At 38.4% G+C, this 241,349-nt stretch overlaps 4 protein-coding genes, 1 non-coding gene and 1 pseudogene across 24 annotated transcripts; 2 read left to right on the forward strand and 4 right to left on the reverse strand.

Annotated features, from left to right (window-relative positions):
* The first annotated feature begins 2,387 nt into the window (after positions 1-2,387).
* On the forward strand, positions 2,388-2,500 carry LOC131757851 (U6 spliceosomal RNA; annotated as a pseudogene).
* Positions 2,501-3,430: 930 nt separating this feature from the next.
* Positions 3,431-42,157, reverse strand: LNP1 (leukemia NUP98 fusion partner 1). Of its 9 annotated transcripts, none has more exons than XM_067034812.1 (8): positions 42,137-42,155; positions 36,595-36,692; positions 36,196-36,240; positions 35,597-35,801; positions 27,912-27,982; positions 20,081-20,275; positions 8,005-8,235; positions 3,431-3,932 (listed from the first exon to the last, which is right to left on the reverse strand). In XM_067034812.1, the coding sequence occupies exons 6-8, from the start codon at positions 20,234-20,236 to the stop codon at positions 3,783-3,785; spliced, it is 537 nt and encodes a 178-aa protein (XP_066890913.1). In that variant the 5' UTR covers positions 20,237-20,275; positions 27,912-27,982; positions 35,597-35,801; positions 36,196-36,240; positions 36,595-36,692; positions 42,137-42,155; the 3' UTR covers positions 3,431-3,782. The 9 variants fall into 9 exon arrangements, with proteins under 9 accessions (XP_066890913.1, XP_066890916.1, XP_066890917.1 ...); XM_067034815.1 differs by lacking the exon at positions 42,137-42,155 and adding an exon at positions 41,366-42,129; XM_067034816.1 differs by lacking the exon at positions 36,196-36,240.
* Positions 32,857-32,987, reverse strand: LOC131757870 (small nucleolar RNA SNORA31). Its single transcript, XR_009336021.1, has one exon. It is a non-coding gene; the product is annotated as a small nucleolar RNA SNORA31 (small nucleolar RNA).
* A 51-nt stretch (positions 42,158-42,208) lies between the features above and the next one.
* On the forward strand, positions 42,209-86,464 carry TOMM70 (translocase of outer mitochondrial membrane 70). Its single transcript, XM_059064675.2, has 12 exons — positions 42,209-42,728; positions 56,106-56,279; positions 58,521-58,647; positions 60,494-60,603; positions 63,414-63,562; positions 66,028-66,235; positions 68,784-68,918; positions 70,300-70,407; positions 71,274-71,390; positions 82,847-82,944; positions 83,523-83,645; positions 86,019-86,464. The coding sequence occupies exons 1-12, from the start codon at positions 42,402-42,404 to the stop codon at positions 86,170-86,172; spliced, it is 1,830 nt and encodes a 609-aa protein (XP_058920658.1). The 5' UTR covers positions 42,209-42,401; the 3' UTR covers positions 86,173-86,464.
* Positions 86,465-91,765: 5,301 nt separating this feature from the next.
* Positions 91,766-132,213, reverse strand: NIT2 (nitrilase family member 2). Of its 7 annotated transcripts, none has more exons than XM_067034810.1 (10): positions 132,097-132,183; positions 129,848-129,966; positions 128,183-128,303; positions 118,527-118,615; positions 114,196-114,289; positions 113,605-113,679; positions 112,446-112,524; positions 110,383-110,481; positions 107,668-107,723; positions 91,767-97,493 (listed from the first exon to the last, which is right to left on the reverse strand). In XM_067034810.1, exons 1-10 carry the CDS (start codon positions 132,101-132,103, stop codon positions 97,420-97,422), a joined length of 813 nt encoding a protein of 270 aa, XP_066890911.1. In that variant the 5' UTR covers positions 132,104-132,183; the 3' UTR covers positions 91,767-97,419. The 7 variants fall into 7 exon arrangements, with proteins under 7 accessions (XP_066890908.1, XP_066890912.1, XP_066890907.1 ...); XM_067034808.1 differs by lacking the exon at positions 132,097-132,183 and adding an exon at positions 130,526-130,649; XM_059064689.2 differs by lacking the exon at positions 91,767-97,493 and adding an exon at positions 107,003-107,321 and having other exon boundaries at positions 132,097-132,213.
* A 6,822-nt stretch (positions 132,214-139,035) lies between these two features.
* Positions 139,036-203,189, reverse strand: TBC1D23 (TBC1 domain family member 23). Of its 6 annotated transcripts, XM_067034801.1 has the most exons (22): positions 202,957-203,025; positions 192,756-192,906; positions 187,121-187,160; positions 186,242-186,426; positions 177,214-177,325; positions 175,516-175,621; positions 174,274-174,478; positions 169,435-169,558; positions 165,823-165,947; positions 165,685-165,731; positions 164,754-164,857; positions 163,285-163,407; positions 162,035-162,127; positions 159,172-159,342; positions 156,277-156,319; positions 154,053-154,162; positions 151,105-151,244; positions 149,739-149,783; positions 146,016-146,104; positions 143,395-143,530; positions 141,733-141,927; positions 139,036-140,695 (listed from the first exon to the last, which is right to left on the reverse strand). In XM_067034801.1, exons 2-22 carry the CDS (start codon positions 192,797-192,799, stop codon positions 140,614-140,616), a joined length of 2,319 nt encoding a protein of 772 aa, XP_066890902.1. In that variant the 5' UTR covers positions 192,800-192,906; positions 202,957-203,025; the 3' UTR covers positions 139,036-140,613. The 6 variants fall into 6 exon arrangements, with proteins under 6 accessions (XP_066890902.1, XP_066890903.1, XP_066890905.1 ...); XM_067034802.1 differs by lacking the exons at positions 186,242-186,426; positions 187,121-187,160 and adding an exon at positions 200,394-200,426 and having other exon boundaries at positions 202,957-203,099; XM_067034804.1 differs by lacking the exons at positions 186,242-186,426; positions 192,756-192,906 and having other exon boundaries at positions 202,957-203,099.
* Between the last annotated feature and the right edge of the window lie 38,160 nt (positions 203,190-241,349).

Consider the following 241,349-nt stretch of genomic DNA (forward strand, 5'->3'; position numbering starts at 1 on the left):
GAGAGTATCATATGACAGTGTCTTGCTTAAAATAGGCAGGATTAATTCAAGTTCTAGAACCCTGGTTGTTCAGAGTCACATTCTCAGACTATATCTATTATGTCACTACTATGTGATAGGCAAGGGTTCTGGGAATGCAAAGATGATTAAGATATGGTTCCTACTACTAAGAGTTCACAGTCTAGATGGGAAGACAGATGTAAGTAAATCATTACGTGATAAAACCGACATGAGTCATACTATAGTACAGAAGAGAATATGAATGAACAGAGATATTTTTATTTGGAGAGAATAGGAAGGAAGGAAGGAGGGAAAGAAGGAAGGGAGGAAAGAAAGAATCAGGTTAATAAACTTTAAAATGCTGTAACTAGTATTAGGCCAGTTAACCCAAAATAATACCATGGATTAATTAAATTCCAATTCTTTTTAAGCTTCCTAGAATTTAAAAAATAAAATTCAAGTAATATAAAAAGAGGCTTGAGAGTTATAGATCATTGCTGCCCAATAGAAATATGAGACATAGAGGTAATTTTAAATTTTCTAATAGTAGCGACATTAAAATAGGGAACAAACAGGAGAAATTAATTTTAATAAAATATTTTATTTAACCAAACATATCCAAAATATTATCACTTTTGTTGGAATCAAGGCAAGATATAAAGGGCCTGATGTGGGATGGTGGCAATGAGAATGGAATTTGGTAAGTCCAAGTGATATTTAGAGGCAAAATAAGCAGAAGTTGATAATTATTTGAATGGAGAACAAGAAGAGTACGTGATGGTTTCAAACCCAACCAGGTTCTTGGTTGACAACTGGTAAATGATGCTACCATTCACTGAGACAGGGAAAACAGATTGGGGGCAGGGCAAGAAATAATTATTTACTTTAAAAAATGAGTTTGTGGGAATTCCCTGGAAGTCCAGTGGTTAGGACTTGGTGCTTACACTGCCGAGGGCCCAAGTTCAATCCCTGGTAGGGAAACTAAGAGCTCACAAGCCACACGGTGTGGCCAAAAAAAACAAAAAAAAATGTGGTACCTATAGGTATATTATGAGGGAAGTTTTTAAGGTGGAAGAGACTTGAGAATGTTTTAAGCAAGGAACCATTAAAATTATGCACTTGACTATTTTAAAAGATGTAAATGATATACTGTCAACTGAAATGAACTCATGTTTGGAAAAAAGTTTGTGTGTGCGTGTGTGTGTGTGTGTGTGTGTGTGTGTATACAAATAGATAATATTTTGGAAGGACAGACAACAAAGTATTAACCATGTTTATCTCCGAGTAGCTACAATAAGAGTTTTAAATTTTCATTCTTTTTCTTGATCTGTATTTTTATTATGACGATGATCATTTTGTGATATTTTAAAAAGGCAATAAGCTGTCAACTTCATATTCAGAGAGTCCCCCCTCTTCCATTTACTATGGTCCTGAAAGTGTGCTGAAAACAGACTTTCCTCCAGTTTGACAAAATATAGTATAAAAGTCCTAATCCTGATTTTCCCAGGTACTGCTGTCCTTGAAGGGGAAGAAACTTCACAGATACCCTGGCTGGAGTGGAAGATGGCTACTGTCTCAGCCAGCCAGCCAATGGGCCCTGGGAACTCCAGGCATCTCTCCTTTCCATGGGTGGGCCACCTCTACCCAGACCTTTCTTTTGGGGCCACAGCAGATGAGTAGACCATCCCCAAATCTGAAACTTGGTTAGCAAGACTGAAAAGTACCCAAAGCAAGGGTGGGGAAACAACACATAGTATAACCCAGACCTGAAAGGCAGGTCAGGTCCCATCCTCCCCCTTGGTGTCAGGTCCCATCCTCCCCCTTGGTGGTGGCAAATAACAGGCAAACACACCATGTAATAGCTGAAGTCATCTTTTACCTGTGTGAAAAATCATTAAAAAGCTGCATGAAAGTGTCAATTCAAAATGGTGAAGGTACAAGTTGTATGAATTGAAAAAATGCAGATTGATGATCATCACTATTTTACTTTTCTTTCACTGTCTTCCTCTTCTCTTTTTCTCTCTCCTTTTCCTTCTTTTTATTGTCTATGCCAAAGTTAGTTTGTTCTTACAGAAGCAGTAAGTTCCGGCATTAGTAATGAGTAGTAGTTTTGGGAGATCTTCTTCTTTACAAAACAGAGATTCTAGCTGCCCTTGGGCAGTTGATGATCCAAGACAGAGACAAAGAATAAATAGGAAGAATTCTACTATCTTTTCTTCTAGGGAAAAAAACAGAATATGGCCTCAATATGTTAATTAACCTGATCATGGTGATGATTTTACAAAGTATGTCAAATACTCATACACATATCAATCATGCTGTGCAATGTAAATATATACAATTTTATTTGTCAGTTATACTTCAATAGAGCTGGGGGGAAAAAAGAAGTGCCTGCTTCAGCAGCACGTACACTGAAACTGGAACTCTCTGGATACAGAGAGGATTAGCACAGCTCCTATGCAAAGATGACACGCAAATTTGTGAGGTGGTCCATATGTTTTAAATAAATCATGCGATGTAATGTACAGCATGGTGACGATAGTTGACAATATTGTATTGTATATTTGAAAGTTGCTAAGAGAGTAGATCTTAAAAGTTCTCATCACAAGAAAAAAAATGTGTAACTATGTATGGTGATGGATGTTAACTAGATTTACTGTGGCAATCACTTCACAATACATACAAATACTGAATCATTACGTTGGACACCTGAAACTAATATAATGTTACATGTCAATTATACTTCAATAAAAAATAAATAGTCTCAGGGGTTTCCCTGGTGGCACAGTGGTTGAGAGTCCGCCTGCCGATGCAGGGGATATGGGTTCGTGCCCCGGTCCGGGAAGATCCCACGTGCCACGGAGCGGCTAGGCCCGTGAGCCATGGCCGCTGAGCCTGCGCGTCCGGAGCCTGTGCTCCGCAACGGGAGAGGCCACAACAGTGAGAGGCCCACGTACCGCAAAAAAAATAATAAATAATAATAAATAGTCTCATAAAGTTAAAACCCAGAGCATAAAGCTGATCTCAGAGATTCAGTCTCCACCCACGTAATCAAAATTGTAACCCACTCCCAAGTCCTGCTTTTTTCATTCACATCTGCCCGTTCACAAGCAAATCACACACCTACTAAGTCAGGACCCACTGCGAAAGAGAAATGAAGGTCCTGCCTCAAGTTAAGAACATGAGTCAGCATGAACTGGGCTCCGGCTCTAACGCTGCCACCTCCCCAGTGAGTGACTGAACTTTCCTAAACTCCAGTTTCCTCAGCCAACAAGTGAAAAGAAGACTAGGTCCCACCTCAGAGTGGTGAGGACTATTAGGTAATGCATTCAAACTCTCAGCACAGTACTTGGCACCTTAATTACCAACTCTCATTAAATGATGGTCTTTAGACATACTTATATAATAACTTCTAATAAGGAAGTAAGCATCGAGTCACACCAATGACTTTTATTTAAGATTATTTGCGAGGGTGATGTGGAAGAAGGGTTGGGGAAGATGTGTGGGTAGCTTTTAAAATATCTCCTTCACATTTTCAAGAATTACTTTATGCTATTAAAATACCTTTTATCCTTTTTATTCCCATAAAAGGGCAACAGAGCAGATCACTCTCTGTAAAGCAGCTGGAGTTATGATGCAAGCTGTCTTGGGAGCAGCTGAATCAACCACCCACTTGAGTCACTCAGCATCTGCAGACTCTTTACAGCTACCACTCCTGGGCCTGGTGAATTGGGGCTCAAAAAACACAGCAGCATCAGTAGTCATGGTGTGGAAACAAAGTACTATTTGGGCCCCTTTTCAGACAGGGCGGGCAGGTATGCTTCTCCACGCTCTTCCTTCCTAGAGCTCCTTCTTTCCTCCGCTTTCTTGCAAGACCTCATTTCCAGTGCCCCGCATTCTCTCTCATTTCTCTCCTTTCTGCTCTCAGGTCCCTGAAAAAGAAGGGTCAGAAAAGGGTAGAAATGCCAACAGCTGACAACATTCCACATTTTTCCTAATTATCAGAAATGAAGAAAACCCTAATCCTTTAGCGGACTTTCACATCTTAGTTTCTAGTAATAAATTAGCATAAGCCTAAGGGTGTTGCTAAAGGTTTAGTCATAAAATAAAGGAATAGGGGGCCTTGGGCATCAGCAGGTGGTCTATGGAGGAAACTCAACCTGCACACTACTCTGCCTCTAATGTACAGAGGGATGTGATTCCATGGCACAGTAAAATTAATATTCTTCTGGTGTTTTTGGAAAAGGAAGGTGGCAAGGGAATCATACATGGAATGATTCTAACCTCCTTATGTTCACTCCCTTAAATTACATTAATAGTAGGGTTTGCACTACTTTTTTTTTTTTTTACTACTATTTGCACTACTATTACCCAGGTGAGGACTGGGTAAAGAACAAAGTATCAAGGATGACATTCAACCACACAACATTCCCCAACAGGTTGCCCAGGGGTCTACATTCAATGACTGAATGAACACACACTGTTGTTCTAGGATGGGGAGATTCGGCACTAACTAGAGAGACCCTACTTCCTAGATTCTATGCCTAGGCAGAGGGAGACAATCAATCAGTAAGCCTAAAAGGAAACAAGGAAATAAAAGGTCGTAAAAAGTGCAATGATAACTATAAATAGGGTGATATGATAGGGAACTGGGTTGGGGGGGTGCTTCTTTGGTTTCCATGGTGAAAGTGACTTTCAGAGGAATTACTGACAAAAGAATGGTGTTGATAAATGTGGTGGTATCTATTTTTACACTTCAAGATCATCACTCCTCCCCTCCTCCATTCCAGTGAACTGGAAACACTGGAGAACCCCTGAGTGCCTATGAGGTGAACATATGCAGTGGTGAGTAACAGTCAGATGGGCAAGGTCATGACTCGGCCCTGCAGGGTGAGTTATGGGGATGTCTGGTTACTGCGGTGGTGTTAGCTACTGTACATTGTTAAATTGTTTTCATACCTAGATCATTTCATTTCTATCTATAATGGTCCATCAGTCAAAATCAGAAAGCAAAACAAATGATGAAGCTTAGATGCAGGTTAAGAGGAGCTTAAAAATTGCACTAGCTCTGTAAATGTGCCTCCAGATTATTTTCGTTAGCTCCAGTGCTTGTATTAAATCCATCGGTCTGATCATAATTCATATTTAGCAGCCATGAATGTCTCTAAACCTTATAAAAACAGTATAAAAAAGAAAATATAGTGATGATTATTTGCAATTTGGCTTTTCCCTTATTGAGAATCAAGACTATCCAAAAATTGCTCATAAATAATGACCTGAAATATTTTTTCTTATCTCATCACTTAGAAACAAAATGTGAAAAATTGTCAAAATAAGCCAGTTGAGTTTTGCAATATAAAAATTTAAAAATTTAATGTTGTTTGTCATGAGCAGGTCACAAAAGCAGTTTCTGGCTCTTCTTGATGCTAAAGGATATAAAATTTAAATCTATCTATTAGTATACATTTGGCCCCCAAATAAAAGGCAATATATATTATTTTTTTTATTGCTGAAAAATCATACTTTTCAATGTAGTTAGCTTTAGAAAAGTGTATCAATTGTTAAATAGACAAAAGTTTTAAAGTATGCAATGTTCCAAATTATTTTTTGCATTAAGATAAACTTTATAACATACTCTTTAAAGACTGATATAAAATAAAATACTTAATTTAAAATTATTTATCATGTATATTTATCATATAATATGAAAAATTTTTAAAAGATTTTGTAAATTCCTAGCAGGTTTCTAGCTATTATATAGTTGTCCCTTGGTATCTGAAAAGGGGTTGGTTCCAGGACCGCCCTCAGGTACCAAAATCCATGGATGCTCAAGTTCATGGGTACAGAACACAAAGACACAAAGGGCCGACTGTACATAACTATGAAAAGAGTTCTTGAGTCAAAAAAGTTGAAAATGCTGCCTTGGTTATCTTGGTACTCAAAAGGAAGAACTTGAGAAATGAATGAAAACAACATTTTTTTATATTTTAAGGATAATGTAATGAACACCTCTTTAAATAAGAAAACTGATTTCACATTTACACCCTTATGTAAATATGTGATATGAATGTTTTTCTGAAGCCATCAGAATCAACAAAGAATTGTTCAGATTAAAATTTTTTTCAAAATATATTTATACCCTCCCTTGTTCTAGAAAGAATTTAAAGCAACTCAGTCCCCTAATTAATATAATTAATGATTTCAACATGTAGTTTTGAAAACAGCAATTTTTTCATGCCTGTTTTATTCCTGCCAAAAGTTCATAATGTGAATCTAATCATGAAGAAATATCAGATGAACTCAAACTGAGCTTCATTCTAAAAAATAACTGACCTGTACTCTTCAGATGCCAGTCCCATGAAAAAGACCGAGGCATTGTTCCAGAAATAAAATACCTTAAAGGGACATGAAAATCGGTTGCAGTGCATGATCTGGAATCTCGTTCTAAAAAATATTATTGGAACAACTGACAAAATATGAATAAGGTCAATAGATTAGATATAAAAGTTTTGTATTGGTGTTAATTTCCTGAGCTTAATTATTGTACTGTATTTATGTCCTTGTGCCCTTGTTTGTGGGTGGGAAGGAGAGAGAGGGTATAGGAAAATGTGATAATATATTCACGTTTAGAGGAAATCTAGATGAAGGGTGTAGTTTTGTACTATTCTTGCAACCTTGCTCTAAGTCTGAAACCATATCTTAAAAAAACACTATAAAGAAAAGACAAAACAGAAACTCTTAATAAGGTTTAGATAGAGTAAGTGACAGCTGTTCACTACTCTTCCTTCCTTATTCCTCTTATGATCCAGTAGAGAGAGCAGCTTACTGAAGGGGAATCGTAGATACACAAGGTCACTGTGACAAAAGTGAGGTGCCACCTGTGAGGCAAAGATGCACAGTGACAATCCCAACGGCCATCACTGCTAGGCAGAAAGCACCGCACTCAGGTGGACAATGAGGTAGGAAGCACCTGAGTGTCTTCCCCTGGCCATTCGCAGAGCATAGCTCAAGACCCAGGTGGCAATACACCTAGGTTTACTTATTTGCTCTGCCTACTACATGGCAGAAACATACATTATTGTTTTGCAAAATAAAACCAAAACCAAAGACCCACACACACAAAAAAGTATTTTGCTCAAGGCCACTCAGTGAGCACGTTGCAGAGTTGAAAAATTACCCCCCAATTAATTGGTCTCTAGTTTATTACTTTATGTATCAAGTTTGGCATCATCAGTGGTGTTTCAATTCTTTCCCCCATTTCGTGCCTTTGTCTCCCTTGGGCTACACTTAGACTCTGACGAGGCCACTGTGAATGCCTGGACTGTTCCTCTACTCCTGGATACTCACACCATAATGTCCAGAGAGTTCCTTCTGTGTGCTTTTTAAAAGCACGGGGGGGGGGGGGCTTCCCTGGTGGCGCAGTGGTTGAGAATCCGCCTGCCGATGCAGGAGACACGGGTTCGTGCCCTGGTCCGGGAAGATCCCACATGACACGGAGAGGCTAGGCCTGTGAGCCATGGTCGCTGAGCCTGCGTGCCCAGAGCCTGTGCTCCGCAACGGGAGAGGCCACAACAGAGAGGCCCGTGTACCGCAAAAAAAAAAAAAAAGTACAGGGGAACACAACACCATCACAAACTATTTCCTACCAGATTAAATATGAGAGAACAAGAGCAGTAGGGGCAGTTTTTTCTTCTTCAGATAGTAAAAGGAGAATGAATCACAATTATTTATAATAAGGGTGATGAAAACAGAGGACCCTGGTAACAAAAACATTCTACATGTGCTCCTTTAGGAATTCCTCCTACACCACATGTCTTCAATAATAATAATTTTAAAATTTTATGTACACCTGGGCTATCTAAACCTGAGTGCCATTTTTCAAAGATCTCAACACCAAGCTGTAAATGAAGAAGTCAGATTTGTTCTCCTCAAACTAGAGGAGGATGAATCCTTTGGGTTTCCTTTTCTAAAATGGTTTAAATATTCAATAATTCTGTTACGTACCGAAGAGAAAGAACATTTGGTTCTAAAGCAGAGTTGCTGTTCAAAGGACTCTGAAAATACCTGAATTTTGGAATGGGATCTTCTTTTTGATTCCAGTGGCTCCTTGAATGACCCATCCCCTGAGCATTTTCTGTAATCCCGCATGTGAGTATGGCATTGAAATCCCTGGTCCTCATAAGAATGCCTTCTAGGATGGCTGTCAGATGACATCATGCTGGGAAGCACAGGAAACTGGGAATACAGAATTTTTAAAATTTACAATATAAAGAGGCTGCACAATATTAGCACAGAGACAGAATGTCCATAAATTACTAACCAAACAAATCTCATGTTGGACTGAAATTTTATCTTCTTGATCAGTAGGAGCTTTCTCCTGCAATGAGGCAGTGGGGTCAATTGGTCAAAACATTAAGTAGAACATCCCAAGATTAGCTATGTTGCTCCTCTATCATTAGGATGGTATAATAAAGTGTTCCAGCCTTAAATTGATAAGTAATAATAAATTTCAAAATGATCAAAATAAATTTTTAATGAAGTCATAAACATTTAAGAAATAATACAAAGGCAAATATTTGTGTGCTTTCTGTATGGAGAAGGAATTTCTAAGCAAAAGAGCAATGGAAGAAGTCATAAGGAAAAAAATTAATTTAACTATATAAAAATAAAGCTAATGTGCATAAAGAAACAACCTATAATATGGTAGACAAAAAAAACTTTTAAAATATTTGCTGCATTTTTAATAAATATTCTGAAAATAAGGGTATTTCACGCAATACAAACATAGAGGTCATGTACTACAATGACATCGGTATTAAAATCACAATTGGAAAATGATGAAAAAAAGATAGTTCAGATAAACCAAACTTCTTGAAAGAATTGTGACACTTGCTCTGTTAATTTATCTCACTCCCCAACCCACTCCACTCCAGCTTTTTCACTCACACTTTTTCTTTTTTTGTTTTGGTTTTTTAAAAGGTATATTTAGTTCCTGTGCAAACTTTGCTGTAGCAGAGAATGCTGCAATGATACACATTTTGGATGTGTATGAATGTATCTGTAAAAGTGAAACAGGTAGGTTAATAAAGAATAAGTGTATTTTAAATTGTGATATGTATTGTCAAATTATTCTCCAAAGAGGTGATACAAATTAATATTCCAAACCATGAGTGTGCCTGTTTCCCCAAACACTTGCCAACAAACAGGAAGACTGAGATAGTATTATTGTTTTAATATGTATTTTTCTTATAATGAATGATGCTGTATAAACTTCATATGATAAAAATTGATGGAGACTTTAGGATTTCTTGGCATCTCATGTGTTACAGAGGATTAGATCCATTTCACAAGCATGTGGGCAAAGAGGCCCATACTCTGGGATCCAAGACACCTAGGTTTGGAGTTTGAGATGAGGTCCCATTGATGGAGCACCTACTATGTGCAGACACACTTGCCCCTCACAACAAGCAGAAACTTGCTCTTCCACAGTGCTATTATTTATCTGAGAAAAGCTGATTAAATGGCTTTTCTAAAGCTACATGGCTGATAAAGGGAAGAGCTAGGATTGCGATCCAAGTCAGTTGTAACCACACTCTGTGCTCTTTCTGTGTCCTGGCATTACTAACTGCTAACTTGGAGCAACAAGGCCAGCAGATTTGAAATCAGAAAACCCAGGTATGTCGATCTGCTACTCACTAGCTGTGCGACCTTGGGTAAATGATAACCTCTTCAGGGGTGGGGGAGGTCCTCAGGTTTCTCAAAGAATTTGTCAAAAAGCTGGAGTTGTTACCTTCAAGTCCTTCCAGGCCTCAGTCTGTAGTACCTTGTAAAATATGGCAAAAAATAGCTGTTAGCAGTTGCCTTATGTATTGAGGTGCTCCTATGTTGGGTGCATATATATTTATAATTGTTACATCTTCTTCTTGGATTGATCCCTTGATCATTATGTAGTGTCCTTCCTTGTCTCTTGTAACATTCTTTATTTTAAAATCTATTTTATCTGATATGAGTATTGCTACTCCAGCTTTCTTTTGATTTCCATTTGCATGGAATATCTTTTTCCATCCCCTCACTTTCAGTCTGAATGTGTCCCTAGGCCTGAAGTGGGTCTCTTGTAGACAGCATATATATGGGTCTTGTTTGTGTATCCATTCAGCAAGCCTGTGTCTTTTGGTTGGAGCATTTAATCCATTCACATTTAAGGTAATTATCGATATGTATGTTCCTGTGACCATTTTCTTAATTGTTATGGGTTTGTTTTTGTAGGTCCTTTCCTTCTCTTGTGTTTCCCACTTAAAGAAGTTCCTTTAGCATTTGTTGTAGAGCTGGTTTGGTGGTGCTGAATTCTCTTAGCTTTTACTTGTCTGTAAAGCTTTTGATTTCTCCATCAAATCTTAATGAGATCCTTGCCAGGTAGAGTAATCTTGGTTGTAAGTTCTTCCCTTTCATCACTTTAAGTATATCATGCCACTCCCTTCTGGCTTGTAGAGTTTCTGCTGAGAAATCAGCTGTTAACCTTATGGGAGTTCCCTTGTATGTTATTTTTCATTTTTCCTTTGCTGCTTTTAATAATTTTTCTTTGTCTTCAATTTTTGCCAATTTGATTACTATGTGTCTTGGGGTGTTTCTGCTTGGGTTTATCCTGTATGGGACTCTCTGCACTTCCTGGACTTGGGTGGCTATTTCCTTTCCCATGTTAGGGAAGTTTTCGACTATAACCTCTTCAAATATTTTCTCGGGTCCTTTCTCTCTCTCTTCTCTTTCTGGGACCCCTATAATGCAAATGTTGTTGCGTTTAATGTTGTCCCAGAGGTCTCTTAGGCTGTCTTCATTTCTTTTCACTCTTTTCATTTCATTTTCATTTTCTTTATTCTGTTCTGCAGCAGTGAACTCCACCATTCTGTCTTCCAGGTCACTTATCCGTTCTTCTGCCTCAGTTATTCTGCTATTGATTCCTTCTAGTGCAGTTTTCATTTCAGTTATTGTATTGTTCATCTCTGTTCGTTAATTCTTCTAGGTCTTTGTTAAACATTTCTTGCATCTTCTCGATCTTTGCCTCCATTCTTTTTCCGAGGTCCTGGATCATCTTCACTATCATTATTCTGAATTCTTTTTCTGGAAGATTGCCTATCTCCACTTCATTTAGTTGTTTTTCTGGGGCTTTATCTTGTTCCTTTGTCTGGTACATAGCCCTCTGCCTTTTCATCTTGTCTATCTTTCTGTGAATGTGGTTTTTGTTCCACAGGCTGCAGGATTGTAGTTCTTGCTTCTGCTGTCTGCCCTCTGGTGGATGAGGCTATCTCACACTTTTTCATCTAACACTAATGTTAGTCAGGATATTGGTCTCCCTGTTGCCAAATTCTGGGCACTTAATGGTCTTTAGTCACTCCGTAGCATTCAACCCAGTTGCCTATTGAGCCCTTCTGGAAACAGTCTTTCCCTTGCCTTCTACCACTGCACCCTCTTGGTTTCCCTTTGATCTTTCTGCCACTGTGTTTTAGACATTTTTGCTCACTTCTCCCTTCTAACTACTCATAACTGTTGGAGTCCCCCGACACTCTAAACTAGTCCTCCTTCCTTTCCTTTGCTTTCTTACTTTACACTGTCACCCTCAATGTCTCACCCCCAGGCTTCAATTTCCATCTATAACCGAGTTTCTGATTTATTTATTAGCCCAGACCTCTCTTCTGAGCTTCTGCCCACTCAGCTTCTCCTCTTGGTATCCCACAGGCACCCCACCTGACTTGTCCAAATTTGAACTCATCATCTCTCCTTCCCAAGCCTGCTTCTCAAGTGTCCCAGGACTCAGAAACCGGCACCACCACTTGCCTGGTTACTCAGACCAGTAATTCAGAAGCCCCCCTCCACATCCATTTGCCAAGTCAGCAGATTCCTCTTCTTAAATGTCTCTCAAAACCATCTACTTTTTTCCAGCACCACTGTTACTACCCTAATCCAAGTCATCATTACCTTTCACCCAGATTCCAGCAGCAGCCTCGTAGTAGTGGATATCCTGCATTCACCCTTACTCACTTTATTTCACTTTTCCCACAGCAGCCAGCATACTTAAAACAACGTCAAACTCATACCTGATCACATTTCATTTTACACCTCATCTTGCACCACCCTCACCTCTTCAGTGACATAGCCTCACTGGTCTTCTGTCAGTTCCTCCAGCTCACCTGCTCCTGCCCAGCCCAGGCACTTTCACAGTGGTCCTCTCTGCTGTGACCCCGTCCACAGCCCCATCACTTCACCTCATCCCTGGCTGATCACCCTTCAGTCACCGTGGAAACTGCATTTCCCCAGAAAGCCTTTCCTACCACCTCAGTTGGTTCAGGCCCCTGAACCACCGTTAGATGCTCTCCTGAGATCTCACACTTCTTCATGACACTTATCACAGCTGTCATCAATAATTTGGTTAATTTTGTTATACATCTCTCTTCTCCATTAGACTGTATGCTCCTTCATGTCAGGGGCTACATTTCATTCTCTGCTAGAATCTCAGTATGCAGCACTTTGCCTTCTTCATAGCATGAGTTCATTAAATATATATTGAATGAATAAATGTATAAAGAATGAAAGAAAAAGAAATACCAAACATAAAAATTGTTTATGCTTATTAGTAGTCAAAAATTATGTTAAGTGATATCACATACAATTTTGCCTTCCAGGTTAGCAAAAAAAAATTTTTAATAATACTAACACTGGTAAGAGTGCTGGGGGATAGGCACTGTTGTTCCTTGCTGGTAGGACTATAAAGGGATACAGCTTTCCTAGAAAGCTGTTGGCAGTATGAGTGAGTCAAAAGGCTTAAAATAATTTACCTCCTTGGGTCTATACATTGCACGTTACTATGGGCTGAATTGTGTCGTACCTCCCTGCCACTCCCGCCCCGCAAATTCATATGTTGAAGCCCTAAGTGAGTAGCTCAGAATGTGACTGTATTTGGGATAGGGTATTTAAAGATCAAGTTAAAATGAGGCCATTAGGGTGGCTCTAATCCAATCTGACTAATGTTCTTACAAGAAGAGGAAATTTAGAGACACTAGGGATATACTCACGCAGAGGAAAGACCATGTGAGGACACAAGAAGGTGCCATCTATCAATACAAGCCAAGGAGAGAGGCCTCAGAAGAAACCAAACCTGCTGACACCTTGATCTTGGACTTCCAGCCTCCAGAGCTATAAGGAAATAAATAGCTGTTGTTTAAGCCACCCAGCCTGTGGTATTTTCTTATGGCAGCCTGAGCAAACTAATACACATATATAGTAACTTACTCTCAAACAATAATCAGAAATCAGAAATATGGTTAAAGATTTATAAAGTTGGGTCTTCCCTGGTGGCGCAATGGTTAAGAATCCACCTGCCAATGCAGGGGACACAGGTTCGAGCCTTGGTCCGGGAGGATTCCCACATGCCGCAGAGCAACTAAGTCCGTGCACCACAACTACTGAGCCTGTGCTCTAGAGCCCGCATGCCACAACTACTGAAGCCCGAGCGCCTAGAGCCCATGCTCCGCAACAAGAGAAGCCACTGCAATAAGAAGCCCGAGCACTGCAACGAACAGTAGCCCCTGCTCGCTGCAACTAGAGAAAGCCCACATGCAGTATCGAAGACCCAACGCAGCCAAAAATAAATAAATTAAATAAAATAAATTTTTTTAAAAGATTTATTAAGTTACTAAGATACATGAGTTAAGTCTGTATAAATTAGTCCATTTACTGTAGGTCAGACGTGGTACTTGGTGCTATGGATAAATTGGGGAGCAAAACAGAGTGCCCCCTCTTAGAACTTATGTCTGCAATGGAGATAAATAAATGGGGCAATATGCCTACATCCTTGGCCAAATGCTATTAAGGGAATGTTCAAGGTGCAATAACAGGGTATAGCAGAGTAAAACCACATATATTTGGGTGGGTGTTGAGGTGACTGGGAGGATGAGGGGAGACTTCTGTGAAGGTGTGACAATTAAGCTACAATCTGAAGGATGAGCAGGGTTAATTAGGAAACAGAGAACACTTGTCCACCTGAGGATGAGACCATACATGCAGAAGTGCTGCCACAGAAGGAGCTTGCCGGCGTAGAAGGAAGAGAAGTCTGGTAGGGCCGGGGAGCGCCTGAGACGAAGGGGGAGGGCTGGGATGGGTAAGCTATCGGGACATCATAAGATGGGCAATCTTAAAACATACCCAACTGTGATCGAAGCCTTTGTCTGCGATCTGGGGTTGTTTTCTTCCTACTCCTTTCTAGTATTTTTCATGTTTTCTACAGTGATCATGTATTATATTATCAGGAAAAATACAATACTTAAAAATTTGAGACTGGGACACAGAAGGACAAATATTACATAAGGTATCTGAAATGGTAGAGCTGATAGAAGCAAGGAATAGAATGGTGGTTGCCAAGGGCTGGGAGGAGGGGGATATGGGGAGTTGCTAATCAATGGGTATAAAATTTCAGTTGTGCAAAATAAGTTCTAGAGATCTGCTGCACAACATTGTGCCTAAAGATGACAATATTGCCTTGTACACTTAAAGATCTGCCAAAGACAGTAGAGCTCATGTCGCATGTTCTCACCACACTAAGATTTTAAAATAAAACTTAAAAATGTGAGACTGGGAGTGAAATGCAGATGTTTGTACAAATGTCCTCTTCCATTGACAGACCTGAAAAAAATGCAAGCGTTTCCATCACAATATAAGTAAACACTTAGTATCTCCTTATAGCAGATGAAATTTCCAGTTAGTCTCTTTTGGTGTGGGACCTTGTGAGAAACAAGCTTAAAAGAGCTCTCTAATTGGTTACAGGGAGAAAGCTCTCACTTTTAAAAATGTTTACTTACTAAGCAAGCTCTACTTTTGGAATTTTATATGCCCTTCTAATGTAATTCTTTCCCTCACAAAGACTTGAATCAACACCCTCAATAGCTGACTTTTTCAAGGTCTGGACTTGTCACCTCCATGGTCATGGACCAACCTTATGGATCTATCTCCCATGCTGTGAAGCAGGCTCTAGCATGGGGAATGGGATCTCCACGCTCCGAGCTCCAACACCTGGACTCCCCAGCTCCCAGGCTACAAAGCCTGCAGCAGGCATGGATTTTCTGAGCAATAACCACCCAGTGCCCTGACTCTCACTAGAAAACAGTGCTCTGGGGCTTCCCTGGTGGCGCAGTGGTTGAGAGTCCGCCTGCCGATGCAGGGGACACGGGTTAGTGCCCCGGTCCGGGAAGATCCCACATGCCGCGGAGCTGCTGGGCCCGTGAGCCATGGCCGCTGAGCCTGCGCGTCCGGAGCCTGTGCTCCGCAACGGGAGAGGCCACAACAGTGAGGGGCCCGCGTACCGCCAAAAAAAAAAAAAAAAAAAAGAAAAAAGAAAACAGTGCTCTGAAAAACAATGCTGTTTCCTACTGTGGTCCCAGAAAACCATTTCTGTCAAAAAAAAAAAAAAAATCCTATGCACTCTCTAACCCCAAGCCATAGGTCCTCACTTAAAAAAAAAAAAAAAGTTATATAACATCTTCACTTCAAGAGCTTAACTACTTGATGTTTTTTATCCTGGGTTTAATTGCAATCACCCTTCAATTGTACCTCTCCTGCCCTCTGAGTAAATGCAAGCACCTGAGCCACCCATCAACAAACAGCAAGATGAGAAACAAGAGGGAGAAAGATCCAGGTGTTGAGACAGTAAGACCCATGTTGAATCTTACTGCACTGTGTGTGTCAGAGACTCTGGGGACCATGCCCTATCTCTAACCTCAGAACAAATCCTACAAGGGAGTCATTCTTCCCCTTTTACAGATGAAGAAAATGAATCTTAGTTTGGCTAAGTGACTTGCCTATGACATGTGACTAGTGACTTTACGGGAGAGGTAAAGTGTCATGCCTAAGCATAAGACATATCTTCCTTGGCTGAATAATCCCAAACTTCTGTCTTCAACAGCAGCAACAACTTCCTTCTATTTCTATGTGAAACTTCCTGTAAACGTGACTTTTAATAATGTACCAATTGTAACAGAATTTGATTACGAAAGTAATAATAATTTGTAGGTCTTTAGGAATTAGTCTAAAAGAATTTTATGTGAGGAATATTTTATAATGTAGACTAATTGCCTATCAACAGAGCCAAGAGGGTTATAAATTAGTCAACTAGCTATATATGGCAACAGCATCAGGAAAAAAAAATGATTCAAGTGTTCAACTGGTAAAACGGTAGGTCAGTACCATCCACTGGGCATCCTTTAGGGAAACTAAAAGACATTTTAAACTCTGACACATAAGAAGGAGGAGGAGGAGGAGGACGGAGAGGGGAAGGTGCAGAGTAAGAGAGGAGGAGGAAGAGAAGAAGTAATATTAGGTACCAGGCACTGTTCCTAAGCACTCTGTATACATTACTCACTGGATCTTAACAACACCCATATGACGTAAGTACTATTATCATCAATTCCATTTACATAGAGGGAATCTCAGACAGAGAGAGGTTAGGTAACTTGCTCAGAGTTATGCTTCCAGTAGTAGGCGCTGGGAGGCTACCTCCAGAGCCCTCACTCTTACCCACTCCACTCTGCTGCCTTCCCAGCAACTCCTCTATCTCAGCATCTAGTAGAAGAGAGGAAACAAGTCCATGGAACTTTATGATAAAAGCTCCACTGTAGAAACATCTCTGATACCTGAAATTCTATTCGTAGTTTCATTTCTTTGAATTAAGGCATTGTCTCCTCTTAAAATTAAATACAAATTTAATCTGAAAAACAAGGAACCACTGTTAGTCATGAAACTTTAGGGCATCCCCTCTCTCTTCGGGTTCGAGAAATCCTCTAAGAGGGCCATGCCCCACCCCATCCCTGTAGTGAGCAACTACAGGAGAACCACCGCAGCAGTGAGATACTACAAGGACGAGAGTGTGTAGCCACCCTTGGGTCAATCAGGGATAAAAATTAAAATTAGGGCTTCCCTGGTGGCACAGTGGTTGAGAGTCCGCCTGCCAATGCAGGGGACACGGGTTCGTGCCCCGGTCCGGGAAGATCCCACATGCTGCCGAGCGGCTGGGCCCGTGAGCCATGGCCGCTGAGCTTGCGCGTCCAGAGCCTGTGCTCCGCAACCGGAGAGGCCACAACTGTGAGAGGCCCGCGTACCGCAGAAACAAAAAAAAAATTAAAATTAGATATATCTTCTACAGCTTTAAATTGAGAATATGATGACAGAATATAAAATTGGTTAAAGGTGATTTTTAAAAATTTTTTAAACATCTTTATTGGAGTATAATTGCTTTACACTGTTGTGTTAGTTTCTACTCTATAACAAAATGAATCAGCTATATGCATACATATATCCCCATATCCCCTCCCTCTTGCATCTCTTTTATATTTTAAAAAAGAAAAAAAAATCCCTTGTGTGCAGATAGGTAGAGGTTTATTTTGTACCCCTCAAATGATATGATGTAGACCAGCACATGTGCTTATGTGAGCATCAAAGAAGCACTGAGAAAGTCCATGCTGAGTTAGCAAAGCCCCAGGTCAGGGAACTCAGTTCCTCCTTGAAGAGATCTTTCATTCAGCATAATCCTCCCTTCCACCAGGCCCTAATTGTATAGAATAGTGTTAAGAAAACCATGTTAAGCTGAAGGAGATGACTAAAAAGTCGAATAGACTATTTAAAATTCACTTTCAATGAGTAGAATAAATAAGGGATATGGAGATTGTTCTACTTCAAGTTTGTATTCATGTGACGATGGAGGGAGAAGGTAGATTAGTTCTACCTTCATATGAGAGAGTAATAAGAGAGATTTCATATTACTTACCTTATTTTTTTTTCACCAAGCACCTCAGGAGAGTAAAGTTAGATTTTTTAATTTGCTTTAAATCAGCAGTCACAGATTATAATGAGTCTTGTCAAAAAGTAGTGTTCTCTGAGAAGGACCAAGTTTTACCCCTTGTCTACCTCATTCTTCCTGCCAAATTTGTGTCTTCCACCAGATTAGAAGTGCCACAAGAACAAACACCATATGTCTTCTTTTTCCCTGTAATCCTATTGTGCTTTGTACAATGCCTGGCACACAGTAGGTGTTCTATAAATATGTTTAATGATTTAATGCTCCATCACTATGGTTTTACAAGAATCATGAGGCTGAAGAGCCATATTAGAAATCACATTCAAATAGGAAAGAAGGGGAAAATTCTTCTCTTCCTTTGCATGCAATACTGATGGATGTAGGTTACTAACAGGTTGCAAGAGGGAAGAGCCTTAGAGTGGAGCAGTGGGGAGAGAAGGAAAAAGATAAGGCTAAGAGTAAGCTTTTTTTTTTAAGGTCTTTTATTGAGCTCAAAGCAAAACACAAAACTTCAAAACCTAATTTTTCTCATATCTCTAAAGTAAGAAAAATTTGAGCACATCTTAGAGTTAGGAAAAGTTAAGTGTCCAACTACAGATTCACTTCACAGATACATGGCATTGTATGAATAGAGATGAAGAATCAGACCCCCCATTTTCTAGGACTCTGCCCATATCACCCAAGGTCCCCTGATCTGTGTTTTCTCAACTCAGTCAGGTTGTCATGTTTATCCCATGCTTTGTCTCCTTAGATAAACACATGCTTTCTGCATGTTAGTCTGATAATTATGGAATTCATTGTCAACTCAGAGAATCTAAACAGGTTAATTCAGGCAAATGTCCAAAGCCAGTATGAGCAGGAAAAGATATATGGAGCCCATTTAGAAATGTTATACAAAACAAATTTTGCTATTCCCCAAGAGCTTAAGGCAAACAATATTGCAACCTATAAATGGATTCTTGAAATAGGGTAGATTATCCCAGTTTTTAAAGTCTAACAGATACTAAAATTTATTCAAGAAACTATATTTTATAAGTCATGTTTCTTTCTTTGATTTCATAGTCTCTGTGGCTCCAAAGGGCTGTTGTGATAAATAGCGAATCTCATTTTTTCTCTTTGTTTCTCCCTGGTTCTCACTGTCCGGATGAACACTAGTCATACTCCTGGTTCACACATTATGTATACCTCACTCAATGTGGGCATAAGAGATTAAAATGAGAGTGTGATAAGCAGGTGTTTATTTTACAATAGAATAATGGAAAGCGAGAGCTAGAAGGGTTCTTGGAGATCAACCAGTGCAACCTCTCTCCTTTTTTACTTAAAGAACCTGAAGTTCAATGAGGTGTTGAAATGCGCCCTTTGTCCCTGATTACGCGTTTGGTAAGAGATCTATTTTCAAATATTTGTGTCTCAGAGAGGTCTTATTCCTCAAACTTGCTGATCATTGGGAGTAAAAAGATTGCCTTACAAGTTTTAATATACTTCACATGCATTATGCTTCTGGGAACTCTGGAGCTAAAAATAAAATAACATTACCCCAAAACTTATTTGGTTCTGGAGCTAGCAGTAGCAGGGGGTTGGGGAAGTATTCTCTGGTAGCTGGAACTCTAAGTGACATGTGTACCCACTGCTGAGTCCACACCTAGTCAGGCCCACCCACTCCCCTCTTGGGAGCTTTCCTGCTCCCCTGACACCGGGTGCTCTGTCTAGCCATGGAAAAATGGTGCTGAGGGTGGTAGAATGTTGGCTTTGTCTTCCATCAGGAAAACAAATGAGAACCACCAGAGTGTATCAAATTTATCAGAGGTAGTAATTTATTATGTGGAATCCCCAATTCCTTAGATGTCACCAAATTGTGGAGCTATATTCAGTATTTCAAAAAGACTATTGGAAATCAAACAGTGATCCACAACAGTGCTACACAGACTATAACATCCGGTTTCTTTCCTTTGGCTTGAATTATATTACCACCCAATAGGATTATGCCAGGCTTATCAGGAGCTCTGAATAGCGGTTAAATATATCTTAGGTTGTTAAAAATGAAGGAATCATTACTTAATAGATGAAAATCAGGTCCCTTGGAGGACAAGACGAAATGATAAAAGGGATTTTTGTGAGTATAAATAAAGGTTTGGAAGTACTCATTTTCAGCCAAAGAAAACTTTATACCAAAGGACTCTCAAAAAGATCTAAGAGAAATCCCCTTCCCCTAGTCTAGCTCCCCCCGGTTCCGTCATAATAACTCACTGGGCAGGGCAGGGAGGTTTTCCTGTAACTGGAGTCTTGTGATCCATGGCGGTCCCGGAGTCCTCTCTCATCCTCCTCTATCCAGCTGTGACCCCAGAAGCTGCTCATCCATTTGGCAAAAGACACATCATCATCGTCATCATCTTTGTGCTCCATGTAAAGGTGATTCAAAATATCGAAGGCCTGTTCCTAAGTCTGGCAGAGAGAAATATTACCCAACAGGGCTGAGTTGATGAAACCCAGGATCTCCCTCAAAAGACAAAATGAAACTGATGTTTTCAAATGGCCTCTGATAATGGAATCCTTAAAGGAGAAAGATTTACTAAACAACCACTTCACCATCAGGCAGCCTCTGGTAATGTCTATTTATAAATTGTGCAGCCCACATTTCCCTCCCCTCCCCCTGTGTTTTTAAATTGAGATGCTTTTTAATCCTTCCATTGCTGGGGCTTGTGCCTCGCAGCCTAAGGGTGGGAAGCACAGTCCACTGCCTGATTTTTCCTGTGTTTTGTTGCTGACGGCATGTGATGGCATCTCCAGCTGTTAATGGTGTTGGAGCATGACCCTCATAATATGCCTGTCAGCTCCAGGCCAGCTCCGAAATGGGGCCACTTACAAGGGACAGACTCAGCCTACAAGATAGCCAGCTATGGTGTGTCATATCTAGAGCCAGATATTCTCCTAATGAATAAATTAGATATTGATATAAAATCTAGCTCCTGAGACAAAATAAACAGGAGGAAATTTTTTGGGGGGTGGATATATTATTTTTATATGTACAGAGGTAAATAAGGTACAGGTACAATGTACAAATCTTAAGTGTATAGTTTGATGAAGTTTTACATTCATATACCCTTCTAATGACCACAACTATGCAGTGAAGACGGAGACTCTTTCCAGTACCCCAGCAGTTCCTTCTTTCCCCCTTCCAATCTAACCTCCCTCCAAAAGGTTAAGACTTCTGACCGCTGTCACTGTAGATTAATTTTGCCTGTTTTTGAACTTTCTTTCAATGGAATTATATAGTATGTATTATTTTGCATCACTTAACATTATCTTAGTGAGATTTATCCATGCTTTTATAGTAACAGTAGTTCATGCTGTATAGTATTGCATAGTATGATTATCCAGCCTTTAAAAATTCAGTCTAATATTGCTGGTCATTTCAGGCTATCATTTGGGTTGTTTACAGTTGGGACTATTATAAATAAAGCTTCTACGAGCATTCGAGTCCCTGTCTTTTAGTGTTTTGTGGTTTTTTTCCAAGGTAAGGAGAATATTACATTTATTGAGCCCCTTACTTTGCACCAGGTATGGAGTCAAGTATTTTACGTATGCTATTTTCATTATTAACAACACTGTGTCTGGGATATTTTCATCATATTTTATTGATGAGGAAGTTGAGATTCAAATAGATCATCACTTTCCCAAGGTGAAATTACTACTAAGCAGAGCAGCCACATTTGAAGCAAGGAGTATAACAAAGTCTGGGTTTTCTCCAACATTCTGCCAGTATTCCAAGAAACTTTTGATAAACCTCGGGTTTTTTTTTTTTTTTTTTTTTTTTGGTTCAAACAAAAAGAATTTTATTTATCTTCCATGAAACAATTCAGATATAAACGGGGAGTCCACAAAACCATCCAGGACCCAGACTCCTTATATCTTTTCATTTGGCAGCGCCTGCAGTGTTGTCTGGCCAGATGGTCAAAACTGAGTCACTGGCAATCGAGCATTCCAGCCAGCAAGAATGGGGAAAGATAGAAAGTAGAGTGCAAACAACTTCATTTTAAAGGAGCAACACTCAGTTTTGCTCACATCAATTTTGCTCACATTCTACTGGCCAAAAAAAATCATTCACACAGCTGCAACCAGTTATAAAGAAGCTAGAAAATGTAGTGTTTACCTGGAAAGCTATTTGCCTCGCTACAATTCAGAGATTCTCTTACTAAAAGGAAAAAGAGAATGGATACAGGGGACAATTACAGCCTCTGGCAGAGGCAGTGTATCCTGAAGTGTGTTAAGGAAACCCTAGTTCCGTGAATTGTCCAAAAAACAAGTTCTTTATAGCTGTACTTATCAGAGCCTTTAATGCACTAATGGTTAAATTCTATGAGGGAGGAATAGCTTTGTTACATTACCTAGATTTATTTGACCATGGGGTCCATTTTTCAAAGGTCAACTCTTAGAGCTAATATGTGGTGGAATACATTTTGGGAAACATTACTCTGGAATACTACTCTCTCTTTTTGTAAATAGATCTTTATTGGAGTATAATTGCTTCCCAATACAATTAGTTTCTGTTGTACAACACAGTGAATCAGCCATATGCATACATATGTCCCCATATCCCCTCCCTCATGAGCCTCCCTCCCATCCTCCCTATCTCACCCCTCTAGGTGGTCACAAAACACCAAGCTGTTCTCCCTGTGCTATGCTGCTGCTTCCCATTAGCTAACTATTTTAAATTTGGTAGTGTTTATATGTCGATGCCACTCTCACTTTGCCCCAGCTTCCCCCTGACCACTGTGTCAAGTCCACTCTCTATGCCTGTGTCTTTATTCCTGCCCTGAAACTAGGTTCATCAGTACCTTTTTTTTTTTTAGATTCCATATATATGTGTAGCATACGGTATTTGTTTTTCTCTTTCTGACTTACTTCACTCTGAATGATAGACTCTAGGTCCATCCACCTCACTACAGATAACTCAATTTCGTTTCTTTTTATGGCTGAGTACTTGCCATTAGATATATGTGCCACATCTTCTTTATCCATTCATCTGTCGATGGACATTTAGGTTGGTTCCATGTCCTGGCTATTGTAAATAGTGCTGCAATGAACATTGTAGTGCATGTCTCTTTTTGAATTATGGTTTTCTTTCAGGGTATATGCCCAGTAGTGGGATTGCTGGGTCGATTGGTAGTTCTATTTTTAGTCTTTTAAGGAACCTCCATACTGTTCTCCATAGTAGCTGTATCAATTTACATTCCCACCAAAAGTGCAGGAGGGTTCCTTTTTCACCACACCCTTTCCAGCATTTATTGTTTCTAGATTTTTTGATAATGGCCATTCTGACCAGTGTGAGGTGATACCTCATTATAGTTTTGATTTGCATTTCTCTAATAATTAGTGATGTTGAGCATCTTTTCATGTGCCTCTTGGCCATCTGTATGTCTTCTTGGTGAAATGTCTATTTAGGTTTTCTGCCCATTTTTTATTTTAATTGTTTGTTTTTTTGATATTGAGCTCCATTAGCTGTTTGTATATTTTGGAGATTAATCCTTTGTCCATTGTTTCATTTGCAAATACTTTCTCCCATTCTGAGGGTTGTCTTTTTGTCTTGTTTATGGTTTCCTTTGCTGTGCAAAAGCTTTGAAGTTTAATTGGGTCCCATTTGTTTATTTTTGTTTTTATTTCCATTACTCTAGGAGGTGGGTCAAAAAAGATCTTGCTTTGGTCTATGTCAAAGAGTGTTTTTCCTATGTTTTCCTCTAAGGGTTTTATAGTGTCTGGTCTTATACTTAGGTCTTTAATCCATTCGGAGTTTATTTTTGTGTATAGTGTTAGGTAGTGTTCTAATTTCATTCTTTTACATGTAGCTGTCCAGTTAAATCTTGCATTTTTAAATAGAGGCATTCTTGGACATTTTCCGTATAGAAATTCTTCCTTGAGCTGTAAAAATTGGCTTAACTGTAACCATGTACCTAGAGCACTATTCTACAACTTGTGTTACTAAGGGAAAGTAACCAAAGCACAAAATGGCTTGCAACATTTTTATTTCTTGCTTTAAATAACAGGGTGCATGCTTGTTACTTTGTAATTTTTTTTTTTTTTTTTTTTTTGCAGTACTCGGGTCTCTCACTGTTGTGGCCGCTCCCGTTGCAGAGCACAGGCTCCGGACGCGCAGGCTCAGCGGCCATGGCTAACGGGCCCAGCCTCTCCATGGCATGTGGGATCTTCCCAGACCGGGGCACGAACCCATGTCCCCCGCATCGGCAGGCGGACTCTCAACCACTGCACCACCAGGGAAGCCCACTTTGTAATATTTTTATTAAAGAATGGAAGAAGCCTGACTCTCAATGACCCAGATGGGAAAAGAAAATACATAATTCTATGTCATCACTGTTGGTTGTCTCTGTTATTAAAGAAAGAAATCAGATAATTTTTCTTGCGGAAACAGGACCAGGTCTGTCCACAAAAGTTGACTATGGATGGACCTCTTCTTTTCTATTACTCCTAAGACAGAAGTGTGTTTTCTTCCAATTTCTGAAACAAAAATAAATCTGTGGGCAGGGGATGGAGAAACTAGAGCAGATAATATCTAATTATTACTTTAAAGTATTTCGGGGAAAAGGAAATAGGACTTTATCTTAAAACCTCTTTGAGTAATATCTGTTTCTTGGACTTCTGTGCCCTCCCCTTAATGCCTTATACACAGAAACAATTTAGTTATTGGAAAATGTGCAGGAAAAAAAGGTATATATATATATATGTGTGTGTATATATGTATATATATATATATATATATATATATATATATATATATATGGAGAATTTATTACGAGGAATTGGTTCATACAGTTATGGAGACTGGGAAGCCCCACAGTCTGCCATCTGCTAGCTGGAGACCCAAGATAGCCAGTGGTGTAATTCAGTCTGAGTCTTAAGGCCTCCAGGGAAAGCAGTGATGTATTGATAAGTCCCAGTCCAAGAGCAGAAAAAGATGAGAAGAGATCACCCAGCTCAAGCAGTGAGGCAAGAAAAAAAGGTGAATTTCTCCTTCTTTTGCCTCCTGTTCTATTCCAGCCCTCAACTGATTGTATCACGCCCACCCAAATTGGCCTATTTACTTTACTGAGCCCACTGATTCAAATGTTAATCTTATCTAGAAACATCCTCACAGATACACCCAGAAATAATGTTTAATCGGGGCACCGCATAGCTAGTCAAATTGACATTTAAACTAACTACACAGGCACTAACCCCATTCCTGACAGCTCCAGCCTCATGACCTATTTACCTTCCAAAGGTCCCATCTCCAAATACCACCACATTGGGGTGGTATTGGGGATTAGGCTTTAACATATGAACTTTGGAGGCCCACAGATATTCAGTTCACAGTAGGGTACCTACATGACCAGTACCCAGCAAAAACCCTGAACACTAAGTCTTTGATGAACATGTAGACAACATTTCACACGTGTTGCCACAACTCATTGCTGGTGGAATTAAGCACATCCTATGGGATTTACCTGGAAAAAGGAATTTTGGAAATTTATTCCTGGTATCCTTCAGACTTCACCCAACATGCCTTTCCCTTTTTGATTTTGCTTTGTATCCTTTCAGTGTAATAAACCTTATCCACAAATACAACTATATGATGAGTCCTGTGTGGATTCTTCTAACAAATCTCCAAACTGGGGGTGGCAGTTGGTATCAGAAATAGGATTCACTAAAACAAGCCCAACTCACTGAAATATGGCTAAAGCAGTATTTAGAAAAAGGATGAAGGGGACATAATGATAAATTTTCAATGCCAAGTGGCCACCTAGTCATCTGTGATATGAAACAGCAGCAGAGATGATGTCTGCTATGAAAGGTAAAGATTACCTATGAAATTTTAAAATGATACATCCAACTCCAGAAGGATTGGCTCATTGAATGTGCTGGCTGATTTTGGCAATGGTAGCTGAAGTGAGGAGATTAAAAATTGCAGTTGCAGCCTGGATGATGCCTTAGGGTTTTGTTCTCTCCTCCAGGTGGGAGGGGAAAAGATTGTCAGTGCCAAGGCAAGCTTTAGATAAATCAGAAATAAAGGAGAAGGGAAAAACAACATTTTATCCACTGGTACAGCAGCCCCTTGCATTCCAGCTGAGATCTCTAAGCAGCTGTAATGTCAATCCTGAAAGCACTGAGTTTACTGCTAGGGGATTGTGTAAACTTGCAATGAAAAAGAGAGAGAGAAAGAGAGAAAGACTTTCAAAAAACTGGCTTTTTATTTTGTGGCAATTCCTTCTGGATGTATGATAAAAATAAATGTGAAATACTATATGCTTGTAATTTCATACATGTTAGAGGGATTATTGCAGTCAGGGAAAGCTGCCCAATAAACGATGTTAGTAGAACATAAATTCCTTGCTTTTTGCTGCTGGTGGATGGGTTAAAATTTAAACTCTTTGGATATCGAAATCTCACAACTGATTATTTTTGCTAAGATTTTTGCCTGTTGGAGTCTATGGGAAAAGGTAGACAACATAAAAGGAGAGCAAATCTCCACAGGAAAATCAACTTTTGTATTTTAAAAGGCAGGTTTTAGTTTGCTAATAAGTTCTTATAAAATCAGATGTCTACTAGAGTTTGTCATACAGAGTGAAGTAAGTCAAAAAGAGAAAAACACTGTATGCTAATTCACATATATGGAATCTAAAAAAAACGGTACTGATGAACCTAGTGGCAGGGCAGGAATAAAGATGCAGATGTAGAGAATGGACTTGAGGACACAGTGGGGTAAAGGGAAACTGCGATGAAGTGAGAGAGTAGCACTGACATATATACACTACCAAATGTAAAATGGATAGCTAGTGGGAAGCAGCCGCATAGCACAGGGAGATCAGCTTGGTGCTTTGTGACCACCTAGAGGGGTGGGATAGGGAGGGTGGGAGGGGATGGGGATATATGTATGCATATAGCTGATTCACTTTGTTGTACAGCAGAAACTAACACAACAATGTAAAGCAATCATACTCCAATAAAGATATTTTTTAAAAAGCAAATATCTAACCCTTAGAGGCTGATGATTTTCCAGCCTAATGTGCATATTTTTGAGTAGGTCAATTTGGACTTTAAGTCTGACAACATAAAACGGGCTTAGAAGGATTTGAAACCTCACTGTCTGGCCCAGTAGTCTCTTGGCTTTGCTGCTGCTAAAGAAGAAAAGTCCTTTTTGGAATCCTGAATTCAGAAATCCTATTTGCCTGGACCTAACGGTAGGATGAAACCTAATAATGATTGTGCTGGTCCATAAGGATTGTGGTGGACCTCTAAAAGCAGACATAGGCTCAATGAACAGAACTCAGACTCTGGGACTATTGCAGATTTAAGACCCTCCTCCCTTATGGGGCCATAAACTATAAAAACATTATGGATGCTGACTGGACCACACAGGTCTCTTGAAGATGCCCATGGGAAAGTGCTTGTTCTCTGACGGGACCAGATGAAACCAAGCTTCTAGTGGCTCTATCTGTATCATGCAAGAACTAACTGCATCTGAGATGATTAATCACAAGAAATCTAACTTGTGATTCCTGTCGAAAGCTCCAAGTCGGGAGAGAGCACATTATGGGGAGAGGTACCTCTGCACCCACTCCTAACAGATAGGGTTCTCATCCCCTTCCCAGGCATGTCTCACTGCTGTTGACTTGTGTTTGGATTTTAAGATTATTTGAAATTTACAATGGACTGATAACCTGATTCTACTTCACTCACATTTCTTCTTAGTTAGGAATTTTGATTATTAAACATAGCTGTCCCCAGACAGAGATTGGTCTTTTCTGGGCTATTTACTGAATAAATGATCAGGATGACAGGCGTCAGAGTTATGTAAACACATTCTGAAAACTCTTGAAAATTCAGGATTCTGTCCTACCAGTTCCTGAACATGACGTGTCTTTCTGGCTAAGTTTATTAAAATTGTTTTTCTACGTGAATTTTTCTATTCCTCTGTTTGGATTTGTTAAATTAATACTTATTAAGTGGAGTGCAGGGTATCAGATGGTGAGCTGCAGTTCAACAGTAGATCACAAGAGGAATTAAAATAGAGAAGTTTATTACTCACAGGTCCTGGAGGAAGCACCTGGCATGCTTTGAGGGACCACATGGGAGAGTGCAAACAGAGAGAAGCAGGACCTGCGGAACATGTTTTTATTAGAGTCTATGGGTAGAGTGCTTTGTGGTTCCCGGGCTAAGGCCTGATTGGTCAATTCAAACCAAAAGAGCAGGGTTCTGATAAATCCCACAAAGGTCTTATTGGTCTTATCTAAGGAGCATATAAGGGGAAGGCACAGGAAGCAGGGGAGATTGTTGATCACAAGGGCTGTTGGGGAAGTCTTATCAGGAACTTACATTTCCTTGTGACTCTGTGAGCTGCCATCTGGGACATGGGTTTGCCTGAGGGGACTAGTGTCAGTTTAAGGTCACTGCTGGCTGCTTGGCCAAACAAAATAGATGCTGAGGCAGCAACAGCATGGAGTAGCTTAGCTAAATTCTCAACACTCTCTTTATACCAAGCACTTCCTGCTGAAAGGTCTAGATGAGAATAAAAAATGATTGGGAAAAAAAAATGTAAAGTTAAGTTTACTGTATGAGACACACTGATTTTGTAATAACACAGAAAAAACAAAAAGCCAGCACCTGGGAGATGCAGGGAAAGGTGGGCATTAATGATTTCTGTTTTTTATAACTGCTGTTTTTCAGAACTGCTCCTGGGGGAATTCCCTGGCAGTCCAGTGGTTAGGACTCGGCACTTTCTCTTCCGGGGTCCCAGTTTCAATCCCTGGTCTGGAAGCTAAGATACTGCAAGTTGCGCAGTACGGCCAAAAAAAAAAAAAAAAAAAAAAACCACTCCTGAATGCCAATGTTGCCTTCCCAAGACCTTACAGCAGTAAGGTCTTGAATTCAAACTGACTGCTGAGCCTATAAGCACACCTAACAACACTGACTGTGACACAACAGGGAATGTCCCCAGCTCCTATATTTCCACGAAGAACACGTATAGATGTTGTCCCCACTTGTGAGGCAAATGAACTGATGTCAAAGACAAGCAAAACTGATTGAAACTGACTGCCTTCTGGAAATCCTTCTAAAACTAGGGACTCAACTGAATTATTTGGACTGGACAGAGAGCCCTAAGGCAGAAGTATCCACAGTGGGAAGCCACACTGGAAGCCTCGTTAACCTGTATTGCCTGACTAATGTGTGTCCTTGTTGGGGTGACTTAACAGTGGCACACTTTTTGTTTCCAAGGGTACTCTCTGTGTGTACCTTGACTATCATGGACCGCCTCAGTCCTGGAAGGCATGCAGGTCAGCTTCAACTTACCAGTCAGAATTGCGTTGTGCTTGAATCGATGGCTCAGGCCAGGTTAAGAAAAGGTTAATACAAAAACTTAAGGAGAAAGCCACCTAGCTTTCTAAGAATGACCTTTATTTTTAATGGGATTTGTTTAAATTGGCTAAATCCAGGACCCCTAGAGGGCATAACAAAAGTCAATATTACAGGATACTTTCACCCTGCTGCATGGGGTCCTACTGAAAATAATTTTGCTCTAAAAATGCCTTGGCCAAGAAGGTGGACTCTGCAGAAAAGAGGTAACACAGAAGCCTGAGACTGCCTATCCTTAGAAAGTCCTCCTTGCAAGGTTGGCCCTTAACTGGTATCTGGGAACTTGGCTGGTAACCACTCCCCTGTAGTGATATAAAACTTTCCCTAACTGGAACCCTCCTACACTGTTGGTAGGAATGTAAATTGGTGCAGCCACTATGGAAAACAGTATGGAAGTTCCTCAAAAAACTAAAAGTAGAGTTGCCATATGATCCAGCAATCCCACTTCTGGGCATATATCCAGACAAAACTATAATTCAAAAAGATACATGCACCCTTATGTTCACAGCAGCACTATTTACAATAGCCGAGACATGGAAATGACCTAAATGTCCATAAACTGTTGAATGGTTAGAGAAGATGTGGTTTATATATACAATGGAATATTACTCAGCCATAAAAAAGAACAAAATTATGCCATTTGCAGCTACACAGATGGACTTAGAGATTGTCATACTAAGTGAAGTAAGTCAGAAAGAGAAAGACAAATACCATATGATATCACTTACATGTGGAATCTAAAATATGACACAAATGAACTTATCTGCAAAACAGAAACAGACTCACAGATACAGAGAACAGACTTGTGGTTGCCAAGGGGGAGAGGGGGCAGGGGAGAGTTGGACTGGAGTTTGGGAGTAGCAGATGCAAACTATTACATATATAGAGAATGGATAAACAATAAGGTCCTATTGTAAGCACAGGAAACTATAATCAATATCCTGTAATAAACCATAATGGAAAGAATTTATATGTATATATATTATATATATGTATATATATTATATATATGTATATATAACTGAGTCACTTTGCTGTATGTACAGCAGTAAATAATCCAACATTGTAATTCAACTATACTTCAATAAATATATATATAACTGAATCACTTTGCTGTACATCAGAAACTAACACAACATTGAATATTAACTGTACTTCAATAAAAAAGAAAGATTAAAAAAAACTCCCTAACTGATAAGAGTGGCCTATACTGCTTGTACAACCAAGGTGATTTATGCTGAACAACTGCTTTCCTTCTGAAAGTCCGGAGTTTTGGTACCTGCCAGGCAGAGCATGCCTACACGACCAGCATCAAATAAAAGCTTAGGGTTGTGAGGCTCCAGTGAGCTTCCCTGGTAAACACTTGGCACGTGTTGTCACAAAACATTGCTGGAGGAATCAAGCACGTCATGTGTGACTCCCCTAGGAAAGGACTCTTGGAAGCTTGAGACAGGTTTCCTCTGGACGTCACCTAAGGGCTTTTTCAGTTTGCTGATTTTGCTTTGTATCTTTTCACTGTTATAAATCTTAGCGATGAGTACATGTTGAGCCCTGTGAGTTCTTTTAGTGAGCCACCAAACCTGGGGGTGGTCTCTGGAACCCCAATGCAGGAAGGAAAGGGAATTCTTCAAACCTTGGGCCAAAAATTTTCCCAAAGTAACAAGATATAAAATTTACCACCAAAAGAAAAAGAATTTGGTCTACATTATACAAAATTAGTCCACCTCCATTTTTTTCCCTAGTTAAGCTCATCTCTTTTTTGTTGTTGTTGTTGTTTGCGGTATGCAGGCCTCTCACTGTTGTGGCCTCTCCCGTTGCGGAGCACAGGCTCCGGACGCGCAGGCTCAGCGGCCATGGCTCACGGGCCCAGTCGCTCTGCGGCATGTGGGATCTTCCTGGACCGGGGCACGAACCTGCGTCCCCTGCATCAGCAGGCAGACTCTCAACCACTGGGCCACGAGGGAAGCCCAAGCCCATCTATTTTAAAGCATGAGCAAAAGATGGCTCTCCACTTTGCCTGTCCTAAAGTTCTTAAAGCACAGCAAAGGAGAAACAGCAGGTCAAGTCTTGGCAGCTGGGGGGAGAACTGCTCTTCCGTCCTATCTGGGAAGCCAGGGCATGAGAGGAGGCCATGCCACACCCTGGGAGCCCAACCGCCAGCTTCCCCTGGCAGGGGCTTGGACACCTGCCTTGAGGAGATGCTGCCAGGGGCATGGGACCAAAGGGAGCTGCCCTTTTGACCCTGCTCTAATGCTCTGCCTTTCCAAGCCACAGTGTTTACGCAAAGTGTCACGTGGCTGAGATAGCTGCAGTTTTCTAGAGTTTGATTGTCCATTTTCTTATGGTACTTAATATGAAAGGAATTACCTTCTCTTAGAGGGTAGGAAACTTGTGGTGTGTGTTCTCACAAAGTGATCAGACATCAAGGGTGCCCAGGTAATCAGTGACAATGATCCTTGGCCTGTGTAAACATGAAGTGGCCTTGCAGTGCCCTCTTCCACATTTGCTGCCTCGGAAGACTGCAATAATGCAGACGATTTTGCCTTTATTTCACTCTTTCATTCATTTCCTTTTATTTCATTTCATTCCCTTATTTCATTCTCCATAGCCCCTACATGTTATAGTAATGTATTTTTTAGTTCATTTTTTTTCTTAACAGTTAAAGGGACGAATTATTCCTCACACTGCTTTCAAGCTTGCCCAAGCCAGTCTCACTCTGGAAAAGAAATGCTATGTACAGAAGAACTACGCTGCTACACCTCTTTTTTTTCCTTTCTCTTTTTTGTTTTTTGTAGTCAAAATATATCAGTGGTTTTTAGACAGTTTTCACTTGCCAGAAAGCAGTGCTTGAAACTGTGTGCTATGTTCTATTTAATGTCTTGACTGTCAGAATGTTCTTTTGCAGGCAACATATCCTAATGTAATCATCCATTTCCATGATCGTTGTCCAGTTATATTGTGAAGTTTGCAAGCCTTTTGAGGTGATTATCAAGACACAGACTGCTTGTTGCTTAACCAAGTGTCCTAAAGCATGTACGTGAAGGTACATAATTATCATTTTTTATTCTAAAAAGCTATGTAGCTTATATTATGAAAACTATTTTAAATATATACCACTGTTGATGTAAAAAATATGTGAGGGAAAGAAGGTATGTTTTTCAAGGTTTGCCTACTAGAATATTTGTTGTATAAATATCCAGTTACTTTGGCATTAAGCATCATTGAGTTCTGCAAGATTCTGGCTAATGGTAGGCTTCATCAAAGTTTTTAGATACTGTAATAGGTTTTTATAAAATAATATCTCTTTCCCAAGAGACCTTTAAACACAGCATTGATTCTCATCTGCCAGAGATGGACTCTGTGCAGCTCTGACTCCAGGAGTGTTATTAATTGTATGACCTCTCAAGGTCTTTTTGATCCCTGAGCACCTATTATTCTATAACAGATTGAACACACTGTTTGTTAAAATTTACCACTATGTAAAAAACTTTATCAGTTCAGCTCATCAGTGTGTTATGCTTCAGAAAAGGCTTCTTCCCAGTTATTAATTTCACAGTGCAATTTCAGAGCCTAAGGGTAGTGCCTCAGTACTTTTTTTTAATTTGTGAGTTGCAATTTTTTCCTGTATTCCCCCATTCAATCTGGGCTGCCACAATCAGACAGACGGAAAGTGTGAGAACACTTTTTTCTTGCATCTGTAGTGGAAACCTTAGCAAACAGGAACTGCTCCAGGCCCGTCAAATAGATGCATCTCAGCACTTTCTTTTAACTTGAGTTCATAAGCCTCCTCATGAGAAGTGCTCCAGAGAAGAACTGGGCTGGGGGAATTAGACTCTTGTGAGTCTCACTTCTAATAGGGGCAAAATTTTGCGATGTACAATAAAGGAGTGGATCACCAAACATTTAAAGGGAATTGTGACAAAATACCTATGACATTTAGAAAAATAAATTGGAAAAATTAAATTTTGAGTCAAAAAACAATGGAAAATCTTCAGAGTACTAAAAAGAAAAACTTTAATGAAGCATATATATATAAAACAGTGGGACTTACACAAATGGGTAGCGACTAGATCAAAATGCTATTGAACTACGGGTACTCCAGGAAGATAATAATGAAGATAGCATAGCTTTTCAATCTCTCTGAATCTCTACATAAAAACCAATAGCGCAACTGTAAATGAAAACACCCACGGGGCTTCCCTGGTGGCGCAGTGGTTGAGAATCTGCCTGCTAATGCAGGCGACACGAGTTCAAGCCCTGGTCTGGGAAGATCCCACATGCCGCGGAGCAACTGTGCCCGTGAGCCACAACTACTGAGCCTGCGCGTCTGGAGCCTGTGCTCTGCAACAAGAGAGGCCGCGACAGTGAGAGGCCCACGCACCGCGATGCAGAGTGGTTCCCACTCGCTGCAACTAGAGAAAGCCCTCACACAGAAACGAAGACCCAACACACCCAAAAATAAATAAATAAATAAATAAATTTTAAAAAATAAAAACACCCATGGACGACTCTGCAACAAATATTGGCAACAAGATGTCCTCCGCCCCCAAGTGGAAAGCGTGAGGTCACACAACCAACAGCTAAGACCTGATATAGTTGTCCATGCTGAAGGAAGAATGAAGTAAAAGGGCATCGTCAGACCTAAGAACAGAGCATCACAAAAGAGCCAATAGTTTAGAAAACACAAGGGACCAATTTGAGAATCGTGTTATCCTTTTATCCACAATGTTGCTGAACTATTTTTTTAGACCTAGATTATAGATTTTCTTGGATTTTCTATGGAGACATATTGTCTATAAATAATAAAAAGTTACTTCTTTGCTTCCACTATCCTTTTATTTCCCTTTTTGTCTTATTAACACTTCAGTAACATGTAATAAACCTGAAAAGCTTGACTGGTTCTTGACTTCAAAAAGAAAACTATTAATATTTCACTTTTAGATATGATGTTTATTTTATCAAGGTTCTATAATGAAAATGTTTTTCTAATTGCATCACAAGTAAATATGTCAAAATACAACTTTGGTTAAATCTTGGTAGAAGATCATGGTAGATTAAAAATAATTGCAACTTTTTGCTACTTCTTCCATTGCGAGTTGGAGTCTAATTCACTCCCCCATGAATCTGTCCTGTTCTTACTAACATGTTTGACCCACAGAACATGGCAGAAGTGAAGTTTTGGAAAGCTTTGCAGCTTCTGCCTGGGACTCTTAGGACACTCTAGCAGGGAACCCTGAGCTGTCACATAAGTCTGACTACCCTGACTGCTATGCTGGAAATTTCGGCCACATGAAGGTGCTCTACTTGATAGTCTCAAATGATTCCAGTCTCCAAGCTATCTTCACCAAAGTGTCAGACACTAAGTGAAGCCATCTTGAACCCACCAGACCAGCCATCCACCAGGAGAGTAAACTCTGCTGACACCAGCAGAAGAAGAGTCAATCAAGCCTTGCCCAAATTCCTCAGCAACAAAATTGTGAGATGTAATAAAATAGTTGTTTTAAACCACCAGCACTTGGGACAGTTTGTCAAGCAGCAATAGATAACTGGAAGATAGGTATAGAAACTATTTTTTATGGTTTTATATTTTTTCAAAATTTAACAAAATTGAGTCTCCTCCTCATTATTGGAGTTGAGGCTATTTTCCACTCATTAGGAAAAACAACAAAAGGTAAAGATAGGCAAGCATAGCATAGAGGATCTCAGGTTCAGTGCTAGACCAATGCAAAGATCAGGTCTGCATGACCAGGGTCACTTAGTGATGGGCCAGCATCTTCATGCAAATCAGAAAAAGGAATACCTTTCTCCTGGCAGGCACAGCTTAACACTAGACTGTGATGAACAAAGTGCAGGGTGAATCTCAGCCCCCACTTCTCCCAGCATCCTTGTGCAGGGCACAATTAGTATAACCTATATGCAATATCTTTATAAATTAAAGTGCAAAGCAATGTTTCTACATTTGCAAATGACATAGATTCTCGTGGGTGGCGATGAACTAAGTTGATGAGGATGGAAAGATCTTATGAATCTGTGTGAGTGGGCAGAAAGGTGGCAAATGAGTGCATAAAGTATACATATGAGCTAACAGTCACAGCTAAGGAGAGGGATCTAGGATTATTGTAGATTGTTCCCTGAAGATAATACAGAGGCTTCTTCTGACAGCAAAAGGAGCAACTACTTGATTGAATCATTAAAGTGCCATTCCCCCTGAGAAGCAAAGTAGTACCACCCACTCAACTGATGCTCTGATGGAAGCTGAATAAGGCAGAAACCATTATGAGAAAGACCAGAGAAAAATTAACAGCATGAGGGCTCAGAAGAAACAAGTACTTCTATATGAGTGGAATATGAAGGACAAACCAAGCAGGTCCTGGTGAAAGCAGCTGCAGTGGTGGAGATGGTAGCAGTGACTACAGCATGCTTAGGACTGGGAACAAGTAGCTATGATGATGGTGGTGATGCAAGCAGACTATTTCTGGTGATGGCAGCAGTAGCAGCAACTGAGTTGATTTCCCAGCTGATACCAGTGATATTGGATGGCAGTGGTGGCACCAGACCATTAATGCTGGCAACAGGAATAGAGATAAAGCAGTAGTCAGGAAACTGTCAAATACTTCATCAACTCTTTATTCAGCATTGACCACATTTCTGGTATCATGTTGGGTAGATAAGTAAATGTTAACAAATACCCATTACATGCCCAGCCCCGTAATAGATGTGGGAGTACAAAGATGACTAGAACATGGTCCCTACCCTTCAGATGCTCAAAATTGAGTATGGGGAGCACACATGAAAACAAATAATTATGACAATGTGGTAACTGTGAAAAAGAAATATAAACTTCTGTATAGTCCAATGCAAAGAGAGAAAACATATTCCCTTGTTTTGACATACAGCACTAGAGCAGGCACTGTTAGGCACTGTAGAAGACACAAGATAAATCAGACATAGATCCTGACCTGTGAAGCTTATAGTCCAGTCGATGAGGTAGGACAAATGTAATTCTACAAAACAAGTAGAGAAGTGATATATTTTAGAAAGTTCCAGAAAAAGTATTTTAGGTTTTTATAGGAAAGCCTGCATACAGTAGACACTCAATGTTGTTTTAAGGTGCATTCTACCTATTCAATCTTGAATGCCACTTTTTCCTTCTTTGATACACTTTAATATAGTTTACTTTAAAAAATCTTTATTGAGTGCCTACTATATTGAGTGCCTGCTATACATTGAATATTTTTGATGAGGTCGTGATGGTAGGAGCCTGGTCCACTGGGATTAGTGCCCTTATAAGAGGAGACCCTAAAAAGCCTGCAGCTCTCTCTCCCCTCTGGTGAGGAAAAAAAAAGAAAGAAAATCACCTGAGGACACAGTGAGAAGGCAGCCATCTGCAAGCCAGGAATAGAGCCCTCGCTAATTGTGTCCAGAACCTTGATCTTGGACTTCCCACCTTACAGAACTGTAAGAAATAAATTTCTGTTAGTTAAGCCAACCAGTCTATGGTATTTGATTATAGTAGTCCTAGTAGACTAACACAAGTTTTGGTACAGGGAATGAGGCCCCCAGACCCCCCCACCAAATTGATGTCCTTCTCACCCCAAATTCATGTACAACACAATTCAGTCATTTTTTGACGCTTTATTATGAGGATTTCTTTCCTCCAATTTCCAATAACCTTTCCCTCATTTCCATCTGAGTTGTCACTGGAATGGCCTTTATCATCCATATTTCTACCAACATTCTGTTCATGACTATTCATGTATTTCTGTAAGATGGAAGCTTTGTCTCCTGCTTGCCTCTTTTCTTTCTGAGCCCTTACTACAATCATCTTTAATGTCCTTATACCTATCAACAGTTTCTTCACAGCAATCTCGGCTTTTTCTAGCATGGGCTTCAAAACTCTTCCAGCCTCTACCCATCACACAATTCCAAAGCCACTTTCACATTTTTTGGTATTTGTTACAGCAGAACTCTATTCCTAGTACCAAAATGTATTGGTATTACTTAGGGTTCTCCAGAACCAGAAATTTATATAGAAATTTATAAGAGGAACAGACTCTTGCAATTATAGAGGCTGAGAAGTCCCAAGATCTGCAGTCTACAACCAGAGACCCAAGAGACCTGATGGTGTAAATACCAGTGTGAAAGCTGGCAAGCTCAAGACCCAAAAAGAGCCAATGCTTCAGTTCAAGTCCAAAGGCAGGAAAAGATCAATGTCCCAGCTCAAAGTAGTCAGACAGTTGAAGTTCCCTTTTACACAAGGAAGGGTCAATCTTTTTGTTCTATTCAGGCTTTCAACTGATTATGGCCACTCACTTTAGGGAAGGCAATCTGCTTCACTCAGTAGGATTGATTCAAATGTTAATCTCATCAGAAAAACATACAAACAAAAAAGCAAAACAAAAACAACAACCAACCCTCACAGACACATCCAGAATAATGTTTGACCAAATACCTGGGTTCCTCGTGGCCAAGTTGACATATAAAATCAACCATTACACTGACTATCTTCTGGGCTCTGGGAGTACAAAGTGAACAAAGTTTCTATCCTAATGGAGTTTATATCCTATTGCAGGGTCACATAAATAAATAATTTCAAACACTGCTAACTGCTAAGAATGTGGACCAAGGAAAAAGACAAAGTGTAAGAAAGGATGTGGGGGTGGGCAGAGACGTTTATAGGAAGTAGAATGAGTCTAAAAGTCTTTGAGCTCAGAAATGAAATTGGAGGGACTCTGTTGGCACAGTGGATAAGACTCCGTGCTCCCAATGCAAGGGGCCTGGGTTTGATCCCTGGTGCACAAACTAGATCCCACATGCATGCCTCAACTAAGAGTTCACATGCCACAACTAAGGAGACTGCCTGCTGCAACTAAGATCTGGCACAACCAAAGAAAGAAAGAAAGAAAAAAACGATGAAATTGGAGTTATGCTTTGGGAAGAATAATCTAGTATCAAGGTGCAAAGTGACACATAGAAGAGAGGCACTACAGGTGGGGAAGCTAATACAGCATTCAGGGAAGATGAAGGAAATGGAAAAAAGAAAAGAAGGGAAGAAACTATTTATTGAGCACTTACTATGTGTCAGACATGCTTTTAAGTGTTTTCACATATTTGAACTGGGAAGTGGCAGGGGGCATGAAAAGGAAGAAAAATATCAAAAAGATACTACAAAGAATCATCAAGACTTCACAGCTGATTTGGGGTTTATGTATGTGTATATTGGTACATTTACTTGTACTTGGGTAGATACAGTTGGAAAAAAGAAAGGTTCAAAAAGGTCTAAGGTTTCAAGTGTGGGTAACCAGCAAGGTAACAGTGGTATTATGAGAAAAAAGGATTATACAAAAGAAGAGAATGAGGAGGGAGGACAAGTGTTATATTTTTTTTAAATGAGCCATCCAGGCAAAGCTGCTCAATAAACAGTAGGAAATTACAGGGCTACAGGTGAAAAGATAAGTCATACCAGGAGATGTGAAGATAGAGATTATCTTCAGAGATATGGTACCTGAAACAATGAGATGTACTTTGGTTACAAATGAAGAGAATGAAGAGAAAGAAGAGGATATATTTTTATGGATTCTCATACTTGAGGAAGATCTAGAGGTGCGGGTCCAATATGGTAGCCATTAGCCACACGAAGGGACTTAAATCAATTTAAATTAAAATGAAAAATTTAGTTAGTCATACTAGCTGTATTTCAAGTGGCTACCATATTGAATATCAGAGTTATAAAACATTTCCAACATCACAGAAAGTTCTATTGGACAGTATGTACCTAGAGATTCATCAGAGTAGAAGAAAGGGGAGAATTTAGTCACCTGAAAGCCATTCAAGTACAGAATGACCCATGGTATTAAGTGCTCCAATAAAAGCATATGAAAGCTAAAAGCAAATAATAACTTGTGACTCTTAAAGCAGTTTCAGACTAGTAAAAAAGTTAGAAACTAGATTATAAGAGATTTTGGATGAAATTGGTGATAAATAGGTAGAGGTAACAAGTATAACAATTCTTTCAAGTAACTCTTCAGTGAAGAAAAACAGAGAAAGATGTAAACCTAAGAAAGAACTGAAAGAGAATCAAGCTGTGTATGTATGTGCCTAAGATAAGCATGTTTGTGGACTCACTGGAAGGCTTGGCTACCAATCAACCAACCAGCTATCCACTAACTCTACCAATCAAAAAAGGCTTTGATGTAGTGATGACAATTGAGGGGTTAGAATCATACAATTTTAAAGCTATGAGAAGCTTTAGGAATCATCTAATCTACTAGTCACATTATATAGAAAGCAGGTGCCCAGTCACACCCACAGCTTAGTAGTATTAAAAGCTAGAATAAGAACTCAGGTGTTCTGCATCCTAGCCCATTAGATGTTCAGCCTCATTCAAATGCCTCCTAAGACACAGACCAGAAAAGTGAAGCTTCTTCGATTGAGTTCCATTAATCTAGCAAGAAAATATCTATGTTCACATATATAAAACTTCAATTTAAAAAAAAGACAATTTTTTTACTTCTCTCCTTTAAAATTTAGAAAAACAGAACTAAGCATTGAGTGCCTACTATTTTGTAACAAACATTACACTAAAAAGACCTTAAATATCATCTAATTAAATCTTTAATATAACCTGTTTTCAGTAATTCACAGCTTAGGAATTTATGCTTCAGGTCACTGAGGTCACAGAGGTAGTGACACTTTTACTCAGTTCTATACTATAATCAATTAGGAAATGGTGGAGAAAATGGGAGAAAAAAGATGAATAGGCTAGGGAATGGAAATTAGATGTTTAACAAAGTATAAAAGTAACAAGGACAAATGCATATACCTGCCAATCTTAAAAATAAAACCAAAGAAAACCAACCCTTTAGATAAATAATTGCTAATTAAACAAAATGTTTCAAAGAACTCTAACATTGCCTTTGGAGGGAACTGGGTGACTGGGGAACAGGGTTTTAAGAAGCCTTTTCACAGTAACTTTTTTTTTTTTTTTTTTTTTTTTTTAGTTTTTTTTTTTTTTTTTTTCGGTATGCGGGCCTCTCACTGCTGTGGCCTCTCCCGTTGCGGAGCACAGGCTCCGGACGCGCAGGCTCAGCGGCCATGGCTCACGGGCCCAGTTGCTCCGCGGCATGTGGGACCCTCCCGGACAGGGGCACGAACCCGCGTCCCCTGCATCGGCAGGCGGACTCTCAATCACCGCGCCACCAGGGAAGCCCCACAGTAACTTTTGAATTTTAACAATAACAATCTATTACCTCTTCCAATAAATAAGAGTTTCTTTTAAAAACTTTATATGTTTCAGTTCCTACCGGTAGTTTGTAATCACTAGCATTCTACAATCCCCTGAAGCTGCAGAAAAATTGAAATTTCAAGAAAGAAAAATCCTAACTCTGTTCTGAAAAGGCAAGGGAAAAGTTACATTAAGAACAGAAGACTTGCCTTTGGGGGTTGGGAATCAGGAAGGGAGAGAAGCCATTGCCTGCAACAATCACTATTTGATCAAACCAATTCTATTGCTATTATTTTTAGCTCATCTTCTTAGCCTGTTGCTAAGGAACCCTACAGCCCGAAAGCAATTTACTCATAGGAACACACATGAAGCAAGAGAAAAGCAATGATGCTGAAGCTTTCTAATTAGGCCATTAAGTCTATTTTAGTGCCGTTTAATAAATTAACTCCTCTCGATTTTTATGCACCGCTATAGTGATGTTGAAAATCCTGTTGTACTCAAAAGCAAAATCATCATTTGTAAATTTTTAATATGAGGGTCTGCAAATCAGTATGTCTGAAATGGGGAGCCATAGTTCTGGATTCTGATTTTCTATTAATACTTGTCTTTTACTCTTGAAAATACTAAACAATTTCTTGTTTAGTATTTTCTATCAAGAATTCTAAACAATTTCTTGCAAAGGAAATTTTTGTATTTTAAGAGGTCTGGTGCAGAACATGAGGAAAGGACAAAGCTATTAGATACATAAAAGCTATGAATTGAAATTTCTACTTGGGATGTGGCAAGAGAGCTGAGACATCTAGTGCAAAACAGCATGGCAGTGGACGGAATAGAGCACTGGCGAGGCCGCGGATGCTCCAGGGGGCGAGGTGTCAAGCGGAATCCGGTATGACACAAATACGTACAGGAAAGGTGGGAACTCTAGATCTTCGCATTTCTAGACACTCAGTTCGAGAACCTCATAACAACACACAGACGTCATCGCTTTCGTAATTGGTGCAGTCAGTCACAGGGACGCCGTTCAAGCCGTTTCAACTGGAGCCAACCTGTATTTGCCCCTTTCCACCGAGCCTGATTTGCCACCTGCTGTTGCCCCCAATAACCTCAAATTCGTCCAAACTAAAATCTTGGTAGAGCTAAGAAGTAGAGCTAAGTAGTAGACCATGGTAAGCTAAGAAGATCGGTGATACAGCGAGCTATCTTCAGCTTTTGGCTCTTTTCTGCCATATTTTTTAAAGTCCTTCCAATCTGTTGGTTTCCGAGGACACAGGTACAGACAACGGAGCTAAACACCGCCGGGCTCTAAGTCAACGTGGCAGAAACGAGAAAACGAGGGGTTCAAATTCCACCAATAAATGAGGCAGCTCGGCCTACGCCCCGCCCACCACTCCTGCCAGCCAATAATCTTCACAACTCTTCTGCTACTCCCGCCCATTCTTAGCGCAGTTTCAGAGCCTCTTCCTCTCCTCTCCCGAGCACCAAAAACCCGCCGTATGTGCGCCCCTCTTCCGCTTCGCTATACCAGAGAGCCCTCTGCCTTTCTTTATTGAAGGCGTAGGGAACAGCATCGGCTACCACCCGAGGCCCAAGATCCCAGAAGTTAGTCTCACAAACAGCAGCGGAACGAAAGAAAACTAAAAGGGCTCCCTGGGACTTTCACCGCACGCCCAGTTTACCTTGCCCCGGAAGTGATTCACCACTCCTCCTCCCTTCCCACTCCTCCCTCCCTGGTTGAGAAGGGAAGACGACGGCCAGGTCTGGCCCGGCATGCCTTGGGCTTCCGGTGACCTCTGGCCTTTTTCTGTCGTCCGCTCTTGCTGCCTAGCGTGCTTGTTCGCTCACTGCTTTGCGTCCTTGCCTCCTTTCAGTATTTCTTCGCACGCTGCGTGGTGACTGTGGCGCCCGTGAACAGCAAGGAGGCGGTGGCGGAGGACACTCGTCATGGCCGCCTCTAAGCCTGTGGAGGCGGCGGTGGTCGCAGCTGCTATTCCCGGCTCCGGGAGTGGGGTGGGCGGCGGCAGTGCGACTGCGGGCCCGGGCACCGGGGGCCTGCCGCGATGGCAGCTGGCGCTGGCGGTCGGGGCGCCCCTGCTGCTGGGCGCGGGTGCCATGTACTTGTGGAGCCGGCAGCGGCGGCGCCGGGAGACCGGGGGCCGAGGCGACGCCAGCGGCCTGAAGCGCAACAGTGAACGGAAGACCCCGGAGGGCAGGGCCAGTCCGGCCCCGGGCAGCGGACACCCCGAGGGCCCCGGTTCTCACCTGGAAATGGTGAGAAGCAGCCCCGAGCCCTGGAGGTAGAACCCGGCGGGTGCAGCCTTTCCTTGACGGGTTGTGGCCGTCAGGGGGCTTCCCATCAGACGGAAGCTGCTAATACGCAGCGCATGGGTTTAGGGAAACTCAGTTCTGGCTGCCTTTATAGGGAATGGAGTAGCCCGAGGGCACAGGTTAGCAACATTCGTTGAGAGCTTCCTTTTGGTTTCAGAAAAATATTTGCTTTTCTTCTCAGTGACACAGCATTTATCCTTAGGGTTGTGGGTACGGGGACATTTGCGAATGTGATGATTGTATTTAACTAACTAATGAATGAAGCCAAATTCCCTTAACTATCGGTACGTTGTGATATAAACTGCCTTGGTCATGTCTAAGGCCTAGCACTTAATTAGTAATAATCTTTTAATAACAAGTGAATCCCCTTTTTTGAAGTATTTTAGGGTTGGGGATAGGTAAATACAGTGACTGTTGGTTGACAAGAGTAAAATGGTGTTCAGTGGCATTTATTTCATCTGTGGGCATGAGTTCTGAAACTTTTGGGGTAGAAGCATCTTAAATTCATTTTAAAATTTTACCTGGAAATTTACATGACCAAGCCTGACATACGGTTAAGCCAAGCGTCGTAGTGTCTGGTGAGTTAACTAACTGCTTTCTATGGCTTTGTTGAACTATTAAATCCTTCTGGTATCTGACAGCTGTGGGGGGAATTGGCCTGGCAGCATTTAACAATACTGGGGTGAGGTAACGTGAGGTGGAGGATTTTATCTGAGTCTGAGATTGTACAATGGCGGTTACGGAGTAAATCAGAGTTCACAGTAACCTTTGGTCAAAAAACTCCCAATTATATACATTTGCGAGTTATTTCCACGTTATACTATTCAGACTGAAGACATAAGTAGTCAAATTAATTTTAAAGGAAGTTCTGATGTGGAAGCAAACTACCTTAGTTTAGTGCATCCTACATATCTGGCGTTGTGCTAGGCCCTGAGAGAGCCAAATAGTCTTTCTAATGGGAGGGTAAGATACTGCTTCAAAAAAAAAAATAAATAACAGAAAAGATGCAGTGCAAGTATGCTGGAAGAACCCGTGGACTGTGAGAACCAGGAGAAGTGTGCTTTATATTGGGCTCTCCAGCATGGTTACCTTGAGAAAGTCATTTTATCTCTTCGACGTTAGTGTCATCCCTGTAGAATAAGAGAATTAAAATATTGGATCTCTTATATTTCTTCCAGCCCTAAAAATTGGTGATTCTAAGTGCTGTTAATGAAGTGGTAATCAAGGTGATTCTTTGAATTAGTCATCATTTGTCTTCTTGTTTTCATATTTCTGAAATTCTCTGGTCATTTCCTATTTCATTTGCTTATTTTAATCACAGAAGAATAGTAGGTGAATGAAAAATGCATAAAAGTTCTTTGTTCTATAATAATCACCAAAAATAAAGATAATTTCTATAAAAGAAACAAGGTTTTGATATTTCATTGCAGTTTCAAATACTGCCCCACCTCACCTGTTTGGTATTTGATAGATTCAGCAAACTGTCTTTATGATTTTAGATTTCCTTAAATCCCATTTTCAACTTTTCAGCATTGTCTAGGTCAACACTGTGATAATTTTTAAATTTCATGGTGTATTGTAGTTTTATCAGAACATTTTTTTTAATTCACCTGACTGCTGCTAAAAATTAGACTTTAACATTGACTTCTTTGTGTAGCTTGAACTGCTTTAAAATGATTCCTTTTGACCCAAAATAAAACTGAGCAGAACACTTGCATATACTGTTCTTGTGGAATGTGTGGGGTGGTACCTGTAGTCTTGCTTTGAGTTACTAGATGATACTTTAGTAAAGCAACAGTAAGAATGTCTTTGCCATTTTTTTAATGGAAATTTGTACTTTAGCTGATGGTGACCAGTAAATACTGAAAGACTATTTTTTGTCTTTTTTATAGTCTAGTCCTCAGAGTTATTATTAGACTACCTAAATATAACTGACCACAAATTGTAATTTATTATTATCTGTGGATGGAGAAATTGCTTTATATTTGAATAGCACCTTTAAATTGTCAACCTCAGTGGGTTTTGTAAACAAGAAAGCATTTGTTTGAACTGATGGAAAAACTGGCAGAATCCTGATGCTCTGACTGTTCTTTCTCCACCTGAGCAATAGCTGTAATTTTTAAGGCAATGAAGGAATGGACAAATATTGTCAGTTCGGGGTTCAATATCAGTGAATAAAGTGGAAAATCAGTGGTTATTGTCTGTTGGCTTATGTTTGCCTTAATGTAAAAATGAACTAATAAAATAACTGGGCTTCTGTCTATTGGGTTTGAGATATTCACGTGCAAGCAGGCTATATCAAATTATTTTTTTTTCTGGGATAGCATATACTTGTAAAGCAAAAGCAAAAATTCATATTTTTGTTTAATTAATGGGGATTTTAGGATTTCACCAGAGAAAGGCGTCTAATCACAGTTGATAGTGTGTGAGATAGTGTTAAATCATATTCCACTTTGGGCCATTATAAAATCTACCATGATGTGCCATTTTGCTTCAGTAATTTATTTTGAAAACTTGAGAATTACAGATTTTTCAAAGTTGGTAAGGTTCTTTGCCAATCATCTAAGAAGTCCACAGGACTTCTCAGTCTTTGGGCCAGAGTTATCACAGGGGAGCATCATGTCCACATATACACCAAGCATGGTATCTGGTTGCAAAAATGTCTTAGGTATTTCTTTTTTCAAGCAACCTGTGATTTTTTTTTTTATTCTAATACATTTATTTATTTTTGTCTGCATTGGGTCTTAGTTGCTGCGCGTGGGCTCTCTCCAGTTGGGGCGAGTGGGGGCCGCTCTTCGTTGCGATGCGCAGGCTTCTCACTGCGGTGGCTTTTCTTGTTGCGGAGCACAGGTTCTAGGCACCTGGGCTTCAGTAGTTGTGGCACACGGGCTCAGTAGCTGTGGCTCATGGGCTCTAGAGTGCAGGCTCAGTAGTTGGGGCACACGGGCTTAGTTGCTCCACGACATGTGGGATCTTCCTGGACTAGGGCTCGAACCCATGTGTCCTGCATTGGCAGGCAGATTCTTAACCACTGCGCCACCAGGGAAGTCCCTGTGATTTTTTTTTCTAATGTGCATTTATTTATTATTGATTTTGTAGCAGTGTTTTATCCAATTGTTTTTAATTTGATGATTTTAAAAAGCAGTTATTCTAGTGTTCAAGTTTTTTCAGTGTTACACAGGAGTTATCCCAACAGGAAATGTTTAGGAACCACTAAGCTAAGTCAGTTCTTTAGAATAGGAAGGAAGAGACGTACCTAAACGTTTTAATAAAGGGGTCAAAACCAGTAACCTGCTGTTATCAGTCATGGTTGAAATAATTCTTCCCCCTCAATGATTTGTTTCTAATCTTTTTTTTTAAAATCAGGGTCATCACTAGTGACATTCTTATAAGTTTAGAGAACACCTTTCAATCTTTATCTTACTTGATGCTTTGCAGTATTTCACATTGTCTTTTCTTAATTTCATAATTTTTCTTTTGGCTTCTGAGACACTATGTTCTCCTGATTTTCTTTGCTTTTCTTAAAACTTCCTGATACCTCTCTTTGCTGATTCCTCTCAGTCTCCTTTCCAGGCTCTTTCCTCTGCCTCTTTTGGTGACCTTCATGGTTCTGTCATAGGCATTCTTATATTCTGTACCTTCACTGGATGCTTGCTTGCCCTCCAGAAGCTTCACTTAACACTTATATACTGATGGCTCCCTAATTTCTTGTTTATAGCCCAGACCTCTCAGAAGGCCCAGATTTAAAGGAAATCTTCACCTCATTACCTTACAAGTGTTTCACACCAGACTCCTGTTTCTCCTGAGACTATTCCTTATCATTTAATGTGTGTCATCTAACTAGTTTCCCAAGCCAGAAACTTGGATATCATCCCTAACTTTCTATTCTTTCCATGTTCTCCACATCCAATCTAGAAACATGTCCAGAAAATTCTACTTCTTAAATATCTGACCACTCCTCCATTCCCACTCCTATTTCTTGACTGAATAGCTGATATTCTCATTAGTGTCTTCCTCCAGTCCATTTTGTCATTACTAGAGTAAATCCTAACAGTCCCATGCTTAGAACTGTTAAGTGGTCTGTTCATTGCTCACGAAGTAAAGTTCAAATTCATCATGATTTAAGACCCTCTGTGATCTTGATCCTGCTTACCTCTTGTCTTCATCTCTTGCCACTTCGTTTCTTGCCTTTGGATGTTCTGTAACAATGCCCAGTACCCCTACCTTCTCATCCTTCAAATCACAACATGTAGGTCATTTCACCTTTTCTGAAACTCTTCTACCTAAGCATTCTGTTATGTGATTACATAACACTGAATTTTTCTCTTCCACAGCACTTACCACATGGTACTAGAGTCATTTATTCATGTCTTTCCTACTAAACTCTTGACTCTGTGAAGGCTGGGACTGGCTATATCTTTCTCACCGTTTTTCAGAACCTGGTACATAGCAGTTGTTTGGTGAATGAACTGATGAAGCTTCATTATTTGACATTTTTAAAAAATTCCCACAAACAATATTTTTTCAAAATTTCCAGCTTTTCATTTGTATTCTACCAGTTTATCCTAGAAATTGATTTAAGAGTCGTAAACCTCATTTAGGCATTCTTTTTATAAATCATGTGATTTTGTATGAATTACAACCATAATCCTGCAGAAGCAGCATTTTTTAATATAGATTTATTTATTTTATTTTATTTATTTTTGACTGCGTTGGGTCTTCGTTGTGGTGCACGGGCTTCTCATTGCAGTGGCTTCTCTTGTTGTGGAGCACGAGCTCTAGGCACGCAAGCTTCAGTAGTTGCGGCGCGTGGGCTCAGTAGTTGTGACTCTCGGGCTCTAGAGCACAGGCTCAGTAGTTGTGGCACATGGGCTTAGTTGCTCTGGAGCGTGTGGGATCTTCCCGGACCAGGGCTTGAACCCGTGTGCCCTGCATTGGCAGGCGGATTCTAAACCACTGCGTCACCTGGGAAGCCCTGGAAGCAGCATTCTTACAAGTAGATTCTTCTTAGGTAAAGAGTTCTCTGTGTTACAATTTAGTAGGTGGGGCTATTGTAGATTTTTAAATTTCAGGTCGTAATATGGGAAAGGACTTTCTTATTATCTTAGGTATCTTTTATCCTAGATTTGATTCTTATAAAAGTAACAATTGGTCAGTTAAGTACTGAAAGATTGTTTCTCATGAGGTAAGTGTTCCAGAGTTGATTGCTCCTTCTGTAAAGTTGGGATCCAGATTTTAAAATATGCCTTTGGAATTTGGTAAGTTTAAGGGAATAAAACCATTTAAGAGAAACATTATAGAACTACCTCATGTATATTTTAACTGGATGTAAATGTGTAATTATGGTGATAAGTAATATAGTTCCCTCTTACCCAGTTTCAGCTTTCTGTAGTTTCAGTTACCCACAGTAAACTGTGGTCTGAAAATATTAAATGGAAAATTCCAGAAATAAACAATTCATAAATTTTAAATTGTGTGCCATTCTGAGTAGCATTATGAAAACTCACAGTCCCACTCCATCCTACCCTTGATGTGACTCATCCCTTTGTCCAGCATATCCTGCCCGTTAGTCACTTTGTAGCTATCAGATTGACTCTTCTACTAGTAACCCTTATATTACTTAATAGCCCAAAGCACAAGAGTAGTGATGCTGGCAATTCAGATATGCTAGAGAGAAGCCATTAAACTGCTTCTTTTCAGTGAAAAGGTGAATGTGCTTGACTTAAAGGGAAAGGAAAAATAATCATATGGTGAGGTTGCTAAGATCTATGGTAAGAATAAATCTATTTCTGAACTGTGAAGAAGGAAAGAGAAATCTGTGCTAGTTTTGCTGTCACACTCAAACTGCAGAAATTACAGCCACAGTGTGTGTTTAGTTAAGATGGAAAAGGCATTGAATTTGTACAATAAGATATTTTGGGAAAGACCACATTCACATAATTTTATTACAGTATATTGTTATAATTGTTCGATTTTATTATTAGTTACTGTTATGAATCTCTTATAATGACTAATGTATAAATTAAGCTTTATCCTTGGTACTTATATATAGGGAAAAATGTATATATAGGTTTCAGTACTATTCACAATTTCAGGCATTCACTGGGGGGTCTTCGAATGTACCCCTGTAGATAAAGGGGAGATTACCTATTTTATTTCCTTGCACATGGATTAATGTACCTGATTCTAGCTCATTTCCTTTTAGTGACTGTATGTGTGTGATCATCAGAATAATATTTTATAAATACTCGCTAAGAATTTACAGTGATTCCTTAATACCAAATTCATGCCATTGAAAGCCGTCTGTAACAGAGACGTTTTACCATCGCAGGACTTGTTTTAGAGGTCCCTTTCTGGTCTCCTGAATTTCTTCTGTGTCTGTGTGCTGAATAACCCTTTTGGCATTGTTTTTCCTCCTTGGAGTATTTTCCTGACTGTCGTTTGTTAGTCATTTTGGTTCCAGAGCAGATTGTTCTAAGTAACCTTCACTGAAGTAACCTTGACTGATGATTCAAACCCTGATTGTTTTCTTACTTTGTATTCTAATAAATTTATGGGGATTGTATCAATACTTTGTTGCTTTGGTGTTTAAATGTAACTTGTTTTCCATAGTAGATTTGCCTCTGCAGGAGGTGGAGGGCGGGTCCTAGGTTTTGTCTCTGACAAGTTTCAGCAGTGTTTGTTGTAGAGAGAGGAGACATAGTATTTACTATGTTTCTCATTGTTTCCTTTTAGATTTATTACTTGAGTTATTTGTTCCTAATCCTTATGTTTTACCCACATAGTTTGTATGTGTGTGTATATATGCAGTTGCTACTCTTTGAACTAAAAATTTTCTAGTTATTAGCTACACAAGTTTCTAATCACCTAATGTACATTTTCTTAATGTGAATTGGGATTTCAGTGTTTGATCAGCGGTAGTTCTTTTGAGAGGCTGCCAGCTCTCTTGTTTGTTTCCTGCACTGTCTCTAGAGTTCTTTCAGGATAAAGACTATCCTGTTGATCGTTGTACAGTGGAGTCACATCAAATGTGCTTTTAACTAAAATGAAATCAATTACACTTGCTTGGCAAAAAGAAAAAGACCTAATTATGCTGATGATTCTCTTTGTCCTTTTGCTCTGGGGTCAGTAGTGAGCAAGATATGATACCTGAACTATTTCCTTTGTTTCAGTTCCAGAGTGTGAGTCTGGATGTGATTCTGATGACATTCCTTCTTCATAAAGTGTGGATGACAATCCATGCAGTATAGAAGTGAAGTTTAGGCAATGTGGAGTCAGATTGCTTGTTTGAATCTTGCCCTAGGCAAGCTTCTTGATCTCTCTGGGCTTCAGTTGCTTTATGTGTAAAATGGGGATAATAATAGCACCTACCTTGCATTTCCAGTGTGTTACTCTTCTGAAGAATTTTCAAAAGTAATTTTGACAATTGATTTTTGCTTCATGCATTAATGTCAGGATTCCGTACAAGTTTCAGCTCCACATATTTTTTGAATCCACTTAGCAGAGTCACATGGAGTCTTGGAGTTGACTCTGCTGGACAGTTCTTCATTATGAAAAGATGAAACTTATTCAAATCCTGGATGGAAAAAAAGCTGTTATCTAATAGATTGTTTTAAATAATACTTTGGTTATGTGACATACTAGGCAGAAGTGAATGTCTTTTCTTTTTTATAATTTGTCTGTATTCTTACCGGTATTCACAAAGTTTAAATTTATGCCTGTGGAAATTGAATACATAGTACCTAATCTTTTCAGTACCTAATCTTTTCAAACTGTTTTCTTTTAGGAAGACATTAGTACTTTTTGAATCCACCAAAGTTACATGTGGGAAGCAGGGAGTGGCAGGAGTGGAGTAACGGGAGATTGGAGGCTTATGTATAGGCAATAGCAGTGGGAAGTTACTGGAAGGTTTTAAGCAGAGAATGATATGGTCCAGCTTACTTAAGAAGATCTTTCAGATCAATCAGAAACTAATTTGTTGTAAGAAAAAAAGAAAGGTGCATTTTCACAGAATTTTACTGTAAAATATTATGGAATGTTTGGAACCTTAAAAAGGTTAACCAAAACCAAGAGTGATTTCCAGTCTTAATAGTCTTTTAAATCTCCTTAGTAGCTTTTAGATATGAAAATAGACCACATGAAAAGATAATAGCATTTCAGGGTGTTCCCATTACATTCTAGAGCTGTATGTCTTCATTTCTCATTTATAAAATATGCTTTCAAAATTGTCTTTGGGCGTATTTTCCAACTTCAACCTTTAATTCCAAAAGTTCTTATTATAACTTGAGAAGGTAGACTGAGTGGAGGAGAAAGTGACTGAAAAGCAGTGCAAAGGATTCCTGAGAGTTGGAATTTAAATCCCTTATATTATAAAGAATTGGTAGTTGTATATTTTCTAATTTAAATTTTTTCCTCCAGTGCATTTATTTTGATTTCTACCTGGTATTGGCCTCAAAGCTTGTGAAAATAATGTCTAATTCCTGACACAGCAGAATGCTTGTGTTGATTGATAAGCTGGCATTGTGCTAAGTAGCTGTTTGTCCTAAATTTTACCGGTGGGCCAAAATAATTAGCTTTTGTGTACTGTCCCTGTTCTAATGCCATTCTATCTCTGCATTTTTTGTTAATCAAGGGAAGCAGTTGGACAGAAAATAATGTGGTGGTGGGAGGGGTGCAATGAGCAAAAGGTGATAGAGAGGTTAACTGAGATATTGTTCTCCCCAAACATGGTTTGGTAGCGTTCTGCAGTGACAGTGGGAGAAAATTTGCTATTTGGTGATTTGCCTATGTAATTTGATCCTTTTTCACTCAATGTCATAGCATGTTTTTTTTTTCCAGTACAGTAAAGAAAGGAAATTAAGCAGGTTCTGATTTAGGTCTTAGGTAGGTGATAAGGAATTTATTATAATTTTTAAAAATTTATTTATTTTATTTATTTTTGGCTGCGTTGGGTCTTTGTTGCTGCACGCGGGCTTTCTGTAATTGTGGTGAGCGGGGTCTATTCTTCGTTGCGGTGCATGGGCTTCTCATTGCAGGGGCTTCTCATTGCAGTGGCTTCTTTTGTTACAGAGCATGGGCTCTAGAGCACAGGCTCAGTAGTTGTGGCTCATGGGCTTAGTTGCTCTGCAGCGTGTGGGATCTTCCCGGACCAGGGCTCGAACCCATGTCTTCTGCATTGGCAGGTGGATTCTTAACCACTGTGTCACCAGGGAAGCCCCTAGGAATTTATAATACTTTTTAAAGGGAATCTATTGTAATACTTGACTGAATGGAGGGAAATGGGTAATTGAAAGATTTTCTTGGTTGGTTTTAGGTTGATTTAGAACTTGCTGAATAAAAATTGGAAGTATCCATTTTTCTAAGGAGAGGAAGCCTTGTATACCTATCCAGTTTTCTCTCTACTTTTTTCTGTTTCTCTCTATTCTTTTAACTTGTCTGCCTTCACCATGACTGCTTCTCCTTGTATTCTGTGTGACATCCTGTAGCCTTAAACTTCCAGTAGACAGGAAGGAGTTCATTGCCTGTTTGTGTTAATGAAACAAGGTCATTACTGTGTCCGAAGAACGTTCTTTTTATTTAATCTTCAAATCTTTAGTAAAAATACTAAATAGATTTTCAATATGTTTGTAGCCGAACATACTTCTCACAGGCATTTGACACATTATTTTCTCTGTCAGCAGCCCCTAGCTTATTAGAATGTGTATTAATTATGTTCTCAATGACCTAGAAACATTGTAAACTTTTTACAAGAAATTGAAATAATGGTTTTCTTGTTTTTGTATTTAACATCAAAAGTAATTGTTTCACTATTTTGAAGTTTTATTAGGCATACAAAGGTTTGTGGTAATGATGTTTTCTTGGCAGATTGTATCTTTTATCAATAAAACTGCCCACAGAAGTGCTCCATCTGAGGCACGTGAATGGTATTTTGTCTCATACTGCCTTTTTGTCTCATACTGCCTTCTTTTTTGCAAGTATTTGCATCCTGTAACGTTTTTATTTTACATTCTTTTTTACATTCTGTAACTTTTACATTCTTTTTTTGGCCTGTCATTTTGTTTTAGATCATGCCTTGTAGGTAGCATGTGGTTATTTTTTATTTTAAATAGTTTATTTGAGCTTCTCTGGTGGCTCAGTGTTTGAGAATCTGCCTGCCAGTGTAGGGGATGTGTGTTCAAGCCCTGGTTCGGGAAGAGCCTATATGCTGCGGAGCAGCTAAGCCCGTGAGCCACAACTACTGAGCCCATGTGCCTAGAGCCCATGCTGTGCAACAAGAGAAGCCACTGCAGTGAGAGGCCCGTGCACTGCAGTGAAGAGTAGCCCCCGCTTGCCGCAACCAGAGAAAAACCTGCATGCAGCAACAAAGGCCCAATGCAGCCAAAAATAATAAATAAATAAATAGATAGTTTATTTATAATAGGGAGATTTAACCTATTCACATTTATTGTTATTATTGACATGTTTAATGATTCCTGCTGTAGGTACTCTGCTTTTTTGTTTCTTCCTTTACCCTCTCCTTTCTGCTTTTTGTTTTATTGATCATCTCCACTGCTTTGGGGTTTATTTTTAGTGGTAAGGAAGTTGTACACCTCTGTTTCTGTTCTTGTGTTCAACCTTAAATGCTAATTTAGCTAGGTATAAGATTTTAAGTTCAAGATAATCTTTTTTCAGGACTTTAAAGTTGTCGCTTCATTGTTTTTAAATACCTAATGTTGGTGACAGTATGACCCCAGTTTGGTTCCTTTTTTCTTTTTGTAGGTAATCTGGTTTTTTTTCTATCTAAAAACTTCAAGGATTTTTACTGTGAAATTTCACCATGATATGTCTAAAAATGTGTGTCATTTTTTTTCAACTCCAGAAATTTTTCTAATATTTTCTTAAAACACTCCTTTCTATGCCTTTCCTTCTAAAATTCAGATAGATAGATGTTGGAACTTTGGTATTTATACTCCATATCATCTAACTTTTCCTCCAAACTTCTCACCTCCCTGTCCTCTGTTCTTGTTGCATTCTGGCAGATTTCCTTGGCTCTGCCTTCTACTCGTTAATTTGCTCCTCTGTTATGCCCCTTCTTTTTTTTTTTTTTTTTTTTTTTTTTAATTTTTATTTTTTTTTGCGGTATGCGGGCCTCTCACTGTTGTGGCCTCTCCCATTGCAGAGCACAGGCTGTGGACGCGCAGGCTCAGCGGCCATGGTTCACGGGCCCAGCCACTCCACGGCATGTGGGATCTTCCCGGACCAGGGCACGAACCTGTGTCTCCTGCATCGGCAGGCGGATTCTCAACCACTGCGCCACCAGGGAAGCCCCTGCCCCTTCTAATATACAATCCATCCATTGAGTTTATTGTAATCCTTTTTAATTTTCAAGATGTCTAATTGGTGCTCTTTAGAAGCAGCCTTTATAAAAATGACTGTGATAACCTCTCATTCCTCTGATGTTAAATTTTCTGTTTGCTTTGTTTATCCTGCTTTCTCAAATACTAGTTTTTTATTTGAATCAGGTGCCTTTCTTTTATGGTATTAATTTTCCTTTATGTTAGCAATTCTTGACAGTATGGTCTCTTGGAAGATAGGCAAGGTATGCTTGTCACTTGTCTCTTGGGTGGAGGGGATCCTCACTCCTTCTGAATGATAACAACCCTACTCCAGTCTGACTTCTCTTTCTCTTAGTGGAGTGGGAGGACTGATGAGGTTGCTTCAACTGCTTCAAGTGCAATTTTCCAGCAACTAGAATCCACAACTACATAAGAGAGTCCTAGTTGTCTTCTAGTATGAATGTTTTGTGCTAAGGATTTTTACTGTCAAAGTTTTTGGAAGGTGATTAGGTTATTTACAAGTGGAAGATTTCATATTTATCTGTTACTCTGTGTTCTAGTTGGCTCCTTTTATCCTCCCACATCTTATTTTAAAATGAGCATGTTTCTTCTTGACAGTAGCTAGCTTAAACTAGCTGTTTTATATTCTGAACTTAAAGTTTCCTACACATCCTTCTATTTAAAAAAAACACACTATTAAAAAAAACAAGAAAAACAAAAAATTATAGTTACATTCAGACTAAAGGAGAAGGGAAACAAAAGGTAAATGGAGGGGAAAAGGTAGCAAAGAAGAATGAAGCAAGAGGAAGGGCGAAAAGAGCAGATACAGAAGGTTGCTATCCCATCGTCTCTTTGTGACTGAGATGCCCTGGGCCCCAAGCAACATAGCCTTCCCTGTAAGTTATTTGTGGGGGTAGCTACGTCTGCTTTTGCTTTTTCAATGCTTACCTGTTGGAGATACACGGGTTCTTTCGTAATCACATATTTGTTAAAGTTGAATGACGTTGACAAGCGATAAAGTTTGGGGTGCAGATGTGCCATGAAGCTCTTGGACCTAGTAGCTGGAACCTAGATAACTGGATTTGTCTACAAAGATGCTTCCCAAACGTTGACTGAAGCTTTTGCAGCTGTCCTCAGTGGGTATTAACTACCAACTCATGAAGTATGTGAGATGGCTCCTCTAGGAAGCAGATTCTGAGACAAAGATAGGAGTCCCCCAAATGTATTTGATCAGCAAACAGTAGATTTGGGATAACAATTGTAATGAAGATGGCAAAGTGTTTCTAGTATCTCTTCTACACTGTTGACAAACAGCCTAATAGAAAAATAGCAATACGTGTGAATAAGTGGTTTTCAGAATGAAAAAGTCCAGTGGCCAATAAACAAACGTGAACAGATTTTCAAATTCACTGATAGTGAGGAAAATGTGAATTACAATAATATGTGAACGACAATTATGTTACACTGGGGTTTTTCAACCTAGGCACTGTTGACATTTTGGATCAAGGTGGTGGTGTGCGGGTGTTGTCCTGTGCATTGTGGAATGTTAGCAGCATTCCTGGTTTCTACCTACTAGATACTAGTCGCACCTCCTCCTGACCCCTAGCTGTGATAATCAGAATGTCTCCAGACATTGTGAAAGGTACCCTAGAGGGAAAATCATCCCTGATTGAGAACCACTGTTTTATACTCATTAGACTGGCAAAAATTAAACACAGCTATCATATCTCTTGCTGGCAGGAATGGCAGAAAAGTGGTACTTTAAAGCACTACAGCCTTTTCTTGGGAGAAGTCTGAGTGTTTTTCAAGTTAAAAATATATAAACCTTTTGGCTAAGCAATCCTGTTACTAAGACTCTATCCCATGATGATATTTATATGAGTGACTTGCATTGTGAACAACCATTCTGCCCTCCCATTTTTTCTGCAGTGTCATTTAATCACTGTGATCCGAATCTATTACTGAGTATTGATAAGTTTTTCATAATTGTTTCCTCATATTTCAGAACTCTCTTGATAGAGCCCAAGCAGCCAAGAACAAAGGCAACAAATATTTTAAAGCAGGAAAATATGAACAAGCTATTCAGTGCTATACCGAGGCTATCAGTTTGTGCCCTACAGAGAAGAATGTTGACCTTTCCACGTTTTATCAAAACAGAGCTGCTGCCTTTGAGCAGTTGGTATGTATCCTAGGTTGGTTTTTCTGTTTGTTTTGTTTCTCTTTATTTGCATAATGTTTCAGTTAATGCCACTCAAATAAATCTGATAAACTTTTTGAAGTTGTTTTGAAATTACAGGATTTTTGTTTGGTTTTTATATCCTTTAATTACATAGCTTTTTAAGAACAAATTTTAGTTTTGCTCATCACACACACAATCCAAAGTTGTATATATCAGATTTTATGAAATTAGATAATACAGAAAGTTAAAGTTTCTGGTGACCCCATCCTCCTCAACAGTTTGAGTTTATTTCTTCAACTTTTGTCCCCATATATGTAATAGTAGCATATGTGGGGGGGGAGACCAAAAGATGAATTCCTATTACATTGTTTGCAACATATTTTTTCAGTTGCCACTGTATCTTGTACAGCTTCTCATAGCACACACAGATGTATTTCATTCTTTTTAAAGGCTGTATGTAGTAGCTGTTACATGGTTGTATAGTGGAAAACATCTCCCTGTTGATGAACATTTGAATCGCTTCCTATTTTTCCTATTGCATTCAGTGTTGCAGTAAATATTTTTGTAAGTATTTTTTTGCATACTTTTGGGAGAATAAAATTCTAGAAATGGAAATATAAAGAGATAGTATCAATACCTATTCTAATAATAATACATGAACATGTTTGTTTTCCAGTATCTCACTGACTGTGTGTATTACCAGTCTTAATAATATTTGCCACTCTGGTAGGAGAAAAATTCTCTCTCATTATTTTAATTTGCAATTTTTGAGATGTTGGTGAAGTGGACAGTCTTTTTCTGTGTTTATTTGGCATTTATATTCTCTGCATTTTTTGTTCAACCAAATTTTATTGACTGTTTCATATATGAAATGTTACTATAGTAGGAGCTGGGTCTATACAAGCAAACAATTATGCATAGAACTCAAGGATCGCAAAACAGCTATTAAATTACATTTTGATAAATGCTTTGATTCTATAATAGATGAATGAGTGGGGTTGGTGCGTAAAACAGTGCAGAATAGAGTGTTACAAATGGAGGAACAGTGTATGTAATTGAGGTAGGCAAGAGTTTGCCATGATTAAAAAAGTATATATAAAGGATCCTGGGGTATAGAGAGATGAAACTGGAAAGGTAGCAGAGGCCAGATCAGGCAAAGCCTTGCAATGATAAGAAGGTTGGATTTGATTCTGAGTGTAATGGGAAATATTTAAGGGTTTTAAATAGGGCAGGAACATCATGTAAAATTGTTCTCACTGTTCTGTCAAGAATATATTGGAGGGCGGCAAGAGTGGAGGCAGGGATAAGGTAGGATGTTGTTGTAGTTGCCTAAGTGAGACATGAAGGAAAGCTGAAGACCAACAGAATTTGCTGTCGTATTGGATGTGAAGCGTGAAGAGAAGCAGGAGATTTAATAACAGTGGAGGGAGGAAGGAGTGAGTCAGCTGACAGTTGAATTGAGAAATGTCTCTATTTTAGGAGCGTGGTTTGGGTTAAAGAGATAAAGTTTGGAGTCATCTAATTTTAGATGTTCTATACTACCAGGACAATAGATGTGATCACCTAAGAGAGAGAAGGGATGAGTCCTTGAGCATTCCAGCATGTAGAAATCAGAGGGGGAGAAGTCAGCTACAGAAATTGGGAAGGAGCAGCCGGTGAGGTAAATGGAAATCAAGTAGAGTGGCAACTCCTTGGAGGTTTGGCAATAAACAGGAGGTAAGAAATGGGGTAATAACTGCAGGGAATTAGGGAATCAAAGGAATGTTTTTAAAAGGTGGAAAATACTAAAGCAAGTGTTTTTATGCTAATAGGAATGATTCAGTAGAGAAGTAGATTGATACAGAGGCAGGATAGCTAACAGTGAAGTCCTTGAAGTGGAGAGAATGTGGATCCATACCACAAGTGGAAGGTTGGCCTTTGGTGAAGAGGGGTGCTTCCTCAGTTTTAACAGGAGGGAAGGAGGAGATGATATCACATCGATGCAGGTAGGTTGTAGATTTGGTGGTAGAAAGATGGCTTAAATATGTCTTTTACCTATTTTTAAAAATTAGGTTGCTAATCTTTATTACAGTTATTTATATGAGCTGTTATAATGTATTGTGGATATTAACTCTTTGTATGAATTGGGCATATTTTTTCTGTTGTGGGATTCTTAATACTTGGCCTACTGAGTTTAGAAAACTGATTTCTGTCAAACAGTGATTGCTTTAGTGTGACTTTTTTTTAATACTTTCATTACAGCAAAAATGGAAAGAGGTGGCACAAGATTGTACAAAGGCTGTTGAACTTAATCCCAAATATGTGAAAGCTCTCTTTAGACGTGCAAAAGCCCATGAGAAGCTAGACAATAAGAAGGAATGTTTAGAAGGTGAGGGTATTTTTGTGTTTTTTGTATGAAAATTACTAAAGGCTTCATAGTCATTGGTAAATTTTTATGAAACTCTGCTTATGAGTAGAGAAATCAATTGTGTTTAAAAGTTTTACTCTTCCCCAGTTGAGACTTTGTTTTCTAGTTTAAATTGAGATTGCACATACTTGAGTACTGTCTTGGTTCCCAACTATAGAATTAAATGATTTAGATTTTATATACCACACATTTTAAACTTGGCAGTTAATGAGCATCAGTGTAATTTCATGAATAAGAAATCAGAAGAGAGGTTTTAATGAGTGATAGTGTTTCTAAGATTCTATGTATTTTTCAGTTAATATCCTATATAAATATGAAATAATTTTGAGATGAATCATTAAAACATTTGTTTTTTGCCCTTGCAATTTTCAAACATTATTTTATACTCAATTAGAAATTATGTAATTGATACAAAGCATCAAGTGAATTTGCCATTCTCAGTAAATATTATAATTATTCTTTGACCTCTAATTGGCCATATCTGCTGTCAAAACTTCAATTAGGGTATCTGCCACTGGCCTATAAAGTACATTCTTCTGGGTGATGTAGAGCTAAACCAAAATGCAGTTTCTGCAGTCGAAAAGTACTTTCCGGCTTCCCTGGTGGCGCAGTGGTTGAGAGTCCGCCTGCCAATGCAGGGGACACGGGTTCGTGCCCCGGTCGGGGAGGATCCCACATGCCGCGAAGCGGCTGGGCCTGTGAGCCATGGCCGCTGAGCCTGCGCGTCCAGAGCCTGTGCTCCGCAACGGGAGAGGCCACAACAGTGAGAGGCCCGTGTACCGCAAAAAAGAAAAAAAAAAAGAAAAGTACTTTACACTGCATACTTAAATCTGCTTTAAAAGCATCAATAATCAGAAATTTAGCCATAATTTTTTTAAATAACATTATTTAAAAGGGAAAAGCTGTTTTATTTATTTTTTTAAAAATCAGGATTACCAATTGAGAGTGATTTAGAGAACATTTTAGAAACACTTGAGATTTTGTGGTATCATGTACTTTGGTGGTGGGTGGAAGGAGTGTTGCTCTGGAAAAGAGACTTCTGAGTTTTGAACCAGACTTTGAAGTTATTAAGCGATAATTGTAGAGAGGAGTTTAAATGGATTTTAGATGGAGAAATGGGATGGGGAAAAGAATTTGACATTGGCACTAGCCAGAATTATCAGGGGAACATACAGCAGATTGACTTGTTTGGAGGAGCAAGGATTTGGAATTGTGAGAAATTGAGTTCAAAAAGAGAGAGACAGCCATTGTTTACTACCTTGAATGAAAAGTTGAGAGGTTAAGGAAACGTTGATCTTTCAAATTTCAAACCACTGTGTGTTGAGCTGTAGCATAGCCAGGTTAAAATGGTATTTTGAAGCAGATTTAATTGGGAGCTCTGTGGCAAGATGGCTTTGGAGACGAGGAGTAACCCTGAGACCTATAAAAAGACCAGACATGAGAGAGCCACATTATGTTGATTTGGCATATACTTAACCAGCCAGAAAAGAATATTCCTGGATTACTTGTTTTATTTGCTATGTACAATGTTGGAGTGATGAGAAACATCACAAATGGTGTAGTATAGTCCCTTTCATTTCACAGGTGAGGAAAGTGAATTCTAGAGAAGTAGAGTGACTTTCTGAGCTTTGAGTTTGGTCATAAAGTATGTAAAACTAAAGTGTTAAGAATCAGTTTATTGGAAATGATAGCCACATAAAGCTATGCATTTAGATTGGCTTTCTGTGGTAACATTGAACCCATTTGATGCTGCTAATCATCTTTGCAATAATTTCATACTGACTCTTGTTTTTTGTGTCATTTCTAGATGTCACTGCTGTGTGTATATTAGAAGGGTTCCAAAATCAGCAAAGCATGCTGTTAGCTGATAAAGTTCTTAAACTTCTTGGAAAAGAGAAAGCCAAAGAAAAATACAAGGTAAATTAATCTGAACTGGTTAATAGAGGGAGTGTATATTATGAAGGGTCATTTCTAATTTATACTGCTTAAACTTGGGCATGATGGTTACAGCTGAAATTAGATCTGGATTATATTTCTTTTTCCTGTAATCTTGGGCTTTTGTGGCTTACCTTTTTTTTTTTTTTTGTGATACGCGGGCCTCTCACTGTTGTGGCCTCTCCTGTTGCGGAGCACAGGCTCCGGACGCGCAGGCTCAGTGGCCATGGCTCACGGGCCCAGCCGCTCCGCGGCATGTGGGATCTTCCCGGACCGGGGCACGAACCCGTGTCCCCTGCATCGGCAGGCGGATTCTCAACCACTGCACCACCAGGGAGTGGCTTACCTTTTTAAAATAAGAATGTAAACTATGTCCAGTATTGCACCTGGAGGATATTGAAAGAATTCATGTATATTAGAAGTTGCCAAACAATGGCCTACAGGCCAAATCCAGCCTGCCACCTGTTTTTATAAATAATGTGCCAATAGTGTTTTATTGGAACTCAACCACTCACACATTGTTTTAGATGCTTTTAAGCTACAACAGCAGAGTTGAGTGGTTGTGACAGAGACTGTATGGCACACAAAGCCTAAAATATTTACTATCTGGCCTTTTATAGAAAATATTGCCAACTCCTACTTTTTAAAGTTCTTAAAGATATGCTGTATAAATTGGCATTGGTTTTACACAGTTAGTACATGGTTTAATTCAAGAAACATTTATTGAACAGAGGTCCATAATGGGCATTTTAGAAGGGTAGGTACAAAGACATGGTCCTTGCCCTTATAAAGTCCTTAATGAGAGGGACCATTAATAAGTATAAAAGGCATGATATTGGTAAAGTGTCATGGAGGGATATAAGAAGAGGGCTGTGGGAGTACCACAGGTATTACTAAACATGGTAGAGGTTTTCTGCTAAATTTCATAATATCGAGGCAGTTGTTTCTTTTTTCTTTAATAATAACTTGCTTTTCTCTTAAGATGATTTTAATAATCTCTCTGTATTTTTAACTTTACATCTCTGAATATTAGCTGAGTTAAACAGTTAAAACAGGTTTCTTCACTGCAGGACTTTCTTGTGCTAGTATGTGTTGTGAATCTCCAAATACAGCTGTACTGGTTCTCAGTCTCTTTAAACTCTGGAACTTATTTCCTTCCCTTCAGCATCTGGTAGAACATGCTGTTTTGAGGAACTAGAACTGGTGCTCCTCAAAATATTTTGCAAAATACCATGTTAGAGTCTCACAAATTGAACATTGAAGGAACCTCGTTTACTTGAGTATAATGCTATATTGTTGAGTAATTATACTGGTTTGACTGCAGAATAGTAAGAAAATATGATAACCTACATTTATATAAGTTCCAAATTAGTTTCCACATATATTTTCTAACCTGTTTGTATTCTACTTTGTACATTCCACTTTGCAAAATACTTTTCATTTTATTATTTTTATTTTTACAATAACCCTATAAGATAAATAAGGATAGTATTTTTATTGCTATTTTAGAGATGAGAAAACTGAGAATGACGTGTAAGGTCACATAGCTAGTAAGTGGCAGAGCTAGAATTTATATCTTGTTCCTTTGATACTAAAGGCCATTACTTATAAAATATTGTTCTCATTTTAAATTTGTAACTCTGAAAGACAGGGAAGTGGTAGCTTTATTTCTAAGCTGAAATAGGAAACTACAAGACATTAATGATTTATTCAACTTCAGTAATGGCTATTTAAATTTCTATTTAAGCTTTTTCCCTGAAGGGGTAGATGATTGCCACTTATATATTCCAACACAGGGTCTTCAATGAAATACTTAAGTTAGGTGTATTTATCATTTGGTGGTGACCATTTGATTTAAAATGGTAATTAAGACACACTGAATCTCTCCCCAGAGAGAGCACCAAAAAAAAGAGTGTGAATTCCTTAGATTTTTCTATTCAGTTTTCTTATTTACCCCACTCTCATCTATCCTAGATTAGATCATATACTTACAAAGCCAGATTCATTTTTTTCCCCTCCTTCAAATACAAAGACATTAAATCTACCAAAATAATAGAAATGGTATTTGTTATACATACAATTTAGAACACCATATTTCCACTCTAAAGTCTGGGTTGAATTTTGCAAAGGATCCAAAATATGTTATGAGAGCCCTTTGGTGACATTAGTCCCTTTTCCTTCCTTTAAAACTTTATCATCTTAAGTATAATAAGGAGAAACGAAATACGTCTATGATTATGAATCAGGTTGCCATGGGAAAAAGTAATAATTAAAAGAGGAAATGAGATTTTATTCTGACTTTCAGTGGCACTTACTCCAATGGAGATCTTCAGATGCAGAATAAGTAGGGGACAAATGAAAGCCCATGGTAGATGGACTTAACATTATAGCACCTGTGTAAGACATGGTCCTGAGTAGTAAATTGAGGTGTTAATCTTTTAGGACAGGAAGATAATTTTAACTCAGAAGGAGATAATTTTAACTCAGCAGTTAGTTTACCTCCTTTGTTCCAGATTTCACCTTCTTTTAGTGAGTGGTTCTAAGAGTTCTTGAAATTTAACATCTTTGGAGAGGGGAAAGGTTCTCATTTAAAACCTACTTTGAACAGCTGGGACTGGCAGCATTACCATTTCCACTGTCTATTGCGCTACGGTTTGGAGCCTGATATTTTTCAGTTATCTGAAAATGAGACGCCAGTTTTTACAACAGTGGTTCTCAGTGTTCTACAAAGGCATCTGCTTCTTTGGTTAGTGTTTTCTATTTTGATGTGTATAAATATGATTAAATTTCAGAATCGTGAACCTCTGATGCCATCTCCACAGTTTATCAAATCTTACTTCAGTTCTTTCACGGATGATATAATTTCTCAGCCAATGCTTAAAGGAGAGAAATCTGATGAAGATAAAGACAAGGAAGGGGAGGCTTTAGAAGTAAAAGAAAAGTAAGTGTCTCGAGTATAGTATCTGCTTAATGTTTTGTTTTGTTTTTGGCGGGGGCGTGGTTGTGGGGTTTTTTGCTGCCATAGAGCTGAAGTGGAACTCTGAGTCATCTCCAAAAAATCTGTTTATAAATAGATATAAATATAACAAAATTATAATATATAATAATATTATAATAATAAAAATACTTCTCTGGGCTTCCCTGGTGGCGCAGTGGTTGAGAGTCCACCTGCCGATGCAAGGGACCACAGGTTCGTGCCCCGGTCCGGGAAGATCCCACATGCCGCGGAGCGGCTGGGCCCGTGAGCCATGGCCGCTGGGCCTGCGCGTCCGGAGCCTGTGCTCCTTAACGGGAGAGGCCACAACAGTGAGAGGCCCACATACTGCAAAAAAACAAACAAACAAACAAACAAACAAAAATACTTCTCTTCTCACGCATGTCTATTACACCTGGGAAGAGTAACCTCTCTGGTGACTCAAGGTTTTACTGCCAGAAGTCTGCCCTGCTTTTAAGGTCCTACATGATATTCTCAAGAGATCTCCTAGTGGAGATCAAGTGGTTGATTATATTTGAACAGGGGCACTAACTTAAAAAATGATTGTGTAGCTCAATATCCAGATGTTTTAGTGCAAGGAAGTTTATAATATTTAATTTTTAGGAGTGCCCAAAAAAGTGACTTTCTTCAAGGTTTTTTCTGCATGCCTAGGAAAATGCCATTCTTTGGGTTTGTGTTTGCTCCTTTAGAGAGCTGAAACCAAAGTACAAGATACTATGTTTACAACTGGAGGTCAAGTGATATAATGTAATATATAAGCTATCCAGCCTGCTTATCCATTTATATTTATTAATACTTTTGCTGTTGAGGCTAGCTCTCCTCTCTAAGAGAAGGTACAACATTACCAACATGACATTTTTCTAATGAGTTTGGAAGAAAAGGGAATACTGTTCCCAAAGCAAAGCATAATTTTGCATCTATAGCATATTGGAAGGTTTAAGGAAAAAGATTGCTTTTAATTTGTATCTCCCAATTTTTCTACCATTATTGACCACCTTTTAAGGGAGGATACTATGTATACTTGTGCCAAGATGTTCAAGTTTGAGTTAGTTGGTGAGCAATCTCTTTGAGAAGATTGCAAATGGGAAGTAAATGTTTAAGGTGATGCCAATAATTGCCTCTTTGGATTAGGAAATAGTCCTTATCCCAGAAAAACTACAATGAAGTTAATACCATTATTCTAAAAACTATTGAGAGGTGGCAGGACATAGCTATCTCTCACCAGAACACTAATTGGAATTGGTCCTAAGTTTTTGAATTCTATTTTACTCTGAGCCTTAGCTTCATCATTTTTTGAATGGGGAAGTAAATAATTACCTTTGAGGCTTATTGTGAGGTTTAGAGGTCATGTTTGTAAGTATCTAGCGCTTAGGTTCTCAATAAATAGGAACCGTTATTACTTCCAATCTGACTTAATAATTATTTTGTCTTACCCTGGTGACCTGAGGAATAAAACTGGAGTGCAGGGAATATTAGAATGTAATTATAGGAAAGGTTAGCACAGAGTTTGTAAGACCCTTGACTGACATAACTTTTAAGTCACTTGCCAATTTTCTCTATTCAGAATATGTAGCAAATGAAATAAGAAAATGTAATTTACAGTGCCCCTTAAAGGACATATAGTGTAAATTCCTTTTCAGTTCAAAAAATTCCTTCTACAAGCCTTCTCAATAAAAGTCATCATCTTAGAGGAGTGATGATATTGTGGTCACTGCTTTTTAAAAAGTAGGGGAAGGGTGTTTTCTTTAAGTACTATTTGATGGAAGAGTCTGCTTCTTTGATATTCCCACCTGTTCATTCTAGGTCTGTTCTTTTAGGTGAAACAGCACAACTTCTGGATGAGAGCCTTTTATCAATAGATATTTCCCTGCCTCCAGTTCTTGCTCCCTTACAGTCCATTTTCCACAACACAGCCAGAGTGATCTTTACAAAGTACAACTCAGGTCACACCTCTTCCTTGGGTTCTGTGACCTTAAACTCACTTGATAACTTTCTATTTCCCTGTTCTTTCTGTTAGTCATAAAATAACTGTTGTGTGCCATCAATGTGCCACAGATAAGAAGGTGAATAAGACAGGATCCTTTCCTGTGTTGCAGATCAGTCTGTCATTAGCTCATTTTTTCATGTGTCTAAATGTTGAAGCCTGGGCAATAACCCTAGGTTTCTGCCATTTTCTCTGTTGTTTCCTTTTTTAAAACTCTCTCCAAGGCAGCAAGAAAATCCCAGTCTGCATCAAAAATCCTAATCTGTCACACACACTGCCCCGCATACCACCACCCACACTCCAGTCTCACATTGACTGGCTAACTTGTTAAGGGGACGAGGACAGTTGTTTAACTCAGGTATACTAAATGTGGCAAGTTTTAGCATTAGTAATAAATAGTAATTTTCTATGCTTATTTTATTTTCAGCTCTGGATACTTAAAGGCCAAACAGTATATGGAAGAAGAAAACTATGATAAAATCATAAGTGAATGCTCAAAAGAAATAGATGCCCAAGGCAAATACATGGCAGAAGCATTATTACTACGAGCTACTTTCTACTTGCTTATTGGCAATGCCAACGCTGCCAAGCCAGATTTAGATAAGGTCATCAGCTTGAAAGAAGCTAATGTGAAGGTACATTTAAAACTCTGTGTGTGTGCATGTGAAAAAATTAATAATAAATAAAAATAAAGACTTTTAGGTATGTTTTGCTGAAGTTTTGGCATTTCAGTTGCCATTCTCCAAAAGATTATTTTTTGTTTTGGAAGGGACTACACCTAATGATGATTGAGTTGGTGCAGTGAAACTGAATCATAAATGTCAGTGATAGATATCTTTAACTAGGAAAGGACTCCCCCCCTCCCCCCATAATATCTGGTAGCTTCAGCTTCCCTGTATAGCTTCTGCCTACTGTATTGGACTATATTTGGGTAGGGGTAAAGGTGATGTAGCAGTGCTATAGGTAGTATTGTAAATAACATGCAATATGTAGTACAGGGTTATAAAATGCATTTAATAAAAAATAAAACATATTTAATATATTCTGAAAGGTTTCATTTACATGAAGAAAACACAAGATCTACAAATATAATATAGAAATATACTGAAATATACCAAAAGTTTTTGCTGTTGTGTGGTTGGAACAGCTTTTCGTTTTCTAAGTGTTCTTGTGTGTATGTAGTTATTTTTATAATTAAGATTTGGTGGGGGGGGTCTGTCGAATTATATGAGCCTTCTACTCAGTGTAACAAGAATAGCAGTTAGCTGCCAAAGTACTGTACTCCTTATTAGATGGTTAACATCTCTTTTTCCTCATTGGATTAAGTGAACTCTGGCTTTATTCACCTCCAAATGAATCATTCATGTATTTTATGGAAAATGACAGTTGTTTTCAAGGCCTAAGTATTTGTTAGCAAATTATCTTCTTGTAAATAAAAGTAATTTATACTAAGTATTTGTTAAAAGTCCTTCTCAAAATAGATTTTCAAGTTGAAGATATCCTAGTAATAATTATCTTTAATTTTATTTCCTGATGATTACAAATATGTTATGTGTTTTTATTATTGTTGTGAGGGCATTCTTATTTGTTTCATTGAGGAAGACATTTGTATGTACTTTTGCCTTGAAAAAAACTTTTAGAGAAGAATCCTGTTTCTTATTTCATGATCATGATTTTTTGTTTTAATGGCAAGTGATGATGCCTGTCATATGCCATGTACAAAAATGAGCTCAAAACGGATCAGAGACCTGAATGTTAAGAACCAAAACTATAAAACTCTTAAAACATAGGAGGAAATCTTCAATACTTTAGATTAAGCTGTGGTTCCTTAGGCATGACACCAAAAGCACAAGTGACCAAAAAAAAGGAAAACACATTCCACAGGATGGGAGAAAATATTCACAAATCATATATCTGATAAGGGGCTTGTATCCAGACTATGTTAAAGAAGTTTTCTTACAACTCAACAATAAAATGATAGCCTGATTTAAAAACAGGAAAGGATCTGCATAGACATTTTCTCAAAGAATATGTACAAATAGCCAATAAGAACAAGAAAAGCTGCTTAGCATCATTAGCCCTTAGGGAAATGCAAATCAAAATCACAATGAGGTATCACTTTATACCCACTAGGGTGGCTGTAATCAGAAATTTGGACAATTAAAAGTATTGGTATAGATATGGAGAAGTTGGAACTCTCATACATTGCTGGTAGGAATATAAAATGGTAAAATCCCTTTGGAAATTAGTTGGGGTTGGGAAGTTCTTCAAAATGTTAAACATAGAGTTACCATGTGACCCAATAGTTCCTCTCCTAGGTATATATACCTACGAGAATTGAATTCATATGTCAACACAAAAACTTGTACATGAATGTTCATAGCAGCATTATTCATAAGAGCCAAAAAGTGGAAGCAACTCAAATGTCCATCAGCTGGGGAACAGATAAATAAAATGTGATATATCTATACAATGGAATATTATTCAGCCATTAAAAAAGAATGAGGTGGGATGAAGTGAGAGAGTAGCACTGACATATATACACCACCAAATGTAAAATGGATGGTTAGTGGGAAGCTGCACAGGTAGATCAGCTCCGATGCTTTGTGATGACCTAGAGGGTTGGGGTGGGGAGGGTGGGAGGGAGGCTCAAGAGGGAGGGGATATGGGGGTATATGTATACATACAGCTGACTCAGTTTGTTCTACAGCAGAAACTAACATACCATTTTAAAGCAATTATACTCCAATAAAGATATTTTTAAAAAGAAAAGAATGAAGTACTGATACATGTTACAACATAGACCTTGAAAACATGCTACGTGAAAGAAGCCAGTCACAAAAAGACTGCATTATGTACAATTCCAGTTTGTATGAAATGTCCAGAATATACAAATCCATAGAAAGAAAAAAAGACTGATGGTTTCTAGGGACTGAGAATTAGGGAGGAAATAGGGAGTGCCTGCTAATGTGTATGAGATTTCCTTTGGGAGTGGTGAAAACATTCTAGAATTAGTGGTGACAGTTGCACAACTCTGAATATACTAAAAATGACTGGCTTATATACTTTTAAAGGGTGAGCTTTATGATACGTGAATTACATCTCAATAAAGCTGCTATTTAAAAAAACTAAATTAAAATAAAAAGTAGTAATGATGAATCTTTCCTCATTTGGGGTATATAGCTTCGAGCAAATGCTCTCATCAAAAGAGGCAGCATGTATATGCAACAGCAGCAGCCTTTGCTGTCTACTCAGGATTTTAACATGGCTGCCGACATCGATCCTCAGAATGCAGATGTTTATCACCACCGAGGACAGGTAAATTAATTTTCTTAAATAGTTCTGATCTTTGAATTGAGAAATTTTGATACCATTTTGAGAATGTCTTTAAAGTTTTCTTACATCACTTGTGATAGTTGTGAGCAAAGTATCAGAGTGGTTTACAGTTTGGGTTGGCATTTATTTAGTCCCATCTTGAACATTTGTCTTGATATTTACTTGTAAAAAAAAAAAAAGGAAGAGGAAGGCTATAAATGTTGGCTTTTGCCAGTTCAGGTTTGTTTTTCAGGTGTTTCTGCTTCATAGGTTTTCAACGAGTAAAACATTAAAAACATTTAGTGACAAATTAAAGAAAATGTAGTGAGCATTTTGAGTTAATGCCAGAATCAACAGAATGATTTTTGTGGGCTTCTTGCTGTAAGGAAATATTAGCCTGAACTATCCAGACAGTATCAAAACAATCTGAATGGAGTTTTATAACATGCGTATTTGTTTTTTAGTAAAAATGTACAGTGAAGAAAACAGTTCCCAATTTCAGCATCATCTGGAGAAAACATGGCTTTATAAATCAGCTTGTGTGACGTGGCTTCTTGGAATGCATTAGAGTAGAAAGTATGGGCTAATCCATATAATAACAGAAAAGTCAGGTTCTTGGGGGCTTCCCTGGTGGCGCAGTGGTTGAGAATCTGCCTACCAATGCAGGGGACACGGGTTCGAGCCCTGGTCTGGGAAGATCCCACATGCCGCAGAGCAGCTGGGCCTGTGAGCCACAATTACTGAGCCTGCATGTCTGGAGCCTGTGCTCCGCAACAAGAGAGGCCGTGATAGTGAGAGGCCTGCACTCCGCGATGAAGAGTGGCCCCCACGTGCCACAACTAGAGAAAGCCCTTACACAGAAACAAAGACCTAACACAGCCATAAATTAATTTATTTTTTAAAAAAGGTCAAAACTTCCAAAACATTTTTTTAAAAAAAAAAAGGTTCTTTCTAATGGAGAATTTTATCTAATATTTCTGTCTAAAGGGTCTTAAGTGTTGAGAAAACCTTAAAATTCTTGGTATTTTGATCCTTACTGGTAGTGTCTTTGAAGATTAATTTGAAATGTAATTATCTACTGTCTGATCTACTTTGACGTTTGAAAGTACAGAGATACTTCATTTTCTAGAAGAAAAATCACTTAAGAGTGATCAAAAATGGTAGGTTTATAGTGCTTTTTAAAAAAATTGGACACTGGTTTTAAGTTTTTAGAATCTTTCCTTTAAAATTATAAGATTTTCTAGTTCACTATTTCTAGAAAGTAATTCTATATTGAATAATTTCATGCGTAGCATTATGCTGAGCTGTACTAAGGCATGGTACATATTTAACTGGTGTATTTGTTATTTTGAACTGCGTTTATCTATGTACTTTTTTTCCTTAGCTGAAAATACTGCTTGATCAAGTTGAAGAAGCAGTAGCAGATTTTGATGAATGTATTAGATTAAGACCTGAGTCTGCTCTGGCACAAGCTCAGAAATGTTTTGCATTGGTAGGTTCGACTTTCTTTTGTATTTTCCTAAACATCAGTATTTCCCATTGATAACAAAAATGAGTATCATTGTCTACGAAATCATCTACTGACAGGGAGAAAAACATTTCAATTTAGGAAAGTAGAAGTGTGTATTACTTGAGGTTCTGCTCCAGTATTTTCTCTGGATGCCTTATTTGGTTCATCTTAATAGATGTTTGTCCCTGATCTTATGCCCCACTAAACAGCACTCTTCTCTCTAATTCTCTACCATAAATCAGTACGAAGAACAAAAGCATTTAGAGGAAATACGCTGCAATCATGACACCATATAACTCATCTCTTATTCTGCCTTTGTAGAGCTATTAATACTCAGAAACACAAAGTTGAAAATCAGGTAAAATAAGGCCATTTCTAATGAAATCAGATACTTCAGTTAACCCCATACCCTGAGTCCTAAAAGGATTTTCCTTTTAAGGAAAGAAACTGGGTCACAAACACATTTATATTACAGATTATAAATGTTATCAGATGAAGGAGCTTTATAATACTTCTATTATAAAGTAATAATAAATAAAGTGATAATAAATTATATTGAATTTAAAATTCCCCTACTTATATTCAAAGTTAACCTGTTACACGTTAGTGTGTCGTCTTCTAGAATACTGAACATCTTGAAATTGTTTAGTGGCAATGAAGTCCTAATTGTACATAGCCTTTGGATCCCTGCTCTCGAGATATTCCCGTGGAACCCTTTTAGATGCAGCAAATTATGTAGCAGATTGCCTGCTTCTCTGGAAATATTTATGTAATTTTGTGTGACTTTTATAATATGTTAACATTTCCTGAGTTTTTGAGTTCTTGCCTGTTTTGATTTTTTTACACAGTATCGCCAAGCATATACGGGAAACAATTCTTCACAAATCCAAGCAGCTATGAAAGGTTTTGAAGAGGTCATAAAGAAATTTCCAAGGTGTGCTGAAGGCTATGCATTATATGCCCAGGTAAATGTCATTTTTCATATTTTTTCACTTGCCAGTTCTTTTTTATTTTTATTTATTTATTTATTTATTTATTTATTTATTTATTTATTTATTTATTTTGTGGTGCACGGGCCTCTGACTGTTGTGGCCTCTCCCATTGCGGAGCACAGGCTCCAGACGCGCAGGCTCAGCGGCCATGGCTCACGGGCCCAGCCGCTCCACGGCATGTGGGATCTTCCCGGACCGGGGCACGAACCCGTGTCCCCTGCATTGGCAGGTGAACTCTCAACCCCACTGCGCCACCAGGGAAGCCCGCCAGTTCTTTTTTAAAGAACTGCATTCATATATTGAATGCTAGCCTGGAAATCAGAAAATAGTGGTTCTCTTGTTGCAGCTTTTGTGGAAGCAGATGGCTTTGTTCCTACTTTGTTTCTCCTCATCCCCAGGATGGTCCTGGTTCACCTTAAGAGGGCTTCCTGTGTTATACAATTTGAAAACCGTGGCCCTAAACTTGCAACATGGGGAAGCTTAAGTAGAGCATTTCCCTCATGTTTTCATTTGGATTTGGATTTGGATTTGCAGAATTTAATTACCTTAGGAAAATCTACTGTATGCAATTGGTGAGGGAAATGTCCTTGGAAAGGGTTTTCTTTCTATTTGATCACTGTTCTTTTAAATGGTTAAATAGTCTATAACAGCTCATTTTTATCTCTCTGGTTTGTTTAAAATTCTTGAAGCTTTCCTTGGTTTAGGATTGAAGCTTTGGAAAGTAGGATTTAAAATTGGATTATTTTCACTTTTTGTTCTTTTTTGGCTGCGGTGGGTCTTCGTTGCTGCACGTGGGCTTTCTCTAGTTGCAGCAAGAAGGGGCTACTCTTCATTGTGGTGCGCAGGCTTCTCATTGCAGTGGCTTCTCTTGTTGAGGAGCACAGGCTCTAAGCCTTCAGTAGTTGTGGTGTGTGGGCTCAGTAGTTGTGGCGCACGGGCTTAGTTGCTCCGTGGCATGTGGGATCTTCCCAGACTAGGGCTCGAACTTGTGTCTCCTGCATTGGCAGGCAGATTCTTAACCACTGCGCCACCAGGGAAGCCCCACTTTTTAAATTATAGTTAGAAGTCTTTGAAAACTTATTTATTAATTTTAAATCATCCATTTAAATGAAAATGATTAACTTCTTATAGCCACAGTTAAAGAGGTTTTCCTGTAACTAAATGATCTCTGAATGACTGTTTCTTTCTTAGTCTTTAAGTTGAAAGCTGCTTTTGGTATCTCAAAAACCAGCCATCTCAAAATTATATATATTTTCTCTTATTCTTCTTATTCCAAACAAATGTTGTTCCCCTCCCTCCTTATCCCCTCAAACATCACAGAAATAGGAAGCATTTTAAAATGACCATCTGTGTTAGACTCCTACCTCCAGACACTTAGGGTTGATTGTTTTGTTTTTAATTTCCTTCATGTTATCTTTAGTCCAGTTATAAGAAAAGTTCCACAGGATAAAACTTTCTTTTTGAGGGTTTACTGAAAGGGACTATAGAAGATTGATTGTGTTGGATCTATTATGTAAAAGTCCTACCATCACTGCATTATTAGGGGTTGAAATTCTGCAGTATGAAGTACAACCCAGGAATTCTTTTTTTGTTTGTTTGTTTTTAATATATTCTTTTCCATTATAGTTTATCACAGGATATTGAGTATAGTTCCCTGTGCTATACAGTAGGACCTTGTTCTTTATCCATTCTAAATGTAATAGTTTGCATCGACCAACCCCAAACGCCCAGTCCGTCCCTCTCTCTTTCCCTCTCCTGCTTGGCAACCACAAGTATGTTCTTTATGTCTGTGAGTCTGTTTCCTTTTTGTAGATAGGTTCATTTGTGCTATATTTTAGGTTCCACATATAAGTGATATCATATGGTATTTGTCTTTCTCTTTCTGACTTACTTCACTTAGTATGATATTCTCTAGTTGCATCCATATTGCTGCAAGTGACATTATTTCATTCTTTTTAATGGCTGAGTAATATTCCATTGTATATATGTACCAGATCTTCTTTATCCATTAATCTGTTGATGGACACTTAGGTTGTTTCCATGTTTCGCCTATTGTGAACAGTGCTGTTATGAACATAGGGGTACATGTATATTTTTTTTAACATCTTTACTGCAGTATAATTGCTTTACAATGTTGTGTTAGTTTCTCCTGTATAACAAAGTGAATCAGCTATATGCATGTGTATATCTCCATATCCCCTCCCTCTTGTGTCTCCCTCCCACCCTCCTTATCCAACCCCTCTAGGTGCTCACAAAGCACCAAGCTGATTTCCCTGGGCTATGCAGCTGCTTCCCACTAGCTATCTGTTTTACATTTGGTAGTGTATATATGTCAGTGCTACTCTCTCACTTCGTCCCAGCTTACCCTTCCCCCTCCCCGTGTCCTGAAGTCCATTCTCTATGTCTGCGTCTTTATTCCTGTCCTGCCCCTAGGTTCATTAGAACCATTGTTTTTTTAGATTCCATATATATGTGTTAGCATATGGTATTTGTTTTTCTGACTTACTTCACTCTGTATGACAGACTCTAGGTCCATCAACTTCACTACAGGTAACTCAATTTCGTTTCTTTTTATGGCTGAGTAATATTCCATTTTATATATATGCCACAGCTTCTTATCCATTCATCTGTTGATGGACACTTAGGTTGCTTCCATGTCCTGGCTATTGTAAATAGTGCTGCAGTGAACATTGTGGTACATGACTCTTTTTGAACTATGGTTTTCTAAGGGTATATGCACAGTAGTGAGATTGCTAAGTCATACGGTAGTGCTGTTTTTAGTTTTTTCAGGAACCTCCATACTGTTCTGTAGTGGCTGTATCAATTTACATTCCCACCAACAGTGCAAGAGGGTTGCCTTTTCTCCACAGCCTCTCCAGAATTTATTGTTTGTACATTTTTGGATGATGGCCATTCTGACCAGTGTGAGGTGATACCGCATTGTAGTTTTGATTTGCATTTCTCTAATGACTAGTGATATTGAGCATCTTTTCATGTGTTTGTTGGCAATCTGTATATCTTGTTTGGAGAAATGTCTATTTAGGTCTTCTGCCCATTTTTGGATTGGGTTGTTTGTTTTTTTTGATATTGAGCTGCATGTGCTGCTTGTATATTTTGGAGATTAATCCTTGGTCAGTTGCTTCGTTTGCAATATTTTCTCCCATTCTGAGGGTTGTCTTTTGATCTTGTTTATGGTTTCCTTTGCTGTTCAAAAGCTTTTAAGTTTCATTAGGTCCCATTTGCTTATTTTTGTTTTTATTTCCATTTCTCTAGGAGGTGGGTCAAAAAGGATCTTGCTGTGATTTATGTCATAGAGTGTTCTGCCTATGTTTTCCTCTAAGAGTTTGATAGTGTCTGGCCTTGCATTTAGATCTTTAATCCAGTTTGAGTTTATTTTTGTGTATGGTGTTAGGAAGTGTTCTAATTTCATTCTTTTACATGTAGCTGTCCAGTTTTCTGAGCACCACTTATTGAAGAGGCTGTCTTTTCTCCATTGTATACTCTTGCCTCCTTTACCAAAGATAAGGTGACCGTATGTGCATGGGTTTATCTCTGGGCTTCCTATCCTGTTCCATTGATCTATATCTTTTTTTGTGCCAGTACCATACTGTCTTGATTACTGTAGCTTTGTAATATAGTCTGAAGTCCAGGAGCCTGATTCCTCCAGCTCCATTTTTCGTTCTCAAGATTGCTTTGGCTATTCGGGGTCTTTTGTGTTTCCATACAAATTGTAAAATTTTTTGTTCTAGTTCTGTGAAAAATGCCATTGGTAGTTTGATATGGATTGCATTGACTCTTTAGATTGCTTTTAGATAGTATAGTCATTTTCACAATGTTGATTCTTCCAATCCAAGAACATAGTATATCATATCTCCATCTGTTTGTATTGTCTTTAATTTCTTTCATCAGTGTCTTATAGTTTTCTGCGTACAGGTCTTTTGTCTCCTTAGGTAGGTTATTTCCTGGGTATTTTATTCTTTGTGTTGCAATGGTAAATGGGAGTGTTTCCTTAATTTCCCTTTCAGACTTCATCCTTAGTGTATAGAAATGCAAGAGATTTCTATGCACTAATTTTGTATCCTGCTACTCTACCATATGATTGATTAGCTCTAGTAGTTTTCTGGTAGCACCTTTAGGATTCTCTGTGTATAGTATCATGTCACCTGCAAACAGTGACAGCTTTACTTCTTCTTTTCCTATTTGGATTCCTTTTATTTCTTTTTTTTCTCTGATTGCTGTGGCTAGAACTTCCAAAACTAGGTTGAATAAGAGTGGTGAGAGTGGGTAACCTTGTCTTGTTCCTGATCTTAGTGGAAATGGTTTCAGTTTTTCACCATTGAGAACGATGCTGGCTGTGGGTTTGTCATATATGGCCTTTATTATGTTGAGGAAAGTTCCCTCTATGCCTGCTTTCTGCAGGGTTTTTATCATAAATGGGTGTTGAATTTTGTCAAAAGCTTTCTCTGCATCTATTGAGATGATCATATGGTTTTTCTCCTTCAGTTTGTTGATATGGTGTATCACATTGATTGATTTGCATATATTGAAGAATCCTTGCATTCCTGGAATAAACCCCACTTGATCATGGTGTATGATCCTTTTAATGTGCTGTTGGATTTTATTTGCTAGTATTTTGAGGAATTTTGCATCTATATTCATCAGAGATATTGATCTCTAGTTTTCTTTTTTTTGTGACATCTTTGTCTGGTTTTGGTATCAGGGCGATGGTGGCCTTGTAGAATGAGTTTGGGTGTGTTCCTCCCTCTGCTATATTTTGGAAGAGTTTGAGAAGGATAGGTGTTAGCTCTTCTCTAAATGTTTGATAGAATTCTCCTGTGAAGCCATCTGGTCCTGGGCTTTTGTTTGTTGGAAGACTTTTAATCACAGTCTCAATTTCAGTGCTTGTGATTGATCTGTTTATATTTTCTATTTCTTCCTGGTTCAGTCTCGGAAGGTTGGACTTTTCTAAGAATTTGTGCATTTTTTCCAGGTTGTCCATTTTATTGGCATATAGTTGCTTGTACTAATCTCTCATGATCCTTTGTATTTCTGCAGTGTCAGTTTGTACTTCTCCTTTTTCATTTCTAATTCTGTTGATTTGAGTCTTCTCCCTTTTTTTCTTGATGAATCCGGCTAATGGTTTATCAATTTTGTTTATCTTCTCAAAGAACCAGCTTTTAGATTTATTTATTGATCTTTACTATCATTTCCTTCATTTCTTTTTCATTTATTTCAGATCTGATCTTTATGATTTCTTTCCTTCTGCTAACTTTGGGGGTTTTTTTGTTCTTGTTCCTCTAATTGCTTTAGGTGTAAGGTTAGGTTGTTGTTTTTTGAGATGTTTGTTATTTCTTGAGGTAGGATTGTATTGCTATAAACTAACCTCTTAGAACTGCTTTTCCTGCATCCCGTAGGTTTTGGGTCATCGTGTTTTCATTGTCATTTGTTTCTGGGTATTTTTTTATTTCCTCTTTGATTTCATCAGTGATCTCTTGGTTATTTAATAGTGTATTGTTTAGCCTCCATGTGTTTGTATTTTTTACAGTTTTTTCCTGTAATTGATATCTAGTCTCATAGTGTTGTGGTCAGAAAAGATACTTGGTATGAAGTCAGTTTTCTTAAATTTACCAAGGCTTCATCTGTGACCCAAGATATGAATTATCCTGAAGGATGTTCCATGAGCACTTGAGAAGAAAGTGTATACTGTTGTTTTTGGATGGAATGTCCTGTAAATATCAATTAAGTCCATTTTGTTGAATGTGTCATTTAAAGCTTTTGTTTCCTTATTTATTTTCATTTTGGATGATCTGTCCATTGGTGAGAGAGGGGTGTTAAAGTCCCCTACTGTGATTGTGTTACTGTCGATTTCCCCTTTTATGGCTGTTAGCATTTGCCTTATGTATTGAGGTGCTCTTATGTTGGGTGCATAAATCTTTACAATTGTTAAATCTTCTTCTTGGATTGATCCCTTGATCATTATTCAGTCTCCTTCTTTGTCTCTTTTAATAGTCTTTATTTTAAAGTCTATTCTGTCTAAGAATTGCTACTCCAACTTTCTTTTGATTTCCATTTGCATGGAATATCTTTTTCCATCCCCTCACTTTCAGTCTGTATGTGTCCCTAGGTCTGAAGTGGGGCTCTTGTAGACAGCATATATACGGGTCTTGTTTTTGTATCCATTCAACCAGTCTGTGTCTTATGGTTGGAGCATTTAATCCACTTACATTTAAGGTAATTATCGATATGTATGTTCCTATTACCATTTTCTTAATTGTTTTGGGTTTGTTATTGTAGGTCTTTTCCTTCTGTTGTGTTTCCTGCCTAGAGAAGTCCTTTAGCATTTGTTGTAGAGCTGGTTTGGAGGTGCTGAATTCTCTTTAACTTTTGTTTATCTGTAAAGGTTTTAATTTCTCCATCGAATCTGAATGAGATCCTTGCTGGGTAGAGTAATTTTTTTTTTTTTTTTTTTCCGGTATGCGGGCCTCACACTGTTGGTGGCCTCTCCCGTTGCTGAGCGCAGGCTCCGGAAGCACAGGCTCAGTGGCCATGGTTCACGGGCCCAGCCGCTCCGCGGCATGTGGGATATTCCCGGACCAGGGCACAAACCTGTGTCCCCTGCATTGGCAAGCGGATTCTCAACCACTGCGCCACCCGGGAAGCCTGGGTAGAGTAATCTTGGTTGTAGTTTCTTCCCTTTCATCACTTTAAATATGTCCTACCACTCCCTTCTGGTTTGCAGAATTTCTGCTGAAAAATCAGTTGTTAACCTGATGGGGATTCCCTTGTATGTTATTTATTGCTTTTTCCTTGTTGCTTCTAATATTTTTTCTTTGTATTTAATTTTTGATGGTTTGATTAATATGTGTCTTGGCATGTTTCTCTTTGGGTTTATCCTTTATGGTACTGTCTGTGCTTCCTGGACTTGATTGTTTATTTCCTTTCCCATGTTGGAGAAGTTTTCGACTATAATCTCTTCAAATATTTTCTCAGACCCTTTCTTTTTCCCTTCTTCTGGGACCCCTATAATTCAAATGTTCGTGCGTTTAATGTTGTCCCAGAGGTCTCTAAGACTGTCCTCAGTTCTTTTAGTTCTCTTCTTTATTCTGCTCCTTGATAGTTATTTCCAACATTTTATCTTCCAGCTCACTTACCCATTCTTCTGCCTCAGTTATTCTGTTATTGATTCCTTCTAAAGTATTTTTAATTTCAGTAATTGTGTTGTTCGTCACTGTTCGTTTGTTCTTTAGTTCTTCTAAATCCTTGTTAAATGTTTCTTGTATTTTCTCCATTCTGTTTCCAAGATTTTGGATCATCTTTACTATCATTACTCTGAATTCTTTTTCAAGTAGTTTGCTGCCTATTTTCGTCTTCACTTATTTGGTCTTGTAGGTTTTTACCTTGCTCCTTTGTTTGTAATGTATTTTTTGTCATTTCTTTTTTTTTTTTGATGGGTGGTGCTGTATTTCTGTCTTACTGGTTGTTTGGCCTGAGACATCCAGCACTGGAGTTTGCAGGCAGTTGGATAGAGCTGGGTCTTGGTGCTGAGATGAGGACCTCTGGGAGGCCTCACTCCGAATGATATTGCCTGGGGTCTGATGTTCTCTGTTAGTCTAGCAGTTTGGACTTGGAGTTCCCACCACAGGAGCTCGTTGTCCGACCTCTGGACTGGGAACCAAGATTCTGCAAGCTTTGTGGTGTGGTGGGGGGGAAAAAAAAAAAAAAAGCAGTACAGTATCAAAGAAAATAAAATTAGATAAAAAATATATTAGGAAAAATAAAACTATAATTGAACCAACTGCAACAATGTAAAATAAAACCACACCAGAAAAAAGAAAACAGAAAGGGGAGGGGGGAACAAGCCAAAAGGAGAGATCACTAGCAAAGTATAAAGAGTAAAGTAAAAGATTTATTGATTGATTGATTGATTGATTTTAGAAAAATAAAAGATTTATTAGGGAACATAATAATATAACAGAATCAACAACAGTGAAACAACAAGGTAAAATAGAACCCCAATCTAAAAGAGGAAAGAAGAAAAAAAAAAAAGCCTTGGCTGTGGGGGCAGAGTTTAGGTGGGGTGGGACTTAGGCAAGGGTAGGGTTTAGGGTGGGGAGGAACCTAGGCAGGTGGGGGGGTGTCCTTTGAGTGTGGGGTGGGGCCTAGGTGGGGTGACATTCAAGCATGGGGCAGGGCCTCTTGCTTAGGACCTGAGTGATCAAGGAAGGGGAGAGGCATTATGTCCAAAGGAGGGCTTCCAGAGTGTGGAGTTCCAGAGTTTGGAGGTAGGGCCCTGAGTTGAGGGTGTGTGGGTGGGGTTTAGGCCCAGCACATTGGAGAGGGTCTCCGAGTGCAGAGGTAGGGCCCTGGGTGGGGGTGTAGGGGCAGGGCTTGGGTTCTTTGGGGCAGGAGGGAGGCTTCAAGGGCACAGTATTAGGCCTCAGAGCCCAACAGGCTCCCCAGTGCCTACGTGGACAGGAAAAGCACTGGCCGTGTTCCCTTCCATTCCTTCTCACCCCTTGCCCACCATCTCCCCCAGCATCTTCCCCCATTGCCGCTGGACTCCTAACCTTAGGTAGGTCCCACTGGGTGTAGGAACTCCTCCCCTTCCCCAGCTACCCCTCAGGGTTGCCAGTCCTATAGGTCTGGCCTTTACTTTTGCTCCCCCTTCCCTGCCTCCCATTCCCTCAGGACCTGTGTGGCTGGAGGGGTCCTAGGTGGGCAGAGGATCAGGCCCGGTATCTCAGCAGGTTCCTGGGAGCCCAAGGGGGCAGGGGAAACCTGGCCATGCTCCCTTTTGATCCTCTGCCCTCCCAGTGGTTCCCCAGTTTCCCCTTCGGATGTAGGATCCCTTTCCCTCCCCCAGCTGCCCCTCGGGGCACCAGTCCCATCTCACCTCTGCTTCTCCTCCCCCTTCACTCTCACCCACACCCCACATCCTACCCGGTTGCTGGGGGTTCCTCCCATCCCCTTAGGTGTCCATGGCCCCCCACTGGTGCCTGGTAGGTACCCTAGTTGTGAGGAAACGCAAATTCCGCATCCTCCTAGTACGCCATCTTGACTCCGTCCTCACATGTATGTTTTTGAATTACATTTTGTCCAGGTATATTTCCAGGAGTGGCATTGCTGGATCATACGGTAGTTCTATTTTCAGTTTTCTGAGAACCTCCATACTGTTTTCCATAGTGGCTGTACCAATTTACATTCCCACCAACAGTGTAGGAGAGTTCCCTTTTCCCCACACCCTCTGCAGCATTTGTTATTTGTAGATTTTTTAATGATGGCCATTCTGACTGGTGTGAGGTGGTACCTCGTTGTAGGTTTGATTTTCATTTCTCTAATAATTAGTGATGTTGAGCATCTTTTCATGTGCCTGCTGGCCATCTGTATGTCTTCTTTGGAGAAATGTCTATTAAGGTCTGCTCATTTTTCAGTTGGGTTGTTTGGTTTTTTTGTTGTTGATTTGTATGAGCTGTTTGTATATTTTGGAGATTAAGCCCTTGCCTGTCTCATCATTTACAAATATTTTCTCCTGTTCTGTAGGTTGTCTTTTCTTTTTGGTTATGGTTTCCTTTGCTGTGCAAAAGCTTGTAAGTTTGATTCAGTCCCATTTGTTTAGTTTTGTTTTTATTTCTATTGCCTTGGGAGACTTAAGAAAACATTGGTATAATTTATGTCAGAGAATGTTTTGCCTATGTTCTCCTCTAGTTTTATGGTGTCATGTCTTATGTTTTAAGTCTTTAAGGCATTTTGACTTTATTTTTGTGCATAGTATGAGGGTGTGTTCTGACTTCATTGATTTACATACAGCTCTCCAACTTTCCCAGCACAACTTGCTGAAGAGACTGTCTTTTTCCCATTTTATATTCTTGCCTCCTTTGTTGAAGATTAACTGACCATAGGTGTGTGGGTTTACTTCTGCAACCCAGGAATTCATTAACCTCAGTTTGAAATCTTATCTGCTCAATCTTCTTATAATTCCTAGACAGAAAAATAAATGATACATTGGTTGCTGACTACATGCTCTATTAATTAATTGTGAAAGCATGTACTATATAAAATTTTATAGAATGTATAGAAGTTAAAATAGGACAAACACACATCATAATTGTATGACGTTTGTATTGAATAGGTACACTTGGGTTTAGGGCTTATATTTAATTAGGAACAAGCCAGAAGGTGACAGGACCATCTTCATCACTGAAATGAAATTCAGAAGGGCTTTTTTGGTGCAGATTTCTATAAGCAGCTAAAAGCAAAGGCCACTGACTAGTGTTTAAAGAAACCAAATACTAGGAACAACTCTTTTGCAGAGGTTTCATGACTGTACATTTCTCTCTTATTATGTTACCTTCAAAACAGGTTTTGGCTTACTTGAGCATCTTTTTTTTTTTAAATAAATTTATTAATTTTATTTTTGGCTGCGTTGGGTCTTTGTTGCTGCACAGGCTTTCTCTAGTTGTGGCGAGCGGGGGCTACTCTTCAGTGCAGTGCGAGGGCTTCTCATTGCGGTGGCTTCTTTTGTTGCAGAGCACCAGCTCTCTAGGCACTTGGGCTTCAGTAGTTGTGGTACACGGGCTCAGTAGTCATGGTGCACGGGCTTAGTTGCTCCACGGCATGTGGGATCTTCCTGGACCAGGGCTCGAACCTGTGTCCCCTGCATTCGCAGGAGATTCTTCAACCCCTGTGCCGCCAGGGAAGCCGTACTTGAACATCATCTTATCAGCACTAGCATTATTACAAGTCTGTTTGCACTAAAGTTTCTATCTTTTGGTCCCTTTCTGATATTTGCTTCACTATATATAGCATATTATAGTTACATAGTATGACTTTTTTCTTTGAACCCTGAAGCTTGAGCTTAGTTGCTGGCTAACTCTCAGAGTTACAGTTTGATCAGCATGATCTGGTATCCACATAACCAAGCCTTCCATTTCTGCCATGGGATTTGCCTTCAAAGTTGATTGCAGCTGCTTTCTTTCTTTGACCAATCATTTTTAAGGAATGACTCTGATAACAGTTAACATACATATCTGAACTTATCCTTCCACATGAGTATTTTTAAAGTAATTCCCTTAGGATATATTATGATAAATTATGAATAAGTGACATAAATGTACCTGTGGGGATCTGATATTAGAACTTGCACCAAGAGTGGGATTTTCTGTATTCTAGAGTTTATTAGATCTTCTCCTATTACATATTACTAACAAACTTAATAAAGAGAGAGAACAGTTAAGACTTCATATTTATAATGTTGCTATGTAAAAACCCCAATAATTAAAATGCAACATTTTAATTAAGTTTAATCCCCAAAACAGTAATTTGGTAATGAATGGTTACATGAAGTAAATTTTAATAATTAATAAGCAGTATACTTTTAACTGCTTAGGGTGACAGTTACCTAAATTTAACTGAAGTATCTCTTCACATAGGCATTAACAGATCAACAGCAGTTTGGTAAAGCTGATGAAATGTATGATAAATGTATTAATTTGGAACCAGACAATGCCACAACATATGTTCATAAAGGGTATGTATTTTTGTGGGTCTGTTTGTTCCAGTAAGAAACTAAATTTCTTGCATAGTAGTAAGATGGATTTCTTTTGGTCGCTGAGAAAGGGGACTGTGGTAGAGAGTGTCACTGTTAACTGAAAAATTTCTTAGTGCTGTGGATGCCTCACTGTTACTTTTACTTATGTTTCATTATTATACAATAATTAGTAAATATGCTATTTTCACCCTAGCTTAAGGATTTCAGTTCTGAACATCCTGTCAGGTGTTAACTTGTATCAAAATAGGAAACATGTAAAATAAGTTTTTCCTGTCCTAGTATACTTGAATTGTCATTTTAAAACTTCACTTAAATTTATACAGAGTAAAACATTAAACTGCAAAATAAGTTAATAATAGAGCCTAGACTGTTGGACACTTTTCATAATAAGGAATTTAGACTACAAAACCATTATAAATTGAGGGAAAAAAACCAATTTGATGCTGATTCTATACTGTTTTAGATTTTGTTTTTCCTTGTAAATTAAATTATAAATTCATTGAGAGCCAGTTGATACTGGGCCATGGTCACATCTGACTGCTGTTTTGCATTTGCAGTTTACTTCAGCTTCAGTGGAAGCAAGATCTGGATAGAGGTTTGGAGCTTATCAGCAAGGCTATTGAAATTGACAATAAATGTGATTTTGCATATGAAACCATGGGAACTATTGAAGTACAAAGGTAACTTCTAGAGTCTGTCCTTAGGAAAGTTAGGGCATCTCCATATTTATCTTTGCATTCTTCTCATTATAGACAGGTTATTGTCAATAATCATTAAATTTTTAAGTCTTAACGTGTTGTGCTTTTTGAGGCAATAGTCCCTTGAAACTGTACAACTTTGATTTGCCTTATTTTTCCAGTTTAAAAGTCACACTTAAAAGTTAAGTCAGGCATATACATTAGAAAGGGAAACTTGATCTTTCTCCAATACCTGTTGTGTTTTTTCCTCCTTTCACCTGTATTATTTCTCTTGGAGGGAAAAAAACATCTGCAGTGTAGCGTAAGGATTGGCAGCCACCTTGCCCGAAGACTTAGATCCTGTTACAGCCAAGTGGCTAGGCAAGTTGCACCATCACCTCTGAGCCCCTGAGTTTTCTTTAAAATCAGGGAGTTGGATAAGAATTTTTGCAATTCTGACTTTCTTGTAACTTCTTGTTTTCTGTAAATGTTTATCCAGAGTTGCACTTGAGATCCACTATTAATAGGTGATAACTGTTTATGCCATAGGATTTAGTGTAGTATACCATCTTGATACTGGCATTGCCATCCATTTGAGTATCTACTCTAGGCCAGGTACTGAATTCTAGGTACTTTCCAAATATTATTTCAATTGATTTTTACCCCAGTCTTTATAAAGGTTGAGGTTATATGATCCTCCATTTAATTGAAGAGTGTAGAAACTGATGCCCAGACTGGTTAAATTAACAAGGTTACATGGTGAGCACGTAGTAGAAAGAGGACATGAGCCCATATTTCACTGATGCCAAAAGTAACAGATCTGGCCACCATCGCTTCTCAGGAACTAGTAGGAGTTGTCTTAATAACCTGTCATGCAGTCACTTCTAGGGTCCTCTGTCTTTCTGCTCCAGAGTAGGCAGAATATATATAGGCTGATGAAAATTTTTGTGATTCTTTTGATCCATCTATACTGACAGTTGCATATAAATATTAAATTATTTCTTAATTGCCAGTTAATGTGTATAAAATATTCTCATACTAGAATATCATGGGGTAATAATAGTTCTTAATCTTTTGAGCAAAGCTATGGATTTTTCCTAAAATAATGCACATACAAAAACTCTTTGCAGATAAGTTGTTCCTAGAGCCTGGGTTAAGGACCCCTGATTTATGGGGTTTGATGAATTTTGTGTGTTAATTGTACTTTAAGAAATCCATTCTGAATCCTGCTTTACAAATAGATAAGTGAATGTGAATGAATGAAATTGCTAATTATCCTAGGATTTAGCAAATCTGCTGTCTACCTAATATCTGAACATGAACTCTCAAAGTTATTTTCTTTTTAATTAAGTCTATTATGTACTGTATCAATATGTGTAGTAGGAGATTGAGTACAGTCTCCCCAGAGGTACATTGTACTTCTTAGATTCTAACTGGTATATATATAGTGCGGACTTAATACAGTATTTATTGTAAGATTACATGCATGTATGCATATATACATAGCCAGTACTAGTTACTTTTAAATAGCTCTTGGTTCTTGGCAAGTATATAAAGCCTAATCACAGTTAGACTGTAAGAGATAAATTATATAGTTTTTGACCAAGCATATTCATCCATTTATTTAAAAAATGGATACTAGCTACCAGGCATTGTACTAGGTTCTGGGAATTGAAAGGTGTCCCGTAAGGATCTGGTAAGACTGTGGTGTAAACAAATATCAATATATATTCATCTGACTGTGCACAGAATGACAATAGAATCATGGGAACAGTGGGGAGGGAGCAGCCAATTCCTCTAGCATGGGAAGGGGAGAGTATTTTTCACGAGGATATTGTATTTGAACTGGGCCTTAGAAAGGTGAGGATTTGGCTAGAATCAGGCAGAGAATAAATAATCTGAGCATTATGAGCATGAGTGAACTCAGGGAGACCTGTGTGTATGGAGTAGAGTGTTGGGCAGGGATATGCTGGTAGGGCTCACACAGATCTGTGAAGGTAAGGCCCCTGAATACCTGTAATGTTCTCTGAGGCTATGTAACTGCTTTCTAAAGGAATCTCATGATGGAGTAGAAACAAGCAGAATTTAGGAACCAGATATGATTATGATTTAAATAAGTCATTTAATTTCTCTAGTCTCACTGTTCTTATCTGTAAACAAAGACCACAAGTAGCATAATATTAGCATATAGTATTTGTAATAGTAGCTAACATTCACTGAGTGTTTTCTATGTGCTAGGCATTATTTTGTTATAAACAAGCATTTTATTAGAATCATAGTTGAAACTTAAAGGTCAGGCTCCATGTAACTTCACTTATAAACTTCATTGCATTCTGTGAAGTGCTTGTTGAACATTTAAAATTTTTGTTGTTTTAGAGGAAACATGGAGAAAGCCATTGACATGTTCAACAAAGCTATTAACCTGGCCAAATCAGAAATGGAGATGGCTCATCTGTACTCACTCTGTGATGCTGCCCATGCCCAGACAGAAGTTGCAAAGAAATATGGATTAAAACCACCGACATTATAAAATACGGGGGAAGGAAAATGACCCTCTTTTTAGTTTACCCCCTCTTCAGCTGAACCCTAAAGACACTGTCGTGAACTACGTTGAATGGTGGAGCTTAGTATTTGTTTGTGCTGTTGTCATTTGTTACATCTGTTTCATTTTTAGGTGTTGTGGGAGTGCCTGTTGAAGAAAGTTTGCAGTGTTGCAGCTTTTATGCCCTATGCAACAAAAGCTTAGAACCTGTTAAAGGGATATTAAAGTTGCAAAGAGTACAAGTGATAATTGGCCATGCAAATAAAAATTTTGATTTGTTGATTTGACTATTTTTTTTGAGGGGGGTGGGAGGGTGACTGTGTTCTGGATGATTTTGTCTGTGTGTGCGCGCGTGTGTGTGTATAAATATGAGTGTTTTGCGGTTTTACAGCATGTTGGTTTTTAAATTAACATAGTAAGTGCTGTAAAATAAGATTCTTTTAGATTTGATTAATCCCTTTCAGTTAATTTTTTTTTGAAGGAAACAAAGCTTAAGTGGGGATTTCGTTTTTACGACAGCAAAATTGAGACCCTTTTAACCACTGTCAGCGTGCACAATGCCTCTGATTCTGCAGAACGTTAGATGCAGTGGCAACGCTTAAACTTTTGACCCCCTTCAACTATAATGGATAATGTACATCGTTCTTAAAGTCTACAGCAGCTGGTTTTCATACAGTAAATTATGCAGAAGCAAGATATTATAATTGATATATGTGCTAGAAGACAGAATTAATGGGAGAGCAGACCAGGCAAGAGGTAAGGTGAAATGAAAATGTATTTATAATTGCCCATGACTATTTTCTACAATAGGTATTACTATTTAACACTGTACTTTTTAAAGAAAATGCAGGTTGGTTGTGTATGTAAAGATGAAGTAAGTGTGATAAGTAGTTAATTAGCTTAAAATTTCTAGTGAACAAAATGTAGCCTAACAGTTCAAAAAGGATGAAAGTCTCAGATCCAGAAGCATATATTTCCTGAAGTGACAAGTTTAGTGCTTCTTAACTATGGCTACATGTACTTAAGGGATTTTGAGCCAGTATTTTCAAAGATGCTGAGGATACGTGGAGTGCGTTTTAGTTTTGAACTAACCTTGGTCTCTAAGGCCTGGCTGTCTGACCATGTCCACACTACACTAAGGTTACTGTTGTTTTGTTCATTTTACCTTTACCTCACCGTCTTACTTAGAAATCACTTTGTGTTTTTTCCAATTGTTACTTTTATAGATCATCCTTTTGCTTATATGCTGGATTTTTCTGGTGGGGTGGAGAGGTGTTCTTAAAGAATCTCTTGTTTTGAGATAGTCAGGATGGGGAGAGGTTTACTTAAGTCTGAGTATAATAAAAAAAAGCAAGCCTTCAGTTGTACTTTTCTGGAAATGGAATCTAATTAGAGTTTACATTGGGAGTAAATGAGCATTTTACCCCTCTTTAAAAGGGTGCTTTATCCTATTGAAACCAAAAGGTTTTGTCAAAATGCTGTCTTTTCAGAAGCTACTAGAAATAACTCCCAAAGTCAGAGTCTGGAAAATATTGAAGGGGCAATAATTGGTGGGGGGCAGTTAACATAATTTAAGATGGTCTGGATAATGGAATGTTTGAGAGCTCTGCATTTTAGTTTTTAAATTATGCACCTACAATAAGCCCTGAATACAGAAATGTTCTACATCTCTGAATAACCTCTGACTTTAAAAAGAAGTTTTTATTTGCATGGCTGTATTTACATTAACACTGATATTTTCTTCTCTCTTCTCGCTTCCTATCCCTTGGGGTTCAGTAGAAAACACACAAAGGAAACTGAAGCATGTACCATTCAATACTAACATTCCAAATCCTCAAGGACTATTGCCTGTTCTGAAAAATATTTGAAACTGCACTGAAAGCTGCGTCTGTCTGTGTCTTTTCTATTGTAAATGACCTCACATGTAAATTCACCAAATAAATATTACATTCAAGCTTTTCAATCTATTCTTTAAATAGAAAGATAGGTAGTTTATTCATTTACCATAGTATTGGGTAAATTCATAATCATTCTCTTTGTGGGCTCAAACTAACTTTGAAAAAAGGGACATATTGGACACATTAGTATCTGAAGCACAATAAGTTTTGGGTTTTAAAGATGGAGTTTCCCCATCCTTCCTCTTGGTGAAGCAAAGCTCTAAGAACTGCTAGTAGAGCCACTTACTTTATTCCTACCTATAACTTAACCATACTTGCACAACAGCCTGGAAGGTTACCAATCAATCAGACCTGAGGCCTGTGACTAAGTTTATACTCAAACTGGTTTCACAAGTGAATTTTGATCAGTTTTCAACCACTTGGAGCTTTTAAGAGAGGATACCTGAAAATATCTACCACCCTTGAGTATTTGTGGTATGAACAGGAAATAGATCTCAAAGCAATAGTAAGCAGCTTTGGCTTTAAAAACACAATTCAGATAGAACTTTCTGCCCTGTGGAGACTCAAATGGTAGTTTAAATAGTCCTTTTTCCCAGGAGAGCTCAACTGATTGTCATCTTCTTAAGGCTATTTATAAACTGGAAGACTATATAATTTACCCAAGAAATTTTTGAGCATAAAGTAATAATTACTCAAGACTGTCCTGGGTAAGTTGGGTTGTATGGTCTTTGTATTTATAAAGGAATAATATGGGAGTGGTGATGGGAGGGGTAATAATTAATCAAGCCTACCTTTAGTTCTCTGCAAAACTGATTTGTGAACAAAGTGACAAGAATTTTAACTTGATCTATTTGTAAGCCTTAACACACTGTGATAGAATGAATAATGGTCCTCCAAAAGATATCCAAATCTTGATCCCTGGAACCTGTGAATGTGACCTATTTATGTGGCAAAAATGGACTTTGCAGGTGTTATTCAGTTAAGAATCTTGAGATGGGGAAAATATCCTGGGTTATCTAGGTGGACCCCAAATATAATTACAAATGTCCTTGTAAAAGGGAGATTTCAGGAGAAGAGAAGACAGTGCGACAACAGGCAGAGATCAGAGTGATGTGGCCATGAGCCAAGGAATGCTGGCAGCCACCAGAAGCTGGAAAGGCAAGAAATGGATTCTGCCCTAGAGCAGAGCTTGACCCTGCTGACACCTTAATTTCGGCCCAGTGAAACTGACTTCGGACTTCTGGCCTTCAGAACTATGAGTGAGTTCCTGTTGTTTTAGCTACTAAATATGTTACAACAGCCACAGGAAACTAGTAGTCCTTCAGTTACTGTATACAACACAGCTTACAGTTTAAAGGAATTATTTTGAGTATTGCAAAGTTCAGCATGACTTCACATGCACTTGAATTTTGGCCAAAGGTGTTTTAGGCCCAGAGTGGAGGTTTAGTCAAGAGCTAGAGCATTTGTGATGTAAAATACATATGATCATGGTATAATCACCAGGCCAAAAGCCTGCTCTTCATGAGGTAAAAAGTTGAGATGCCTCTGCTGATACCTAGAAGAAACATCAGAAGATGCTCTTTCCAGGTGTTTTGAAACTCTTAAAATTAGGCAGTATGAAAACTACAGTCTGGTTTATTTCAAGCAGACAGTGCATAAATTCTGTTGGGGGTTGAGAGCTAATATTAGACCCTTCTAGATGGCCTACATGCTAGAAGGGATTAAAGAGCCTGCTGATCACTGGGACAGGAATGGTGCTAACCAAAGGAGGGGAGGAAGTTCAAGGTGGGAAGAGTCTGTGGGCCAACATGACAGCTACCGTTCAGAGCCCAGAGACACGTGGTTCAATTTCTCCAGCATTTTTTCTAGCACTGGAATATACCATGACTCTGCAAGTGCTGTCCTAGAGGCCATGAGAGGGTTTGGCAGATAGGGCTTCTAGAGCAAATAGAGGGGAGGAAGACCATAACTGAAACTGACTCCTGGACACCATTTTGGGGGCTGGAAAGTTTAAAGCAAGGGCGGACCAGATAGAGCAGGTGGGATTCTCTGCACAGATGACGCATGGTCTAAATTTCAGTGAACTGCTATATTAAGGAAATTTTACCCAATTTTATTTCTCAGAATATCTACAAGAACTGTGAAGGGTCTAAGATTTTACCCTTCTTCCAAACAAGTTTCATGAAGGCTAGCAGAAGACGTGAGATCCTGGGTCAGAAACGATGGATTTAATTACTTAGAGCACGGTAAGCAACATGAGCTTCATGTTTGCTTTGCACCCCACATCCCACGGAGGTAACCCGGAGTAATCTAGGTGGAGGCTGCACATGGAGTGGGTTTGTCACAGCTGAGGAACTCTGAGTTTAGGAAACCCAAATCTTAATGAGCTGGCCACACGCAAACCTGCCTAACTTTTGCATCAGAGGGAAACATTTTTATTGTACTGGTTAGTAAAGAGACCATCTCTGTCTTTTAAAGCTGTTCACTTTATACAAACATATTTGAAATACCAGTCTGGAATAAAAGCTATCAGTGCCTCTATTTGTGAGACATGCAGAAACTAAAGAGACCTATGGAGAATGGACTATCCACTCTATATGTTCTTAGCTCTTATTAATTCATCTTGAGCTTAATCTTTCATGAGTTTAGAAGATTACAGTGTCTATTTTGGACAACAGTATGGTGCAGGGAAAAGTCTTATTGGTCTGAGAATCAGTTGACCTTTGTTCTAACTAACACAGCTGTCCACTGGCTGTGTCATCTTAAGTAAGTGAAGTTCCCATCCAGCTCTAAATTATACGATGCTATACCATGTCCTAGATCTTCCCAGATTAGAATCCCTTAGGGTAAGGGAACCATTCCAGAATATACAGAAGTTATTTAACCAGAAAACTGGCACATGTACAAGTACAAACTGTAGGAATGAATTCACTCCAACTCAGCATTTACTGAGCACATATTCATTGGGTGGGCTCAAGGAGCTCCAAAACTAGGATGAGTTTCAGTGCCATGAAGTTATATACACTGTGGTATGGAAATACATGACAGTAATAAATTCTGCTAAGCCTTGAGTAATAATTAGGATTTAGGTAAGGAGCTTTCTAAAAGATGGGGACATCACAAAACCACACACACACACACACAAAAAAAAAAAAACTAAGTTAAGGGATATTACGAGTCTGATCTGAAAATAAGCCATCCAAGTTAGATTCCAGCAAGATGAAGCTGTTTTCTTTAAACTGGTTAGGAGACACCAATAATGGAACTACCTGTGTGAGGATTATCAGCATATACTTAAGACCATGCATGGAGATGAGATTACATCAGGACAAAAAGGACTAAAATAAAACTGAGAAACATCAACATCTAAGGGACAAAGTTGGCAATGAAAAAGTGGTCAGAGAGATAGGTAAGACCAAGGTCATGTTTTTTATTTAAGCTAAATATCTTTATTTATTTATTTTTTAACATCTTTATTTGAGTATAACTGTTTTACAATAGTGTGTTAGTTTCTCCTTTGCAACAAAGTGAATCAGTTATACATATACATATGTTCCCATAACTCTTCCCTCTTTTATCACCCTCCCTCCCGCCCTCCCTATCCCACCCCTCTAGGTGGTCACAAAGCACAGAGGTGAACTCCCTGTGCTATGCTGCAGCTTCCCACTAGCTATCTAATTTACATTTGGTAGTGTGTATATGTCCCTGCCACTCTCTCACATCGTCACAGCTTACCCTTCCCCCTCCCCATATCCTCAAGTCCATGCTCTAGTAGGTCTGTGTTTTATTCCCATCCTACCACTAATCTCTTCATGACATTTTTTTTTTTTTAGATTCCATATATATGTGTTAGCATATGGTATTTGTTTTTCTCCTTCTGACTTACTTCACTCTGTATGACAGACTCCAGGTCTATCCACCTCATTACTAATAACTCAGTTTCATTTCTTTTTATGGCTGAGTAATATTCCATTGTATATATGTGCCACATCTTCCTTATCCATTCATCTGTTGATGGACACTTAGGTTGCTTCCATGTCCTGGCTATCGTAAATAGAGCTGCAATAAACATTTTGGTACAAGACTCTTTTTGAATTATGGTTTTCTCAGGGTATATGCCCAGTAGTGTGATTGCTGGGTCGTATGGTAGTTCTATTTGTAGTTTTTTAAGGAACCTCCATACTGTTCTCCACAGTGGCTGTATCATTTTACATTCCCACCAACACTGCAAGAGTGTTCCCTTTTCTCCACACCCTCTCTAGCATTTATTGTTTCTAGAGTTTTGGATGATGGCCAATCTAACTGGTGTGAGATGATATCTCATTGTAGTTTTGATTTGCATTTCTCTAATGATTAATGATGTTGAGCATTCTTTCATGTGTTTGTTGGCGATCTGTGTATCTTCTTTGGAGAAATGTCTATTTAGTTCTTCTGCCCATTTTTGGATTGGGTTGTTTGTTTTTTTGTTATTGAGCTGCATGAGTTGCTTATAAATTTTGGATATTAATCCTTTGTCAGTTGCTTCACTTGCAAATATTTTCTCCCATTCTGAGGGTTGTCTTTTGGTCTTGTTTATGGTATGCTTTGCTGTGCAAAAGCTTTTAAGTTTCATTAGGTCCCATTTGTTTATTTTTGTTTTTATTTCCATTTCTCTAGGAGATGGGTCAAAAAGGATCTTGCTGTGATTGATGTCATAGAGTGTTCTGCCTATGTTTTTCTCTAAGAGTTTGATAGTGTCTGGCCTTACATTTAGGTCTTTAACCCATTTTGAGTTTATTTTTGTGGATGGTGTTAGGGAGTGTTCTAATTTCATACTTCTACAGATAGCTGTCCAGTTTTCCCAGCACCACTTATTGAAGAGGCTGTCTTTTCTCCACTGTGTTTCCTTCCCTCCTTTATCAAAGCTAAGGTGACCATATGTGTGTGGGTTTATCTCTGGGCTTTCTATCCTGTTCCATTGATCTATATTTCTGTTTTTGTGCCAGTACCATACTGTCTTGATTACTGTAGCCTTGTAGTATAGTCTGAAGTCAGGGAGCCTGATTCCTCCAGCTCCATTTTTCGTTCTCAAGATTGCTTTGGCTACTCGGGGTCTTTTGTGTTTCCATACAAATTGTGAAATTCTTTGTTCTAGTTCTGTAAAAAATGGCAGTGGTAATTTGATAGGGATTGCATTGAATCTGTAGATTGCTTTGGGTAATAGAGTCATTTTTACTATGTTGATTCTTCCAATCCATGAACATGGTATATTTCTCCACCTATTTGTATCATCTTTTTTTTTTTTTTTTTTTTTTTTTTTTTTTTTTTTTTTTTTAAGGGTACACGGGCCTCTCACTGCTGTGGCCTCTCCCGTTGCAGAGCACAGGCTCCAGACACGCAGGCTCAGCGGCCATGGCTCACGGGACCGGCCGCTCCATGGTATGTGGTATCTTCCTGGACCGGGGCACGAACCCGCGTCCCCTGCATCGGCAGATGGACTCTCAACCACTGCGCCACCAGGGAAGCCCTGTATCATCTTTAATTTCTTTCATCAGTGTCTTATAGTTTTCTGCGTACAAGTCTTTTGTCTCCTTAGGTAGGTTTATTCCTAGATATTTTATTCTTTTTGTTGCAATGGTAAATGGGAGTGTTTTCTTAATTTCATTCTCAGATTTTTCATCATTACTATATAAGAATGCCAGAGATTTCTGTGCATTAATTTTGTATCCTGCTACTTTACCAAATTCATTGATTAGCTCTAGTAGTTTTCTGGTAGCATCCTTAGGATTCTCTATGTATAGTATCATGTCATCTGAAAACAGTGACAACTTTACTTCTTCTTTTCCTATTTGAATTCCTTTTATTTCTTTATTTTCTCTAATTGCTGTGGCTAGAACTTCCACAACTATGTTGAATAAGAGTGGTGAGAGTGGGCAACCTTGTCTTGTTCCTGATCTTAGTGGAAATGGTTTCAGTTTTTCACCATTGAGAATAATGCTGGCTGTGGGTTTGTAATATTATTATATTGAGGAAAGTTCCCTCTGTGCCTACTTTCTGCAGATTTTTTTATCATAAATGGGTGTTGAATTTTGTCAAAAGCTTTCTCTGCATCTATTGAGATGATCATATGGTTTTTCTCCTTCAGTTTGTTGATATGGTGTATCACGTTGATTGATTTGCGTATATTGAAGAATCCTTGCATTCCTGGAATAAACCCCACTTGATCATGGTGTATGATCCTTTTAATGTGCTGTTGGATTCTGTTTGCTAGTATTTTGTTGAGGATTTTTGCATCTATGTTCATCAGTGATATTGGCCTGTAGTTTTCTTTCTTTGTGACGTCTTTGTCTGGTTTTGGTATCAGGGTGATGGTGGCCTCATAGAATGAGTTTGGGAGTGTTCCTCCCTCTGCTATCTTTTGGAAGAGTTTGAGAAGGATAGGTGTTAGCTCTTCTCTAAATGTTTGATAGAATTCGCCTGTGAAGCCATCTGGTCCTGGGCTTTTGTTTGTTGGAAGATTTTTAATCACAGTTTCAATTTCAGTGCTTGTGATTGATCTGTTCATATTTTCTATTTCTTCCTGGTTCAGTCTCGGCAGGTAGTGCATTTCTAAGAATTTGTCCATTTCTTCCAGGTTGTCCATTTTATTGGCATAGAGTTGCTTGTAGTAATCTCTAATAATCTTTTGTATTTCTGCAGAGTCAGTTGTTACTTCTCCTTTTTCATTTCTAATTCTATTGATTTGAGTCTTCTCCCTTTTTTTCTTGATGAGTCTGGCTAATGGTTTATCAATTTTATTTATCTTCTAAAAGAACCAGCTTTTACTTTTATTGATCTTTGCTATTGTTTCCTTCATTTCTTTTTCATTTATTTCTGATCTGATCTTTATGATTTCTTTCCTTCTGCTAAATTTGGGGGTTTTTTGTTCTTCCTTCTCTAATTGCTTTAGGTGCAAAGTTAAGTTGTTTATTCGAGATGCTTCCTGTTTCTTAAGGTATGATTGTATTGCTATAAACTTCCCTCTTAGAACTGCTTTTGCTGTATCCCATAGGTTTTGGGTCGTCGTGTCTCCATTGTCATTTGTTTCTAAGTACTTTTTGATTTCCTCTTTGATTTCTTCAGTGATCACTTCGTTATTAAGTAGTGTATTGTTTAGCCTCCATGTGTTTGTATTTTTTACAGCTCTTTTCCTGTAATTGATATCTAGTCTCATAGCGTTGTGGTCAGAAAAGATACTTGATACGATTTCAATTTTCTTAAATTTGCCAAGGCTAGATTTGTGACCCAAGATATGATCTATCCGGGGGAATGTTCCATGGGCACTTGAGAAAAATGTGTATTCTGTTGTTTTTGGATGGAATGTCCTATAAATATCAAGTAAATCCATCTTGTATAATGTATCATTTAAAGCTTGTGTTTCCTTATTTATTTTCATTTTGGATTATTTGTCCATTGGTGAAAGTGGGGTGTTAAAGTCCCCTACTATGATTGTGTTACTGTCGATTTCCCCTTTTATGGCTGTTAGTATTTGCCTTATGTATTGAGGTGCTCCTATGTTGGGTGCATAAATATTTACAATTGTTATATCTCCTTCATGGATCGATCCCTTGATCATTATGTAGTGTCCTTCTTTGTCTCTTGTAATAGTTTTTATTTTAAAGTCTATTTTGTCTGATATGAGAATTGCTACTCCAGCTTTCCTCTGATTTCCATTTGCATGGAATATCTTTTTCCATTTCCTCACTTTGTCTGTATGTGTCCCTAGGTCTGAAGTGGGTCTCTTGTAGACAGCATATATATGGGTCTTGTTTTTGTATCCATTCAGCCAGTCTGTGTCTTTTGGTGGGAGCATTTAATCCATTTACATTTAAGGTAATTATTGATATGTGCATTCCCATTACCATTTACTTAATTGTTTCGGGTTGTTCTTGTAGGTCTTTTCCTTCTCTTGTGTTTCTTGCTTAGAGAAGTTCCTTTAGCATTTGTTGTAAAGCTGGTTTGGTGGTGCTGAACTCTCTCAGCTTTTGCTTGTCTGTAAAGGTTTAAATTTCTCCATCAAATCTGAATGAGATCCTTGCTGGGTAGAGTAATCTTGGTTGTAGGTTTTTTTCCTTCATCACTTTAAATATGTCCTGCCACTCCCTTCTGGCTTGTAGAGTTTCTGCTGAAAGATCAGATGTTAACCTTATGGGGATTCCCTTGTGTGTTATTTGTTGTTTTTCCCTTGCTGCTTTTAATATGTTTTCTTTGTATTTAATTTTTGACAGTTTGATTATTATGTGTCTCGGCGTGTTTATCCTTGGGTTTATCCTGTATGGGACTCTCTGTGCTTCCTGGACTTGATTGACTATTTCCTTTCCTATATTAGGGAAGTTTTCAACTATAATCTCTTCAAATATTTTCTCAGTCCCTTTCTTTTTCTCTTCTTCTTCTGGGACCCCTATAATTCGAATGTTGGTGCGTTTAATGTTGTCCCAGAGATCTCTGAGACTGTCCTCAGTTCTTTTCATTCTTTTTTCTTTCTTCTGCTCTGCAGTAGTTATTTCCACTATTTTATCTTCCAGGTCACTTATCCGTCCTTCTGCCTCAGTTATTCTGCTACTGATCCCGTCTAGAATATTTTTCATTTCATTTATTGTGTTGCTCATCGTTACTTGCTTCCTCTTTATTTCTTCTAGGTCCTTGTTAACTGTTTCTTGCAATTTGTCTATTCTATTTCCAAGATTTTGAATCATCTTTACTATCATTATTCTGAATTCTTTTTCAGATAGACTGCCTATTTCCTCTTCATTTGTTAGGTCTGGTGTGTTTTTATCTTGCTCCTTCATCTGCTGTGTGTTTTTCTGTCTTCTCATTTTGCTTATCTTACTGTGTTTGGGGTCTCCCTTTTGCAGGCTGCAGGTTCGTATTTCTATCTATTTTTGGTGGCTGTCCCCGGTGGCTGAGGTTGGTTCAGTGGGTTGAGCAGGTTTCCTGGTTGGGGGGACTAGTGCCCCTGTTCTGGTGGATGAGGCTGGCTCCCGTCTCCCTGGTGGGCAGGTCCACGTCTGGGGGCGTGTATGGGGATGTCGGTAGCCTTACTGTGATTCTAGGCAGCCTCTCTGCTAATGGATGGGGCTGTAGACCTGTCTCGCTCTTTGTTGGGTATAGGGTGTCCAGCACTGTTTGTTGCTGGTCCTTGAGTGAATCTGGGTCTTGGTGTTGAGATGGAGATCTCTGGGAGATTTTCGCCGTTTGATATTACGTGGAGCTGAGAGGCCTCTTGTGGACCAGTGTCCTGAGGTTAGTTCTCCCACCTCAGAGACACAGCCTTGACACCTGGCTGGAGTGCCAAAAGCCTTTAATCCACACGGCAGGGTCAGGATTCCCGAAACTCTGCCTGTAGTGTCGTCATGCAGAGGCAGGGCCAAATCCAAAGCTGAACGCTGGGAGCTGTGTGAACAAAGAAGAGAAAGGGAAATCTCTCCCAAGGTCATGTTGATGGTCTTGCATTTCAAGAGGCCAAATGGACAGGTCTGCAAATAGATCATTAGTAGTCTTTGCCAGAGAAGTGTAATGGTGAGGGGAGAATCTGTCTAAAAGGGTCTGTCAAGTAACTGAAAAACAAGAATTAACTAGTGAGTAGAAATGACTCCTTTAAGAAACTGGGTGAAAAAAATAAAGTTTTTTACAGGATGGCATGGTTTTTGTTTTGTTTTGAGGGAGAAACTTTGAGAATGATCCTACAGACACAATAGTAGTTAGAATAGTTGCACACAAAGGAATACATTTTTAGCGTTTAAAATATTTCAAGAAAAGCTAGGATCACAAACTGCACCTTGCCCACCATGCTCCATTCTTCCAGATTCTTACTCATTTGGTGAATTATGAACCAGCTACCAAGTAATCATTGAACAAGAGGTAATGTCCTTGTATGTATGTATTTTTAGTAATTTGTAGATCTGGGGCTTAATTTTTTACTTCCTGATTTTAACAAGACCATTTTTTTTCCTAAAGTGAAGTCTCTTCAACAGCTATTTTTTTTACTTACCCTCCAATCTTCACTCAAGAAGAAACAGACCTGAATGAAGATAGATAATAATTTGACAAGAAGCTCTGACACAAAGGTGTTCACAAGGCATAAAGGAAAAAGCCCATATTAAGCCTGCCACCCTGGCAATATGTTTGGTGAATGCAGACATCAAAGAACACATCTTTTCCCTTTCCATCACCTGGCTTTATCAAACCCATTCACCACCAAAACCTATACAGCAGTGCTTAAGGAGCAGCATAAAAGACTTAAACTAGTGCCAGTGGAGCAGAACATTTGCCCAGAAACCTAAACTTTTAAGAAATAGTAGCTGATAATGTTCTAAATTTGATGAGACCGTAAACGCAAGGATGCAAGAATCTCATAGAACCCCAAGCATAAGACACATGAAGAAAAACTACACTAAAGTGTATCCTATAATCAAATTCTGTAAAATCAGTTGATGAGAAAATCTTAAGAGCAGAAAGATAAAAGACATTATAAGAGGAACAACAGGCACAAATGACAGTACACTTCACCTCTGAGAAAGTAAGCCAGAAGACAGTAGAGCAAAATGTTTTAATTATTCAAAGGGGAAAAAAAAGGTGAACTTAGAATTCTATAATCAATCAATAAAAATATATTTTAAAATGAAAGCAAAATAAAACTTTTTTTCAGACATACAAAAGCTGAAAGAATTATTCACCAGCAGATCTACACTACCAGAAATGTTAAAGGATGTCCCTCAAGCAGAAGGAAAATGGATCTACTCTAATGAAGAGTACTAGAGATGATAATGTGTTGGTAAACATAAAAGACACCTACTTTTAAAATCTCTTTAGAAGATTACTGGCTGTTTAAAACAAAAACAGCAATGTGCTGTGGGGTTATGTATATGTAGAAGTACAAATATGACAATAAAAAAGTGAAATTAAGTATACTGCTGTAAAATCCATACATATCAAGTGTTATACTACTTGAATGTAGACTGACATGTTAAGGATGCATACTACAAACTCTAAAGGAACAATTAAAATAACACCACAAAGAATTATCATTTATAATCCAACAGAGGAGACAAAGTGAATCAAAGAATGATATTCAGTTAATCCAAGGAGAAGACAAGGAAAAAGGGAACGAAGAATAAGATAAATACAAAATTTTTAAATGGTAGATTTAAATGCAACCATATCAATAATCACATTAAATATAAATGGTCAAAAAACCCCAATTAAAAGGCAGAGATTATCAAACTGGATAAAAAAATGTATGATCCACTGTATGGTGCCTAAAAGAAACCCATTTTAAATATGAAGACACAAGTAAGTTAAAAGAATTGATGGAAAAAGATACATCATGATAATACCAATCAAAAGAAAGTTGGACTGGCATTATTACTATCAGACAGGGTCCCTTTAGAGCAAAAATAATAGAGATAAAAGTGTTATTTCATAATTTAAAAAGGGCCAATTCATCAAGATGACGTAACAGCCCTAAATATGCACTAATAAGAGAGCTTCAACATACCTGAAGCAAAAAATGAGAGAACTGTAATGAGAAACAGACAAATCCACAATTATAATCAGATATTAACACCCCTCTGATAATAACTGATAGAAAAATTAGAAAATGACTACAGATATAGAAGACTTAAAAACACTTATCACCCAATATGACTTAATTGACATGTACAGAACACTCCGGCCATAATAACAGCAGAATACACATTCTTTTCAACTGCACATAGAACATTTACTAAGATAGAGCATATTCTGGGCCATAAAACAAATCTCATTAAACAAATTTAAAAGTATTCAAATTATACAGGTATGTTATCTGGCCACAATGGAATCAAAATATAAATCAATAACAGATTTGGAAAATCCCCAAATATTTTGAAATTAACAAATAACCCTTGGATAAAGGCAACGTTAAAAGGAAAATAAGACAATAAACTAAATGAAAATGAAAATACATCAAAGATTGGGGATGCAACTAAAGCAATACTTAGAGGGAAATTTATAGCATTAAACAACTTTATTAGAAAGGAGGAAAGGTCTTCAATGACCCTAAGCACCCAGTTTAAGAAACTAGAAAAATAAGAGCAAATGAAACGCAAAGTAAACAGAAGAAAGAAAATAAGAGCAGAAATAAGCAAAATCAAATCTGAAAAACATACAAGTCAATGGGACCAAAAGCTGGTTCTACTGAAAGAGCAACAAAATTGATAAATGGCCAGAATAATCAAAATTAAGAGACGAGATACAAATTACCAAATAATTCTCAGTCCATTGAAGAGAAGGAAATACATCCTAAGTCATTCTGAGGCCAGCAGACCCTGATTCCTAAAGTAGACACAGGTATTACAAGGAAAGAAAATTCTTAAAATGTAAGCAAATCAAACCCAGCAATTTATTTTATTTTAGTTTTTAAATAAAGCAGAGGGTTTTTTGGGGTTTTTTTAAAATTTATTTTTGGCTGCATTGGGTCTTCGTTGCTGCTCTAGTTGCAGCAAGCAGGGGCCACTCCTCGTTGCAGTGCACAGGGTTCTCATTCAGGTGCCTCCCCCTGTTGCGGAGCATGGGCTCTAGGCGCACAGGCTTCAGAGTGCAGGCTCAGTAGCTGTGGCACACGGGCCCAGTTTCTCTGTGGCATGTGGGATCTTTCCAGATCAGGGCTCGAACCCATGTCCCCTGCATCGGCAGGCAGATTCTTAACCACTGTGCCACCAGGGAAGCCCCAGCAATACATTTTAAAAGAAAATTAATATATTATGGTAAAGTAAAATTTATCCCAGGAATGTAAGGTTGGTTTATCATTCCAAAATCAATATAATTCACTATAAACATAGACTAAAGAAGAAAAAAGATAAGCTTGTCTCAATAAGGCAGAAAAGACATCTGAAAAAAAAATCCAACATCCTTTCCAGATTAAAACTCAGCACACTAGGAATAGAAGGGAATTTCCCCAACCTCATAGAAGACATCTTTGAAAGACTAAGTGCTTTCTTGTAAGATCAGGACCAACACAAATATGTTCACTCACTCATCTATTCAGAACTTTACTAGAGGTTCTAGCCAATGCCATAGGCCAGAATAAATAAATAAGTAAATAAAAGAACCAGATTGGAAAGGAAGAAGCTTATTTATTTTGTAAACTATTTGCAGACATGATCATCTATGTGAAAAATCAAATGTAATACACACATATAAAAAGCTGCTAGAGTGAATTTAGCAAGGTTTCAGTATAAAAGACCATATACAGAAATAAATTATATTTTATACACTAGCAATGAAAAACTAGAAATGTTTCCAAAACAATACTGCAGCATCAAAACACTTGTAGTCTTCAGGGACAAAATGAACAAAAGAGTTGCATTACCTTTATACTGGAACTAACAAACGCTGCTGAGAGAAATTAAGGAAGGCCTAAATAATTGAGCAGATATCTCATGTTCCTGAGTCAATGATTCAGTATTGGTAAGACTTCACCTTTCCACCAAACTGTTCTATAGATTCAATGCAATCCCAGTGAAAACCCTGACAGGCTTTTTTTCTGGGGAAATTTACAACCTGATTCTGAAGTTTGTATGGAAATACAAAGGACTTAGTTTAAACCATTTTGAAAAATAAGTTGGAGGACTAATACTATCGGACTTAAAGACTTACTATAAATTTACAGGGCTTCCCTGGTGGCACAGTGGTTGGGAGTCCCCCTGCCAGTGCAGGGGACACGGGTTTGGGCCCTGGTCCAGGAAGATCCCACATACCGTGGAGCAACTGGGCCCGCGAGCTACAACTACTGAGGCCCGTGCGCTTGGAGCTGGTGCTCTGCAGCAGGAGGGGCCGCCACAGTGAGAAGCCCATGCAGCACAAGTAGAGAAAAGCCCACGTGGAGCAGCGAAGACCCAGCGCAGCCCAAAATAATTAAATAAAATAAATTTTTTTAAAAGTGGCAAACCATTTTAAAAAATAAAGTTACAGTAATGAACATAGTAAGTTACTGGTGTAAAGATAGATAAATAGATCAATGAAAAAGAAGAGACGAGTCCAGAAACAGATCAAGATACATATGGCCAATTCATTTTAATAAAGACACCACGGCAATTCAGTGGGACGACTGGATAGCTATAAGCAAAAAAAAAAAAAATCTTGACTCTTACCTCACACCATATACAAACAATTACCAGTTCAAAATGGGTCATACCCTGAATAGCCAAAGCAATCTTGAGAAAGAAAAATGGAGCTGGAGGACTCAGGCTCCCTGACCTCAGGCTATCCTACAAAGCTACAGTAATCAAAACAGTATATTACTGGCACAGAAACAGAAATACACAGATCAGTGGAACAGGAGAGAAAGCCCAGAAATAAACCCATGCACCTATGGTCAATTAATCCATGACAAAGGAGGCAAGAATATACAATGGAGAAAAGACAGTCTTCAATAAGTGGTGCTGGGAAAACTGGACAGCCACGTGTAAAAGAATGAAATTAGAACATTCTCCAACACTATAAAAACTAAACTCAAAATGGATTAAAGACCTAAATGTAAGACCAGATACTATAAAACTCTTAGAGGAAAATGTAGGCAGAATACTCTTTGACATAAATCACAGCAATATTTTTTCGAATCTACCTCCTAGAGTAATAAAAATAAACAAATGGGGCCTAATTAAACTTAAAACCTTTTGCACAGCAAAGGAGACCATAAACAAAACGAAAAGACAACTCACAGAATGGGAGAAAATATTTGCAAACAATGCAACCAACAAGAGATTAATCTCCAAAGTATATAAAGACCTCATATAACTCAATATCAAAAAACATACAAACAAAAACCAAACAACTCAAAAAATGAGAAGACCTGAATAGACATTTTTCCAAAGAAGAAATACAGATGGCCAAAAAGCACATGAAAAGATGCTCAACACTGCTAATTATTAGGGAAATGCAAATCAAAACTACAACAAGTTGTCACCTCACATGGGTCAGAATGGCCATCATCAAAAAGTTTGTGAGATAGTAGCACTGACATATATACACTACCAAATGTAAAATAGCTAGTGGGAAGCAGCTGTATAGCACAGGGAGATCAGCTCAGTGTTTTGTGACCACCTAGAGGGGTGGGAGGGAGGGGATATGGGGATATATGTATACATATACCTGATTCACTTTGTTATACAGCAGAAACTAACACAACATTGTAAATCAATTATACTCCAATAAATATGGTTAAAAAGATTAATAAAATAATATAGTTTAAGAAAAGTAAATAAATGCTGGAGGGGGTGTGGAGAAAAGGGAACCCTCCTACACTGTTGGTGGGAATGTAAATTGGCACAGCCACTATGAGAACAGTATGGAGCTTCCTTAAAAAACTAATAGAGCTACCATATGATTGAGCAGTTGCAATCCTTAGGCATGTATCTGGAAGAAACCATACTCTGAAAAGATACATGTACCCCAATGTTCACTGCAGCACTACTTACAACAGCCAAGACATGGAAGCAACCTAAACGTCTATGGACAGATGAATGGATAAAGATGTAGTAAATATATACAATGCAATATTAGCCATAAAAAAGAATGAAGTAATGGCATTTGCAGCAACGTGGATGGACCTAGAGACTATCATACTAAGTGAAGTCAGCCAAAGACAAATATCAAGATATCACTTATATGTGGAATCTTAAATATGATACAAATGAACTTACTTACAAAACAGAAACAGACTCACAGACTTAGAAAACAAACTTATGGTTACCAAAAGGGAAAGGTGGGGGGGAGGGATAAATTAGGAAGTTGGGATTAACATATACACACTGCCATATATAAAAGACAATCAACATCATTAATCATTAGAGAAATGCAAATCAAAACTACAATGAGATATCATCTCACACCGGTCAGAATAGCCATCATCAAAAAATCCAGAAACAATAAATGCTGGAGAGGGTGTGGAGAAAAGGGAACACTCTTGCACTGTCAGTGGGAATGTAAATTGATACAGCCACTATGGAGAACAGTAAGGAGGTTCCTTAAAAAACTACAAATAGAACTACCATACGACCCAGCAATCCCACTACTGGGCATATACCCTGAGAAAACCATAAATCAAAAAGAGTCATGTACCAAAATGTTCATTGCAGCTCTAAATAGCCAGGATATGGAAGCAACCTAAGTGTCCATCAAAAGATGATGGATACAGATGTGGCACATATATATACAATGGGATATTACTCAGCCATAAAAAGAAACGAAATTGAGTTTTTTGTAGTGAGGTGGATGGACCTGGAGTCTGTCATACAGAATGAAATAAGTCAGAAGGAGAAAAACAAATACCATATGCTAACACATATATATGGAATCTAAGAAAAAAAAAATGTTATGAAGAGCCTAGGTGTAGGGTGGAAATAAAACACAGACCTACTAGAGCATGGACTTGAGGATATGGGGAGGGGGAAGGGTAAGCTGTGACGAAGTGAGAGAGTGGCATGGACATATATGCACTACCAAATGTAAATTAGATAGCTAGTGGGAAGCTGCCACATTGCACAGGGAGTTCACCTCTGTGCTTTGTGACCACCTAGAGGGGTGGGATAGGGAGGGTGGGAGGGAGGGAGACGCAAGAGGGAAGAGATATGGGAACATATGTATATGCATAACTGATTCACTTTGCTGTAAAGCAGAAACTAACACACCATTGTAAAGCAGTTATACTCCAATAAAGATGTTTTTTAAAAAAAAAGACATCAACAAGGACCTACTATTTAGCACAAGGAACTCTACTCAATACTCTAATAATCTACATGAGAAAAGAATCTGAAAAAGAATAGTTATATGTATATGTATAACTGAATCACTTTGCTGTACACCTGAAACTAACACAACATTGTAAATTAACTACTCCAATATAAAATAAAAATTTAAATAAAATAAAATGGGTCATTGACCTAAATTCATGACAAACTTTATATTAAAAAAAAGCAATTAACTGGCCTTCATGAAAATTTAAAACTTCTACTTTTTTTGTTTGTTTGTTTTGTTTTTTGTTTTTGTGGTATGTGGGCCTCTCACTGCCGTGGCCCCTCCCGCTGCGAAGCACAGGCTCCAGACGCACAGGCTCAGCGGCCACGGCTCACGGGCCCAGCCGCTCCGCGGCACGTGGGATCCTCCCAGACCGGGGCACAAACCCACACCCCGTGCATCGGCAGGCGGATTCTCAACCACTGCGCCACCAGGGAAGCCCAAAACTTTTACTTTTTAAACAATACTTTTAAGAAAATGAAGACTGTTTTTCCTCAAACTTAAAGAATATATTTGTAAAAATTAAACCTAACAAAGAACTTTTATCTAGAATATATAAAGACCGCTTATTAATCAATAAGAGGATAAATAACCCCATAAAAATAGGGGGAAAAGACACGAACAGACACTTCACCAAAGAGGATATAAAGACAGCAAAGGAGCACATAAAAAGATGCATCCTTAGTCATTAGGAAAACATAAATTAAAGCTACAATGAAATAATATTACATGCATATTAAAATTGTTAAAATTTTAAAAGCTCATCATACCAAGTGCTGATGAGGATGTGGAATACCTAGGACTCTGACAGACTGCTAAGTAAAATGGCACTGGCAGTGAAATACACATAAGACCACACCATTCCACTCCTAGACATTACTCAAGAGAAATGAACAACTTGTATAAAATGTAGCTAACAGCTTTATTTGTAATAGCCCAAAACTGGAAACAATTCAAATGTCTATCAACACGTGAATGGATAAATTACAGTATATCCATACAATGGACTACTAACTCAACAATCAAAAAGGAATGAATTACTGAAGCACACACACGGATGAATCTCCAAATAATTATGGTGAGTGAAAGAAGACACAAAAAACTATATAGTATGATTCCAATTTTGGGTAATTTTGGAAAATTCAAACTAATCTATCGTGACAAAGCTGATCAGTGATTGCCTGAGGATATGAGTAGTAGCCAGAGAGATTATAAAAGAGCACAAGTTTTTAGGGGTGGAGGGTATATTCATTATCTTGATTGAAGTGGTTTCATGTATATACATGTCAAATTTTGCCAAATTGTACACTTATTTTTAAAAAGTCATTTGCCTTTTTCACTGTAGAACACTTCTGCATATACAGTGCTAGTTAAACTGCACATGATAATGTCATCATTCTTATAGATAATGGGATGCGTGTTCGTTTATTCTTTTGTTTTAAATTTTATCTTCCAGTATGGCAAATATCTATATATGGTGTGCTAGAGTAGAATTGCACCAGCTCACAAGAGCCAATCGAGCACATCTATTCCCAGCTCTGTGTTTAGAGGTGTTAACACTGATAGCTTGAATTTGGCAGTAAGTACACCATGGAAATTGGCAAATGCTACTACAAAATCGACTTTTTCTCAGACAGCTGGTCATTAAACATTTACCAACCCACCACTAGCTATAACATACATAAAACTCAATGGAATTCTTAATTTTTAATTACGTAAAAGGATTCTGAAAACCACTAGGCTAAAAACTTACCTTTATCAAGCTAAAAGTGTTACTAGGGAGAAAAGCAAAAAGAAAATGAGACACTCACCCCTATCAAGAAAATCTTTTGCAGAGACTCACACTTTAGTTGCCTTGACCAATTTATGCTACTGCCATTCTCCCAGGGGGCTCATTATTGAAACAATGTTTCCCCTAAAACTAAGGGGGTCTTAAATAGTTAGCTCCTTCCTGAATTTGAAGAGCCCAAATGCTGCTAGGAAAGGTGCTGCCATCTCCTCTAGCCAACACCAAGGATCCATCACACCTTGCTTTCCATAGCTACTCACAGACCAAAAATGTAACTTTAAGGTACTGCTCAAAGAACAAGTTTTCTACATAATGGATTCGAACTCCAACAATCAGATAAGAGGTTCATGACAGATATATTCATATCTGCCGAATCAACCCTCAAGGAGACCAAGATCTGATACTTGTACTAACTGCTTTGAGATAACTTGAACTATCCAGGACGGGAAACGGCTGAAATTTAAAAAAAAAAAAAAAAGAATCTCCATTAAAGTATTCAGAAGGGAGTTGATTATGTGGTAGAAACATATCTTCCTGTTTCATGACATGTTAGAAACATAAACATTAGGGCTTTTTCGCCTCCACTGCATAGAGGTCTGATCGCTTCTGGCTAAAAATGGGGATTTGCTGGCGTATTTCAGCCAACTTCTTTAGGTCTGCAAAAACAGAAAAGTGCACTATTAGTAAGATGTAATTCCTTACCGACCGATGGGAATTTCTTCCCCGAACACTATAAAAACAACCAGAGCCTCAGCAAGTAATTTGCTCACAGGCCTTGTCTGGAGGCACAGACAGCCTGGCACTGCCCCTGTAGTCATTTCAAACCAAACCAAGAACACTCAGGCTGAGATACAGCCCCAGGGCTTGGCCAGAGAACCAAGGATAAATGAGGAGGGTGGGGCATAAAGGAGCCCCTCCAGGTGACAGGGTTGCACAGCTATCGAATCTGGCGTCAGAGAATGGGGACACCAGAGACCTAAACTGTGCCAGAGCTAATCTTACCTATGTCTGAATACACGATCATTTCTTCAGTGCCAGCTTTGACGAGGACCTCCCCCCTGAAAAAGATTCAGGAGAATGAGCAGATTCTCTGATGTTTGCTGATATTCAAGGTCTCTCTGTTTTTCCTCCCCATCTCACAGGCCAAAGGGGAAGGAATCTGAGATTTAAAACAAGAAGGTAGGGGCATAAATTCCTGTTCTACCATTGAAGTAGCTGTGTGGCCTTGTGGCAAGTCATCTGGAATCTCCATTTCCTTATCTATAAAGTGGAAATATGAGCTCTGTGAGGTCTTGGTGAGAAAATTATGGAGTATATTTTGTAACCCGCAAACTTCTAGGGAATGGTGATTATTCTAAGATGTGATGGAAGAAATGTTCACATAATGAGGTATGGGGAAGTCATTCTGGCTTATACATCATTTAACTTAAACTTTATGCTAACTAGAACAGCCTGTCTTGTGGCCTATCACACATACATTGTACATCTGCTTTAACTATTAAAGAGTGCACTGTCCAGAAGTAAAGAATGTTCGTTCTGAAGATGGAAATTAATGCCTCCCCTCCTGAGACATCAATGCCAATACTCTTTCTATATAAGGCTCCCTTCCCAAGCACCAAGGCCATACCACTTGCTGTATACATACTGATCTTTTTTTTGAAATCCTGAAAGAATGTACACCTGTTGTGTTTGACATTCCTTGTTCTGACAAGATATAAAACTGTGCCACAAACCAAGCTTCTTCAGAACAGTTCCTCAGAGCTATGTGAGAGGCTGTCTCAAAGGCTACAGCCCTCAGTTTGGCTTGAATAAAACTCTTTTCTATTCCTATTATAGACTATTTATTATTTCTGTCGATGGATGTAAACATCTGGGAATAGAGACACCTATAACCAACAGGAAGCTCCATCTGTCCCCTCGTGAGGACATTCAAGACCCCTTTACAAGGGTAGTCTAGCTCTGTTTCTTCACACCTCCCAAGGCTGCTACCCAACCATGCGGATGGTGAGACTAGGCCTGGGCAGGGCCTAGATCTGCCTGGATCTCTGGTCTCATGCCTGTGATCCCTGGATCCCTATGTTGATGGCTTTCAGGTTTTGAGGGAAAGGTTTCAACTTATGGGGCCTGGATAGAAGTGGTAGAACCATGCCCTGGCAGGAACCCCACAATGGAAACAGCAACACTCCATACATCTGAGGAAAAGCTGATTTGGAAAACTCTTTCCAGTGCTGAGGCTCTTGGCCCAAAACAGAGCTTCAAAAACATATCTGTGAAATGAAATTTCTCCAAAGCACAAAACAAAGTAATCTGATATAACAAACAATCTGACATAATAATTGGTTCCATCTACCAGATGGCCACAAACAATGAGCTACAAACACCATCATTAATGCCATTTAACTGAATCCTTTTCTAGTCTCTTCTACTTCTTCCCCATTTGCCCTGGCATTCAAAGATCTCTATGTTAACCCCAGGCACCTATCCCAACGCTGATATAAGCCAGAGGGCTCCCAAACCAAACGGGGGGAATTCTAAAAAGGAAGAAATAAAGGTAAATCTTATACAACTACTTTGTGTCAGAGCAGCCAGCTTGATCAGTAACAGAGTTCATTAGGAGAACCAGCTGGGGAGCAGAGCTGCCCAAAAGGTCAGGAAGCTGATCACTATCATCTGCAGAGGAACTTGAATCAAGTTTAAGAAAGTTCTGAAGCCAACTCAATCCTTCCAGTCTTTCAATGCCTCCCAAATCCTAGTGTGCAAGAGGCTCACTGGGACTCTCGTGCTGGTCACATCTTCCAAGGCCTTCCCCACCACACACTTTAATCTGTGGGTCCTATAAAGTCAGCAGAGAGAAACTTTAGGAACCCCACAGTGACATTTATTTAAGCCTTGGCAGCCTTGTTACTGGTATATTTATCCTGAAACTGTAGAAATACATATCTGTGTGCGTGTGCTTGTGTGACTGTAATCAAATAGACATATGAGAAGTAGTATGGAATAAATCTCAGTTCTGAATTCAAAAGTCTTGGATCCAAACACCAGTTCTAGCCACTTTATCCTGTAAACTTCAAGTCTACCATCTATAAACTGGGCTAAATAAAGATAAGTCCCTGAGAGTTCACACTGAGATAATGTGTGGAAGTACTATGTAAACTATACACATGCCAGTAAGATATGTCTATTAACACAGGACTGTATATGTATCTGGACAGACTTCCATGCTGGTTTCACTAAGGAATAAAACGCTTTTCCCTCTCACAGAGGACAAGTTCACAGCTCCCCTTAATTCTTCCCATCCTCCACTCTCCTCTAATCATTATGCAGGGAGCAAAATCCTCAACCTGCAACTCATTCCTGCCCTAGGACCACTGACCCAGTCTAAATTTTAACCAAAAGCCAAGAGTTTGGGAGCCTCTTTTACTAAAACCACCCACCAGTGACTGCTGCCTTGTTTCCAAGTTTGGTTGACATTAAAAGTCACTTAGAAACTCAGAAGAGGGCTGAGGCCAAGCACTCAGTCAGGAGAGCAGGACCGTTTCTCTCTCACATGGTTTTCAAGTGGAAGCTTCTCTCACTGAGAGACCTGGACACCTGGCAGGCAAGTAGGGAGATAGGGGGTGGAGGGAGGGGCAGGGCCAGTCAGTAATCAGACAACCCACATGCCCAAGTGCCACCTCCCGAGCTCCCAGTGAGCCTGTCCCTGTGTAGCCAACTCACCAAGGACTCACGACGGTGCTGTGTCCCCAGGCAACATAGGAGGCTTTGTCATCCCGGGCAGGAGATGCCGTGGCCACGTACACCTGATTATCAACGGCGCTGTAGTTAATGGACAGAAAAGAGGTGAATTATACAGTGATTACATAGATCTGTGACTTTTTATCCTAAGTGTACAGATCCTTCTTTAAAAAACTAGGATAGGACAGGCTGGCTCAGATGTGGAAGAAATATCCAAAGCCACAGAACCCTCTCTTCAAAAAAGATCTTATTGCATAAGCCAGTTCTCAACTAGAGCAATTCTGCCCACCAGGGGACATGTGCCAGTGTCTGGAGACATTTTTGACTGTCACGACTAAGGGATTGCTATTGGCATCTAGTGGGTAGAGGCCAGGGGTGCTGCTAAACACCCTGCAACGCACAGGGCAGCCCCTACACCAAAGAGTCATCCAGCCCAAGATGTCAGTGCTGCCAAAGCTGCGAAACCCTGGCCTGAGCCAACCTGTAACATGTAAAGAGAAGAGCTTCTCTGGTTAATGTAGTCAAGGTGGCCAGAGAGAACGGACTGGCCTTGTTCTGGGACAACACACCTTGCAGGGCTGCAGGGCCCTTCCATGCCAATGTGGCAGCCCCATCATCTCAAATTACACAAGAATTTCGGGTGGCAGCCTGGGTGCACCAAAGCCACCTGACCCAGAGCCCTCTGGGCTCGATCAACAGATTCATGCCAGACCATCCCAGTCTCTCCGAAGCTTTTCTTGCTTTCAACAAGGCAGCGTTTATTAATACTCACGGGTTTCATGTACCCCTACCCCGCCTTCCATCACGCAACCAGCCTAACACTTCTACATCCCCTTCCAATAAAAATTACCATCATCTCCAGACATGAGCTAGTGGCTCCCCCTGGGCAGAGAGAAGAGAGTACTGACTGGGAAGGAGCAAAAGGGAGCATTGCAAGGCACTAGAAATGTTCAAGATGTTGATCTTGGTCATAGGTGAACACATACGTAAAAACTCACTAACCTGTAAACTTAAAACTAGTACACTTTTCTGTAAGTATATAACACCTCACTTTAAAAATCTTTGAATGAAAAAAACTGTCATCTCTGACCAGCATTTGTTTTGCAGAGCACTTTACACAGTCACATGCCTTTTCCCTTCCATGTTACATGCACCTCTGCCATCTGCCCTTCACCACTCCTCAGCCTCAAGGGACTAGGGAAACAGCAACTGTGACATGCACAACATAGCTGTGCAATGCTCAGGACTCAGAGGTTAGAAGAACGAGCACTTATGATGACTTTCTTGGCAGAGTGCCAAGACTAGCAGGACACTATGGAGGATGGAGTAGGATAAACACCCAATCTGAGCAGCACAGGGTCCGTGGAGGGCAGACCACAAGTCTCTTCCTAGGGCTGTCAGGCTAAAATAACCCCTGCCTTTTCCTTGGCTTCGGACACATACATTCCGTGGGTCTCCAATTCTCTGTAAAAGTTGCTGGCAACTGTATCAGAGACACCAATCCATGCCTGAATACAAAAGAATGAAATTGCTGCCCACCTGATGCAGTGAATGCTCTTGGAAATTCAAAAATCACAGTCCCCAAAATCCATGAGACTGGTGCTGTGGTTTCTGAGGAGAAGGTGCCCTACACTAGAAGCCCTCCTTTTGGACTGGAAGATGAAAAGAGCCACCTTTTATTTTTATTTTTATTTTTTTTGTGGTACGCGGGCCTCTCACTGCTGCAGCCTCTCCTGTTGCGGAGCACAGGCTCCGGACGCACAGGCCCAGAGGTCATGGCCCACGGGCCCAGCCGCTCCGCGGCACGTGGGATCTTCCCAGACCGGGGCACGAACCCGTGTCCCCTGCACCGGCAGGTGGACTCTCAACCACTGCGCCGCCAGGGAAGCCCAAGAGTCACCTTTTTGAACTGCATTTGGATGCCAGGGCATTCTGAGTCAGAGGCAGCATTCCATACGGGGAAGGTTGGTGCTTCCACCAAACTGGAAATGTTTCCACAAAGAAACACTGAGACTCCTGAAGGTATGCTTGAGATGCTTTCTTACCGGCCTCGCTGAAGCAACTCCCAGTGGGCTGGTCCGGTGGTCAAATTAAAAGCTGCAGGATATACCAACAGCTGGCAGCCTTGGGGAGAGAAAGGCCAAAGAAGAGCAGATGCAGATGGACACCCAACCACACTAGCCTCTCCCTCTATTCCTTACCCAGCAGGGACCACACTCAAACTTCCCCAAGCATAAAAAGATTCAGCCAAGTCAGACAGGGTCAGCAGCATTAAGTATGGCTCTAAATTCCTCTAGACACACACACACACAAAGTGGTATTGACAACCAAAACCACAACATATGACTTTGCTTTAAAAAAGTGGAGAACCTGTCATTTGAATTCCTCTCAGCATCATGTGGTCAGCTCCCACGGCCAAGGACCATGTTTTGTGATGCTTGTCAATTGAAACGAGGGGCAGAGTAGGGGCTCTACTGCTTATTGCTAAGATTCAACTGAGACTGCCAACCCAGAGCCCTTGTGCCTCCACCTTCTGCTGAGCAGGGAGTCAAACCGTTTGCACCCACTTCACTTTCACTGACAGATAAGTTGGAATCAGAGTGTCTCTGGCAGTCTAGTAGGGATGCTAGTATTTGTTGAGTACCATATGAGGAATTCTGTAAGTCCTCTCTCCTTAATCCTCACACTGTTCCTGTGCAGATGCACATTTCTCCAGAGATTAAGTAATTTACCCAAAGTATTGTGCCAATTAAGGGGAAGAGTTGGAACCAGAACCCAAATCTTCTGATCTGACTTGGTGCTTCTGCAGGATGGTAGCACGCTCCTCTGGACCAAAATGTCACAGACTACATTTCAACTACCCAACATCTAGGACTAGTAAGCGGTGAAAGCCATGTGCATGCAGACCATTTCTACCGGGCCCCAAGTGACTCCTTCCAAACACAGTAGAAGGAAGGGCTCAAAGGGTAGAGCAGAGGTTTAGTTTAAGAGTATGGCTCCTCCCTCAGCTATGTGGCATGTTAAATTACAACCCCCCAAAAACCATACTGTCCATATGCAGGAGAAGTCTGAGAATTCATATGGAGGTAGAGAAATTAAGACCTCTCCTCCAGGTTTTCTGACCAAGGGTTCCCTCTACCCACAAAGACCAGCCCAAATTAAACCTCCAAGCATTTACACAACATAACTGTAGTGCTGCCTTACCTCTCTGTGCATAGATTTGTGCCAGCTCTGCAAAGCGGATGTCGTAGCAGATGCCCAGGCCCACTCTGCAGTAAGCTGTTTTCCAAACAGAAAATGTACAAACAAAAAGTTAAGCTCCTGCCTCATGGTGCAGCAGGGGAAAGCCTCCAAGATCTAATGATCACAAAACACTGACGGGAATACATTCATGCAGGGCCCATGGGTGGAGAAAATGTATAAGCTTATTCCTGCCTGGACTTCACCTCGTGAAGACATCACTTACAACAGCAAAGCAGAGATGAGAAATTCGTTCTAACTGAATGCTTCTTATCTAAGTGGGAGGTGTTCAATCGTGGCCTAATGGGTACAGGCCAGAAGCTATCATACTAATAAAAGGCTGTGACCAAATGGAAGAGCAAAATCATGTCAAACCCTCAGTTCTCCATTCAGCCCCCACTTTCTAGATCTCTGACCATTCTCTGCCCTTCTCACTTCTGGCCTTTCAGTCAGGTTTTGTAAAGAGGTTGGGAAGGGAGAGAAGTGAAAAACATAGGACTACCTGATCCTCTTCTACAGGGACTGCTAAAAGAGGTGAACTTATCTGGTACGTACGAGTATCAAATGTGGAGAAACTATCACCAGGACTCAATGTTTCAGATTCTTGAAATGTGATTTTCCCAGGAACATCAATGTCAAACAGATGGAGCTGCATCACAAATAATGGATTCGGTTACCTCTTTTCTGCAGGGTTCGTGGCAATAATAACAAACATCTTTCCATGGCCAGCAATGGGGGTGTTCTAAGATCAACTGTACAAACAGCACCCCCAATCTACCCACAACCCACCCCACAAGCTGACTGACATCATATCAAAATAATTTCTAACACAGGGAACTGGAAAAATGATGCTGTAGGTTTTATGACCCTTGTTTCCTTAGTGGTGTACAAATCAACATCTAGATTTCTTATGGAAAGCAATTAATATGCAGGTTTTTACTCAATATAAATGCTAAATGAAGACTTCTCAGAATCAGAATCAAATTGATACATTGGCAGAAGAGGTGGAGAGTGGGTGAGCAATCACAAATAGGTAAAACTTTGCAAACCCAATGCAGCAATATATTAAAAAGAAACACATCATTTCCAAATGTGATTTAACATTTAAAAAATCAATCAATGTGATTTACTACATGAACAAAATAAAGGGGAAAAGTCATATGATCATCCTAAGAGGTGCATAATGAGCATCTGGTAAACTTCTCCATCCACTCTTATTTAAAAAACAGAACAGAAAAACTCTTCTAGGAAGGGACCCTCCTTAATCTGATAAAGAGTATCTGCAAAAAAAAATCTAAGGAAACATCATATTTAATGGTGAAACATTAAAACCCTTCTCCTATTGAGATCGGGAACAAGGTAAGTACACCTGCTATTCAACACTGTACCAGAGGTCCTAACCAAACCAACAAGGCAAAGGAAAGGAATAAAATGGATAAAGGTTAGAAAGAAAAAATTAAAAGCCATTATTCTCAGATGATATAATTGTGTACCTAAGAAATGTCAAAGGAAATATACAGATAAATTATTAGAATGAATGAGTTTAAGCAAGGGTACTATATACAAGGTCAATATTTTGAAAATTAGTTCTACTTCTGTACACTAGCAAGAAACAGAAAATGAAAGGGCATCAAGAAATACCAATTAAGAATAAATCTAGTAAATGATATATAAGACTATATCCAAAAAACTATTAAAAAACTTTGAGAGAAATTAAAGAAAGCCTAAGTAAATGGAGACAGAGATATATATCATATTCATGGCCTGGAAAACTCAATTCTGAAAACAAGCACTTTAAAGAGTTGGGTTTATAGCTCAATGCTGGGACTTCCCTGGTGGCTCAGTGGTTAAGAAGCCACCTGCCAATGCAGGGGACATGGGTTTGAGCCCTGGTCCAGGAAGATCCCAGGTGCTGCAGAGCAACTAAGCCCATGCACCACAACTACTGAGCCCGCATGCCACAACTACTGAAACCCACACACCTAGACCCCGTGCTCTGCAACAAGAGGAGCCACTGCGATGAGAAGCCTGCACACCGCAACAAAGAGTAGGCCCCACGCTCCGCAACTAGAGAAAGACTGCACAGCAACGAAGACCCAACAGAGCCAAAAAATTAATTAATTAATTAATTTAAGAGAAATACTTAAAAAAAAAAAAACATAGCTCAATGCTGGGTCCTCTTCCACTAATGGCAGAGTGGCTCCTATCAGACCAGCTTTCTCACAGATAACTATGAACTCTGGACAAAATAAAAAACACAACTACTTAAAAGCACTTGAGAATAATCAAAATCAGGCAGAAACCTAAGAAGTCAACACTTGGAAGAAGGGACTAGTGCTATGTGAGTTTCCCACTTGTTTACAGCTTTTAGTTGGAAGCAAGGCCCCAGCTGTTGCTAGGAGTGGTGGTGACAACTACCCACAATCACACCAGCCGAGGAACCAGAGAATAGAGTTTCATGGCAGGTGGAAAGTGAGGGGGAAATACTGAAAAGGAGAAAGCCAAAGACCAGCCCTAAATTTTACATATAAAATCTGTCCAAATCTCTGACTAACCAATGAACTAAAGATGTGTGGGGCAGATTCCAAGCAGCCCAGCTAAACAACTTTACAGTAGAACAGAGCAGCTGAAGTTGCTACCCACCTCACAAAGGAAAAAGAGTTTGGTGTTTGAGTATGCCCAAATTAACTACTTGCTAAAATAAAAAGTTCAACACTTTTCAGGGGAATGTAACAGAAGTTAGAATCTCAACAACATATAATCCAATATACAATCTAAATTACTAGATACACAAAGATATGACCCAAAGTCTTAAAGAAAAAGCAGCAATGGAGCAGACCCCAGTAAGACCCAGATGTGATAATTATCAGACTTTAAAGCAGCTATTGAAACTAAGCTCAAGAGAGTAAAGAAAAATAAGCTCTTAATGCATAAACGAACAGGAAATACAGTAGGGAATACAAGCTATGAAAAAGAATGAAATGAAAATTTTAGAACTGAAAAATTCAACACCTCAAATTTTTAAAAATTTCACTGGATTGATTTACAGGAGAGTGGAGATTACAGAAGAAAGACTCAGTGAATCTGAAGATGGGTCAATGGAAAATGCCCAATCTGAAGAAGACAGAGATAAAGCGTTGAAAAACAAAAATAAAAAACAGAGCCTTGGTGACCTGGTTTGGTGAACAGTATCAAAACTGGAGTCCCATAAGAAGAGAAAGGGACAGAAAAATATTTAACAAAATAATGCCCCCAAGTTTCCCAAATACAGTGAAAGACTTAAATTTTAAAGATTCAAGAAACACAAAGCAGGATAAATACAAAGAAAACCATATCTAGGAATATAAGAGTCAAAATAGTGAGAACTAAAGATTATGAAAAGACCTTGAAAGCAGGTAGAGAAAAACATGAACTGCATGCAGAAGAACAATACAAATTACCACTAACTTCATATCGGGGGTAAAAAAAAAAAAAAAGCAGCTAGAAGATAACTGAATAATAACATCTCTCAAACTTCTGAGGAAAAAAAGAAAACTGTCAACCCAGAATTCTATTCCACCAAAAATCTTTTTTAAGAATAAAGGTGGGACTTCCCTGGTAGTCCAGTTGTTAAGAATCCGCCTTCCAATGCAGAGGACGCGGGTTTGACCCCCGGTCGGGGAAATAAAATCCCACATGCCATGGGGCAACTAAGCCCCGTGCACTCTAGAGCCTGCACGCCACAACGAAAGATGCCACAATGAAGATCCCATGTGCTGCAACTAAGACCCGATGCAGCCAAATAAATAAATATTTTTTAAAAAAGAATAAAGACAAAGTAAAGGTATATTCATAAATAAAAACTAAGATAATTCATAGCTAGCAGATCCTCACTACAAAAATGCTAAAGGAGTCTTTTTGTTTGAAGATAAACATACCAGACAAGAACTAAGATCTTCAGGAAGAAAAATACTAGAAATGCTAAGTATTTGGGTAAACACAAAATATTTCTCTCTTAATTTCTTTAAAATACACATGACAACTTAAATTAAAAATCAGTGTTTTGTGGGATTCATAATGTATATAGATGCAATATGTATGAAAACCATACCATAAAGAAAGGACCTATATGATTGCAAGGTTCCTAAATTTCACATGAAGAAATATATTATTAACTAAGTAGACTGTGACAATATAAGCGTGTATATTATCACAGGGCAACAACTTAGGGGAAAAAAAGCAAACTACTACTCAACCCAAAAGAATGAAAGAAAGAGGAACAAAGGGAAAAAATAATTAAATGTCTATATGCTTAAAATCCAACCATATCAATAATTACATTAAATATAAATAGCGTAATCACTCCAGTTAAAAGGCAAAGATTGTCAGAATGAAAAAAAAGCAAGACCCAAAGACGTACTGTCTGCAAGAGAAGCATTTAAAATATAGAGACATATAGACTAAAAATAAAATATTAGAAAAAAGATGTACCATACAAGCAGTAAGTATAAGAAGGCTAGAGTGGCTATAGTAATATCAGAGCTAAACCTCAAGACAAAGAGTACTACAATGAAAAAAAAGAGACATATAATGATAAAAGAATCAACTTACCAAGAAGACTTAACAATCTTAAATGTATACGCATGCACTTCTACTGCAAAGATGTCAACTCTCCCCAAAGTGATCACTATATGTTCAATACCATCCTAATCAAAATTCCTGTAGGTTTTTCCTTGGCTGAAATTGATAGGCTGAGTCTACAATTTATATCAAAATGTCAACAGCCAAGAATAGCCACCTGTGCCTACTAATCAAATGCCTGATGTATGTACCATATGATGAGAGTTACTGGGAACTTCAAAGCGAATTCTCAAGAGGCAATGAGACTTGCCACATTCTCTACTTACCTTTCTGTGCTTTACCAGTAAAGTTCCATCAGGCCCAAACACAGCACAGGTATTATATAATTTCCCAGCATCCTCTTCAGGAATGGAACCTTTCATTGAGAGGAGAAACACACAGACACAGAAAACACTCTGAATAAAGCATTCTTTTATGATAACAGGACAAAGGCTTGATAAAGTTTACTATCTTCTTGGGTCCAACAATGAAGTTTACTATCTTCTAAGGGTTATTTAATCATGCTTTTTTCTTCTTGAATATGATTTTTCAGAAACCAACTTCAGAGTGTAGGTGAAATATAATTAGGTTAGATGCCAAACAAAGGTTTCAAAAATAACCATACTGTTTCTGAATTCAGCTTTGATCTTGAGCAATACTTCATCTGAAGCATTGGTGCAACATGGGGAATTCACTATTGCTCAACTTAAATTCACCAGGTTCTGCAACATAACTGTATCCAAAAAGGTCTTGAGGTGGGAATGTAAGCCAGTCTTTCCATCACTGAATATGGTTCCTGCAGTTCTATCTCTTCTTGCTTTGCCTTCTTTTCTCCTCCTCTTATTCATTTCTAATTCTTACTATATGATAATACAGAAATAATTTTGTTTGCTATATTAAAGTTTTATTGTATTTTTATTTAAACAAATAGAACACTTTATTTAAACAAAACCACATAAATAAAGCTACTTTTTAAAAATTGAAGTATAGTTGATTTACAATGTTATATACCAGTTTCAAGTGTACAACATTGTGATTCAATGTATTGTTTTAGATTTTACTCCATTTAAAGTTATTACAGAGAGGCGAGAAGATGGCGGAAGAGTAAGACGCAGAGATCACTTTCCTCCTCACAGATACATCAGAAATACATCTACACGTGGAACTTCTCCTATAGAACACCCACCGAATGCTGGCAGAAGACCTCAGACCTCCCAAAAGGCAAGAAACTCCCCCAAGTACCTGGGTAGGGCAAAAGAAAAAAGAATAAACAGAGACAAAGAATAGGGACGGGACCTACACCAGTGGGAGGGAGCCGTGAAGGAGGAAAGATTCCCACACTAGAAGCCCCTTTGCGGGCGGAGACTGCGGGTGGCGGAGGGGGAAGCTCCGGAGCCGCGGAAGAGAGCACAGCCCCAGGGTGCGGAGGGCAAAGCTGAGAGATTCCCTCAGAGGATGGGTGCCGACCAGCAATCACCAGCCCGAGAGGCTTGTCTGCTCACCGGCCCGGCCAGGGTGGGCGGGAGCTGGGAGCTGAGGCTCGGGCTTCAGTCGGATCCCAGGGAAAGGTCTGGAGATGGCAGAGTGAAAACAGCCTGAAGGGGTTAGTGCACCACGGCTGGCCGGGAGGGAGTCCAGTTGAAGTCTGGAGCTGCCGAAGGGGCAAGAGACCTTTTCTTCCCTCTTTGCCTCCTGGTGCGCCAGGAGAGGGGTTTAAGCGCCTCTTAAAGGAGCTCCAGAAATGGGCGCGGAGCTGCCGAAGAGACAAGAGACCTTTTCTTGCCTCTTTGTCTCCTGGTGCGCAAGGAGAGGGGATTAAGTGCACTGCGTAAAGGAGCAGCTGTCGGCACGGACAGTAGAGACGGGCATGAGACGCTAAGGCTGCTGCTGCCGCCACCGAGAGGCCTGTGTGCAAGCACACATCACTCTCCACACCGCCCCTTCCGGGAGCCCCTGCAGCCCGCCACTGCCTGGGTCCCAGGATCCAGGGACTGCTTCCCCGGGAAAACGCACGGTGCGCCTCGGGCCGATGCAGCGTCACGCCAGCCTCTGCCGCCTCGGGCTCGCCCCGCATCCGTGCCCCTCCCTCCCCCTCCCCCGCCTGTGCCAGATACCCCGAATCAGCTGCTCCTTTAACCCCGCCCTGTCTGAGCGAAGGGCAGACGCCCTCGGACGAGACCTACATGCAGAGGCGGGGCCAAGTCCAAAGCTGAACCCCAGGAGCTGTGCGAACAAAGAGGAGAGGGGGAGGTCTCTCCCAGCAGCCTCAAAAGCAGCAGATTAAAGCTCCACAGTCAACTTAAAGTGCCCTGCATCTGTGGAAAACCTGAATAGACAGCGAAATATCCCAAGTTGAGGAGGTGGACTTTGGGAGCAAGATATACTATTATTTTCCCCCTTTTTCTTTTTGTGAGTGTGTATGTGTATGCTGCTGTGTGAGATTTTGTCTGTATAGCTTTGCTTGCACCATTTGTCCTAGGGTTAGACTGACCCGTTTTTTTTGTTTGTTTTTTTTTAATAGAAATTTTTCTTCTTAATAATTATTTTTTATTTTAATAACTATATTTTATCCTACTTTATTTTGTCTTCTCCCTTTCTTTCTTCCTTTATTCCTTCCTTTCTTCCTCTCCTCCTTCCTTCATTTCTTCCCTCCTTTCTTCCTTCCTTCCTTTCTTTCCTTTTTATTTTTTTTCTCTCTTTTATTTTGAGCCGTGTGGATTAAAGGCTCTTGGCGCTCCAGCCAGGTGTCAGGGCTGCGTCTCTGAGGTGGGAGAACCAACCTCAGGACACTGGTCCACAAGAGACTTCCCAGCTCCACATAATATCAAACGGCGAAAATCTCCCAGAGATCTCCATCTCAACACCAAGACCCAGAACATTGCTGGACACCCTATCCCCAACAAAGAGCAAGACAGGTCTACAGCCCCATCCATTAGCAGAGAGGCTGCCTAAAATCATAATAAGGCTACCAACATCCCCAAACAGACCACCAGACGTGGACCTGCCCACCAGAAAGACAAGATCCAGCCTCATCCACCAGAACAGAGGCACTAGTCCCCCCAACCAGGAAACCTACTCAACCCACTGAACCAACCTTAGCCACTGGGGACAGCCACCAAAAACAACAGGAACTACGAACCTGCAGCCTGCAAAAAGGAGACCCCAAACACAGTAAGATAAGCAAAATGAGAAGACAGAAAAACACAGAGCAGATGAAGGAGCAAGATAAAAACACACCACACCTAACAAATGAAGAGGAAATAGGCAGTCTACCTGAGAAAGGATTCAGAATAATGATAGTAAAGATGATTCAAAATCTTGGAAATAGAATAGACAAATTGCAAGAAACAGTTAACAAGGACCTAGAAGAAATAAAGAGGAAGCAAGCAACGATGAGCAACACAATAAATGAAATGAAAAATACTCTAGATGGGATCAATAGCAGAATAACTGAGGCAGAAGGACGGATAAGTGACCTGGAAGATAAAATAGTGGAAATAACTACTGCAGAGCAGAAGAAAGAAAAAAGAATGAAAAGAACTGAGGACAGTCTCAGAGACCTCTGGGACATTAAACGCACCAACATTCGAATTATAGGGGTCCCAGAAGAAGAAGAGAAAAAGAGAGGGACTGAGAAAATATTTGAAGAGATTATAGTTGAAAACTTCCCTAATACAGGAAAGGAAATAGTCAATCAAGTCCAGGAAGCACAGAGAGTCCCATACAGGATAAACCCAAGGATAAACACGCCAAGACACATAATAATCAAACTGTCAAAAATTAAATACAAAGAAAACATATTAAAAGCAGCAAGGGAAAAACAACAAATAACACACAAGAGAATCCCCATAAGGTTAACATCTGATCTTTCAACAGAAACTCTACAAGCCAGAAGGTAGTGGCAGGACATATTTAAAGTGATGAAGGAAAAAAACCTACAACCAAGATTACTCTACCCAGCAAGGATCTCATTCAGATTTGATGGAGAAATTAAAACCGTTACAGACAAGCAAAGGCTGAGAGAGTTCAGCACCACCAAACCAGCTCTACAACAAATGCTAAAGGAACTTCTCTAGGTAAGAAACACAAGAGAAGGAAAAGACCTACAAGAACAACCCGAAACAAGTAAATGGTAATAGGAATGCACATATCAATAATTACCTTAAATGTAAATGGATTAAATGTTCCCACCAAAAGACACAGACTGGCTGAATGGATACAAAAACAGGACCCATATATATGCTGTCTACAAGAGACCCACTTCAGACCTAGGGACACTTACAGGCTGAAAGTGAGGGGATGGAAAAAGATATTCCATGCAAATGGAAATCAGAAGAAAGCTGGAGTAGCAATTCTCATATCAGACAAAATGGACTTTAAAATTAAAACCATTACAAGAGACAAGGAAGGTCACTACATAATGATCAAGGGATCGATCCATGAAGAAGATATAACAATTGTAAATATTTATGCACCCAACATAGGAGCACCTCAATACATAAGGCAAATACTAACAGCCATAAAAGGGGAAATCGACAGTAACACATCATAGTAGGGGACTTAACACCCCACTTTCACCAATGGACAGATCATCCAAAATGAAAATAATTAAGGAAACACAAGCTTTAAATGATACATTACACAAGATGGACTTAATTGATATTTATAGGACATTCCATCCAAAAACAACAGAATATACATTTTTCTCAAGTGCTCATGGAACATACTCCAGGATAGATCATATACTGGGTCACAAATCTAGCCTTGGCAAATTTAAGAAAATTGAAATTGTATCAAGTGTCTTTTCCGACCACAACGCTATGAGACTAGATATCAATTACAGGAAAAGATCTGTAAAAAATACAAACACATGGAGGCTAAACAATACACTACTTAATAACGAAGTGATCAATGAAGAGATAAAAGAGGAAATCAAAAAATACTTAGAAACAAATGACAATGGAGACACGAAGACCCAAAACCTATGGGATACAGCAAAAGCAGTTCTAAGAGGGAAGTTTATAGCAATACAATCATACCTTAAGAAACAGGAAAAAAAAAAAAAAAGAAACAGGAAACATCTCGAATAAACAACCTAACTTTGCACCTAAAACAATTAGAGAAAGAAGAACAAAAAAAACCCCAAATTTAGCAGAAGGAAAGAAATCATAAAGATCAGATCAGAAATAAATGAAAAAGAAATGAAGGGAACAATAGCAAAGATCAATAAAAGTAAAAGCTGGTTCTTTGAGAAGATAAATAAAATTGATAAACCATTAGCCAGACTCATCAAGAATAAAAGGAAAAGACTCAAATCAATTGAATTAGAAATGAAAAAGGAGATGTAACAACTGACACTGCAGAAATACAAAAGATTATTAGAGATTACTACAAGCAACTCTATGCCAATAAAATGGACAACCTGGAAGAAATGGACAAATTCTTAGAAATGCACAAGCTGCCGAGACTGAACCAGGAAGAAATAGAAAATATGAACAGGCCAATCACAAGCACTGAAATTGAAACTGTGATTAAAAATCTTCCAACAAACAAAAGCCCAGGACCAGATGGCTTCACAGGAGAATTCTATCAAACATTTAGAGAAGAGCTAACACCTATCCTTCTCAAACTCTTCCAAAAGATAGCAGAGGGAGGAACACTCCCAAACTCATTCTATGAGGCCACCATCACCCTGATACCAAAACCAGACAAAGACGTCACAAAGAAAGAAAACTACAGGCCAATATCACTGATGAACATAGATGCAAAAATCCTCAACAAAATATTAGCAAACAGAATCCAACAGCACACTAAAAGGATCATACACCATGATCAAGTGGGGTTTATTCCAGGAATGCAAGTATTCTTCAATATACGCAAATCAATCAACGTGATACACCATATCAACAAACTGAAGGAGAAAAACCATATGATCATCTCAATAGATGCAGAGAAAGCTTTCAACAAAAGTCAACACCGATTTATGATAAAAACCCTGCAGAAAGTAGGCATAGAGGGAACTTTCCTCAACATAATAAAGGCCATATATGACAAACCCACAGCCAGCATTGTTCTCAATGGTGAAAAACAGAAAACATTTCCACTAAGATCAGGAACAAGACAAGGTTGCCCACTCTCACCACTCTTATTCAACATAGTTGTGGAAGTTCTAGCCACAGCAATCAGAGAAGAAAAAGAAATAAAAGGAATCCAAATAGGAAAAGAAGAAGTAAAGCTGTCACTGTTTGCAGATGACATGATACTATACATAGAGAATCCTAAAGGTGCTACCAGAAAACTACTAGAGCTAATCAATGAATTTGGTAAAGTAGCAGGATACAAAATTAATGCACAGAAATCTCTGGCATTCTTATACACTAATGATGAAAAATCTGAGAATGAAATTAAGAAAACACTCCCATTTACCACTGCAACAAAAAGAATAAAATATCTAGGAATAAACCTACCTAAGGAGACAAAAGACTTGTATGCAGAAAACTATAAGACACTGATAAAAGAAATTAAAGATGATACAAATAGGTGGAGAAATATACCATGTTCTTGGATTGGAAGAATCAACATTGTGAAAATGACTCTATTACCCAAAGCAATCTACAGATTCAATGCAATCCCTATCAAATTACCACTGCCATTTTTTACAGAACTAAAACAAAGAATTTCACAATTTGTATGGAAACACAAAAGACCCCGAATAGCCAAAGCAATCTTGAGAACGAAAAATGGAGCTGGAGGAATCAGGCTCCCTGACTTCAGACTATACTACAAGGCCACAGTAATCAAGACAGTATGGTACTGGCACAAAAACAGAAATATAGATCAATGGAACAGGATAGAAAGCCCAGAGATAAACCCACACACATATGGTCACCTTATCTTTGATAAAGGAGGGAAGGAAACACAGTGGAGAAAAGACAGCCTCTTCAATAAGTGGTGCTGGGAAAACTGGACAGCTACCTGTAGAAGTATGAAATTAGAACACTCCCTAACACCATCCACAAAAATAAACTCAAAATGGGTTAAAGACCTAAATGTAAGGCCAGACACTATCAAACTCTTAGAGGAAAACATAGGCAGAACACTCTATGACATCAATCACAGCAAGATCCTTTTTGACCCATCTCCTAGAGAAATGGAAATAAAAACAAAAATAAACAAATGGGATCTAATGAAACTTAAAAGCTTTTGCACAGCAAAGGATACCATAAACAAGACCAAAAGACAACCCTCAGAATGGGAGAAAATATTTGCAAATGAAGCAACTGACAAAGGATTAATATCCAAAATTTATAAGCAACTCAGGCAGCTCAATAACAAAAAAACAAACAACCCAATCCAAAAATGGGCAGAAGAACTAAATAGACATTTCTCCAAAGAAGATATACAAATAGCCAACAAACACATGAAAGAATGCTCAACATCATTAATCATTAGAGAAATGCAAATCAAAACTACAATGAGATATCATCTCACACCGGCCAGATTGGCCATCATCAAAAACTCTAGAAACAATAAATGCTGGAGAGGGTGTGGAGAAAAGGGAACCCTCTTGCACTGTTGGTGGGAATGTAAATTGATACAGCCACTATGGAGAACAGTATGGAGGTTCCTTAAAAAACTACAAATAGAACTACCATACGACCCAGCAATCCCACTACTGGGCATATACCCTGAGAAAACCATAATTCGTACCAAAATGTTTATTGCAGCTCTATTTACGATAGCCAGGACATGGAAGCAACCTAAGTGTCCATCAACAGATGAATGGATAAGGAAGATGTGGCACATATATACAATGGAATATTACTCAGCCATAAAAAGAAATGAAACTGAGTTTTTTGTAATGAGGTGGATAGACCTGGAGTCTGTCATACAGTGAAGTAAGTCAGAAGGAGAAAAACAAATACCGTATGCTAACACATATATATGGACTCTAAGAAAAAAAAAAAAATGTCATGAAGAGATTAGTGGTAGGATGGGAATAAAACATAGACCTACTAGAGCATGGACTTGAGGATATGGGGAGGGGGAAGGGTAAGCTGTGACGATGTGAGAGAGTGGCAGGGACATATACACACTACCAAATGTAAATTAGATAGCTAGTGGGAAGCTGCAGCATTGCACAGGGAGTTCACCTCTGTGCTGTGTGACCACCTAGAAGGGTGGGATAGGGAGGGTGGGAGGGAGGGTGACACAAGAGGGAAGCGTTATGGGAACATATGTATATGTATAACTGATTCACTTTGTTGTAAAGGAGAAACTAACACACTATTGTAAAAGTTATACTCAAATAAAGATGTTAAAAATAAATAAATAGGGCTTCCCTGGTGGCGCAGTGGTTGAGAATCCGCCTGCCGATGCAGGAGACACGGGTTCGTGCCCTGGTCCGGGAAGATCCCACATGCCGCGGAGCAACTAAGCCCGTGAGCCATGGCCGCTAGGCCTGCGCGTCCGGAGCCTGTGCTCCGCAACGGGAGAGGCCGCAGCAGTGAGAGGCCCGCATACCAAAAAAAAAAAAAAAAAAAATAATAATAATAATAATAAATAAATAAATAAATAAAAAAGAGTCACGTACCAAAATGTTCATTGCAGCTCTATTTACGATATCCAGGACATGGAAGCAACCTAAGTGTCCATCAACAGATGAATGGATAAAGAAGATGTGGCACATATATACAATAGAATATTACTCAGCCATAAAAAGAAATGAAACTGAGTTATTTGTAATGAGGTGGATAGACCTGGAGTCTGTCATACAGAGTGAAGTAAGTCAGAAGGAGAAAAACAAATACCGTATGCTAATACATATATATGGAATCTAAGAAAAAAAAATGTCATGAAGAGATTAGTGATAGGACGGGAATAAAACACAGACCTACTAGAGCATGGACTTGAGGATATGGGGAGGGGGAAGGGTAAGATGTGGCGAAGTGAGAGAGTGGCAGGGACATATACACACTACCAAATGTAAATTAGATAGCTAGTGGGAAGCTGCCACATTGCACAGGGAGTTCACCTCTGTGCTTTGTGACCACCTAGAGGGGTGGGATAGGGAGGGTGACACAAGAGGGAAGCGTTATAGGAACATATGTATATGTATAACTGATTCACTTTGTTGCAAAGGAGAAACGAACACACTATTGTATAACAGTTATACTCCAATAAAGATGTTAAAAAAAATAAAAATAAACTTAAAAAACAAAAGTTATTACAAAATAATGGCTTATTTATCCGTGCTGCACAATATATCCTTGTTACTTATTTATTTTATACATAGTAGTTTATACCTCATAATCCTCCATCCTTATATTCCCGCTCCCCCTTTCCCTCTCCCCACTGGTAACCACTAGTTTGTTCTCTCTGTGAGTCTGTTTCCATTTTGTTATATACATTCCTTTGTTTTCTTTTTTTAGATTCCACATGTAAATGACAGCATTCAGTATTTGTCTTTCTCTGTCTGACTTACTTCACTAAGCCTAATACTCTAAGCTACCTTTGATGTATGCAGCCTCTTTATGGGGAAAAAAAAAATCTTAACACTGTATTAATGAAAGACATTCAGATATGGTTTCTCTTTCCACCTGCCCCTGTACTTCCAACTCCTTCTCCAGAGAAAAGCATCATCAGTTTGGTGTGTGTCCTTCTACAGTATTTACTATGTCTTACATACATAAATACATATAAAAATATACAACCTTCTTCTGTGTGGGGCATTAATCTGTATGGAAGTACCTGTTCATTTCATATTAAACTTGCTCTTTTTCCACTGAACAGTGTGTCTCAAAGATCCTTCCACATTCCTAAATACAGATCTACCTCATTCTTTTTGATAGCTAATTTGTATTCCATGGTTTAAATGTAACAACAAAAGTTACTCAGATGTTTTTAATGTTTAGGCCATTATACCTTGAGGGTAGGAAGTTACCTCCAATGACATATATGCTGCACTCCTTTGCTACTTCAGAAAGCTTCTGTGTGGAGTCACCAGGAATTTTCTCTGCATATTCAGGAAAATATTTCGTGCCATATGGAGAATTAAAGCATTCCTAGAATAATGTTGGAAGAGAAAAAAGGGAAAAAAACACCAAAACACCCAACTCACTTTAAAGTTTTGCTGTAAAAAGACATAGCTCTCAAAGGGGTAAAACACAGCTTGATAAGAAAAACATGGACGCCTCAGGGCTAAAGAGCCTGTGGCCACAGACAGGACTCAGCCCCTGGCTCAGATGGGGCTGGAGGAGACAAGTCAGCCTGCTCTCCCAGATCCTGGTCACCTTGGCAAAAGACCGCACTTGCCTCTCCCTGAGTCCGCAGGAGAACTACGCCTCCCCAGCCTTGGGCACCCAGGCCCCACTACCACTAGGCTTACTCATAGGACTTTGAGTGTTAGGATGACTCCATAGTCTCAGTACTATATTATTAACTATGTAAAGTAATAAAGCCTGTGTTTTTTAAAATTTTTTTTAAAAAAGCTTTGAAAGCCACAGACGTTAGGGTGTTTCCTCATGTATAAAATGATCTATTTCTAAGCTCCCTTCCAGCACTATCATTCTGATCCTGCAAAATCTCTCACTCCCCTGAATATGTCTCAACAGCTCTGTGATAAAAGAAAAGCAAAACTACTAGATTTCGACTCTAGTTGATTCATTTCGCATTTACTAAGATTGCCTGCGCACGAAGCACTGTGCCAGGAAACTCAAGGCCGAGGATCCCCAACTTGTACAAAACACGTGTTAGGTAGAGGGGAATTCAAGTGCTTTCACTCCCGGCCTTTAGACTCTTACCCCTAGCAACTTAAACCAACAAGAGACCGTTATCAGGTGCAAGTACAGGTGAGTCCCATGGTGCAAAATTAAGATCTCGAGCTCCCTTCTTGAAGATTCCTACTCACTGGCCACATTGTAATGGCCTGGAGCCTAAAATAAAATATAAGGTAGCCCTGAAAATTCTCCAGGGTTTGCAAACGGCTGCCTCCTCCCCATAGTGGGGTAGTGGGTGGTCGGGAATAGTTCTCCCACTGACCCCAGCAGGCCTCTGCCAGTAGATTCATGTCCTGACACATGCAGGACCTTCTCTGGGGCTGACCCAAATGTGGCGCAATCTTCAGCTGATTCTGTTCTAAAAGAGATGACGTAGGAGACAGATGCAGAGTCCTACTGGCTTACCACACTTTGGAAGATACCACAGACTTCCTAAATGTCTCTAACAATTTTCAGTTTTCAACAACTTCCAACAATTTTTTTAAATGTTGGAAGCTTAGCACTAAAATCAATATGTCCTGGTCCTGTAAAGACTTAAGTACACAAGGAAAGAAGGTAAATATCCGAGGCACTGAGTATTTTAGCTTTAGGTAAGTCCCTCAGCCTACTCGGCTTCTGAACCGAGTAAGTGACCTGAAGTTAAAAACCATGCTGGCACAGCCTATCACAAAGACTCTTGCTAGGGTCATTTTCCAGACAAACATGGAACAATCCTGGGGCCCCCAAAGGACCTTGCTGGACCCCAGGACACAGAAGGACAACCAGAGCTAGCGGACATTATTCTGCTGGGACAACAGTTCCCAGAAAGGGGTGGCTGCCTCCATACTTACTGGCAGAGAAACTATTTTGGCTCCCTGCTTTGCTGCCTCCCAGATAAGGCCACAGGCTCGAGTGAGGTTATCTGATTTGACAGAAGAAACTTGAAGCTGGATGAGGGCCAAGCGGAAAGCTGAGGATGAACATAAAAGAAAACAGTTGTCAGAAGATCTGTGCTGAATCACATAGAGCAGCATTTCTCAATGGAAGGTTAATTTTGCCCCCCAAAGCATCTGGCAATGTCTGGAGATATTGTTGATGGTCACAGCTAATGCAGTACTACTGGCATCTAGTGGGCAGAGGTCAGGGACACTACCAAACATGCCATAATGCATAGGACAGTCCCTGACAACAAAGAATTATCCAGTCCTAAATGTCAGTAACGCTGAGGCTGAGCAACCTTGAGATAGAGCCACATCCGTGGGCAAAGCCCATTCCAGGAACAAGAATCTCAAGTGAAGCAAGCAGGGCCAGCTTCTGCCTTACAAGTGAGAACGTGGCTTGAAGAAAGAAGACTAGGCCTGAGTAGGCGACTATCCCTTATTATGTGACCTCTGGCCTCCAGTCTCTCCCTAGTCCAGATGCTGAGCACCTCCCAGCATAGCTTGCAGAGGGAAAGCTGCATGAAGCCAGTCAACAAAGTGAGTGGCACAGCCAGAAGCCAGAATCCGGACTATAGACAGAATGAGTACCTTGTTTGTTTTTTGGGTGGGTGGGGCTGAGGTCATGTAACTTGAAAACATTCCTCAAGGGAGTCAGATCAACACCACCCTCAACCCCACCAAGAACCACAGCTCTCAAGTCCATCAGCCTCTTCTGAAAGATACAGTCACACTCAGAGGGAGGTGTGTAAAAGGACTTTTGTTTGTTTGACTGCGTTGGGTCTTCTTTGCTGCGCGCAAGTTTTCTCTAGTTGCAGCGAGCGGGGTCTTCTCTCGTTGCGGAGCACGGGCTCTAGGCGAGGGGGCTTCAGTAGTTGTGGTGCATGGGCTTAGGTGCTCCGCGGCATGTGGGATCTTCCTGGACCAGGGATCGAATCTGTGTCCCCTGCATTGGCAGGAGGATTCTTAACCACTGCGCCACCAGGGAAGCCCCTAATAGGACTTCTATACCCTGATCCTGAGGGTTCATTCAGCCACCAACTTGCACTGCGCTCCAGGAGGTTGAAATGAAAAACAGAGCACTTCCACAAACCTGACCATCTTGAGGGAGCCTCACTAGCCCTTGGTAGGAACAGTTTATGTCCATTTTAAAGGACAGGAAACTGAGGTCCAGAGAGATCAAATGACTTGTTGACATGGGCTGAGCCAAGGCTGTAATAATCTCGGTCTCCAGACTTTGAGCCTAGAGCACTCCACTGCCTCATGTAAAAGAATCAGGCAAAGACCCGGGAACAAACACAGCTAGAAACTCATCCCTGGGGCTGATCCAGAATGGGGATGTGTAAGTAACATGTAATACCTAACCTGAAAGCTCAAGGTCCAGGTGCAGAAAAAACTTGCCCAGTTTTTTTTTTTTTTTCAAGAGAAGAGGGCATTCTGCAGTGGGTGTGAGGGGGGCGCACTGTGGAGCAAATTAATCAGTCCTCTTACCACAAAAGCGCGAATCAAAGAAAACAGGTGCTTCATTTTCACCTGACAGGGCTCAAACTACAAAAAATCAGGGTTGGTGCCCTTGCAAAACTCACGTTCAAAACTCAATCTAAAACCTAGCAACAGCCTCCAAGAATCCCACGGGACAAACTCACATTTGAAGAAGTATCATAATTACTGAAAGTGCACAGTCTTCGCGTCGCGGAGCGGGGGCAGCGGTGAGAAACAGGAAAGACCACAGGGAGGGTGCGGAAGTGGAATTTTAAATGAGCACCTGCCCCCGCCCATTCCCGCGCAGGTGAATCTGGAGTAGGAGCGCGCGGAACGCACCTGTAATCTCTGCCTTCAATTTCACACAAGCCCAGTGGGACGCAAGGCGCGGGCCCTTCCGGCACGCAGGCCCTACGTTCCCGCGGCCCCGCCGGCCCTCCCGGAAGCTCGGAATCCCAGACGTGCTCCGCGCTGTGCTCCGCAGCCTCCCCCTCCCCGCCCCGCCCGCGCCCACCGGCCTCGCCGCTCGGGCCCCCAGCCCCGCGGCCACCGGAGCAAGGAAGGCCATGGTCGCGGCGTGGACACGAGGCGGAGGCGAGGGGCTGAGCCGGCGAAACCGTCCGCCGGCGCCGCGTCCGAAGCCTCCCTCCGGCCGGAGCTCGGGCCGCGGCGCTACTTACCGGCCATGGCTCTGCGGGGAAGCACCAGTGCCACCGGAGCCTGAGAGGCGGTCTGTGGGCCACCGCGCCGGCGCCGCGAGGGGCGGGGCCGCGCCGCACCGCCCGAGGGGCCGCCCCCGCCCCGCCCCGCCCCGCCCCGCCCCGCCTCCGGGGCAGCTGGTTCCGCGGAGAGGGTGCTTTCTTTCCGGCACGCCTCAAACACCTATTAATCGCCCGCTGTTTATGTAACATCCTTGTAGTCAGATCCTCGAAAGGCAAGGGACGACCAAAATCCGGGTGGTGCGCTAGTCAATGTTTAACAACCGGCCTCTTCGATTCTCAGCGAAAGAACTGAGCCTCTAGCTAGTTGCATCACCTCTGGCTAGGGGAAATACCAGAGGCTGATTGCCTTGGGCTATTTGAACCAGTCGCCGTGGCGAGGATAGGATTATTTAGGTTAATTTAGGCACTCAAGACAACAGTGCGATTGGACTACAAGGCTGCTACGTGACTGGGGAGGGGAAAAGAGAAACTGGGTTCAGACAAAATATCCTCAACAATTCAGTCCTCTAATATGCTGAAATCTGCTAATAATGTTTCAGGATATTTGCATTTTTAGTCAGGATTGCTTTTTGATTTTTGTGTTTTGTGTCTTTGAGCTTTTGTCAGGCTTGGGGATCAAAGATCATAAGACGAATAAAGTTTGCTATTCTTAATGCTCTGGAATAAACTATATTGAAATGTATCTTAGTTTTTAAAAGGATACTATAAAAACATTCTGGGGACAATTAGGGACATTTAAATATGAACTGGATATTTGATGCTTTAATGAATTTTGTGTGATAACTGTGATTATGCCAGACATTGTCTTCACTCTGAGCGGAGATGCATGCTGAAGTATTTAGGGGTGAAGTGTCAGAATGTCTTGACTTGAAAGTATGTGCTTATATAGAGATAAACCAAATATGGCAAAATGTTAATTATTAAATCTAGGAGGAGGATATATAGCTGTTCATGGTACTATTTTAAGACTTTTAAAAAGTTTAAATTTTAACACTTTCATAATAAACTCAAGGGGAAATGCATAGCAATTATGGGGTTTTTGAAGCTTTAACAGACTATCTGGACCTGGCTTTGCAGCAGGAAGATCTTTAATAACCTTTTAAATTCTGCTATACTTATAGCCTTTTGAGGTTCCTTATTCAATATTAGCCTCTTACAATCTGTAAAAAAAAAAAAAAAAAAAAAAAAATCACCCTTCATTTAGACTTGGAAGTTTATTGGCATAAAGTTGTATCCAACAATGGTTCCAAACACGGCTGGACATGTTATTGGAACATCCAGGTAGAGATGCCCAGTAGGCAGTTGGACATAAGCCTCAAGCTCAGATGCCCAGCCTGGAGACTGATTTAGGAGTCATCAGAAGTTTAGACCAAGATGGAGCTCTGAATCCGAATGACAACACTCAAGTGGACTGTGAAAGGCACAGGCAGAAGAGGGGCCTGTGAAGCCTGGGAAAGAGCCATCCAAGAGGCAGGAGAACCAGAAGACCATCAAGCCCAAGAGCCGGTGGGTGCTGTGATCCTTACATCCCATGCAGGGAAACTGCCAACCTGGATTCTAGAGAAGAGGAAAGTAATAAAAATGAAAACTGTTTTTGAGCTTTCCCTTAGAACTTTCTGGGCATAATAGAAAAGCTAGATGCTGGGTTCCAGTTCTGGCTCTGCCACTTATTTTATGTTAATACCTAGGGCAAATCACCTCACTGTCAGGACCTTGTCATCATGTGTAATACAAAAGGATTTAGAGTCAGAAGGAGAGAGGCAGGTGAGCTGAGTTTGTGCAGCCCTTCCACCACTCCACTCCCTGCCCCTTCAACCGCAGCAGCTCTGCCTGCGTTGTTTCCATATTCCCTTTCATCAGATATTTGAAAAGCAGCCAAAAAGTAAAATCACTACACTAGGTGGATCTCTAAAACCTAGCTAAAATTCTGTTGCCAACCATGTCTCACCACTTTAATGTACATGTACTGATCAGATTTCCATTTTTACTCCAGAGAAGCTATTCCAGCATCTCCAGCCATCTCTATTTACATGTCTTGATACCAGTTCGAACTCAACTGTCGAAACTAAATTTATTCCCTCTGAAAGAGCTCATCCCGCTTTCCTCTTTCACTCACAGGCATCACCCTTTATACTGTTTTCCAGTTCTCTCTGCTCCCCATCCCCTCCTCCCAAAAATCTAAGTCACTTCTGTGTCTTTCAAGTCTTTTACCCCCAACCTCTGGCTAGCGACAGGGCGCTTCTTACTCTCCTGAAGCACCCCTTGATTTCTGCCCCTTTTTCTGTCCCCGCGACCACCATCCACAGCAAGGTCTTCCTCATTTTGGGGAGACTACTACAGGCAACTCATAACTGGTCTCCTTTCCACCAGCATCTTATCCTCCAGTCAGTCCTTCGTAGTATTAGGGAAGTTAGTCTGGGGGAACATGAGTTCAATTTTGGGGGTGAAGTAGGTATACAAATGACTAAGAGAGATGAAAGACTGAAAATCAGGAGGAAGAACTGGAATCATCTGCACCAGAAAAAGAGCAGAAACTTTAAGAGTGGATGAGATCCTAGAAGAATGTTTGTTACTACAAAAAACAAAAGACTCAAAATTGGGAATTATCATATTGGGTTTAGAGCTCTGCACAGGGTGAGAGTCGAAGGTGTGTGTATGTAAATGTATGTATAACTGCTTCTAAATTTCTGATGCAATTGTCTACAAATCAGAAGACCAGAGTTCAAAACTTTGCTTCATCACTGAAAGGCCATGTAACTCTGGGTAAGTTATTAGCAGCATAGGGATAGCAACTTAAAATACCTACATGGACTAGAAAGGTACCTATGGAGTGCAGCTGGTGACCTGAAGAGAGAAAAGTGAGCAGTGACCTGATAGAGGCCCCTAGCTCTGGCCTACTGTTTCCAGACCCCAGCAAAGAAGTCAGGCATAGCCTATCAGTCATGAGCATGAACTCTGTAATTGGATGGTCTGGTTTTAAATCCTGGCTCTAACACTTATTTGCTATATATCTTAGAAATAGTTATCCTCTTTGTGTCTTTATTTCTTCATCCATAATATGGGGATAATATCACACATAGCCTAAGACTGTTGTGAGAATCATACTATGACCAACTGGGATTTACCCCAGGAATAGAAGGTTGGTTTAACATATGAAAACCAATTAATGGACTAAACCTTTAATAAAGGAGAAAAGCCACATGACTATCTCCACAGATGCAAACAACTTTTGACAAAAATCCAACACTGTTCATGATAAAAAATACTGTCACAGGCAATGTTTGTGTACCCCTACAATTCATATGATGAAACCCTAATCACTAGTGTAATTTGGAGACAGGGCCTTGGGGAAGTAATTAGGCTTAGATGAAATCATGAGGATGGGGCCCTCATCATGGGATTAGTGTTCTTGTAGGAAGAAGAAAGAGCAAGATAGCTCTCTTTGAGAGCACAGAGGAAAAGACAAACAAAAACACAGTGAGAAGGTGCCGATCTCCAAGTCAGGAAGAGAACTCTCTAGAACCTAACCATGCTGGTACCCTGATCTCGGACTTCAGCTTCCATAACTGTGAGAAAATAAATTTGTTGTTCAGGCCACCCAGTCTATGGTATTTTGTTATGCCAGCCTGAGCTGACTAATACAAACACTCAATAGACTAGGAAACAGAACTTCCTCAGTCTGATAAAGGCCATCTATGGGAGATTCACACTTAATGGTGAAATTCTAGATGCTTTCCCTCTAAGATCAGGACAAGACAAGAATGTCCATTTTTATCACTTCTATTCAACACTGCACTGGAAGCTTTAGCGAGGGCCATTATGTAAAAAAGGAAACAAAAAGGCAGCCAGATTGGAAAGAAAAAGTAAAACTATCTCTGTTCATAGATGATAGGACCCTAAATGGAGAAAATCCTAATGAATCCACAAAATACTGTTAGAACTAATACAAAATTCAGCAAAATTGGAAAATATAAGATCTATTAACAAAAATCAATTATATTTCTCCACATTAGCCATGAACAATCTGAAAATGAAATTAAGAAAACAATTCCATTTACAACAGCATCAAAAAGAATAAAATACTTAGGAATGTATTTAATAAAAGAAGTTTTAAGACTTGTACACTGAAAAACTATAAAACATCATTGAAAGAAATTAAAGAAGACCTAAATAAATTAAAGACATCCTATGTTCATAGATTAGAAGGCAGTATTGTTAAGATGCCAATAATCCCCAAATTGATTTACAGATTCAATACAATACCTATCAAAATCCCAGCTTTTTTTTTCAGAAACCGATAAGGTAATCTAAAAATTCATATGGAAATGCAAAGGGCAAAGAATAATGAGAAACTATGAAAAAGATCAAAGTTGGAGGACTCACACTTCCCAATTTCAAAAGTTACTACAAAGCTATAGTAATCAAGACAATGTGTTCCCGGCATAAGAATATATTTATAGACCAATGCAATAGGAATGAGTACAGAAATAGAACCTCACAGTTATGGTCTACTGGTTTTCAACAAGGGTCCCAGACTATTCAATGTGAAAAAATATATATTTTTTTCAAGAGATAATGCTGGGGGGCTTCCCTGGTGGCGCAGTGGTTGAGAATCCGCCTGCCGATGCAGGAAACACGGGTCCGTGCCCTGGTCCGGGAAGATCCCACATGCCGCGGAGCAACTAAGCCCGTGAGCCATGGCCACTAGGCCTGTGCGTCCGGAGCCTGTGCTCCGCAACGGGAGAGGCCACAACAGTGAGAGGCCCGCATAACGCAAAAAAAAAAAAAAAAAAAAAAAAAAAAAAAAAAAAAAAAGAGATAATGCTGGGACAACAGGATATCCACATGCAAAAGAACAAGTTGGACCCCTACCTCATATTTATAATCAAAAATTACTCAGATGGATCAGTGACCTAATTAAAAGAATTAAGACTATAAAGCTTAGAGAAGAAAACATAGGAGTAAATCTTCATTACCTCTGATTAGACAACTGATTACTTAGATATGACACCCAAAGCACCAAGTGACAAAAAGGAAAATAAAGAAACTGGACATCACCAAAACTAAAAACTTTTATGGTTCAAAGGACACCATCAAGAATGTGAAAAGAGAACCCAGAGAATGGGAGAAAATGTATCTGACAAGAGATGTGTACCCAGAATATGTAAAGAACACTTACAACTCAACAATAAAGACAAATAACCCAATTTAAAAATAGGCAAGGAATCAAAATCAACAGTTCTCCCAAGAAGTTATACAAATAGCCAATAAATACAGGAAACTCAACCACCATTAGTCATTAGGGAAATGTAAATGAAAACCACGAGATACCACCTCACGCCCTAGGATGGCTATAACAAAAAACACAGGAAGGCAAAAAAAGCAAGGAAGGAGAGAAACTGGAACACTCATACACTGCCAGATGGAGTGTAAAATGGTCAAGCTCCTCTGGGAAATAGTTTGGAAGTTCCTCAAAAGTTAAATGTAGAATTTAACATATGACAGAGTAACTCACAGATACCCAAGATAATTGAAAACATGTCAACACAAAAACTTGTAAGCGAATATTCAAAGCAGTATTATTCTTAAATAGCCAAAAAGTAGAAGCAATTCAAATGTCCATCAATAAATGAATATAAAAAATGTGATATTCCATACAATGGAATATTATTCAGCCATGAAAAGAAATGAAATTCTGACAGATGCTACAACATGGATGAAGCTTGAAAACATCAGGCTAGGTGAAAGAAGCCAGACACAAAAGCCACTTACTGTATGATTTCTTTTATCATAAAATGTCCAGAATAGGCAAATCCATAGAGACAGAAAGTAAATTAGCGGTTACTAAAAGGAGGAGGGAGTGGGGAAGAGGGGAGTGACTGCTAATGTGTGTGGGGTTTCTTTTTGGGGTGATGAAATGTCCTGGAATTTAACAGTGGTGATGGTTGCGCAACTCTGAATATACTAAAAACCACTGAATTGTAACTTTTCAAAAAGGTAAACCTTATAGTATGTGGATTATATTTCAATAAAGTTTTTTAAGTTCAAGATGTTAATGGTAAAGTTGAGATATTACTTTCATCACACATTCAACCTATGGAGTTGGGTCTCCCCCAAGTCAAACTGTCAAATTTTAAATAGAACTGTCAACCTATGGCAGTTAGTTTAGTATGTTAGAATATCATGCTAAGGAGTTTTAATGGTCCTGTATGAAACATACCAGTGGCAAAATGGTTGAGTATATATCAGTAAAAATTTATCATCTCTACTAGAAAACATGTTTTATTAATGGTGGACAAGTGACATCAAATATTACATAGGGGATTAATTTTACACCTTAATAAGCAATAATAATTCCCAGGGATTAGGGAGAGACGAGGGGTACTTTTTCTTTTCACTCTATTTCTTTGAGCCTTGTTTTTCTCATCTTGAAAATACAGAAAATACCAACCTCATAATGCTGCAACCCCTGCAATCCTTAAGGGTCCACGAGAGGTGGATATCCCAGAGTGAATTCTAGTTCTCTGGTTATCGGGACAGTGAAGGGAGGATAAGCTACATAAGTGCCTAATACAATCAACAAAATGTCTTCTCATTTGATATTCATGACTAATAACTGGGCTATTTCAGATGAGAAAACTGAAGTTCAGATGAGTAGTTCAAGGGAGGAATTTACTACATGTAGAATGTAATGTAATTAATTTTAAACTACCTCTTTCCTCCTCCCCATCTAGAAGAACAGAAATAGGAATCTAATACTTTCAAACCTAAAATCTGAACACTTAAATTCCACTGAAAGGATAGCCCTCAATTTCCTAATTTTGTTGTATCCATAGAGATTTACAAATGGGGGGAAAAGAAGAGAGAGGGAGAGACAAACTGTCCTTAAGAACAAAGTTTTGAGCAAACTGTACTGATTTATTTACAACTGTAATTTATAAAGAGTAACACAAATAACTTTACACTAATATTATGAAAGAAGTCCCATGGCTGAAATGGGCAAAAAATGAGACTTCAAGACATTTCTAAAAGGGGCACCAAAAGAAGGGAAAAAATGCAGTACAACAGTTGTGGGGAGAGTTATAAATATCAAGTATTGCACCAGGTGCAATTTCATGCAAATGTCTTCAACCACTCAAACTTTACTATTTAGATATTAGAATAAAATATCTTGAACTATGTTGCCTTTTTTTCACTTGATTTCCATTAAGTAAATTAAAATAACTGGCTGTAAACAGAATACATCTAAATATTTCTCCTATCAACCCCTTAGAGACAATCCATTACATTTTAGGACATAGCAGGTTGTGAGGATTTGCTACTTCCCAAACAGATTTCATAAGCAGTCATTCCATGGCCCCAAACGTGTTTCTGGATTTCTTTCACCAAATGTGTCTAATATGAGCCTCAATGAATTAAACTGAGAAAGCTGCAAAATAAAGCAGACCACTTTTCAGTTTTGTATGTCATATTAAGAGACTAAAAATCATTTCAAACCACTGGAACTTTAGTAAGAGAACAAAAACCAAAGAAGAGAAAGAAATTTCAGAAAGTGATGATAAAAACTAGTTTAGACAGCTCTCTGATTATCTGGCTTTTCTTCAGGTGGATAATAGTGTGGTCACAGACATAATCTCACTGAGGATAAATCCATGTGTACTCAACACCTGTTTTGAAACATTCTAAATCAAATATTCCTCTTGTAATAAAGACCAATGACATTTTTAAAGATACAAGTCAGTCCCCCAAGTGTTAATTTTAATCTTAACATGCCTACCTATGTATTATAATGCTTTTAATTGCTCCTTAGAGACAATTGGGGTGAAGTTTAGTATCTGAAGCACTAAGTGTTCAAACTATTAGCTAATGGTGCAAAGATGACTTAGAAACTGATGTTTCAACATCTCACTAGCTGGTCTGCATCTGAGTTGGCTGGAATCTTCATCCATTGCATTAAAAAAGATTTCACTCTTTTTAAGAACAGAAACAGCAAGTTAATTATTAATCTATGTAATACTTTTTAGTTTCTGATACTGCTCAGTGGGTAAACCTAAATGTAGCAATTAAAGGGGTCTCTTCAACGAATTCTATCTCTAATTTTCAGTGAAGACACTGCAAATATATATGTGTATGGTTGTTTTTAAATCTAAACTGATGCATGTTCCCTTAAAACAGCTCTTCAAAACAGAACTGCATTCTGCACCCTTAGTTCATAAGGGCACAGGGTCAGTTACTTCAAAGTCATTTAGTAACTGACCTTTATGAGAAATCATTTTACAAAACCAAAAATGCAAAAGAAAAGTTTTTAAAAATTTAACTTTCCAGAGATTGATTATAATAATTTACACCTTCTTAGACTTGCTATTCAAGCACCCCCAAAAGCAAATGAAAGTCTCCGGTTAGTATTCAGTCAGGAAAATATGTCCATATTTCTCTTGGTTGCCTTAATTTCTTTTGAAATAATTTTCTTTTATATTAACTTTCCAAAGCATCCAAAACTTTCATGATCTGTTGTTTTATGGCTTTGGTAGCATCTCCTGCATTTGGAATCAAATACCTATGGGGGAAAAATATATATATTAATATAGAGCCTTCTGTTCAGGACTCAACTTAGATATCACTTCCAATGGGGAAGTAACCTACAAATCAAGCACAGATGCCCTCCTATGTACTCCCCATCACTTATTTCAACATATACTCAAAAGAGGTATTTTGAAAGAAAGAAAATCTAAATGCAAAAGCAAGGTGATTTTTCATATTGCGTAGAGCAAGGTGGGATGAACTGGAGATCAGGAGTCAGGAGGGCTATATTTGGTTCTAACACAAGTGTGAAGATCTGGAAGTCATTCAACCCCTCTGGGCTTCACATTTTTACCTGTAAGATTAAAGATGGTTTAGCTTCGATAGCAGTGTGGCCTATGGCCCTTGTGCCGGTCCATGAACTGTTTGTCACTGGTCCACAATGAGATAAGGAAGAACTTGTACCAGACTGTAAATTAACTACATCATCCAGCACACTGCTTACTTCGTTGATACGTTTTTAAAACAAGAATTTTTTGATGAAGGAAAATAAAAGCTCCTTATTTAATTGCAAACCAGCATTTAGTGTAGCACTGGTGTAGATTATTCCTAAAGACCCTTCTGTCAAAAAAGTTTGTGAAATTAGCTACTGCACTTAATGAAATCATGTGCTAATGGCTAAACCATATATTACTACAAATTTGTAAGAAAAAAGATAGCGAGAAAACTAATAAAAATGGTTCAAGGGCTTCCCTGGTGGCGCAGTGGTTGAGAGTCCGCCTGCTGATGCAGGGGACACGGGTTCGTGCCCCGGTCCGGGAGGAACCCACATGCCGCGGAGCGGCTGAGCCCGTGAGCCATAGCCGCTGAGCCTGCGCGTCTGGAGCCTGTGCTCCGCAACGGGAGAAGCCACAGCAGTGAGAGGCCCGCGTATCCGCCCCCCGCCAAAAAAAACAAAAAAAAATGGTTCAAGTATCCTGTTCCACCACCCATTCCCCAAAATAGAGAAACAAACAGTGTTTAATAATGAACTAATTCAGTAATTCACATAACATTATCCTAAGAAAATCTTACCTTTCGATTGCCAAGATTTCTATTCCTGAAGTGCTGCTGTTTCCATACTTGAAGGTAATTAGCTCAGGATGTTTTTTTTTGGATGTTATTTTAACCACAGAATTCAGTGCTTGTCGAGACTGTATATAAGCCAATCCTTTCCGTGAAAGAATCTCCCTTAAACAGTACATATGTGTTGCAGTAACCAACAGATGACTTGAGAGGGACAAAAGCATTAAAAAAACAAAAAGAATTTAAAGAAATGTCATTTAAAACAGCTATTACTTCAACAGCCCCAATTATAAAAAATGTTCAACTCCAGATGAAATTACTTTTGAGTTAAAAAGTGAAGGCAAAGGATCGTCTATAAACAAATAAACTACCCAGTAACAGCTTTTAATTTTCCTTTAGTTGTATGCAAAATTAATGTTTTATTAACAGATAATCCTGTAACTGTTTAAGAGCAAAAGTTATATTTAATATAATAAAAACTACAATACAATTAGAAATTAAAATAATAAATTTTTAGAATCTATTCTATATGGTATTTGGAATATACTACCTTTCAGACTTTTAACAGTAAACTATCCTCATTCAACATACCATAACATATACTTTATGTCAAAGACCACTAAGCAATACCTGGGCTGCCTTACATATTTAATAATATTCTGTAACTGGTTCCTAAAGGCAAAATAGGGATAGAATTATTAATATACACACCCTGCTTTGTGTCTCAGCTCACTTTTAGTATAGTGATAATACTCACACACTTTTATGAAGTACAACAGGACAAACATCAGATATCCAGAATGTGGGACATTCTGCAGAAGTTGGCCTAGACTCAAAAAGGATTCACTCATCATGAAGAAAAGGGGGAAGTATGGTGAGGGAAGCAGTATTATTCTACACTGGGTAAGACTAAAAAGAGATAACAGGTAAATGCAATGTGTGAAACAGGACGGATCCTGGACCAGGAAGAAAAAAAACAAAGATGATAAAAGATACTTTAGAGACACTGAAAAATTTGAGTGTGTTCTGTATGTTGAATGATGTTCATTAATTTTAAAGTTTTTAAAGATGTGATAGTGCTACTGGAGTTGTGGAGGAGACTGTTCATATTCTTTGGAGATTTATGCTGAAGCATTTAGGGGTAAAGTGTCATATCTGTAAGCTTCTTCTGAATGGTTTGACAAAAAGAAAGTGTATGTGTATGTGTGTATGTATATACAAACATAAAGAGAGAGATGGGGTAGTGTGAAAAAAAGTTAAAAGCTGGTGAGTCAAAGAGGCTTATAAAGATATTCAATGTACCATTTCTTCAACTTTTCTGTTTAAATTTTTCAAAATAAAAAAATTACATAAGAAATATTTTTTTTAAATCAAGACATATAATACAAGTTGACAGAGGGAAATTATATCTCATTCTGTGGTTTTTTTTTTTTTTTTTTTTTTTTTTTTCTGCACTGCACGGCATGTGGGATCTTAGTTCCCTGACCAGGGATTGAACCCATGCCCCCTGCAGTGGGAGCTCAGAGTCTTAACCACAGGACCGCCAGGGAAATCCCCGGGAAATTATATCTTATTGTACTTGGATACATAAAATTTCTTCTGCAGCTACCTTTTATATCATTACTTCCCTAAATTCAATTTTACTTCTGAAGAAGGTATTTTAAAAAGTACCTAGGAAATATGTGTCCACTTTCTTTCACTTCTTTACAAGGAAAATGATGCTTGACATCTGGCTTGTTTATCCAAGTCTGAATGTTTACAACCTCTTTTCTATCATCATCTGACATTGAAGAACTGTCAATTTCATCTATAAAGAATTATAAGATGTTAAAAGTGGGTATCACCAACTTTAAAAATGATACATTTTTTAATAGCCTGAAAAAAATTTCAGTAGTATTTTAAACACACGTTGGAAAAAAAAAAAATCAATTCTAACCCAGCTACTATATTTCCTTATGCCACTGGTACTACTATAAAAGCATTATTATGAAACATAAATCTATATGGTAAGAAAATCAAGTGAAAATATTGAGAATATACTTTTAAATATTAAACTATGAGGAATTTCAACATTTTTTATTTATATAACATAACTTTAATCTATGACTAGTCTGTAGAGAGATGGCAGAATTGTCCAATAATAATATTAGCACCTATCTTGAGGGCAAAGATGGCAGAGTTCTTTTTCTCTTGCTGGTTTCTTTTTTTTTTTAATTGAAGTATAGTAGATTTATAAAATTATATTAATTTTAGGTGTACAACATAGTGATTCAATATTTTTATAGATTACACTCCATCTGCAGAGTTGCTGGTTTCTGATTTTAAGGAAAATAACAACAACAAAAAAATCCATGCTGGGATAGATAAGTAAAAATCTATTTAGTGGGATTTTTTGTAAGAGGAATATAAGACATTCTAGTTATTTTGTTTTTCTAATTTAACAAAGGGGAATTACACTCCCTAGAGTTAATAATCGTAGATATTCTTCTCTTTGCTTTTTAAGAAATCAAAATATAAAGACATAATAAAAAAATGAAATCTCACATATCTATTCACTTCTAGCTTAAATAAAAAAGTGAAGCACTCATGGATTTCTGCCCAGTCACATCCCCCTTTCTTCCCCACTAAGAAAGTGACTATGTGAATTTGGTGTCTCATCTTTACTTTTAACCCAGCATGAATATTCTTAAATAATATACAGTAGTGTTTTGTATTTTAAGTAAAATTTATATAAATAGTACACTGTTCAATTGTATTCTTCTGCAACTGCTACCCAACTCCCAACATTGTAAAATTTATCCATGTTGACACACATAGCTCTAGTTTTCTTATTTTTCATTATTGTGCAATTTTCCAGAGTGTAAATATATATCTGTATATATACATGTATGATATGTGAAATATACCATCATTTATTCATCCATTTCCCTCTTCCCTTTGTTAATGGAATAACAAATATTTAGAGAGAGATCGAGACTGACAGGTAACAGGAAAATGGCAAAAGAGGGAGGAAAAAGGAGAAAAGGAAACAATTACAAATAGCACACAGAAGTGCATGAAACAGAAGATTAAGAATAGCTAGAGAAGGTGTTGGGGAAAAATCTATATAGAAATAAAATACAATGTACTGATTATTTTACTATAATATAAAATAAAAGAAGAAGTATATTTTTAGATTTTATATATAGGAATATAAAAATTTTGTGTAGGAGAAAATAAAAATTCTGTGTATTTGCTTCAAAAAATAGAAATAAGATATAGAAAATTACATTTACCTCAATGCAGTTTTCAGGAAGTTGACTCTGTAATATCCATTAAAATGTCAAATGTGAGTCCCTCTAATCTGGCAATCTTACTGTTAAGAATTTACCCTCTAGATATACTTGCAAAAGTTAACCTAGATATATGCATAAAGATAGCCATTGCTATTTGAAACAGAAATAAAACTGGAAAAATACCAGTGTCAATTAAGAAAAGAATGATTTAATTATGGTACGTTTGTATAATAGAAAGTGAACAGAATGATTTAATTATGGTACGTTTGTATAATAGAAAGAGAATTGTGAAGGTACACAGGCTGAGGTGGAAAATATGAAACATATATTACTAAGTGGAAAAAGCAAGATGAGATTTGGGAGTATTTTTTTCTTATTTTGTACTTTTACATACAACATATACTTTACATACCATACATATTTTATATTTTTTTCTAACAATACACATTAATATTAATTATGATTACTTAAGCAGGGTAATCTGGGCAGTGAGATTATGAACCAAAGTAATAAATTATTTTTTTAAATATAAAGAAAAACAATCACAGAGGATGACAAACTTCCCTGGCATAATATCCCCATCTTGTGGCCCTTTAGGCTACTGCTTCCAGTTTCAAAAGGCTCTTTTCAGATGTCTCAATTTTGGAATTCCCCAAACTTCGGCCCCACAGTCCTCAGTCTCCTACGTCGGTGGATCAGGGGGATTTAAATCCAATCCCATGGATTTAAATACTATTTATATACTGATAATTCCCAGATTATCACCAGCTTAGACTTCTCTCCTCAGCTAAAGACTCCTATAATCAACCGCCTACTCTGCATTTTTATGGCATAATTTAAGATGTCTAAAACCAAACTCTTAATAGAAAAACCACAGACTCTCCAATCTCCTCTACAGAATCTCATTGTGTCTTTTTTTTTTTTTTTTAAGCAGTTGTTCAGCTACTCCCAGAATTATCTCTATAATCGCTCCTGGTGCTTGAAGAAAGCAGTCTATAAATAAGTGTATTGCTATACCTGTGTCGTATTCTTCTTCATCCCCAATGCTGAAAACAGGCTTTACACCACGGTAAGGCTTTCCCACTCTGTCACTGCTGCTCACATGCCTATATTCAAAGAATTTTAGGAGGGAAATCATCACTTAAGTTACCAAAGATTTTCACCAAGTATCGTTTGAATATTAAAACAAAATACAAATGTTCTGTGTGCCCACCACGTACCACCCAGTTTCAGGAGAGCTATGTTAAGGAAATTGAAACAAGATACGGAAATTGTTAGCAAAAGTGGCATAAGGTCTTGGGTATGTGGAATGTTTTCAAATCTGTAAAAATTAAATTTTAAACAATTTTAATGTTCATATAAAACCAATGCATTGTGAAGTTCCTTAACCTCTCTGTGCTTCTGTGTCCTTATCTGTAAAATGGTGGTAACAATATCTACCCTTCCTGGTTACTGTGAAAATTAAATCAGTTAGGACTTCCCTGGTGGCACAGTGGTTAAGAATCTGCCTGCCAATGCAGGAGACACAGGTTTGAGCCCTGGTCCAGGAAGATGCCACATGCCGTGGAGCAACTAAGCCCGTGTGCCACAACTACTGAGCCTGTGCTCTAGAGCCCGAGAGCCACAACTACTGAAGTCCACGAGCCTGGAGCCCATGCTCCGCAACAAGAGAAGCCACTGCAATGAAGAGTAGCCCCCGCTCCACGCAACTAGAGAAAGCCCGCACAGCGACGAAGACCCAACGCAGCCAAAAATAAATTAATAAAAAAATTAAATCAGTTAATATTTGGTAAAGCTCTTAGAACAATGCCTGGCATACAGCAAGTGCTACATACGTTTGTTAGACAAAATAGTTTACGAAACCAAATATTCAAATTCCAGTAGGAATGCCTAATTCTCATATGGGTACAAATGTCTTAAGGTTTTTCCTCCCATTTTTTTTTCATTACTGTTACTTTTGTTTTAACAGAAACTAAGATGCTACTTCTTTTATATAAATAAAGCATGAAAATGAATTTGCCTTTCACTTTCAAGTGACAGAAACATAAACATGTAAACTCAAACTTAGTTAAGTTCTGCAGGAAGTATGACCTCTCTCTTTTTTAATATAAAAATCAATACCTCATTACTTTTCAGGTAACCTCAAATAAACCAATAAGTAAACTTAAAATATTTCGACAAAATACCACGTTTCTGGAGAAAGAGTATTGTATTATTTGTAGAATAAGGTTCAGCTAAGATAATATATGATGAAGGAAAATTGTGGCTTTTTTTTCCTTGTCATGTATCGAGAGTTCAATGTGGAAAAAAATCAAGTTATGTGTCTTTACTTAGTCTTAGAATTCAATTTTTCCAGAAGACAGAGATCAAATCTGTATTTTAAATGATTTCTTAATACATATCATCAATACAAATCAAGACCTAATTTTGTTAAAATACGCTTAAATCTTTATTTCTCCCAAAACAACATTCCTCAACAGAAAACCAATGAGAGTTGAGTATGTAACAGAATTATAAGTTAGATTAATCAATACACTGCTTACAGTTTAAGTTACAAAATAATTTGATTTTTATGTTAAAGCATATCTAATGTAAAATTATCCTATAAATTATCAAACTATGCTCATTAAAGAAAATGAAAGAAATAATTCAAATACCTATGAAACTCAGATTCAGCTTTCTTACAAAAGGCAAAGATAATATAGCTTTGTGTAACAATACTTTAGTGCCATCTAGATTATAAAATTGTAAGAGATTAAGTTATTGGTGCTCTCCTGATACTGAAGTATAAACTGCTATAACATAGAAAGTAACAAAGATAATGTTTATAGTAAATGCTTGAACCAGAATATAAGTGACATCCAAAAAAAAAGCTGGACTCTTTTTAAAAAGCAGTATATCTATGCACTTTTAGCAGCAACAAAATCTACAAGAGTTTGACTAGATTTTAACCTGATTTACTGACCTCAAAAACCAACCCAATTTATTCTAACTTTTCACTAAACTCTATTTTCAAAATGGATATATCTGCCTGTGGACTAGAGAAGATAATTTGAATGTTTAAAAAATTATTTGCGATAAAACTTGGGAGTTAAAATTAGACTAATTCAATGGTCCTAATAAGAGAAAACAAAGATGATTCACAAATAGATTATAATTTTAAAAGAAGCAATTTCCTTTAAAATTATAAAATTATAACAGAAGCTCTGTAATTGGCATTGGATTCACAGAGAATAAAAATTCTTATCCGTAAGTTGAAAGTAAACTATTGTTAAAAATGCTACTTCGGGGGCTTCCCTGGTGGCGCAGTGGTTGAGAATCCGCCTGCCGATGCAGGGGTCACGGGTTCGTGCCCTGGTCCGGGAAGATCCCACATGCCGCGGAGCAACTAAGCCCGTGAGCCATGGCTGCTGAGCCTGCGCGTCCGGAGCCTGTGCTCCGCAACGGGAGAGGCCACAGCAGTGAGAGGCCCGCATACCACAAAAAAAAAAAAAAAAAAAAAAAAAAAAAAATGCTACTTCGGGCTTCCCTGGTGGCACAGTGGTTGAGAATCTGCCTGCTAATGCAGGGGACACGGGTTTGACCCCTGGTCTGGGAAGATCCCACATGCCGCGGAGCAACTAGGCCCGTGAGCCACAACTACTGAGCCTGCGCGTCTGGAGCCTATGCTCCGCAACAAGAGAGGCCGCGATAGTGAGAGGCCCACGCACCGCGATGAAGAGTGGCCCCTGCTTGCCACAACTAGAGAAAGTCCTTGCACAGAAACGAAGACCCAACACAGCAAAAATAAATTAATTAATTAATAAGCTCCTACTCCCAACATCTAAAAAAAAAAGCTACTTCTAACTCACTGAAAATATTGAAATGACCTGCTAAAAAAGTCAACTCCATTATTCCAAAGCTTAACTTATATTCAAAGTATGATTAGAATTTCTTTTTAAATGTTCATAGGGATTGCTATAATTGATATTCAAATTGCAGAAAAATCATGAGTATAAAAACTGTAAAGCCATACAGTATAATGTTCTTTTGTTTATCCTAATTGAAGATCCAGTAGATTTCTAAACTTTAAACCTATGGAATCTAATGACAAGTACCCCGTTTTATTGGGGTCAGAGAAGAGATGGATTATATTTTAACATGTCCACCATGGCCTAATTTCTTTCAAGGAAAAGCAAAGGTAGAACCCTAGAACTATAGTTTGTTGACACCAATTTATATAATGTTAACTCACCAACTTACATACATCTTATTAAGAAAAAATTAGCAATATTATAAAACTACATAGTGTACATGAAATAAAAAAAATTTGAACCACAAACTGCCTTTTTTCAGATGCTATAATTTTCCCTACTGTTAGAGCACAAGACAGAAGTAAATGATCTCCAAAGCTAATACCCTCCTAACTCTGAGACTACATATTTTCTTTGTTTCACCTTCCTCTGTCTCAGAATAAAAACTGCAGATTTTATGAAGTTGTTGGGTTTGAATGTACTTGATTTTCATATGAGGAATGGGAGATATAAAGAGGAAGGCAAGGAAAAAAATTAAAATGATCGAGAAAAAAACCAAAAGGAAAACATATCAGCATCACACACTCCTAAAAGCAGAATGAGAAAAGTTTAGCACTTGAAACAGCTGCATGAAATTTTAGCCAAGACAACATGAGGCTTATAGACAGCATGAGGCATGCTAAAGGAAAAGGATGGTCCAGTAAAGCTGCTCTACTCATTGGCTTACCGCTCGGTACATGTTCTGTCTGGCCAAGGAAGATTGAAAGACATTCTATAGCAAATTGAGGCAGAGGACAGAACAATATGATTATTAAAAATGCAAAAGCTTTAAAACAAAAATATAGTATTATCAGTTTTTCTAACCCAGAGGGTATATTAAAAAAGAATGTTTTGATCATCCCAAGTACAAAGAAAAATGAAGAAAAGCCAGTTTCAAGTGATTCTTTAATGAAGATAAAATAGTCTTTTCAACTTAGAATTATCACTAGTTCATTTTAAAATAAATTTTAAGTGTTCATGCTACAAAATGTACCAATAAAGTACCCTAATTGAAAATGCACTAACTAAAAGTAATTTTAAAAATAAGGCTTTTGAAAGCAGATATAATTTTAATGAGCAAAAAAAACCTTTCAGCCTTGATAAAACACTTTACCATTATCAGGTGTCCATTGTAGACAAGGTACAATTTTTTTTGGATTAGTGAAAATAATCTATACCTTCTTTGCTATTTACTAAATGGGAAAATAATCTCTGTATGTATAACTTTATTTAATAAAGTGAAAAATAGTAAATGCCTTATATTCAGTTCTTAAAATCAAATACTTCAACTTTCCTAGGATGCTGCAAGTAAGACATGAGAGTGAAATTAAATACTGTAACACATTTCCAAGATCAGGCTTGCTTAGAAACAAATTTCATGCTGGGATTATTAGGTTAGCTTTGAACTCTAAGAACAAGAAAGATCAATGAGACCAACATGTGGAGGAAAAAATAACATACTGTGCCCTCACTGCTCCAGAAAGAAACAATATAACAGACGTTCTTAAACTTATCATTTGTTAGCTGGATACTTCATTTGTAATTGGGAAAATAGGGGTCACACATGCTGTGAACAAAATTCTATGAAGATCTGAATTCTTAAACTTTACAAAAACGGGTTTCTGCTTGATTTAGTGTGACCAAATGTTCTAGGTTTTAAATTCCTGAAGCGGAGAAAGAGATTCCTGCTATGTGATTACTGCACTTAGCAGATGATTCCCAACCATTTGACATGTGGGAAGTAGCTGCTATATGAAGTGTCATATACATAATAGCATTGGAATAATTTTTTTCTAATGAATGGTGTGAAGGGGCAGAATTATTACTTGCCTCCTATTCTGAGCAGTGTGAGAAGAGAGAGTAATCTTTATAGTAATATTTTATAGCAATAAAGAAAATCTCTGTGATGACAATGAAAACTGGAATCATCTAATAAAAAATGTAATTTATGATCCTTTTCTAGAACACATTCTATTCAACTAATATTTACTGTTAAGATACTTTTCTATAGTTTTAATTACTCATCATAAATTCATACTGTATAAGCAACTCACCGGTCCACAGGAGTTGATGTATTCTCAATAAAACTTATAACCTTTTCCCTGACATTAACGGATTTTGTCTTCAAAGCAACAGTCATTTTATTTACTAGTGATTTCATTCCTCTATCATTTGAGCCATTAGAAGATTCACCCTGAAAAAAATAAAAAAATAAAAACAACTTACTGATGGATTAACTGTTCTCCAAATGATTAGCAAGATACACTACTGATAAAGGTTATCTAGATGCTATGTCCTAAACTGGGTGCACCCCCCGACCATAAATTTGTGTGTTTAAGTCCTAATCCCCAGGGTACCTCAGAAAGTGACTGAATGTGGAGATAGGGCCTTTAAAGAGTAAACTAAGGTTAAATGAGGTGGGTCCTAGCAATATGACTGATATTCTTACAGGAAGAAGGGGGATACATCAGGGATTCACATGCACAGAAAAAAGGCCATGTGCCAACATCACAGGAAGGTGGCACTCTGAAAGCCAAAGACAGAGGCCTTAGGAGAAATGAAACCTGCTAGCCCTTTGATCCCAGACCTCTAGCCTCTGAAACTATGAGAAAATACATTAAGCTACCTAGTTGGTTGTATTTTGTTATGGTAGCCCCAGCAGACTGATATACTGGGTGAAACCATTTTAGGAATGGAAGGTAGAAATGAAAAATGAGGATATGTATTACACACATAAATGTGTGGAGGCTGAATTTACCTTATTTATTCAATAAGAAATAAAATTATTGACCTTTTCTTAACTCAGATTACTCTATAAAGATAAGCAAAATTATAATCAGAATATCATTCATATAGCTAAATTTTTTAACATTTATTCCTTGTAAATTTTTGCTGTTTAAAACATTATTACTTAGGCCTTTAATTTCTCAAGAAAAGTCACTCTTATGTACCTAGTGTAACAGATGTGAGTATAATTGCTCCTTTATACCCTACAGGGGAAGCTGGTAGTAGATGTCAAAAGTTTTTAAATGTGCCTATCTTCTGCTTATTAATTCTTCTTCAGAATTTATGAGGAGGAAATAATCAGAAAATGCCCTAGGATTTAGGAACTATTTGATGGAAAACTACACCTAAAAAAAAAAAAAAAAAAGCATTTAAAAATACTAGAAAATGCTCATATGTTCAATGAGAAAGCAGAAAATAAAACTGTATGTACACTCTGATCACTACTTTTAAAATAAAATACTAAAAATAATGCATTATAAAAGATTTAAAGAAAATATCTCAAACTATGAATAGTTGTTACCCATAGTTGGGTTATAAATAATTTTCATTTCTTTACATTTTTCATATTTATATATGATGCTACAATGAACATGTATTACTTTTATTTTTAAGAGAAGTCATTAACTAAATAACACAAAAATCATGTTCCCACTGCCATATCCAAATTCAAAACCAAATTAAACTGACTGTGGAAATTCTTTGGTACTTCTGAATGTAACACATCTTTAAGACAGTTATCTTTAATAACCTCAATCATTGTTTTTCAAATCTGAAGATAAAAAGTTCAATACAAAGAATATCCAAAGCTGTGGATAGGAATATAAATTAGAATAATGTTTTTTGGAGGGCAATTTGACAATAATGCAGAATTCTAAGGATTTTGAAATATAATCTTCTGATCATGTTATTTTACTTCTAGGACAAAATAATCATGTCATATGCAAATATATTACTACAAAACTTAATTGTAGTAGCATATATAATAGAAAAAGACTAGAAACAATGTAAATATTCAACAATAAGGGGACTAACTGAACACATTATAATACATCCATACTATTTAGATATTCAAAATGAAAACAGCAAGTACTTATTAAATAAATGGTGAGCTCCTAGATACCTAGATCAAGCTGAAAACCTAATTCTCAGAGAAGACTTATCTGCTGATAATTTGACAATAATCTCCTTTGACTTACATGGCTGAAGATAAGCCTCAATTAACCATCTAATGAATTACAATTTTATAATAACTACTATAAGATATATAAGTGACAGGTACTACACTTTACATTCACTTGCACATTTAATCCTCATGTCATAATTGTGAAGAAAGCTGTGTTATTATCATCATCCCTATTTGCACAGATGGAGAAACCAGAGTGGAAAAGATCTTGCTAGAGATCATGAAGAAAGTAAACTGTGAAGACAAAACCTGAATACCCGGTGAGTCAGACTGGTAAGCCCAAGCTCGTAACCATCACCCTGTACTGGAGTTTTCCCTCTATTTCTGATTTAAAGAATGACCTTTAGGTAGATGAGGACCATTACTTGTTAAGAAAATGATTTAATGACACCTAGTTCAAATGACATGAAATACTGAAAACACACAAGACTTATTGCCCAAATATTTCCAAAGTAGAACAGAATGGATTTACCCACTATTGCAAAACCCTGCAGTAATGTACATCTCAATAACTAAAACTCAAATAAAATGGGATTGGCAACTGGTTCCTGTCTTCCTCTGCCTGGCCCATTCTCAAATATGGGTGGACTGAAGTTTTAATCATGTAGGTATGTGGTGGGGAGGAAAGCTACAGAGACAGTATGCTGGAGATGCAAACATGAGCCTCAGTATTCTCCTGGCCCAAACTAATTGGGAGATTCCTAGAACCAGCTCACTTTAGAATCCTAGCTAGTCAAGGGACTCAGAATTATCTCCACTGACATTTAAGCTGGAGTAGAAAATTGTCACTAGGTGATACCAAGCTGCAGCTGGAGAGGGAGAAATCTGAATTCAGCAGGTAGACCACCAGAACTCTTGGCTAGTTTAGCTGTGCAGGCCTGCTCCCACCATTTCATTAACCTCACAATAATATGATTCCTCACTGCATGTGTGTGAAATATTTTTACTCCATTTCTGTTATGGTAGCTGTTTAGTTGTTAATCACCTGGGCATTTATCCAAATCTGGTGACATATTCTACATATACACTTACATCAACAGAAGAATTGATACTGCTCCTTGAGCCTGAGGTACTAGCAATCCAATGGCCATATCCATTTTCTGGTCCATCCACATTAATGTCTGCTAGGTGCTGCTGCAGTGCTTAAAGATAAACAGGAAGAAGAAAAAAAAAATCCTGACATATCAAACCCTTTGGAAAGATTCAATACCAGAGAAGTACAATAAACATGTCATAGCTGAATGAAAAGGATCCAAGGGCATAATCACAGGTATTTCTTTCAACACCTCTGTAAAGTAATAAAAGATCCCAGGCCACAGAAAGCCTTCCTTTTCCTCTTCCTTCTAAAGCCCTCTCTCTAGACACATATAACTTTTCTTAATTGACCCTAAGGGTAACAGTAACTATATATATAGGCTTGATGTTTTCCTCTTTGGAAGGTAATCCTTCAAGTATTAATAAATAATCTTAGCAATGGTTTTTTGACATAAAAGATTAATAGAAAACCTATGGTGGCTTTTGTTTACCATAAGGAGACATCAGTTAATCCTTCCTATAATAAAGAAGCAGTCTTAGGCATTAACTGCTATGGAAAGAGATTATTCTTGGAAAAGAAATAATTCATAGTTTAGAAAAAAGTTCCTAAAACCTAGGATATCTGTGCTATAAAAGAATACTTTTCAGACTCTCAAAAGTGTCTTGTATCACGACAAGTTTTGTATCATGTTGTCAGAACTTCCAATAAATTACACTGGGCCTTAGGTCAATACTTGCTTAACACTAGCACTTATTTAAATAAGCCCTTTTGTAGATCACTTTGGGTCTGAGCCTCAAGGGTAGTTAGTTATCAGGCCATGATATACAGGAGAAATAATTCTTGCTAATATCATCAAAGATCAAGAAGAAACAGACCCTAACCTATCAAAATGTCTAAGTCATAACATATGAAAATCATATTAAGTCAGAACTTAATCCTTGTAAGACTCTTATGATTCAAACTCAGGATTCTATTGCCTCCAACAAATATTAATTTGATTTTATCATTAATTTTCCTAGTAATTATAGTTCAACATTTTTATATCTCTTTTCCTAATGAAAGGCTCCTTATCTTTTAATTGAAATACATTTGACATATAACAAACACTGTGTAAGTTTAAGGTATACAAAATGTGGATTTGATACATTTACATACTGTAATATGACTTCCACTGTAGCAACAGTTGTACCTCTATCATGTCACACAAATACCATTTCTTTTTTGTGGTGGGAATAATTTAAGATGTAGTCTCTGTAAGTTTGGTGATTATAATACAATATTGTTGTCTATATTCACTATACTGTGCATTAGTATACTGTGCCTTAGTACTCCAGGACTTATTTATCTACTAGTTGTAAGTTTGTACCCTTAAATAACATAATTTGTAAAAAAAAAAAAAAAAAAAAGCGCTTCCTTGGTGGCACAGTGGTTGAGAGTCCGCCTGCTGATGCAGGGGACACGGGGTCGTGCCCCGGTCTGGGAAGATCCCATGTGCCGCGGAGCGGCTGGGCCCATGGGCCATGGCCGCGGCGCCTGCGCGTCTGGAGCCTGTGCTCCGCAATGGGAGAGGCCACAACAGTAAGAGGCCCGGGTACCGCAAAAAAAAAGAAAAGAAATAAAAGATAGTCTTTTTTTAACCTTATTACCCTGACCTACTCCTTCATATATTCTCAAATATTTGCTGGTAGGGATTCTGTCATTTTACTAACCTGAATTACCAGATATTAACTGCAGACTTGAAAATATCAACTTATTTGTTTTATTCTATTCAGTCAACACTTTTTCAGCAGCTAATACTCTCATGTAGTTCAAAAATAAAATGAAAACAGAACAAACAAAAAAGCAAATAGCACAAAGAGTACACAGTGAAAATTATTCCTCCTACTCTTGTTTCCCAGTCCTATCTATCCTTCCTTCTCCATAGAAACAAATTATGTGGGGCAGCTTTTCACCCATCTTTACAAAAACATTTTCTACAAATATAAGCTAATTAATACATATCCACTTTAATGGTCTTCCACTATATATTCACTCATTGCAATTGTCTATTGTGTTTGTCTTTATCTATATGTCCTGCTGACCCTGCCTTTTCTGATTATAGTGAATGACTGAAGAGAAAGTGTACCCATTAACTAATTTGCTCATTCTAAATCAGCTCCAGTGATAGTACAATTTCCTCTGAAAAGTAGGGACAAAGGGATTAATAAATTAAAGCCTTACCCATAAATCCTCCACTGGCAATGCTCACATATTCTTTGTTTTTCTGAAATGGAAAATAAAATTTAAAATTATTCCCAAATGCAATTTAATTAAAACTTCTGGGGGCTTCCCTGGTGGCTCAGTGGTTAAGAAGCCACCTGCCAATGCAGGGGGCATGGGTTCCAGCCCTGGTCCAGGAAGATCTCACATGCCACAGAGCAACAAAGTTCGTGTGCCACAACTACTGAGTCTGCGCTCTAGAGCCCGTGCTCTGCAACAAGAGAAGCCACGGCAATGAGAAGCCCGCGAACCACAACAGAGTAGCCCCCGCTCTCCGCAACTAGAGAAAACCTGTGTGCAGCAACGAAGACCCAATGCAGTCAAAATTAAATAAATAAATAAATTTTTAAAAAATTCTATAAAACTTCTGATAGTTCTATAAGCATTGACAAACGTAATATAAGGTTATATACTAAATTTCTGGATTTCTTCGTTGACATTTTGGACTTTGGCACAGAGGAGTACACACACTTATCTTGTGTACTGTAAGGTCTGGTGCTTGAGTGGGAAGAAGGCAACAGCTTCATGGTTACTAACGAGACTGTGATTTTACTTGTATTATAGTCCCAATAGTGCGATACAGAGTCAAACCAAAATCAGTTACACTGTATTTTTGGATGTTACTAGAATGGTTTTTAAAAGCTTGCAAAAATATTTTGGATCTTTTATAAAAAGGAAATACAAAAGCAAATACTACAGCTAATTATGAAGAAATGACAGAATGTTAACATTTTACAAACTACTAAAAATTAATGAATCTAAGCAATGATAAACAAACAAAGACACAAAAAATAAAGATATCTGGGAGTATTTACCTCCTGAGGAAGTACACACTACCCAAGACTTCCTATCCCTCCCACCCCCAAAAGTAATCTAACAAGTCCCTAGGTCTAATTACCAGTTTACAGGAAATACCAGGGATAGAACCTGATAAACAACACTGTGTGAATGCAATCAGCAAAATCCAGATTGTGGGAAAATATAAGACAAAGTAACCAGTTTTTCCAAACAAATATATACAAGGAAAAAAATTAGGAAAGGGAACCTATAAATTAAAAGAGACTTAAAAGATACCAACCAGAGTGCAATATCTTGTTTTAGATCCTAAGAAAACCAAGGAAACTTGAACACTCATTACTTTTTTTAAATAATAAAGTGTGATAGTGATAATGTGGTTATGTCTTTACAAAGAATTTATAGAGTTCAATTCTCCCTACTTATGGATTTGTTTGAAATTTTCCATGAAAAAAACTGGGGGGGGGGAATTTCTAAAACCACATTAAGAACTCGAATTATTAAAAGAAGTCCACAATATTCCAAATTCTTGCCATCTGACACCCTTCATAATATACAGCCTATACCTGGCCATTTTTAGAATAAGTCAATTAAATTTATAAGTAAAATGAGTTTGAGAACCTATTTTTGTTATTCTGTATAAACTTCTAAAATCTTTCCCCCAGTAAAGCATAACTTTATCTTATAATCCCTCTCCCAAATACCTTACTCCTTCTCTGATTTTGTCTTTCAAGGATTGTCCTTTAGACCAGCAGTCCCCAGTCTTTCTTGGGACCAGTTTTGTGGAAGACAATTTTTCCACGGATGGGGGGTGGGGTGGGGGATGATTTCAGAATGACTCAAGCACATTACATTCATTGTGCACTTTATTTCTATTATTATTACATTGTACTATATAATGAAATAATGATACAACTCACCATAATGCAGAATCAGTGGGAGCCCTGAGCTTGTTTTCCTGCAATTAGATGGACCCATCTGGGGATGGTGGGACTGCCTCAGGTCCACCTCAGATCACCAGGCATTAGATTCTCATAAGGAGCACACAACCTAGATCCCTCACATGCGCAGTTCACAGTTGGGTTTGTGCTCCTATGAAAATCTAATGCTGCTGCTGATCTGACAAGAGGCAAAGCTCAGGTGGTAATGGGAGTGATGGGGAGCGGCTGTAAATACAGATGAAGCTTCACTGGCTCGCCCGCTGCTCACCTCCTGCTCTGCGGCGCAGTTCCTAACAGGCCACCGACTGGCACCCGTCCATTGCCCGAGAGTTGGGGACCCCTGCTTTAGACTAATTTTCTCAAACCAGATTCCCAGTAAAGTGGATGTAAATTGAGTGGCTTGTGTAAAAACATGCCTATTGTCTTCCTGATTCCATAGTTCAGGGCCACACAAAATGAGGACTTTAATGTATAAACTACCAAAGAATACCTAATAAACAACCATTTTTATAAAGAAAGAGCCATCACTGAGTGAGGCTTTGTAGAAAAGGTAGAGGGGACAGGTTGCATAAAATTCCTGATACAAATTAGTTGTGCTGAAGACAACATTTAAACACAAAAAGGAAAGGTGGCTAAGTGTCATGAATACATGTACATGTACATTTATTCAATTTCAAAGTGAAGATATTAAAATGAATTATATAGCAATTGTAAAAAGTTCTGAGGCAAGAAGAGGCATAGAGAACAATGCAAAAGAATAATCCAGAAATAGACCCTGATTCATTGAGAAATTCAGTATATTAAAGAGGTAGTATTTCAAATTGACAGCACAACTGATTAACTATTTGGGGAAAAATTTTTTTTTTTATTCCTACCTCACTTCTTACACAAAAATAATTCCAGATGGGCCAAGATATAAATATAAAAATATAACACATAAGCACGCAAGAAAAATCTGGGGGAGAGAAAATCTTTGTTGGCAAGACACAAAACCAATAAAGTGTTAAAAAAAAAATACAGATAAATTTGACAAGGTACACAACAGCACAAAATTACCTAGGAGGATTTCTTTAAGGTGATAGCAGTAACCAAGGAAAACTGAAATAATCTGTCAGCATACCTGTAAAAAGTGTGCCAGGACCATGTTCATATACATGTCTTCTTCCTCTCTGCCACTGCCCATGAAACAGAGGTGCTCCCCACCAGCAATGGAGCCAGACTCAATGGACTGCTTCTGTGCTTCCAGCAGGGATTTTACTGACTGTGCAAACTCAGACGGATTCTGGAGCATCTAGACAATTAAAAATTTTTTTAACGTGGCAAGCCTGTGTTTCTTATACATTTGCAAAACAAAATATTTTCCCAGGGCAGGAAAAAAAACAATATTTAAATTGCCACCATGGGGCTTCCCTGGTGGCGCGGTGGTTGAGAATCCGCCTGCTGATGCAGGGTACACGGGTTCATGCCCCAGTCCGGGAAGATCCCACATGCCGCGGAGCAGCTGGGCCCGTGAGCCGTGACCACTGAGCCTGTGCGTCCAGAGCCTGTGCTCTGCAACAGGAGAGGCCACAAGAGTGAGAGGCCTGTGTACCACAAAAAAAAAAAAAAAAAAAAAAAAAATTGCCACCATGAAAATAAAGCCTTTTTTTGTTTGTTTTGGTCACGCCAAGCAGTTTGTGGGATCTTAGTTCCCCCGCCAGGGATCAAACCCAGGCCCTCAGCAATGGAAGTGCAGAGTCTTAACCACTGAACTACTAGGGAATTTCCCAAACAAAGGCTCTTATAAATCAAATCCCTGGGATAAAAGAAATGTCTATAAATGTACCTATAATACATCAGAAAACAAAAGTTGAAAATTCACAGAAAGATTAAATTATGCAAAGAAAATACTTTACTAGACAAAAAAAAATTGTTTTTGCTGTTTGTTTTCTAAGCTTCAGTGTCTTTAGGTATCATGACAAGAAAAGTTTAACACTGAGTGGAAGGGTCCATGACAAAAACAATACACTGAAACAAACTATATTTTTTAGTTTCCACTTACATGGCAAACCATGAATTTCTTAGAGGACAGTCAGAAACAGTAAAAGCCATTTATTCATCAGCACTACTCTAGATACTACACATACGAGGATGAAAAAATTAACTTCCTACCCCCAAGAAAACAAGTATGCCAATAAATAGAAAAATTTGTTCAAAAAACTGTTCATAAGGGCTTCCCTGGTGGCGCGATGGTTGAGAGTCCGCCTGCTGATGCAGGGGACACAGGTTCTTGCCCCGGTCTGGGAAGATCCCACATGCCGCGGAGCGGCTGGGCCCGTGAGCCATGGCCGCTGAGCCTGTGCATCCGGAGCCTGTGCTCAGCAATGTGAGAGGCCACAGCAGTGAGAGGCCCCTGTACCGCAAAAAAAAAAAAAAAAAAAAAAAAAAATCTGTTCATAAAAAGCACAGTGAAAATCCAATAGAAAAATGGACAAACCATAGAAAAGCAATTTGCATTGATTTAAAAAAATACAAATTAACAGCACACTTGAAAAAAGATGCACAACATCACTAGTAATGACCACAAGAATGACCATCATTCTTGTAAAATAAAAAATTGGAAATGTCCAATAATGCTGATGGTATGAAACAATCATTCTCACTTAGAGTTGTAAAGTATCAGTTGATTCAGCCTTTCTAAAGGGCAATACGGCAGATTCTAGTAATACTGTATATGCCCACAACTCTCAACCCAACAATTTTACTTTTAGGGGTCTATTTTACAGAAATATTTGCACAAGTCCACAAAATATATATAAGGATGTTAACTATAGCATTGTTTTATTAAAAGAAAACTGAAAACATTCTAAATGTACATCAATCAGGCACTAAATTATGGTATATCTGTACCACGGACCACTATACAGCCATTAAAAACAAGGTACTAAAATCAAAAGATCTCCAAAAAATTGTTAAGTGAAAACGCAAGTGAACTGTTAAGTGAAAAATCAAGTGGAAAAAAAAAAAGTGAATAAGAAACATGTAAATACATATTAAAGGTCTGGATGATTAAACAAACAGAGTTATTGTCAACTCTGGAGACATTGCGTTTTTTAAGAATAATCAAGTTATTAATGATGAATAAATTTTAAAAATAAGCATAAAAGAAGGACCATTTAGGTCTTCCTAGATGAATCAAGGAAGAGAAAGGCACAGAGTTCACTTTTAGGATGCAAACAAGCTAGGAATGCCTTCTTCACCCATAGCACCCCAAACTCTCTGGGTTGGTTTACCTCCATGTTCCATGAGTTTCCTCCTGACACCACCTAGACCTTTCAACATGCCCTTTCAGCTTCAGCGTCAACTTTTTCAGACAAGTTGGGAAGAAGGGCAAATAAAATGGTCAGCAAAAGAAGTTATTCCTCTGTCTTCTCCATCCCTGAGGCTCTAATAACCCCAGAAGAGCTTAAATGATGTCAGTCCCAGTCCTACCAAACCTCTAACAATATTTAATTAGTCCTTCAATTCAAGTGACCCTAGGACAGCAATTTGAACAACTGAGCCCTTATACACCAGACACCACCCTTATTAAATATTACTTTATTATATGCATAAGTACTCATGATGGAAAAAAAGTCTTATAGACTAATTACCCAATCATAAGAAGAGCTAATATTCACAAAGTACTTACTAAGTGCAAGACACTATGCTGAGTGCTACATCAGGTAGCTCACAGTAAGAAGTTTAGAATTTCCTGACATACAATGGTAAGCAACAGCAAGCCACAGTTAACAGTGCTTCCATCTACCCTTTATGATGCCAAAAGGATGTCCTAGGTGAAAAGGAAACCTGAGGCAACACTTTTATAAGGGCAGAAACTCCCTCCTTAAGCAGAAAGAAAAACATCCCCAATCTGGTACATGTATATTTATTTATGGGCTAAAGAAAAGAAATCCATTTCTTCTCTTACTTTTTAAAAATTTTTAAATAGGATTTATACTAACCAGATCTGAATCTAAGTGGAAAGCAGTTGATAAATGCCCAGCATTATACTGTTCTGCAGGACGGCAATCCACCACAAAGAACCGGACTCCTTCCTAAAAGGGAAACATTTGACAACATAAAATTTGCCATGAGGGTCACGTTTTACACAATATAATATTAACAATTAACCAAAGAAGGGGAAACAGATAGATTAAAAATGGATCTCACATAGGAGGACCCATACAGACTCAAGAAAATAACCTCAAGATCTTAAATAGTTTTATTCATTTTAAATAGTTAAAATACTCTGTATATACTGTTCTTGACTAGAAAGTCTTAAAATACGTAGCAGAAGAATGTTAGTTTGAGCTATAAAACTAATTATACTGGAATTTAATAATTTAATGTATATCATGTTAAACACTTTAAAAAACACTATGTAGTTATAAACACAGATGTAGATACAATTCCTGTTTCTGAAAATAAACACAGATGTAGATACAATTCCTGTTTCTGAAAATAAGCCCATACACTTATCAACAATGCAATTCACATAAGGATTAAATAAATGTCTTTTGGGGGTGAGAGGAGGTTCTCCAGTGCCAATCTGAACTGAAGAAGTTCACATGGGTCTCTTTAAACTAGATTACATGTTTTGATTTGTTTTTAAGTAATAGCTCTAATAAGAAAAATATGTGAAATGCTTGTTTTAAAAAGATCTACTGTAAAAGGCCTGTCTTTCCATGTCAACTCCTCTTCTCTCCATCTTCAAATTACATCCCACCTTCCAAACACACACACACGGTTAACTGTTGCACTATTAGCAAAAAGATTTTCATGAAGACAGTGACAGAATATCATGGTATATCCTCAATTCTCCTTTGTAACATGCCTTTTGGCATTAAACCATGTAATTCAATTAGCTGTATAAGCATCCAGAATTTAACTGTTAAATGTTAAATCCACCCTTTTAAGTACTTTATATAACATTCAGTTGCTTTGCTAAAATATGAAAAAAGATTTGGCAATTTACAAAAATTGGTGTCAAAATTAATTAGTTGTTGGCAAGTAAAATAACACGCAAGCTGGCAGTTTAAAAATGAGCATATGGACAGAAGATTTAACACATTAATCATTCAAAAAAAGCAAAACAACTACATTGTTATAGTAAATTAATTTTGTGAGAATCAACAAACAGGGAGGAAATGTTGATTCCTTGCATTGAAAGAGAATAGTCTTCTGATAAGCAGTGGGGTTTTTTTTTACTTACCCCTTGAAGCTGATTTGCTTGAAGGATCTCTGACACGGAGATGGCCAGACAAAGTGCCTGACTCAAATCTGCATCGTCATCCTTAATTCCCAACAAAGTACTACCAAAGAGATGGTGATTATCCTGTGTGAAGAGGAATTTTTGAAACATTATGCAGAAAAAATAAAATCAAACTTTCTTCCTAAAACTATTCTCAACAGACCAAGACAAAAGGTAAAATAATTACATAACATCTTTGAGTCATGTGATTTAACATATCCTCTCATATCTTACAGGCTAAAAGCTATGAAAAGTCTACATACAAAGTCCCCATTAGATTTCACGTAAAATGAAAGACTAAGAAAAAATAACACATTCTACACAGCTATTTTCTATACTATCACCTATATTTAAATAGTAAATTTTTAAATGGTTACTCATAACTTTTTATATTTTTTTATATTTTAATAAAATAAAAACAAAAACATGGCATAAATTGTGTAATATGCTGCTAAAACCTGCTCTAATTAGCAACTGCTAGTGCAGATTATTTATGTCTGAAGAATAAAAGCTATTCTCTTGAAAGACTGGAAAGAAAAGGATAAGACTTTTTCATCCAGTATCATAACCACTACCCCACCATCTAACTTAGTAACACTGTTGGGAAATGAGGTGATCTACATAAGGCAATTATTAAAATAGCTGAAACTAGTCCCTAGAAATAAATCTCTTTTGTAATTAATTCATTTTGAGGGAAATGTTTTTACAAGGTTTCCCTTATCTGCCTCCTGAACACACTATATTGAACATAATTTAATCTCATCTTAATGTTTCAGTGACATGATAACTTCCAACTAGCAATTATGATGGTAGAATGCCTTAAAAAAAAAAGACAATAATGCTCTCATGAGCACCTGAGGTCACAAATTGTTTATAAATTGTACTCCTGTGCCTCCCCGTTACTAGCTTCTAAGAGTTTTACTTTCTAGGAGCTCACAGCACTTGGGCTTCTAAACTGGTGTCCTTTCTCTTGAAAGCACTCGTCTGATCTGAGAAAGGTTCTAGGTCTCTATGGAGCGAAGTGACCCTTTTTTGTTTAAAAGACAGCTCAGCAACATTAAAGTTGTGCAAAGCTAAACTCCAGATAAAGAAGGCATAATTATATATCCTCCATCAGATTTTTGTAATATTTACATTTTTTAAAGTCAAGGAAGCATTAATTTAAGAAATACCTTATAGTCAATAGTCTCATGATCAGAAATAATAATCAGAGTAGAGGTGAAATGGTTCCTAGCATATTTGTATAGTATCTTTTTTAATGTCTTTTCTTCCATTAGGGAGAGTATTTACAGTGAAAAAAATCACACAAAACTGTAACACATAAAAAGAAAAGGACAACCTAGAGTATTTTAACTGAAGTGGATACAACATAAACATAAAACAATGCACAAAATGTGAAATACTGAAGTAGGTGATTTCTTCTCTGATACCTTCCTAAATGAAGCTGGTGTTTTACTGCAATAATACTGAGCCAGAGAGAAAAGGTCTTCTATATCTTCTAGATTCAAACTGGATGGAGTATTTTCCAAGAACTCTGAAATACGATTACAAATATAATATTAAAAAGGTTTTTTGTTTGTGAAAAATACAGTAATGAACATTATTTACATATCAAAGTTGGTTTATCTTCAACATTTGAACTACATAAATGGAATCTCAACAGTGATGCATTGAAAACTGCTTGAGAAGTAGATTTTCCCCAAAGGAACTGAAACTGTTAATACAGTTCTGCTCTTAGTGAATGACGGTGTCTGGCAATCAAATCAAATTCATTAGCCTCGACTCGAATTGTGTGATTTATTCAATGAACACATAATAAATGTCAGGGCCCCTGGAAATAAAAAATGACCAAGAAATGGTTCCTGACTTAAGGAACTTTGTCTGGTTTAAGAAATGTGACGATAAATCATTATAACATAGTGAGGTAAACACTGTAACACAGACAGTATAAAGTGCCAGGCACTATAGAGAGGAAGTAACTAAATCTGTGTGGGAGCTAGAGTGGGGGAGAAGCAAACCTAAGAACCAAGACTTCAACAATGGATATACTTGTAAGAGCTGAGTATTCAAAGGCAAATTAAGGAAGAAGGAAGGGGAGAGTGAGAGGAGGGCAGTTTACCTGAACAATGAAACCAAAGAAAGAGTATATGAAAAGAACTGAAAGAATGAAAAATACATAGAAGGAATGAAAAAGGGTGGCAAATCAGGGGCAACAGTCTTTAAGGTCTGTACCTGGAGAGTATGTAAGAGTTGAATGGAACCTCAGAGCTCTTCTAGAGTAATCTTCTAAATTTATAGATGAGGAAACCGAGTTTCAAAAAATTGACTTGAAATGTTTTCTCCACATTAAATAATACTTACGGATAACTTCTTCTTTGCTGTCAGACTCCTGCGCTAAAATGACTTCTCTGTAAAAAGAGAATCAAATGAATTTGAGTTAAATATTAACAGAGCACCCCGAGAACAGAGAGGAAAAAATCTAGCCAACTTGATACTTACTTTGCATTAACAAGGATTATTAACATTAAGAAATAAATAAAAAATGGATCTGCTTGTTGTAGATATCCATCCCATATTGCCTGAGTGACTTCAATGGAACAGAAACAGGAAAAAAGACTTCCAAGCTGTAATCAGGAAATGAAATGAGAGATATAAACCACTGGCAACGACTTGTTCTTTTAAAAGTATTCAGGCAAATGCGTAACATTATTATCAAACTGTCTGTACCTGATATTTAACTTGTACCTTAACTTTACTGTATGTAATCCAAAGGCAGAACATGTGGATTCAAGGCACAATGAAGCCACCTACTAGCTGTATGACTTAGGGTATGTCACTTAACCTCTAGAGCTTCCATTTCTACTTCTGTTTTTTTTTAAAAAAAGGAATACTACTACCCATCCTCTACCACTGTTGTGGTAAAGAGAAAGACAACTAACCTAAGATATATACAGTTAACTAGTACATATCTGCCACAGCATAATAACTAGCATAATTACCCACGAGCTCTGTCAGGTAACTATTATAGTACTTAACTTGCAAGGTAATTGTGAGGATCAAGCATGATAATTTGAGTTAAGAGCACCAAATGAAATTGTAAGGACAATTTAAAGGCAAATTGTTCCCCAATCTTACTTGTACATCATTTGAAACAGATGAGACAACATTCATGTCCCTCAAAACGTTTCAGGAGCTCTAGGGTTTTCTACTTCAAATAAAAGAATTGTTAAGGTGTGAGTTCCTCTAGAGCCCAACTGTGTTTTAAACTGCATAAATTCAGTGATATTTTTAGATTATTCCATTTTTATCAGATACAGAAACAATTCCATCTAGAAGTTAAATTTCAAACATTCTTAATGGCTAAAGGGAGCTAATGAGAACACGTACATTTAGTGAATATTTTGTGCCAGGTACTAAATTACTGTCACATATCTTTTATTCTCACAACAGTCCTTCAAAATAGGCATTTTCCTCCCCATATTATAGGTAAGAAAACAGACATCTATTAAATAACCTTCCTAACATCACAGAGCTAGTAAATGGTGATGTTTGGGCTAGAAAAAGCCTGACACTCCACAGCTGATGTAACTGCTATTACAGTTGACCACAAAGCTTTTAAAGTACATATTGCTTCTAACGTTTTCTGTAACTGTTTAAAAATTACTATTACAAATACAGAAGATGCAAATACAAACAGAATAGCAAGATATGGTCACCATTAAATTCAGTTAGCTAAACTAAAGCTACCACTGCATCATTCACAGTTATGAGTTCTCAAAGTTTAGGAATTCGTTTTGTTTCATCTCATGATTGAAAAAAAAAAAAAAAAAAAGACTCCATTCCATTGACATGATACTATTAGCAAGAATGAACTACTTGGGGCATTGTCAAAGTGAAACTGGTAGTTTCAGTACTCAGTTAAAATCTGCTAGCAGCACTGATTACTACTTCAGAGCTCTGGTCACAGAAATGGCATTTCCCAGGCATGATGTGACAAGAGAGATCTCTATTAACGTATCAGAATGCTTAAAAGAAAGTTTCTTACTTCAACACAAATAAGTAGATTTAATAGCAACATATGAATCTCAGAGAAACTACCATTTTATTATTTTTACTCAAAGTGAGGGGACTGCAGCCGAGAGGGAATGAAAGAATAGGCTGCTGCAGTATGAGATTTAGTATGCCAGAGCTGAAACCAGTTGTGATTCTCTAGTCACCATTTCCTGATTACTCATCTCATCACCTTCTGAGATAGGTACTATTATTAGTTCCATTTTACAGATGAAGAGACAGAAGCTCAGAGGCTAAGTGTATTAAATCACATGGTTAATAAGTGGCAGAAATGGAATCCTTCCTGAAGAAAAGCTAGGTAAGACATGATCAAGGAATACATTAAAATTTTTGAATATACATATATTCTTCTAGAACCCAATCACTGTTTTAGAAAGATGTTCAAGTTACCTTAGAAGAGCAGTTCTCAAAGTATGGTCTGAGGAGCCTTGGAAGTCCCCAAGAGTATTTACAGGGTATTTGTGATGTCAAAGCTATTTTCATAATAATACTTAGATTTTGCCTTTTTCATATTCATACTCTCACAAATGAACAACAGAATTTTTCAAAGGCTCCAAGAAATATGGTATCATCTCAGATTCAACAGAGAAGTAGATATGAGAATGTACCTGCCTGTGCTCTAACCAAATATTGAGATTTGCAAAAATATTTTAAAATGTCACTATTCTAATTTTCTTTTTGGAAAATAGTTAATTTTCATTTAAAAATAAGCTATTTATGTTAACATGTATTAGATTTATCACTACTTCTAAATGAATTAATAAATGGTTAAAATTTCTTAATTTCTAACCAACATAATCCACATAAACTGTGGCTACTCAATAAATGTTGAGTGTAAGAGGTCCTGAGACCAAAAGGTTTGAGAACCACTGACCTAGAATAATAAAACTTCCCATTTAAAAATACAAATATAGGGCTTCCCTGGTGGTGCAGTGGTTAAGAATCCACCTGCCAATGCAGGGGACATGGGTTTGAGCCATGGTCCGGGAAGATCCCACATGCTGCGGAGCAACTAAGCCCGTGCGCCACAACTACTGAGCCCACACACTGCAGCTACTGAAGCCTGCGCGCCTAGAGCCAGTGCTCTACAGTAAGAGAAGCCACCGCAATGAGAAGCCCGTGCACCTCAATGAAGAGTAGCCCCCACTCACAACGAGAGAAAGCCCACGCGCAGCAATGAAGACCTAATGCAGCCAAAAATAAATAAAATTTTAAAAAATAAAAATATAGAATGACAGAGTACTGAGATGTACTTTTTAAAAATTTTTTAAAATTTATTATTATTATTTTTTTTTTGGCTGTGTTGGGTCTTCACTGCTGCACACGGACTTTTCCTACTTGCAGCGAGTGGGGGCTACTCTTTGTTGCGGTGTGCAGCCTTCTCATTGTGGTGGTTTCTTTTGTCGCAGAGCACGGGCTCTAGGGCACGCGGGCTTCAGCAGTTGTGGTGCGTGGGATCAGTAGTTGTGCCTTGCGGGCTGTAGGGCGCAAGCTCAGTAGTTGTGGCGCACAGGCTTAGTTGCTCCGCAGCATGTGGGATCTTCCCAGCCCAGGGCTCGAACCCGTGTCCCCTGCATTGGCAGGTGGATTCTTAACCACTGCGCCACAAGAAAAGTCCCTGAGATGTACTTTATAATCTTTTATATTAATCATTTGATAATCTTGTTATTTTCCTTGTCATTGGATATCAATTCTTATACATACTATCAACAATTTAATCAGTTTTAAAGTGAACTGATACATAACATATATTTATATATATTACATATATATTATACATAAGTAAATATATCACATATATTTATATATATTTGTAAAACAACAAAAGGCTAAACTTCATATTAAATAATTTAAACTAATGTAAGTGAAGAGCAAAAAAAAATCATTTTTGAAGTGCCAATAATTTTACTCCTTTGGTTTAAATAGTAATAGTCTATAATTTAGTGCTTTTCTTTCTCTTCCTTGGGGGAAAAAAAAAACCTAACTATAGTTTTATAGAAAGCTATTTTTCATTAAGTGTTCCTACTTTCACTTTATTACCCAGTTGAGTGCATAGGAGTCTGGAGTAATTTTCTTTGTATCAAGAAAAGAACAAAGCTCTGGCTCATGGTACTGGATGAGTAATCGGAAAAGATGAAATGGTCTCCCCTTCAGGGAACAATCCCTAAAAAACAAAAGAAGCAAAGTTTCTTGCATTAATAGGTCAGAAATGATCATGTCAGTAACCGATCCTCCTGCCATACCCACCTCTCCTCCCTACCCCAGAACATCTGAACACCACAGCACTGACAACAGCAAGCCTGCCTGATACAACCGGGCAGACCTCTCTTGCTAACACCTAATATACCTGACCTGAAAGAAAGTCTGTAGAAACAACAGGTCTACAGACAACTCTAGGTAGAGTCTTTCCAGGTGAACCCAGGCAGCACTCAGGAGAAAGGACTATAAGGACCAATGAAAACAGTGGGACCACTTCGGTTACTGTCATAAGTTTTGGATCCCAAAAGGATATCTGGAGAGTCCTGAGGAAGTTCAGCTCCCTTCTTCCCTGCCAAATAAGAAGAAACTCCTAGAAAGGCTTCAGGTTAGCTCCACAGTTAATGTACTCAATTAGGAATCCTTCAGCAAAGTTACAAGTCTGAAATGGCCACAGATGAACATTCCAAAATAGTGGACCCAGAGCCTTAGAAGCTGTTGAAGTGGCCTGGGTATCAGGTGCTCAGAGTGAATCCTGGGAGGTGCCAAATACTGACCTTATTGAATAACTGTACTACTTCTTACCTTGTTCCCCTTTGTCTCATAAATCATTAAAAATTTAAACAGCTCAAAGCACAGGCCATCATAATAAAAGTCAGTATTTATTGAGGAAATACCATGTGCCAGACACTATAATAGACACTTTACAAAGTTACCTCATTTTATCTTTACAGGCAACTCTATGAAAGATACTATTATCATCTTCACTTTACAGATGAGAAAAATGAGGCTTAGCTGTGGTCAAGCAGCCCACCCAAGGTCATGTAGCTAAGAAGTGACGGAGTTAAGACTTGTACACAGAAACTGGGCGTTAAACCATTATGCATACTACCCTTCCACATATGTAATTTAATATTTCAACAAGTGGTATTTTGGTAGATGTACAATCTAAAAAAAGCAAACTATAAAAAAAACTGAAGGACTTCCCTGGCAGTCTAGTGGTTGGAACTCCACGCTTCCACTGCAGGGGGCGGGGGGTTTGATCCCTGGTTGGGGAACTAGGATCCTGCATGCTGCAGAGCATGGCCAAAGAAAAAAAAAAAAAACACTGAAACAAGGTAAAAGCCTTCATGCAAAAAAGTTAATGAAATGAATGTCAGTTTTAACATAAAAGCACTGATAAAGAATGTTTCAAAATGCTATTCCAATGGGAATAATGAAAAATAATTTCTACAAAACTAAGCTCTAAGGTCAATGCCAGTATTTGGTATGACCCTCTATCTACCATTTTCTAATACTGCAGATAACAGGGAAGTTTTGTAGAAAAAGCCCTAAATTGGTAATTCAGATGTCCAAAGACAGAAGTGGATTCATATTGGCAAGATTACCTCCTCCTTAGTCTGAATACTTTCTCCACTCTACATATGCAAGGCAATAGACTGTTAAAACAGAACACATAAACATAGGTTGTAAGCAGAGTAGGGACATACACTGTAAGGACAATTGCCTAGTTTGCCTCAGAAAAAATGGAACATCTCCGAGAGTCAGCCATTGTAACAGCATCTATTCATTTAATAGCTGTGTATTACAAAGTTACTCTCCACTGCAAAGCACTGTGCTTGATAGAATTCTACCCATGTTATATCTGAATCTGTAATAAGAAGATATATTATAGTGGAGTTGTTCTAGCAACATTTTGTGGGGCTGGGCCCTATGCAGGGGTATTAACACTGACCCTGGCTGGAGTACTGTGTTAATGTGGAACTCATGGAAACAGTAACTGGAGGAAACTGACAAGACGGTATGTTACACAGCTCAATGTAAACTCCAATCCCTCTATTAGTAACTACCACCACCGACATTCTGTAGAGAGAAAGCTGGAATATCATGTCCCTTGCTATTACCAGCTCTGTTATACTGAGAGGTGGTAAAATATAAGCAGTTGAGAGACTTAGTATAACAGAATGACTCCCAAATGTGAATTCCAGTCTCAGCTTTGCCATGACCGTAGCCCTGTATTCTGGCATCTCTGGGTCTGTTTTCCTAACATGAAGCACTATCGCTTCCAGGTAACACAGAGGTTCTCCACTCTGGAGTACACTAGAATCACCTGGGAGTTAAAACAAAAACAAAAACAAAAAACCCTACATGGCTCTACATAGTCTATTTATATTTGAAACTTCAAGAACCAGTATGTTTTAAAAGTTCTTTGGCTGAACAGACATTTCTCCAAAGAAGATACACGAATTGTCACTTAGCACATGAAAAAATGTAGAAAATCATTAGCTGTCAGGGAAATGCAAATCAAAACCATAATGAGATACCACTTCACACTCAGTCTGGCTATAATTTTTTAAAAAAATGTTGACAAGGATGCATAGAAACTGGGATCTTCATTCACTGCTGGTGGGAATATAAAATGTTGCAGTTATTGTAGAAAAATCTGCCAATTCCTCAAAAGGTTAAACACAGATTTACCATATGATTCAACATTTCCACTCCTAGGTATATACCCAAAAGAAATGAAATACATGTCCACATAAAAGCTTGTACACAAATGTTCACAAATGCATTATTCATAATAGCTAAAAAGTGAAAACAATCCAAATGTCCAGCAACTGTTGCATGAGTAAATAAAATGCGGTATTTTATTTATATTGCGCATACAATGAGATATTACTTGGCAATAAAAAGAAATAAGTAATGATATATGCCATAATATGGATGAATCCTTAAAACACTATACTAAGTGAAAGAAAGCAGTCACAAAAGACCACATATTATACGATTCCATTTATATAAAATCTCCAGAATAGGCAAATCCATAGAGAAAGGTTAAGTGGCTGCCTAGGGCTGAGAGTGTTGGGGGAAAATGGAGAGTTGACTGCTAATGAGTATTGGGGTTTCTTTTGGGGGTGACGGAAACATTCTAAAAATGATTGTGGCTATGGTTGCACGACTCTGGGAGCATACTAAAAACCACTGAATTGTACATACTAAAAGGATGAATTTTGTAATATGTGAATGATACTTTAAGCTATAAAAGAAAAAGAAAAAAAAGTTCTTCAGCTGATTCTAATAAGCAACGAGGGTGGAGAACCTTATTAGTTAAAGCACAGGTGGTCCAATCAAACTTAGGTTCAAATCCTGACTCAGTCATACAGCAGAAGTGTAATCCTGAATAAGTCATTTAATGTCTTTCTTTGCCTCAGTTTCTGCAGCTGTAAATAAGAGATACATATCTTACAGTGGTCACTGTTTAAATGAGAAAATACACAAAGGACCTACACCTAACATAGTGTGTTATCGCACAGAAAAGCAGAAAAAAATGGTAGTCATTTAACTATCAAGCTCCAGAATAGCTGCACCCAGTAATCAGCCGAGAAGCTCTCTAAACAAACATCAGTGCACCGATGTCCTCTTCAGAGATGTGATTTAACTAGTCAGGAATGTAAACAGGCATCAGAATTTTTAAGAACTCCCCCCAATGATTCCAATGTGCATCAAAGGTTCACTGTGCAGCCAAACCACTGGTCTAGATTATGTCAAAAGTTCCTTTTGGCTCTAAAATCCTGACTACCTGATCCACAGCACTGAGAACTACAAGAATTCTTTCTGGCCTGGTAAGTACCACACCTGCTACTACCCACCCCCTTTCCCCTGCCCCCAACAACGACCTATACATCTGTCTAGACTCAACTTAAGTGTCACGTTCCCAGAAGCGACCTCCCTGACCTCCAGGGCAAGTTAGGTCACCCCCATTATACATTCCCATAGCACTCTATATTTCACCTTCCTGACACTCAGCGCACTTCTAATTACTTGTTCAACGCCTGTATTTCTAGGACTATATTCCAAGCTGTAACCCCAGCACCTCATTTAAAGTAGCAGCACTCCAAAAATTTTACTCTTTACTTAGACACTATAATGTTACTGTTTTATAAGTAAAGAAATCAAAAAACTATGAAGAGTTCTACTGCATATGTAAACCCTAGAAGCATAAATTACTTTTTTTTAAATTGGAATATAATTGTTTTACAATGTTTTGTTAGCTTCTGCTGTATGACAAAGTGAATCAGCTATATGTATACATATATCCCCTCCCTCCTGGACCTCCCTCCCACCCCACCCCCATCCCACCCATCTAGGTCATCACAGAGCACCGAGCTGAGCTCCCTGTGCTATACAGAAGGTTCCCACTAGCTACCTATTTTACACATGGTAGTGTATATATGTCAATCTAAATATCCCAATTCATCCCACTCCCCCTTACCCCACGGTTCTCTACATCTGTATCTCTATTCCTGCCCTGCAAATAGGTTCATCTGAACCATTTTTCTAGATTCCACATATATGCATTAATATACGATATCTGTTTTTCTCTTTCTGACTTACTTCACTCTGTATGACAGACTCTAGGTCCATCCACATCTCTACAAATGACCCAAATTTCGTTCCTTTTTATGGCTGAGTAATATTCCATTGCATAAATTCTTAACTAAAGAATCCTTAAAAAATGTTTATAACCACAAAAATAAAGTCAAATAACAAGTATGATTCAAACAACCTTAAAAATTATTTGAACCTTTTACTTTACCATCAAAATAAATCTAACAACTTTAGTTCAAAACAAACTAGACATTTATTCATTTTTAAAAGTGTAATAACTAAATCATCTTTTACCTGGGAATGTACTTATTCATGATAGCATAAAAGCAGTTGTATAAATCGCTGCGTGGCAGTTGAAGATGCACCAACGGTTTGAGTAGATGTATCCAGCTAAGGGACGTGCTATATTTAACGTTACGTGATTTACAATAAAAGGTAATTACAGATTCAATATCCAAAAGTAATTCTGCTGCCTTCTCTTCGGGCACTGAAAGCTGATCTAAAAAATAAGTGTCAAAATAAAGTTACCAAGGGCCTGTTAGATGCTCAGTTATTGGACAAAATACTGGGTTACAAACATACAATACTATCTTACTGTATTTAGAGCATGTCAAGGGCAAAATAGAACTACATAAAAGCACATTTTTCCATATACTTATTCATATTCACTAGCTATTCAGTATTTACTAACTTAATAATACTTGACCTATATATATGTTATACAGATAGATATATAACTTATATCTATCTATATAACATATAGATATATACAAGAATGGACAATCTGAAGGAGGAAAGGTAGTCATAACCCGCATTCCTGGAAAGCAAAAAAGTGTTTTCCAATTAACGGATTATCATCTACCCCATAATGGGCGGCTGCCACTATAGCTTTGTTAAGGGGAGGGAAAGTGATTCATTCTCCACCACCAAATTCCCTTTACTTTGCCCACATCAGCAATAATGTTTCTGTTGAGGTTAGCCTATCTAGTCAATAATTTAACTAAAATGTACAGAGAAAGAAACAAAAAGACCAATAGACTATAGATTAATTTAAAAAGAAAAATATACACCAAATTAATTTAATCTTCAAAAGACCTTGTGGGGTGATTGGAAACCTATTCACCCATGATTGACAATACTTTTTCTATAGCAGATCATGACTTATGACTTACAGATAAACTTTGGAACACAGCCCCTTTAAATCTGAGGACTGTATACAATCATACAGATCTTCAATTATCCAAAAAACAATTTTAAAACTGCCACAAAACTGTAAAGGTACTTGAAGAATTAAACATAAATATGTTAATGTTTAATCAAACATAATGCAAAAGAAACACTAAAAATCAGACTCTCTTAAAATATTAGACATTATTTCATAAGAATTTCAAAAGAGAAGTTCTAAAGCTATTAGCCCTTTACAAATTCAACATATCCCAAATTATAACAAGTTCATTCTACTAAAGAGCAACTCCTCCATCCAAAAATGATTATTTGAAAATTTTTTCACTGTTTGAAAACAATTATTAAACTTACCAATAAACTCCAGGCAATCTTTGTGAATAGTGTTCTGTTCTGGCAGGTCTAAAATACCATCCCAGGATGCCAAACTATCTCCTTTTCCTGCAACATTTAGAGCAATCTGGAAGAAAGATTAAAAAAAGCAAATAGCTTCATATGTTACTTCTCATTCTTGGAAAATATGCTATAATAATGGAGGCCTGAATTTAGGAATAATGCACACTTCAATGATTACAAAGTAATGTATCTATATCAAATTTTACTACTTCATGTTAATCCAGTGAATTAAATGAATTACACAAAATATTTACATAATTATATATGTAAATTTATTTCAAGCAAACATCATTAATGCTATAGACTGAATGTTTGTGTCCCCTCACCCAAATTCATTTATGTTGAAACCTAATCCCCGATGTTTTGATATTTACTGGCAGGGTCTTTGAGAGGTGATTAGGACATGAGGGTGGAGCACTCATGAATGGGATTAGCCCCCTTATAAATTTTTATTTATTTATTTATTTATTTTTTACGGTATGCGGGCCTCTCACTGTTGTGGCCTCTCCCGTTGCGAAGCACAGGCTCCAGATGCGCAGGCTCAGCGGCCGTGGCTCACAGGCCCAGCCACTCTGCGGCATGTGGGATCTTCCGGGACCGGAGCACGAACCCGTGTCCCCTGCATCGACAGGCGGACTCTCAACCACTAGGCCACCAGGGAAGCCCCTAGCCCCCTTATAAAAGAAACCCCAGTTAGCTCCCTTGTCCCTTCAGCCATGTGAGGACACATTAAGGAATTACTATTCTTTTCAATTTAAGAGTGTTATGGTTATTTTAAAAGTCTTTATCTTTTAGACTTTCATACTGAAATACTTTAGTGTGCTACCAAGGATCTGCTTTAAAATAATCCAGTGGGCGGGGTGGGGAGGAAAGGATAGAATACTAATCAAACAAGACTGGCCAAATGTTGGTAACAGTTAAAGCTAAGTGATGAAAAAAAAAAAAAAAAGCTAAGTGATGGGTAAATGGGGGTTCACTAACAACTCTCTCTACTTTTGTATGTGTTTTAAATTTCTATAACAAAACATTCAGAATGCTATATACAGCTGTAATTCCATTTCTGTTACATATATATGTGCAGAGTGGAAAAAATAAGATGTGTCACCAAGGCATTATTATGTGTTTTACCTATAAGTGGTAGATAACAGATGGTTTTTTATCTTATCCTTTGCTTACATGTTTTAACAAAGGGAACTACTTCTTTTTTCATCATAAAAAAATCTTAATTTAAAATTTAAAAATGATAATACACATGTACTAGAGAACAGCTGAAGCAGAAAATAAAGCAAAGGAAAATCTCCTGTAATTCTAACACCCAGAGACCTGTTTCTTCTCCCTTTTTCTTTTAAAACATAGCTGAGATCATTCCATATCTGCAATTATATACCCTATTTTACTCATTGGTTGCATTTTCCCATTTCACTGAACAATCTTCATAAACATCATGTCTAATGGCTACAAAAGAAAGCAATGCCTTTCAAAACCTGAATTATTAAATATACCAAACACTACAGAAACACACATTTTAGCAAGCTGCTCTGTCTGATAAATTTTCTAAGTGTGGCATGTGCTTCTGCAACTACGACAACTGAAAATAAAAATTCTAAAATATTATTCTTAAGTCATTACATTTTATTTGTTTCAGTTTCTAGTTACCTTCCAAACTTTAGCCCTCAGATCAGCAGGCAGTGGTCTCCCTTGAATTATATTTCTCAATGTTTCAAGATCACAACCTCCTGCTTCCAAAGCTTCTTCAAGATCTTTTTCCCTGAAAAACAAGTCCCATTTATTAAGATAAATTTTATTTCTTGTTTTTCCTTCCTCAGTACTTATTCATAAGTATGACCTATTAAAGGTTATGTCTAAGGAAGAAAGGTTCTTGGCAGCCAAAATGTAATGCCAAGGCATACACCACATTTTGTTTTCTTGAAAGGAAATCTCAGGTTTCATACAGTCAATTTATTCTTATTTTACACTTAGTTCTAGCAAGCTTAGTTATCTGTTTGCTAAGATTAAAGAAATTTAAAAACAGGAAACAGGGCAAACAGCATTGAGAAGTCATAGTAATAGTAATATAGTAGTGATAATGACTAATAACTTTCTATAGCACTAACTTTGTGCCAAGCACCGTTCAAACATTTCACATGCCTTTAAATTCTTGCAATAACCCTATGAAACAGGTTATATCACTGGCCCTAGCTTACAGATGTAAAAACTGAGGCAAAGCAGGGTTGTATAGCTTATAGTCAGTCACACAACTAGTAAGCAGTAGAACTAGGATTCAAATTTTAACAGTCTGGTTCCAGAATGTATACTCTTAACATTATGCCAGATAGTGGCAAGAAGGAGAAACCATAAAATTGGGCCAAGAATTCAAGGTATGGGAATACTAGTACAAAACTATACAGATCTCATGCCTAGAACAATACCTATCTTACAGTGAATATTCAATAACTGTTAGAGGAATGAAAAAAACTCTAACGGCATCACTGTATTTATTATATATTAAAGCAAAATAATACCACATCATCAAGTAAATCATCAAGCAGTTGTGTTTATTCTACTATGTTTAAGGAGAAAAGTAAGTATGAAACAAATTTTATTTTCATTTGTATATGGTTAATACTTTAAAAAAAAACTTTCACAAAGGTATGAATTGTTTTTTAGCCAGGAAATAACTACTTAAAATAGCTAATTCCCTCAGAATTCTCAAAAGCTAAGGTTCTAGTCATTGTTTACAATTTTGTTTTTTTATTTAATTTTATTTATTTAATTTTGGCTGGGTTGGGTCTTCGTTTCTGTGCGTCGGCTTTCTCTAGTTGCAGCGATTGGGGGCCACTCTTCATCGCGATGCGCGGGCCTCTCACTGTCACGGCCTCTCTTGTTGCGGAGCACAGGCTCCAGACGCGCAGGCTCAGTATTTGTCGCTCACTGGCCCAGTTGCTCCGCGGCATGTGGGATCTTCCCAGACAAGGGCTCGAACACGTGTCCCCTGCATCAGCAGGCAGACTCAACCACTGCGCCACCAGGGAAGCCCTGTTTACAATTTTAGTATACAATACATAAGAAATCTGTACAAATAAAAATCCCTAACTTAGCCAATTTCTAAAATTCTTTGGAGCAGGCTAAAAGGCAGAGCATCCCACTAGGATCAGAAAACCAGGATTTTGTCATTTTTGAGGAAAATAAATTACTCCCATTATATTCTCTCAATAAGATAATGTAAATCCCTTCCTCTACTCATAGGATTCCAAGAATATTAGTTTAACTGGATAAATTTCCCAAAGTGTTGCCCCCTTAAGGGAAAGGAATTAAACGAAAATGTAATCACTTGGGTTCATATTCAACAGAAAAGCAGTGATCAAATTTCAAAGATTTCTTAACAAAGCTACTACAAACTCATATGTTTAAGAATCTAGCTAGTAACCACACAAGAAACATTTCGTTCTTTTGCTATATGGTAACCAAAGTGTTGGACCAGAAAGTGAAAGAAACGTCATGTCTACTGTTGAGACAGTTAATTAAGGTCTATAGTTGATAAAGACTGGGGTTTATCTATTCTATTTGGCCAAAATGTACATGACAGCCTGTTAGAATTCAAAGGATTGTTTGTAATCATTACACGAAGAAAATGTAATGGAATCTTTCTTAATAAATACCATACTTTTAAATGATTAACTGTGTAAATGAACTGAAAACACCATTTAATGAGATAAAATTCTTTTTACCAAATTAATGAAGAACTAGAATTTTTCCATTTTTCTTTTTTTTTAATATTTATTTATTTGGCTGCATCAGATCTTAGTTGCGGCACATGGGATCTTCGTTGCAGCATGCGGGATCTTTCAGTTGCCACATGCAGAATCTTTAGTTGTGACAGGTGGGATCTTTAGTTGTGGCATGTGGGTTCTAGTTCCCTGACCAGGGAGTGAACCCAGGCCCCCTGCATTGGAAGCACGGAGTTTTAGCCACTGGACCACCACGGAAGTCCCTAGAATTTTTGCATTTTTCAGTGTAAAATCTTTGGTTTCTTTTTGAACTTTGCCAAAACCCTTACTATTCCAGATAACAAAGTCAGTACTTTGGGGCAAAATGTCCAATCCTCAGTGTACTTGATAATAATGATAATAATACACAAGCACATCTCTGTTGATACAGCTGCTATTGGATTATTTGATGCTGCCCCCAGGGAACCACAAATGTGGTTTCCAGGAACACAACCATGAGCAAGAGACCAGAAAATGCTGCACCTTAAGTAGTCAAAGGCACTTCTCACAAACCAACAATTAAAAGTAATGTTATCTTCTGAACAAGGTGTTCAAAGGTTTAGTTATCAGACCTTCAATGTTACAAATGTGCATGTAAAAGCAGTGAAAGAGCTGAAAACAGTGAGTTATTTCATAAAAGAGTCAATTTCCTATCAAGAGATAGGAACTCGGGCTTCCCTGGTGGCGCAGTGGTTGAGAGTCTGCCTGCCGATGCAGGGGACACGGATTCGTGCCCCGGTCCGGGAGGATCCCACATGCTGTGGAGCGGCTGGGCCTGTGAGCCATGGCCGCTGAGCCTGCGCGTCCGGAGCCTGTGCTCCGCAACCGGAGAGGCCACAACAGTGAGAGGCCCGCGTACCGCAAAAAAAAAAAAAAAAAAAAAAAAAAAAAAAAAAGAGATAGGAACTCTATGGCATTTAGCTCTCAGACAGAACTTTCCTTCCCGGAAAGCAAATTTCTTTTTACTTTTGAACAAGCAATACCTAATATCCAAAAGAAAAATGCATGTCTGGTGGAGTATGACTGGGTGGGTTGCGATTTTTTAAGTCTTTTTTGATTATGGTGGCTTCTTACTATCCTTACAAGATAAAGTTGATAGAAATGTACTGCATATTCATACAGGTGTTAAAAATAGAAGAGTAAAGGCCTTGTCCATTTATCGTAGTAAATATGAAAAATAAGTAATTGTCTTCTTTGCTCAAAGATTTAAGGCAAAACAAATCCAAAGTTTTAGGGTTGCTAAGAAGCAGAAAGTCATCTCTTCCTGACTCTGTACCTTGAAACTATAACATTTGTTTGTATAACAGTACAGCGCTTCCCTGGTGGCGCAGTGGTTAAGAATTCACCTGCCAATGCAGGGGATACGGGTTCGATCCCTGGCCTGGGAGAATCCCACATGCAGCAGAGCAGCTGTGCAGGCCTGAGCCTGCGCTCTAGAGCTCATGCTCTGCAACAAGAGAAGCCAAGACAATGAGAAGCCCGCCCACCACAACGAGGAGTAGCTCCAGCTTGCCTCAACTAGAGAAAGCCCATGCACAGCAACGAAGACACAACACAGCCAAAAATAAAAACAAATAATAAATTTTTAAAAATAGTATAGGTTTATGGCAATGATCTATCAATGACATATTTTCAAAACTTAAATAAATCCTAATGGAATTTCTCCATACCTGATGTTCTGTGGCAAAATCACCTAATCTAAGCACTGTAACCCGATCTGCTAATCACAGCAAGGCAAACAATGTGACTAAATTTATATGAAATTATTTTAAAGATTATATTTAAGTTAGCAACTGAATTAGATTTTTCTTCCTCAACCAAATGGTGAGTAACTTCTAGCACACTGAAGCATTTGCACAATGCAAGTTAAGGGGGTGAGGGGACATGAATTTTCAAACACTACCAAGTTAAGCATTCATTTCTAAATGCTTCTAGGGTTAATAAATTCAATTTGAAATTCTGTAATTATTTTCCAAATAAGCTGTACACTGAATCATATTTAAAGTTTTAATTTTTAAAAGCAACTAGATTATATTGTATGTTGTGTTGCTAAAACTTAATAAGTTACAGAAAATCTGCCACTGGGAAAAACTAACTATATATAACACTTATTTCTAAATTCTGTTTTCTTCCTAATCATGTTCTAAACACTTCTGTTCCCTATAATTTCAAAATGTTTGCGAAGTTTTAATTGTACACACTCCAAATAGGAGATGAAAACAAGACAGTCCATTGCCTAAAATTTTTTTACATATCTTTCTGCACTTAAAATCCATATTCATTATCAGCCATTCTGAATTCCCCTATACCCACCTCTCAGAGCCTGGCAACCACTGATTTACTCTCTGTCTCTATACATATATGTATTATGGACATTTTATATATAAAACCATATATACATGGTCTTTATATCTGGTTTCTCTCACTTAGCATAACGTTTTCAATGTTGTAGCATGTATCAGCACATGCTATTTATTGCCAAAAAATATTTCATTGAATGTACTATATTTTATCCATTCATCACTTAATGGACATTTGATTTGTTTCAACTTTGTGGCTATTATGACTGTCTCTTTTTTGTTTTTACTTTTATTTTTTAAAATTTATTTTTGGCTGCGTTGGGTCTTCGTTGCCGTGTGTGGGCTTTCTCTAGTTGTGGTGAGTGGGGGCTACTCTTTGTTGCGGTGCGCAGGCTTCTCATTGCGGTGGCTTCTTTTGTTGCCAAGCACAGGCCCTAGAGCACACGGCCTTCAATACCTGCGGCACACAGGCTTAGTTGCTCCGCGGCATGTGGGATCTTCCAGGACCAGGGATCGAACCCGTGTCCCCTGCATTAGCATTGGCAGGTGGATTCTTAACCAGTGCACCACCAGGGAAATCCATGACTGTCTCATAATTTTGAACATTAATATCAATAATTCAATTCGTTAACTATATGATGCATACATAATACTTATTAATTATTCATTCTTCCCAAGAAAGTCAGGAAGAATTTAAAAATCAGGTCTATTTAAACTTCACACCCATTAGGATGGCTATTATTTTAAAAAAGAAGGAAAAAAAAAACAAAATAAATGTTGGTGAGGATGTGGAGAAACTGCAATTCCATGCACTGTTGGTGGGAATGTAAAATGGTGTAGCCACTTTGGAAAATAGTATGGCTATTCCTCAAAAAAATTTAAAAATAGAACTACCATATGCTCCAGCAATTCCACTTCTGGATATATACCCAAGAGAAGTGAAAGCAGAAACTTAAACAGGTATCTGTACACTCATGTTCATAACAGCATTATTCATAATAGCCCAAGGTGGATGCAACTTAAATATCCTTTGATGGATGAATAGATAAACACAATAAGGTGTGTGTGTATACATACACATGTATGTATGCATGGATACATACACACACACACACACACACACACACACACACACAATGGAATATTATACAGCCTTAGAAAAGGATATTCTGACACATGCTACAACATGGATGAATGTTGAGTACATTATGCAAAATGAAATAAGCCAGTCACAAAAAGACAAATGATGTACAATTCCACTTATATGAGCACCTAAAATAGTCAAATTCATAGAGACAGAAAGCAGAATAGCAGTTGCTGGGGACTGGAGAGAGTAGGGGAATGAGGAGTTTGTGTTTAATGGGTATAGAGTTTCAGTTTTACAAGATGAGAAGAGTTCTGGAGATTAGCTGCACAACAATGGGAATATAGTTAACACTACTGAACTGTATACTTAAATGGTTAAAATAAGTTTTATGTATCTATTCTACCATAATTTTAAAAATTCAACTATATTCAATATATCACAAAAGTTCATGGGACTTCCCTGGTGGTCCAGTGGTAAAGAATCCACCTTGCAATATAGGGGACACGGGTTAAATCCCTGATCAGGGAACTAAGATCTCACAAGATGCAGGGCAACTAAGCCTGCACACCCCAACTACAGAGCCCAAGCACCCTGGAGCCTGCACACCACAACTAGAGAGAGAAAGCCTGCACACCACAACAAAGAGCCCGCGTGCCGCAACTAAGACCCGATGCAGCCAAAAATAAAATAAATAAATCTTTTTTAAAACTTCATGAATCCAGGCTTTAGAGTCAGATCTGAAGATCCAATATTGGCCCAACTCAATAGCCATGTAATCTTAAGCAAGTAACATATATAGAAACAGTGCCTATCTTAGATCAGTTAACACTTAAACAAATTTCTGAACACAAAACATTCAGTGCAATACTTGGCACATAATACTTCTTCAATAAATAGAAGCCACGAATACTATTACTGTTATTATTACTGAACAATAGCTGACTTTTTTTTTTGACAAGCAAGTTCTATTTAATTCTCAAGGAACAGAAAATCCTTGTTCATAAAACTTCTTATAGAACAAAGAAAAAAGCCAAGCCATTAAATTTAATTTTGAAAACAAAAAACAGGTAAAATATATTGGCCAACTTGACTTATGACATTGAAAAACACAAAGAATTCAAATCTAGCAAAGTATTAAAAAATAGTACATTGTGACTAAGTTAAATTAATCATAAAAGTGAAAGGGAGTTTCAGTGTTTTAAAAAATCTTTCACTGTAATTTACCACATTAATGGCAAAGAATGAGAGATTGGGTGATCAATGATAAAGAAAAAGCATTTAATAAAGTTAAGTTTTTTCTTCTCCAGATGGAATCAACTCTTAGCAAACTTGAAATAGGGAATTTTTTTAGCTTTTTAAAGGCTTTCTCCTAAAAACCTATTGCAGATGTCATTTTTAATGGAAAAAACAAAACTTGAAACTCATTCCTGTTAAGACTGGGAACAAGACAAGAATGCCTGTGTTGCTTCTACTTACCAACGTTATTACCAGATACCTGACCAATGCAGTAAGACAAATATTAAGTAGAATAAGTGAAATGGAATATATAATTATTATTTCTAAGTAAAATCATTTATATAGAAAACCTAAGAGAATCCAATAGCTGACTTTTAAAAACTGACTTTTGGGGACTTCCCTGGTGGTGCAGTGGTTAAGAATCAGCCTGCCAATGCAGGGTACACAGGTTCAATCCCTGGTCCAGGAAGATCCTACATGCCGCAGAGCAACTAAGCCCATGCGCCACAACTGCTGAGCCTGCACTCTAGAGCCCGCGTGTCACAACTACTGAGCCCACGTGCCTAGAGCCTGTGCTCCACAACAAGAGAAGGCACTGCAATGAGAAGCCCGCACACCGCAATTAGAGAAAGCCTGTGTGCAGCAACGAAGACCCAATGCAGCCAAAAACTTTAAAAAATAATTTAAAATTTTGTTTAAAAGGCAGGACCAGCATTAGAAAACAAATAATTCATTTTAAAAGTTGAAAAATAAAAAAATAAAAATTGACTTTTTCTTATCGTAACAAAATCAAAGGGGATTTCCAATGTATTTTGACCTCCAGGAAGAAATGGGACAGGACTGGAACTCAGAGTCCCCAGAAAAGGCAACAGGATATATTCTGATCAGAAGGTATGCAAAGCCAGAAACAGGCAGAAAAGGAAGAAAAGAACCAAATGGGAAGAGTGAGAAAGGATCTCAAATAAGCACAGACAAGAGGCAGGCACGGTGCAGGTCTTAGATCTGAAAGCAAGAACAACACTATAAAACTTTTAGAAAGAAAAACATAGGAGAAAATCTTTGTAACCTTGGTTACAAAGGAGTTCTTAGATATGTACCAAAAGAATGATCCATAAAAGGAAAAACTGATGAATTAGATTTCATTAAAATTAGAAACTTCTCTTGAAAAGAAAACAAGGAAAGGACATGCCACAGATTGAGAGAAAAAAATATAAAATTTCTGATAAAGGACTGGGTCCAAAAAATACACCAAATGCTTATAACTTAATGAAACGGAGCAGGACCTTATGGTCCTTGCCCCCATGTCCTCAGCCAGCCTTTTGTGTGTGGAAAAACTTCAGCCAAAGAATAAGTTTAATCAGAGAAGTAAGAAAATGCAGAAACAAAGGAAAACAGTCCAACAAACTAAATAATAATAGTTTAGTCATGCAGCTTCCCTGGTGGCGCAGTGGTTGAGAGTCCGCCTGCCAACGCAGGGGATACGGGCTCGTGCTGGGTCCGGGAATATCCCACATGCCGCGCAACAGCTAGGCCCGTGACCCATGGCCACTGAGCCTGCACGTCCGGAGCCTGTGCTCCGCAATGGGAGAGGCCACAACAGTGAGAGGCCCGCGTATTGCCAAAAAAAAAAAAAAAAAACCACCACCAACAACAAAATAGTTTAGTCATTAAGCATAGTCAAGGACCTTTAGTTCCTCTTTAAGGGCTACAAATAGTATTCTGAGCCATATCCTGTGAGCTGTCTTATAGATACTAAAACCCCCACCAGGTGGAAGAAGTTAACTACTTGACGACCAGACTGCAGCCACGACATAAGCTGCCACAATTCTGAGATCTGGCCTCAAAGAAATGGGAACAAACCAACCCTGGAACTGAAGATTAACTGTACTTAAAACAAACAAGATGATGCTGATCAGACCACCACATGTCCAATTTCAAGGTGACTGTCACAGCTGACTATGCTGTTTATGCAGGTAGTCCCCTCTTTTCACCTATAAAAGCTCAGTGGGTGGGAGTTGGCCTATAGGCAGGAGTCCACCCCCCACCCCCCTTCTGCTGGCCCCCAAAATAAAACAAACCTTCCTTTCCACCATGCCTCTTTATTGGCTTCAGAGCAGGGAGCAGCCACACTCCCACTTTCAGTAACATTAATAGTAAGACAAAAACCTGATTAACAAAAAATGGGCAAGTAATTGAACAGACACTTCACAAAAGAAGACATATGAATGGCAAATAAGTACACGAAAAGAAGTTCAACATCATTAGTCATTAGTAAAGTAAAATAAAAATCAAACCCATAGGGCTTCCCGGGTGGCGCAGCCGTTGAGAGTCCGCCTGCTGATGCAGGGGACATGGGTTCGTGCCCCGGTCCGAGAGGATCCCACATGCCACGGAGCGGCTGGGCTCGTGAGCCATGGCCGCTGAGCCTGTGCGACCGGAGCCTGTGCTCCATAACGGGAGAGTCCACAACAGTCAGAGGCTCGTGTACCGCAGAAAAAAAAATGAATAAATAAAAAGATAACTAAAAATATGTAAGCGACCTTAAGATTCTTACAAATATATTTCATCATTATAAAGTTAATGGTGTTATTATTAATAAAGAACTTGGGATAGCATGTTACTATGGGATTTCTTTACATGGAATTTCAAAATAATTTAGGGATCACATAGTCAAATAATTTATTTTTAAGTTTAAGTTAAACCAAGTAAATAAATGCATTACAATACTGCCTCTCCTTAAAATGTGAAAATGCTTCTGAGGATAAATTTTCTGCTTTCTTTACTATCTTCGTGAGATTTTTGTTTAGTCATTTTCACAGGAACGACACTCCTTCTGACCAGTATTTATGAGTGAAGGAGTAAGGCTTGGAGAGAAGTATGTGGCTCTAAAACGGCTTTTCTAATTCTGAACAGCTAACTGATCTATATGGCACTTATATTTTCTATTGTGGCCTTTTTCGGTAAAACAGTCAAACAAAAATCAATACAGTATCTTTATATTACTTTATTTTAGTGATATTATCCCATTTTTAAAAGTCATTTTAGAGAATTTGGTCAATGTATAAAAAAAATTTTAAAACCAACCACAAGCTGGGGGGAAGGGATAAATTGGGAGATTGGGATTAACATATACACACTACTGTATATAAAATAGATAACTAAAAAGGACCTACTGTATAGCACAGGGAACTCCACTCAATACTCTGTAATGGCCTATATGGAAAAAGAATGTAAAAATGAGTGGATATATGCATGTGCATAACTGATTCACTTTGCTGTACACCTGAAACTAACAAAACATTGTAAATCAACCATACTCCAATTAAAAGTAAAAAAAAAAACAAGAAACAACCACAATTCTATTACCATAAGATTAACATTCTGTAAATAACTTTTCAGTTCTTCATATATATGTATGTGTGTAAGTGTATGTGTGTGTACAGAAACATATATACACATAAAAACTGTTATATTGAATCTATGTATGTTTTTAATAAGCGTATTTTTAAAAATATTTATTTATTTATCTATTACGGCTGCGCCAGGTCTTAGTTGTGGCATGCAGGATCTTTAGTTGCGGCATGCGGACTTCTTAGTTGCAGCATGTGTGAGGGATCTAGTTCCCCGACCAGGGATCGAACCCGAGCCCCCTGCATTGGGAGTTTGGAGTCTTACCCGCTGGACTACGAGGTAAGTCCCTATACTGAACGTCTAATTTTATGCTTGGCAGGATTCACTTATTTATATTTTTCAACAATATCATACACATTTCTCTGAGTCATTCAATACTCTTAAAAAATGACATTTTGGGGCTTCCCTGGTGGCGCAGTGGTTGAGAATCCGCCTGCCGATGCAGGGGACGTGGGTTCGCGCCCCGGTCCGGGAGGCTCCCACGTGCCGCGGAGTGGCTGGGCCCGTGAGCCGTGGCCGCTGAGCCTGCGCGTCCGGAGCCTGTGCTCCGCGGCGGGAGAGGCCACAGCAGTGAGAGGCCCGCGTACCACAAAAAAAAAAAAAAAAAGACATTTTTAATGGCTGAGTAATTGATTTGACTGTCCCCCTACTGCTTGGTATTTATGTACTTTCTAAATTTTCCTTGCGTTAATCTTTTCCCACTTATCCTTAGCACAAATTCCCTCAAGAATTATTCAATAATCAATATTCTTTAATGTTAAAAGTTAAGTAATGCAGGCATCAAATATTATTTAGAATTATGATAGTATCCATTTGAACAAAAAACAAAATCGTGAAAGGTGGGCACTTCAGGGAGCTGAAACAGGAAGGAAACTTTCACTTCTCAATAGCATCAGTCAGTACAGCTTGAGTATACTTATAATACATATTATATTTGTATGTACTTTTTGAATAATTTAAATAACATTTATGGATTCCTTTTTAACATATATACCTTTCACCAAGCAATAATTAAGAATGAGTAAAGTGAGTCAGCTACAAGCATGTCCAAAGCAGTGCTTATTTTAACTATGAAAAACTACACATAATGTAAATTGTCCTAAAATGAGGAATTGATTTAAATCAGCAGATGGAATACTAAGCAACAGTTTAAAATGCTAAAAAAAAAACAATTAATAACATGGAAAATATTTATGATATTAAGGACATGTATTAAGATTTTAAGAAAAAAGAGTTATAAAATTAATATCCAGGGAGGAACCAAGATGGCAGAGTAGAAGGTATAATGTTGTAAGTCATAATTCTAGTTATTACTTTAAAATGTATATCTCAAAAATAACTAAAAAAATAAAATTAACATCCAAGCATACATGTTTCAAAGAAAAAGTACATTATCCCCACTCCCCATCCAATCTTTCCCATACACATGGGGAAGGATATAAAAAATGTTTATTTCTAGTGGTTTACTTACAGGGGAATTTTAATTTGTTTCATTTTGTTTTGTTTTGTTTTAGGGGGGGATTATTATCTGTATCCTGGAAAATGTACAAATATTTGCAAGGAGAAAAAAGATGATAATAATTCTCACCTCAAACATACATGTCCTTGCTTAAAGTATTAAGTATCTACTACTTAAGAAAGACTATTTCACATAATCAGTAAGAAAAAACAATCAGTAAGAAGAAAACAACGTGGCATATGTAACATACATATATTTATTTTAGTTCTCTCATACTGAAAGTGTAAAAAAAAAATTAACAAGTGCAACCCATACTGACAACAAGCTTTTCTAAAAGTTTAAATATATGATAAACTTGGAAGGAAGTTAAAAGATGTAAAAATATTTGTTTCTATTTTTGAGCATGGAAGAAAATTAATTTTGGAGAAGGGATGTCCTGCCCATGCTTCCTGTGTAAGGAGTTAAAAGTAGAGGGTGGAAGGGTGGCACAGATTTGCTATAAGAACTTTCATGTAGCTTCACTTTAAGTCCTCAGTATTAATTCCATGGCCTAAGACTTCAAGCACATTCTTAATACCCTGAACTTCACTCCTTTGTCTTCCTGCCACATTCAGAAAGCTGCCAACTCCTAACATTGGGATAATCTAACCAGTTCTGCCTTCTTTGTTCCTATACTCTGCTCACTGAGGACTTCATGGGAAAAGAAATTAAGACAACTTCATGATGCTATCATAGATTCACCACCATCTATTTCTTGTAGGCATCAATGCTACCTGAAAATCTTCTATTTACCACTTTTTTCAGACTCCCTACTCAGCCACTTTACCTCAAGTGACATTACTTCTGACTCCAAAGAGAAAATATAGGACAGCAGGCTTCTCTTCCCTTTGATCTCAGCCACTCTCCACAATCAAACATAAATAACTTATTATCCCAGACATCATTTCCTTCTTCCCTATATGCACAGATGTCTAGGTATCCTTTCTCTAGTCCAAGACTGATAACTTCACCTGGGTCTTATCTCCCTCATCCCTCCCTCACCCACCCACCCCCACCCCAACTCCTCTAGAGCCATGTTCCACCAATTATCCCCCTCTCTCCTATCTTCCACTTCTCTTTCTCCACTGGCTCTTTCCTCTGAGCCATATACTCAAGTATTGCTATTAGAAACATCAATAATGACAACCACAAAAACTCCTCCAAACTTTCCTTTCATATAGGTAACCAAACTCTTGGTTGTTCCTTTCCCAGCAAAGCTTTCTCAAAGTATTCTTGACAACATATGTCACCACTTCTCCCTCATCTTCCACTCAACTCCTCCTCTTATGCACCCAATCATTCCTCCTCCTTCTCTGACACCCACAACTCCAGAGGGACCACTCTCCCTATGCTCCTTCCTAATAATCAAATCTTTACCTTAATTTGACCTTTCCAAGGCATCTGACGGCTCTCTTTATTCAAAAAAAAAGATACACAGGGACTTCCCTGGTGGCGCAGTGGTTAAGAATCCGCCTGCCAATGCGGGGACACAGGTTCAATCCCTGGTCCGGGAAGATCCCACATGCCGCGGAGCAACTAAGCCCGTGCACCACAACTACTAAGCCTGTGCTCTGGAGCCCGTGAGCCACAACTACTGAGCCTGCGTGCCACAACTACTGAAGCCCTTGTGCCTGGAGCCCGTGCTCCACAACAAGAGAAGCCACTGCAATGAGAAGCCCGGGCACCGTAACGAAAAGTAGCCCCTGCTCGCTGCAACTAGAGAAAGCCCGCACGCAGCAACAAAAACCCAACGCAGCCTAAGTGAATGAATGAATGAATAAATAAATTAAAAACTACTCATGTTTCTTTAAAAAAAATACACAAATAGCCAATAAGTACATAAAAAGACACACATCATCATTAGCCATTAGGGAAACTCAGATCAAAACCACAATGAGAAAAAAGAAAACCCACAAGATGCCACTTCACACTCAAAAGGATGGCTAATACCAAAAAGTCATAATAGAAACTGGAACCTTCATACCTTGCTGGTAGGAATGTAAAATGGTTCAGCTACTTTTGAAATTGGTTTGACATATCCTCAAAACGTTAAAGTTGCAATATGACACAGCAGTTCTACTCCTAGGTATACATACACAGAAGAGAATACAATACATACACCACACAAAAACCTGTACATAAACCACAATGAGGTACTATACAACACATCCATTAGGATGGCTAGTATCAAAAAAAAGAGGGGGGGGGCAAAAATATGGAGAAATTATAATTCTTGTGCATTGCTAGCTAGTGGGAATGAAAAATGGTACAGTCAACTGTGGAAAAGTTTGGCAGCTCTTTAAAAAGTTAAACACAGAATTACCATATTACCTAGCAATTCCACTTAAGGGTATATACCCAAAAGAACTGAAAGCAAGGATTCAAACAGGTATTTGTACATCCATGTTCACAGCAGTATTATTCACAACAGCCAAAAAAGTGGAAACAATCCAAATATTCATTGATGTATGAATGGATAAACAAAATGTGGTACATATATATATATACAATGGAATGTTAGCCTTAAAAAGGAAGGAAATTCTGACACATGCTACAACATGAATGAACTCTGAAGACAAATGCTAAGTGGGGGAAAAAAAAGTCACAAAAGGGCAAACAGTGTATGATCCCACTTATATGAGGTACCTAAAATAGGTAAATTCATAGAGACGAAAATTAGACCAGAGGCTGGAGGTAGGGGGCAATGGGGAGCTATTGTTTATTAGGTAGAGAGTTTCTGTTTGGGATGATGAAAAATTCTGGAAATAGACAGTGGTGATGGTTGCACAACACTGCGAATGTATTTAATGTCACTTAATTGTACATGTTAAAATGGCAAATTTTATGTTATGTATGTCTTATCACATTAAAAACGGCAACAACAAAAAACTTCTAAAGAATATTTATAACAGTACTATATTATTCATAATAGCCAAAAAGTAGAACAATCCAAATGTCCATCATCTGATGAATAAATAAAATGTGTATTCATACACTGGAATACTAAGCAATAGAAAGGAATGAAGTGTTGATAACATGCAACATGCGTGAACCTTGAAAATTATGCTCAGTGAAAGAAACCAGACACAAAGTCCACATACTATATGATTTCATTCACATGAAATGTCCAAAATAGGCAAATGTATAGAGATAGAAAGTAGATCATTAGGATCTGGGGTGACAGGGGAATAAGACAGATGCTAATGGGCATGGGGTTTCTTTGGAGGTAATGAAAACACTCTAAACTTAGATCATGGTGATGACTGCTTAACTCTGGAAATATACTAAAACCAGTGAACTGTATACTTTAAATGGATGTATTTTTATGATTCATAAATTACATCTCAATAAAAATGTTACAGAAAAGTAACTTCATTAAAAAAGTTTACAGACTCTTTAATTTAGGGCTTTAAGAGGAAGCTTTTGTGTCAACCCTCATTTACTATTTCAATGGAGGAAGTATATCACTATGAAGGGTCCAAGCCACACCTTAGCGTTGTTAAGGGGATAACAGCTTGCCTTGCCTCTTTAACTTCTCAAATTGATACTACTTGCTAACTACTGGTGTGGGAAAGGAACAGACTCCTAAACAGTTGCCATGGCAGCTCAATAGCATAAGCATCAAGAATTAAGAATATAAAGGCTTAGAAACAATGTGTTACAGAGAAAATAATATAAAATTTAAAATCAGAAAACATGACATCAGATTCTATACACTTTTAACAGCTGTGTGACATAAGATACAAACTCAGTTTCTTCAGCTGTAAAACAGGGATAGTATCAGATACCATCCACCCGAAAGAGGTGGAGAGTATTTATACAGCACATGAATTCTCTTCTGTTCTACTAGACTATCACTCCCACTCCTCTTTCATTCCATCTTAATGACTACACCTTGCCTGAATTTGTCCTTTCCAACTTTCTTTTTCAGGACGGTCTCCATACAAGACTCCACAAGCACTGAAGATTCACTGTTTCCCCAAAAAGATGTGTGTCAGACAGTGAGTTGCTGTTCACATGAACCACTGCTGCGTACACGTGACACAAATCCTGAGGCACAAATGAGACGATAGTAAAATGTGGAAAAAACTAAAATTAGAAGACAAACGAAAACACGTGTGTAGGAATACTAAGTAACTTCATTTAGTCAAGATTAAATCTTTAAAGACAAAGTAAGCACTCAATAAGTTTTTTTTAATAGAAAGCATACATATGAAATAATGAAGGGCTTCCCTGGTGGCGCAGTGGTTGAGAATCCGCCTGCCGATGCAGTGGACACGGGTTCGTGCCCTGGTCTGGGAAGATCCCACATGCCGCGGAGCGGCTGGGCCCGTGAGCCATGGCCGCTGAGCCTGCTCGTCAGGAGCCTGTGCTCCGCAATGGGAGAGGCCACAACAGTGAGAGGCCCGCGTAACGCAAAAAAAAAAAAAAAAAAAAAAAAAGAAATAATGAAGTAGCCCTAGAATTAAGCAATTAGCAATCATTCCCAACAACTTATTAGATGGCCTGTATGACTTCCCATAGCCTATTCAACTTCAAAATAGACTCTTGTCACCCAAAAGCATACTGAGATAAATTGCTAAAACACTTAAGACAGAATGTTTTCTGGGTTGGAAACAAATCGTTTTAATTCATCAAGCTTCTCAGTCTACCAAGTAAGCTAAGTCAACTTCACTAGTTTTCATAATTATTTAAAATCCAATCCTTTCCTGTAATTATTTTAAAAATCAAAGATTACAGTAATTCAAAAAGACCACTTAGGACCTAGAATATACATAATAACCTAAGTTTAAATGCAGAGTACAGAGAAACTAGAGAAAATTACCAATTTTTTAAAAAACTAATTTTGTGTCTTAAAGTGGTCAGCGTCTAAGATACATTATTATGTGATTAAAAGAAAAATACAAAAGCCGCATTACAGGGGAAATCAATAAAAGCCCAACACCTGCTGTGTAAACATCTTAAATGTGTTATTTCTACTGCAAAGGATATTGTTCAAACCTCTGACTGCTAGCAGTATTATAGTCATCCCTCCGTATCGGTTGGAGATTGATTCCAGGACCCGCTGCAGATACCAAAAACCCAAAGATGCTCAAATCCCTTACATAAAATGCAATAGTACAGTCGACCCTCTGTATTCCCGGGTTCCAGAACTACAGGTTCTACACTCCTGTATATGGAACTCAAGGATACAGAGGGGCTACTGTATTAAACAGAGCCAAGAGATAAAATGGACTCAGAACTCTTCACTGAAAGTATTCCTAGCATTCAAATATATAAAGAACAATATAGCCTATGATTATTCTCCTTTCCCCCAATATATTTCCACATCTGCTTATTCAAAAGGTCCTACATGTGACCTTACTTTCAAAAAGTCATCTCTCTTTCCCTTTACGGTTCAACTCCCTGCAAACTGTAGTCTCCACTCGCCTCCACGTCGTCTCTCCTCATTCACTCACACCCTCCACTGCTCTAAGAAAACTGCTCCAAGGAGTCATTCATTAGTCATCTTTCCTGGTCCTCATCTTCTTCACATACTCTGCAAAGTTAGACTCTCATTAAAACACTCTGCCTTCAGTTTGCAGTACTTCTCCTGTAACTCTCTCTAACCCATGCGCTGAATTCTTTCCTCCCTAACAAAAGTATTCTTTTTTCAAATCTTCAATAAATATGTACTGAAGCACCTACTACATGCTAGCCACTGTGTGAGGCACTGAAGATGTAGCAGTAAACAAAGCCGGTGCTCTCAGGTAGCTTACAGACTAGCTGGCTCCTCCAAGGTTTTAGCCCAGGTCCTGTTATCTAATCCCATTGAACAAAGATGGGAGCGGCTCTTTTTGAGTTGTAGTTCATTCCAATTTGTTTAGAATGTAAACCGCTGATGAACACAGATTAAACAATGACAGGCCAGCTTGCTCATTTATACACATTATACCCAGGTACAAGCTTCTCATCAATTATTTAAAACTCAAATATAGCCTATTCAGTCGTGAGCACCAGCAAATTGTGTAACAGTGACAAGTTGCACATGTTGAGTTGTAATTTCATGACTTAATTTGTGCCATCAGACTTCTGGTTATTTCTTAATGCCCAGGTCATGAGACATCAGCACCAAAGCTTTGTCTGAACTTATTTTACTACTATTGTTAGCACACTTGTTACAAATTACTACCAAACCAAAACTCCTTACTTTGTTCCTGAATATTTTGTGTGACATTTGTCTGAAATGGAAATAGCAGAACTTTGTTACAGATTCACTTGTACAGTAGATATGGATGGAGTTGACCATAATATGTATTATGCAACTTATTTTTAAATACCAATTTCAAATTATCAAAGCTTTCTAACAGCAAATAGTATGATGGCACATTTGGAAATGACCATGACACCTTACAGTCCATGAGAGCACAATTTGTTAAGGGCGAAATCTTGACGTTATCTGGATTCTTGACAGTCAGACACACTTGTTACAGTATTTTAACAAAATGTATAGTTGAATGCCAAGGGGGAAAACACCCCATCCACCAGTTTGAAAAAAAAAAAGTGAAACTACGTATCAGGATCAGATCCACAAAAGCAGCTTTGGGAGATTCCCCTATCAAATACTGTAATCCTCTGCAGAACTTGTGTTTAACTAGGATCTTGGCCAAGTAAACAAGGTGCTAAATCTAGTCCTCCTGGCTTGAGAGGACAAACAAACATGATAGCTACAATATTTCAGCACTGTGCAATAGGCAAAGAAGACAGTGATCACAGACTGCTCTGTAAACTACTAAAATTAACTACAGTACAAATGGACCAGATGCTTTAAATTTTCAGAAACTTATTTTTGATCCATAATTCACGTAGATCAAATTGCACCAATGGTATACCTTCCTCTGCTAAGAAAAAACTCAGGAATGTTTGTGTAAGCATTAAAAAAAAAGCTGCTTATAATTTTACCATATGTGTAATGTTGCAATGCATTTGCTGTAAGACTTGGCTTACAAAATGGAAGAATTTCTCTCTACTAATGAGTAGTTAACTTTAGAGAGTGTTCTAAATACTTTTCCTCTTCCATGATTCCTCAAAATAAAAAGTCCCCAACACACTGTTCTTTTCTATACATATAAGGTGACTTTCTAGCACTTTTAAGGCACAAAGAAATGCATCAGGGTCTTTCCCCCCACCCCCCAACCAAAGCACTAGTTTATCTGGAAACTGAAAATAGTGTATACCTTTTGCCTCAGAGAAAGAATGGGATGAAAACAGCACAAGTCAACACAAAACAGCAAATTACCTGTTTTTATTACAAATTTCCACTTTACTCAAAATGTAATGAGAGAAGAAATACCCCCAATATTCCTTTACTCGAAACCATCATTTTGGAAGATAAAGGAACAATTATTGCAAATGATGTAACAATATATGCAACATTTGGGCAATTCCTTCCAAAGGTACTTTACCAATGGAGATCATAGTTTGGCAAAGAAATACATAACGGATTTATTTTTTAAACCTGAATTCCAACATTAGTGATAACTCATTCAATAAAATAGGCTCTCATTTATTTTCATGTCAGTGGTTAAATCTAAATGGAATCTACAAAATAAGCTCAAGAATGTTTGGTATTCAACTGCACACCCATATGAGATGAATACATCCTTCTATGCGTCACTTTTATACTTCAAAACAGAGACCAGAAACTCTTTAAAGAGGGACAATAACCACAAGGAACCTATTTTAAAAGCAAGTTTCTTATTTCTCCAACATCACTGAATAAAAACAATTACTGAGGTGAGAGAGTTATTAAAACTGTGTAACCGTTTACATGTTCTAATTAAATACCACTACTGTGCTCTCACGAACTAAACAAGTAAATCAAAAATTATAATTTTACTTCCATAAATGATATATACATACAACTGTATTACTTATATTTACATATATTTAATATATAACTTATTGCATAAATACATTTAAATATATAACATATATATACTCTAGATGATATTTGCAACCATAATATCTTTTTTTTAATTTTAATTTTTATTTTTTTTGGCTGGGTTGGGTCTTCGTTGCTGCGCGTGGGCTTTCTCTAGTTGCAGCGAGCGGGAACTACTCTTCGTTGCAGTGCATGGGCTTCTCCTTGCAGTGGCTCCTCTTGTTGCAGAGCACAGGCTCTAGGGCATGCAGGCTCTAGAGCACAGGCTCAGCAGTTGTGGCGCACGGGCTTAGTTGCTCTGCGGCATGTGGGATCATCCCGGACCAGGGCTCGAACCCGTGTCCCCTGCATTGGCAGGCGGATTCTTAACCACTGCTCCACCAGGGAAGTCCCTGTAACCATAATATCTTAAGATAAAAAACGAATCTTTTAAGTGATTTTTGGCAAGAGATATGAGGACACATTATGAAAACCACAGAGATATAGTATATAATGCTCTGTATCATATCCCACCATATCAATCATGAATTGTCCCTTCCTGTGGATGCAATAACAATAATGTGTTTCACAGCTTATGCATATCCTTAGAGCCTTGTAAAGTGCCACAGAAAATACACACCATATGTTCAACAAAGCACAACTTTGCATATTGTATGTTTCAAAACACATGGCTGATTGAGTATAGGATTAGCATATTTTTAACTGGGTTCTCTCTAGCTGTCTGTTAAAGTATTTGTGAACTATACACGGTACACGCAATCAACTTTAGAAAGAGCCCAGGGCTTAAAGACCCATGAGTTTAAGTCCCAGATTTTCCACTCACTGGGTCTATTGTCTAACCTCCCTATGCCTGTTCTCTCATCTCTAACAAGGAAAGGACAATAATTCATAATTTCCCTTCTTCATAGAATTGTTCTAAGAGCCAAAATGAGACAGTATACAAAGGATAAAGCTCTACGTAAACACAGTATTTTCTTATATCTTCTTAGTGAAATTAAATACCACCATAGCAACTAGTTTTATGTAACAACTGCTTTAAAGTAAGGAAAGCACAAGCTACAGCATTCCCACCCAACTACGAAATGCTATGTCAGCTTAAAGATAAGAAAAAACTCCTTTAACCTTTGAGAACAAGGAAGATGTGAAACAAATTATTTAATTAGTCAACATTTTCTCAACTCAGGTCAAAAGGTAATACAGACCCTTAAAAACAAATATACATTAAATTTCAGGAAATAGGTTTGTTTTTTTTTAATTGGCTCTTACTGCTCTTGCATTTCCACAAACAACAGTTTGCTCTTATGAACCTAACATATGGGACTCATTTGTTTTCCATGTGTAATTCTCAATATCTAAATAAGTCACTTCAAGCATTATCCCTTTTCAAGCTGTATAATCCTATTCTACTCTGCTAAAACATGTAATTTCCAACAACACAAATTCTTAAGCATCTTCAGAAGATATCTTCATGTATCTATTCCTAGAGCTAAAATGATGAAAAACTGAAGTGTCCAAGAATGTCAGAACAATGCACAGTTCTGGTTTTAAATGTTTCAAATTATTTCTACAACACTACATAGCAGCTTGAATATAACCAGTATTTAGTTAATGTTTGCTGAATGAATTAGGAATGCTTTGCCTCTATTTTGCTTTTTGATACACGGGGTGGGGCGGGGGGGGCACTGTCTTTGGTGTATACCAAAAGACATTCTTTGGTATGTCTATTGGTTTATACCAATAGACATTCTATTCTATTAAGTAGAATCCACATTTCACCATAAGCAGCAGAAAAGATTTGTCAAGCATACTTTATCAATTCTGTTCAGAAGACACCTACTCATGAGTTGGCTGTGTATCGCAGTACAATTAACTAGTGCTCCAGAATTACCTGAATTGCCTCACTATACTCAGATAGGGGGTGCACGTGTATTCCCAGCAGTGAGTACAAATAAATAGAAATATATTAATTGAATACATTTCTTTAGCGTGCAAAAACCAATTACTAACTCTTACCTGTGGATATTAAAACATACACAGGAACAAAATCCTAAAAGTGAATTATTATTTAGGAATTACCTCTAAAAACAATAAAATCTGAATTATAATAATAACATTAATGTAAATACTATAAACAAAATAAGTCTTCTTAATTTCTAATTTTTGTCTACCCTCTACTTACAGTTTACAAAATCAAACAGTTGTCACTTAAAAACTAATTCCAGCCAGTAAGGTTCATTTTCTCTTTATGTTTTGTAAGGTAATATCTAGTTTCCCTAGAACTACAAGCTACCAATATTCTTCTTAAGCAATGGGTTATATTCTCTTTCATATTAAATGTATTTCTTTATTGATTTTATCATGTCTGAAATTGCAATCACCTGCTCCCTAAGTGACACTTTAAATCTCTATTTCAATGCTTATGAAATGGAAAGCACTGAGAGTACTATTCACAAAGTGCACAAAACTTTGAAAAAGACCCCATTATTCTCAAAACAATTCCTATTCACATTTCAAATTACAACAATAGAAGCTTCTTTATGGAACTGATATTTCTACAATTTTAATAGAAGTTTAGCAACAATTTAAGAAAAGTTGTACAAAAAATTTTAACTAAGCAAACTCAGAATACCAACAGTTGTTGTACAATCAATGTGTACACCAACAAAAAAAATTTTTTAATCACGACTTTAGATCTTAAGGAGTTATTTCAGAAAGAAAGCCTCATAAAATGAAAGCCTCAATCTAAAACTGGTTTCTTCAATACCAAGAAGAATAATGACCAATCTTTAGACTGTAATTATTTAATATTTTTTATTTGCAAACCTGTAGCTTATACTAACTTTTTAATTAAACTTAAATCATTTCAAACTGTAAACATTTTTACAAGGATTTCTCCATGCCCTCTGAGCTTACATGGCTGCAATTTCAGAAAGTTTGAGAGCTGAGGCAGTTTCTGATAACCCTGGTTTTCCATAAAAAATGAGCATTACACCAGCAGGCAATTACTCAGCTCACAAAAACAATGGAGTCAGAAAATTTATATGAATTGACAGCTTGGTATATTACTGCACATGATTTTACAAAAGTCTGTATTCATTCATGCACACATTCAGACAATAAACATTTACTGAGCCACCTGCCATCAATCAGCACTGCCCATGAGAAGTTGGAGAGCTAAAGAGCAATGATAAATCATATTGTCAGATAAATTATAGTATAATTATGTAATATATATAGTATAATGTATTAGGTGATACACTATAACATACAGAGAGATAAATTCCTCTGACCAACTCATTCGGAGATATACATCATCTAGAACCTTGATAACTAGAGTATGGTCCATGAACCAGAAATGCCATCACCCAGCAGCTGGTCAGTCAGAAATATGGAATCTCAGGTCCCAAGCAAATCTACTGACTCTGAATCTGCATTTTAACGCGCTCTCCAGGTAACCCCAATGCACATTTAAGTTTTGAGAAACACTGATCTAGAACGTAATTGAAAAACAGTAAATGAGTAAAAGTGACATCTTGTACTTTTAAGCTCTTCGGGCCCCATCCTGAGCCTTTTTTACAAATGAAGAGATAATTTAACAAGTTCAGCTACTTACCTTCACAGATCAGGAACGAACTGGGAAATACCACTGACAACAAAGAAAGAAAACAGGAAAAAATAATAAAAAGCAATCTCAAAAAGGGATGGCTATAGGGGACCATTTAAACAGCAACAATCTACCCTTTCTGCCTAAATAGGCCCGAAAGGTGTCATTGTGTTACAGAAGTATAACAGTTATTGATGTTCTTAAATGTGTCTCCTCTAACTAGACCACAAATTCCTTGAGGACAGGGACCTAGTTTTATTCTTATACACTTACATTTGTAAACTTAATGACCCTAAATCATTAAGATGAGTTTGGTTAGGCAATGAGATGTATAATACATTTCAGAAAAATTTCTATCTAAAAAAATTACAATAAAAATGGCACAGCATTTTTTTTTAAAAAAGAATAAAGCGTCTCCATTCTATAACAACCCAATCAACAAGCACTATAAGAACAGAGGCTTTACTGAACTTGTGGCTCCAAATCCGAATGTTTTCTGACTTTATTCAAACTCACTTCTAGGGGACCAGTGCGTGGAGTGAATAGAGAAAAAGATTAGAAGAGAATGGAGGGAGAATAAAAATCAGAGAACACTCAGGGTTCCTCCACTCGTGAAAATAAACAGAGAAAAATGGGAAGCCTCACCAAAGATACAGAAACGCCAGAAGAGAACAAATACTACCTCTAGCAACCATTCACTCCATGGTCCTTGCCCCTGTGAACCAGACACCTGCTCACAATCCTCCTAAGAACTTAAAGACACCTTATCTCTAGAAACACTTCCCCTTGTGGCCTTCAATCAGCTATTACAGCAAGTTTATAATACAACAAATTCACTCTTCCAAAACAGCAAATTTCATGATGTTCTAGTCATTACTCTCCAAACAAATCATTAGTTTTCTTGCCCATGTCCTTGCTCATGCTATTACTTCATACAGAGACCTTTCTGCTCTGTTAATCTGACCCTGCATGTTAGCCACCAGTCACGTGTGGCTATTTAACATTTGAAATGTGGCTAAACCAGACAGAGATGTATGATAAATGTAAAATACACATCGAATTTTAAGGCTTGGTACAAAAAAGATGTAACAGTATTGTTTTTTTTAACAATGATTACATGTTGAAATAATATTTTGGATATATTCATTAAATAAAATAGATAATTAAAATTAATTTCACCTGTTTCTTTTTAATGTGGCTACTAGAAAATTTAAATTACATATGTGGTACACATTACACTTCTATTGGACAGTGCTGGTCTAGATCCTACTCATTCTTCAAGGCCTAATTCAAACACCTCCAGCCCCTTAAAGCTTTCCCCAATGACTCCAAGTGGACATGGTTTCTGTCTCCCTGAACTTTCATATCACTTTTCTTCACACTCCCAAAGAACCAGAGCAATTTTACCTTCTTACTGAGTGTTCCTATTACAGCTCCCCAACTCCAAGATAAGCAAATCGAGAAAAGAAACTACATCTAGGTCACATAAATTTTCATCCTACACCTTGGAGAGTGCATGTACTAAGGTGACGCTTGATGTCTGCTAATTGAGAGTTGAACTTCTCAATTACTATATTATCTATCCCTTTCACCGATTTCCATTTCTTTCTGAGGAATTAAACTCCATGTCTACAAATGTCCTGGATTATAATTAGACAGAGTGCCAGTGAGCTGTAAATATATGATGAACAAGCAGATCTAAAACTATCTAATACCGGTAGTCAATACACTTACAACAATTGTAAAACTTCGACAAGCCTCTAAAGGTTCCACTTTTTTTTTATGATGTTGTCCCTAAAAGTGTATTGTGAAGATCAACTAATTCAAAAGTAGAAGATTAACGACACTGGGTGACTAAAGTCTACCAAAAATTGTCCGAGATCCTCCCACAACCCTGAGTATAAATCAGGTAAGCATACAAAGGCTTAAGTAAAGCATGAGTAATGTCTTATATCGCACCCAAAGCTCTGAAATCGAGCTGTGAGGAAAGTGGTAGGAAGGGAAAAGACGACTTGTGTGCAAGAGACGAAGGGTGTTAACTATTGGAACGCGAAACGAGAAATAAAACCTAGCACAAAAAATGTCTGAATTATGTGGGAGGGATCCTCCCTGGGTGTATCTCTCAACCTCTGAACCCTCAGGCAAAGGTCGCGGTGGTCATTTCAAGTAGTCTTTTCTTCAAATGGTATTCCAGTGCCTGAGATCAGCATCCGCGAATCTTCCTTCCTCACCAGCCTATTCTGACTCCCCGGGCCAGGAATTCCGGCCAAACCCAACCCTGAAGCCACCCTTCTCCAGCACAGTTTGGAAACCGGCGGATGAACCGGGAGAGTCGAACTGAGACCCAGCAGCTGGACGACACCCCTCTCCCTTAGAGTCCGGGCTTAGCCCCTTGGGCAGGACTGGGCTAGCAGAGGAGAGCCAGTAGGCACAGAAGGCGGGGCAGGGCGCCGGACTTCGGGGACGGGTCTTCCCGTTCCATGCCGGCGCCTGCCGGTGCCGCGGGAACCCACAGGGTGGTGACAAGGCAGAATAGAAAGGCAGTGCAAAGCAGCCCGGGGTTTTCACTCACCAGCCGTCGCCGCCCGACGTTGGCGGTGGCAGGACCTCTTCTCCTTCCGCCATTGCTGTTGACGTCCACGTCACTTTGCCGAAAAGTGGACCCGGCGCCGAGACCGACTCAGACCCAACGTCGTAAAAGGTCCTCGGAAGTCTGGGACTGAGCTTCTGGAGAGGGAAAGGAAGAGGGAAGAGGCGACGACGCGAGGAACGCAACGTCACGACGTCCCGAAGGCGAAAGGTAACTTGGAGCCGCTGCCCCTCCAAAGACTACATGTCCCAGGATGCTGCGGGGCCCGGGCCGGGCGCAGTGGGCGGGGCTTGGCGAGGGCGTGCGTCCCAGTAGGAGGCCCTTGAGAGCGTCCCTTCTTGGCGTCCAGTTAGCGTCTTCTTTAAGTCTTGGCGTCATGCTTAAAGTCACATTTGACTGTCTTAAATAGTGGAGAGGCGACAGGAGCTGGGAATTCCCCAGGGAAGGTGGAGATAGGAGCGTAGCCACATTTGGGCCATTTCCTAGTGCAACAGCTGTGTTTGAGAAAAGAGCGGGATGTAAGAAAAGGCACGCTCACCCCTGTTTGTGGTGCGCGGTCAGAAGTACAAATGGAGGCCACGTACTTTATGTTTGAATACTTTAAAAGTTTTTTTTTTAAGCTAAACAGTAAAGGAAATATGTTCTAGCCTCCCACCTTTATAAACATGTCTTTCTAACAACATAGAAGGTCAAGTCCAAATTTAGAATTCTAGAACTCTGGATTTCCAAGCAGGGAGAGCTGCCAAGTTTCTTCTCTTCCCACCCTACTTCCCCTTCACTCCACGTGGGTGGACTCCTCGGCTTCCACATCCAAGCTCGGAGTCTACCATCACCAGCAAAGCACCGGCTTTTTGTTTCCCCTTGACCATCCCTGGGCCTAGGGCTGAGCACAGGTTAAGGAAGATGGACCTAGGGAAATGCTTTTGTAAGCCCTGGACCTAATGCTGATGAAGTAGAGCCACATGTAACTATATGGGTTAATCTGGAAAATATGATGTTAAATGAACAAAACATTGCGGAAGGGTAGGTAAAATATGGTGTCATTTATATTTGGCTTTAAATATAGGCAGCACAATATACATTTTTATAGAATGTATGTGCTTTTAAAAAATGTACAAGAATGATATATAGAAAAATTGGAATGGCAGTTCTCAAAGATAAACAAAACCAGACATTAGTTAAGTAGTGAAAACAGATGTTATTCAGAAACTATGGACAGTAGGGGAATGGGCTGAGCTCCATTCTGATTTGTGCAGAGGTGATTAGGGGTTTTAAAGGGATAAAGAGGGAGCAAGGAGAGCAGGACTCAAGAGTCAGACAAGTGAAAAATTACAAAGCATTGGTCAGTGTAATTGTGATTAGACCAGCTGTGTTTGCTAGCTGGCAATTTTCGAGGTTAGGATTCTTCCCTCCCACGAAGCCTGAGAGACAGAGACCCTGCCCTTCTTGATGATTACATTTCAAAGGAATGGCTCTCAGGTCCTTGAGAAGGACACGCCTAAATTGTAAGAGATACATATTCACAGATGTAAGCCCTTTGTAGTAAATGCTCCAAGAGACGTCAGTAACCTATCATCAGGTGTTGGCTAGATCAAACAGTAAACTCTCCTGGCAGCCATTGCACTTTCTCAATCAGGCATTTTAATGGGGTTCATTGGAGGCCAGGGTCATCCTAGGGACACAGCCTTAAGTTGCTAAAAACCATGCTAGAGTTTGATCAAGTCTCTTAATGCAAGGCTTTGGACAGAGCTGTTAGGTGCCAAAAGTTCTGCAGTTCTCACAGTTACATTTGTGGGAGGAGAGGAAATAGCTTCAATTATATTTTTAATATTTTGTTTCTAAAGAGCTGAGAAATGGCTACATAGGTGTTCAGTATTCTTTATAGAGTCTATACTTTTGTATCTAAAATGTCTCATAATTTTAAAAACTATTTGATTAAATAAGCACAAAGCACAGTCCAGCTCTTTCATTTACAACCAAAAACATGTTCATTCTCTTCCCAAAGGGGAGATAATACAGAGCCACATTACTGCACCTACTTCTAAGCCAAGGATCTCTGCATGATGTTCACTCTTTCTATGGGGAAAATGTCTTTTAATATGGAGTGAGAGTTTAGATGACAGCTATCAAAAAGAATAAAAGACATGAATCTAGGTCAAATTACCATCCTGATATTCAGGACCTCTGCTGGGTCTCTTCAATAGCTGTCAGTGGATTTTCAGAAGTTTTCTAAAATGTTTTGTAAAACTGTTAATTCAGTCACATGACAAGCAGTTGTTCATTGATTAAGGTGATCATAACCCTCAATTGTAATTCATTCTCAGTGTAATTAAAACAGTGACTGCTTAATACTCCATGTGGTAAAAGTATTATTCCATTTAAAATATATCAAGTGTTTGCTTGTGTTTGATATCCAGGCTCCTGAGTTAGCATAGACACCGTGGTTGACGAGTTTTCTGATAAGTCCTTCCTCTTCATCTGGATCCAGTTTGTCCACATTTTCCCCAACATGCCTCACTTCCTGAGGTGACAAGGATATCACTATGCCCAAAGAACATTTTATAGCTGGCTACAAGTTTTTATGGGTGTAACTTTCTGAGTATTTTTGTGCTTTAAAAAAAAAATCTCAAAGTCCTGCCTTTTACCTGGATTGTTATGAGCTTTAAAAAATATAAGCATGGGATTACAAGTAGAATTTGTTAAATTCTAGTAGTAAATCTCTGCTTAAAAAAAAAATTTCAAGAGCTAGAGAAGATTTTATTATGAAATTATCTCCCTGTATTTTCTTTCTTTACTCTTTTCTCCTAATTATGAGAAGATTCCATCAATGACACTAGAAGCTCTCTCTGCTTTTATATATCTTTCTGGAACAGAGGAAGTTGGGATTTCTTTTTTCACAGACCTGGTGATGCTAATAGTGGTGACCATCTGGATGTGTGCACGATGCAGCCATTCCAAGATATGTCTTCAAGAAAGGCACATCCTCTCACCCACATAGGGTGTGTTATCTGCCTGCACTTCTGCAGCTATTTGTACTCCCATGCCCAAATAGAAAAGTATGGTATTATTCTATATTATCCTTGGATAAAATCAAATTGCATTTTTATAAAAGGAAAATTAAAGTTTCTTGGTTTTGAATGAAACTGTAAAAAAAAGAATATTTTTCATCTATTATGTGGTGTTGTGTGCCATATAACTATGTAATTATGTAGTTCATATTGTATTATATGTACTTAAGTCATATTATGACACAGTCTATTCTCAATAAATATTTGTTAAATGAACTGAAGATTTTTTTTGAAGTATTTTGGAATAGATGAAGTCATTCATCTATATAGAAACAGCTGGTTGGGACTGGGGGCAAGTGTTGAGCAAACAGTGTTAAAAAAATATTTCTCCCTTATCCTTCTAGTAGTTGTCTTTGCTAATTGAAGTTGACTCTTAATAGGTTATATAGATGGACCCAAAGTAAACATTTGGACAGGTATTGACCCATTCTTGGGTTTGGGATAGTTATGCTTTAACATGGGAGCCTGTTTCACTCTTTCCTCATTCCAGATTTGTTCCCAAATGTTCCAGACAAAAGGCTCTTATCAGGGTTGAGTCACTGCTGGTTAGAAACAGAGATCATAAACAATATGTTAGCTGGAACTAGCCTTTATTTTAAAAACTTCTTGCTTTTTGTGAGTTGACACACTCACAATATGTAAACGGTATCTTTAGACAATGCCTGTGCTATTCTTTACATATAATCTGTCTCCATTCACCTCATACACTTATACTTACCCTTCCTTTTAGGCATATGTCTTTCCAAATAAAAGAGTTAGCAAGTAACCATCTCAGGTAATTGGATGAAATTGCATGATATATGCTTTTAACGATATGTGTATAAAATACAGGTATGTATTACAATTTTTATGAATATGTTATTTACAGACTGGTTTCTCTAATACCCATGCTAAATTGTACAGCTTATCCCACTCCTGGGCATATACCTGGACGAAACTATAATTCGAAAAGATACATGCACCCCTATGTTCATAGCAACACTATTCACAATAGCTAAAACATGGAAACAACCTACATGTCCATCAATAGGTGAATGGATAAAGAAGATGTGGTACATATATACAATGGAATACTACTCAGCCATAAAAAAGAATGAAATAATGCCATTTGCAGCAACATGGATGCAACTAGAGATTATCATACTGAAGTACGTCAGAAAGAGAAAGACAAATACATATGATATCACTCATATGTGGAATCTAAAATATGGCACAAATGAACCTATCTACAAAGCAGAGAGAGACTCACAGACAGAGATCAGACTTGTGGTTGCCAAGGGGGAGGTGGGGGAGGTAGAGAGATGGACTGGGAGTTTGGGGTTGGTAGATGCAAACTATTACATTTAGAATGGATAAACAACAAGGTCCTACTGTACAGCACAGGGAACTATATCCAATCTCCTGGGATAATTTAAAAAAGAATGTCTATATGTGTATAACTGAGTCACTTTGCTGTACAGCAGAGATTGACACAACGTTGTTAAGTCAACTACACTTCAATTTAAAAAAAAGAAAAAAAAAGAAATTGCACAGCTTATCACTGTCATTACTACATTCCAAATTCACATAAGAATTAAAAAATTAAGTAAAAAAAAATTCTTAGGATATAATGAATATGAAAATGACCATAGAAACAAAAGCATTTAAAACATTTAGATGAAGAATTTCTTCTCTATAATTTTGCTCACACTTTTTTCTAGACAATATCAACTACTTCTGTGTTGTTAATTTCCATCTGTAACCTAACTCCTAAAGCTGTATTTCCAACCCTGGCCTTTTATAGTTTGCATCTATGAATCTAGCCATCTGCTGGGAACTTGCCCTTGGATGACCCACAAACACTCCAAACTCAATATTTCTAAAAACAAACTCATTATGTCTACCTGCTCCCCAGTCCATTCCATTTCTATAGAGGTAAATGGTTTTATTATATATCTAGTCATCTAAGCCAGAAACCTGGGAATTATTCTAGCTTTCTTTCCTTCTTATTTCCCATGGGTCATCATGGACCCATGCATATTTTCCTCCCTAGGCATTTTTCAAGTCAGGTCGTTCTTCACCACCCCTGCAGTTTTTCTCTTGCTTTTTCTCCTCATTTTGTTTTTCATGAAGGCAGTCCTTAATTAGTCTCCAACCTCCTTCCACTCTCTTCCCCAAAGAGTCAACACAGGCTCTACACTAGGGTTTCAAACTGGCAGCCCTCAGGCTAGATTTACTTAGCAACTTTTATTCTCTTGTCATTTTTAATCACTTGAATATCTTTATACACTTTTCAGTTTGTCTCCTCCACCACTCCCCGCTTTAGACCAGCCCCCAATTTACACATTTTTTATTTGCTTGATCCTCAGAGGTATTTGAATTTGTGCCCCTTGTTGCATATTTCTAAAATGGAAGTTTACCTAAAATCCTTCAATTGCCCATTATCCCCTATAAAGAATGTCTAAATTCTTTATCATGGATACAATACTCTCAGAATCTTGAGTATTTTCCCATTTCCCTCTTAACATATGCTTCAGCCATTCTATATTTTTTAAGTCAGTTGCTTGATTTTAAAAAAATATTTATTTGACTGCGCCAGGTCTTAGTTGCGGCACACGGGATCCTTAGTTGTGGCATGCGAAATCTTTCTTCTTTTAGCTGCGGCATGCGGGATTAGTTCCCGCACCAGGGATCGAACCCAGGCCCCCTGCATTGGGAGTGTGGAGTCTTAACTGCTGGACCACCAGGCCTCAGCCATTCTATATTTACAGGCCCCAGATATGCCCTGCTGCTCCATGACTTTATGCCTTTGTTAAAACTTGCTTCCTCTGCTTTGTTACATTCTAACTTCCTTCAACTGGTTACGCTTAGCCATATGGCTTGAGCAACATTTTCTTTGTAATCCTCCCTCTGTCTCAAGCAGAATTATTCATTCCTGCCTTTTGCTATCACTTCCCCTTAAATATTCCTCAAAATTATATGCTTATATATTTGTTTTCTCTGCTAGACCTGATATCCTTGGAACCAGCTTAATATGTCTTTACATTTCTAGTGCCTAGCATAGTACTTGATATGTAGCTGTAATCTGCTGTATGAGTAAATGGATGAATGGACTGTGTGCATGCATGTGTGTGTGTGTGTGTGTGTGTGTGTGTGTTGCCTGTGTAACATTATTACTGCAAACACTTATAGACCATTTACCGTGTCCTAGGTAGGCATTGTTCTAAGCACTTCTGTTAACTCATTTAATCCTCCCAACAACCCTATAAATTAGTAATGAATAAATATGAAATCTGAAATCAAGTTAGATCAAATAGGCAAGTAGTTTTCTATCATGATTTAAGAAGTGTTTCTTTAGAAGTAGAAATGATTGTCATGTTTGTATTAAATCAAAAAAATAAGTTAATGAAGACACACAAAAGAACAAGAAGAGGGAGGACATTACTTCAGGGCCCTTATACATCACAAGTAGGTGTAATTGCTCAACTGAGTGTCTCTGCTTCTGCTTAATGAAATTCTTCCTGGGAGAGGCAAAATCTTGTGTCATCATTTCTAACCTGAAGCAAAATAATTTCTTCCTGCCATAAAAACGTTACTATTTTTTAAATCTTTGATTTGTATAAAGCATTTGGTGATAATCTATGAGCAGAGACAAAGCCTATATCCACAGATAATGATACTGCTTCAATTTTGTCTAGTCAGTCTTTCCAATGTCCTATGAGGCTCTACATAATCTGCAACCCCAGTGTTGCCTCCATCTGGAAATCTCTTTGCCCAGATATATTTAGGGTCAGTGGGTAGATAGTGTTCAGGCAGGCAGAGATAAGGAAAAGAACTTCAGGGAGGGACTGACAAGATTGAATGCAGAAAAGCACCAGGCATGTTGGTGGTTGAGAGAGTAGGCCAGTGATGGGAGAGACAGTTCAGCCAGGATCTGGCAGGGAATGGAGAGCAACTGAAGGTTCTCAAATATTAGAGGACTCTATGACCCAAGGACACTTTTACAAAGATGAACAGTTGGATTGAAGGTAGAAGAGATCAGAGACAGGGAGGTCAGCCAGGGTCCAGTAAGATTCTAAACTGGGATATTAGCCACAGAGCTGGAAAAAAGTAATAAAAATGAGAAAGATTGTGGGAAGAGAAAGATTATGAGAGACCGAGTTCCTGATCAGATATGAGACAAAAGAAGGGGTGTGTGGTCCTGATGGTAGTGACCACAGCAGGAGCAGAGCCCTCAGGAGGGATCTGTTGTGGATAGAGGTTTGATGGAAATGGGATATATTAGGCAGTTGGAAATAGGGCTGTGGCCCAGAAAATGGACTAGGTCTAAGGATACAAATCCTGTAAAATTCTGATTCTGGTTCTTTCTGTAGGATGAGAGGTAACCAATCAGGAGACAGAGACTGGCAATGAGCACTCTCATATGCTGCTATGGGAAGTGAATTTGTGCAAATGTTTTTGGATTAGAAATTGGAAATACTCATCAACATCTAAAGTATACGTACCTTTTGAAACATTCTCTGTAGAATTTATCTTACAGAGATATTTGAACAATTGAGCAAGAGTATATACAAAGATGCTCACTGATGTACTGTTTGGCTTGTAATGGCTAAAAAAATTGGAGTCAACTTAATTGTCCATCATTGGATGGTACCTCTATATGATATGGTACCTCTATATGCTGTTAAATATAATAGAATGAGGTAAATGAGGTACATCATATAGATGGTACCTCTATATGCTGTTAAATATAATAGAATGAGGTAAAGCTATATATAATGACACAGAAAGGTGTCTACCATGTATGAAGCAAAAAAAAGCAAGTTGTAGATGTGTTAATTAAGTAGATGGGAGGAATCTTTTCACAATGAATAAGTATATCAAATCATCACCACGTACACTTTATTTTTTTCATGTACTCTTTAAATATCTTTCCATTTTGTCAATTATACCTCAATAAAGCTGAAAATTTTTCAATTAAAGAAACCTCGTAGGCTTCCCTAGTGGCGCAGTGGTTGGGAATCTGCCTGCCAATGCAGGGGACACGGGTTCGAGCCCTGGTCTGGGAAGATCCCACATGCCGCGGAGCAACGAAGCCCGGGAGCCACAACTACTGAGCCTGCGCGTCTGGAGCCTGTGCTCAGCAACAAGAGAGGCCACGATAGTGAGAGGCTCGCGCACCCCGATGAAGAGTGGCCCCCGCTCGCCGCAACTGGAGAAAGCCCTCACACAGCAATGAAGACCCTACACAGCCAAAAATAAATAAATACATTTATAAAAACAAAACAAAGTAAAACAAACTGTTAAAATTCCCCTCCCACCCCATGACCACTAACAGAAGAGTTCAGTTGGTGCATGTTCTGGTTCTACCTGGCCTTGAAAAGCTGGGTCCAACAGCAAGTCACTTCTCCATCCCCCCCCAGGAATTGTGTTAACCATTTTATTTATTTTTAAATAAAACAAAAGGGTGGGGAGAAAAGCAAGTTGCAAAATGGTGTGTCTAATATAATTCCACTTTTCAACAAAAGTGAGATATGTATTTGGACATGCACACAGAAAGGTCTAAAAGAATATGTGGAATTGTTAACTGTGATAGTTTAGGTTGGGCATGACTTAAGGGGACATTGACCTTCTACAGCTATAAATTGTTAGACGTTTTTTCCACTGAGCATGTATTATTTGTAATAAGAATAAAAGTTTGGAATTTTATAAAAAAACACTTTCAGACTTTCTTAAGGAGCTCACTCAGTCACTGATACTAAAGTTCAGATAAAAGTAGGTCAAAGCAAGGCAGGAAAACGTGCGGTGGACTGAGTATGTGAAAGTGGTACATGGTGTGTATGTATTGATATATGAAAACGAGCGGACGGGCCCTGCCTGGTTTGGCACCTCCTGAACTTTCTAGTCCCCTTTCATAGCACTTTCCCCTTCCCCTTATACTGGCCTCCTCTCTGTTCCTTGAAGAAGCCTTTCAACACATGGCCTCTGCGAATGCTGTCTCTGCCCTGAAAAAATCCCCAGCCCAAACACACAGCCTCCAACATGTACACACCTTGCTCTTACTTCACATCTCAGATCAGTTGTCACTTCCTCAGAGAAGTGAGAGGGCAGCCTTTCAGAATACAGCAGGCCCCTTTGTTACATGTGTTTCTAAATACACTACACGTGATTTGAATGCGAAAACAAGCAATTTAAAACGGGAAGGGAGAAGGACGGCAGAGAGTGACTAATGCTTTAATGGTATTCATGTTTTGAAACCTTTCTTCTTGATCTATATTGTCTAGTCTACCTGCTTTTCCCACTTTTAAGTTTACTTGTGGTTCTTCTTAGATGTTTCCTATGCAGGGTGGTAAGAGAAGCCTGAAATCATTAATAGACTGTGAATTCCTGCAGTATCATTGTACAATTTCCCTTTGGACAAATTCCTTTCTGCACTCGTTTATTGAGCACTAAGTTCTGCTCGAGACCCTGGGTGGAATAACCTTATCTACCGCCCACCTTTCCTACTTCTACTCTTTTATTCAGTGCAAGCTAAGTCCATCACTGTGATTTTCAATCTCATGAGCACTGGAATAACCTGAGGAGCTTTAAAAAAAATGTGGGAATTCACCCTCAGGGATTCTGACTCTGCTGGTCTAGGGTCAGACCCAAGCACAGGGGTGTTCTGAGAGTTCCTTGGGTGATGCTAATGTGCGGGCAGCATTAAGTACCACTGGCTGAGATTAACCTTGAAACAGAAACTCTACTTGGAGAACTGGAGAATACCTGACTTATGGAAATCAAAGCCTCGGTGGTTCCAATGGCATTAATCTCTTAGATGGGGTCAGACTTGCTTTGTTCACAAAGGTAGAGGCTGAAGGCAGAAAGCATAAAAGGTGACAGCTGAAGCATCACCCTGAATTAAGGCGAATGACTTTGGACCAGAGCACTTGCTTGTAGGAAATAGTTTGATCACGTGTACAGCTGGATTAGGGGCAGGCGTTCATGGAGGAGAAGAGCAGATTAAATGCCTGTGGGGACCCATATTAGCTTTCAGACTTTGTTCTCTGTTACTCATGTGTCTCAAAGACTTTCAGAACAAGCAAGTATTATTTTAGGAGTTTAATGCATGGGGCACCTGAGGCCCTGGAAGTTTTATGTCTTATTCTTCAGCACAGTCCATCTCCCAGGACTCCTGACTCCCAAACACCAGAGGTCATCACCAGGTGTCCTGTCTGAAGCAGGACATCTGATTCCTGGTCTTGGCTTAGCCACTAATCACCACAGATGTGACCTGCTTAAGTCACCTCTGCTCTCAGGGCCTCGGTTCCTTCAGATGAAGTAAGTTGAACTATATGGTCTATCCAAACCCCCTTCAGCAGTAGCAAGTGACACTAGGTGGCACTCATGTAACTCCAGTGGGGAACGGTTGGAACATGTTGGCTGCCAGGCTCCTGTCCCTTAAAAGACCCAAGGACATGATAAATGCAACTTGGGAAATAATGCAGTTTTAGGAAGACTGCTTGGGCCTCCTTTCACCAAGAAGAGTTTTTGAATCTGTGGATGTCTGTTGTGTTTTACCAGCTACTTTTACAATGTACTTTTGATTTCATATTCCTCTCCTTTTTATCATCTCAAATTTTAAAATATTGTAGAGAAAGCTATTTCCTACGGCTTAGCTACATTTGTAATCTTGTCCAGACACACAGGCTTGTGTGACACAAGAGCATGTGGTGTTACCTTAGCAAGTATCAAGTTCTCCCAGTCACATGCCACTACACGAGTAACTTCTAGGAGAGAGACCAGCACTGAACTTCAAGCAAATAGGATTCTTCCCTGCGATGAGTCGCCCCCGAACAGGGTGACCCAGACATGGCTTTTTTTCAAAGTCTTGCTCCCCACAGCTGGTTTGTCCTGATGTTTCCAAGAGGTTCCTTCTGGTCTAGGTTCATTTCAAGAATGCAGTCTGGATCAACCTGGCTTCAGAACTTGACTTTCATGATCAGGATATTATCTCAAATGTGATACTTTCTTCATCGGCAAAAATCACCCAAGACACCTTTCAGATGCTTCTCCCTCAATCAAGGACCCCAGGAGTAGTACCCAAGGATTTAGCAACAAAAATAAAAGATAGAGGAACTAAGTTTGGCATCTAAATCTGTGAGATCTAAGAAGAGATTTAAGAAGTTTCATGTTGTTAATTCATGTTGAAAGTAATAGGTGGATCGCAGTGACTTCATCACCTGTCAATATAAGGGACCCTGGACTTGGGTGAACTTCCTGGGTGGAAGTATGGTCATGACTTCCAGACCTAGGGGTGGTGTTAGAGTCAGGGTAAGGGATTGAAGGTACATATGTGTATGCTCTGGTAGACTACAAAGACCTGAAGCCAAAATACTAACAGCAGTGGCGTTATGGGTGACATTTATTGTAATCTGTATACTTCTTTGTATTTCTCAAATTTTATTTAATGATCATGAATTTGTTTTGGTGTTTTATTATTTCAAAATTCAAAAGAAAAAAGAAGGAAAGAGAAAAGAATGATCAGCAGGTTTCAACAAAGAAACAGTTGTTTGTAAATTACCTTGTTTATGAAAGCTAGTATGATTTCAAAAGGGGATTGTACTATTTCCCTTGGATGTGGAAATTACTTGACTCTGGTCTGATCCACTGATGGTGAAGTAACACCTGAAAGACTCACATTAACATTACAATTGTCCTCAACATACACAAAAGGAACCTTTAAAATGAATACAAATAAATTTTATAATGTATAATTATCCTCTTGTTGAATCAAAATGTACTACTTTAAGTGTGAGATTGCTTTTTCGACTATGATGTTTTACTTTTCAACCTCATGTTAATTCTACAAAGCTTGGCAGATACCCAATTGTGACTTCCTTTAGGACTTTTTGTTGCCACTCATTATTCTTCTTAACATTGCCCAAGGTAAAGAGCACCAAGCTTGGAAAAGGTTTGGAGAAAGTTTCTAATCCAGTTTTGGTACCACCTAGCAGTGTAAACATGGTCAGGTTACTTAAGTGTCCTGGGTTTCAGTTTTTCCATTTGTAAAGCAAACCATGGCTGTTCTTACCATCTCTTCCACCTCAGTTATTATAAGGATAAAATAAGATAATGTATGTAACAGGACTCAAAATACTATAGGTGGGTTCTTTTGGAAACTGATGGTGAGATAAAGTATGGAATAAAAAAGGTTTTCTGAGGGAGTGACGGCTGTAAAAGAAAAGGGGAGTAAGCAGGCTTGAGCAGGGCAGTGGTCAGAGTGCAATGCTTTCTCTGCCAGCCCAACAGGGAGCACAGAGCTATGATGGCCAGTTCAAGAAGTCCATGTTGGGTGGGCCAGTTCTTTATACCACCGCCTTGCTCAGTCATTGGCTGGGGGGCCACTCCATAAACAGAGTGACCTCAGCTCCAACACAGAGCAGGTCTTGAAGGAGCTAATAGCTGGAGGCTGTCAGCTAACCACAATTCTTGAAGCTGAATAGCAAGTCCTTTCTGGAAAGGAGGACATGAGTGGTATATCTCATGTCTGCCACACTGGCCCCTAATATGACTCAACTTGGGGCCACCACTTGAGATGGGTGTACATTATATCTCAAGATTATGAGTTCCCTTTCTCTGACCACAAACTTCTGTCCTTTGATATTGTCCACTCCCTCTCTGAGCACTGAGCATGCTCTCCCCACCTTCTGTGACTCCTATCCTTCTCTCCCTATCTTGACAGTCACCTCCTTCTGATTTCCCTGGCCTCTCTAGCAAGGTTCACTAGCTTGGACTCAAGGGTCTGGGATTTTATGTTGCCTTCTCTTGTTCCTCTCGACCCTTTGATTTTTTTCTCATGCTTGTCAGACTGATTTCTGAGGCACCCCATGGTCTTCTTTCCTCTGAAACTTGAGTGATGAACCTTACTGGAAAAATTCACGTGGGGACTTCCCTGGCGGTCCAGTGGTTAGGACTCCACGCTTCCACTCCTAGGGTCCCCAGGTTCCATCCCTGGTTGGGGAACTAAGATCCCGCAAGCTGCACAGTGCGGCCAAAAAAAAAAAAAAAAAACAGTACCATCTACTGAATGGTGAACTACACTTCAATGACAGCCAATTTCATCAACATGTTTGTTTACTGCAGCAATCCTTTTATCCAGTTCTTATTGTCTCCCTGTTCCACTTACATTGTGTCTAACTGGTAAGAGATGATTGACATTTATTCAATTCTGCCTTATGCAGAAGGTATCTATGTACTTGATATACTCCCTTCCACTCTTCTCCCTCCAGCTTTATTTTTTTAAATAAATTTATTTATTTTATTTATTTATTTTTGTCTGTGTTGGGTCTTCGCTGCTGCGTGCGGGCTTTCTCTAGTTGCAGTGAGCGGGGGCCACTCTTCGTTGCGGTGCGTGGGCTTCTCGTTGCGGTGGCTTCTCTCGTTGCAAAGCACAGGCTCTAGGTGCGTGGGCTTCAGTAGTTGTGGCACTCAGGCTCAGTAGTTGTGGCTCACAGGCACCAGAGTGCAGGCTCAGTAGTTGTGATGCACAGGCTTAGTTGCTCCGCGGCATGTGGGGTCTTCCCGGACCAGGGATCGAACCTGTGTCCCCTGCATTGGCAGGCAGATTCTCAACCACTGCGCCACCAGGGAAGTCCCTCCCTCCAACTTTTATATGGTAACTCTCTAGGTTACCATAGGAGCTAGGACTTGCACTATCCTGACTCTTGTTCAATACCCAGAACAGTGCCATAAGCTTATCTGGCACTGAAAAAAATTGTTGAGTGAATAAATAGTTGAATGAAGAAGAACAACTAAATTTGTTTTGTTATATGCCTATTACAGGCTAGAGAGAATTTCAAGTATATTATATGTCATCTCAATCCTCATAGGACTCCCATTTGTAGGTTTTAATCTTCCTATTTTATAGATTTATTTGTTGCCTATCTCTTGTCACTAAATATAAGTCCCTTGAGGGCAAATATCATGTCTGATTCGTTTCTGTAGCTTTGTAGCTCCACTTCCCAGGTGATGCCTGATACATAGATGATACTCAATGAAAGTTAGATGAAGGATCAGATAAGTGAGGGAACCACAAATGAAGGGTCAAGTTAAGACTGTGTCCAACACCAAAGCCTGTGCACTTTGTACCATGTCATGTGGCTCTCTCTGTCTGTATTGTGTTGTTAACTGCCCAAGGCTTCACAACAATTTAATGACCAAATCTGAATTAGAAGAAAATGATCCTCCATGCCATACTTCAATCAAAATGGTGACAGAAATTATAGTTGTCACTTGCTTTATTTACTTCTAAAGAATGTACCTAATATCATAGGAAGGATAATTGGCCAGTTCATGAATGTTCTGTTTCTGCTTCGAACATCTGACTGTAATTGTTTCTTTACCTTGTTCTGATGTCATCCATGACTCAGTATATGTTTGGGTTTTATTTGGGACCCATCTGAATTCATAAGCCTTCTATTTATTACCATGAGAATAAGATTAGCCAATATTTGCATATGCTAACACTAGTGACAAAATTACAAAGAATGAGTTAAACAAAATGTCACTTAGCAGAAAGTGATAATTAAGCTCTTAATTAATTTTTCTTTCTGCCAGAATTTGGCTTTTAGTCAACTGATACCATTTGATAATAGTGTACATAATGTGGCAAGCACCAGAAAGAAGCTTCTAGACAGCTCATGGATACTAAAAGTATGCAAATCTTTGAACCTACAGTTGAAAATTGAACAGCAATAGAGGTGAGATTCTAGAATTTCCATTCCCACCACTACTTATAATGGAACCAAACAACTGTGAATGCATTGCAGAGATTACTGAGGCCTTCATTCATAAAGCATTTTATGAACATTTTAGTGTAAATGCCAACTATTTTTAAATCTTATGATTCCATGATGAAAATATTTTCCTAAACAATTTGGACCACTCCATATAGTTCTAATGGTTTCCCTATTAAGTACCTTTCAAAAATAGCCACAACGTATCTTTTTGAAACAGATGGGTATTAACCAAATGGAAGTGTGCATTGAAAGTTTCTGCTAAAGCAATGAAACCAAAATAGTCTATAAAATGACGGATTTAAACTAAATGATCTCTAAGGTTGCTTTCAGTCATGGGAAAAAAAAAAATCTATGGCTGTAACCCTGAAAAAGTTTAGTCAATGCTAAAACCTGAATACAATTCACATGCCCTGTTATTCATGCCTTGATAAATTCTTGCTCATTAATTTAACTCAAATCTGAAGGGAAATTAGTAATTCTATGTGAATTCATCCATTTGTTTTTATTAACTCATCATTCTATCTACATGTTTAATAAAATGTTCATAACGTAACAACAGCTTCTGATTAAAGGGAGAGGCATTTCAGAAATTGTTTTTTTCCTTATTTTTCTGCAAAGGTGATGACAGTTTCAACACTCAGCTTTATGTTCCATGGTTATAATTTTGTGCCATATTTACATATAAAAAAGAGCTGCTATTGCAGCACCTCTCCTGATCATAATATCTTACAGTCATACCACACTTTACAGTTTAACAAATTCACTTTTTTATTTTTTATTTATTTATTTTTTGGCCACACTGCACGGCTTGCAGAATCTCAGTTCCCTGACCAGGGATTGAACCTGGGCCTCTTTAGTGAAAGCCCAGACTCCTAACCACTAGACCACCAGGGAACTCCCCAAATTTATTTTTTCAGTTTTTAAATTTCCTATCACATTCACCTCACTGGCTCCATCACACCTCATTGGTGACATCACGCCTTAAGCACCTAGTCTCCTTGACCCCTCATTCTCCAACTTTGATCCCCTCAGTGGCCCTGAGGAGAGAGCTTGGCAGATATTCTCAGTCAGAAATGAGCAAACCAAAGCTCAGGGAAATGAAGAAGCCAGCTGGTGGGTGATGATGCCTCAGACTACAATTTATATTGCATCCATAAAGTTAATTTGAATAAAATTTTGAATGAAAAGGAATCAATCATTTGGGTAATTCCAAATGGCTGAGACCATTTTAGGAAAGTAGATAATTGATAGATCCATTTCAAGACAATTTGCCCACCCACAAGGATCCACAGTGACTTCTAAACAGAACTTAATGTCTCCTGATGTGTATTCTTCCTGCTACAATGTAGACAAATCACTCAGATGGGTTTGAATTTAGACACTGCTGACTCCCTAACTCTGTGACACGTTGGATGGATTTATTGCCTGGCATATAACTGAACAAATATTTGTTGAAGTAATAAATGACTTGAAAATTTTAATAGGCGCTCATTTTTTATTAGCTGTTTCTTTGACACAATTCTTTTGGAAAACAATAAAGCAACATATAGCAAGAACCATAGGAATGTCTGTGTGATACTCTTTGATTCAGAAGTTCTACTCCAAAGAATTTTTCATAAAGAAAAAATCTGGTAGGAGTAACAACCTTGAAGGTATTCTCAAGGTTATCAATCATAGGCAAAATACCAAAACAGTCTCAAAGCCCAGCATACAGTATCTATGAAGGGTATGATTTCTGGCTGCTAAGCATGTTTCTTCCCTATCACTTCCTTAAACATAAGGGTAGGCATAGGACCTGAAGTGACCAATTAAATTGTCCCACCTCCACAGCCCACAGTGATTGGTTTAGGGATGAGCCAATAAAAGTCCTTTCCTAGGAATTTTCCTTTAGAATTAGTTAGGAAGACATCCTCTTGCTTCTATGGTCAAGGACTGGAAAAATACAGCTCTATGTTGCCAGCCACATGGAGAAAGCCTGGCTGCAGCAAAATCAAGTAAGGCCAATACACAAACAGACACAAGAGGTGAAGAGAGACAAGAGACTCAGCTGGCACATTCCTGAAAACATAATTTGAGCCCTGTATCCTAACATCTCTTCCACTCATGTCTATTCCAGTTACACAGGCCATTAAGTCTCTATTTTCATTAAGCTAGTTTAAGTTGGCTTTCTGTCACTTACAGTTAAGAGCCCTGATTACTACATCCACACAAAGGAATGCTATGTAGCCTTTAAAACAGCAATTTTGTAGAAACATGGGAAAATGTTTACAACAAAATATTAAGTGGTAGTAACAAAAGACAAAATAGTAGGTGTGTATGTATGAGTATACAAGGAAAAAGGTGTTAACAGTGCTTACTCCTGAGTGAGAGTGAAAAGGAAAAGAACTTTTCCCTTTCCTTTATCTACTACTTGAAAATATTTCAGTGAGCATGTATAATATTGCTCATGTCATTTAAAAATAAAAAAAGTACATACCTTAAGATTACCATGATGTAAATATACTTAATCACCTGCAAGATAACATGAAAATAGTTATTGTGCTAAAAAGTGAGATTTTAGCTGTTTAAATTTTTTCAAAAACATCTTGAGATGACTTTACTTATTTATTGGCTTTTCAGTAAGAAACATTTTAAAGAATAAAATGCATAAACTCTGTCATGTGATAACTTTAAAGATTAAAACTAACAAAGGAGAAGATTAATCTCATCTATTGGGAGTTTGCTTATAAATTATAATTCCATTTTCAGATTAACATTTTACTTTAATATTATAGTGCTTGTGAGGACATTCAGTGCTAGATTGTTGGTTTTCCTGTCATTGCCTTACCACTTTCTCCCCTAGCTCCTTTTAATGATTGTATGATAGTAAAATTTGTTCAAGTTAATTTATACCAAGATTAGTTGTGAAGGAAATCATCGTTTCTTTTGCTTTATATTAGTATTAGCCTTGGTAGTTAATTCCATGTAAGATATTTCAGCTCTCTCCTACTCAGTTTTCCTCATATGGAAAATGAGAACTTTAGGTATACCATTTTGTATATAAAATATAGATTTTACCTGAAGATGTGATTGGTTGTTTGGTTTGGTTTACTTGGTTTGGTTTAGAATAAAAATTTACTAGTGAATGATTTTAGATGGTCACTTCTTTGGTAAATTTAGAATAGTAAACTTCTATATACTCTATTTTTACTTTTACTAAGAGGAGTGAAATATACCATTACTCCATTCTTTCTACCTGCATATTGGGACACATAACATGTTGGTATATAATTAGTAACATATGATTCTAAAGCACTACTTCCTACAAAGAGGAAAAAAAAATTAAGACAAGGCACAACATTTCTTGCGGTACGCGGGCCTCTCACTGTTGTGGCCTCTCCCCTCGTGGAGCACACGCTCTGGACGCGCAGGCGCAGCGGCCATGGCTCACGGGCCCAGCCGCTCCGCAGCACGTGGGATCCTCCTGGACCGGGTCATAAACCCGTGTGCCCTGCACCGGCAGGCGGACTCTCAACCACTGCGCAACCAGGGAAGCCCGGCACAACATCTCTTCACCTTCAGTACAATAAAGCACTGTTTTAGCCCTTATCCACAATGTGAGAAGTAACTTAAGTTTTAAAAAGGTCATTTATCTTCTCTTTACCTCATTTTTTTCAGTTATAAAAGAGACATAATAATAGTTTCCTTGACAACTTCCTAGGATTTGTGTATCTATTGAGATTAAAAACAAATATTATTAGAGGATACCAAAAAGAAAAGTGCACACTTTAGAATTGTATAGCTTGATAAAATTTTACCAAGTGAGCATGCTCATGTAATAAACATGCCAAGACAAGAAACAGAATGTCACCATACCCCAGAAATATCACTCACACCCCTTCAAGTCAAAAGTGTTCACTACCCTTATCTCCAATACTATAGATTTTGCTTGTGCTTGACCTTTATATAAAAGGACCCACATGGTATGTATTCTTTTACGCCTGACTTGTTTCACTCAGCATTATGTTTACGAGGTTCATCCATACTGTGTGCAGTTTATGGATAATTCCTTTCCCTTGCTGTATAGTACTGTTTTATAAAAGTACCATGACTTATTTATACATTTCTCTGTTGATGGGCATTTGGATAGTGTTTGCTTCTGGCTTTATGAATGGGAGAACAAATATGTTCATTTCTGTTGGGTATATACCTAGAATTGAGATTTCTTGGTCATAGCTTGTATGTATATTGGGCTTTAATAGATACTGCCAAACAATTGTTCAAAATAGTTGATGCAGTTAACACTCCCACAGGTAATGTATGAGACATCTGCTTGTTACACATCTTTGCCAACACTTAGGATTTTCTCTGTTGAGATTTTAATATACACAAAATAATTTCATAAAGCATAAATCTCCTTCAAATGCAAGACGTTTCCTAATTTTATTTTACTAGCTTGTCTTGTTCCAGAGTAATTTAAGGTGAGTTGAAGGTAGGATAAGTTTAAGGTAAGAGTTGAAGGTATGCCATTTCACTACTCACAGTTTCTCTTCAGACAGTTACTGCCCTCTGGGGCAGCCTTAATTAAGCTATGCCTTTGTTCATCCAAATAAAAGCAAGCCCATAAAAAACTAAAAATAGAACTACCATACAACCCAGCAATCCCACTACTGGGCATACACCCTGAGAGAACCATAATTCAAAAAGAGTCATGTACCAAAATATTCATTGCAGCTATATTTACAATAGCCAGGACATGGAAGCAACCTAAGTGTCCATCAACAGATGAATGGATAAAGAAGATGTGGCACATATATACAATGGAATATTACTCAGACATAAAAAGAAACGAAATTGAGTTATTTGTAGTGAGGTGGATGGACCTAGAGTTTGTCATACAGAGTGAAGTAAGTCAGAAAGAGAAAAAAAAATACCCTATGCTAACACATATATATGGAATCTTAAAAAAAAAAAAGAAAGAAAAATGGTCATGAAGAACCTAGGGGCAAGATGGGAATAAAGACACAGACCTACTAGAGAATGGACTTGAGGACACGGGGCGGGGGGTGGGGGGAAGGGTAAGCTGGGAGAAAGTGAGAGAATGGCATGGACATATATACACTACCAAACGTAAAATAGATAGCTAGTGGGAAGCAGCCACATAGCACAGGGAGATCAGCTCGGTGCTTTGTGACCTCCTAGAGGGGTGGGATAGGGAGGGTGGGAGGGAGGGAGACTCAAGAGGGAAGAGATATGGGGACATATGTATTTATATAACTGATTCACTCTGTTATAAAGCAGAAACGAACACACCATTGTAAAGCAATTATACTCCAATAAAGATGTTTAAAAAAAAAGCAAGCCCGATAACCAAACTGAATTAAATTTTCCTAATTTTGCTACAGTGTCTCTCAGAAATGCTAATTACGTCCTTCAGTTCTACAGGCAAGAGACTAATTCCTTCCAATTTGTAAAAACAAGGAGGAGCTCAACTCTATACCACAGGCTAGGAAAATTTAGTACACAGAAAATATACTCATTTAAAATATAAATCTCATTTCCTATGCGTAGTTAGTAACCCAATCACTGGGACAGAATTCATCCCATTTCTTTAACGTCCACTACCTGACTTCACTACATCTGACTTTATGGGCTCTTTTAAGTAGTTCTACCAGAGTTTCTTTTTGAGAATAAGAGCGATGTTGGATAGAGGAGAGGAAGGGAAAAGCCTGTACTTAACAATGGCTATGGTTACTAGCAGACCAAGCTCAATTGTGGGTCTATTCTGTGATCTGACAAAAGTGCTCGAGCTCTGGGAAATCTAATGACCAACTGTCATCTTCCTCCTCACTCCTTTCAGTTGTTGACCCTAACCTTCCTTACTGCCGGTCTTCCCCTCCACTTGCTTTAAATAGATGAGGTTTTGCTCAGTTACCCTCGTTTATACATCGTGACTTCCAGTGGAGAGTGTGACTCTATCCTGAGCTGCTGTTTTAATTATTTAACAAAATATATACTTACGGACTACGTTCCATGTGCTTGACACTGAGAACCCAGAGGTAAATAAGAGCCTTTAAACAGTTCACAGCATCGTGAAGGAGACAGATTGGTACACATCTGGCTACAAGTACTAAAATAGCAATAATAAACAAAGCAAATGTAAATATAAAAGGACCTTATTTTGTTATACAAGTGGATGTGGGACAAATGAGAAAGATATTTTATGATCCCTCCTACTGCACTTTCATTTACTTTGTTACCTCAGTCTCAGGTTACAATTACCGTAATTTATTCAAATAGAAAGAAAACCACAATCTGGCAAATATATGAATGTAACATCAATGATGGAAAATGTTCATCTTTCATATTCTTGTTTCATTGGTTTGGTTTGGGGTTTTGTGTGTGTCCTTTTTTTTTATAACAACCTTTTTTAAAAATAAATTTATTTATTTATTTGTCTGTGTTGGGTCTTTGTTGCTGCGCAAAGGCTTTCTCTAGTTGTGTCGAGCGGAGGCTACTCTGTTGCAGTGCATGGGCTTCTCATTCTGGTGGCTTCTCTTGATGTGGAGCACGGGCTCTAGGCACATGGGCTTCAGTAGTTGTGGCATGTGGGCTCAGTAGTTGGGGCTCATGGGCTCTAGAGCGCAGGCTCAGTAGTTGTGGTGCACAGGCTCAGTAGTTGTGGCTCGTGGGCTCTAGAGCACAGGCTCAGTAGTCGTGGCGCACAGGCTTCGTTGCTCCGTGATATGTGGTATCATCCCAGACCAGGGCTCGAACCCATGTCCCCTGAATTGGCGGGAAGATTCTTAACCACTGTGCCACCAGGGAAGTCCCTGTGTGTGCTTCTTTTTTGGTGTGCTTTCACAGTTCTTCCTGCAAACCACTTAATACTCCTTGACTCGAAGCTTATGAGCTATATTTCACTGGTCATTTCTGATTGATGCAGGCTCAGAAGCTTCTCCAAACAACTCACTCATTGGCCTCAACTTTTATGTGTCCATCCCACACTTTCTATCTCCATCCCTCATGTTCACAGCTTATTACATATATAAGAATTTAGTGGACAAAAATAAAATAAAATAGAAGGCCAACAGATTGTTATAGTGTAGACTGGTACAGTGTACACTAACAGGTCACAAACCTTAAAGTGCATAGGTGGGAGGGAGAGTGACACAAGAGGGAAGAGATATGGGAACATATGTATATGTGTAACTGATTCACTTTGTTGTAAAGGAAAGACTAACACACTATTGTAAAAGAGTTATACTCAAATAAAGATGTTAAAAAAAATTAAAAAATAAATACTTTGTTTTAATAAGTAAAAAAAAAAAAAGTGCATAGGAATCACTGGAGTGTTCTAAATGCAGATTTCCAGATCCCACTCCAAGAAACTTTTTAAAAATTTTTATTTATTTATTTTTGGCTGCATTGGGTCTTCATTGCTGCATGCGGGCTCTCTCTAGTTGCAGCGAGCAGGGGCTACTCTTCGTTGTGGTGTGTGGGCTTCTCATTGCAGTGGCTTCTCTTGTTGCAGAGCATGGGCTCTAGGTGCACAGGCTTCAGTAGTTGTGGCACGCGCAAGAAACTTTGATTCAATAGTTTTAGCCCAGGAGTCTGCATTTAATAATCAACCCAGTTGATTCTTATGAAGGGGTTCTTAAACCTCATTTTGAGAAACCCCACTTTGGTTTCCATTTAACAAACACACAAATACTCCACATGATTGAGAAGATGCAGATCTCTGCCTGGCCCTTTTTTTATGCATATAGGCATTACCAGCCCTCTAGTCAGCAGGGTCTTTTTGTTTTTGAATTAATACAATTTATTTTTTTAGAGAAGTTTCAGACTTACAGAAAAATTGAATAAAAAGTACATAGAATTCCCATAGATCCCCTAAAAATCTTGTGTGCTCCACCTATTCATCCTTCCTTCCCTTCTCCAGACCCTTGGCAACCACTGATCTTTTCACTGTCAGCATTTGGTTTTGTCGATGCCTGGATTTTAGCCATTCTAAGAGGTACGTAGTGCCATCTCGTTGTTTTAATTTGTAGTTCCCTAATGACATATGATGTTGAGCATCCTTTCATATGCTTATTTGCCATCTGTATATGTAATTGCTAATACCATCTGACTCCCAGTCTGTTTAAATATCTCCACTGGGCTGATGTCTTTTAATTCTTTCTAATCCCAGGGTTTTGTCAGCTTCAGGCTGTCCGTCTCCAATAGACATCTTGTTCCGTACATCCTCTTTATTCCTACACTTCATTGAAACTGAGGGCACTGGATTTCTCAAACAATATACCAGTTCCTCTAGAGGCTTTGACTTGGGTTGCTGACAGGGAAATCTTTATTAAGTCTTTTTTTTTTTCACTTTTAAAAGTTGAGATTTATTTCATTTAATACAAAGGGTAAGAAGCTGCAATAAGAATTCAATATTGGTAAGCAAATCATATAGGTCAGGGAGAAGCTTATGGATCACGTATTCTCATATGTCAGGCAACCATCTTCCAGATTACAGGAAAAAAAATAGAGATCATAATAAGATGCATTGGGGATAACTGTCATATGTTTGTACACTCTTGCAATGCATTTTTCCTTAAATTTTTCACAGAAATAAATATAAAGCTGCCACTCACATTTGTTCAACAATAATTAGTCATCAGTCATTTTGAATCGATGATAACACTGATTATTCAATAGGCAGTACTGATAGATGCCTGCAAGAAATATGTCTAGTTTGGGCTGTGAAATCTGGGTTGCTTCATAAGAGAAGATGGACGCAACTGGGAATTAAGATTTTATTTTGCTTGTTTCTTGAAGTAGGCTTGCATTGCTATAAACTTCCCTCTTAGAACTGCTTTTGCTGCATCCCATAGGTTTTGGATGGTTGTGTTTTCATTGTAATTTGTCTCTAGGTATTTTTAAATTTCCTTAGTGATCTCTTGGTTATTTAGTAATGTACTGTTTAGCCTCCATGTGTTTGTTTTTTACAGTTTTTTCCCTGTAATTGATTTCTAACCTCATAGCGTTATGGTCAGAAAAGATGCTTGATATGATTTCAATTTTCTTAAATTTACTGAGGCTTGATTTGTGACCCAAGATGTGATCTATCCTGGAGAATGTTCCGTGTGCACTTGAGAAGAAAGTGTAATCTGTTGTTTTCGGATGGAATGTCCTATAAATATCAATTAAATCTATCTGGTCTACTGTGTCATTTAAAGCTTGTGTTTCCTTATTAATTTTCAGTTTGGATGATCTGTCCATTGGTGTAAGTGAGGTGTTAAAGTCTCCCACTATTATTGTGTTACTGTCGATTTCCTCTTTTATAGCTGTTAGCAGTTGCCTTATATATTGAGGTGTGCCTATGTTGGGTGCATATATATTTATAATTGTTATATATCCTTGGATTGATCCCTTGATCATTATGTAGTGTCCTTCCTTGTCTCTTGTAACATTCTTTAATTTAAAGTCTATTTTATCTGATATGAGTATTGCTACTCCAGTCTTTTGATTTCCATTTGCACGGAATATCTTCTTCCATCCCCTCACTTTCAGTCTGTATGTGTCCCTAGGTCTGAAGTGGGTCTCTTGTAGACAGCATATATAAGGGACTCGTTTTTGTATCCATTCAGCAAGCCTGTGTCTTTTGCTTGGAGCATTTAATCCATTCACGTTTAAGGTAATTATTGATATGTATGTTCCTATGACCATTTTCTTAATTGTTATGGGTTTGTTTTTGTAAGTCCTTTTCTTCTCTTGTGTTTCCCACTTAGAGAAGTTCCTTTAGCATTTGTTGTAGAGCTGGTTTGGTGGTACTGAATTCTCTTAGCTTTTGCTTGTCTGTAAAGCTTTTGATTTCTCAGTTGAATCTGAATGAGATCTTTGCTGGGTAGAGTAATCTTGGTTGTAGGTTCTTCCCTTTCATCACTTTAAATATATCATGCCACTCCCTTCTGGCTTGTAGAGTTTCTGCTGAGAAATCAGCTGTTAACCTTATGGGAGTTCCCTTGTATGTTATTTGTCATTTTTCCCTTGTTGCTTTCAATAATTTTTCTTTGTCTTTAGTTTTTGTTAATTTGATTACTATGTGTCTCAGTGTGTTTCTCCTTGGGTTTATCCTGCCTGGAACTCTCTGTGCTTCCTGTACTTGGGTGGCTATTTCTTTTCCCATGTTAGGGAAGTTTTTGACTATAATCTCTTCAAATATTTTCTTGGGTCCTTTCTCTCTCTCTTCTCCTTCTGGGACCCCTATAATGCGAATGTTATTGTGTTTAATGTTGTCCCATAAGTCTCTTAGGCTGTCTTCATTTCTTTTCATTCTTTTTTCTTTATTGTGTTCTGCAGCAGTGAATTCCACCATTCTGTCTTCCAGGTCACTTATCTGTTCTTCTGCCTCAGTTATTCTGCTATTGATTCCTTCTAGTGTATTTTTCATTTCAGTTATTGTATTGTTCATCTCTGTTTGTTTGTTCTTTAATTCTTCTAGGTGTTTGCTCTTTAATTCTTTTAGGTCTTTGTTAAACATTTCTTGCATCTTCTCAATCTTTGCCTCCATTCTTTTTCCGATGTCCTGTATCATCTTTACTATCATTATTCTGAATTCTTTTTCTGGAAGGTTGCCTATCTCCACTTCATTTAGTTGTTTTTCTGGGGTTTTATATTGTTCCTTCATCTGATACATAGCCCTCTGCCTTTTCATCTTGTCTGTCTTTCTGTGAATGTGGTTTTTGTTCCACAGCCTGCAGGATTGTAGTTCTTCTTGCTTCTGCTCTTTATTAAGTCTTTAAAAATGATATTATTCAAGTGACACACAAGGGAAATGAGTGATGAGTAGAGGAGGTACTATTACAAAGTGGTCCCAGGACATTAGATTTATCACAAAATCCTTTCCATAAGTCAGTTCATCTTATCCATTTTAGTTTCAGGGAGGATATTTGACCCCTTGGAATTAGGAGTCTTCTCCTACTTTCACCAAATTACTAAAACCAATGAATATTCAAGTGAAACCTTATCCAAATTTGGGGATTGCCTGATCGCAGAGGACCCTCTGCCTGAGTTATTGCTTCTGAAACTCACACAGCTATCTCTGGAGAGCAGAGAATGGAGGCTAAGTTTCTTGGATGAGATGCAGTAAGTTTTCCAAGGATGTGGTTGATCCAAGAATATACACAGCTAATTTATAAAAAAGCATCTACCTTGAGGATAACACATGAAGGATTCCAGAGGTCAAGAATTGACCTCAGTTCATATGGGGTAATTCTCACTGGTGTGAACTGAAAAAGCTTACATGAAGCTATAGGCTATCTAAAAACTCTGACAATGGTATTTTATGTTTCAGACAGAAAGAAGTCAAAGATGAAGATCTTGAAATACAGACTCTCTCTCTGCATTAGCAGGGAGACTGATGGTATCTGAGCTGGCTGGAAGGAGGCTGGGGAGTCAGAAATGCCTTCCTTATGCTGGTGCTAGTCCTGATCCTAGGATTTAAATGTTATTTTCAGTTTAAAAGAGTCCAATAGGTCTATATATTTTAATATATTTTTATAGAAGAGGAGAATTTTTCCACAGTCTTAGAGTCTCTCTAGAAGCCAATAAACCATGTTAAAAGAGGCCCAGATTATCTGTCTTCCTTCATCTTAATTCCTCTGCAACATCATGCATTACCTCATAGGATTGGTATGTGACAGATTCTATTTTGAGTCTTCCGATGATTCCTTCATTTAGTCTTTCTTGAGAAGCAGAGTTCAGAAAAAGCTGTGCAACTGGAAGTTGTCCCCCAGTCCCCTGGATCTTACAGTCCTAGTTTCAAAGAGGTCAGTGTCTTCTTAAGGGCCATGTGGAGGCTCCAGTGTGTTCCCGGGAAAATGCATTCCTTGTGCTAAGAAGTTATCTACAGAGCATCTTAGACGGAGTTCTGTTCAGTGCTGTAGTGACATAACATGTCTGTGCCTGAAGAACTTTTTGAGTTGTTAAATAATGGGACTGTTTTAGTGAACCCAATAAACCCTAGTTAATAAAACTCTCCATTGATGTGGACAGTATTCATTTCCAATAAAACTAGCAAGACAGGAACCTCACACAAGCCATGCTGTCCTAACTTGTTGGAAGATACTGCAGCTGAAAGCTACAACCATTTTCACTCCATTTTCCTTACTGATATTTGGCTTGATCAAAGGCTTAACACCTGTGCAAAAGCCACTCAAAATGACTTTTTGGTAACTGTCATTCTAAATTCCAAGCATGGCACACTGACCCAGAGATTTTTGTTTGTTTGTTTCGGTGGTAAAATACACATAACATCAAATTGACCCTTTTAACCATTTTTCAGTGTATAGTTCAGAGCCCTTAAGTACATTCATATTGTTGTGCAACCATCACCACCATCCATGTCTAGAATTACTTCATCTTCCCAAAATGAAACTCTGTACTAATTAAACAATAACTTCCCACTCCCCCCCTACCCCCAGCCCCTGGTAACCACCATTCTACTTTCTGCCTCTATGAATTTGACACAGGTATATCATATAAGTGGAATCATACAATATTTGTCTTTTTGTGTCTGGCTTATTTCACTTAGCAAAATGTCCTCTAGGTTCATCCATGTTGTAGCATGTGTTAGAATTTCATTGCTTTTAAAGGCTCAAATATATACTGCTGTGTGTATATACATATAAATATATATACACACACATATACATATACACACAGTGGACCCTTGAACAACATGGGTTTGAACTGTGCAGGTCCACCCATATGCAGATGTTTTTCACTAAATATGTACTGCAATATTACATAATCCATGGTTGATTGTTCCTTGGATCCTGGACTGTGGATATGAGGGCAGGTGAAAAGTTATATGCAGGTTTTTGACTGTGCAGAGGGTCAGCGCCTATAACCCCTGAGATGTACAAGGATCAACTGTATGTATATACCTGTCTGTATATATGTATATATACATATATATATACACACATACCAATACCACATTTTGTTTATTCATTCATCTGTCAATGGACACTTGAGTTGCTGCCACCTTTTGGCTATTGTGAATAATGCTACTATGAACACGGGCATACAAATATCTGTTAAGAGTTCCTGCTTCTCTGGGTATATAACCAGAAGTGGAACTGCTGGATCGTATTGTAATTCTTTTTTTTTTGAAAAATCACCATACCATTTTTCACAGCGGCTGCATCATTTTGCATTCCTACCAGCAATGGGTTCCACTTTCTTCACATCCTTGTCCAGGCTTGTAACTTTCTGGTTTGTTTTTTTGATAATAGCTATCTTAATGGGTGTGAAGTGATATCTCATTGTGGTTTTGACATGAATTTCCCTAAAGATTAGATACTGAGAGTCTTTTCATGTGCTTAGTAGCCACTTGTATACCTTTGGAGATGTGAAGTCTTTTGCCCATTTAAAATTGGATATGTTGTTGTTGAGTTGTAGTTTAAAAATATATATTCTGGATATCAATCCCTTATAAGACATACAGTTTGTGAATATTTTCTCCTATTCTGGGGATTTCCTTTTCACTCTGTTGACAGTGCCTTTTAATGCACAAAAGTTCTTAATTTTGATGAAGTCCAATTTAACTATTTTTCTTTTCTTGACTGTGCTTTTGGTGTCAGAAAATCATTGCCAAATCCAACGTCCTAAAGCTTTCTCTTTTCTTTAAAGCTCTTTTACTATGTTTTCATATAAGTTTTAGCTCTAACATTTACATCTTTGATCATTTTTTAATATTTATTTATTTATTTTAAAATATTTTATTTATTTATTCATTTATTTATTAGGCTGAGCCGGCACTTAGTTGCAGCATGCAGGCTCTTAGTTGTGGCATGCAGGATCTAGTTCCCTGACCAGGGATCGAACCTGGGCCCCCTGCATTGGGAGCGTGGAGTCTTATCCACTGGACCACCAGGGAAGTCTCAAATCTTTGGCCGTTTTGAGTTAATTTTTGTACATAGTGTAAGGTAAGGGTCTAACTTAATTTTTTTTGCATTTGCATTTTTTTGCATTTGGAGATCCAGTTTTCCCAAACCATTTCTTAAAAAGACTGCCTTTTTCCCATTGAACGAGTTTGGCACCCTTACTGAAAATCATTTGACCATATATGTGAGGGTTCACTTCTGGGTTCTCTATTGTATTGCATTGGTGTATATATTGTCTTTATGGCAGTACCACGATGTTTTGATTGTCAAAGAATTATAGTAAGTTTTGAGATCAGGAATGTTAGACCTCCAACATTGTTCTTTATTTTCAAGATGGTCTTGATTATTTGGGGTTACTTGATAAAATTCCATAATAATTTTAGGATGAATTTTCTATTTCTGAAAAAAAGTGTTGAGATTTTGGTGAAGATTGCATTGAATCTGTAGATCATGTTGGGTAGTAGTGACATCTTAACAATATTAAAACTTCTAATCCATGAACATGGGATGTGTTTCCATTTATTGATGTGTTTAATTTCTTTCAGGAATGTTTTGTAGTTTTCAAGTGTAGTTAACCTCCTTGGTTAAGTTTATTTCCAAGTATTTCATTCTTCTTGATGCTACTGTAAATTGAATTGTTTTCTTAATCTCATTTGGACTGTTCATTGTTAGTGTACAGAAGCACAACTGATTAAAAAAAAACCACACACAACAGATATTTGTGTGTTGATTTTGTATCCTGCAACTTTGATGAATTTTCTTATTGGTTCTAACAGGGTGTGTGTTTGTGTGTGTGTGTGTGTGATCTTTAGGGTTTCCTACATATAGGATCTTGTTATTTGCAAGCAGAGATAATTTTACTTCTTCTTTTCCAATCTAGATACCTTTTATTTCTTTTATCTTGCCTAATTGCTCTGAATAGAGCTTCTACTACCATGTTGAATAGAAGTGGTGAAAGTGAGCATTCTTACCTTATTCCTGGTCTTAGAGGAAAAGCTTTCAGTCTTTCACCATCGTATATGTTGGCTGTGGGTTTTTCATATACGGCCTTTATTATGTTGACATAACTTTTTTCTAATCCTAGTTTGTTGAGTTTTTTTATTATGAAAGGTGTTGAATTTTGTCAAATACTTTTTTTCTATATCAATTGAGATCATGGACCCTGAGATTTTGTAATGAGAGAAATGGCTTTTATTCTTAGCCCCTAGCCCCTGCACACAAATTGGGGGAGGCCTCAGCATATAAGAACTTACAGTTTTATTTCATGAAACTCTGTTCTCTTCCATACCTCTTAGTGAAGCCAACCACTGTTGTCAATTACAGCAATCAGATCTAGGTATTTACTTTTCTTGACCTAGCTACTGTTTTTTTCTTAAACGCAGCTATAGCTAACTATAGCATCCCCTCTTTCTTGCTAATAATTAGACAAAACAGTAAATCAATTTGGACTTACTGATGAATGACTGGCTAGAAACAATATTTAATGGGATGAATTTAATTTTTAAATGGCCACATAGTAAAATGAATTTTGGGGGGCATGTATAGTTCTAGGAATAAGTGCATGTACAGATTCATGTAACTACCACCACAATCAGGATACAGCTCAGTTCCATTACCCTAAAAAGACTCCTGCATTCTATCCTTTTATTATCCTCCCCCTACCTTGAATTCCTGGCAACTAATAATCACTATTTTGTCTTTTTGAGAATGTCATACAGTGTATAGCATATATCTGTGAGGGGAAGCTTAAGTGTGACTGATGGCTTTGCTAGCAGTCATTCTGAATAACAGAACTATTCTAAACCATGAACCTGGTATCATCATCATCATGGTAGGAGAGAATAATCATAGATTCATATGTTGTATCAGCCTCAGATTCATATGTTGTATCAGCCTATCAGTCTGCTAGGAAGAGTGTTAGCCCAATTATAAGACTAATGGTTGAAGATTGGTGCCAATCTTTTAGCAACTGGGTCATAAGAAATAACAGAATGTAAGGTTAACCTATTCTATAGGTTATCTGTGGTACATGGCCATTTCATGGACTATTACATGTTATCATCCACACATGAAGGACAGTGAGGATGAAATATATTAAGCTGAAAACTACAGAACTGCACAAGAGATGATTTCCAACAGCTTATAAAGCAACTATGCTTTGGGACTTCCCTGGTGGCACAGTGGTTAAGAATCTGCCTGTCAATGCAGAGGACATGGGTTCGAGCCCTGGTCTGGGAAGATCCCACATGCTGCGGAGCAACTAAGCCTGTGCGTCACAAGTACTGAGCCTGTGCTCTAGAACCAGCGAGCCACAACTACTAAGGCCTATGCTCCTAGAGCCTGTCCTCCGCAACAAGAGAAGACACTGCAATGAGAAGCCCGTGCACCGCAATGAAGAGTAACCCCTGCTCGCTGCAACTAGAGAAAGCCCACACGCAGCAACGAAGATCCAACACAGCCAAAATTAACTAATTAATTAATTAATTAATTTTTTAAAAGGTGAATTATTTTAAAAAAAAGCAACTATGCTTTGTTTCCAATGCAGTGATCAGCGATATAATTTTCTGGTCAGGTGAAACACATCTAGTGCAGTAAAATGGAAATTGTCATATTTCATCTATTAGGATGATTTTGGCTGCAAGTAACAGAATATCCAGCTGAAAGTAGATATCTCACATAAAAAATATCTCATATAAAAAAGTCTCTAGAGGTAGGTAGTTCCAGAACTGAATGAGTGGTCTCAACAATATCATGAAGAATCCAGCTCTTTCCAAAAACCACATGATCATCTCAATAGATGCAAAAAAGCATTTGACAAAATTCAGCACCCATTCATGATAAAATCTCTCACCAAAGTGGGTATAAAGGGAACAACTCTCAACATAATAAAAGCTATTTATGCCTAACCCACAGACAACATAATACTCAATGGTGAAAAACTGAAAACCTTCCCACTAAATTCAGGAATGAGACAAGGACGCCCATTCTACCACTTCCATTCAACGTAGTATTAGATGTTCTAGCCACAGCAATTATACATGAAAAAGAAATAAAAGGTATCCAAATTGGAAGGGAAGAGGTAAAATTGTCAGTATTTTCAGGTGACTTGCTACTCTATATAGAGAATCCTAAAGCCTTCACAAAAAAACTATTAGAACTAATAAATGAAGGTAGCAGGATAGAAGATTAATATACAGATATCTCTTGCATTTCTTTACACTTACCATGAAATATCAAAAAGAGAATGTAAGGAAAACACTTCCATTTAAAACTGTCAGGGAGTTCCCTGGTGGCCTAGTGGTTAGGATTCTGGCTTTCACTGCCATGGCCCCTTTTTAAATCCTTGATTGGGGAACTGAGATCCTGCAAGTCACACGGTGCAGCCAAAACCAAAGCAAAACAAAACAAAAAAACCAAAGAAACAAAAAGCACTGTGTCAAAAAAAATACCTTGGAATAAACTTAACCAAGGAGGTGAAAGACCTATACACTGAAAACTATAAAACGTTGATAAAGGAAACTGAAAATGATTCAAGAAATGGAAAGATATCCCATGCTCTTGGATTGGAAGAATTAATATTGTTAAAATGGCCATACTACCCAAAGAAATCTACAGATTTAATGCAATCCCTATCAAAATACCTATGACATTTTTTTCAGATAGTTAGAACAGATAATCCTAAAATTTATATGGAACCACAAAAGCCAAAGCAATCCTGAGGAAAAAGAACAAAGCTGGAGGCATAAACCTTCCAGACTTCAGACAATACTACAAAGCTATAGTAATCAAAACAGCATGGTATTGGCACAAAAACAGACATATAGATCAATGGAACAGAATAGAGAGCCCAGAAATAAACTCACACAACTATGGTCATTAATCTACAACAAAGGAGGTAAGACTACACAGTGGAAAAAAGACAGTTTCTTCAACAAGTGGTGTTGGGAAATCTGGACAGTTACATTTAAATCAATGAAATTAGAACACTTCCTCACACCATATACAAACATAAACTCAAAATGGTTTAAAGACCTAAATATAAGGCATGACACCATAAAACTCCTAGAAGAGAACATAGGCAAAACATTCTTGGACATAAAACCATAGCAATATTTTCTTAGATCAGTGTCCCAAGGCAAAAGAAATAAAAGCAAAAATAAACAAATGGAAATCTAATCAAACTTAAAAGCTTTTGCACAGCAAAGGAAAACACCAGCAAAAACCAAAAAGACAACCTACAGAATGGGTGAAAATATTTGCAAATGATGAAACTAATGAGGAGTTAATATCCAAAATGTACAAACAACTCATACAGCTCAAAAAAAACCCCCCAAAACAAAACAAACAATCCCATCAAAAAATGGGCAGAAGACCTAAACAGATATTTCTTCAAAGAAAACATGCAGATGGCCAAAAGGCACATGAAAAGATGCTCAACATTGCTAATTATTAGAGAAATGCAAATCAAAACTATAATGAGGTATCACATCACACCAGTCAGAATGGCTATTATCAACAAGTCTACAAATAATAAATGCTGGAGAGGGTATGGAGAAAAGGGAACCCTCCTACACTTTTGGTGGGAATGTAAATTGGTACAGCCACTATGGAAAACAATATGGAAGTTCCTTAAAAAACTAAAAACAGATGATCCAGATGATCCAGCAGTCCCACTCCTGGACATATATTCAGAAAAGACAAAAACCCTAATTAGAAAAGATACATGCACCCCAATGTTCATCCAGAACTATTTACAATAGCCAAGACTTGGAAACAACCCAAGTGCCCATCAACAGATGACTGACTGAAGAAGATGTGGTATATATACAATGGAATATTAGTCAGCCATTAAAAAGAACGAAATATTGCAATTTGCAGCAACATGAATAGACTTGGAGAATACTATACTAAGCAAAGTAAGTCAGACAAAGACAAATAGTATATGATATCACTTATATGTGGAATCTAAAAAATAATACAAATGAATCTATAAACAAAACAGAAACAGACTTACAGACTTAGAAGATTTACAGACATGGAAGATAACATATGGTTATCAAAGGGGGAGATAAATTAGGCATGTGAGATTGACACATACAGACTACTATACATAAAATAGATAAGCAACAAGGATTTACTGTAAAGCACAGGGAACTATATTCAATGCCTTGTAATAACCTATAATGGAAAATAAGCAAAAAACAACCACCACCACAAAATATATATATATATATATATATATATATATATATATATAAAACAATCATTTTGTTGTACACCTGAAACTAGCACAATATTGTAAATCAACTATACTTCAATTAAATATAATTAAACAAAAAGAATCCAGCTCTTTCTATCCTCCATTCCACCATCCTCAGTATGAAAACTTTTAGCCCTCAGATTTTTTGCCTCTTGGTTGCAAGATGGCTGCTACAGCTCCAGACACCATGTCTTCATACAATTGCATTCATATGTAGGAAGCAGGGGGCAGGTAGATGACAAGAGAGCTCTTCTTTTCCCAATCCTGCCAACAAACTTTCTCTTATTAACCATAGTCAGAACCGGGTCCTTTGGCCATTCCTACCCAAAGGCAAAGTGTATATCTAGCATTTTAACATTTATCATGTGAAGTGGGCTTTGACAGGAGAAAAGAAGGGTAAGGGAAGTGACTCCTGGGAGGGTAACAGACCTGCCTCACCCTATTGTTCTGAAAGATTAAACACAGTCATGTGGGTAGGGAATGTCTAACTGGGCTGGGCACATCCTCATTTCTTTGTTCCATTTCTCTCTTTCTCTCCTTCAGGTTTCCTTCCTTATTTTTCAGCCTTAGAAGAAAGATGGAAATCCAAAAGATTTGCTCACCTTCCCTATACAAAGGCATTCCTTGTCTCTTCCACCCCAACTTACTTTTTGGATTTCTGCAGCTCTAATTTCCACAAACCATTTTGGAATCTCTCTGACCTCTCAAGAAAGTTCCTGACCTCAAACTGAGGAATATATTTTTATGGCCAATTCATGGATGTTGATTATAAGAAACAGATAAATCTTTATAAACAAAAAAGAAAAAAAATCAACAGTCTAAGTTATTTCTGCCATGTTAGCCTGCACTAAAAATCATCTGTTTCAGTGGAGTGCAGCTCTTTCCATACAGAAAAGGGGCAAAAGGCACCCCGACGCCTGTCTGCACCGACTGCTGGCTCTGTGGGCGCCACATGATGTTTCTTGCCATCAGAGCAATGACTTCAGTTTTTCCATTCCAACTGTGGTGAAAATGAATAAGAAAACTGGATCCTGCCTCTGGAAGCAGGATACAGGCTCCACACTAATCAAAAAAGGAAGATTCAGTATAAGACAATACTTCACTCCCCAGACTTTGTCAGAAGTGGCTCTGAGTCATGTCACTGACCGCCACAGGATCAGAATGGGGATATTGTACAAGCCCGTCCCTTTGCAGGAAAGATTTTTTTTTCTTCCGCCTAAATGAGCTTCTCTTGCTACTGAGTCATTGCAATCCAAATCTCATAATTTTACATCCTCTCTTCACAAAAAGTGGCTCAGCCTAGAATTTATTTATTTAAGAAGTGTCAAAGAATAGTGACACTGTAAACAGGTAAAAGGAGAAGGAAGGTTTTTGAAACCTGGTCAGTAGTGATAAAGACTTCAAAGGCCTGCGCTTATTTGCCAAACCAAGGCTGATTTAGCAAGGGACCCCTGAACCAGTCCTGAGGGGAGGGACCCTGGGCTGAGGGCCTGAGTGACTCCTGGCATCGAGAATGGGGAATGGGCTTCCCTTTGTTGCACCCGGTGGAGAAGCCAGGAGAAATCCGCTCTGCAGTTCTATCACCTAGGAATATCCAGAACAAAAAAATGTTGACAACTGCAGGCTGTGGCGCTGTGGGATTCTGCTGGACGTCCTGTGAAGGAAAACCACGAGCAGCTGTCTGAAGCTGTTTTTCCTGTATTAACATTTGGTTAATAAAGCCTCTACTATGAAACAAACCAGATGAAAAACCAGGCTTCATGAGGAAGGCCTTAGGGCAGGCTGGGAAGGATTACGGTTTTATCAACTTCAGAACACCTCTGTGTGCTCAGCATGGACTTGGGTGCTCTGGGATCATACTCAGAGGTGGGGAGCTGGTGCTGTCCCGAGGGAGCATACTCTCTTTTCCATCCTGGAGGTCAGACTGACATTTAAAGAAGCTAAGTGAAACCCATGTAAGGTGAGTGTGGAATCCATGCTAAGCTGTGCAAGTGGGATTGGAAGGACACAAAGACCTATGTGACTTGAGTCCCTTGAGAGCAGGACCTCATTTTGGTATCCTTGGCATTGTGAATTTGTCACATAAGGTAGGGGTTTAATTAGTTAAATTTCAAATAAAGCTTAAGTCTATACTTTTATTTACCCATAATTTCATCCTACCCAATTTTTTACCTGCTGCCTCTACACATGTACTTAGAATATACACCTGAATAAAAGCACCTAAAAACCCCAATAGTGGAACTTCCCTGGTGGTCCAGTGGTTAAGAATCCACCTTCCAATGCAGGGGACATGGGTTTGATCCCTGGTCGGGGAACAAAGTTCCCACATGTTGCAGGGCAACTAAGCCCGCGTGCCACAACTACTGAGCCTGTGCACCGCAACTAGAGAGAAGCCCCCACACCGCAAAGAAAGATCCTGTGTGCCGCAACTAAGTCCCGATGCGGTCAAAAATAAATAAATAAATATTTTTTTAAAACCCCGATAGTTTCCAAATAGTCACACTCACAGTCACACACACTCACACAAATGCCTGAACACACTCACACTTACACACTCACAAGCTCTTTATTCACATTTTTGTTCTTTGTCTCTCTTGATCTCATGCTCACTTTTTCTTGCTCCAGAATTGTTGCCAGGAGTTGGAGAAAGAAAGGCTAGTTTCACCAACCTATTTACAAAAGCACAAGGATGAAGAGTTAGAAAAGTGGAGGAAGAAGACAAGAGCAAGATGATGGGAGAAGGAAGAAAAAGAACAGGAGAGAAAGAAAGCCAGAAAAGTTCCCCATTGTGGGTGGGGAGTTAATTGTGAATGATGAGGCTCTTCCCCTAACAAGGATTAGAAAGATGGCGCCCATCTTTTATAGCAGGGTAAGAAGGAGTCTTACAAAGATAAACTGATTTGGGCTTGATGACTTGTGGAGAAGCAGAAAAAAGGAACAACACCTCCATTCTGTCATAAATTCCAGTCACTTAACTTTTTTAAGTAGTTTATTTTCTGGTGTGGATAGACTTGCTTTGTATAGGAGCTTTCCATGGAACCAACTCTAGTGCAAAGTGAAATGAGGAGTACTTTTTTGGAAAAGTCTTGACTACTTGGTGAATGCAGATGCCTTCTGTGATGGTTAATTTTATGGGTGAACTTGACTGGGCCATGGTGCCCAGATATTTGGTCAAACATTATTCTGGATGTTTCTGTAAGGCTGTTTTTGGATCAGATTTAAATCAGTAGACTGCCTAAAACAGACTGCCCTCCATAATGTGAGTGGGTCTCATGCTACCAATGGAAAGCCTGAATAGTACAAAATGCTAACTTCCCTTGAACAAGAGGGAATTCTCCAGCTGACAGCCTTCGGGCTCCATCTGCAACATCAATTCTTTCAGGTGTTCCAGCAGACTGTCTTTTGGCCAAATTTTTTTTTTTATTGGAGTGATAGGTGATTTACAATGTTGTGTTGTGTTATCTTAAGGTATACAGCAAAGTAAATTGGTTATACATATATCCACTCTTTTAAGATTCTTTTTCCATAGGTCATTAGAGTATTGACTAGCATTCCCTGTGCTATATACTAGGTCCTTACTATTTATCTATTTTATATATAGCACTGTGTATATGTTAATCACAATCTCCCAATTTATCCCTCCCTCCCCTTCCCCCCTGGTAACCATCAGTTAGTTTTCTACATCTGTGACTCTGTTTCTGTTTTGTAAATAAGTTCATTTGTACCCTTTTTTTTTTAGATTCCACATATAAGCCATAGCATAGGCTATTTGCAACACAGTATTATTATTATATATTTTTAAAATAAATTTATTTATTTGCGTTGCATGGGCTTCTCATTGCAGTGGCTTCTCTTGTTGTGGAGCACGGACTTCAGTAGTTGTGGCATGCAGCCTCAGTAGTTGTGGCTCACGGGCTCTAGAGTGCAGGCTCAGTAGTTCTGGTACACGGGCTTAGTTGCTCCGCGGCATGTGGGATCTTCCCGGACCAGGGATCGAACCCAGGTCTCCTGCATTGGCAGGTGGATTCTTATCCACTGTGCCACCAGGGAAGTCTCTGCCTTTTGGCTTAAACTGCAACTCCTTCCTGAGCATCCAATCTGCTAGCCTCCCCTGTCAGATTTTGCACTTGCCAAGCCTCCACAATCATGTGAGCCAATTACTGAAAATAAATCTCTTTACACACACCGACACACACTCACTCACACACATACACACCGTTCCTATTGGTTCCGTTTCTCCGAGAACCTTGATTAATACAGCATTTTCTTTCTTTCTTTTTTTTTTTTTTTTTTTTGCGGCACACGGGCCTCTCACTGTTGTGGCCTCTCCCCATGGCTCACAGGCCCAGGTGCTCCGCGGCATGTGGGATCCTCC

The sequence above is a fragment of the Kogia breviceps genome, chromosome 5 (genome assembly GCF_026419965.1).
Source record: "Kogia breviceps isolate mKogBre1 chromosome 5, mKogBre1 haplotype 1, whole genome shotgun sequence".
Classification (NCBI taxonomy): Eukaryota; Metazoa; Chordata; class Mammalia; order Artiodactyla; family Physeteridae; genus Kogia; species Kogia breviceps.

Bases quoted from the DNA above. Each gene is read 5' to 3' on its own strand.
- TOMM70 (XM_059064675.2), top strand. From the start codon at position 42,402: ATGGCCGCCTCTAAGCCTGTGGAGGCGGCGGTGGTCGCAGCTGCTATT. The intron at 42,729-56,105 runs GTGAGAAGCAGC...CTCATATTTCAG, and splicing joins CCGGTTCTCACCTGGAAATG to AACTCTCTTGATAGAGCCCA. The intron at 56,280-58,520 runs GTATGTATCCTA...CTTTCATTACAG, and splicing joins CTGCTGCCTTTGAGCAGTTG to CAAAAATGGAAAGAGGTGGC.
- NIT2 (XM_067034806.1), bottom strand. From the start codon at position 130,640: ATGGACTTGAGAGCTGTGGTTCTTGGTGGGGTTGAGGGTGGTGTTGAT. The intron at 113,680-114,195 runs GTACGTACCAGA...TTTGGAAAACAG, and splicing joins TTTCTCCACATTTGATACTC to CTTACTGCAGAGTGGGCCTG. The intron at 112,525-113,604 runs GTAAGGCAGCAC...TCTCTCCCCAAG, and splicing joins ACAAATCTATGCACAGAGAG to GCTGCCAGCTGTTGGTATAT.
- LNP1 (XM_067034817.1), bottom strand. From the start codon at position 20,236: ATGGAGCACAAAGATGATGACGATGATGATGTGTCTTTTGCCAAATGG. The intron at 8,236-20,080 runs GTGAGTTATTAT...CTGTATTCCCAG, and splicing joins AAACCTCCCTGCCCTGCCCA to TTTCCTGTGCTTCCCAGCAT. The intron at 3,933-8,004 runs GTACGTAACAGA...CTTCTTTTTCAG, and splicing joins CCAAATGTTCTTTCTCTTCG to GGACCTGAGAGCAGAAAGGA.
- TBC1D23 (XM_067034801.1), bottom strand. From the start codon at position 192,799: ATGGAGACCGTCCTGAAAAAGAAAGTTGGAAAGGACAAATTCAG. The intron at 169,559-174,273 runs GTAAAAGATGAT...TTTGTTTTTTAG, and splicing joins ATGAATAAGTACATTCCCAG to GGATTGTTCCCTGAAGGGGA. The intron at 159,343-162,034 runs GTTAGTATAAAT...TTAATTGTCTAG, and splicing joins TCCACTTAGATTCAGATCTG to ATGCTCCAGAATCCGTCTGA.